The 288358-nt window shown below is 47.5% G+C and overlaps 1 pseudogene; it reads right to left on the bottom strand.

Moving 5' to 3' along the window:
- Positions 1-248059: 248059 nt before the first annotated feature.
- Positions 248060-249323, bottom strand: LOC144757157 (18S ribosomal RNA; annotated as a pseudogene).
- Between the last annotated feature and the right edge of the window lie 39035 nt (positions 249324-288358).

Here is a 288358-nt window from a genome sequence, read left to right as displayed (position 1 = left end):
AAGGGGATGACCGCTGCCTCTTCAGATGTCACGCCACGACGCCCTATGGGAGGGATGGAAGGTCGACGAGTTTTTACTCGATCATCCTTAGGAGATGAAGAAAGACGGGCTGTAGTGATTCAGGTGTCCCAATGGATGCGGAATCCGATTTATACTCTGGAGGACATCTGGAGTACTATGAAAGATTTTGAACCGGTTACACAACAACTAGCATTGGAACATATGGCAATAAGACTGATTTCTTTATGGGAACAATGTTTTCAAGAAGGGCTGGCCCCCCAGACATTGTGTGACATCAAAGACCGAACTTTTAAATTCGAATTGCAGGTCGAAGAATTGTTTCAGAATGTTGAAACTTTGATACACTATCGGGACCGAATGAATAGGAAATGCCCAGATGTAGGGACACAGTATCCTAGGAGAGAAGTGCACCCTCTTTTCCATCCAGAGATTCCCGAAGTATTAGACGGAGGGGGCCAAGTCACCAGAGCACGTATAGAGGCATGTTTCCAAGAACAATGGGTTTATACCCCTTGGAAGCGGAGTGAAGTTCTTACCTTAAAAGCTCAGCTTCCTGACTCTCGAAAGAATCCCACGGCTTATTATAAAGAATTGACTGAAGCTGCGAATTCGGCCGTGATGACTTTAGCTGACATCGAGTTATTTTTCGGTCTTCTGATCCCAGTAGATATATGGAGACAGGTGCATGATTCAGATCATGCTGCCGAACTTGGAGGGACCTGGGATCAAATTAAGGCATGGGACAAAGATCAGAAACCAGGCGACAAGCCTAAAGACGAGATTTTAGCTATACCTGCTCGAATTATTACATATATGCAAACTCTTATTCCCCCACGACAGGTGGATTGGGATAAGCTAACAGCCTGCAATCAAAAGAAGGATGAAAATGTATCGGACTTCTTTACCCGGTTTGAGAAAGTATTTATTGACTTCAGTGGACAAGATTTATCCACAGAAGGTGGCATACGGTTATTTGTAAATAGATTTGTCACTAATTTGTTACCAGAAATAAAAACACGTTTACAGGCTGCCGAAAGTACTTGGACCACTTCAACCCCCTCAGTTATTCTTAGCATGGCTCAGTATTATGAACATCGAGAACATGAGAGTAAGGATAAGTCAGATAAAAAGGTGAAGGAGTTGAAAACCCGAGTACTGTTGCAACAAGTCAGCAGAGGGCAAAACAGTAGAAGGGGAAGAAGGGGCTCCTTCCCAAGGGGAGCAATGATGAGAGGAAGAGGAGGTCAGGGTCCCCCTGTAAGGATTGATCAGTGTTCCAATTGCAGACAGGAGGGACACTGACAAGCCCAGTGTCCATTATTATACGGACTGGGTGGTTTTAATCGAGGACGAGGAAGAGGAGGTACTGATCGTAATAGTATGAGACGTGGTGACAGGTCCGGCGATGAGTCAGGGAAGAACTATTTTGATGATTTTCAAGGAAGGCAGTACTATGATGAGGATTATCGGGAAGACAGCTATGATGGACACAATTATGCATGAGACAGCCATGGACAGAGCAGGGGCCATATATCAGTACCAGTTGACCAACAGGGTCCTTACGTACAGGGGCAATTGATGGGGACATCTGAAAAGTTCTTGGTGGATACTGGAGCAATGAATAGTTCTGTTGCTCATACATTGGTCCCAGGGGCTGCTCTGTCTGGGAAAAATAACATATCGGTGGGATTTTCAGGAATCCCCGTGGTAAGCCCCATTTCAAAAACACTTCCCTTTACTATTGGCCCTGTTACTGTAGACTCACCATTCTTGCTTACTTCTAGTTGTGGCGGAAATTTGCTAGGATTGGATATATTGAAAAAGTTGCAAGGTCATATTTATTGTTCTCCTGATGGTGTGTATCTAACATTAAAGCCTCCTATTGAACGTATGTCTCAATGTTTAGTCAAAAATGCACCTCTCCCTCCTGAGTTTGCAGATATACCCCCCACTCTTTGGGCAAAGGGGGACACGGATGTCTGATTGTTGAAAATACCCCCTGTATCTATAACGATAAAACCAAACGCGCATCTACCACGTATTCCACAATATCGAATTTCGCCTGAAGGTGAACAGGCTTTATTACATGTCATTCGTGATTTAATTAAGAAAGGAGTAGTAAAAGAAACGGCTGCAAACATTTGTAATAGCCCCATTTTACCGATTTTGAAAAAGGCCCCTTTAGATGGTGATCCTGATTATATAGATACCTATCGTTTTGTAATTGACCTTAGAGAGGTTAATAAAATAGTGATTCCTCAATACCCCGTGGTTCCGGACATCACTGCTAGCCTGACTATGATTCCCCCTACTGCCCAGTATTTTTCAGTGATCGATCTGGAGAATGCTTTCTTTAGTATCCCAATACATCCTGACAGCCGTCATATTTTCGGGTTCTCATTATCTGGTCGCAGCTTCAGATTTTGCCGCGCACCTCAAGGCTATACTGAAAGTCCTAGTATTTATAGCCAGGCTTTAAAAGCTGTATTAGATAAATTAGTCCTCCCTACTGGCAATGTTCTCGTCCAATATGTGGATGATATTCTGGTGGCATCTGATACGGCGGATGGTTGTAAGGAGGCCACTGTTAAATTGTTGCACCATTTGGCAGCGAATGGTAATAAAGTTTCCTTGTCCAAATTTTAATATTGTCGACAGGAAGTGACCTACCTTGGTCATTTACTGTCGAAAGCAGGGAGACGATTAACTCCGGAACGGATATCTGTTATTACTAACATGTCTGTGCCCCGTACTCAGCGTGATGTTCGTGCTTTCCTAGGCATAACCTCTTACAGTCGCCAATGGATTCCTAATTTTTCCCGTCTCGCTAAGCCTTTGTTGCATTTGGTTACCAAAGATGTGCATGAACCCTTGCCCTGGACGGATGAATGTCAAGATGCTTTTAACTCTTTAAAAACTGCTCTTTGCTCTGCACCTGTCTTGGGTACTCCAGACTACCGAAAACCTTTTGTACTCTATGTGCATGAGGTGGACGGTTGTTCCCTCTCAGTGTTAACACAGTGTTTTGGCGGAAAGCAACGACCTTGTGCATATTTTTCAGCAGTATTGGATAATGTTGCCAGAGCCCTTTCCAGCTGTTTAAGGGCTACTGCTGCTTTGGCGGTAGCCATTCGACAGTCGGAGGGGATTGTTTTGAATACTGATTTCACAGTGATGGTACCGCACACTGTGGACATATTATTGAATCGAACAAAAACACAGCACCTCACGAGTGCGCGATTGACTGGTTATGAATTAACTCTATTTGCACCCCACATTAAAATTAAAAGATGTGCAACTCTGAATCCAGCCACGTTACTACCCCTCCCTTCGAATGATCAAAAGGACGATGTCCATGATTGTATATTTCGGACTGAAGAAGAAACAAAGGGACGTGTAGACCTCACTGACTCCCCTTTATCTGACCCACTAGGGGAGTTGTATATGGATGGCTCTTGTTTCAAGTTACCAGATGTCACGACAACAGCTGCTTATGCTATAACTACCCTTAGAACAGTAGTAGAGACCGCTCGGGTTTCTCAGCATTCAGCGCAAGCAGCTGAACTAATAGCATTATTAAGAGCATGTGAACTGAGCGAAAGTTTAAGAGTAAATATTTTTACAGACAGCCTTTGGCGTGGCCCATAGTTTCGGGCGGCTATGGAGGGAATAAGGATTTCTTACCTCTCACGAACAAAGAATACAACATGGCCCTTTAATTGAAAGATTGTTAAATGCCCTAACTTTACCAGAGAAGGTGGCTATCATTAAGTGTAGTGCCCACAAGAGAATCATTGACACTACAGGAGAGGGAAATGCCTTTGCCGATCAAGTAGCGAAGGAAACAGTACAAACTAAAACGTCCACGATGTTTCCCAGTGTAGCAAACCGATGGGTGGCAGAGACTACAGTATTTGACAATACTATCGAAAGTGTTAAAGAATTGCAGAAAGAAGCCACTCCTGATGAATTATTGAAATGGGAACAGGAAATAGGGTGGTTAGATGAGAATGATTGCTGGATTGATTTGACTGACAGACAGAGATGGCTATTGCCTAATGCCCTGGTGTACGCAGTAGTAGTGATGGCCCATGGCACTGCCAACATTGGAGCAAAAGGTATTTGTGCCTTATTGGGCCCAGTGTGGAATTACTCGAATATCCCCACGACTGCTGCCCATGTGGTTAAATATTGCATAGTCTATTTACAGCATAATCCTGTGAGAAGTTGGCCTGGTATATGATGTTCACTATTCTAGTGAGCACATTGCACCAGTCCAAACAACCCTTATGGTGATGGCTGTAAAGTCAACCTTATAGACCAGCTATCCTAGGGGTAGCATGGACAAAAGCAGTCTTAGGCTTAACTCAAGAGGGCATGTGAAAGCCTCTGTTTTACCATATGCAAACCTTTTAATACCAAATGAAAGGACACCACACAGGTTATATATTCAAAATATATATGTACTAGCAGCCCGTCCCGACGTTGTCCAGGAGCAATCAGGCTTCTGGGCCCCCGCCCGCCCCGACGTTGTCTCGGGCTTCAGGGCCCCTGCCCGCCCCGACGTTGTCCGTGGGTCCCACGGAGCGCACCTGCCACTTTCAAGGCCCCCAATGAGCCGCACACGGGCCGCTTCACCTACCTCAGCCGCCGCTCCTCCCCGCCTGTCCGCCGCTCCTCACCGCCTGTCCGCCGCTCCTCACCGCTCCTCCCCGCCTGTCTGCCGCTCCTCCCTGCTCTCATGTCCGCCCCTCCTCCTCGCGCTCCTGTACACCGCTCCTCCCCGTGCTCCTGATGTCAGCACGCACGTTGCGGCCGGCGCTACTTCCAAGGGACTACTTTTTTTTTTATCGTAAATATTTTAAAGAACGTATATTTTATTTTTTTATATAGCCTATGTCCATCTGCAGACCCTGACAATTACAATGATGTATCGGGTGTTTGGATTGGTGCTGTGGTTCCTGAGTTTACCCGCCTCAAAGTTTCAAAGTTCTCTCTTTATAATAGTAGTATAGATTTATTTCTAGATAAATCCCCTTAACTCTTTATGAGCACAGGAGCACAAGCGTATAACCAGAAACTTAATATAGCATACAAAAGTTGCACAAATATGGATAGGCCCTGGTGGCCCATAAAACCATATACTAAAATAGTGGTATAAGAACCACGTCACGAACAATGGTAAGGCATAGGGCCTTGGGAATCGCTGGGGCTACACTGGATTAACAGCAGTTAGGACATGGGGGGCCCACAGGATGCGAGTGCAGTGTCTAAATGCACACGCGTGCACCAATAGAAGTCAATGGGTGCGTAAAGATAGAAAGTTGCAGTTTTGGAAGTCTTCCGACTGGACTAGAACTTAACCACATAAAACTAGGACACTAGGCATGTAAATCTCTACAGGAGCACCGCAGTACTTGCGTTACCTCACCCACAGGAAGCGGGTGCATAGGTGTCAAAGTGTGTCGAGTTTCGTCGTGGAGTTCTATGGAGCCTTGGAGAAAAGATACGACCAGGAGAGAAGAGTCCGGTTGGATCCAAGGGTGTATCGAAGATGTAGAGTACCTGAAAGCAGAGGGGACAGAGTCTGGGTCACTAGCCAGTGACCAGGAAAGAACCAGGAAGGAACCAGGTGATGTCGGGTTGCGATCAGGTGATGTTGTGAAGCTTGTCTCCGCTGCCACGTGGCCAGGCGGTGTCAACAGCAACCAGATAGTTCAAGTTCAGAAATTTGTATAGCGCGCTACTCACCCAGAGGGTCTCAAGGCGCTGAGGGAGGGGGGGTGCTTTACTTATCGAATATCCAAGTTTTTAGTTGTTTTCTGAAGGAGAGGTGGTTCTGTGTAAGGCGGAGGTGGGTGGGGAGAGAGTTCCAGGTTTTGGCCGCTAAGTAGGAGAAGGATCTTCCCCCCATGGTGGATCTATGGATGCGCGGAATTGCGGCGAGGGCTTGATTGGACGATCGTAGTTGACGGGTGGGGGTGTAGAAGGACAATCGCGTGATGGTAGACACGGACTGTCCAACAAAGGTTCTCACTGTCGGCGGTGTCAGTTCTCGATTCGGAGTCAACAGGCCTTGGCAAATGCAACCCACGCCGGAATCAAAGATGGCTTCTGGATCAGACCAGCAAGGTCTGATGGGCTGCTCCTTTTCAGGGGAGCAAGGGCCAGTCTGGAGCAACCAGACCAGCATTGAAAATTTGAAGGTTCGTTGTCAGAGACGCCACTAGTCAACGGGCAAGTGACCGGAAAAACGCATCGAGCAGGAAAATGCAAAAGGGCCCCACGCAGCACTCGGTGAGTGTGGAGAGGTGATCTTCGGTGCAAAAGCTGCTTGGGGGTGGGGCTTCTCAATCCCCAATGCACAGCTTCGAGGGTGCCTCAGGAGCTGCACAGAAAGCCCTTCGCTAGCTTTCCAAGATGGCCGGTCCCACGTCTCACGTCGCGTCCACGGGTCTCAGCTTTGCTGTGGCTGTGGATCAGGCTGTTGGATGTCTGGAAGTCTGGTTCTTGTCGATCTCTGTCATTCGAGCTCCGGCAGGAGCAACAACAAAGCAAACCTTTGAGCGCTTGATGGTGCCTGCTTGCACAGGGTGGTCACTCCTTGACTACAAGGGAGATTCTTCAGTCTTCTACGTCGAGTAGGATGTCGAAGGGTCCAGAGTTCCATTTCAAAGTTTCAGTCAGGATTATCTAAAGTCTATGGACACAGCTCCTACCTGTATTCCAAATCAAGGGGATGGATTACCTGCTAGGTCCCTCCTATGGGTGCGACCCAGGAAGGGGGTGGTTACACCCCTTTCCCTTTGTCCAGTTTCACACCAGAGCTGGGGCTAGAGTGCCCCAGCACCGGTTTGAACTGGGCTATGCATGGGACACCTTGTGTACCCCAGGCAGTGTCTAGTTTCATTCAGCCCTCCCTGCCCCAATCCACTATCTCCTGTCAGGGGTGGTGCTAGCACCTCCCTGTGACAGGAAACCTTTTGTCCAGGCCTCCCCTGCCGGAGTTTCGGTCAGCAGGAGGAGGCCAGACTTGTGTCTGTGGCAGCAGTATCCATTTTGGGATGCTGAGGCTCTGGTTAACTTTAACCGGGATTAAGGTTATCAACATGTCTTCTCCCTCTAGAAGGTTGGAATGCTACCCCCGTCGCCAGAATTGGTGAGGGGGTAGTATTCCAAAGAGTATGACACCTTACACAACATGTTTTGATAAAGCCAAACCAAAGAGAGCATCTAACCGCGAGGATTATAATGCACTTAAGAGTATATGGTATGGCAGTATCCCAGAACAGCTATAAGGAAATGGTTCCGAAAGCTGCAGACAGGCTCAGCTCATGCTAGAGCACCATCTCACATAAAACCAAGCACTTTGCCTCCAGGATTGTTAAGGCCTGCCATAGGAGTGACTTATAGGTGTATATGTGTCCAGATATAAGGTTAGACATAGGTATACTATATCTAAGCAAGGGGTGATTACACGACCTTGCCCCAGCTGAGTGATCAGCCAGTTGTGTCAGTTTGGATGGCCAGCCAGGGGTGGCAAAAGATATGCTGCAGCCCCTGGTAGGCCTTGGATGCACCTATGCCCTGGGTACCTATGGTACTCTGTACAGGGGCTCATAAGGTGACCCAATCCCAATCGCAAGTACATGGTTGCGAATTTAGAGAGAGAACAGCGTGGCTGTGGGTCTGATTAGCAGGCCCACAGCCACGTTAAGTCAAAAACCAGTGAAGCAAAAAGCAAAAAATTGGGGTGACCATAGGATAGCAGACCCTACTCTCCTACATAACGCCCCCCCCCACCAAACGCAGGGACATTAAACTTAACCTTGACCAGATAAGTCTTCATGTTCTAAGTGGAAATACCTGGAGAGACCATCTGCATTGCCATGGTCAGTCCCTGGTCTGTGCTCCACTGTAAAGTCGATCCCCTGTAGGGAAATGGGCCACCTGAGCAGTTTGGGATTTTCACCCTTCATCTGATTTAGCCACAAGAGGGGCTTATGGTCAGTCTGAATCTTGAAGTGAGTGCCAAACAAGTATGGTCTCAACTTCATCAGGGCCCAAACCACAGCAAAGGCCTCCCTCTCAATAGCTGACCAACGTTTCTCTCTAGGGGTCAGCCTTCTGCTAATAAAAGCAATGGGCTGGTCTTGACCATCTACATTAAGTTGTGAAAGCACAGCTCCCACCCCCAACTCATAAGCATCTGTTTGGACAACGAACTCTTCGGAGTAGTCAGGACTCTTTAAGATAGGTGCAGAGCACATGGCCTTCTTCAGGTCTTCAAATGCCTTTTGACAGCTAACTGTCCACTGAACCTTTTTTGACATCTTTTTGGATGCCAGATCATTGAGTGGTGTCACAATGGACCCATAATTCTTGACAAATTTTCTGTAGTACCCAGACAGGCCCAAGAAAGCTCTGTGTCTGGGTGGTTGGAGGAGCCCAGTCCTGTATGGTCTGGATCTTACTCTCCAGTGGTTGAACCTGACCCCCACCTACAAGGTGGCCCAGGTACACAACCTTACTCTGCCCTATCTGGCACTTTGTGGCCTTGATAGTTAGGCCTGCCTTTTGCAGGGCCTCTTAAACCTTCTTCAGGTGGATCAGGTGATCCTTCCAGGTGGAGCTGAAGACAGCAATATCATCCAGATAAGCTTCGTCAAAAGTCATCCAACCCAGCAAGGACTTGGTTCACCAACCTTTGGGAAGTGGCAGGTGCATTCTTCAAACCAAAGGGCATTACCACACATTGATAATGACCTCCTGGGGTTGAGAAAGCAGTATTGGCCTTGGCATCCTCAGCTAACCTGATTTGCTAATAGCCAGCTGTCAAATCAAATGTGCTCAGAAACTTGGCAGAAGCCAATCTATCAATGAGCTCATCTGCCCTTGGAATTGGGTGAGCATCTGTCCTAGTGACAGCATTGAGACCTCTACAGTCCACACAGAACCTCATCTCTCTCTTACCATCTTGGGTGGGAGGTTTTGGCACAAGGACTACTGGACTGGCCCAGGGGCTCTCTGATGGCTCAATTACTCCAAGTTCAAGCATTTTCTGCACCTCAGGCTTTACACAATCCATGACATGGTCAGGTTGCCTGTAGATCGTACTCTTTACAGGCAGACTGCCACCAGTGTCCACCTCATGGGTGCACCAGTTATTCTGACAGTGTCTTAATGAAAACATATGTCTGTAAGCCTGCAGAACTTGTCTGCGGTCCTGTTGCTGCTGGTCAGTGAGGCTGCCTGCCAAGGCCACTCCATCAACTGAACCATCATCAGGGTTCTGAGTCAACAGGTCTGGGAGAGGGTCACTCTCTTCCTCCTGTTCCCCATCTGTAGCCATGAGCAAGCCCATGTCTGCCCTGTCAACATATGCCTTCAGTCTGTTGACATGGAGCACCCTGTGGTGGGTCCTAGGGGTGCCAAGGTCCACCAAGTAGGTGACCTCTCCCTTTTTCTCAATAATGGTGTGGGGTCCAGACCATTTGTCTTGGAGGGCTGCTGGGGCCACTGGCTCCAACACCCACACCTTCTGTCCTGGGTGGTACTCAGTCAGCACAGCCTTTTGGTCATGCCAAGCTTTCTGGAGTTCTTGGCTGGCCTCAAGGTTTTTGGAAGCCTTCTCCATGTATTCAGATATCCTGGAGCGGAGACCAAGTACATAGTCCACTATGTCAAGTTTAGGCTTTTTGAGAGGTAACTCCCATCCTTCCCTCACAAGACATAGGGGTCCCCTTTCAGGATGCCCAAAAAAAGCTCAAAAGGGCTGTAGCCAACCCCCTTTTGTGGGACCTCTCTGTAAGCAAACAGAAGGCAGGGTAAAAGGATGTCCCATCTTCGCCTAAGCTTTTCAGGTAACCCTTTTATCATCCCTTTTAGGGTCTTGTTGAACCTTTCAACAAGCCCATTGCACTGTGGATAGTAGGGTGTAGTGAATGTATAATTAACACCACACTCCTTCCACATAGCAGTCAAATATCCTGACATGAAGTTTGCACCTCTGTCAGAGACAACCTCCTTTGGAAAGCCCACTCTGGAGAAAACTCCAAGTAGGGCCCTTGCCACAACAGGAGCTGTTGTGGTCCTCAGGGGAATAGCTTCTGGATACCTGGTGGCATGATCCACTGCCACCAGTATAAATCTGTGCCCAGATTCTGTTTGGGGGTCCATTGGGCCAACAATGTCTATCCCCACTCTTTCAAAGGGCATCCCCACCACAGGTAGTGGTATGAGGGGGGCCTTTGTTGTGCCACCTGATTTGCCACTAGCTTGGCAGGTCACACAGGAGTGACAAAACTCCTTGGCATCTTCTGACATATGGGACCAGTGAAAATGAGGGACAAGCCTGTCCCAAATCTTGTTCTGGCCTAGATGTCCTGCTAGGGGAATATCATGGGCCAAGGTAAGGAGGAAGCCCCTAAATTGCAGAGGTATAACCAACCTCCTGGAAGCACCAGGCGTGGGGTCTCTAGCCTCTGACTAAAGGAGCCCATCATCCCAATACACTTTATGGGTACCTTGAGCATTCCCAGCAGCCTCAGCAGCAGCCTGCTGTCTGAGGGGTTCAAGAGAAGGACAAGTTAACTGAGCCTGCCCCAGATCTGCTCTTGAGGGTCCCCCTGTCCCAAGAAACTCAACCTGATCATGTTCAAGCTCTTCTAGGACAGTTTCCTCTTGGATCACAGAATCATCCTCCTGGGAGGGCTGATCCTCAACTTGGGGCAAGGGGGAAGGCACTGCCTTAACCCTCTTGCTCTTTCTCTTAGGTTGTGTCTGGTCTATAGTTTCAAGATCCAGCACAGGTTCAGGTAAGCACTTTTTGACCTGTGCCCTGGTCACAGCAAGGACATGTGCTGAAATACCTAGCATCTCTGCATGAGTTCTATACTCCACTTCTGACCACACTGAGTTCTCTAGATCATTGCCCAAAACACATTCAACTGGGAGGTCTGCACTTACCACAACTCTTTTGAGGCCAGTTACCCCTCCCCAGGAGAAATTAACAACTGCCACACTATGTGTAGTAGTGACATTGCTAGCATTGGTCACTAGGTAATTATCACCCAGTACAATCTGTCCAGCGTCCACAAAGTTAGGTGTCACCATATGGACACTGGCACATGTGTCCCTGTAAGCTTGAGCCACTATGTCATTTATTAAAGGTGTCTGTCTGTACTTGCCCAAAGTACTGGGACTCACAGTAGTGGACATAGCCATGCCCACATCACATATCAGAACAGCTTGAGTTGGAACCCTGACTAGGCCAGGATCCACCTCAGTACCCAGGGTTAACCCCACTATAGCCTTGGGTTGGGAACTACCACTGCTGACTGTACTAGGGGGTGCAGGTGCCTTATGGGCTGCAGTGGTAGGGGCTGTACCTTTCTTGGTGCACTCACTAAACCAGTGAGAGGCAGTTTTATAATAATTGCACCAAGGTTTCTTTGGATCTTCTTTCTTCTTTTTAGAGTTTTGGGACCCCCCCCTCCTTAGAAGTATTTTGGGGGCCTGAAGAAGACTTCTGGTCTTTTTGTTTTTGATCTCCACCCTTTTTGTCTGCCTTTGTCTGGTCACCACTTTGGTTCTGGGGTCTCTGCTTAACCCTGGTTCTTACCCATTTGTCTGCCTTCTTTCCCAATTCTTGGGGAGAGGTCAGATCTGAGTCAATCAGGTGTTGGTGCAACAACTGGTTCTGACAATTATTAAGGATTTGTTCTCTCATTATTAAATTATACAATCCTGTATAGTCCTTAACTTTACTTCCCAGTAACCAACCTTCCAGAGCCTTAGTGGCACAATCAACAAAGTCAGTCCAGTCCTGAGTTTGTGTCTTCTGGGTATCTCTGAACATTAACCTGTACTGTTCAGTGGTTAAGCCAAAGCCATCAATTAGAGCACTCTTCAGGACAGTGTAGTTTTAAGCATCCTCATGACTAACAGTGAGGAGCTTTTCTCTTCCTTTTTCTGAAAAGGAGAGCCACAAGATTGCTGCCCAGTGACCCAGGGGGACCTGCTGTACCATGCAGGCCCTCTCCAAAACAGTTATCCACTTGTGGATGTCATCCCCATCTTTGTAGGGGGGCACAATCTTACTCAGGTTTCTATGATCATAGGACCTGTCTTTATCCTTGGGGATATTGCTGCCACCAGTAGAATCTAATCCACTTAACTTTTGATCCCTTGCTAAAGCAAGTTTAGCTTGGGCCAGGGCTGTTTACTCTTTCTCTATCTGAAGTTGGACAGCTCTCATCCTAGCCTCATGTTCTCTTCTCTGGGGGGAAGTCATTCCCCTTTGAGAACCCCTTAAGGCATTAGAGAGGAGAGACTCCCTGGAGGGAGATCTTTCCCTTCTATTGCCTTGGAAAAGTCTACTGTCAGGTCTGGGGAGGTGCACCCCTTCTCCATTCCCATGTAAACTTAGGTTAGCCTGGCTAAGCCTCCTGACTTGGGCCTGGCTATCATCTCCATCTGATTCTTCCTCTTCCTCCTCCTCCTCCTCTACTTCTGGGGTTAAGGGGTCATCTTCTGTGGAGGGGACACCATCACCTGAATGATCTGGGGGGCCTGGTTTAGAGGCCTTTACAAGATCACCAGCCTCTAGGACTTCTATCAGGTGCTGGATGGTAGGGTTGGAACCCTGTTTCAACCTCCTTGGGGTACACAGTGACCTCATCACTCGGAAGTTGAGCATCTCATATCTGGAGGGTGCCTTGGGAAGGTCACTTTCCACAGGTAGAGAACTAGAGGGTTCACCTGAGCCAGACATGTCTAGTGAGGTGTGGTGTGTGCACCTACCTACACTGAGGGTTTACCTACTAAACCTCCCTAGGAGTTGTAGTCAGGGTGTGCTAGGCCCTTTCCTCTACAACAACTAAGTTCAGTAGAACTTAAGTATTTTAAGCTTTGTTATATGTACCTATGGTACCTAGTGTGATCTTTCAAATGATATCAAAGATTACAATGGTAAAACAACAGCAAGCTCAAATCCCAACCTCTGCACACCAATGTGAGAAGGTGGCCTGGTATATGATGTTCACTATTCTAGTGAGCACCTTGCACCAGTCCAAACAACCCTTATGGTGATGGTTGTAAAGTCAACCTTAAAGGCCAGCTATCCTAGGGGTAGCATGGACAAAAGCAGTCTTAGGCTTAACTCAAGCGGGCATGTGAAGCCAGCTGTTTTACCATATGCAAACTTTTTAATACCAAATGAAAGGACAACTCACAGGTTATATATTCAAAATATATATGCATTTATTTCTAAATAAATCCCCTTAACTCTTCATGATCACAGGAGCACAAGCGTATAACAGGAAACTTAATAAAGCATACAAAAATTGCACAATTATGGACAGGCTCTGGTGACCCGTAAAACCATATACTAAAATAGTGGTATAAGAACCACGTCACGAACAATGGTAAGGCCTAGGGCTTTGGGAATCGCTGGGGCTACACTGGACTAACAGTAGTTAGGGAGCAGGAGGCCCACAGGATGCGGGTGCAGTGTCTAAATGCACATGTGTGCACCAATAGAAGTCAATGGGTGCGTAAAGATAGAAAGTTGCAGTTTTGGAAGTCTTCCGACTGGACTAGAACTTAACCACTTAAAACTAGGACACTAGGGATGTAAATCTCTACAGGAGCACCGCAGTACTCGCGTTACCTCACCCACAGGAAGCGGGTGCAAGGGTGTCAAAGTGTGTCGGGTTTCGTAGTGGAGTTTTATGGAGCCTTGGAGAAAAGATGCTGCAGGAGACCAGGAGAGAAGAGTCCGGTTGGATCCAAAGGTGGATCGAAGATGTAGAGTACCTGAAAGCAGAGGGGACAGAGTCTGGGTCACTATCCAGTGACCAGGAAGGAACCAGGAAGGAACCAGGCGATGTCGGGTTGCGATCAGGTGATGTCATGAAGCTTGTCTCAACTGCCACGTGGACCAGGAGGTGTCGACGACAACCAGGTGGTGGACACAGACTGTCCCACAAAGGCTCTCGCTGTCGGCGGTGTCGGTTCTCGATTCGGAGTCAACAGGCCTTGGCAAATGCAACCCATGCAGGAATCTAAGATGCCTTCTGGATCAGACCAGCAAGGTCTGATGGGCTGCTCCTTTTCAGGGGAGCAAGGGCCAATCTGGAGCAACCAGACTAGCATTGAAAATTTGAAGGTTCATCATCACAGAGGCCACTAGCCAACGGGCAAATGACCGGACAGATGCGTCAAGCAGGAAAATTCAAAAGGGCCCCACACAGCACTCGGTGAGTGTGGAGAGGTGATCTTCAGTGCAAAAGCTGCTCGGGGCTGGAGCTTCTCAATCCCCAATGCACAGCTTCGAGGGTGCCTCAGGAGCTGCACAGAAAGCCATTTGCTGCCTTTCCAAGATGACCGGCAGGGCTGTGGGTCTGATTAGCAGGCCCACAGCCACATTAAGTCGAAAACCAGTGAAGCAAAAAGCAAAAAATTGGGGTGACCATAGGGTGGCAGACCCTACTCTCCTACAAATCCCGGAGGGAGAGAGACAGTACTTAGTGGAAATTTTGCGCCCCCTTCTCTGCCGTTTGAAGTGCTACAGATGGATTATATTCAATTTGACAGAGTGAATAATCTTAAGTATGTGTTGGTGGTGGTTTGTGCGTTTAGCAAATGGGTTGAAGCATATCCCACCAAAGAGAATACTACCCTAGCTACTGCAAAATCCCTAATTAAGGTGTTTCTGCCCCGATTTGGTTTGCCCTGAATTATATGGACAGACAATGGGGTACATTTCAATGCAGAACTCGTTAAATATATTTGTATGGGGTTACGAATAAAACAGAAGTTTCATGCAGCACGACACCCGCAGTCTGCAGGACTGGTTGAGAAATATAATGGCATATTGAAATTAAAGATGGCAAAGATACAGGAGAGTACGGGTTTGAGTTGGCCTGATGCGCTGCCCCTAGCATTAATGTCAATAAGAGTAACCCCCCATTCTCGGGCTGGGCTTTCACCTTATGAGGTTGTTTTTGGACGACCAGCAAATGTGTGAGGTGTTCCAAGGCCTAGACCCTTCCGGGATCTTGATTATCCTATGATGACAGATTATCTGTATGCTTTAACTAAAGATTTGCGTTCCATTCATCAACAGGTGTCAGCAGTACTGCAGCTGCTGCCGGAGGGTCCCGGACTTCGTTTGGAACCAGGACAGTGGGTCCTCGTGCGAAATTACCAACGGAAGTCGAGTCTGGAACCCAGGTGGAGTCGTCCCTACCAGATTCCTTTGGCCACCCAAACAGCAGTAAAAGTGGATGGGAAAAAACACTGGATACATGTTTCGCATGTAAAGAAGCTACCCTTACCGCTTCCTTCTGATCAGCAGAACCAAGACGGAGTTCTGACACAAGAGGGAGAACGAAGGTTGAGTTTTGTGCCTTTCTCGGACGCCATTGAAATTGGGCAAGAGGAAGGGTTGTTGATGCCGCAAGGAGACGAATCAGCCTCAGTTTCTGATACTCGTGATAAGGTTGACTCCCCTGAGGCTTCTGAAAAACGTGCTGCACCAAATGTCCCTGCTGCTGTGTTGTTCCATGACCAGGAGCAACCTGGCCATCTTCGATACAATTTACGGCCCCGAAAACCACGCGATACCCCAGTTTTGGATTGTAGGAGACAGGGAAAGACTTGAGTTGTAGGGTTGAAAACAGTTCTTCCCTGGGGTATTGAGCAAGACACTGGACTGAACCCGTTGAGAGCTTGGAACAGACACATTGCTCTGTTCAGAAAGAAAGACTGTGCAATATAAAAGGCCTAAATTGCAACGGTGACATTACAGTGAAGATTGTTTCTGTGGATGAAGAGTAAGAGCCTGCCTGTGAGGCTCTAGACGGACACAGGGAGAAGAAACCCTCTGGTAGTTGGCTTGCACCTTTTCCCCGAGTTTAGTTTGGACTTTTAGTTAGAATGTATCCCTTTGCCCGATTTGCTCTTGAAGATGAGAGACCTCTTGCTCCCAGACCTTTTCTTGAGAATGTCCCCATGTTTTCCGGTTGGGCTACCAGAGTGAAGATAGCCTTTGTAATAACTATTGCAGTAATTATGGTAATATTAATAAGTGTGTTTATGTATTTGGAATTTCAATACCCCATGCATAATGTTTTAGGTACCACCACAGCTCCACCTGAGCATTTCTTTTATACCTTGCCTCCCCACAAAGAGCGATATCGAGAAACTTATGCTAAAAATGTGTTTATAGAAATGTTGCATGAAGCTCATAGCACTACGAATAAGACAAACTGCTGGGTATGTGGCCTTTTGCCATCTGTAATGCATCGCCATGATTTGTTCATTTCTTTGCCATTATCACACTTAGCAAGCTGTGAAGCCTGGTTTCAATTACTATCTCTCATGTATTTGCATTACGTAGCTGATCCCAAAAGATACACTGAAAAAGACTATGAAGCTGTTCTAAAATATATAGAGCAACACCAGGGATTTGATGCTCAGGGGAACCAAGGGGAGGGATCTTTAGATCCGGATGCATGTATGAATATGTACACCACTTACGAAAATGCTACTTGGCTAAAGGAAGAAATGTTAGATTTTGGACAATTTAACTCCACGCAATATTTTCAGCATTTCCAGGATCGTAATGTCACTGATGATAAGGCAGTGCCAGTTCCTATTCTGAATAGTACTGCTTCCTTTTGCATACAAGGGAAAGGTCATGTTAATGTAGGAAACAGCAGATGTAACTATACTTACACTTTGCATACTACCAGCACCCCACCTTTGATAACTCCGCCAAATGTGTACTTTGTTTGTGGTGAGAATGCCTACACTTGGCTCCCTAGAGGATGGGCAGGGAAATGTTACCTGTCCTTCTTGTATCCTCCAGTGTATATAGCTCCTTCTAATTATCCCAAGACACACCAGTTGACTAAACGAAGTTCAGATTCTTACCGAGTTGGCAGGAGTATTGATACTGAAGGCACCGATCAGACTGACACTGCTTCTCAGCAGTTTGTAGATATAGCAAAGGGTCTCTTTCCAATATGGGGTCCTATTTTTACTAGTAGAGATGTTAGACGTCTCTCTAGAGTAGTTGAAAATGTAGTTCAAACCACTACTGGGATTTTAACTAACCTCACTGTAGAGCTTCAGGCTACGAGGCTTGCATCGCTTCAAAATCGGATGGTGCTTGACGTCATCCTAGCTGATCGAGGAGGAGCATGCCATGTGATCGGCAGCTCCTGCTGTGTATATATTCCAGATTCTGCTCCAACTATACACTTGGCCATTCAGAAATTACATCGCTTAGCTGCGGAAGTCCATGCTGACACTGGTACTTGGTCTTTAACCGGGTGGTTCTGGGATCTCCTCTCCACTTGGGGCTAGAAATGTTTCATGATTCTGGCTGGAGCACTGGGAGTAGTATTTGTTTGTTGCCTGTGCCTTCATTGTGGGCCGGCATGCTGCTCCTATTGTGCTACCAAGCTCATTTCCTCATTGACCGTTTCATGACAGGCAAAAATTGAGAAGCAGTTAGTGCAAAAAGAGGTTGCCAACCTCATGCAGATAGATGAGGGTGTGTTCTTAGATTAGGAGACCTGTTATATTATATATTGGCTACATCACGCCAAAAGGGCGGTCTGAAGAAATATAAAATCGATATTATATAATGTTGTCTTGACGTATCCAATATATCAATGCTACTTTGATGGAAACCCCTTGTAAATACACTCGACCCATGAACATCCTAAGAATCGGGCCCGAACTGAACAAACGCCATCTCGGTGTCATTTTCCGGGGCCTCTTTCGTTAGTAAGGAAAACACAGGACATGCTGCTGAGAGGAGAGTCTGAAAGGTCGGCCTTAGCTATGAACAGACCATTGATTCTAACTTAGGAAACTCAAGGTCACATCTGTCTTTCTTGTAGGATGAGCACATTCTTGCAGGCGCCATGCCTGTACTCCCCGTGCACCAGAACGAAAGGGAGGCACCTTTACTGACCTACCCCCGGAATAACTTGAGCTGAGTTTCAAATCAATCTATTGTACCTTATATGGGTTTTCCTGTTGGTTTCTCAAGAACCGATACTTTTCCATGTACGGGGTTTCTATGAGGTATGCCGAAAGTATATATGCACTGTTTTGAATGTGATTCAGCAGTCTCCTCTGCACACCTTTGTGAGCTGTGACGAGAGGGAGGCTCCCCTATATAGGGCGCTTTTGCAAAATAAACGATTGAACCTTCTCCATTGCCGGCTGACTTATTCTTGGTATATAAGGTATATGGGCTATTGGTAAGTATAGCTCTATGGTATATTTTTTTCAGTACTTCAGCAGCGAATTTCCTATTTAGCCACCTGCTATCAGGAGAGATCCCAGGGCTGCATCTTTTGAGGCCAGTACTGAGCCTGAAAGCGTCTCCAACCCCACTTACCAGTAACACTTGCACGTCCTTCTCTAGGATGTCAAGGGGGGAGGGAGCACCGCGGACATATCCCAGCTGAATTACCTCTGTTGCATCTTGGTAAATGAAGTTCATTGTAGTTGCTCGTTCAGTTCAAAAATCATAAAGTTCAAGGCCAGTGCCATTATTCTTCTCTCGCGTATCCCTAGACACGTGTTTCAGGCTTCTGCCATCATCAGTAGGGAAAAAATATCGTTAGGTCGCCGGATATGCTGCCACAATCTTCTCAGGACCATCACCACTCCAAGGCATGCAGGCACTCCCTGAGCTCGTCAGCTCGTGGCTCACGGGAGCCATTTTAAAGTCAAGGGGGGAGGGAGCACCGCGGACATATCCCAGCTGAATTACCTCTGTTGCATCTTGGTAAATGAAGTTCATTGTAGTTGCTCGTTCAGTTAAAAAATCATAAAGTTCAAGGCCAGTGCCATTATTCTTCTCTCGCGTATCCCTAGACACGTGTTTCAGGCTTCTGCCATCATCAGTAGGGAAAAAATATCGTTAGGTCGCCGGATATGCTGCCACAATCTTCTCAGGACCATCACCACTCCAAGGCATGCAGGCACTCCCTGAGCTCGTCAGCTCGTGGCTCACGGGAGCCATTTTAAAGTCAAGGGGGGAGGGAGCACCGCGGACATATCCCAGCTGAATTACCTCTGTTGCATCTTGGTAAATGAAGTTCATTGTAGTTGCTCGTTCAGTTCAAAAATCATAAAGTTCAAGGCCAGTGCCATTATTCTTCTCTCGCGTATCCCTAGACACGTGTTTCAGGCTTCTGCCATCATCAGTAGGGAAAAAATATCGTTAGGTCGCCGGATATGCTGCCACAATCTTCTCAGGACCATCACCACTCCAAGGCATGCAGGCACTCCCTGAGCTCGTCAGCTCGTGGCTCACGGGAGCCATTTTAAAGTCAAGGGGGGAGGGAGCACCGCGGACATATCCCAGCTGAATTACCTCTGTTGCATCTTGGTAAATGAAGTTCATTGTAGTTGCTCGTTCAGTTCAAAAATCATAAAGTTCAAGGCCAGTGCCATTATTCTTCTCTCGCGTATCCCTAGACACGTGTTTCAGGCTTCTGCCATCATCAGTAGGGAAAAAATATCGTTAGGTCGCCGGATATGCTGCCACAATCTTCTCAGGACCATCATCACTCCAAGGCATGCAGGCACTCCCTGAGCTCGTCAGCTCGTGGCTCACGGGAGCCATTTTAAAGTCAAGGGGGGAGGGAGCACCGCGGACATATCCCAGCTGAATTACCTCTGTTGCATCTTGGTAAATGAAGTTCATTGTAGTTGCTCGTTCAGTTCAAAAATCATAAAGTTCAAGGCCAGTGCCATTATTCTTCTCTCGCGTATCCCTAGACACGTGTTTCAGGCTTCTGCCATCATCAGTAGGGAAAAAATATCGTTAGGTCGCCGGATATGCTGCCACAATCTTCTCAGGACCATCACCACTCCAAGGCATGCAGGCACTCCCTGAGCTCGTCAGCTCGTGGCTCACGGGAGCCATTTTAAAGTCAAGGGGGGAGGGAGCACCGCGGACATATCCCAGCTGAATTACCTCTGTTGCATCTTGGTAAATGAAGTTCATTGTAGTTGCTCGTTCAGTTCAAAAATCATAAAGTTCAAGGCCAGTGCCATTATTCTTCTCTCGCGTATCCCTAGACACGTGTTTCAGAAACACGTGTCTAGGGATACGCGAGAGAAGAATAATGGCACTGGCCTTGAACTTTATGATTTTTGAACTGAACGAGCAACTACAATGAACTTCATTTACCAAGATGCAACAGAGGTAATTCAGCTGGGATATGTCCGCGGTGCTCCCTCCCCCCTTGACTTTAAAATGGCTCCCGTGAGCCACGAGCTGACGAGCTCAGGGAGTGCCTGCATGCCTTGGAGTGGTGATGGTCCTGAGAAGATTGTGGCAGCATATCCGGCGACCTAACGATATTTTTTCCCTACTGATGATGGCAGAAGCCTGAAACACGTGTCTAGGGATACGCGAGAGAAGAATAATGGCACTGGCCTTGAACTTTATGATTTTTGAACTGAACGAGCAACTACAATGAACTTCATTTACCAAGATGCAACAGAGGTAATTCAGCTGGGATATGTCCGCGGTGCTCCCTCCCCCCTTGACTTTAAAATGGCTCCCGTGAGCCACGAGCTGACGAGCTCAGGGAGTGCCTGCATGCCTTGGAGTGGTGATGGTCCTGAGAAGATTGTGGCAGCATATCCGGCGACCTAACGATATTTTTTCCCTACTGATGATGGCAGAAGCCTGAAACACGTGTCTAGGGATACGCGAGAGAAGAATAATGGCACTGGCCTTGAACTTTATGATTTTTGAACTGAACGAGCAACTACAATGAACTTCATTTACCAAGATGCAACAGAGGTAATTCAGCTGGGATATGTCCGCGGTGCTCCCTCCCCCCTTGACTTTAAAATGGCTCCCGTGAGCCACGAGCTGACGAGCTCAGGGAGTGCCTGCATGCCTTGGAGTGGTGATGGTCCTGAGAAGATTGTGGCAGCATATCCGGCGACCTAACGATATTTTTTCCCTACTGATGATGGCAGAAGCCTGAAACACGTGTCTAGGGATATGCGAGAGAAGAATAATGGCACTGGCCTTGAACTTTATGATTTTTGAACTGAACGAGCAACTACAATGAACTTCATTTACCAAGATGCAACAGAGGTAATTCAGCTGGGATATGTCCGCGGTGCTCCCTCCCCCCTTGACTTTAAAATGGCTCCCGTGAGCCACGAGCTGACGAGCTCAGGGAGTGCCTGCATGCCTTGGAGTGGTGATGGTCCTGAGAAGATTGTGGCAGCATATCCGGCGACCTAACGATATTTTTTCCCTACTGATGATGGCAGAAGCCTGAAACACGTGTCTAGGGATACGCGAGAGAAGAATAATGGCACTGGCCTTGAACTTTATGATTTTTGAACTGAACGAGCAACTACAATGAACTTCATTTACCAAGATGCAACAGAGGTAATTCAGCTGGGATATGTCCGCGGTGCTCCCTCCCCCCTTGACTTTAAAATGGCTCCCGTGAGCCACGAGCTGACGAGCTCAGGGAGTGCCTGCATGCCTTGGAGTGGTGATGGTCCTGAGAAGATTGTGGCAGCATATCCGGCGACCTAACGATATTTTTTCCCTACTGATGATGGCAGAAGCCTGAAACACGTGTCTAGGGATACGCGAGAGAAGAATAATGGCACTGGCCTTGAACTTTATGATTTTTGAACTGAACGAGCAACTACAATGAACTTCATTTACCAAGATGCAACAGAGGTAATTCAGCTGGGATATGTCCGCGGTGCTCCCTCCCCCCTTGACTTTAAAATGGCTCCCGTGAGCCACGAGCTGACGAGCTCAGGGAGTGCCTGCATGCCTTGGAGTGGTGATGGTCCTGAGAAGATTGTGGCAGCATATCCGGCGACCTAACGATATTTTTTCCCTACTGATGATGGCAGAAGCCTGAAACACGTGTCTAGGGATACGCGAGAGAAGAATAATGGCACTGGCCTTGAACTTTATGATTTTTGAACTGAACGAGCAACTACAATGAACTTCATTTACCAAGATGCAACAGAGGTAATTCAGCTGGGATATGTCCGCGGTGCTCCCTCCCCCCTTGACTTTAAAATGGCTCCCGTGAGCCACGAGCTGACGAGCTCAGGGAGTGCCTGCATGCCTTGGAGTGGTGATGGTCCTGAGAAGATTGTGGCAGCATATCCGGCGACCTAACGATATTTTTTCCCTACTGATGATGGCAGAAGCCTGAAACACGTGTCTAGGGATACGCGAGAGAAGAATAATGGCACTGGCCTTGAACTTTATGATTTTTGAACTGAACGAGCAACTACAATGAACTTCATTTACCAAGATGCAACAGAGGTAATTCAGCTGGGATATGTCCGCGGTGCTCCCTCCCCCCTTGACTTTAAAATGGCTCCCGTGAGCCACGAGCTGACGAGCTCAGGGAGTGCCTGCATGCCTTGCAGTGGTGATGGTCCTGAGAAGATTGTGGCAGCATATCCGGCGACCTAACGATATTTTTTCCCTACTGATGATGGCAGAAGCCTGAAACACGTGTCTAGGGATACGCGAGAGAAGAATAATGGCACTGGCCTTGAACTTTATGATTTTTTAACTGAACGAGCAACTACAATGAACTTCATTTACCAAGATGCAACAGAGGTAATTCAGCTGGGATATGTCCGCGGTGCTCCCTCCCCCCTTGACTTTAAAATGGCTCCCGTGAGCCACGAGCTCAGGGAGTGCCTGCATGCCTTGGAGTGGTGATGGTCCTGAGAAGATTGTGGCAGCATATCCGGCGACCTAACGATATTTTTTCCCTACTGATGATGGCAGAAGCCTGAAACACGTGTCTAGGGATACGCGAGAGAAGAATAATGGCACTGGCCTTGAACTTTATGATTTTTGAACTGAACGAGCAACTACAATGAACTTCATTTACCAAGATGCAACAGAGGTAATTCAGCTGGGATATGTCCGCGGTGCTCCCTCCCCCCTTGACTTTAAAATGGCTCCCGTGAGCCACGAGCTGACGAGCTCAGGGAGTGCCTGCATGCCTTGGAGTGGTGATGGTCCTGAGAATATTGTGGCAGCATATCCGGCGACCTAACGATATTTTTTCCCTACTGATGATGGCAGAAGCCTGAAACACGTGTCTAGGGATACGCGAGAGAAGAATAATGGCACTGGCCTTGAACTTTATGATTTTTGAACTGAACGAGCAACTACAATGAACTTCATTTACCAAGATGCAACAGAGGTAATTCAGCTGGGATATGTCCGCGGTGCTCCCTCCCCCCTTGACTTTAAAATGGCTCCCGTGAGCCACGAGCTGACGAGCTCAGGGAGTGCCTGCATGCCTTGGAGTGGTGATGGTCCTGAGAAGATTGTGGCAGCATATCCGGCGACCTAACGATATTTTTTCCCTACTGATGATGGCAGAAGCCTGAAACACGTGTCTAGGGATACGCGAGAGAAGAATAATGGCACTGGCCTTGAACTTTATGATTTTTGAACTGAACGAGCAACTACAATGAACTTCATTTACCAAGATGCAACAGAGGTAATTCAGCTGGGATATGTCCGCGGTGCTCCCTCCCCCCTTGACTTCTCTAGGATGTCCCTGGCTGCTCTTCCCTGAAAAGGTGGCTCAGCGTCGATTTTTGGCACCTACGGATGCTCCTGCAGGGTGAGACGAGCGGCGAATTCCAATTTACACACCTGCTATCAGGAGAGACCTCAGGGCTGCATCTTTTGATGTCAGTCCTGAGCCTGAAAGGCGTTTCCAACCCCACTTACCAGTTCCTTCCCTAAGATGTCCCTGGCTGCTCTTTCCTGAAAAGCTGGCTCAGCGTTGATTTTTGGAACCTGCGGATGCTCCTCCCGGGTCAGCCGAACGGCGAATTCCTATTTACCCCCCAGCTATTAGGAGAGACCTCAGGGCTGCATCTTTTGAGGCCAGTACTGAGCCTGAAAAAGGTTTTCAACCCCACTTACCAGTAAAACTTGCACGTCCTTCCCTAGGATGTCCCTGGCTGCTCTTCCCTGAAAAGCTGGCTCAGCATCGATTTTTGCCACCTACGGATGCTCCTGCATGGCAGCCGAGCGCTGAATTCCGATTTACCCACCTTCTATCAGGAGAGACCTTAGGGCTGCATCTTTTGAGCCGAGTCCTGAGCCTGTAAAGCGTTTCCAACCCCACTTACCAGTAAAACTTGCACGTCCATCCCTAGGATGTCCCTGGCTGCTCTTCCCTGAAAACGTGGCTCAGCGTCAATTTTTGGCACCTATTGTCATGTATTCCTATAGGTTCTGAATCGATTCCCCTATTCCTGACCCTATTCTGGTTAAACTAACTATCAAGTTAACTAACAGTCAGCCCATGAGGCAAGAAAAGCCCCCATGATGCAGATACCGTTATCTGACGCAGTCACACCACGGCACAGGAACGTGTTATCTGATTAGGTCATCACGCTTGAGATCTAATTAGACAAGCGACATTCCTCCAGCCCCTGATAAGGCATACGACGTTCTCATAACAAATCAAACCTATGACAACCTGGAAAATCCGTGCGGCCATTGTTTTGATTTCACAGAGAACTTCAGTAAAAGAATGTGCTAACGAGCAAGTCGTATGACATCTTTATTGACGTATCTATGTCCATCCTTACGTCAATCCCGGCACCTTTAAGGTATAAATATTGCCGATCTTGCCCTATGCAAACACACGCGTGGTGACGAGACGGAGCAACCATACTTGCCGAAGCCCAGAAGCAGAGCAGACCCCGCTGGCAGCAGCCCCGCCTTCCTGACGCGCTGAGAGACGCGCTGCTATCTCCTACCGAGAGACCCAGCACCGGCGCTTTCGGGCAGCCCTCGCAGGCAGCCTGGAATATCGAGACCAGAGAAAGAGATACCATTCCTCATTCATCCTAACTTCCAGGTACAGAACTGAATAACCCCTCACAGAGAATTCTTTAGTTATTCACTTGGCAAAAACAAACTTAACTTAAACTGTAACTTTCTATTCCCGCCCACGCATTAGACTTAGGTCAGGTACACGGGGTAGGCGTATTTAGAAACACCAGTTGAGTACGTTTAGTCAAATGTATATGTGTATGTAAATATATTTTAATCATTTTAAACATCATATGGCTCAGAAACCATATCAATGTTTTTACAGTATTATTTTATACTATTGCTTTTAATGTATGCACTTTACTTAACTATAAGTATTGCAATAATATCGATCCATTTCTCTTGTACGAGAAAAGAGACTGATCAATAAATAACACCTTTTTATTGAACACGCCCGTCTCTTCCTTTTCTCTACAATCTGATGAGACTAAGAATGCACGTACTGACTGAGTAAAATAATTGCCTTGTGCTCACACGACTCTGGAGATACACTCTTGATTAGGGGAGAGCAAAGTTGTCATGTTCTATGGTTGTCAGAAACTAAATCCCTTCTTGTCTAATCAGGGGAGTTAATTCTTTCCTGAACATTCGAGAAAGTTTCTAGCGAACTCTGAGCTACGCTGGCAAACCCAAAACTTAAGTCTAGTATCGACAGTAGTAGACCTAGTTAACGTCTGGCCTAGGCCTTTACTGCTGTAGGTATTATTCCAATGCGCAGAGCCTATTGGGAAGATAGGAACTACACTACATGGCGCCCAGCGCGTTTGGAAAGGGCGATAAAACTAACGTAAGACATTTAGAGTAACTCAGTCGTGCTTTCTCACTCAGACCCCTTTTCCCAAATACTCCAAAGACGTCTGGAGTGGGTGAAAGGTAATATCCTCCAAAACCTCGCAGGAGGGAACTCCTATGTAAGGTTCTTGGTTTAGTCAACGTTGAAGGATACACTGTTCCAAAATATTGTGCATCTAATCTTTGTTCCATAAGAAACCTGATCTGCAAACAAACAAAATAACCATCCTGACAGTAAAATGTCAGAAAGTGATGAAGAAAGAGAGGCAGTTAGATTAGCAGCTGAAATAGCAGCAGCTGATACTGCAGCACTAGATGCGGACGGGGATATAATACTCATCCCGGTCGCCAAAAGGAAATCTATAACCTTAAAACTTATAGAAAATGGACTGACACCTAGAGGTGGCACAGTCATATTCGTAATTGAGGCACACGAATATCGGCAGACAGAGGTATACTATACATGGATACATTTTCCAGCAGCAAATGCTGTAACAAAGTACTTCCACTATTACAAAATAGAGGTTCCACCCGACATTTACACTCCTTTCGAGGAGGTGGAAGTACCACTCAAATTCCAAGAGCATTTGCTCTTATTTGATGGCGCCCTAATACATAACAATCACATTACAAGGCTCGGTCCTTTAGGTAGACCAGGAGCAACGTGGCCGGTCTTAGCCGGATACACACCACACCCAGACATCGAAGGGATGTCTACTGGAGAGCTGTTAATACAGCTAAAACAATTACTAAAAATTCATAGACAATTAGTCCAGTATGTAATGCGGACTTCAACAATTCAGCCAGCGATTAAACTTCCACAGCTGACCCCTCACCAGGGGAACACAAATAAAATCACACCACAGAACATCCAATCCTGCCTAGGTAAAGTTCCGGCTAAACGAGAACAAATACCATTCTGGTTGGCACAGAAAATCACCCAAATAGAGGCGGTGTTTCCTGACACCACCCCGCTAGAAAAACACAGGATTCTGACTATATGTCTCCCAATGGGAATCGCACCACACATAGAGGACTGTGATACTTGGGGTACAGTCTTTGCTTCAATCTACACAAAAACGCACGGTGTTCCATCCATTTCGGTAATACCAGATGTGCTAAAACAAATTCAAGATGAATACGGTCCAGAACCAGCTTTAACTCTTGGTATGAAATTACTGAAAGACTTCAAGCAGGTCTCGGCTATATTATTAGCCAATATAAAAGGTGAAGCAGCAAACGTGGCGATCCGCCAGAGGTTAAAAGAGACAGATATAGCAGACCAACCAGCTGAAATTGCCAGAATCATAGAAAAATCCTATGAAGAACTAGGTAGAGATAGTTTAGGTGGAATACCAGTAAAACCGCAACTGACTGAAAGTCCAGAAAAAATATTTTTTAATAATAATTCACCAAAAAAGAACTGGGATGGAAACAAACAATCCAATCCAAAAGAAAAGAAATTCCAGTCCCGAGGAAGGTCTCCTAGGCGAAGGGAGAAATCTCCGAACCAGAGACACAGGTCACCCCAGAGTGACCCCTCTGGGAAAAGATATAACCTTAGAAATAGGGATAATATTAAAAAACCTGATAGATATCAAGACATTGATACACGTCCCTCTCAATCTTTTCAGACTTCCTCGCAGAAATCGGAAAGGAGAGGACGATCAGAACAAAGAGAAGAGCACGCCAAGTCCAAAGACAAGGAACCTGCTCAACAAAAAAAGAAATTACAATTTCCAAAAAAGAAGGTAGCCAGTATCAAGGTAGTTAACAATGCCGAGAATACTGAGGACACAACTGAAAAACGGAGAGTGGGCTCAGACAATGCTAGACAGCGCAGCAGAAGTGAGCATAGCTCGCAAAGTCCTTATGAATCATCTGGAGACAGTGGACACGAATGAATATCTTCAAGTGGAAACTGCAGACACCAGAGTTAGCATACCCCACAAGATATACGAGATAACATTACGTATAGAGGGAGATAAGACTAGGAAAATAAGGGGACTATTTTGGGATAACCTCTCCAAGGGCTATGATATCCTTCTAGCTGAAAAAGACTGGCCACCAGAGTTTGTCAGGGAGTGCCCTCATGGCGAAGAAGTAATTATGCCTGCCTTCTCGAATCAAATCCCGATTCATAAAAAATACACACTTGCTAGAAAGTGGGCAGTGGCCTTAGCACCTGCTTTATATAAAAATCATGTAGGATGGGATGAGGACTCTCCTCCTCACAAAATCCAGTTAAAATCACAACCTACTGCACAAAGGCAGTACCCAATTAAGCAAGAAGCTAAAAAACAGGTAAATGAAATACTAGATCAGCTAGAATACCAGGGGGTGATTGAAACTTGCACCTCACAAATGAACAACCCTTTGTTTCCGGTCTCCAAACCAGACAACTCATATCGTCTAGTTTTGGATTACCGACACCTTAACACATGTTGCAAAACCTTTGCAGTGCAAAACTCACACAGTGCTGCACTAATGAATAACATAGTGCGCAAAAAATACAAAACAACCTTGGACATCTCCAATGGATTCTTTTGTCAAAACATAGCACCAGAGAGCAGATATTTAACTGCATTCTCAGTAAATGGCACTCAAAAACAATTCTGTCGGTTAGCCCAGGGGTACAAGAACAGCCCGGGGGTATTCTCAGCGAGAGTAACAGAATTACTACAGCTATATGATGATGAAGCATTATCTTATGTCGATGACATTTACTTAACAGATGATGACTTGGATACTCACTTGAAAAGAGTGAACACCATAATACTTGGGTTCGCAGCAGAGGGTTACAAATTCAACTTTAAAAAATCCAGAATTGCCCATCTGACAGTCCTATTCTTAGGATATGAGTTATCAAGTGAAGGTAAAAGCCTGGCAGACAATTTCCTAGAGAAATGTGCCGTAATCCAAGCTCCTAAAACACTAAAAAACCTACAGTCAATTCTAGGCTTCCTAAATTTCGGAAGAACATACATTGCAAATTACGCAGAAAGGGTCAAACCCCTTTATGATCTAATTAAACCAGACTTTAAAAGATCCAATTGGACTCAAACACACACAGAAATTTTGAGATCCTTACAAACAGACATGCTAATTAAAACAAAATTAGAAACACGTGATAACACACGCAATCTTGTGATTCGAGTCATCCCAGGGAGATGCGGATTCACATACCTGACCTCTAATGAGGGAGAAAAGGTACCAATTGCATTCAAATCACACTTGTACACAGAAGCTGAACAGAAATTCAGTAATACAGAAAAAATCATTCGTGCAGTTCAAACCGCAATAGCTAGAGAAAAAGACATAGCTGACGGTAGACATATCACAGTCAGAACAGCAGAATCAGCCTTTGAGGCACTAACAACACCGTGTAATTTACCAACAACAACATTGAATCCGGAATGGATACAATGGATGAATTCAATCACAACGGACAAAGTATACTACTACTTTGATCCAGAACTAGAAGAATTAAAAAATCTAAAATATGAAAAGACGTATCCTCTGCCAATCGACATTCTGCCTCTACGACATTACGCCTGTGTAATCTATACAGACGGACATGCTCAACCCTCCGTTTGGGGAGAACAAGCATACAACCCCACATGTGAGATTACAAAAGAAGTGTGGCGCGGAGGTAAACTAAAACCTCTATTAACAAAAACACACTCAGTTGAAACTAATTCAGAACAACAAACTGAAATAATAGCATTGAAAATGGCGCTAGATAATGCGGATCGCGAATTCCCGACACTTATAGTGTCAGATTCATATTACTGCGTCAAATCATATAACAAGGATTTGCAGACATGGATTCAGAACGGTTACAAAGATGACACAGATGCACCAATAAAGCAGAAACTGCTCTGGGAACAAATAGCTCTTTTACAAAAAGAACTACCAAAGACTCACGTGACACACTCACTGAGTCATCAGCGTGATGGCGTTCACGTTGTAGGGAATTCATTGGCTGAAGCAGCCGCAGCGGCAGCCACTAAATCGGCTCCCGTAGTTCGAAAAAAGCGTACATTAAAATACATTGACGGTGAAACAGTGCTGGCAGTGAAAACGTCATCAAAAGGCGACTGCTCAGCGTTACCGATCAACTATCCACTCAATTATACATACATAATCGATGCAAACTCCGTCCCTTTTGCTCGAATCCCTGGAGTGGGGGATAGAGTAATTCCAAACATGGACAGGAGAAACTTGTTAATCGCAGACGCACATATGGGCGAGGGTCTCAGACACCTTAAATTAAAAGATTCTCTGGAAGAATTACAATCACGGTACTGGTGGCCAGGCATGAGCCTGCATCACACCATGTTTGTAAAAAACTGCCCAAACTGCAACAGAGATCGCAGTGGGGAGAGAAACAGTTTAATACCTCGTCGTATCAAGGCAGATAATATCACCAGTAAAAAGCAGGGCTTGCGATTAACATATACAGGCTAGTTTCCACTTATAATGTCGATCCTCGGCACTCGGCTGACGTCCGGACTGTTATACAAAGATTTGCGAGTCTAAATGGCATATACGCTAAGAGCATGTTACGTTTGACCATTGTCTTCCCTCTAGCCCTCCGGCCGGGGGGGAAACATGGCCAAATGAGCACAGCCCAGCGGGAATCTTCTCACTTCCTTCCTGAGGGTACGGGATGGTGTAAAGAAAAAACCAAGGCAGAAAGCAATCTATAATGGAAAGGATATTAGGTTCGGGAGCTGGGTGGGTCAAACATCTAATAAGTGTCCAACGTAGTCTAAATAACTTGCCAAGAAATTCTCTGAAGGGATTCAGTCCGTACGAATTATTATTTGGAACTAGAATGATTATCTCTGACCTCGACAGTCAGACTTCAGTGGTTAAAGAAAAAAGCTTTGATGTCAAAGACCGTTTGGCTATTTTGCAGGACTTAAACAAAACAAGAAAAGACCTGAGCAACATACAGTTGAAACAACAGCCAACAACCACTGAAGAATCACCACCTGTCCCAGCAAGACCTGTCTGGATTCCAAAAGTCGGGGATCTAGTCAGGGAGAAGATCGCGGTAAAGAAGGAATTTGGGCCTTCTTACAGAAAAGCAGTTCCTGTCTTGTCTGTCAATGGGACAAGATCAGTTGTACTACCGCCACTTGCTGGTAAAAAGGAGAACCGAGTTGTATCCATTGACCTGGTAAAACCACAACATGTGGCCGATAACAAACAGTAGGCCAAGTGGACTCCCAATAAGTAGCAGAACACCAAGGTTTGCTACCAGTACAGAGGTCCTAACGAAGAGGCTCATCACATTCGAAACGCCTACAGAAGAACAACAAGGACTATGCAACAATGCAATAGAACTCAGACCTCTGAAAACCCAAATAAAAGCATTTAGCAGAGACACACCAATCTATAATGAAGTACCAGGTGACAATTCAAGAAACAAAAATCCTGAAGCAATTGGAACAATTGACAGAACTGCATCCGGCTACTTCATAAACTTCGATGATTCCTCTGAAAGCCTCAGTGAATCAAAGACACAGCCATCATCAAAATCCTTTAAAGACAAAGCTAAGGAACTTTTGAACCAACTGAAAGAAACATATCTGATTTCTCCATGGATTGAATTTTGGGTGGGTTTTGGTGCATTTATCCTCATACTTTGGCTCATCATGGTATTAACTTTGGGACGCTTCATTGAGGGAAAATATGCTAAAATGGACACAGCAAGTCAGAACATCAACTTGGTCCTCAAACCACACACATCTTCACACGTCGAGAAAAGAGAACTTTCTTCAGCCAACTTCACAGCCAATCCTATACCTGGTGGGGTAGCCTGGGACAACACTGACTATGAAATTTATGGTCCGGTCGAGATCCTGAAATATCCACACCAAATCAAGATCTCCTTGAGTGGGGGGAGGAGCTTGGCGGGCATCCGAGATGGCCGCTTGAGCACAGTGCTCTCCGGACCCTCGCCGCTCCCGGCATTTTATCCTGGCTGAATCCTGATTTCTTGCAAGAATTCGTGTAGGAGACGTTTGGCTGATTACCCTGGCACTTTTCAGTAATCGATTTGGATCTCGTATTCCTGAGATATGGTGCTCTGGACTTTTGGGCTCCGCCCTTGAGGTGCGCCCGGGACGGGGTGCGGTACTGTAGCCGTCCTGCAATTGAACAACAACGGCAGGAGATCTGGCCTTGTGGGTCCCCCCTTCCTAAGTTTCGGTTTCGATTCCGTTCCGACTTGGGCCACGGATGTGGATGTCGTGTTGCGACTGAGACTTGGAGGCAGATCGGCTGTTGGGCTTTCATGTGACCTATTCGCTGGCTTGGCGACCTCTACCCGAGTTGTGCCCCCTTTTTATGTACTTTTGATCCTGTACTTTGGGTGTCGGGCCCGTCGAACCTGGTGGCTTGTCCTGTGACGCATCTTCAAAATGGCAGGCAGAGGGGACAGAGAGACGCGCAAGACGAAAACACCTCTGCGCGGAGCTCCAGTTCAATCAAATGTCATGGACCGTTATACCCATTCTAAGGGGTCCCCCGGAGCTGCCCTGCCTGGTTCTAGTATATCGTCCGAACGAATTTTGGAAGAGTCGGCGGAGCCCTCCCTACAGGATATCATGGGCGCCATCTCGGGTGTGAGGGAATCCATCGGCCTACAGTACGAGGCCTTGGCCCACAAACTTGACACCGTGGCTATTGAGGTGAATCTGATTCGTGCTGATCTCGGCAAGACGAATGAGAGGGTACAATCACTGGATATTAAATCCTCTAGCCTTACGAATGACGTCTCGGAGCTCCAAACAGAGATTGGAAATCTCCGTCGGGGGAACGACTTCATGACCCGTCGCCTGGAGGACTTTGAAAATAGGGCGCGTCGTTGCAATGTTCGCCTGGTTGGTGTACCGGAAAACCCTGAACCCCACTCGGTGGATCTCCTGGTTGAGGATCTGGTCTTGAACCATCTGGCCCCTTCTGGTCTCACAAAATTTTTCACGGTGGAACGCGCACATCGTGTTCCAGGGGGCAAAGTCAAGCCGGGAGCCCCGCCGAGACCCATTGTAGCGAAGCTTTTTCATTATAGAGACCGGGACGCTATCCTGCAGGCCTCGCGGGTGAAGGGCCCGGTGGCCTTTGAGAATGCTACGGTGAACTTTTACCCGGACTTTTCCCAACAGGTTCAGAGACAACGTATGGAGTTTCGTGGTGCCAAGAAACGTCTCCGGGATCGGGGCCTACGTTACGCCATGCTCTTTCCCACCAGACTCCGGGTCGAATACAATGAGCGTACCCTTTTCTTTGATCGGCCAGATGCTGTTAATGACTGGCTGGACTCATTGCCTGACCGTCCTCCTGAGACGGACTCCGCCGCTCACCCTGGTGGTGCCGAAGGTGGTGTGGAGATCTAACTGTTCGGCTCTTATGTCTTATTTTGAATACATTCTCAGGAGTGTTGGCCGGCGTCCCTCTACATTGTGATCATTCTGTCTTTCGTTTGTTATTTTTGTTCTTGCTGAGGTCGGGGGGAGGATGGAACGGAGACCTTTCCTCCTCCGGGGTCTTTGTGTAGAATAGGGGTTCTTGGGCGACAGGCACACTGCAGGTTGGGGTGGCTCTTTAGCTTTTTGCAGGGGTGCAGGGTGGGGGGTGTTTCTCTTCAGTTTGGGGGAGGGGGGTTGGGAAGTTTTTTCTTTTCTGTGTGTTGTTTTCAAGGCGAGTTGCTCCTGTGTTTGCTGCTGTTTCTGATGTCTAGCTCATGGACGAGGGGTCTTGGCTCGGGCGGCTGGGATGGGGGGTAGAGGGTTGAAATTTCTTTCCTGGAACGTTAATGGCCTGGGAGATCGTATTAAGCGCAGTGTGGTCTTAAAATGTATACGACGTTTGTCACCGGACATTGTTTTCATGCAAGAAACCCATTTGATTGGTAATGTTTGTTATGCAATGAATAGATGGGGCTACCGCCTTGTGGCGCACTCGGGGTTTACCTCCGGATCTAGGGGTGTGGGTATTCTTGTTCGAACCTCCCTCCCCCTGGCGATCGATGAGGTGATTCATGATGACCGTGGGAGATATACTGTCCTGGTGGGTAGGTATGAAGGCCGCACCCTATCTCTCTTCAATGTTTATGTTCCCCCGGGTTTGCAGGCCTCTACTTTTACTGACTTGGGCCGTGTTTTGTTAGATCTCCCTGATAGCACTCTCTTTCTGGCCGGTGATTTTAATTCGGTGCTTTCCGGCCTTCACGATCGCCATCCCCCTAGAGATACCCCGCAGGCTCAGCAGTGGTTGGGTGGGTTTTTAGATACCTTTGGCCTTGTGGACTGCTGGCGACTGTTGCATCCTACTCAGCTCCAATACACCTTCCATTCTGGGGCTCATGGCAGTCTGTCTCGGCTGGATTATTTCCTGATGCCCGCAGCCCAATCATCGGCGGTTCGCGAGATTTTACATTTGCCGAGGGGTATTTCTGATCACTCGCCGCTCTGGCTTCGTTTCGAGGTTGGGGTAGAGGCGGCGGGCCGAGTGGCTCCCATTAACCCTTGGTATCTTTCCTCCCCTGAGACTCGTACCCTCTTGCTCAAGTCCATGGATGCATATTTCCTGGAAAACGAGGGGTCGGTCTCTTCGGCTGTGTCCCTGTGGGAAGCCTTTAAAACTGTGATTCGTGGACAGGCCCTTTCCTTGATTGTTGAAGCTAAGAGGGCAGGGAGGAGGGAGGTGGTGGACCTTGAGGGGGAGATCTCTGCTTTGGAGGACGAGTTGGAATCTGGTGTCACGCCTGAGAAACTCCATGCCCTGGGTCTAAAACAGTTTGCATATAAATCTCTGGTCACTGACGCTGCAAAGGTGATGTTTCGTGAGCAGCAGGGCAGATTGTACGATGTGGGTGACAAGGCGGGCAAACTCCTAGCGTGGTTGGACAAGAAAGAAAGAGTTAATCGTGTGGTGCCCGTGATTCAGTCTGCGAGTGGTGAGAATGTGATTGATCCGACCGCCATTGTTGATCGTTTTGCGGAATATTTCCGTGTGGTATATGCTCCCGTGTCTGTGAGGGATGTTGCCGACTCCCGCCTTCTTCTGCGTGATATCACTTTGCCCTGTGTCACCGACTTGGACCGTATTGCATTGGACTCCCCTTTTACGAATGATGAGATAGCCAATGCAGTTCGATCGCTCCGTTCGGGCAAAGCACTGGGCCCGAACGGTTTGCCTATTGAGTTGTACAAATTACGCCCCGATAAGGTGGCGCCGTATCTCCGCGCCATGTTTCTAGAATCTCGTGAGCGGAACATACTTCCTTATGATCAGCGTCTGGCGACAATCGTCGTCATTCCCAAAGAGGGTAAACCGCGTGACCTCTGTTCCTCGTATAGGCCCATATCCCTATTAAATGTTGAACCTAAGGTGTTGGCTAAACTTTTGGCGACCCGTCTCCTTTCGGTTCTTGGGGAGTTGGTCCATCCGGATCAATCTGGCTTTATCCCGCATCGCAACACTGCTCTGAATTTACGTCGCCTCCACGGCGCGCTGGCGAGGGCGGGGCTTTTGACTGAACCGGCCATTTTGGCGTCCCTGGATGCCTCCATGGCCTTTGATACTGTGGAGTGGCCCTATTTATGGGCGACACTTGAGAAATTTGGATTCGGGTGCGAGTTTATTAGCTGGGTTAGGCTGTTGTACGCGGAACCTCTGGCGCAAGTTGTAGTGAACGGTAGAGTGTCGGCCCCCTTCTCCTTGGGCAGGGGTACCCGTCAGGGTTGCCCCTTGTCCCCTCTGTTGTTCACGCTCGCTCTTGAACCGTTGGCGGCCTGGCTCCGTTGGGAACCGTCCCTTAAAGGTATTCGTTGGGCCCCGGATTTCGAAGACCGCGTCTCGCTTTATGCGGACGACATCCTCTTGTATCTTACTTCTCCTCGCAAGTCTTTATCTGTTTTATTTGACGTTCTTGCGTCCTTTGGCGCTAACTCAGGCCTCGTCATCAACTGATCTAAATCCTGTTTATACGTTTTATCTGGTATCTTGCCTCCGTTGCCGAGTAGACTTCCTCTTCAGGTGGTCCGGGATGGTTTCAAATACTTGGGGGTTTTTGTTACCTTGGATCCGTCCCTTCGTTTTGATCGTAATCTCCTTCCCCCGTTGCTTAGGCTCCGTTTGGACGTTGCCCGCTGGCGCAAACTTCCCCTGTCTCCACTGGGTCGGGCGGCCCTGTTTAAGATGATGTCACTACCGCGGTTTCTCTACGCTCTCCAGAATTATTATGATCCTATCCCCAAGACCTATTTTCGGGAGATTGAGAGCCTTCAGAGGCAACTTATTTGGGATGGGCGACCGCGCATTGCTCTCGCGAAACTTTCCATCCCGTGGTACGATGGGGGCATGGCGCTCCCCGATATTAAGAGATACTACTGGGCTTCCCATCTGTCCGCTATTAATCACGCTATGTTCTCTCCGGGTCGTAATCCGGCGTTTGAGATGGATAAACTTCAGCTTCCGGGAGGTGACTTTAATAGAGTGCTCTATTCTCGCTCCGCTGGGCGCCATCTTGTGGGACCTACTTTGACTGCTTTTACGGTGTGGCGTGCTGCGAATGTGAGCCTGGGCTGGGAGGATCGCTTGACGTTGGCGACGCCGCTTTATGCTTCAGAACGTCTGGGCGGTCTTTGGTCTTCCAAGGGTTTTGACCGTTGGGACTTGATTGGGATCTCTAAAGTGGGGGATGTATACTCTAAGGATTCTGTGTGCCCGTTTCAGGCCCTCCAGGCTGACTACGGCCTGAGTAGTCGGGAATTCTTTCGTTATTTACAGATCAGGCACGCTTTGGTTTCGGTGTTTGCTCCTGGTGAGATTCCGCCTGACTCTTCCCCACTTGAAGACCGTATCCTTGACGAACATCTTCCTGATAGCACTATCTCCCTGATCTATAAAAAGTTGATTAACAATCGGACTGACTTATTGGCCCGACTTCGGGAACAGTGGATGGGAGATGGGTTGGAACTTGATGATGAGGATTGGCAATCGGCCCTCTCCTCTCCGAAGGAGGTGGCTATACCGGCTCGACTCCGTCTGGTCCAATTGAAGATCCTTCATCAGGTGTACGTGACGGGACCGCGACTGATGGTGATGGGCTTTTCCTCCGATGGACTGTGTAAGCGTGGATGTGGTTTGCGTGCTACTTTCCTGCATATTCTTTGGGAGTGCCCGATGGTGGCTGCTTATTGGGTGGCTGTGCTTGATCTGATGACTGTGGTGACAGGGATATCCTTGCGTCCGGAACCTCGTCGCTGTCTTTTGAATGTTTGGGAGCCCACGGACTATTCGGTGGCACAGACTAGATGGGCCACCCTGGGCTATATGATTGCGAAGCGAGATATTGCGCAACTCTGGGGGGCCTCCAGGCCCCCTGCCCTCTCGCAATGGGAGGATAACATGGATTGGTCCATGTTCCGTGAGAAAACTGTCTATGTGGCCAGGGGCAGACCCAGGGCATGGGTGAAGGTGTGGGGTCAATGGAACGAATACCGTGGCGACATTTGTACTCCTCCCCTTGTGGACACTATCGAGATTACCCTATCTCCTTAGGCTAGCGTTCCCGGAATCTTCATATAGGGACTGAGCTGGTGTCTCCGGCTCTCCCCCCTTCTTCTTCCTGATCTCTGCCCCCCTCCCCCCCCCCACTCCGCACTCCTTAGTGCTTAGGATATTGCTACGGCACTTCCGCTGCTGTCCCCCCCTTGCGTCCCTTGGGCTGACCTTCAGTGATACACTCTCGCCTTTCTGTATGTTTGTTCTTTCATATATATAAAACCTGTTTTTGTCCTGTATATAATGTGGAGTATTGCATTGTTGATTGACGGTTACCTCTGCGGGCATATATGATATGTGTCTACTCCTTTTTAGCGGCTGGCCCGTGTGGTTGTAGGCCCATCCTTGTACCTTTTTGCTTGCTCAAATAAAGGTTTTTCAAAAAAAAAAAAAAAAAAAAAAAAAGATCTCCTTGAGTGACTTTGCAAAACCAAACTCATTTGCTGATGATTGGGACTTCGAAAGCATTAATAACATGATGTCTGACTTAGTAATGTCTGCTAAATTTACAAAACATGATTATTTGCAAGGTTCTACAAATTATGATAGTATGTATTGCTATAACCACTATGGTAATCACTTTTTACATAGATCTGCACAACCTAGAAATGTGTTAAATTATAATCAATGGGAACATTGTGCAACACCTCCAAAAGGGAGCTCAAGAACCGTTTACGACAAATATTCATATTTTTCAGGTTTTAACACAAGTAATGCTGAAACATTCTATTTTAAATTGTCAAACAAGACAGGGATGAAAACCATGATAACCAACACAAAATTGTTATATTCAGACTCATTTTTTGAACAAATGAATACTTTTGGATTTGATTATTGGGACAAAAATGTTGATTTGAAAAGGGTTTGGGGTACAAAAGAATGGCAAGTACAGGGTTTAGAAGCTTTGTTTAGAGCTTGCATGATCCCAGAACAAATGATATTTTTAAATGACACTGTTCAACAAACCACCTGTCTTGACCTAGCCAAAATCAAAGATTTAAATAAACCGTCTATTCCAAAGCCAACAATGTTTAGCAATAGCTCGGATACGGATGAAGAGATAGACGTAAACCATATATTAAACCAAAACAGAACACATCCTGATTGGAAACAATGGTTGATCTGGCCCACAGATACAAATAACTGTCAAGACAGATTCCTGAATAAAACACAGGGGTTCAAAATGACCAGGCCAGACCCTAGATATCCCCAAAGACATCACCCAGGGATAATAACAACCTACAGTGTGGGCAAATTATGCCTTCAATGGCTACAAACTTCCACACTGCCTGAAATTAAGCAACACCTAACTTTACTTACTGATGGTGCTGACTTGCGTGATTTCATTTTGGGACCACGCAAACAGCGTCAAAAGCGTTTCATAGCAGCCTCTGTATATGCAGCATACAATGAGGCCTGGAAGGTTAATCAAATTGAAACAGCAGAGAGAATACGGGAAATTGACCGTATTAATTTGGAAAAATCACTTTCTGTAGTGGACAATGGGTTAATGACTCTGTCCTCCAGAATTTTTTCTTTGGACAGCATTGTGTCGTCAGCAATCGATATATTATCGCAAGACTTACTGTTATTACAACATGGTCAGTCACAATTGCGTTCTATTGTACAGCTTGGCTGGACGTTACAAAATCTGCGTTCAGGCTATGTGCCTTGGCGTTTAATCAACACAACGTCACTATTCCAAATCTTTAACCTTACTGATAGCCAAATCGGTATGGCGCAAAAGGGTGCTGATTATACAATCTTGAGCATTGAAAAACTAGAAAGATTACCAATGACAATGTCAGAACGACCTGTCAGTGAATGGATAATCCACGGAATCATAAATATTCCAATCTCAACCTTCAGGTTTCAATACTGCCAAAAATATATACAGGCTGGCATGTACGAGAAATTGGGGAAGGGGTACCTTAAAACAACTTGGAACCTGCCCTATTCACATGCATGTGTCAGTAATAAAGGACAGAAAGTGTTTCTTAGTGGCAACAATTGTGCCATGTCACTAAGCGGCACGCTTCTGTGTAACGGAATTAGTTTGCATGGAGCCTGTGAAGGGAATTCATACAACCTTTCATGTCACCAGCAAGGCGCACCTGCAACTGAAATAGAACCATTCTTTCAAAGACTCTATAATGGGAGTTACATTCTTATTGTAGACCGCAAATGTTGTAGTCTTATGCCCGGGACTCCTTATCTAGTCACTACGACTGCGAAGGTCAAGTGCTGTGGACGTTCTTTGTTCCCCAGCTCCTTTCCAGACAGGGAGGCAAGGGCATGGCCCAGTTTGAAAATTACTTCTATTCGAATAGATACTTTAAGCAGAATGAAAACAGTGCTTCTTCAGACGCCTACAAGGCTCACGTCATCAAAAGAAACGTATGATCTACAAGTCGCAAGGACGACTGCAGAGATACATACATTATTATCGACTAATTCCCCCGTACATTTCGCGGAAATCCTGAGCGAAATCTTAAATATTTCTGATACCACTGGGGTCTCAAAGGTATTTAAGACAGTATTTTCGATGGCATTAACACCATTCAAAGCCATACTGGGTATTTTTCCAGATTTCGTCCATTCGATTTTTGGCGGACTTCCCCTGATCCTGGGACTAATTGCAGGAATCCTATTCTTAGTCCTTATTTTTCGTTATGGCAACCCATGTCACAGATCAAACTCTCGCGACAATGGAAGAAACAATCCTAGCCATTGGATACCGGGACCGGATATCAAAAATCCTGGGACTCTCCCGGCTTAGAGACCTGAACATGACTTGGTTTCTATCATTTCGACCAATGTGGCAAAGATGTGTTTTACCTGTATTGAGGTGTCTGCTATGCGGAGAAGAATGCATGTTAGACACCTGTCTGACGCTACAATCGGATGCGCCAGTGGATGCAGATACATTGTTGGTTCCTACCAAGGTTCACGCTTTGTGCTGCCCTCAAAGGCTGCCAATCCTGATGACGGCATTCGTGGAATCTTCACCACTACGATTGAAGAGTAGTGAAGTTCAAGATGAAAGCAGCATCGATCAGGTACGACCTTCTGTCAGCAATGCGAATCAGAATGTCAATGGAGACAATCATGCGCACGAATGCATGGTTACACCTATTTCCGACTTAGTGAAACTTTCCCATGAAGCTGTTGACAGTTTTTTCGAAAGCCTTAATGATATGATGTTCTCTCCAGAACAGAAATAGAGACTTTTGAGCAAGCTCGCACACGGCGTTCCCTGAATTCGGCCTTCAACTTTAAAAATAAAGTCACATGAACAATTTTTCCCACCAGTTCACGGACAACAATTTTTTAGCAGCCCCAAATTATTTTTTACAAAATTTTCGGGACACTTATCTTCTGCTTAAAGTAAGAAACTATTCCTAGAGAACTAAGATTTCTATTTTTAGATACTTTATAAACTTTAGTTGCCCGCTGGTATGTTCACAAATATTTTATTATGTGATGAAATGGTCTCGAACTTTCTTTCTGTATAGCCATATTAAGAGCCATTTCATATGTATTTCTCATATACCAATTAAGCAATAATGTCTACAAATGCGTGTTTACTTTAGCGTTTAATTCATAGCTTAAGTGCATACAATATATATGACTGCAATTTTTCAGTATATTTGAAAATTTCATAATGCATTAATGTATTTTGGGGTGGTGAGGTATACACTATACTCTATAGTATGTTGTACTATGTTATACTATGCATAGATTAGTAAATATGACCATAGTTAGCGTGGAGTGGGTGTCATGTATTCCTATAGGTTCTGAATCGATTCCCCTATTCCTGACCCTATTCTGGTTAAACTAACTATCAAGTTAATTAACAGTCAGCCCATGAGGCAAGAAAAGCCCCCATGATGCAGATACCGTTATCTGACGCAGTCACACTACGGCACAGGAACGTGTTATCTGATTAGGTCATAACGCTTGAGATCTAATTAGACAAGCGACATTCCTCCAGCCCCTGATAAGGCATACGACGTTCTCATAACAAATCAAACCTATGACAACCTGGAAAATCCGTGCGGCCATTGTTTTGATTTCACAGAGAACTTCAGTAAAAGAATGTGCTAACGAGCAAGTCGTATGACATCTTTATTGACGTATCTATGTCCATCCTTACGTCAATCCCGGCACCTTTAAGGTATAAATATTGCCGATCTTGCCCTATGCAAACACACGCGTGGTGACGAGACGGAGCAACCATACTTGCCGAAGCCCAGAAGCAGAGCAGACCCCGCTGGCAGCAGCCCCGCCTTCCTGACGCGCTGAGAGACGCGCTGCTATCTCCTACCGAGAGACCCAGCACCGGCGCTTTCGGGCAGCCCTCGCAGGCAGCCTGGAATATCGAGACCAGAGAAAGAGATACCATTCCTCATTCATCCTAACTTCCAGGTACAGAACTGAATAACCCCTCACAGAGAATTCTTTAGTTATTCACTTGGCAAAAACAAACTTAACTTAAACTGTAACTTTCTATTCCCGCCCACGCATTAGACTTAGGTCAGGTACACGGGGTAGGCGTATTTAGAAACACCAGTTGAGTACGTTTAGTCAAATGTATATGTGTATGTAAATATATTTTAATCATTTTAAACATCATATGGCTCAGAAACCATATCAATGTTTTTACAGTATTATTTTATACTATTGCTTTTAATGTATGCACTTTACTTAACTATAAGTATTGCAATAATATTGATCCATTTCTCTTGTACGAGAAAAGAGACTGATCAATAAATAACACCTTTTTATTGAACACGCCCGTCTCTTCCTTTTCTCTACAATCTGATGAGACTAAGAATGCACGTACTGACTGAGTAAAATAATTGCCTTGTGCTCACACGACTCTGGAGATACACTCTTGATTAGGGGAGAGCAAAGTTGTCATGTTCTATGGTTGTCAGAAACTAAATCCCTTCTTGTCTAATCAGGGGAGTTAATTCTTTCCTGAACATTCGAGAAAGTTTCTAGCGAACTCTGAGCTACGCTGGCAAACCCAAAACTTAAGTCTAGTATCGACAGTAGTAGACCTAGTTAACGTCTGGCCTAGGCCTTTACTGCTGTAGGTATTATTCCAATGCGCAGAGCCTATTGGGAAGATAGGAACTACACTACACTATGGATGCCAAAATCAACAAATTTGAATATTGAAATGTTTGAATTTTTTTTAATTTGACGGTCAGCCGAGCAGCGAATTCCTATTTCACCACCTGCTATCGGGAGAAACCTCAGGGCTGCATCTTTTGAGGCCACTACTGAGCCTGAAAAGCGTTTCCAACCCCACTTACCAGTAAAACTTGCATGTCCTTCCCTAGAATGTCCCTGGCTGCTCTTCCCTGAAAACGTGGCTCAGCGTCAATTTTTGGAACCTACGGATGCCGAAATCGACACATTTGAAAATTTTAGAATTTTTAAAATTTTGAAAATGTTGAAAAATGTTAACATTTTGACAAATTTGTAATTGACGGTCAGCCGAGGGGCGAATTCCTATTTCCCCACCTGCTATCAGGAGAAACCTCAGGGCTGCATCATTTGAGCCCAGTACTGAGCCTGAAAAGCGTTTCCAACCCCACTTACCAGTAAAACTTGCACGTCCTTCCCTAGGATGTCCCTTGCTGCTCTCCCCTGAAAAGCTTTCTCAGCGTTGATTATTGGCACCCACGAATAATCCTGCAGGGTCAGCCGATTATCGAACTCCTATTTACCCACCTGCTATCAGGATAGACCTCAGGGCTGCATCTTTTGAGGCCAGTGCTGAGTCTGAAAAGAGTTTCCAACCCCACTTACCAGTAAAACTTGCATGTCCCTCCCAGGAATGTCCCTGGCTACTCTTGCCTGGAAAGCGTGCTCAGGGTCGATTTTGATTCAGAAAAGGGGGTGGTGATGAACAGAGTGCCTGAATTAAGCAGACCACTCTTACCCAGTCCAAAGATCAGGGCTTGATCCATCACCGTTTTTTAGCTCACTGCACCATCCCAGCTCAGAACTTGGCTATATGCAAATTAGTCTGTTCCTGTCCCAGTGCATGATGGGAACAGGGCAAACCAAACTACCAAGCCAATTCTTATACTGGGAAGGAAACAAGCTTCCGGGGACCGGTTTCTGCCATTTCAGGCGTCGTCGGCCCGGCTTGCTTGACTCCTGATGGTGCAATGAGCAAGGGACTCACATCTGAGTATACCCTTCCACGCTTGTGGTGGACAAAATGATTCAGAAAAGGGGGTGGTGATGAACAGAGTGCCTGAATTAAGCAGACCACTCTTACCCAGTCCAAAGATCAGGGCTTGATCCATCACCGTTTTTTAGCTCACTGCACCATCCCAGCTCAGAACTTGGCTATATGCAAATTAGTCTGTTCCTGTCCCAGTGCATGATGGGAACAGGGCAAACCAAACTACCAAGCCAATTCTTATACTGGGAAGGAAACAAGCTTCCGGGGACCGGTTTCTGCCATTTCAGGCGTCGTCGGCCCAGCTTGCTTGACTCCTGATGGTGCAATGAGCAAGGGACTCACATCTGAGTATACCCTTCCACGCTTGTGGTGGACAAAATGATTCAGAAAAGGGGGTGGTGATGAACAGAGTGCCTGAATTAAGCAGACCACTCTTACCCAGTCCAAAGATCAGGGCTTGATCCATCACCGTTTTTTAGCTCACTGCACCATCCCAGCTCAGAACTTGGCTATATGCAAATTAGTCTGTTCCTGTCCCAGTGCATGATGGGAACAGGGCAAACCAAACTACCAAGCCAATTCTTATACTGGGAAGGAAACAAGCTTCCGGGGACCGGTTTCTGCCATTTCAGGCGTCGTCGGCCTGGCTTGCTTGACTCCTGATGGTGCAATGAGCAAGGGACTCACATCTGAGTATACCCTTCCACGCTTGTGGTGGACAAAATGATTCAGAAAAGGGGGTGGTGATGAACAGAGTGCCTGAATTAAGCAGACCACTCTTACCCAGTCCAAAGATCAGGGCTTGATCCATCACCGTTTTTTAGCTCACTGCACCATCCCAGCTCAGAACTTGGCTATATGCAAATTAGTCTGTTCCTGTCCCAGTGCATGATGGGAACAGGGCAAACCAAACTACCAAGCCAATTCTTATACTGGGAAGGAAACAAGCTTCCGGGGACCGGTTTCTGCCATTTCAGGCGTCGGCGGCCCGGCTTGCTTGACTCCTGATGGTGCAATGAGCAAGGGACTCACATCTGAGTATACCCTTCCACGCTTGTGGTGGACAAAATGATTCAGAAAAGGGGGTGGTGATGAACAGAGTGCCTGAATTAAGCAGACCACTCTTACCCAGTCCAAAGATCAGGGCTTGATCCATCACCGTTTTTTAGCTCACTGCACCATCCCAGCTCAGAACTTGGCTATATGCAAATTAGTCTGTTCCTGTCCCAGTGCATGAAGGGAACAGGGCAAACCAAACTACCAAGCCAATTCTTATACTGGGAAGGAAACAAGCTTCCGGGGACCGGTTTCTGCCATTTCAGGCGTCGTCGGCCCGGCTTGCTTGACTCCTGATGGTGCAATGAGCAAGGGACTCACATCTGAGTATACCCTTCCACGCTTGTGGTGGACAAAATGATTCAGAAAAGGGGGTGGTGATGAACAGAGTGCCTGAATTAAGCAGACCACTCTTACCCAGTCCAAAGATCAGGGCTTGATCCATCACCGTTTTTTAGCTCACTGCACCATCCCAGCTCAGAACTTGGCTATATGCAAATTAGTCTGTTCCTGTCCCAGTGCATGATGGGAACAGGGCAAACCAAACTACCAAGCCAATTCTTATACTGGGAAGGAAACAAGCTTCCGGGGACCGGTTTCTGCCATTTCAGGCGTCGTCGGCCCGGCTTGCTTGACTCCTGATGGTGCAATGAGCAAGGGACTTTTTGGCACCTAAGGATGCTCCTGCAGGGTCAGCCAAGCGGCAAATTCCGATTTACCCACCTACTATCAGTAGAGACTTTAGGGCTGCATCTTTTTGCATCTTTTGAGCCCAGTCCTAAGCCTGTAAAGCGTTTCCAACCGCATTTACCAGTAAAACTTGCCCGACCTTCCCTAGGATGTCCCTGGCTGCTCTTCCCTGAAAAGGGGGCTCAGCGTCAATTTTTGGCCCCTATGATGCTCCTGCAGCATCAGCCGAGCGGCGAATTCCGATTTACCCACCTGCTATCAGGAGAGAACTCAGGGTTGCATCTTTTGAGCCGAGTCCTGAGCCTGACAAGAGTTTCCAAACCCACTTACAGGTAAAACTTACACGTCCTTCCCTAGGATGTCTCTGGTTGCTCTACCCTGAAAAGCTGGCTCAGCGTCGATTTTTGGAACCTTAGGATGCTCCTGCAGTGCAGCCAAGTGGCGAATTCCGATTTACCCACCTGATATCAGGAGAGACTTTAGGGCTGCATCTTTTGAGCCCAGTCCTGAGCCTGTAAAGCGTTTCCAACCCCACATACCAGTACAATTTGCACGTCCTTCCCATGGATGTCCCTGGTTGCTCTTCCCTGAAAAGCTAGCACAGCATCGATTTTTGGCCCCTACGGATGCTCCTGCAGGGTCAGCCGAGCAGCGAATTCCGATTCACCCACCTGATATCAGGAGAGACCTCAGGGCTGCTTCTTTTGAAGCCAGTCCTGAGCCTGTAAAGCGTTTCCAACCCCATGCACCAGTAAAACTTGCACATCCTTTCCTAGGATGTCCCTGGCTGCTCTTCCCTGAAAAGCTGGCACAGCGTCGATTTTTGGCCCCTACGGATGCTCTTGCAGGGTTAGCCGAGCGGCGAATTCCCATTTACCTACCTGCTATCAGGAGAGACCTCAGGGCTGCATCTTTTGAGCCCAGTCCTGAGCCTGTAAAGCGTTTCCAACCCCACATACCAGTACAATTTGCACGTCCTTCCCTAGGATGTCCCTGGTTGCTCTTCCCTGAAAAGCTAGCACAGCATCGATTTTTGGCCCCTACGGATGCTCCTGCAGGGTCAGCCGAGCAGCGAATTCCGATTCACCCACCGGTTATCAGGAGATACCTCAGGGCTGCTTCTTTTGAAGCCAGCCCTGAGCCTGGAAAAGCGTTTCCAACCCCACTTACCAGTAAAATTTGCACGTCCTTCCCTAGGATGTCCCTGGCTGCTCTTCCCTGAAAAGCTGGCTCAGCGTCGATTTTTGGCACCTACGGATGCCAAAATCGACAATTTTGAAAATTTTGAAAATTTTGGAATTTTCTAAAATTGACGGTCAGCCGAGCAGCCAATTTCCTATTTACCCACCTGCTATCAGGAGAGACTTCAGGGCTGCAACTTTTAAGGCCAGTACTGAGCCTGAAAAGCGTTTCCAACCCCACTTGCACGTCCTTCCCTAGGATGTCCCTGGCTGCTCTTCCCTGGAGTGGAGAAGCTTGGCTCAATGGTTAGAGCGGTACAAATGGGGGTGGTGATGGACGACCGCTTTTGGCCGCCATAAGTGTGGCAGGGTATGCTCAGACGTGAGTCCCTTGCTCACTTTGCTACTGGATTCAAGCAACCCGGGCTGAAGACGGCTGGAATGCCAGAAACCGGTCCTCGGAAGATTGTTTCCGGTCCAGGGAAGACATGGCTTGGCAGTTCGGGCTGGACTGTTCCAATGAGGCACGGGGTCAGACTGATTTGCATATAGCCATGTCTGAACTGGGGTGGCAGAGTGGGCTAAAGAACGGTGATGGATTAAACCCAGATCTTTTGACTGGGTGTGAGTGTTTGATTGATTCAGATGCTCCGTCCATCACCACCCCCTTTTGTACCGCTTTTGGCCGCCATAAGTGTGGCAGGGTATGCTCAGACGTGAGTCCCTTGCTCACTTTGCCACTGGATTCAAGCAACCCGGGCTGAAGACGGCTGGAATGCCAGAAACCGGTCCTCGGAAGCTTGTTTCCGGTCCAGGGAAGACATGGCTTGGCAGTTCGGGCTGGACTGTTCCCATGAGGCACAGGGTCAGACTGATTTGCATATAGCCATGTCTGAACTGGGGTGGCAGAGTGGGCTAAAGAACGGTGATGGATTAAACCTAGATCTTTTGACTGGGTGTGAGTGTTTGATTGATTCAGATGCTCCATCCATCACCACCCCCTTTTGTACCACTTTTGGCCGCCATAAGTGTGGCAGGGTATGCTCAGACGTGAGTCCCTTGCTCACTTTGCCACTGGATTCAAGCAACCCAGGCTGAAGACGGCTGGAATGCCAGAAACCGGTCCTCGGAAGCTTGTTTCCGGTCCAGGGAAGACATGGCTTGGCAGTTCGGGCTGGACTGTTCCCATGAGGCACAGGGTCAGACTGATTTGCATATAGCCATGTCTGAACTGGGGTGGCAGAGTGGGCTAAAGAACGGTGATGGATTAAACCCAGATCTTTTGACTGGGTGTGAGTGTTTGATTGATTCAGATGCTCCGTCCATCACCACCCCCTTTTGTACCGCTTTTGGCCGCCATAAGTGTGGCAGGGTATGCTCAGATGTGAGTCCCTTGCTCACTTTGCCACTGGATTCAAGCAATCCGGGCTGAAGACGGCTGGAATGCCAGAAACCGGTCCTCGGAAGCTTGTTTCCGGTCCAGGGAAGACATGGCTTGGCAGTTTGGGCTGGACTGTTCCCATGAGGCACAGGGTCAGACTGATTTGCATATAGCCATGTCTGAACTGGGGTGGCAGAGTGGGCTAAAGAACGGTGATGGATTAAACCCAGATCTTTTGACTGGGTGTGAGTGTTTGATTGATTCAGATGCTCCGTCCATCACCACCCCCTTTTGTACCGTCAATGGTTAGAGCGGCAGACCCTGATGCAGAGATCTGGCCTGGGACCAGGGTTCAATTCCCGCCACGGCGGCTCTTGGACACAATCTCCCCGAACCTGATCATTCTCGCCTCGGTGCCTAGTCTAATCATGGGTCCCACTCTGTGACTCTGGGCAATAGCTTGCTTAATCTCCACAACGGCCCGAGCAGCGCTTGGATGCCTGGCTTCACCTTGGGGGTGCCCAGGAGTGGACATCTCACAGGAAAGCCAGGAAGGGTTCCACAGCGGTATGAATACAGCGCTACGAGACCTCTGGGTAGAAGTGCGCTATATAAATACAAACACACATTCCCTGAATATGTGGCTCAGCGTCGATTTTTGGCACCTACGGATGCTCCTGCAGGGTGAGCCGAGTGGCGAATTCCGATTTACCCACCTGCTATCAGGAGAGACCTCAGGGCTGCATCTTTTGATGTCAGTCCTGAGCCTGAAAAGCGTTTCCAACCCCACTTACCAGTAAAATTTGCACGTCCTTCCATAGGATGTCCCTGGCTGCTGTTCCCTGAAAAGGTGGCTCAGTGTCGATTTCTGACCCCTACGGATGCTCCTGCAGGGTCAGCCGAGCGGCGAATTCCGATTTACCCACCTGCTATCAGGAGAGACCTCAGGGCTGCATCTTTTGAGCCCAGTCCTGAGCCTGTAATGCGTTTTCAACCTCACTTACCAGTAAAACTTACACTTCCTTCCCTAGGAACTTTTTGCCTAGTGTTTTGCTGGTTTTCGACTTAGTTGGCCTGGGATCCTGCTATTCAGGTCCCCAGGCTATCTGCTCTCCCTATAAAATGGACTCCATGTACTTTAGGTACATACCTGATTGAGTATTGGGTCACCTTTGTGAGCCCCTTTATAGTGTACTGTAGGAGAGTAGGGACTGCTATCCTATGGTCACCCCATTTTTTGCCTTTTGCTTCACTGGTTTTCGACTTAATGTGGCTGTGGGCCTGCTAATCAGACCCACAGCCCTGCTGTTCTCTCTCTAAATTCACAACCATGTACTTTAGGTACATCACCAATTGGGGTTGGGTCACCCTATGAGCCCCTGTACAGAGTACTATAGGTACCCAGGGCATAGGTGCATCCAAGGCCTACCAGGGGCTGCAGCATATCTTTTGCCACCCCTGGCTGGCCATCCAAACTGACACAACTGGATGATCACTCAGCTGGGGCAAGGTCGTGTAATCACCCCTTGCTTAGATATAGAATTATTATGTCTAACCTCATATCTGGACACATATGCACCTATAAGTCACTCCTATGGCAGGCCTTAACAATCCTGAAGGCAGAATGCTTGGTTTAATGTGAAATGGTGCTCTAGCATGAGCTGAGCCTGTTTGCAGCTTTCGGAACCATGTCCTTATAGCTGTTCCAGGATATTGCCATACCATATACTCTAAAGTGCATTATAATCATCGCGGTTAGATGCTATCTTTGGTTTGGCTTTATCAAAACATGTCGTGTAAGGTGTCATACGCTTTGGAATACTACCCCCTCGCCAATTCTGGTGACGGGGGTAGCATTCCATCCTTCTAGAGGGAGAAGAAATGTTACTTTCCTTAATCCCGGTTAAAGTTAACCAGAGCCTCAGCTTCACAAAATGGATGCTGCTGCCACAGACACAAGTCTGGCCTCCTGCTGCTGGACAAAACTCCGGCAGGGGAAGCCTGGACAATAGGTTTCCTGTCACAGGGAGGTGCTAGCACCACCCCAGACAGGAGATAGAGGATTGGGGCAGGGAGGGCTGAATGAAACTAGACACTGCCTGGGGCACACAAGGTGTCCCATGCATAGGCCAGTTCAAACCGGTGCTGGGGCACTCCAGCCCCAGCCCTGGCACGAAACTGGACAAAGGGAAAGGGGTGTAACCACCCCCTTCCTGGGTCCCACCCATAGGAGGGACCTAGCAGGTAATCCAGCCCCTTGATTTGGAATAAAGGTAGGAGCTGTGTCCTTAGACTTTAGATAATCCCAACTGAAACTCTGATACAAAACTCTGGACCCTTTGACATCCTACTCGACGTAGAAGACTGAAGAATCTCCCTTGTGGTCAAGGCACCTGTGCAAACAGGCACCATCAAGCGCTCAACGGTTTGCTTTATCGTTGCTCCCGCCGGAGCTCGAACGACAGAGCCTGACAAGACCCGGACTGCCAGACATCCAACAGCCCGATCCACAGCCACATCAAAGCTAAGACCCGTCGAGGCGACGAGAGACGTGGGACCGGCCATCTTGGAAAGCCAGCGAAATGCTTTCTGTGCAGCTCCTGAGGCACCCTCGAAGCTGTGCACTAGGGATTGAGAAGCTCCAGCCCCGAGCATCCTTTGCATCAAAGATCACCTCTCCAAACATACCGAGTTCTGCGTGGGGCCCTTTTGCATTTTTCTGCTTGACGCGTCTGTCCGGTCACTTGCCCGTTGGCTAGTGGCCTCTGTAGGAGAGTAGGGTCTGCTATCCTATGGTCACCCCATTTTTTTGCTTTTTGCTTCACTGGTTTTCGACTTAATGTGGCTGTGGGCCTGCTAATCAGACCCACAGCCCTGCTGTTCTCGCTCTAAATTCACAACCATGTACTTTAGGTACATCACCAATTGGGATTGGGTCACCTTATGAGCCCCTGTGCAGTGTACTATAGGTACCCAGGGCATAGGTGCATCTAAGGCCTACCAGGGGCTGCAGCATATCTTTTGCCACCCCTGGCTGGCCATCCAAACTGACACAACTGGCTGATCACTCAGCTTGGGCAAGGTCGTGTAAACACCCCTTGCTTAGATATAGTATACCTATGTCTAAACCTTTATCTTGACACACATACACCTATAAGTCACTCCTATGGCAGGCCTTAACAATCCTGGAGGCAGAGTGCTTGGTTTTATGTGAGATGGTGCTCTAGCATGAGCTGAGCCTGTCTGCAGCTTTCGGAACCATGTCCTTATAGCTGCTCTGGGATATTGCCACACCATATACTCTTAAGTGCATTATAATCCTCGCGGTTAGATGCTATCTTTGGTTTGGCTTTATCAAAACATGTCGTGTAAGGTGTCATATGCTTTGGAATACTATCCCCTCGCCAATTCTGGCGACGGGGTAGCATTCCACCCTTCTACAGGGAGAAGACATGTTACTAACCTTAATCCCGGTTAAAGTTAACCAGAGCCTCAGCATCACAAAATGGATGCTGCTGCCACAGACACAAGTCTGGCCTCCTGCTGCTGACCGAAACTCCGGCAGGGGAGGCCTGGACAAAAGGTTTCCTGTCACAGGGAGGTGCTAGCACCACCCCAGACAGGAGATAGTGGATTGGGGCAGGGAGGGCTGAATGAAACAAGACACTGCCTGGGGCACACAAGGTGTCCCATGCATAGCCCAGTTCAAACCGGTGCTGGGGCACTCCAGCCCCAGCTCTGGCGCGAAACTGGACAAAGGAAAAGGGGTGTAACCACCCCCTTCCTGGGTCCCACCCATAGGAGGGACCTAGCAGGTAATCCAGCCCCTTGATTTGGAATAAAGGTAGGAGCTGTGTCCATAGACTTTAGATAATCCTGACTGAAACTTTGAAATGGAACTCTAAACCCGTCGATATCCTACTCAACGTAGAAGACTGAAGAATCTCCCTTGTGGTCAAGGAGTGACCACCCTGCACAAGCAGGCACCATCAGCGCTCAAAGGTTTGCTTTGTTGTTGCTCCCGCTGGAGCTCGAACGACAGAGACCAACATGAACCAGACTTCCAGACATCCAACAGCCCGATCCACAGCAAAGCTGAGACCCGTGGATGCGACGTGAGACGTGGGACCGGCCATCTTGGAAAGCCAGCAAAGGGCTTTCCGTGCAGCTCCTGAGGCACCCTCGAAGCTGTGCATTGGGGATTGAGAAGCCCCAGCCCCGAGCAGCTTTTGCACCAAACATCACCTCTCCACACTCATCGAGTCCTGCGTGGGGCCCTTTTGCATTTTCCTGCTTGACGCATCTGTCCGGTCACTCGCCCGTTGTCTAGTGGCCTATGTGACAACGAACCTTCAAATTTTCACTGCAGGTCTGCCTGCTCCAGACAGGCCCTTGCTCCCCTGAAAAGGAGCAGCCCATCAGACCTTGCTGGTCTGACCCAGAAGCCATCTTTGATTCCTGTGTGGGTTGCATTTACCAAGGCCTGTTGACTCCGAATCGAGAACCGACACCGCCGACAGCGAGAGCCTTTGTGAGACAATCCGTGTCCACCTCCTGGTTGTCGTCGACACCTCATGGTCCACGTGGCAGTGGAGACAAGCTTCATGACATCACCCGATCGCAACCCGACATCGCCTGGTTCCTTCCTGGTCACTGGCTAGTGACCCAGACTCTGTCCCCTCTGCTTTCAGGTACTCTACATCTTCGATCCACCCTTGGATCCAACCGAACTCTTCTCTCCTGGTCGACTGCAGCATCTTTTCTCCAAGGCTCCATAGAACTCCACGACGAAACCCGACACGGTTTGACACCTATGCACCCGCTTCCTGTGGGTGAGGTAACGCGAGTACATCAGTGCTCCTGTAGAGATTTGCATCCCTAGTGTCCTAGTTTTTAGTGGTTAAGTTCTAGTCCAGTCGGAAGAATTCCAAATCTGCTACTTTCTAACTTTACGCACTCATTGACTTCTATTGGTGCACGCGTGTGCATTTAGACACTGCACCCGCATCCTGTGGGCCTCCTACGTCCTAACTACTGTTAGTCCAGTGTAGCCCCAGTGATTCCCAAGGCCCTAGGCCTTACCATTGTTCGTGACGTGGTTCTTATACCACTATTTTAGTATATGGTTTTAGGGGCCACCAGGGCCTATCCATATTTGTGAAACTTTTGTATGCTATATTAAGTTTCTTGTTATACGCTTGTGCTCCTGTGCTCATAAAGAGTTAAGGGGATTTATTTAGTAATAAATACATATATATTTTGAATATATAACCTGTGTGGTGTCCTTTCATTTGGTAATAAAAGGTTTGCATATGGTAAAACAGCTGGCTTCACATGCCCTCTTGAGTTAAGCCTAAGACTGGTTTTGTCCATGCTACCACTAGGATAGCTGGTCTGTAAGGTTGACTTTCCAACCATCACCATAAGGGTTGTTTGGACTGGTGCAAGGTGCTCATTAGAATAGTGAACATCATATACCAGGCCAACTTCTCACAAATAGCATGTTTTCTCCGCTAACATATCCAGTGATAGGCAGCGATAAAGAAATCGTCGCTAAGCCTCTTTAGCGATAATTATACCTACTTGTTGGTAATATACCCCCAGAATATTACACAACACTGGTACTCAGTACCTGTGAGTACCAGCCCATTAAAAGCACTGGAAATAGCCATTCTGCAACATGGTGAGATTGTGCAGGAAGATAACTCTCGGTTTCGGCAAGATGGTGTTAATTTGTCAGTGCTACACAGCAAATATTATTTGTTGGAGCTACGTTTACTAGTGGCTAAGATGTTGGGTGAGCGTTTAGGGTGTTAATATTCATGTAGTTCAGACTTATTGGTTTAAAAGAGAAGGTTTTTTTCGGAGGGGTGGGGTAGGAAAACGCCTTTAGGATTTCCTGGTTGGTGGTGTCAACAGAACCTATAAGGTGCTCGAAACACAAGTGGCTACGTTTTTAGTCATTCTCTTCAATGCAATTCTTGAAGGGTGTGAGCTACCCAGTTCATTTATGAAAGCAGTGATTATTAGTCTCTTGAAAAAAGATAAGCCCCTGACAAACCAGGCTCTTATCGTTCAATTAGCCTGGGAATAACGACTACAAAATCTTCACTAAAATCATCACGACCATGCTAACCCCCCCCAATGCAATTTTTTTCCATCTAAACCAAAGCATTTTTTTGCCTGCTAGACTGATCTCATCCAACCCTAACTTTTTGTTACAGGCAATTAACTATTTCTCCAATAATAGTACAAAGGAAGCTATAAATGGTATGCCAATTAGAAAATCTATATAAGAAGGCTCAGGCTGGACATACTGTTTGCACAATGCCTACCTAACCCCCACCCGCTAACACAAAGCACGCTTACTCGCCAACCCTGCCTGCTTCAGATGCACTCCTGCAGATTTCTATCATATGGTCTGGACTTGTCCAAGTATTGTGAAATATTGGATTGCCATTACTAGGGAGTTGACAGAAGTGTTGGAATAGACAGTGGAACTGTCACCAAAGTTGTTTCACCTTGGTACATTTTTTGAGGGGGTTGGAGGCACGGGCGCCGCCTGAATACTGTTGGGTGTGGTGATCACGATGGCAAAAAAGGATATAGCCAGTAACCGGAATTCCGCTAGTCTGCCCTCATTTTCTCAGTGGCAGATGGGAGTGGACTGGTACGCTCATCAGGAAAAACTGGTCTACGAGGCCAGAGGATACTCTAAAAAAACATGCCAATATATGGGGTAAGTGGTGGGAATGGCTTGGATTGAGCTTGCTGTAATTTGTAGGTGGTGAAATGCCCTTGAGTGGTAACAGTGGATTGCTACTATGTCTGTAATTCTGTTGTTTTCTCTTTTAGTCTCAATCAGAAATGCCTGGATGTAGCAGTTTTTATGGTAATATATTGTTATGAAACACTACATTTGGTAATAAAAAAAAGAAGGCCCCGGCAATAATAATAATCATTTCTCAAACGGCAGGCTGTGTCACCATTAAAAGAGGCACAAGGCAAGGATGCCCTATGTCACCCATTCTGGTTGCCTTGATTATTGAACCTTTGGCCGCTGCATTAAGTCTTATTGGCAAGATTTGCAGAGTAGGGCTCCCATTCAGGGCACACCCTAGATAAAACTCTTCGTAGATTATATGATTTTATATCTGGCCGCTGAGGAGCAAAATATTTGTAATGCACTCGCCAAAATTCAGGCGTTTACTGACATGGGGGGGGGGCTATAAACTCAATTATGCCAAATATGAAGCCCTCCTCTTCAAAAGTACGTACTCCAAAGGTTCTACCCACCACAATGATACCTCACTATTCTGGTACTTGTCCCATCAGATACCTAGTCATCTATCTAACACAAAACTTTTCAGATTAATTCAGACTCAATAATACCACCACCCTTAACAATGTCTGCGGGTTATTACTTTAGTGTAATTCTCTGTCGCTTTCTAACATAGCTTTAGTCAAGATGACTATTCTTCCACTGTTCGTTTTTATTTTTTCAAACATCATGATCAAAATTCCCTAGTCCTTTTACAATGAAATCAACTCAATGCTTTGCCACTTTTTATAGTAGTGGAAGAAAGCCCGCACTAATTTGACGGCTTTACAGCTGAATGTTGAAGATGGAGAGTTGACTCTCCTGCTCCTTAAAAAGTAGTATCAAGCTGTGTTCTTCGACTGGCTTGTTCATGTGGCAATGATCTGTAATAATTCTGATTACTTTTACCCCGGGCCGATGTTACGTGAGGTCGCTATCCGGCTTCCTGTCTTCTTAAAAATACCAAAACTTCCTAAACGCACTAGATATAAGCTACCTCACATTGTGTTTTTATTTTTTAGATAAAAAAAACTAAAAGAAGAATTTCAGATTTCTCCGTTTCATTCTGTTACTACCATTAACCATTCGGACAACAAAACCTTTTTTCCCCCAAATCATGGTGGCCACAGGATGCAGAAGTTCCTCCTAACACCATTACTACGGCCCGCAACCTTGGGATTAGGTTTGACAAGGCCCTGTCATTTAAGCAACAAGCAGGTGCTGTGGCAGGGTCCTGCTTTAGCATTATCAAAAGCCTTAGAAGATTCTTCGACCTTCTCCCACTGACAGCCAGAAAGACGGTGGCGGTGGCCCTCATTACATCTCGCCTTGACTACTGCAACAGTCTATATGCAGGCTCCAGTAAAGCAGTACTGCATAGACTGCAGATGGTCCAGAATGCCACCGCCCGCCTCGTGCTGAGATGGCCCAGGAAGTCATCTGCATCAGCAGCACTTAAGATCCTGCACTGGTTGCCCATCCACAAAAGGGTACTATTTAAAATCTTAGTAATCACCTTTAGGTCCTACCACCAGCTGGGTCCCACCTACCTGTCAAAAAGGTTTGGAAGATATATGCCTTCTCGCTCACTCAGATCTTCCAACCTGAACTTACTGGTGACTCCCAAATTTAGACTAGCTACGAAAGGAGGAAAATCCCTTGGAGTACTGGGTGCTAGGGCCTGGAATAAACTACCACTCCAACTACGCCAGATCCCGTCAGAGAACCTTTTTCGAAAGGCTCTAAAGACATGGATTTTTAAACTCACAGACACAGCCTGTTTAGCCCTAGTCTAAACCCAATCCCCAGAGACACCAGATACTGTCTTATCAGTGCCTCACTAGCTCCCTGCCCAAACACCTCTTAGACATGAGTGGTCAGCTCCGTGGAGTGTAAGTCGCGCTTTACAAAAATAAAATTACATTACATTACAAGAAGGATAAGGAGAGCGACCGCAGGGGTCATGCTTCCACATGCAACTGACTTACAACTGTCAAATGTTAGCTGGACGTTCTAGAACGTCCATCTGACTGCAAGGGAACAGTACGGTGTCCGAGAAGACAAAGCATTAAACACAACACATTCCCACATCCATTTGTGGGATTGCCCCCCACTAGGAATACAATTAGAGTTCACAGTCAAATAGGGATTGGAAAGGGCAGGATTTTACAGGCTCATTAATTTTATGCTGTTGAGATAGTGAAGACCTGGGAACCTGACTACCAATAATCCAACCATCTCTTCCGAACTGGTATTCTCTTATCGGTGAATCTGTCATTTTTTAGAAAGCTACAAACAACCTCTTAATTCACTATCTGGGGACATCAGTGATGGCGCGAGATTACCAGCTTGGTTTACTCATATCACAACATACTTACCTGGGCCTCGATTTGCCGCTGCCGATCAGGAATTATTTACCTTAAATTGACTTATACCTGTACACCATAATTTACCAATTCCTTGTCACTGCGAATTTAAGTTATTCAGGTAACTGGATCAAGTAGTTAGAATAATAGGTATAAATAAACAATTTTACTTTTATTTCAATAAATGACAAGACTCTGGAAAGTTTTGAAACCTTTATCTATACAATTTTTTGTGAGTCAAATGCCAATACATACTAATTAACAGTTTCTCAAGAATAAAAATAATGATCAAAGCAAAAATCTTTAGAGACTTAGTTACATTTCTAGACATTGGTACCTAAGAAGGGTGAAAAAGGGAAAACAGTACAAGGACATACCACATAGATTTATATTTACCTAGAATGGTGAGAGGAGCAGGTCAGGACAGGTGCAAGACAGGAAGGTAACCTCTTCTAAGTGCAACGCCAATGTTACACCCATTTCTGATGCTACTCTCGGATTCCTCTAAGTGGATCGATTCTTCTCCTTCAGCAACTTCCCGATTCTTCTGTCAGAGTCTCAACCAGCCCTCTACTCTTGATAACATCAACGATTCTTCTTCAGCATACGTTGGGTCAGTGACAGGTCTGTGACAAGTCAGACAATCTAACTGACTGAGCATACCTTAGTTATACCAATTTTCAGGGTATGTACCACCCCCAATGTTTCAATATTAGTGTATTTCCTTCATTTGATCGGACAGTGGGATGGGGAGAGGTCATCACACCATACTAGTATGAAGTCACTTTCTTTGACTTAATTGTTCTAATGTTCCCTACCCTTACTTGGTTTCCCATGCTTTTATATTCCCACCCGTATTTCATTGAAACAACAATAATGTATTCAAAATTGACACTTCTTCTTTCCTTCTTTGGGTCAAAAGGTGCAGTTCTCAAGCACATCTCTTGTTAGACAGTCCTTTGGCTGCAGTTCAATGTCATTTTCATGAAGTTCAGAAAGTTCAATGCGCCTGCGTCCCCCCTGACAAAATGTCACTTTCATTCGCCCTCCAGGCCCAAATGTGAACTAATAATAAAGTAAAGGAAGAACATGTTAGAATACGAAAATAAATTAATGCACTGTCTACCACTTATTGCTACTCTAATCCCATTAAGATATTTTATCTAATGCATTAGCAGTTAAGCAAAACACACACCGTTTAGTTGAAGCAGAAGCATATGCATTAGCATGTGCAATATAAAGCAGACATTTTTAGGCACTACTGCGCAGCTGCAAATAATTCCCACCAAAAGCAAAAGACGTCATACTACGTAGATGCAGTTGGTGCATGCGCAGAAGTGTTCCCGCGTTTTCAGCAGCCATTTTAAGACACTTGAGTTACTTGTTAGTAAAAGCACATAGGTAAGCTTCTCCTAGATACAGAATATGTTATGTGGTGCATTATTAGTACTCACAAAACATGTTGGTTACTTATTACATGTTATTTCGAGAGGCAACAGCAACCCCCATTAGGAGGGATCTTCACTGGCTCCCTATGCAGGCCAGGATAGAGTTCAAGGTTCTTTGTCTTACTCACCGTGCCTTGTATGCCGGTGGATCGGAAGATCTCAAATCCTTGCTAACACCTTACATCCTTCGATCGGCAACAAAAATCTTCTGGTGATCCCCAGAATCTACAAAGCCAGATGGGGTTGGAGGTCTTTCCACTCCCTTGTCCCCAAGATCTGGAATACCCTTCCGGCGGATATTAAAGGTCAGTCGACCTACTCTATCTTTCGAAAAGCCCTAAAGACCTGGTTCTTCAGGGAGACCTACCTGTAATTCCTTCCCCTCTCCTCACAGCCTATTCCATCATTAGCGCCTTGAAGCCTACGGGCAATGTCGCACTGGATAAATCCCTTTTCAATTCAATTTCAATTCAATTCAATTCAGGATTGAGTCCAAGCAAGTTTCTTTACGTACAAAACCTTGCTCCATCAATCCCCTCTTTGATGGCATTTTATGCTATCACTAATTATTGAACCAGATGCCAACTTTAGCAGTTTCACATTTCAACTTCTTCTATTACTTTAGTATTTCCTTTTTCCCTTTTCTTTTGAAAAGATTTCATTCTTTTGTAAATATCCTCTTTCAGTTCTTCAAGTTCAAGTTCAAGTTCAAGTTCAGAAATTTGTATAGCGCACTACTCACCCATAGGGTCTCAAGGCGCTTGTGGGAGGGGGTGCATTATTTATCGAATAGCCAGGTTTTAAGTTCCTTTCTGAAGGAAATGTGGTTCTGTGTGAGGCGGAGGTGAGTGGGGAGAAAGTTACAGGTCTTGGCCGCCAGGTAGGAGAAGGATCTTCCTCCCATGGTGGATCTGTGGATGCGCGGAACTGCGGCAAGCGCTTGGTTGGAGGATCTTAGTTGGCGGGTGGGTGTGTAGAAGGACAGTCGTGTGTTGAGGCATTCCGGTCCTAGTTTGTAGAGGGCCTTGTGAGCGTGGGTGAGGAGACGGAATGTTATTCTCTTGTTGACGGGAAGCCAGTGGAGGTCTTTCAGGTGGCCGGTAATGTGAGCTTGGCGAGGGATGTCCAATATGAGTCTGGCCGATGCATTTTGGATGCGTTGGAGTTTTTTCTGTAATTTGGCTGTGGTTCCGGCGTAGAGGGTGTTTCCGTAGTCCAGTCGGCTAGTGACCAGTGCGTGGGTGACCGTCTTTCTTGTTTCGGTGGGGATCCAACGGAAGATTTTTTTGAGCATACGGAGTACGTTGAAGCAAGAGGATGAAACTGCGTTAACTTGTCTGGTCATCGAGAGGGAGGAGTCTAGGATGAAGCCCAGGTTGCGTGCGTGGTCTGTGGGTATGGGTGCTGTGCCCAGGGCCGATGGCCACCAAGAGTCGTCCCAGGCAGAGGGTGAAGATCCTAGGATGAGAACTTCCGTTTTGTCTGAGTTAAGTTTTAGGCGGCTGTTTTTCATCCATTCGGCTACTTCTTTCATGCCTTCATGAAGATTGGTTTTGGCGGTGTTAGGGTCTTTGGTGAGGGAAAGGATCAGCTGGGTGTCGTCAGCGTAGGAGATGATGTTGAGGTTGTGTTGTCGCGCGATGGATGCGAGGGGACTCATGTAAACGTTGAAGAGGGTGGGGCTGAGTGATGATCCTTGTGGGACACCGCAGATGACTTCGGTGGTCTCTGATTTGAATGGGGGGAGTCGGACTCTCTGGGTTCTCCCGGCGAGGAACGAGATGATCCAGTCCAAGGCTTTCCCTTGTATTCCGACGTTGCTGAGGCGTTGCATGAGGGTGCTACGACAGACTGTGTCGAAGGCGGCGGTGAGGTCGAGTAGGATGAGGGCGGCTGTTTCTCCGTTGTCCAGTAGCATTCGGATGTCATCTGTCGCTGCAATGAGGGCGGCTTCGGTGCTGTGTTTGGCTCGAAAGCCGGACTGTGAGGGGTCGAGGGAGTTGTTGGATTCAAGGAAGGCGGCGAGCTGGCTATTGACGGCTCTCTCAATGACTTTGGCAGGGAAAGGGAGGAGGGAAATGGGGCGGTAGTTCTTAAGTTCAGATGGGTCAGCTGTGGGTTTTTCAGAAGGGCAGTGAGTTCGGCGTGTTTCCAGCTTTCTGGGAAGGTAGCGGAGTTGAAGGAGCAGTTGATGACATCACGGAGATGGGGTGCGATGATGGAGTCTGCTTTGTTGAAGATGTGGTGGGGACAGGGGTCGGTTGGTGAGCCTGAATGGATGGATTTCATTAGGCGGATGGTGTCTTCGGTGGTGATTGGGTTCCAGGCGTTAAGGTTGTTAGGGAGCGGTTCGGGTTTGGAGGTGTGTGAGGTGGGCTGTTCTTTCGAAATGTTCTTAAAGCTGTTATGTATGTCGGCGATTTTGTTGTAGAAGAAAGAGGATAACGAGTCGCAGAGGTCTTGGGAGGGAGTAATGTCGTTTGAGGCTGCGGTGGGGTTGGTAAATTCTTTGACGATGTTGAATAGTTCCTTGCTGTTGTGGGCGTTGTTGTCGAGTCGATCCTTGAAAGCTGATTTCTTGGTGGATCGGATCAACTGGTGGTGTTTGCGGGTGGCTGCCTTGAGGGTGGTCAGGTTGTCAGTGGTTGGGTTTTTTCTCCATGTTTTTTCGAGAGTACGGCATAGTTTCTTGGAATTCTTAAGGTCATCGTTGAACCAGGGGGCCTTTTTGCTACCTTGTTTGATCTGCTGGTTTTTTGGGGGTGCTAATTCGTCAGCGCTGTGAGTGATCCATTGTTTGAGTTTGGTGGCAGCTTCGTTTGGGTCCGATGAGAGGGCTGGAGGGTTTTGGTTGAGCGATGTGATGAGTTGGTCGGTGGTGATTTTGTTCCAGTTTCTTCGAGGAATAGGTTGTGGGGGGTTGTGAATCTTGGTAGTTTTGTAGCTGAAGTGAACACAGCTGTGGTCCGTCCAATGGAGAGCTGTGGTATGATTGAAGGAGATGTGTTTGCTGGAGGTGAAGATAGGGTCGAGCGTGTGTCCGGCTAAGTGGGTGGGGTGTCAACAAGTTGATTGAGTCCGAGATTGGCCAGGTTGTCCAGAAGGGTGGTGGTGTTGCAGTCGTTTTTCTTTTCTAGGTGGAAATTGAAGTCTCCCAGTAGAATGTAGTTTTCGGAGGGAAGGGCATGTGGGCTGATGAAGTCAGTGATGTCTTCGCTGAATTGTTTACGGGTTCCTGGTGGTCTGTAGATGAGGGTGCCTCTGAGTGTGTTCCTGGGGTCGGTGTGGATCTGGAAGTGGAGGTGTTCGGCGGTTGCAAGGTAGTCGTCGAAGCTGGTCGTGATTCTGATGGTGTTCTTATGAACGATGGAGATGCTGCCTCCTGTTTGGTTGGTACGGTCTTTTCGGATGATCTTGTACGCGTCCGGGATGGCGATGGCGACGTCGGGTGCTGATGATGCGTTCATCCAGGTTTCTGTAAGGAAGGCGATGTCCGGTGACGCAGTGTCGAGTAGGTCCCAGAGTTCTGTGGCGTGTTTGTGGATCGAGCGGGTGTTTAGCAGGATGCATTTCAGGTGGTTAGAGTCGGGGCTGTTTTTGGAGGTCGTGGATTTGGTGTGGGTCTTGATGCAGGCGAACTTGCAGGAGTGGCAAGCGAAGGGACCGTGGGTACGTCCTGGGGCAGACTCGTAGCATTGTGGTGTGCGTCCGGGGTTGAGGGCTAAGAAGGTGGCGGCGTCATACGTTATGCGGGATGAGTGCGGTTTGCGGGGGCCAGGGGGTCTTGCGCTGGGCGCGGTCCAGGCGCGGACGGGCGTAGACGGGCTTACCTTTGGCGCACCTTCGGCGCGCATGGGGCGCGACCGCAGCGCGTGAACGCTGCGCGGAAAGGCATCTGTCATATATGGATAGTGGAGGGGGGAGGGGCGAGGGAGGGTCAGCAGGGAGGCGGGAGCGGGTGGAGAGGCGGGCTGGGAGGCAACAAACAAACAAACAAAATGGCAGCAGACTAGGATCGAGGCAGGGCGAGATTGGGGCACAGGCAACAATATTGCCGGCAAATGCAGCCTTCCCAGAAAGCGCCACGAAGTCCCAGAGTTACAAACACGCAGTGCGCGCGATGTGGTCTATGCGCTCACAGCGTTATGGAAATTACAGTCAAGCAGGTAAATAAATGTACTAGCGTTACAGAAATTACAATGTAAACAGGCAAAAGAATGCAATAGATGCTAATAGGTGGTGAAGTTAGCAGAGAAGCAGCAAAGCGCTACGATACCACAGTGCAGTCAAGCGCCAGGACACCGGTAGTGGAGCAGAGAGCGACCGCCATAGATCGAGTCAGGACGGTCACAGCTTAAGATCGGAGAGGTCAGCCCCTAACTTCCAGTGGGAGGGAGGGTCAGCAGGGAGGCGGGAGCGGGTGGAGAGGCGGGCTGGGAGGCAACAAACAAACAAACAAAATGGCAGCAGACTAGGATCGAGGCAGGGCGAGATTGGGGCACAGGCAACAATATTGCCGGCAATGCAGCCTTCCCAGAAACCGCCACGAAGTCCCAGAGTTACAAACACGCAGTGCACGCGATGTGGTCTATGCGCTCACAGCGTTATGGCAATTACAGTCAAGCAGGTAAATAAATGTACTAGCGTTACAGAAATTACAATGTAAACAGGCAAAAGAATGCAATAGATGCTAATAGGTGGTGAAGTTAGCAGAGAAGCAGCAAAGCGCTATGATACCACAGTGCAGTCAAGCGCCAGGACACCGGTAGTGGAGCAGGGAGCGACCGCCTTAGATCGAGTCAGGACGGTCACAGCTTAAGATCGGAGAGGTCAGCCCCTAACTTCCAGTGGGAGGGAGGGTCAGCAGGGAGGCGGGAGCGGGTGGAGAGGCGGGCTGGGAGGCAACAAACAAACAAACAAAATGGCAGCAGACTAGGATCGAGGCAGGGCGAGATTGGGGCACAGGCAACAATATTGCCGGCAAATGCAGCCTTCCCAGAAAGCGCCACGAAGTCCCAGAGTTACAAACACGCAGTGCGCGCGATGTGGTCTATGCGCTCACAGCGTTATGGCAATTACAGTCAAGCAGGTAAATAAATGTACTAGTGTTACAGAAATTACAATGTAAACAGGCAAAAGAATGCAATAGATGCTAATAGGTGGTGAAGTTAGCAGAGAAGCAGCAAAGCGCTACGATACCACAGTGCAGTCAAGCGCCAGGACACCGGTAGTGGAGCAGGGAGCGACCGCCTTAGATCGAGTCAGGACGGTCAAGTTGTATTTCATCACATTTTCTTTTCCTTCCCTTTTCATTCACTGTGTACCATTTTCTGTTTCTGCAGCATTTGCACCAAATCAGTATCATTAATACTAATAAAATATTTCTTCCAACACTAGAAAACCAACTACCTACAGAAGAGAGACCATCAGTTAGCCTCTTCCAGGCACTATCAACCTCCAGTGGTTTCAATTCTTCTTCCAACTTCGTAATATTCCTGACTTATCTCCCAATTTCAATACTTTTGTCAGGTATGTAGGTGGAACAATGTTGCTCCTTCAACATTTTGCAGACTCCGCCCTCTTTTGACAATAATATGTCAAGAGCAAGTCGATTTTGCAAAACCATCGATCTTACCACAACTAGTTTGGTATGGATCAATAAAAATCCTCCAGCAGTGTCAGTTGATACGCGATCAACCACTGTAGATAATCTACAAATTCTTTGTGTATTCAGAATTACTCCCACTGTAGGTATCAATGCACTGAACATATCTCCTACAATTTCTGAAAAACTAGCCCTTTTCTTTCGTGTTAGTCCATCATTTTCTTCATTGCTTGCAGTGATGCTTTTTACATGGTATACCTTTGGGAATACTATTCCAAAATAGCAACTCTCCTGCCAATGATCAAGCAGCTTAAAGTAAGCTTTATTTCCACAAATGTAATAGACTCCAGGAAATAGTGGATCACTTCCCCCTTTTAGTCCCCAACCCCCGAGTATTAGGAAATTGTGTTCACATTCACTGGAACCAATGAATACATTGTTGTACTCTGTTTTTAACCTACGGAGACAGATTTTCCCCTTCTTTTCAAGGTCCAGGGACATAGCAGCATGAGTCTTGCCAGTTGCAATAAAATCCTCCCTCTCAGCCCATTTGGGTATTTGAGGTTTCAGTTCAGTTACCCTTCTATGGAAATCCTGTCTCCTTTTCTCTACTAAATTCAAAAATATATTTTCTTCTTCATGTAACTTGCATGTTAAATTATCTTTATGTTCTTCAGCTATATCTATAGTTTTCATTGTTAGGAAATATTCACCCATGAATTGTGAATCTCTACTGCTAAGGACAGCGTTCATGTTTCTACGCAGGGGTATTTCAGAAAAATTAGACTAATAATATTGTAATTTTCCAGTTCTATAGAATAAAGTAGCTGGAATACTGCAAAAAAATCCAAATGTCAGTGGTAAATGATGATTTGTCACTCCTTCTGCTACTGATGTCGGCAATTTCATACAAACATAACAATCACTAACTTCCATTGTTTCTACATAATGTACTAACAGATTAGCAAAAACATTTAAATCTGTCTCATTTCTATGTATACTGTGGTGTAATTCTGTCTCATCTGGTGCTTCTAATTCTACTCTGTCTTGTTTAAGGTTAGCTATCTTTCCATGTGTATTAGTGTCATTCTGTTTACTTGCAGTCATTAAATAAGGTATGGCTATTGTCAGTCCTAACCATGCTATGAGCACTATGAATATACTCCATATGCATATTCTACAACATGTCTTTCTACAATTTATTTTCCGTTTTCCAGCAGCTCTATTATCAGCCATTTCTGATTAAGGAAACATATTCCCCTCTTTGTAACTTGTATGGAATACAAATAATAAATTTTAATTATTGAAGTTGGTCTCACTTCTTCGTCAATTCGATCAGCACTTAATTCTTCATCACTGTCTCCACTTATTTCTAGATTCTCAAAGTCCTCAAGAATCACATATGCCCATTCAGCACCCTTGAATTTATTATTCAGGCTTTTTAAACGTGGACTTCTCCTTTTAGGTTTTTCTGTTGATGGTCCAGTTTGACTTGTTATTTCATCTACTTGGTCTGGTTCTTCAGTTACTGTCTTAAAGCGACATTTCAGTCTTTTAATAATACTAGGCCAAGTATCACCTTTTCTGAGTCTTTTAGCTGGCACTGTGCTTTCACTTTATTCAAATGCTCTTTTGATTTCGTTGATTTGTGGCACAATTTGTTTACATCCGTCTTCAGTATTCCTCTCTATCTGACCTTGTCCAGGACTTATTCCCTTTGCCGTTTCTGCCTGGATGTGTTCTTCTACTCTATTCTATTCTTACCCTGTTCAGGAGTTTGTTTACTTTGACTTTGTTCTCCTTCTTCTTCCTGCACTTGTTTTTTTTGTCCTAACTGGTCTTGCTCAGGTCTTACTAATTCTTGATTATCTTCTGCCTGGGCGTTTTCTCTAGTGCCTATCTGTCCCTACTCAGACTCGCGAGTGTTGCTTCTATCTTCGTCTGTCTGAGTGTGTTGCTCTTTTCTTATCTGGTCCTCCTCAGATTTGGCGTTAGCTTTGTTTTCTGTAATCTGAGTGCGTTCTTCTGTTTCTATCTTGTCCTCACTATCACTCTGTCTGTCTAGATATGTTTGGCTTCTTGTTCTCACAGTTATTTCAGGTGTGTCCACTATTGGGATCCAGGCATCCTGACTAGTGCTAGGGTGTTCTTGATCAGCTAACTCAGAATCTATTACATGTGATTCCTCAGCTGTACAACCATCTGCCCTTTCAATCACTTCAGCTTGTTGTGATTCAGTTTCATCAGGTGCTGGTATACACTTTGTGTGGCTGGCATGTATCCCATTAGGCAATCCTGCACATTTTACAGCTGTTGCCATAATCAATATAACCTGATGTGGCTTTTCCAACCTTGGTGCTAGGCAAGATTCTCGAGTGTGCTCTTTCACTACTACCCAATCACCAGGATTCTGGTCATGTGCATGGTTTGACAAAAACCAATATAGTTATAAAGGGTCCAAGGGATATATGAATTTAAAGACCCACACCTGATTTTATCCCCAGCTCCTACTCAATGTACAACACAAGAAACACAGGGGGTCTACCAGCTGAATATTAGAGCTGCACTGTCAAAACCGAGTCGACAAGATCTCAAAGTGTATATATCACATAGACAGTATATTTGTGAAGACAAAAGAAAATAAGAGTGAACTCTACATGCATAGAAGAGACCGATACATCATACAGTATTCATGAATGGCTAACCAGTCCAAAACAAATGATGTAGGGTTTCCATCAAAAGAGACTTAATGATCAGTCATATCATCTGGCCAAACCCTGGTGCATAAAGGGCTGGTCCCCTGATCATTGGGACAAAACCGCACCTTATTACTGTTTTGGGATTTGGTCCACCAACATAAACGAAACGTCCATGATGACTGATCTTTGATGGTAGAATAGACAAGTGCAACAAAACTAATAGTGACTTAAAATAGGATGGAATGCCCTCCTTCTGACAGCTTTATTCTGTGGACATGACACGCCTCCTAATTAAAAACCAGAACAGTGCAAAAGGACAGTAACAAATATCTGCCTATAAATGGGCCAACATGTTTCTGCCTAATGGGTGTTAAATCCCTTGGCATTCATCAGGGCCTCTGCTCTTATACTAGTTGCACTCCTAGTAGTGAGATAAAGGAATCACCACCATCACCAAAGAACTAAAGTAAAAAATGGTTAGATACGGTACAACCTGTAGTAACCATGGACTTTCACCCTACGACTCACATAAACTACAGAGAATTCTGCGAAGGAAAGCATTACATAATTAACATTTGTATTAGATGTGTCAGTCCCCAATAACATGTGTCACCCATAGACCATCATTGTGGATAAGAAATAAAAGTTCAATGCTCACCCTTAATGGTAGGGGAATATACCTCACCTCACCTGGACTCTGCTCAGGTATAGGAGGCCCCACACTACAGAGATATAGGGAAGAAAAGAGGGATGTAGCATAATGAAACCAAGGATTATAAGCTTATCACCATGCACCAAACTCATTTCTATTTATAGTGCCCTATATCCAGATGCTAACATGTGGAGTGGGTCAATCTCCAGACTCAGTATACCAATCCCTTGGTAGCCCAAACATTGGACTATGACAACAGACTGTTATGAATACCAAATATGCTCTTTCAAAAGATAGTTTTGGCAGCATATACTCTTTACAACGACAATCATCTTACTCAATGGCAGTCAGTGATCTCATGTTCACTCACCTATCCGTCGGTGCCTCAAGCTTCCATCTGAGGCTTGGGGGAGGCACCGACATGTGTGTAAACTCTGTATAAGTAGGCTGTCGAGGGTGATGTTCGTATGGTAACCCTCCGCCTGCACTGTCTCTGCTTGCCTACTAGCAGTTATATTGTTTAATGTCCTAAACTTGCTCTAGCGTTGACTAAATGTGCAGGACAGCAGATTCCTTACTATAATATTGTCAAAAGGTCTTGTATTCTGTTAAATCGCTTTAGGCTTACAGCGCACTACTTTGCGCTCAAAAAACGCGAGAAAACGCGTCTAGAACTACTGAACGGCGTCATCGCGGCCATTATTGTAGTTTAATCGTATGCGCCCATGAAATAGTGTGTCCGGGTCTGCATCTAGCCATACACTAGGCTCAGGGACACCCGGGGGTATCAATTGTCCTGGATACCAAATGCCTAAACCGACTCAATTGGTAATATGCTAGAGAGCAAAGACTAAGGATGTTAAGCTCCTTCACTAGCGAAATCACGCGAGATCTCCCGCTGGAGAACTACAAGTTGACATCACTCGGCCATATTTGTAGTTCTCAATATCGCAAATTTAGCATAATGATCACAGGATCTATAGCTTGAATCGAGATTGTAAATGTTTGATAGCGAAATGTCTACAAAATGTTTAGCAGAATACAATTTAGCAGAATAATCGCAGGATCTCTAGATAAAGTAGAAATTACGAACAATTAATAGATAAAGTCTACAAAATGTTGTACACAAAGGTACACAAGCCGCATAGGCCACCGCCCGGCAGGCCTATTATATCAGGCATAGGGTCTGCATTGGAGCCACTGTCAACTTTTGTGGACCACTTCCTGCGGCCCATTGTACAACAAATGCTTACATATTTGCAGGATACTAAAGATGTGTTACGAGTCTTACCAGAAATAGACTTTGATAGCGAAAAAGACCTGTTGGTCTCTTTCGATGTAGAATCTTTGTACACCTCTATCCCTCAGGATGAGACTTTAGAAGTTGTAACATCCATCCTGAGGGATAGTATAGGGGAGACCATCACACCAGTACCGTTTATAATGGCTTTAGCAACTTTGGCCATGAAAACGAATTTATTCAAATATGAAGACAAGCTGTTTCTCCAGCTCTCTGGAACAAGTATGGGCAGCGTTTTCGCGCCAAGCCTGGCAAATTTATACGTGCACCAGTTCAAACAACAACACGTACTGACACCCACCAACCCCTTCCACACCTCCATTAGGTGGTGGAAGCGTTATATTTACGACGTGTTGGTGGTGTGGAGAGGCACACTAGATTCAGTCAATGAATTCCATCAGTGGCTGAACAGCAAAAACCAGTTTCTCAGATTCACTATGGAAGCACATAGAGAAAGAATTGCTTTCCTAGATCTTTCGATCTATGTCACTCCCGCAGGCCTGCAGAGTGAACTCTACAGGAAACCCATGGCGCGAAACTCACTTCTCCTGTATGAGAGCTATCATCCAAAGTCCCTGCGCCAAAATTTACCCTATGGCCAATTTCTACGTGTTCGTAGAAACCGCTCCAACAGAGAGGACTTTGAGGTACATGCGAATAATCTATATGCACAACTAAGGGATAGACACTATCCCAAGTCGCTCATTAAAAGATCACGGAAAAGAGCGTTTAACAACAACAGAGAGGCTCTCCTTGAAGCTCCAACTGAAAAACCACCATTGGAAAGACTCACTTTTGTGAGCACTTTCAACACTAGAAGTAATGTCATCCAGAAGATCATGAAAAGACACTGGCGCCTTTTGAACCATGGAAAAGAAAAAATTGCGCAACCTTTGTTTGCGTTTAAAAGGGCGAATAGCATCCGAGATCGACTTGTTCACACACGTCCTAGAGAGACTCCTAAGAAACTGGGTGAAGCCCTATGGGATCTCCCTCCAGTAGTTGGGCATCATCCGTGCGGTACGTGCTCGGTATGTCCACAGACCAAACATACAAGGGAGATAGATATAGGCACTAACAGACCTTGGTTGCAGAACAATTTCAGCAATTGTAATAGTGCCAACTTAATTTACATGCTGACATGCCCTTGTTCCATACGTTATGTAGGAATGACTGCTCGGAAAGTTCGGACTAGAATGCTGGAACATAAGAGCTCTTTCCGTTGTAAGAAAAGCCACACTAAACTTACTAGACATTTCTTGGACCAGGCACACCTTGAAACGGATGTCCAATGGACTGTTTTGGAAAAGCCGTATGTACCTAGTCATACAAGTAACGTGTCCGGTTACCTTTTCAGAAAGGAACAGAAATGGATCTATAAGCTTCAGTCTGACAAAAGGGGATTAAATGATGAGATTCCTTGGACCTTACTATAAGGATCCATCCCTATACAGTAGTGGGTATTACCAGCTAGTCCTACTTTATAAGGCATATAAAAGTTGACATACACTGAGCTACCTGGTCTTTGAGGTTTAGATGGAACACTGACATGTAGAGTATAGTAGTTACGATGCACTACAATGCCCTACAATGCCTATACTAATTAAACTACTGACGTAAGTTGTTGCCATCTATATTACATATGGAGTATTTGGGGTTGATGTCTGCTAGTTGAATGATCCACACTACTTCAGAATCACTGTTGCTTACACCACCTATGGAGTATTGCTAGCTCTCCACTAGGATGCATAGTCAAATAAATACAAAATTTTGTAGACTTTCTCTATTAATTGTTCGTAATTTCTACTTTATCTAGAGATCCTGCGATTATTCTGCTAAATTGTATTCTGCTAAACATTTTGTAGACTTTTCGCTATCAAACATTTACAATCTTGATTCAAGCTATAGATCCTGTGATCATTTTGCTAAATTTGCGATATTGAGAACTACAAATATGGCCGCAGTGATGTCAACTTGTAGTTCTCCAGCGGGAGATCTCGCGTGATTTCGCTAGTGAAGGAGCTTAACATCCTTAGTCTTTGCTCTCTTGCATATTACCAATTGAGTCGGTTTAGGCATTTGGTATCCAGGACAATTGATACCCCCGGGTGTCCCTGAGCCTAGTGTATGGCTAGATGCAGACCCGGACACACTATTTCATGGGCGCATACGATTAAACTACAATAATGGCCGCGATGACGCCGTTCAGTAGTTCTAGACGCGTTTTCTCGCGTTTTTTCGAGCACAAAGTAGTGCGCTGTAAGCCTAAAGCGATTTAACAGAATACAAGACCTTTTGACAATATTATAGTAAGGAATCTGCTGTCCTGCATATTTAGTCAACACTAGAGCAAGTTTAGGACATTAAACAATATAACTGCTAGTAGGCAAGCAGAGACAGTGCAGGCGGAGGGTTACCATACGAACATCACCCTCGACAGCCTACTTATACAGGGTTTACACACATGTCGGTGCCTCCACCAAGCCTCAGATGGAAGCTTGAGGCACCGACGGATAGGTGAGTGAACATGAGATCACTGACTACCATTGAGTAAGATGTTTGTCGTTGTAAAGAGTATATGCTGCCAAAACAACCTTTTGAAAGAGCATATTTGGTATTCATAACAGTCTGTTGTCATAGTCCAATGTCTGGGCTGCCATAGGGCTTGGTATACTGAGCCTGGAGATTGACCCACTCCACATGTTAGCATCTGGATATAGGGCACTATATATAGAAATGAGTTTGGTGCATGGTGATAAGCTTATAATCCTTGGTTTCATTGTGCTACATCCCTCTTTTCTTCCCTATATCTCTGTAGTGCGGGGCCTCCTATACCTGAGAAGAGTCCAGGTGAGGTGAGGTATATTCCCCTACCATTAAGGGTGAGCATTGAACTTTTATTTCTTATCCACAATGATGGTCTATGGGTGACACATGTTATTGGGGACTGACACATCTAATACAAATGTTAATTATGTAATGCTTTCCTTCGCAGAATTCACTGTAGTTTATGTGAGTCGAGGGTGAAAGTCCATGGTTACTACAGGTTGTACCGTATCTAACCATTTTTTACTTTAGTTCTTTGGTGATGGTGGTGATTCCTTTATCTCACTACTAGGAGTGCAACTAGTATAAGAGCAGAGGCCCTGATGAATGCCAAGGGATTTAACACCCATTAGGCAGAAACATGTTGGCCCATTTATAGGCAGATATTTGTTACTGTCCTTTTGCACTGTTCTGGTTTTTAATTAGGAGGCGTGTCATGTCCACAGAATAAAGCTGTCAGAAGGAGGGCATTCCATCCTATTTTAAGTCACTATTAAATTTGTTGCACTTGTCTATTCTACCATCAAAGATCAGTCATCATGGACGTTTCGTTTATGTTGGTGGACCAAATCCCAAAACAGTAATAAGGTGCGGTTTTGTCCCAATGATCAGGGGACCAGCCCTTTATGCACCAGGGTTTGGCCAGATGATATGACTGATCATTAAGTCTCTTTTGATGGAAACCCTACATCATTTGTTTTGGACTGGTTAGCCATTCATGAATACTCTATGATGTATCGGTCTCTTCTATGCATGGAGAGTTCACTCTTCTTTTCTTTTGTCTTCACAAATATACTGTCTATGTGATATATACACTTTGAGATCTTGTCGACTCGGTTTTGACAGTGCAGCTCTAATATTCAGCTGGTAGACCCCCTGTGTTTCTTGTGTTGTACATGTGCATGGTTTGGCTGCCTGGCAACAGCGTCTTCCCCAACCTGATGAGAGATAGAACGCACTTGGTCAGCCAACTCTTTGCAATATTCTAGTAGCAAATCATCAGATATATTCAACAGCTTGTGTCCCGGTATACATGCTTGCCTCATTGCCTTTCCCATGAGTATCTCATGGGGACTCAAGCCTGTATTCTTGTCTGGAATGCTTCTGAGTCCCATTAGGACAAGAGGTAAAGCATCAGACCACTCCAGTTGGGTGGATGCACACACCTTTCCCAGTCTTGACTTGATTGTGCCATTTAATTGTTCTACCACTCCAGAAGCCTCTGGGCGGTATGCACAGTGCAGCTTTTGCTCAATTTTGAATGCTTCACAAATTAATCAAATTACTTCATTATTAAAATGAGACCCTCGGAATAACTCAATCATTACTGGAAAACCAAATCTAGGAATGAGCTCTCTCAAAAGGAGTTTGGCCACAGACAAACTGTCATTTCTTTGGGTCGGGTATGCCTCAACCCACTTGGAAAATAAACAAACAATGACAAGTACATATTTCAACCCACGACAAGTAGCTAACTGAATGAAATCAATCTGGAGTCTGATGAATGGACCTTCAGCTTTCCCAATTTTCCCGGGACAAACTACAGTTTTTCTGCCTGGGTTCATTTGTTGACAAATTAAGCATCTCTGGCAAGGACTCTCTGCGACATTCCAGACCCTTGCTTTAAACCAATCTTGTCAGAAAAGTCAAATCATTGCATCTCTGCCTATGTATGTGTCTCCATGATACATTCCAGCCATGGGTGCAAGCATACAGTCTGGTAACACAGGTTTCCCATCCAAATAAGTTATTACACCATCATCATTTCTTCTCTGACAACCTATTTTCTCCCATTCCTCTTTTTCTTTTGGTTCTGCTTCATTTTGTAAATCTCTTACTTCCTCCCATGTTCCTATGCCCCCAAGTAGCATAAGTTGGCAGCTTATTCCACATGCATACATTTTCTTGTTTACTGCTATTTTATATTTAGCACAATGTTGGGCCACTTGGTCAGCATAACGATTACCAGCTTTCACTTTATCGGTTCCAGATTGGGGAGCAACCACTTCTTTTGGGAATTGAATTGCTCCAATTAATTCTTTTACAAAATGTCCATTTTTAATAGGGGTTCCTGAAGAAGTCATGAACTCCCTTTGCATTCAGAGCTGGCCAAAGTCGTAAACAACCCTGTAACCATACTGACTGTCAGTGTAAATGGTTACTTTCCAATTTTTCCCAATTTTACAAGCTTTGATTAAAGCGACCAATTTGGCTGCTTGTGCAGACTTGACTCCTGGTAAATAGGATGTTTCGACTATTCCAGCCAATGTGCACACAGCGTAAGCAGCACTCAATCCTCCTTCCTCATGACGCATGCACGAGCCATCCACAAACAGCTCATGTTCTGCATCCGTTAAAGGTTCTTTCTGTATATCTGGATGTTGTTTGGTACTCCTTTCAGTAACATCAAGGCAATCATGTTCAACCTCATCTTTTACTTCCTCAAACGTTGAATCAGGCCACAGAGTTGCTGGGTTTAAGACAGTACATCTGACTATCGTTACATTTTCTGCACCAAGTATAACTTGCTCATACTTAGTCAGCCAACTAGGAGTAAGATATTGGGTACAAGTTTGCGTTAGCAGAATCACAACTGCATCTGGGACATATATTGTTACAGGGTTTCCCATTACAATTGATTCACTTTGTTCCAAACTCGTGCAAGTTCCAGCTACAGATTTTAGGCACCCTGGTAATGCCAATGCCACTGCGTCCAAGGTGGCAGAGAAGTATGCCACAGGACGTCGCATCAGGCCATGTCTCTGCGTTAGGACTGAGAGAGCACAATTGTCTCTTGCATCATAGAATAATGAAAATTCTTTGGAATAATCTGGCATACCTAATGCAGGTGCTTCGCATACAGTTTCGTAATTTCACAAAAGCTGTCATGCTTTCATCATCCCATTCTACCAGATCTCTTGCTCTTTTCTTTGTCATTTGTATCAATGGTTTAGCAAGTACTGCAAATCCCACAATCCATTGCCTGCAATATCCTACCACTCCGAGAAACATCCTGATTTCTTTTTGAGTCTGAGTTAATTTCATATTTCTGATTATTTTGATTCTTTATGAAGTCAATCTTCTGACCCCCCTTTCTATTTGGTGTCCCAAATATTTGACTGAAGTGGTACAGAATTGTAGTTTCTCAGGTGGCACTTTATGTCCACCTCCAGCCAGGTGATTCAACAATGCAATTGAATCAATGACACAATCATCTCGGGTGTTAGAGGCGACTAAGAAGTCGTCAATGTTCTGCACCAGACAGATTGTCTGGGCAACACCAATGATTCAACATCTGATTAAACATCGATGGACTTTCTGTGTGCCCTTGTGGAACACGATTCCAAACATAAACATGCTCGTCAAATTTGAACGAAAATAAAATAAAAACTGACTGTCTGGATGCAATGGAATTGAGAAAAAGGCATGACATAAATCAATTACAGTGAACCATCCTGCACTCCAGGGTATCTGATATAGGACCACTGCTGGATTTGGTACTATTGGGCAACATGGGACAACTATTTTATTAATTTTGGGCAAATCTTGGACCACCCTATATTTTCCGTTTGGTATCTTTATGCCAATGATAGATGAATTACAGGGGCTACAATGATTTCTTTTAAAATGCCCTGTTCGACCAGTCGGTCAATCTCTGCTGCAACACCTGTTTTTATTTCTGGGCTCATCTTGTATTGTCGAGTATTGTGTAGACTGCATCTTCTTTTACAGCTACCTTTACTGGGTCTACATTTGCCATTAATCCTACTTCTTTTCCGGTAAAATCCCATACATCAGGATTTACGGTATTTTGGATCTCTTCTGGTAATTCATGGGGGTCATCTTTTTAACTGTGTCATTTACTGCAGTTCCCTGTCTGGCTAACATGATCTTATATACTCCGTCTTCATCAGGAGTTTGAATCACAACACCATCTGGTGTGCAAAATATTGTGCAATGAATTTTGCACAACAAATCCTTTCCTAGCAAGTTTACAGGACTCGAGTTACAGACTACAAACGTTTGCATTTCTCTAAAATTGCCAATACATACCTCCATTGGTTCGGTAATTGAGGTCCTAATCTGCTTATTAGAAACGCCCACTACTTGGATCGTTTCTCCCGAGAGGGGTAGGTTTGGGATGTCTGCTGTTATCACAGTAGAACGGGTAGCGCCAGGGTCCAATAAAATGGTAATATCATTTCCCTCAACTTTACCGTCTATGTATGGGCCTGACTGGTCTACCGGCAAGGATGCGCCAAGTACGCATTCCTCTTCCCCCCTCCCAGGCACCGTCATAAAGTCTCATCTTCAAAAAAATGTGTCCTGTAAAAGATACTGTTGGGTTAAGGAATTTGTCTTACCACTTCCCTCCCGGAATCCGGTGTCCACACTGTACTTGGCTTGACTCATAAAATCTGGCATAGGGGCAGGTGGCAATTGATTCTGTATTACCTGTTACGGTGGCCTCATTAACACCTCATTCTGCGTCTGTAGATTGAAGTTTAGATTTTGGACATTATCATTCTGTACAAATTTACACTCGTTTTTCCAATGCCCCAATTTTCCGCACCTGTGACAGGGAAACTTTTTCGTTGCCTGTTCTTTGCTCATTCGCCCTCTTGGTTTGCCCCCACTACCTTCACCATGTCCTTTTCCTCCTTTTCCTTGATTACTTGCCTAATTACTAAGTTGGAATTCTTGTTGTTCTGCAAATTTTACGTGGGCCCACATTACCTTTTCTTGCAATTTCTTTAGTCTGTTATCAATTTCATCCACACAGTATTTTGCATACTTAAGGTTTTCATCAATAGGTTTTTCCTGCCAGCATAACTTATGCTCTTTAATCATTAGGGATATGTCTGACCTCAACCTAGACACAAAACGATACATAAAATGTGTAATGTGTTTATTATCAATATTTTCCAACCCACTGTACTGTTTGAATACCAGTAAAAGGCGTTCATAATATGCATGTACAGATTCATCTTTCTCTGGGGTTGTTCTATCTATTGTTATGGATGTATGACGTTACAACGCATACTTTTACAACACCTACCTTTACATCGCAAGTTTTACAATGCATACCATTACAACGCATAATGCTTTTGGGCGCTGGATAGTGAAAAGTTTAATTTACTATTCCAACTCCAGTCCCCGTGGATAGTAGGGAAGGTGTTGGATAGTACATTAAACCTATTCCCTATCCTAGGGCGCCCCCCAGCGCTATGCGTTGTAATGGTTTGCGTTGTAAAAGTTGCATTGTAATGGAAGTTCGTTGTAAAAGTTTCGTTGTAAAGGCTGTATACCATTGTAATACAATCGGTTTAGTTTGGGGGGACCTTTCCCTTCAAATAAGTTATTACTTGGTGATATTTTTTATTACATCATCTGATGGGGCTCCTGTTTTTTTCTCTCATGGGTATTTATCATTAACCCCTTCGCTGCTAGGCCTTTTCCCCTCCTGTGCTAAGCCATTTTTTGGCGATTTGGGGTAGTGCGCGCTTAGGCCCCTGTAACTTTTTGACCACATAAGGTATCCACGCCAAATTTGCGTCCTTTTCTTCCAACATCATGTGGATTCTAAATTAAGCAAAATACAGTGACATTTTAGTTTTTTCAAAAAAATGGGGAAAACGGGCTGCAAATGAAAGCCTCTGGGTTTTTCTCTGCAAATGTTATCAAAAAAGGGTTTGTGGGGCTGAAATCTCCATTTTCTCAGCTTTTAGGGAATGACAGTCTTTTGTCAGAGAACCAACATTTTGTACACAGTTTTGGCATTTTTCTGGGACATAGCCTATTTTTGCTATTTTTAGAGCTTTCAACCTCCTTCCAGTTAATGGTAGAAATGAGTTTGAAAGCAATAATGGATCCTGGAACGCTATACATTTTCGAAAAGTACACACAATTCTAAATTCAGAAAGGGGTAATTTGTCTAAATCCATGAAGGTTTCTTTATAGAAACTAACAGTTAAATAATGGAATAATTGAAAATTTGTGGAAAAAAACAGCCTTTTGTCTCAAACTTTTCACCTATAACTTCTTGTAATTTTGACAGCTCTTGGAAAGCAATATATCGTTACATCCGTTTTACCTTCCTGGTTGTGGGGATATATAGGACTTGTAGTTTCACCAAGAGCCCAACGAACCCTGAGCCAAAAACTGAGCAGCAACTTGCAATGGTATTTTATTATTTACTGGGTATAGAGCACTTATTCTTAGAAAATGTATACATGGAAAAATCGATATGAAAGACACCTATGTATTTCTGAATTGGGTACAAATTATAGAGTTTAGAAACAGTATATATTTGCACATTTTCAAAATTGGGAATACTCATACTAGCATGAGAATTATTGGTCATTTTTCAAAAAGATTTTTTTTTTTACACAATGTCTTTCATTAGGAAGGGAGAAATGCATGAAAACTCAATAGGTAATAACAGTTGATTTACAAATCTAAATTACCCCATGTCTCCCGATAAAAACAGTACCTCACTTGTGTGGGTCGGCCTTGTGCCTGCGACAGGAAACGGCGCAAAATGCAACGTGGTCACACCTCAATTTTGCAGTTAAAAATTGACCCTTTTACAGCAAAGTGCCTAGCTATAGTTTTTGCACCCTAGCTCTGCCGGCACCTAGGGAAACCTAGCAAACCTATACATTTTTGAAAACTACACACCTAGGGAAATTCAGGATGGGGTGAATTGACTGCCTCCCACCAGGTTCTGTTACCCAGAATCCTTTGCAAAGCTAAACAATTGACAAATAAAACACATTTTCCTCACATTTCTGTGGTGGAAAGTTCTGGAATCTGCGTGGATCAACGAATTTCCACCCACCCAGCGTTCCCCCAGGTCTCTCAAAAAAAATGTGCCCGTTTTTGGCAACGAGCCTACCTTTTGTTTTTGAACCCTAGCTCTGCCGGCACCTAGGGAAACCTAGCAAACCTATACATTTTAGAAAACTACACACCCAGGGGAATTCAGGATGGGGTGCATAGACTGCCTACTACCAGGTTCTGTTACCCATAATCCCTTGCAAAGCTAAAAAATTGACAGAAAAACACATTTTCCTCACATTTCTGTGGTGGAAAGTTCTGGAATCTGCGTGGATAAACAAATTTCCACCCACCCAGCGTTCCCCCGGGTCTCCCAAAAAAATGGTACCTCACTTGTCTGGGTCTGCCTAGTGCCTGCGACAGGAAACAGCGCAAAACGCAACGTGGTCGCACCTCAATTTCGCAGTGATATCGTGCCCTTTTTTGGCAAAGAGCCTACCTTTTGTTTTTGAACCCTAGCTCTACCGGCACCTAGGGAAACCTAGCAAACCTATACATTTTTGGAAACTAGACACCCAGGGGAATTCAGGATGGGGTGACTCAACTGCCTACTACCAGGTTCTGTTACCCAGAATCCCTTGCAAATCTAAGCAATTGACAAAAAAACACATTTTCCTCACATTTCTGTGGTGGAAAGTTCTGGAATCTGCGTGGATCAACAAATTTCCACCCACCCAGCGTTCTCCCAGGTCTCTTGAAATTTTTTTTACCTCACTTGCCTGGGTCTGCCTTGTACCTGGGACAGGAAACAGCGCAAAACGCAACATGGTCGCACCGCAATTTCGCAGTGAAAATGTGCCCTTTTTTGGCAAAGAGCCTACCTTTCGTTTTTGAACCCTAGCTCTGCCAGCACCTAGGGAAACCTACCAAACCTATACCTTTGTGAAAACTAGACACCCAGGGGAATCCAGGATGGGGTGACTCGACTGCCTACCACCAGGTTCTGTTACCCAGAATCCCTTGCAAACCTAAGAAATTGACAAAATAAACGCATGTTCCTCCAGGTCTCCCAAAAAAAATGGTACCTCACTTGCCTGGGTCTGCCTAGTGCCTGCGACAGGAAACAGCGCAAAACGTAACATGTTTGCACCTCAATTTCGCAGTGAAATCGTGCCCTTTTTTGGCAAAGTGCCTACCTTTTGTTTTTGAACCCTAGCTCTGCCGGCACCGAGGGAAACCTAGCAAACCTATACATTTCTGAAAACTAGACACCCAGGGGAATTCAGGATGGGGTGCCTCGACTGCCTACCACCAGGTTCTGTTACCCAGAATCCCTTGCAAAGTTAAGAAATTGACAAAAAAAACGAATTTTCCTCACATTTCTGTGGTGGAAAGTTCTGGAATCTGCGTGGATCAACAAATTTCCACCCACCCAGCGTTTCCCCGGGTCTCCCGAAAACAATTATACCTCACTTGCCTGGGTCTGCCTAGTGCCTGCGACAGGAAACAGCGCAAAACGCAACGTAGTCGAACCTCAATTTCGCAGTGAAATCGTGCCCTTTTTTGGCAAAGAGCCTACCTTTTGTTTATGAACCCTAGCTCTGCCGGCACCTAGGGAAACCTAGCAAACCTATACATTTTTGAAAACTAGACACCCAGGGAAATTCAGAATGGGGTGATTCGACTGCCTACCACCAGGTTCTGTTACCCAGAATCCCTTGCAAAGCTAAGAAATTGACCAAAAAAATGCATTTTCCTCACATTTCTGTGATGGAAAGTTCTGGAATCTGCGTGGATCAACACATTTCCACCCACACCAGCATTCCCCCGGGTCTCCCGAAAAAAAATGGTATCTCACTTGCCTGGGTCTGCCTAGTGCCTGCGACAGGAAACAGCGTAAAACGCAACATGGTCGCACCGCAATTTCGCAGTGAAAATGTGCCCTTTTTTGGCAAAGAGCCTACCTTTCATTTTTGAACCCTAGCTCTGCCGGCACCTAGGGAAACCTAGTAAACCTATACATTTTTAAATACTAGACACCCAGGGGAATTCAGGAAGGGGTGACTTGACTGCCTACCACCAGGTTCTGTTACCCAGAATCCCTTGCACAGCTAAGAAATTGACAAATAAACGCATTTTCCTCACATTTCTGTGGTGGAAAGTTCTGGAATCTGCGTGGATCAACAAATTTCCACCCACCCAGCGTTCCCCCAGGTCTCCCAAAAAAAATGGTACCTCACTTGCCTGGGTCTGCCTAGTGCCTGCGACAGGAAACAGCGCAAAACGTAACATGTTTGCACCTCAATTTCGCTGTGAAATCGTGCCCTTTTTTGGCAAAGTGCCTACCTTTTGTTTTTGAACCCTAGCTCTGCCGGCACTGAGGGAAACCTAGCAACCCTATATATTTCTGAAAACAAGACACCCACGGGAATTCAGGATGGGGTGCCTCGACTGCCTACCACCAGGTTCTGTTACCCAGAATACCTTGCAAAGTTAAGAAATTGACAAAAAAAACGAATTTTCCTCACATTTCTGTGGTGGAAAGTTCTGGAATCTGCGTGGATCAACACATTTCCACCCACCCAGCGTTTCCCCGGGTCTCCCGAAAAAAATTGTATCTCACTTGCCTGGGTCTGCCTAGTGCCTGCGACAGGAAACAGCGCAAAACGCAACGTAGTCGCACCTCAATTTCGCAGTGAAATCGTGCCCTTTTTTGGCAAAGAGCCTACCTTTTGTTTTTGAACCCTAGCTCCGCCGGCACTTAGGGAAACCTAGCAAACCTATACATTTTTGAAAACTAGACACCCAGGGAAATTCAGAATGGGGTGATTTGACTGCCTATCACCAGGTTCTGTTACCCAGAATCCCTTGCAAAGCTAAGAAATTGACAAACAAAATGCATTTTCCTCACATTTCTGTGGTGGAAAGTTCTGGAATCTGCGTGGATCACAAATTTCCACCCACCCAGCGTTCCCCCAGGTCTCCCAAAAAAAATGGTACCTCACTTGCCTGGGTCTGCCTAGTGCCTGCGACAGGAAACAGCGCAAAACGTAACATGTTTGCACCTCAATTTCGCAGTGAAATCGTGCCCTTTTTGGGCAAAGTGCCTACCTTTTGTTTTTTAACCCTAGCTCTGCCGGCACCGAGGGAAACCTAGCAAACCTATACATTTCTGAAAACTAGACACCCAGGGGAATTCAGGATGGGGTGCCTCGACTGCCTACCACCAGGTTCTGTTACCCAGAATCCCTTGCAAAGTTAAGAAATTGACAAACAAAAATGAATTTTCCTCACATTTCTGTGGTGGAAAGTTCTGGAATCTGCGTGGATCAACAAATTTCCACACACCCAGCGTTTCCCCGGGTCTCCCGAAAAAAATGGTACCTCACTTGCCTTGGTCTGCCTAGTGCCTGCGACAGGAAACAGCGCAAAACATAACATGTTTGCACCTCAATTTCGCAGTGAAATCGTGCCCTTTTTTGGCAAAGTGCCTACCTTTTGTTTTTGAACCCTAGCTCTGCCGGCACCGAGGGAAACCTACCAAACCTATACATTTCTGAAAACTAGACACCCAGGGGAATTCAGGATGGGGTGCCTCGACTGCCTACCACCAGGTTCTGTTACCCAGAATCCCTTGCAAAGTTAAGAAATTGACAAACAAATGAATTTTCCTCACATTTCTGTGGTGGAAAGTTCTGGAATCTGCGTGGATCAACAAATTTCCACCCACCCAGCGTTTCCCCGGGTCTCCCCAAAAAAATGGTACCTCACTTGCCTGGGTCTGCCTAGTGCCTGCGACAGGAAACAGCGCAAAACGTAACATGTTTGCACCTCAATTTCGCAGTGAAATCGTGCCCTTTTTTGGCAAAGTGCCTACCTTTTGTTTTTGAACCCTAGCTCTGCCGGCACCGAGGGAAACCTAGCAAACCTATACATTTCTGAAAACTAGACACCCAGGGGAATTCAGGATGGGGTGCCTCGACTGCCTACCACCAGGTTCTGTTACCCAGAATCCCTTGCAAAGTTAAGAAATTGACAAAAAAAACAAATTTTCCTCACATTTCTGTGGTGGAAAGTTCTGGAATCTGCGTGGATCAACAAATTTCCACACACCCAGCGTTTCCCCGGGTCTCCCGAAAAAAATGGTACCTCACTTGCCTTGGTCTGCCTAGTGCCTGCGACAGGAAACAGCGCAAAACATAACATGTTTGCACCTCAATTTCGCAGTGAAATCGTGCCCTTTTTTGGCAAAGTGCCTACCTTTTGTTTTTGAACCCTAGCTCTGCCGGCACCGAGGGAAACCTACCAAACCTATACATTTCTGAAAACTAGACACCCAGGGGAATTCAGGATGGGGTGCCTCGACTGCCTACCACCAGGTTCTGTTACCCAGAATCCCTTGCAAAGTTAAGAAATTGACAAACAAATGAATTTTCCTCACATTTCTGTGGTGGAAAGTTCTGGAATCTGCGTGGATCAACAAATTTCCACCCACCCAGCGTTTCCCCGGGTCTCCCCAAAAAAATGGTACCTCACTTGCCTGGGTCTGCCTAGTGCCTGCGACAGGAAACAGCGCAAAACGTAACATGTTTGCACCTCAATTTCGCAGTGAAATCGTGCCCTTTTTTGGCAAAGTGCCTACCTTTTGTTTTTGAACCCTAGCTCTGCCGGCACCGAGGGAAACCTAGCAAACCTATACATTTCTGAAAACTAGACACCCAGGGGAATTCAGGATGGGGTGCCTCGACTGCCTACCACCAGGTTCTGTTACCCAGAATCCCTTGCAAAGTTAAGAAATTGACAAAAAAAACAAATTTTCCTCACATTTCTGTGGTGGAAAGTTCTGGAATCTGCGTGGATCAACAAATTTCCACCCACCCAGCGTTTCCCCGGGTCTCCCGAAAAAAATGGTACCTCACTTGCCTGGGTCTGCCTAGTGCCTGCGACAGGAAACAGCGCAAAACGTAACATGTTTGCACCTCAATTTCGCAGTTAAATCGTGCCCTTTTTTGGCAAAGTGCCTACCTTTTGTTTTTGAACCCTAGCTCGGCCGGCACCGAGGGAAACCTAGCAAACCTATATATTTCTGAAAACTAGACACCAAGGGGAATTCAGGATGGGGTGCCTCGACTGCCTACCACCAGGTTCTGTTACCCAGAATCCCTTGCAAATTTAAGAAATTGACAAAAAAATGAATTTTCCTCACATTTCTGTGGTGGAAAGTTCTGGAATCTGCGTGGATCAACAAACTTCCACCGACCCAGCGTTTCCCCGGGTCTCCCGAAAAAAATTGTACCTCACTTGCCTGGGTCTGCCTAGTGCCTGCGACAGGAAACAGCGCAAAACGTAACATGTTTGCACCTCAATTTCGCAGTTAAATCGTGCCCTTTTTGGCAAAGTGCCTACCTTTTGTTTTTGAACCCTAGCTCTGCCGGCACCGAGGGAAACCTAGCAAACCTATACATTTTTAAAAACTAGACACCCAGGGGAATTCAGGAAGGGGTGACTCGACTGCCTACCACCAGGTTCTGTTACCCAGAATCCCTTGCAAATCTAAGAAATTGACAAACAAAACGCATTTTCCTCACATTTCTGTGGTGGAAAGTTCTGGAATCTGCGGGGATCAACAAATTTCCACCCACCCAGCGTTCCCCCAGGTCTCCCAAAAAAAATGGTACCTCACTTGCCTGGGTCTGCCTAGTGCCTGCGACAGGAAACAGCGCAAAACGTAATATGTTTGCACCTCAATTTCGCAGTGAAATCGTGCCCTTTTTTGGCAAAGTGCCTACCTTTTGTTTTTGAACCCTAGGTTTGCCGGCACCGAGGGAAACCTAGCAAACCTATACATTTCTGAAAACTAGACACCCAGGGGAATTCAGGATGGGGTGCCTCGACTGCCTACCACCAGGTTCTGTTACCCAGAATCCCTTGCAAAGTTAAGAAATTGACAAAAAAAACGAATTTTCCTCACATTTCTGTGGTGGAAAGTTCTGGAATCTGCGTGGATCAACACATTTCTACCCACCCAGCGTTTCCCCGGGTCTCCCGAAAAAAATTGTACCTCACTTGCCTGGGTCTGCCTAGTGCCTGCGACAGGAAACAGCGCAAAACGCAACGTAGTCGCACCTCAATTTCGCAGTGAAATCGTGCCCTTTTTTGGCAAAGAGCCTACCTTTTGTTTTTGAACCCTAGCTCCGCCGGCACTTAGGGAAACCTAGCAAACCTATACATTTTTGAAAACTAGACACCCAGGGAAATTCAGAATGGGGCGATTTGACTGTCTACCACCAGGTTCTGTTACCCAGAATCCCTTGCAAAGCTAAGAAATTGACCAAAAAAACGCATTCTCCTCACATTTCTGTGGTGGAAAGTTCTGGAATCTGCGTGGATCAACAAATTTCCACACACCCAGCGTTTCCCTGGGTCTCCCGAAAAAAATGGTACCTCACTTGCCTTGGTCTGCCTAGTGCCTGCGACAGGAAACAGCGCAAAACGTAACATGTTTGCACCTCAATTTCGCAGTGAAATCGTGCCCTTTTTTGGCAAAGTGCCTACCTTTTGTTTTTGAACCCTAGCTCTGCCGGCACCGAGGGAAACCTACCAAACCTATACATTTCTGAAAACTAGACACCCAGGGGAATTCAGGATGGGGTGCCTCGACTGCCTACCACCAGGTTCTGTTACCCAGAATCCCTAGCAAAGTTAAGAAATTGAGAAACAAATGAATTTTCCTCACATTTCTGTGGTGGAAAGTTCTGGAATCTGCGTGGATCAACAAATTTCCACCCACCCAGCGTTTCCCCGGGTCTCCCAAAAAAAATGGTACCTCACTTGCCTGGGTCTGCCTAGTGCCTGTGACAGGAAACAGCGCAAAACGTAACATGTTTGCACCTCAATTTCGCAGTGAAATCGTGCCCTTTTTTGGCAAAGTGCCTACCTTTTGTTTTTGAACCCTAGCTCTGCCGGCACCGAGGGAAACCTAGCAAACCTATACATTTCTGAAAACTAGACACCCAGGGGAATTCAGGATGGGGTGCCTCGACTGCCTACCACCAGGTTCTGTTACCCAGAATCCCTTGCAAAGTTAAGAAATTGACAAAAAAAACAAATTTTCTCACATTTCTGTGGTGGAAAGTTCTGGAATCTGCGTGGATCAACGAATTTCCACCCACCCAGCGTTTCCCCGGGTCTCCCAAAAAAAATGGTACCTCACTTGCCTGGGTCTGCCTAGTGCCTGCGACAGGAAACAGCGCAAAACGTAACATGTTTGCACCTCAATTTCGCAGTGAAATCGTGCCCTTTTTTGGCAAAGTGCCTACATTTTGTTTTTGAACCCTAGCTCTGCCGGCACCGAGGGAAACCTAGCAAACCTATACATTTCTGAAAAATAGAAACCCATGGGAATTCAGGATGGGGTGCCTCGACTACCTACCACCAGGTTCTGTTACCCAGAATCCCTTGCAAGGTTAAGAAATTGACAAAAAAAATGAATTTTCCTCACATTTCTGTGGTGGAAAGTTCTGGAATCTGCGTGGATCAACAAATTTCCACCCACCCAGCGTTTCTCCGGGTCTCCCGAAAAAAATGGTACCTCACTTGCCTGGGTCTGCCTAGTGCCTGCGACAGGAAACAGCGCAAAACGTAACATGTTTGCACCTCAATTTCGCAGTGAAATCGTGCCCTTTTTTGGCAAAGTGCCTACCTTTTGTTTTTGAACCCTAGCTCTGCCGGCACCGAGGGAAACCTAGCAAACCTATACATTTCTGAAAACTAGACACCCAGGGGAATTCAGGATGGGGTGCCTCGACTGCCTACCACCAGGTTCTGTTACCCAGAATCCCTTGCAAAGTTAAGAAATTGACAAAAAAAACGAATTTTCCTCACATTTCTGTGGTGGAAAGTTCTGGAATCTGCGTGGATCAACAAATTTCCACCCACCCAGCGTTTCCCCGGGTCTCCCGAAAAAAATGGTACCTCACTTGCCTGGGTCTGCCTAGTGCCTGCGACAGGAAACAGCGCAAAACGTAACATGTTTGCACTTCAATTTCGCAGTGAAATCGTGCCCTTTTTTGGCAAAGTGCGTACCTTTTGTTTTTGAACCCTAGCTCTGCCGGCACCGAGGGAAACCTAGCAAACCTATACATTTCTGAAAACTAGACACCCAGGGGAATTCAGGATGGGGTGCCTCGACTGCCTACCACCAGGTTCTGTTACCCAGAATCCCTTGCAAAGTTAAGAAATTGACAAAAAAAATGAATTTTCCTCACATTTCTGTGGTGGAAAGTTCTGGAATCTGCGTGGATCAACAAATTTCCACCCACCCAGCGTTTCCCCGGGTCTCCCGAAAAAAATTGTACCTCACTTGCCTGGGTCTGCCTAGTGCCTGCGACAGGAAACAGCGCAAAACGCAACGTAGTCGCACCTCAATTTCGCAGTGAAATCGTGCCCTTTTTTGGCAAAGAGCCTACCTTTTGTTTTTGAACGCTAGCTCCGCCGGCACCTAGGGAAACCTAGCAAACCTATACATTTTTGAAAACTAGACACCCAGGGAAATTCAGAATGGGGTGATTCGACTGCCTACCACCAGGTTCTGTTACCCAGAATCCTTGCAAAGCTAAGAAATTGACCAAAAAAACGCATTTTCCTCACATTTCTGTGATGGAAAGTTCTGGAATCTGCGTGGATCAACACATTTCCACCCACCCAGCATTCCCCCGGGTCTCCCAAAAAAAATGGTATCTCACTTGCCTGGGTCTGCCTAGTGCCTGCGACAGGAAACAGCGTAAAACGCAACATGGTCGCACCGCAATTTCGCAGTGAAAATGTGCCCTTTTTTGGCAAAGAGCCTACCTTTCGTTTTTGAACCCTAGCTCTGCCGGCACCTAGGGAAACATAGTAAACCTATACATTTTTAAAAACTAGACACCCAGGGGAATTCAGGAAGGGGTGACTTGACTGCCTACCACCAGGTTCTGTTACCCAGAATCCCTTGCAAATCTAAGAAGTTGACAAAAAAACGCATTTTCCTCACATTTCTGTGGTGGAAAGTTCTGGAATCTGCGTGGATCAACAAATTTCCACCCACCCAGCGTTCCCCCAGGTCTCCCAAAAAAATGGTACCTCACTTGCCTGGGTCTGCCTAGTGCCTGCGACAGGAAACAGCGCAAAACGTAACATGTTTGCACCTCAATTTCGCAGTGAAATCGTGCCCTTTTTTGGCAAAGTGCCTACCTTTTGTTTTTGAACCCTAGCTCTGCCGGCACTGAGGGAAACCTAGCAAACCTATACATTTCTGAAAACTAGACACCCAGGGGAATTCAGGATGGGGTTCCTCGACTGCCTACCACCAAGTTCTGTTACCCAGAATCCCTTGCAAAGTTAAGAAATTGACAAAAAAAACGAATTTTCCTCACATTTCTGTGGTGGAAAGTTATGGAATCTGCGTGGATCAACAAATGTCCACCCACCCAGCGTTTCCCCGGGTCTCCCGAAAAAAATTGTACCTCACTTGCCTGGGTCTGCCTAGTGCCTGCGACAGGAAACAGCGCAAAACGCAACGTAGTCACACCTTAATTTCGCAGTGAAATTGTGCCCTTTTTTGGCAAAGAGCCTACCTTTTGTTTTTGTACCCTAGCCCTGCCGGCACCTAGGGAAACCTAGCAAACCTATACATTTTTGAAAACTAGACACCCAGGGGAATCCAGGATGGGGTGACTCGACTGCCTACCACCAGGTTCTGTTACCCAGAATCCCTTGCAAAGCTAAGAAATTGACAAAAAAAATGCATTTTCCTCACATTTCCGTGGTGGAAAGTTCTGCAATCTGCTTGGATCAACAAATTTCCACCCACCCAGCGTTCCCCCAGGTCTCCCAAAAAAAATGGTACCTCACTTGCCTGGGTCTGCCTAATGCCTGCGACAGGTCACAGCGCAAAACGTAACATGTTTGCACCTCAATTTAGCAGTGAAATCGTGCCCTTTTTTGGCAAAGAGCCTTCCTTTTGTTTTTGAACCCTAGCTCCGCCGGCACTTAGGGAAACCTAGCAAACCTATACATTTTTGAAAACTAGACACCCAGGGAAATTCATAATGGGGTGATTCGACTGTCTACCACCAGGTTCTGTTACCCAGAATCCCTTGCAAAGCTAAGAAATTGACCAAAAAACGCATTTTCCTCACATTTCTGTGATGGAAAGTTCTGGAATATGCGTGGATCAACAAATTTCCACCCACCCAGCATTCCCCCGGGTCTCCCGAAAAAAAATGGTATCTCACTTGCCTGGGTCTGCCTAGTGCCTGCGACAGGAAACAGCGTAAAACGCAAGATGGTCGCACCGCAATTTCGCAGTCAAAATTTGCCCTTTTTTGGCAAAGAGCCTACTTTTTGTTTTTGAACCCTAGCTCTGCCAGCACCTAGGGAAACCTACTAAACCTATACCTTTTTGAAAACTAGACACCCCGGGGAATCCAGGATGGGGTGACTCGACTGCCTACCACCAGGTTCTGTTACCCAGAATCCCTTGCAAAGTTAAGAAATTGACAAACAAAAACGAATTTTCCTCACATTTCTGTGGTGGAAAGTTCTGGAATCTGCGTGGATCAACAAATTTCCACCCACCCAGTGTTTCCCCGGGTCTCCCGAAGAAAATGGTACCTCACTTGCCTGGGTCTGCCTAGTGCCTGCGACAGGAAACAGCGTAAAACGCAACATGGTCGCACCGCAATTTCGCAGTGAAAATGTGCCCTTTTTTGGCAAAGAGCCTACCTTTCGTTTTTGAACCCTAGCTCTGCCGGCACCTAGGGAAACCTAGTAAACCTATACATTTTTAAAAACTAGACACCCAGGGGAATTCAGGAAGGGGTGACTTGACTGCCTACCACCAGGTTCTGTTACCCAGAATCCCTTGCAAATCTAAGAAGTTGACAAAAAAACGCATTTTCCTCACATTTCTGTGGTGGAAAGTTCTGGAATCTGCGTGGATCAACAAATTTCCACCCACCCAGCGTTCCCCCAGGTCTCCCAAAAAAAATGGTACCTCACTTGCCTGGGTCTGCCTAGTGCCTGCGACAGGAAACAGCGCAAAACGTAACATGTTTGCACCTCAATTTCGCAGTGAAACCGTGCCCTTTTTTGGCAAAGTGCCTACCTTTTGTTTTTGAACCCTAGCTCTGCCGGCACTGAGGGAAACCTAGCAAACCTATACATTTCTGAAAACTAGACACCCAGGGGAATTCAGGATGGGGTGCCTCAACTGCCTACCACCAAGTTCTGTTACCCAGAATCCCTTGCAAAGTTAAGAAATTGACAAAAAAAAACGAATTTTCCTCACATTTCTGTGGTGGAAAGTTATGGAATCTGCGTGGATCAACAAATGTCCACCCACCCAGCGTTTCCCCGGGTCTCCCGAAAAAAATTGTACCTCACTTGCCTGGGTCTGCCTAGTGCCTGCGACAGGAAACAGCGCAAAACGCAACGTAGTCGCACCTCAATTTCGCAGTGAAATTGTGCCCTTTTTTGGCAAAGAGCCTACCTTTTGTTTTTGTACCCTAGCTCCGCCGGCACCTAGGGAAACCTAGCAAACCTATACATTTTTGAAAACTAGACACCCAGGGGAATCCAGGATGGGGTGACTCGACTGCCTACCACCAGGTTCTGTTACCCAGAATCCCTTGCAAAGCTAAGTAATTGACAAAAAAAAGCATTTTCCTCACATTTCCGTGGTGGAAAGTTCTGCAATCTGCTTGGATCAACAAATTTCCACCCACCCAGCGTTCCCCCAGGTCTCCCAAAAAAAATGGTACCTCACTTGCCTGGGTCTGCCTAATGCCTGCGACAGGAAACAGCGCAAAACGTAACATGTTTGCACCTCAATTTCGCAGTGAAATCGTGCCCTTTTTTGGCAAAGTGCCTACCTTTTGTTTTTGAACCCTAGCTCTGCCGGCACCGAGGGAAACCTAGCAAACCTATACATTTCTGAAAACTAGACACCCAGGGGAATTCAGGATGGGTGCCTCGACTGCCTACCACCAGGTTCTGTTACCCAGAATCCCTTGCAAAGTTAAGAAATTGACAAACAAAAACGAATTTTCCTCACATTTCTGTGGTGGAAAGTTCTGGAATCTGCGTGGATCAACAAATTTCCACCCACCCAGTGTTTCCCCGGGTCTCCCGAAAAAAATGGTACCTCACTTGCCTGGGTCTGCCTAGTGCCTGCGACAGGAAACAGCGCAAAACGTAACATGTTTGCACCTCAATTTCGCAGTTAAATCGTGCCCTTTTTTGGAAAAGTGCCTACCTTTTGTTTTTGAACCCTAGCTCTGCCGGCACCGAGGGAAACCTAGCAAACCTATACATTTCTGAAAACTAGACACCCAGGGGAATTCAGGATGGGGTGCCTCGACTGCCTACCACCAGGTTCTGTTACCCAGAATCCCTTGCAAATTTAAGAAATTGACAAAAAAACGTATTTTCCTCATATTTCTGTGGTGGAAAGTTCTGGAATCTGCGTGGATCAACGAATTTCCACCCACCCAGCTTTTCCCCGGGTGTCCCGAAAAAAATTGTACCTCACTTGCCTGGGTCTGCCTAGTGCCTGCGACAGGAAACAGCGTAAAACGCAACATGGTCGGACCGCAATTTCGCAGTGAAAATGTGCCCTTTTTTGGCAAAGAGCCTACCTTTCGTTTTTGAACCCTAGCTCTGCCGTCACCTAGGGAAACCTAGTAAACCTATACATTTTTAAAAACTAGACACCCAGGGGAATTCAGGAAGGGGTGACTCGACTGCCTACCACCAGGTTCTGTTACCCAGAATCCCTTGCAAATCTAAGACATTGACAAAAAAAACGCATTTTCCTCACATTTCTGTGGTGGAAAGTTCTGGAATCTGTGTGGATCAACAAATTTCCACCCACCCAGCGTTTCCCCGGGTCTCCCAAAAAAAATGGTACCTCACTTGCCTGGGTCTGCCTAGTGCCTGCGACAGGAAACAGTGCAAAACGTAACATGTTTGCACCTCAATTTCGCAGTGAAATTGTGCACTTTTTTGGCAAAGTGCCTACCTTTTGTTTTTGAACCCTAGGTTTTCCGGCACCGAGGGAAACCTAGCAAACCTATACATTTCTGAAAACTAGACACCCAGGGGAATTCAGGATGGGGTGCCTCGACTGCCTACCACAAGGTTCTGTTACCCAGAATCCCTTGCAAAGTTAAGAAATTGACAAAAAAAACGAATTTTCCTCACATTTCTGTGGTGGAAAGTTCTGGAATCTGCGTGGATCAACACATTTCTACCCACCAAGCGTTTCCCCGTGTCTCCCGAAAAAAATTGTACCTCACTTGCCTGGGTCTGCCTAGTGCCTGCGACAGGAAACAGCGCAAAACGCAACGTAGTCGCACCTCAATTTCGCAGTGAAATCGTGCCCTTTTTTGGCAAAGAGCCTACCTTTTGTTTTTGAACCCTAGCTCCGCCGGCACTTAGGGAAACCTAGCAAACCTATACATTTTTGAAAACTAGACACCCAGGGAAATTCAGAATGGGGCGATTTGACTGTCTACCACCAGGTTCTGTTACCCAGAATCCCTTGCAAAGCTAAGAAATTGACCAAAAAAACGCATTCTCCTCACATTTCTGTGGTGGAAAGTTCTGGAATCTGCGTGGATCACAAATTTCCACCCACCCAGCGTTCCCCCAGGTCTCCCAAAAAAAATGGTACCTCACTTGCCTGGGTCTGCCTAGTGCCTGCGACAGGAAACAGCGCAAAACGTAACATGTTTGCACCTCAATTTCGCAGTGAAATCGTGCCCTTTTTGGGCAAAGTGCCTACCTTTTGTTTTTTAACCCTAGCTCTGCCGGCACCGAGGGAAACCTAGCAAACCTATACATTTCTGAAAACTAGACACCCAGGGGAATTCAGGATGGGGTGCCTCGACTGCCTACCACCAGGTTCTGTTACCCAGAATCCCTTGCAAAGTTAAGAAATTGACAAACAAAAATGAATTTTCCTCACATTTCTGTGGTGGAAAGTTCTGGAATCTGCGTGGATCAACAAATTTCCACACACCCAGCGTTTCCCCGGGTCTCCCGAAAAAAATGGTACCTCACTTGCCTTGGTCTGCCTAGTGCCTGCGACAGGAAACAGCGCAAAACGTAACATGTTTGCACCTCAATTTCGCAGTGAAATCGTGCCCTTTTTTGGCAAAGTGCCTACCTTTTGTTTTTGAACCCTAGCTCTGCCGGCACCGAGGGAAACCTACCAAACCTATACATTTCTGAAAACTAGACACCCAGGGGAATTGAGGATGGGGTGCCTCGACTGCCTACCACCAGGTTCTGTTACCCAGAATCCCTTGCAAAGTTAAGAAATTGAGAAACAAATGAATTTTCCTCACATTTCTGTGGTGGAAAGTTCTGGAATCTGCGTGGATCAACAAATTTCCACCCACCCAGCGTTTCCCCGGGTCTCCCAAAAAAAATGGTACCTCACTTGCCTGGGTCTGCCTAGTGCCTGCGACAGGAAACAGCGCAAAACGTAACATGTTTGCACCTCAATTTCGCAGTGAAATCGTGCCCTTTTTTGGCAAAGTGCCTACCTTTTGTTTTTGAACCCTAGCTCTGCCGGCACCGAGGGAAACCTAGCAAACCTATACATTTCTGAAAACTAGACACCCAGGGGAATTCAGGATGGGGTGCCTCGACTGCCTACCACCAGGTTCTGTTACCCAGAATCCCTTGCAAAGTTAAGAAATTGACAAAAAAAACAAATTTTCTCACATTTCTGTGGTGGAAAGTTCTGGAATCTGCGTGGATCAACGAATTTCCACCCACCCAGCGTTTCCCCGGGTCTCCCAAAAAAAATGGTACCTCACTTGCCTGGGTCTGCCTAGTGCCTGCGACAGGAAACAGCGCAAAACGTAACATGTTTGCACCTCAATTTCGCAGTGAAATCGTGCCCTTTTTGGCAAAGTGCCTACATTTTGTTTTTGAACCCTAGCTCTGCCGGCACCGAGGGAAACCTAGCAAACCTATACATTTCTGAAAAATAGAAACCCATGGGAATTCAGGATGGGGTGCCTCGACTACCTACCACCAGGTTCTGTTACCCAGAATCCCTTGCAAGGTTAAGAAATTGACAAAAAAAACGAATTTTCCTCACATTTCTGTGGTGGAAAGTTCTGGAATCTGCGTGGATCAACAAATTTCCACCCACCCAGCGTTTCTCCGGGTCTCCCGAAAAAAATGGTACCTCGCTTGCCTGGGTCTGCCTAGTGCCTGCGACAGGAAACAGCGCAAAACGTAACATGTTTGCACCTCAATTTCGCAGTGAAATCGTGCCCTTTTTTGGCAAAGTGCCTACCTTTTGTTTTTGAACCCTAGCTCTGCCGGCACCGAGGGAAACCTAGCAAACCTATACATTTCTGAAAACTAGACACCCAGGGGAATTCAGGATGGGGTGCCTCGACTGCCTACCACCAGGTTCTGTTACCCAGAATCCCTTGCAAAGTTAAGAAATTGACAAAAAAAACGAATTTTCCTCACATTTCTGTGGTGGAAAGTTCTGGAATCTGCGTGGATCAACAAATTTCCACCCACCCAGCGTTTCCCCGGGTCTCCCGAAAAAAATGGTACCTCACTTGCCTGGGTCTGCCTAGTGCCTGCGACAGGAAACAGCGCAAAACGTAACATGTTTGCACTTCAATTTCGCAGTGAAATCGTGCCCTTTTTTGGCAAAGTGCCTACCTTTTGTTTTTGAACCTTAGCTCTGCCGGCACCGAGGGAAACCTAGCAAACCTATACATTTCTGAAAACTAGACACCCAGGGGAATTCAGCATGGGGTGCCTCGACTGCCTACCACCAGGTTCTGTTACCCAGAATCCCTTGCAAAGTTAAGAAATTGACAAAAAAAATGAATTTTCCTCACATTTCTGTGGTGGAAAGTTCTGGAATCTGCGTGGATCAACAAATTTCCACCCACCCAGCGTTTCCCCGGGTCTCCCGAAAAAAATTGTACCTCACTTGCCTGGGTCTGCCTAGTGCCTGCGACAGGAAACAGCGCAAAACGCAACGTAGTCGCACCTCAATTTCGCAGTGAAATCGTGCCCTTTTTTGGCAAAGAGCCTACCTTTTGTTTTTGAACGCTAGCTCCGCCGGCACCTAGGGAAACCTAGCAAACCTATACATTTTTGAAAACTAGACACCCAGGGAAATTCAGAATGGGGTGATTCGACTGCCTACCACCAGGTTCTGTTACCCAGAATCCTTGCAAAGCTAAGAAATTGACCAAAAAAACGCATTTTCCTCACATTTCTGTGATGGAAAGTTCTGGAATCTGCGTGGATCAACACATTTCCACCCACCCAGCATTCCCCCGGGTCTCCCAAAAAAAATGGTATCTCACTTGCCTGGGTCTGCCTAGTGCCTGCGACAGGAAACAGCGTAAAAAGCAACATGGTCGCACCGCAATTTCGCAGTGAAAATGTGCCCTTTTTTGGCAAAGAGCCTACCTTTCGTTTTTGAACCCTAGCTCTGCCGGCACCTAGGGAAACCTAGTAAACCTATACATTTTTAAAAACTAGACACCCAGGGGAATTCAGGAAGGGGTGACTTGACTGCCTACCACCAGGTTCTGTTACCCAGAATCCCTTGCAAATCTAAGAAGTTGACAAAAAAACGCATTTTCCTCACATTTCTGTGGTGGAAAGTTCTGGAATCTGCGTGGATCAACAAATTTCCACCCACCCAGCGTTCCCCCAGGTCTCCCAAAAAAATGGTACCTCACTTGCCTGGGTCTGCCTAGTGCCTGCGACAGGAAACAGCGCAAAACGTAACATGTTTGCACCTCAATTTCGCAGTGAAATTGTGCCCTTTTTTGGCAAAGTGCCTACCTTTTGTTTTTGAACCCTAGCTCTGCCGGCACTGAGGGAAACCTAGCAAACCTATACATTTCTGAAAACTAGACACCCAGGGGAATTCAGGATGGGGTGCCTCGACTGCCTACCACCAAGTTCTGTTACCCAGAATCCCTTGCAAAGTTAAGAAATTGACAAAAAAAACGAATTTTCCTCACATTTCTGTGGTGGAAAGTTATGGAATCTGCGTGGATCAACAAATGTCCACCCACCCAGCGTTTCCCCGGGTCTCCCGAAAAAAATTGTACCTCACTTGCCTGGGTCTGCCTAGTGCCTGCGACAGGAAACAGCGCAAAACGCAACGTAGTCGCACCTCAATTTCGCAGTGAAATTGTGCCCTTTTTTGGCAAAGAGCCTACCTTTTGTTTTTGTACCCTAGCTCCGCCGGCACCTAGGGAAACCTAGCAAACCTATACATTTTTGAAAACTAGACACCCAGGGGAATCCAGGATGGGGTGACTCGACTGCCTACCACCAGGTTCTGTTACCCAGAATCCCTTGCAAAGCTAAGAAATTGACAAAATAAATGCATTTTCCTCACATTTCCGTGGTGGAAAGTTCTGCAATCTGCTTGGATCAACAAATTTCCACCCACCCAGCGTTCCCCCAGGTCTCCCAAAAAAAATGGTACCTCACTTGCCTGGGTCTGCCTAATGCCTGCGACAGGAAACAGCGCAAAACGTAACATGTTTGCACCTCAATTTAGCAGTGAAATCGTGCCCTTTTTTGGCAAAGAGCCTTCCTTTTATTTTTGAACCCTAGCTCCGCCGGCACTTAGGGAAACCTAGCAAACCTATACATTTTTGAAAACTAGACACCCAGGGAAATTCAGAATGGGGTGATTCGACTGTCTACCACCAGGTTCTGTTACCCAGAATCCCTTGCAAAGCTAAGAAATTGACCAAAAAATGAATTTTCCTCACATTTCTGTGATGGAAAGTTCTGGAATATGCGTGGATCAACAAATTTCCACCCACCCAGCATTCCCCCGGGTCTCCCGAAAAAAAATGGTATCTCACTTGCCTGGGTCTGCCTAGTGCCTGCGACAGGAAACAGCGTAAAACGCAAGATGGTCGCACCGCAATTTCGCAGTCAAAATTTGCCCTTTTTTGGCAAAGAGCCTACTTTTTGTTTTTGAACCCTAGCTCTGCCAGCACCTAGGGAAACCTACTAAACCTATACCTTTTTGAAAACTAGATACCCCGGGGAATCCAGGATGGGGTGACTCGACTGCCTACCACCAGGTTCTGTTACCCAGAATCCCTTGCAAAGCTAGGAAATTGACAAAAAAACACATTTTCCTCACATTTCTGTGGTGGAAAGTTCTGGAATCTGCGTGGATCAACAAATTTCCACCCACCCAGCGTTCCCCCAGGTCTCCCAAAAAAAATGGTACCTGACTTGCCTGGGTCTGCCTAGTGCCTGCGACAGGAAACAGCGCAAAACGTAACATGTTTGCACCTCAATTTCGCAGTGAAATCGTGCCCTTTTGGCAAAGTGCCTACCTTTTGTTTTTGAAACCTAGCTCTGCCGGCACCGAGGGAAACCTAGCAAACCTATACATTTCTGAAAACTAGACACCCAGGGGAATTCAGGATGGGTGCCTCGACTGCCTACCACCAGGTTCTGTTACCCAGAATCCCTTGCAAAGTTAAGAAATTGACAAACAAAAACGAATTTTCCTCACATTTCTGTGGTGGAAAGTTCTGGAATCTGCGTGGATCAACAAATTTCCACCCACCCAGTGTTTCCCCGGGTCTCCCGAAAAAAATGGTACCTCACTTGCCTGGGTCTGCCTAGTGCCTGCGACAGGAAACAGCGTAAAACGCAACATGGTCGCACCGCAATTTCGCAGTGAAAATGTGCCCTTTTTTGGCAAAGAGCCTACCTTTCGTTTTTTAACCCTAGCTCTGCCGGCACCTAGGGAAACCTAGTAAACCTATACATTTTTAAAAACTAGACACCCAGGGGAATTCAGGAAGGGGTGACTTGACTGCCTACCACCAGGTTCTGTTACCCAGAATCCCTTGCAAATCTAAGAAGTTGACAAAAAAACGCATTTTCCTCACATTTCTGTGGTGGAAAGATCTGGAATCTGCGTGGATCAACAAATTTCCACCCACCCAGCGTTCCCCCAGGTCTCCCAAAAAAAATGGTACCTCACTTGCCTGGGTCTGCCTAGTGCCTGCGACAGGAAACAGCGCAAAACGTAACATGTTTGCACCTCAATTTCGCAGTGAAATCGTGCCCTTTTTTGGCAAAGTGCCTACCTTTTGTTTTTGAACCCTAGCTCTGCCGGCACTGAGGGAAACCTAGCAAACCTATACATTTCTGAAAACTAGACACCCAGGGGAATTCAGGATGGGGTGCCTCGACTGCCTACCACCAAGTTCTGTTACCCAGAATCCCTTGCAAAGTTAAGAAATTGACCAAAAAAAACGAATTTTCCTCACATTTCTGTGGTGGAAAGTTATGGAATCTGCGTGGATCAACAAATGTCCACCCACCCAGCGTTTCCCCGGGTCTCCCGAAAAAAATTGTACCTCACTTGCCTGGGTCTGCCTAGTGCCTGCGACAGGAAACAGCGCAAAACGCAACGTAGTCGCACCTCAATTTCGCAGTGAAATTGTGCCCTTTTTTGGCAAAGAGCCTACCTTTTGTTTTTGTACCCTAGCTCCGCCGGCACCTAGGGAAACCTAGCAAACCTATACATTTTTGAAAACTAGACACCCAGGGGAATCCAGGATGGGGTGACTCGACTGCCTACCACCAGGTTCTGTTACCCAGAATCCCTTGCAAAGCTAAGAAATTGACAAAAAAAACGCATTTTCCTCACATTTCCGTGGTGGAAAGTTCTGCAATCTGCTTGGATCAACAAATTTCCACCCACCCAGCGTTCCCCCAGGTCTCCCAAAAAAAATGGTACCTCACTTGCCTGGGTCTGCCTAATGCCTGCGACAGGAAACAGCGCAAAACGTAACATGTTTGCACCTCAATTTCGCAGTGAAATCGTGCCCTTTTTTGGCAAAGTGCCTACCTTTTGTTTTTGAACCCTAGCTCTGCCGGCACCGAGGGAAACCTAGCAAACCTATACATTTCTGAAAACTAGACACCCAGGGGAATTCAGGATGGGTGCCTCGACTGCCTACCACCAGGTTCTGTTACCCAGAATCCCTTGCAAAGTTAAGAAATTGACAAACAAAAACGAATTTTCCTCACATTTCTGTGGTGGAAAGTTCTGGAATCTGCGTGGATCAACAAATTTCCACCCACCCAGTGTTTCCCCGGGTCTCCCGAAAAAAATGGTACCTCACTTGCCTGGGTCTGCCTAGTGCCTGCGACAGGAAACAGCGCAAAACGTAACATGTTTGCACCTCAATTTCGCAGTTAAATCGTGCCCTTTTTTGGAAAAGTGCCTACCTTTTGTTTTTGAACCCTAGCTCTGCCGGCACCTAGGGAAACCTAGCAAACCTATACATTTCTGCAAACTAGACACCCAGGGGAATTCAGGATGGGGTGCCTCGACTGCCTACCACCAGGTTCTGTTACCCAGAATCCCTTGCAAATTTAAGAAATTGACAAAAAAACGTATTTTCCTCACATTTCTGTGGTGGAAAGTTCTGGAATCTGCGTGGATCAACGAATTTCCACCCACCCAGCTTTTCCCCGGGTGTCCCGAAAAAAATTGTACCTCACTTGCCTGGGTCTGCCTAGTGCCTGCGACAGGAAACAGCGTAAAACGCAACATGGTCGGACCGCAATTTCGCAGTGAAAATGTGCCCTTTTTTGGCAAAGAGCCTACCTTTCGTTTTTGAACCCTAGCTCTGCCGTCACCTAGGGAAACCTAGTAAACCTATACATTTTTAAAAACTAGACACCCAGGGGAATTCAGGAAGGGGTGACTCGACTGCCTACCACCAGGTTCTGTTACCCAGAATCCCTTGCAAATCTAAGAAATTGACAAAAAAAACGCATTTTCCTCACATTTCTGTGGTGGAAAGTTCTGGAATCTGTGTGGATCAACAAATTTCCACCCACCCAGCGTTTCCCCGGGTCTCCCAAAAAAAATGGTACCTCACTTGCCTGGGTCTGCCTAGTGCCTGCGACAGGAAACAGTGCAAAACGTAACATGTTTGCACCTCAATTTCGCAGTGAAATTGTGCACTTTTTTGGCAAAGTGCCTACCTTTTGTTTTTGAACCCTAGGTTTGCCGCACCGAGGGAAACCTAGCAAACCTATACATTTCTGAACACTAGACACCCAGGGGAATTCAGGATGGGGTGCCTCGACTGCCTACCACCAGGTTCTGTTACCCAGAATCCCTTGCAAAGTTAAGAAATTGACAAAAAAAATGAATTTTCCTCACATTTCTGTGGTGGAAAGTTCTGGAATCTGCGTGGATCAACAAATTTCCACCCACCCAGCGTTTCCCCGGGTCTCCCCAAAAAAATTGTACCTCACTTGCCTGGGTCTGCCTAGTGCCTGCGACAGGAAACAGCACAAAACGCAACGTAGTCGCACCTCAATTTAGCAGTGAAATCGTGCCCTTTTTTGGCAAAGAGCCTTCCTTTTGTTTTTGAACCCTAGCTCCGCCGGCACTTAGGGAAACCTAGCAAACCTATACATTTTTGAAAACTAGACACCCAGGGAAATTCAGAATGGGGTGATTCAACTGTCTACCACCAGGTTCTGTTACCCAGAATCCCTTGCAAAGCTAAGAAATTGACCAAAAAACGCATTTTCCTCACATTTCTGTGATGGAAAGTTCTGGAATATGCGTGGATCAACAAATTTCCACCCACCCAGCATTCCCCCGGGTCTCCCGAAAAAAAATGGTATCTCACTTGCCTGGGTCTGCCTAGTGCCTGCGACAGGAAACAGCGTAAAACGCAAGATGGTCGCACCGCAATTTCGCAGTCAAAATTTGCCCTTTTTTGGCAAAGAGCCTACTTTTTGTTTTTGAACCCTAGCTCTGCCAGCACCTAGGGAAACCTACTAAACCTATACCTTTTTGAAAACTAGACACCCCGGGGAATCCAGGATGGGGTGACTCGACTGCCTACCACCAGGTTCTGTTACCCAGAATCCCTTGCAAAGCTAGGAAATTGACAAAAAAACACATTTTCCTCACATTTCTGTGGTGGAAAGTTCTGGAATCTGCGTGGATCAACAAATTTCCACCCACCCAGCGTTCCCCCAGGTCTCCCAAAAAAAATGGTACCTGACTTGCCTGGGTCTGCCTAGTGCCTGCGACAGGAAACAGCGCAAAACGTAACATGTTTGCACCTCAATTTCGCAGTGAAATCGTGCCCTTTTGGCAAAGTGCCTACCTTTTGTTTTTGAAACCTAGCTCTGCCGGCACCGAGGGAAACCTAGCAAACCTATACATTTCTGAAAACTAGACACCCAGGGGAATTCAGGATGGGGTGCCTCGACTGCCTACCACCAGGTTCTGTTACCCAGAATCCCTTGCAAAGTTAAGAAATTGACAAAAAAAATGAATTTTCCTCACATTTCTGTGGTGGAAAGTTCTGGAATCTCCGTGGGTCAGCAAATTTCCACCCACCCAGCGTTTCCCCGGATCTCCCGAAAAAAATTGTACCTCACTTGCCTGGGTCTGCCTAGTGCCTGCGACAGGAAACAGCGCAAAACGCAACGTAGTCGCACCTCAATTTCGCAGTGAAATCGTGCCCTTTTTTGGCAAAGAGCCTACCTTTTGTTTTTGAACCCTAGCTCCGCCGGTACCTAGGGAAACCTAGCAAACCTATACATTTTTGAAAACTAGACACCCAGGGAAATTCAGAATGGGGTGATTCGACTGCCTACCACCAGATTCTGTAACCCAGAATCCCTTGCAAAGCTAAGAAATTGACCAAAAAATGCATTTTCCTCACATTTCTGTGATGGAAAGTTATGGAATCTGCGTGGATCAACAAATTTCCACCCACCCAGCATTCCCCCGGGTCTCCCGAAAAAAAATGGTATCTCACTTGCCTGGGTCTGCCTAGTGCCTGCGACAGGAAACAGCGTAAAACGCAAGATAGTCGCACCGCAATTTCGCAGTGAAAATGTGCCCTTTTTTGGCGTAGAGCCTACCTTTCGTTTTTGAACCCTAGCTCTGCCAGCACCTAGGGAAACCTACCAAACCTATACCTTTTTGAAAACTAGACACCCAGAGGAATCCAGGATGGGGTAACTCGACTGCCTACCACCAGGTTCTGTTACCCAGAATCCCTTGCAAAGCTAAGAAATTGACAAAAAAAACGCATTTTCCTCACATTTCCGTGGTGGAAAGTTCTGCAATCTGCGTGGATCAACAAATTTCCATGCACCTAGCGTTCCCCCAGGTCTCCCAAAAAAAATGGTACCTCACTTGCCTGGGTCTGCCTAATGCCTGCGACAGGAAACAGCGCAAAACGTAACATGTTTGCACCTCAATTTCGCAGTGAAATCGTGCCCTTTTTTGGCAAAGTGCCTACCTTTTGTTTTTGAACCCTAGCTCTGCCGGCACCGAGGGAAACCTAGCAAACCTATACATTTCTGAAAACTAGACACCCAGGGGAATTCAGGATGGGTGCCTCGACTGCCTACCACCAGGTTCTGTTACCCAGAATCCCTTGCAAAGTTAAGAAATTGACAAACAAAAACGAATTTCCCTCACATTTCTGTGGTGGAAAGTTCTGGAATCTGCGTGGATCAACAAATTTCCACCCACCCAGCGTTTCCCCGGGTCTCCCGAAAAAAATGGTACCTCACTTGCCTGGGTCTGCCTAGTGCCTGCGACAGGAAACAGCGCAAAACGTAACATGTTTGCACCTCAATTTCGCAGTTAAATCGTGCCCTTTTTTGGAAAAGTGCCTACCTTTTGTTTTTGAACCCTAGCTCTGCCGGCACCGAGGGAAACCTAGCAAACCTATACATTTCTGCAAACTAGACACCCAGGGGAATTCAGGATGGGGTGCCTCGACTGCCTACCACCAGGTTCTGTTACCCAGAATCCCTTGCAAATTTAAGAAATTGACAAAAAAACGAATTTTCCTCACATTTCTGTGGTGGAAAGTTCTGGAATCTGCGTGGATCAACGAATTTCCACCCACCCAGCGTTTCCCCGGGTCTCCCGAAAAAAATTGTACCTCACTTGCCTGGGTCTGCCTAGTGCCTGCGACAGGAAACAGCGTAAAACGCAACATGGTCGCACCGCAATTTCGCAGTGAAAATGTGCCCTTTTTTGGCAAAGAGCCTACCTTTCGTTTGTGAACCCTAGCTCTGCCGGCACCTAGGGAAACCTAGTAAACCTATACATTTTTAAAAACTCGACACCCAGGGGAATTCAGAATGGGGTGATTCGACTGCCTACCACCAGGTTCTGTTACCCAGAATCCCTTGCAAAGCTAAGAAATTTACCAAAAAAATGCATTTTCCTCACATTTCTGTGATGGAAAGTTCTGGAATCTGCGTGGATCAACAAATTTCCACCCACCCAGCGTTCCCCCGGGTCTCCCGAAAAAAAATGGTATCTCACTTGCCTGGGTCTGCCTAGTGCCTGCGACAGGAAACAGCGTAAAACGCAACATGGTCGCACCGCAATTTCGCAGTGAAAATGTGCCCTTTTTTGGCAAAGAGCCTACCTTTCGTTTTTGAACCCTAGCTCTGCCGGCACCTAGGGAAACCTAGTAAACCTATACATTTTTAAAAACTAGACACCCAGGGGAATTCAGGAAGGGGTGACCCCACTGCCTACCACCAGGTTCTGTTACCCAGAATCCCTTGCAAAGCTAAGAAATTGACAAAAAAACGCATTTTCCTCATATTTCTGTGGTGGAAAGTTCTGGAATCTGCGTGGATCAACAAATTTCCACCCACCCAGCGTTTCCCCGGGTCTCCCGAAAAAAATGGAACCTCACTTGCCTGGGTCTGCCTAGTGCCTGCGACAGGACACAGCGCAAAACGCAACGTGGTCGCACCTCAATTTCGCAGTGAAATCATGCCCTTTTTTGGCAAAGAGCCTACCTTTTGTTTTTGAACCCTAGCTCTGCCGGCACCTAGGGAAACCTAGCAAACCTACACATTTTTGGAAACTAGACACCCTGGGGAATTCAGGATGGGGTGACTCAACTGCCTACCACCAGGTTCTGTTACCCAGAATCCCTTGCAAATCTAAGAAATTGTCAAAAAACACATTTTCCTCACATTTCTGGAAATGGCGGAGAGGCCTGCGACGGTGGGGAGTCCTGGTGCTGGCCTGCCGGGGGACCCCGGTGTGACCGCGCACTGAGACCGGCTTCTGGTGGCGGACGGAGGCCCCGGGAACCGGGCTGCCCGGGGATTGCAGCAGCGACGAGACAGGCCTGGGGTGCATCTGCAGCCGCCATCTTCGATCCCTGATCATCGTGCGAGCCGCGACTGGCGGTGACATAACCGCGTGGCTGTGGAGCCCTGGGACATCAGAGAAGAGCACGGAGGTGAGGCGTTTCCACTGGGGGTGAGGCTGCATGCGAGGGGCACCCCCTCACTCCTGGTACCCTTGGAGGGACTTGGCCTGGCCTGTTACCCTGCGCCCCTCCCCCCCTACGACCTGGGGCCCACTCTGGAAGTTGTGCCTGTTGGGGGAGACCTGCACCCTGCGGGCCTCTGTGGCGGGGGACACTGAGCTACCCTGGGCCCTTGCCGTCTGCTGCCCTCCTGCCCGTAGGTCCTGGGGGCAGGAGGCTGTGGCGGCCCGTCTTGGCTGGGGGCCTAGAGAAGCGGCCAGTAGGGAGACAAGCGGTGAGCCGCAGTGAACCCTCCTTGTGTGAGGTGCACTTTGACCCAGGGCCCCTGGACCTTGTGCTGGCCTCTACCTGTGGTGCTCTGCCCTGCTTGTGGTGGCGGCGCGCCGTACTGCCCAGCCTGACTGTAGCCTACCCTCCCTGTCTGGTGGCGTGTATCTAACGGGGGGTGCGGGCCCTTCACCCGCCTGGAACTGTTGCTGGGAGCGGTCTGGTGCTGTGGCGGGATGCTGCCTGCCGCTGGGAGTCGCCCTGCCCCTTGACATTTGCAGGCCTTGCTCTGGGTGCAGTGGGGTACACTTGGACTGCTTAGGTGGAGGTGCAGGTCGGAGAGTTTGTAGACGCCACTGGATTCGAGCCCTAGAGGGTGAGGGGTCCCCTGACTCGGCCTCCTAGGGTGAACTGCTCCTTCCTACTGCGGTGCTGGGGACGCTGCAACGTCTGGGGCCTTGCTTTCTTGACTTGTGTGTGCACTAGCCTCTGATTCCCTGACGGCCTGCCTCATCGCCCCAGGTGCGGCGCATTGTTCTCCGCCCTGAGCTATTGGGCCCTGTCCCTTGATTGCGCTGACTGGGGGCGTCCTCTCCTCTGGGCCTGTGGTGGACAGGGGCATTGGTCGCTGGTCGCTAGACTGCTGCTGCCTGGGGCCACGAACACTTACGCTCTTCGCTGCAGGCCCGACGATGACGAGATCCAAAGGGGGCAAGCAGGAACCGGCGGCGACGGCCAAGGACACGTCGGTGATGGCTCTGTGGGGCAAGACTGGAGCGGCGGCACCATCTGAAGGCCCCTCATCGATGTCTGTGGACTCCCCGCCAGTGACCCAAGCTTTTATGGCCTCATTCATGTCCGATCTCAAGACGGAGATAGGCTCCTTGCGCACGGAAGTCCAAACTTGCGTTAAGAAGCTGCGCAAGGAGGTCACTGAGCTGGGTGATAGAGTGGACGGCTTGGAGAAGATAGTTGATGCACGTACGGAGGACCAGGAACAGTTGTGGCAGAGGGTGGCGGCCCTGGAAGAGCAAAACATTGAACTGCAGGTCAAGCAGGAGGATCTTGAGAACAGGAGCCGCCGGAACAACCTCCGAATCCGTGGCGTGCCAAAACGTTTTTATCACACCTTTATGTGTGGGAATGCGTGGCACCACTGGGCTCACACAAATTTCCTCCCGCCCAGTGTCCCCCCCAGGTCTCCCGATAAAAATGGTACCTCACTTGCGTGGGTGGCTCAAGGACCCGCGACAGGCAAGGGCCCCAAACCTAAGGAGGCGACATCAAAATAACCTATCACTAAACAACCGGGTGTTGCAAGGGGGTTCCCATGAGTTTTTAGCCCGGGGCTCGGCGGCCATCTAGGGAAACCTACCTAACCCACACATTTCTGGAAACTAGACACCCGGGGGAGTCCAGCGAGGTATGGCTTGCATGGGTCCCCAAGGTTTGCCTACCCAGAATTCCCTGCAAACCTTAAAATTAGGTTAAAAAAGCACTTTTTCATAAAAAAAATTACGTGGGATCTCCGTGCCGGCACAAATGTCCTACAGCCTAGTTTTCCCCTTGTTCTCCCGAGTAAAATTATACCTCACTTGTGTGGGTGCCCCAAAGCAGAACAGGCTAAAAATGAATTTTAAAAAATTGTAGTGTTTGGGATTGACAAATTAAGCACCTCACCTTAGTCACAGGCCTTTGGCCCACCCACACAAATGAGGTATAATTTTACTCGGGAGAACAAGGGGAACACTGGGCGGTAGGACATTTGTACCGGCACGGAGATCCCACGCAAAAATGTATTAAAAAGTGTTTTTTTAACCAAATTTTAGGGTTTGCAGGGAATTCTGGGTAGGAAAACCTTGGGGGACCCACGCATGCCATACCTCGCTGGACTTCCCCGGGTGTGTAGTTTCAAGAAATGTGTGGGTTAGGTAGGTTTCCCTAGATGACCGCCGAGCCCCGGGCCAAAAACACATGGGAACCCCCTTTCAAAAACAGGTTGGTTAGTGTTTGGTTATTTTGATGTCGCCTCCTTAGGTTTGGGGCCCTTGCCGGTCGCGGGTCCTTGAGCCACCCACGCAAGTGAGGTACAATTTTTATCGGGAGACCTGGGGGAACACTGGGTGGGAGGAAATTTGTGTGAGCCCAGTGGTGCCACGCATTTCCACACAAAAATGAGTGAAAAAAACGATTTTTTTCAGCACAAAATGAGGTTTGCAAGGGATTCTGGGTAAGAGAACGTTGGGGGATCCACACAAGCCATAGCTCCTTGAAAGCCCCCGGGTGTCTACTTTGTAGAAATGTGTGGGTTTGGTAGGTTTCCCTAGATGGCCGTCTAGCACGGGGCCAAAAACCCAGATGTCCCCACTAGCAACATAGTCATAGTCATAGTCAATCTTTATCCGAAAATTCTCTCTATATGGTTTTTGTAATACTTTAGATTTACCTATGTCAATTCCCATTTCTGATGCCAAATTCATCAATTTTCCATGGAATATTTCAGTGTATCGAGTGATACTTCTGCATATGAATAACAATTCGTCTTCGCTAAAATAATTGAATCTCTCTAGCTCTACATTCCCTGCTATCATTCCTTCCAATTCTACTCTTAATTCAAAGATATCTAATACCTTCAACTGTGTTTTCAGCTGTTCTATGTCTCATGTCCATCTTTCTAATTCTTCAGGGGTTACTACAGTGGCACTCCTCGTTCCAGTGGATGTTTCAATCTGTACCCCTCTTGAGCACCCAGAGGTAATTTTTCTAAATGAATCATTTATTGGCTCTCTTATTGGCAAATCCACTAAAGAAATCACTGACTCACACTCACTTGCCTGGTCATCAATTATCATATTTTCTTTTCTGGTTTGCGTGATTGGGGTCGTCGGAACAGGAGTTTTAGGACCAATTTGCTTATCCTCATATAAGGGAACTAAAGGACCTATAGTCACTGGGATCGTTAATGCTTCAGGGATTGTATTCAATTGAGTTATTTTCTGAATTAACTCACTTCTGTTTTTATTTATTGCTTCTCCTTTTTCTTGTAACACCTTTTCTATAGTATGTTCATGTACAATCTGCCGAACCAAAGGATTTTTTAGAAACGGGGCACTAGGGGTAATTCTATTTGGTTTTTCCTGGTATGGTGGAGTATTTTTCATTAAAAAATCTTCAAGATAATGATCCTCAGACTCTCCACTACCAGTCATTAAGTGCTTTGTCTTCTCTGCACTTTTACTTCCTGTCATTTCTTCTGTGGTCAGTACAGGATATAACCCTTCTACTACCATGGCCTGTCTCCATTGCTTCACCTGCTTATCTCTAGTTTCTCGGGGGAATTTAGGATAAAATGTACTCAAATGTCTGTTACATCGTGGTCTGTCTCGTTCAAAAGCCTCAGTCTACCACTCTTCTAAAGCTTCATACTGAGTTAATCTAGGTCTTGGTTCGAATTCATTCATGCGAGTTCTTAAATTGTGCAATATTCTACCATTAAATGTTCCATACTCTGGGAGTGCTAATATTCCATCATCTTTTGTGTATTCTATCCAATTTTCTAACCATACACAAGTGTGATAACCTCTTTCTATCATCATATATGATGCGGGTGTATTCGGGGGAGGAATAATAATTCCCTCTCTAGTTTTAATGGGTTTATCGTGTTTTGCAAATAATTCTTAATTTTCTGCATAAATGACATCTTTCTTTTCTCTCTGTACATGGTTCTTGGTTTTCCTCTAATGTACTGCTCGTGGACAAAACCTATAAATCTTCTATCTGGTTGGGACCCTATTATAGTTGGATCAGGGTTCCACGTATAATCCCCACTATCTATTAACACTGCAAATTCTATTTTAGCAAATAATCAATTGTTCATTTCACTTTTAAATGTGTTTCCAATCTCTTATTCTAATGACCAATCAACATTTGAGTTACAAAAACACTTTAACCAATGCTTGCGCTGCTTTCCTGTGGCATGAGTTTTTGCTCTCTGCACTCACTCCTCCTTTACAATTTTACCTCAGCTACATGCCCGCTGTTTCTACCAATCCCAGCACGGCTCTTAGTGACGTCAGTGCAGCACCCACGACAGACCCCTCCTTTGCAAGGTAATACAACAACTCGTTTTCTTTAAATTTTACTTACGCATTTCATTAATTAACAACATAAAAACATTCGCTACTGTGCCTGATTGACTAAATACAAAGAAAAAGTCACTTTCTTTCACGGCGAGTAAAACTTTTCCGTTCACCCTTCACACACTACGAGTAAAACTCCTTCCGCTTAACCTTCACTTAAGCATCGAAGAACCTGCTACTCCTTTACACTTACCCTTTCTAGGTGATATAAGACCAAATTTTTACCAACAAACTCCTTTGCTATCAATCACTCTCAATTTTACACAAAGAGATAATCCCTAACTAGTGCTTCAAGATTTTTTCTAACTTTCCACACTTACTTCATTAAAGGCAAGTAACCTCACTGCAGTGTGGCTTCCATTTACCACCGCTTATTCAATATCCCCGGGGAATTCTGGACAACGAATGACAATACAAACGGGTTTGGTTAATTACATAAAATCAATAATATTTACAAATTACTACTAACTACCTATCTTAACTAAAACTTAACCATCATTCTACTACCAAGATCATACTGATGGCGCAAGATTATCAGCTTGGTTTACTCATATCACAACATACTCACCTGGGCCCATAAACATACACACAATGAGCCGGTAATCGATTTGCACTGCCGATCAGGAATTATTTACCTTATATCGACTTATACCTGTACACCATAAGTTACCAATTCCTTGCCACTGCGAATTTAAGTTATTTAGGTAAATGGATCAAGTAGTTAGAATGATAGGTATAAATAAACAATTTTACTTTTAATTCATTAAATGACCACAGACTCGGGGAAAGTTTTGAAACCTTTATCTATGCAATATTTTGTGAGTCAAATGCCAATACATACTAATCAACAGTTTCTCCAGAATAAAAATAATGATCAAAGCAAAAATCTTTTGTTAGAAAGGCGACCCGGGGGAGGCAGAAGATACCTGACTGACCACCCCTAGGTCCACCTCTCCGTCAAGAGGTAGCCGAGCGTTACTGAGAGGCCTCCTGGGTGAGGGCCCTCTCCTAGGATCGCACAGCAGAGTAACCACACACTACAAATGGACACCACACCAGAGGTCGAGTTCGTAAGCTTTATCAGGAAACAAAGGCTGCTGGTTCCCAGCGATATGTACAAGTAGACAGAGGGGTCTGTAAAGTCTCGTAAAAGGGGGTCAGGGTAGCGGGACAGTCTCGGTTGGGGGGTATGAAGGGATACCCTGCGCACAGCTCTCAATCCTCGAGCCGGGGGTTCCGAGAGGTTGAGCCGCGGCAGCGCCAGCCGGCTCTCAGGATGGTTCGGCAAAGGTGGGCCGCGGCAGCGCCAGCAGGCTCTCAAGATGGTTCGGCAAAGGTGAGCCGCGGCAGCGCCAGCAGGCTCTCAAGATGGTTCGGCAAAGGTGAGCTGCGGCAGCGCCAGCAGGCTCTCAAGATAGTTCGGTAAAGGTGAGCCGCGGCAGCGCCAGCAGGCTCTCAGGATGGTTCGGCAAAGGTGGGCCGCGGCAGCGCCAGCAGGCTCTCAAGATGGTTCGGCAAAGGTGAGCCGCGGCAGCGCCAGCAGGCTCTCAAGATAGTTCGGCAAAGGTGGGCCGCGGCAGCGCCAGCAGGCTCTCAGGGTCTCTTCAGGTTACAGGCAATGAGTTCTTCTGGTGTCGGCCGTGACAGCGTCAGTAGGGCTTTCCAGTCCAGGATACAACTGCCGTCCTACTCCGGGGCTGGCCCAGATATAGGACTGGAGTCCTTTGATGTCCGGACCCTCGCGCCTGGGGGTCAGAGGGGCCGGGAAGATGGTGTCCAGACACCCAGCAGGGGGGTGGAGCCAGCACCCCGGGATGCCGGGGGCGATTGATACCAGGCATCCGGGGACGGTTGGAGGGTCATCGAAACTCCCCTCCTCCGGGATCTGTCGAGTGGCCACTCGACCACCTGGGTAGATCTTGGCGCCTCAATGTCGGGGCTTCGCTGGGGCCGGGGCCGGGGCCGCGTGTTCGTGACGTGGTGGTCCCAAGATGGAGTCGGGCGAGGCCTCGTGCTCAGGACGTGCTGGGCCCTGGATGGAGTCAGGCCGGTGTGGTGGTCCGTGGTGGTAACCGGACCGGTAGTGTTGGTGCATGCAGGATCGGGCGGACGGGGCCGCCCGGGCTCTGTGGAGGGCTGATGTCGTCCGGGGCCCGCCACTCGGGAGGGGCAGGACCACGCCATGAGGCCGGGTCCAACACGCGTCCCCCCCAGCTGAAGGCAGGGGAGAGTCACCCATCTTCTTGGGGATTCTCCTCGCCGAGGCGGAAGAATCGGGACAGGCCGTCAGCATTGGCGTGGTCGTTGCCGGGGCGATGCTCCACCGTGAAGTCCATCCCTTGGAGGGAGATTGACCATCGCAACAGTTTCGGGTTTTCTCCCCGCATCTGCATTAACCACCGTAGAGGCCGGTGGTCGGTCTGGACCCGGAAGTGGGTGCCGAAGAGGTAGGGCCGGAGCTTCTTTAGAGCCCACACGACGGCGAAGGCTTCCCTCTCGATGGTGCTCCATCGCTGTTCTCTGGCCAGCAGCCGCCGGCTGATGAAGGCAACGGGGAGGTCGGCCCCTTCAGGGTTTACTTGGGAGAGGACCGCCCCAACGCCGTGCTCCGAGGCGTCGGTTTGGACCACAAACTCCCGGCTGTAGTCGGGGGCTTGGAGCACAGGGGCGGTGCACATAGCGGTCTTTAGGGTGTCGAAGGCTACTTGGCACTCGGGGGTCCAGTGCACCCTGTGCGGTAGTCTCTTGGAGGTCAGTTCTGTGAGGGGCCCCACAATGCTCCCATAGTTTTTGATGAAGCGCCGGTAGTATCCAGTGAGCCCCAGGAAGGCTCGGACGGCGGTCTGGGTGACCGGGGGCTCCCAGGCCTGGATAGCGTCAATCTTTGGCTGGAGTGGAGCCACCTGGCCGCTCCCTACTTGGTGGCCAGAGATAGGTCACGGACCCTTGTCCTATCTGGCATTTGCTGGCCTTTATGGTCAGTTCGGCCCGACAGAGGGCCGTCAGGACCTCCCGGAGGTGGGTCAGGTGCGCATCCCAGCGGAGACTGTACACCGCAATGTCGTCTAGGTAGGCGGCGCTGAACTCTTCTAGCCCGGCCAGCACTCTATTCACGAGTCTCTGGAAGGTGGCCGGGGCGTTTTTTCATGCCGAAGGGCATCACCTTGAAATGGTAGTGGCCATCAGGGGTCGAGAAGGCTGATCGCTCTTGCGCTCCAGGGGTGAGGCCGATCTGCCAATACCCGGCCGTGAGATCGAAGGTGCTGAGATACTTCGCAGCCCCCAGGCGATCGATCAGTTCATCCGCCGGGGGATGGGATGGGCGTCGGTCCGGGTGACGGCATTCAGCCCCCGGTAGTCAACTCAGAACCGGAGTTCTGGGGGCGTGCCGGGGGCGGCGGCTTTAGGGACCAGGACAACTGGGCTGGCCCACGGACTGTCGGAGGGTTCGACTACCCCCAGTGCTAGCATCTTGGCCACCTCGGACTGGATGCAGGCCCGCACTCGGTGGGGCACTCGGAAAGCTCGGTGTCTTACAGGCGGGCTGTCTCCGGTGTCTACATCGTGGACACACCACCGGGTGACTCCAGGGGTGAGGGAAAACAGATCTGCAAACTGCCCCAGCAGCTGCCGGCAGTCATGGTGCTGCTCCGGGGTCAGGGTGGAGGCGAGCATGACCCCTTCGATGGAGCCGTCCTTCTCAGTGGTGCTCATGAGATCTGGCAAAGGTTCAGAGTCGTCTTCAGCTCCGTCATCGGTCGCTAACAGCAGACTTAGTTCGGTGCGGGCAAAGTGCGGCTTGAGCCGGTTAGCGTGTATGAACCCGGAGGGGGTTCCTGGGGGACTCCATGTCCACCAGATAGGTGACGGGGCTCTTGCGCTCCACCACTTTGAAGGGCCCCGTCCACTTGTCCTGGAGGGCACATGGTTCAACCGGGGACATGACCCAGACCTGCTGGCCCGGTTTGAATTCGATGGACGAGGCGTTCTGGTCATACCAGCGTTTCATCTCCTCCTGACTGGCTTCCAGGTTGGCTTCGGCAAGTTCCCGGAACTTCCGAGTCTGGTTGCGGAGGGTCAGGATGTACTGGTAGACATCTGGTGGAGCACCTCGGACAGCCGTCTCCCAGCCTTCTTTGACCAGGCTGAGGGGGCCTCGGACCGGGTGCCCATACAATAGTTCGAAGGGGCTGAACCCCAGGGACTTCTGGGGTACTTCGCGATATGCAAACAGGAGGCAAGGCAGCAGAACATCCCATTTGCATCATAGTGGCTCCTCTAGGCCCTTGATCATTCCCTTCAGTGTTCGGTTAAACCGCTCCACAAGTCCATTCCCTTGGGGGTGATACGGGGTGGTGAACTTGTATGTGACCCCGCACTGTTGCCACAGGGATCGCATATACTTGGAGATAAAGTTTGTGCCCCGATCACTCACGACTTCTCGGGGGAAGCCGACTCCGGAGAAGATCCCCATTAGGGCTCGGCCTACTACTGGGGCCGTGATGGTTCGGAGGGGGATGGCTTCCGGATAGCGGGTGGCATGGTCCACCAGAACGAGGATGAAGCGGTGTCCTTGAGAGGTGCGGGGGTCCAGGGGCCCCATGATGTCTATCCCCACTCGCTCGAAGGGGGTGGTGACCACGGGAAAAGGCTGGAGCGGGGCTTTGACTTTCCCCCCGCTCTTCCCGCTGGCTTGACAGGTCGGGCAGGATCTGCAGTGATTGTGCACATCGTTGCGCATCTTCGGCCAGTAGAAATGAGTCACCAGGCGGCTGTAAGTTTTGTCCTGCCCCAGGTGCCCGGCGAGGGGCACATCATGTGCTAAGTTCAAGAGGAAGTCTCTAAATCGGAGGGGAACGACCAGCACCCGGCTGGCCCCTAGTTCGGCAATCTTCTGCTCACTGTAGAGAAGGTCTATGTCCCAATAGACCCAGTGGGACCCCGCAGGGTCTCCAGCGGCTTGAGTGGCGGCTTGTCGTCGAATTCCCTCGAGGGAGGGACAGGTGCTCTGTTCTTGTCGGAATTGTTCGCGGGTGGGGCCACCTTCTTGGCGCCACTGAGCTAGTTCCGGAAGGTGGCCGAGCTCGGTGATTTCTTCATGGCGGGGCCCCTGGGGGCCGGGTTCAGGGTCGGCGTCCTCGGGGACGGCGGGCGGTGGAGGTGCGGGCCACTCCGGCTCCTCGATCGGGGCTTCCTCCGTTGGGGTGGAGGCCCGGGCGGACATGGAGCGGGTGGTCGCACAAACCCACTCGGGAAGGCCTAGCATCCCCAGATACTCTCTCCGCTCTACGCCGGCCCAGAGGGAACTTTCCAGGTCGTTCCCGAGGAGACAGTCCACGGGGGCATCGTCTCGGACAGTCACTTCCAGCATGCCCGACACCCCTCCCCACTCGAAGGGGATGCGGGCCATCTGGCACAAACTTTCAGAGTTGTCCGCCGACCGCACTGGGCACAAGACGTTGGGAAGAATTTGTTCGGGGGTCACCAAGTGGCAGCGGACCGCCGTCACGCTGGCTCCAGTATCCCGGAGGGCTTCGGCCCGGCGTCCATTGATGGTGACCCATTGGCGGTATTTCTGGGTGTTACCTGGGATCGGGTCTCGGGGGATCACCCAGGCATGCTAAGATCATGGCTGCGGGCTCCCACTCTGCCTGCTCGGTGTCGTCGCCCTCTTCTTCGCCTCCCTCTGCACTCAGGGCGGCGGCCGCGATCTGGCGGCTCGGGGGACCGGTGGTGCCGGGTCGCTGGTTCATCGGGCAGAGAGGGTCGTTCGCATAATGGCCCTGTCGTTGGCATCTGTGGCACGTAACATTCGGGTGGGGCCCGGGTCTTGCTGGGTGGCCTCCCCTCCAACCCAGGGATGGCGACGGGGAGGTAGGGGATGACCCCGCGGGGGTATCTCGGCCCCTGCTCTGGCCTCCTCCGCCGCCTCGTGGTCGGTGGTTCCCCGGGGATCCCCGGCCGTAGTCTCCCATCGGACTCCGGGGAACTCGGTTGCTCACCCATCTATCCACCTCGACAGCAAGTTTTCGTGGCTCTGTCAATTTGCTGTCGAGGAGGTGCTGCCGGAGTTAGACGAAGCAATTATTGGAAAGATGCTCCCATAAGATGAGGTCGACCAACTGCTGGTAGGTGGTGACCTGACAGCCTCTGATCCACCCTTCGAAGGCTCGGCTGTAAAAGTTCACGTACTCTACCCAAGTGGTACCGGGGATTTTTTTACAGTCTCGGAATCGCTGCCGGTACATTTCGGGGGTGAGTCCGTAGCGAGTGAGGAGGGCGGTCTTCATGTGTTCGTACGAGGTCATCTCGGCGTCGGGGAGCTCTAGCAGGGCGTTGTGAGAAGTTGGCCTGATATGCAGTGCTCACTATTCTAGTGATCACTATGTATCAGTCCAAACAACCCTTATTGATGATTGGTTGTAAGTCAACCTTATAGACCAGCTATCCTAGTAGCATGGATACGAGCAGTCTAAGGCTAAGACTCTAGAGGGCGTGTTAAGCCAGCTGTTTTACCATCACATTACCCCTTGAACACCAAGTGAAAGGACACCACACAAGTTGTTATGAAAATAAACAGATATTTATTTATAACAAGACTACCCTGAACTCTTTATGAGTCAGGGAGCTAAGCACACAACAAAACTCTTACGAAAATACTTTAAGTCGCACAATTTACACAAATGCCCGAGGGGCACGAAAAACCATATATTACAAAAGTGGAATGCGAATTACTAGCAGGTAAGTAACTATTCTCATAGACTTTAGAAACGCTAGGCCTACAATTCTAAACACTGGGATTAGATGCAGGAGGCCTGTGGACGTCGTGTGCAGAGTGGGAACTCTCACGCGTAAGGCGGGAAAAAGTCTATGGAGGCTAGCAGTTGCAAAGTTACTGTTCTCGGGCGAACCCGACTAGGTGGGTCGAAAACAATTGTGGATCCGAACACTTAGGGTGTTGGGCTATGCTGGAGCACCGGAGTACTCAGGTTACCTAGCCCAGGGGCTGCGGCTGCATAGGGTTGAAGTTGCGTCGGAAACCCTCGTTGAAGATCCAGGAGCCTGAAGAAAGAGTTGCTGGCAGGCGGCCAGTGAAGAAAGTTCGGACTGATCCAAGCCTGGATCAGGGAAGAAGAAACCTGTAAGCAGAGGGGACCAAGTTCTGAATCACTAGCCAGTGATTTGAGTGGGCACCAGGATGGCACCGGACGAAGTCACCTCAGCCAGGTGAGTGGGCGCTGCTGGGCTCTGCAGTCTCTCGGACCAGGAGGCGTTGTCGGCGACCAGGATGGAGGTGCGAGCTGTCCCACGAAGGTTCTTGCTGTCGACGTCGCTGGACCCAGGATTGGGCAACAAGTCTTGGCAAATGCAAGGCCCACGCGGTGGACCTAAAATGGCGTCTTGCGTGGACCAGGAGGGTCCAGGGTGCTCCTCTGTTAGAGGGGAGCAAGGGCTAATCTGGAGCAACCAGACCAGCAGTAGTTGTCGTCGTGTAGCGTCGTGAAGGGGTCACTAGCCAACGGGCAAGCGACCTGGACAACGCGGTTGGCAGCAAAGAGCAGAAGGGCCCCACGCAGATCTCGTGGATGCTGGGGGGCTGAACTTCAGTGCTGAAGCTGATCAGGGTCGGGGCTTCTCTTACCCCAAAGCACTCGGTCGAGGGTCACTCGGGAGTCGTGCTGGACAAGCGTCGTGCAGTTCTGAAGATGGCCGGTCCCTCGAGGTCTCGTCACACCCACGGATCACAGCTGGGCTGATGATGTAGGTTGAGGTCAGAGGTGCCAGGGAAGCCGGTTCTCATCGTGCTGGAGCAGTCTTGATCCGAAGGAGAGACTGGCAACAAACCGCGATGCTTGGTTGGTGCCTGCTGCTGCAGGGTGACTACTCCTTAGTCACAAGGGAGAACCTTGAGAAGAGTCTTGAGTTCCTTTCGTGGAAAGTAGTTTCAGGATTCAAAGATGATCTGATTTGGAAGGGGGCCAGGTCCTACCTTTATCCTGCAAAAAGGGGCTGGCACGCGACTAAGTCCTGCCCTATGGGTGGGACCAGGAGGGGGGTGGTTACACCCCTCTCCTTTGGCGGGCTTTCCCCAGGCCAGGGGCTGGAGTGCCCCTGAAACTGGTTTCAGCCGGCCTATGCACAGTGAGCACCGGGGTGTCACTTGCAGTCACCTTCCTCTAAAGCCCTGCCTACCTAGGATACACAAAATCCTGTCTGGGACGGTGCTGGCACCGCCCCTGGCAGGAAACCCTTTGTCCTTGCCTCCTGGGCTGGGAGGACTCCCAGCAGCAGGAGGGCAGACTTGTGTCTCGGTGGCAGCATCCATTTTGTGGAGCTAAGGCTCTGTCTGACTTTAACCGGGGTTACAGGTTACATACATGTCGTGTCCCTCTAGAAGGGTGGAATGCTAACCCCGTCGCCAGAATTGGCGAGGGGTTAGTATTCCAATTCGTATGACACCTTACTCGACATGTTTTGATAAAGCGATAGCAGAGTTGGCACATAACCGCGAGGATTATAATGCACTTAAGAGTATATGGTATGCGATATCATGGAAACGGCTAAGGGATGGATCCCGAAAGCCGCAGACAGGCTCAGCTCATGCCAGAGCACCATCTCACACGATTCCAAGCACTCTGCCTTCAGGATTGTTAAGGCCTGCCATAGGAGTGACTGATAGGAGATCTGTGTGTCCATATAGGTTTAGATATAGGAATACTATATCTACAGCAGAGGGTGAGTACACCACTCTGCCCCAGCTGTCAAGCAGCCAGTTGTGTCTGATTTAGTTAGTCAGCCCAGGGGTGGCATAATACATGCTGCAGCCCCTGGGAGACTTCTGGGTGCACCTCAGCCCTGGGTACAGGTACTTGAGAGGGCCCAGTGCCAATTCAGTACCTGGGTACAATTTGGATTAGAGAGAACAGCTAGGCTGTGGGTCTGATTAGCAGGCCCACAGCCAGGGAAAGTCGTAAACCAGTGAAGCAAAAAAGCAAAAAATCTGGGTGATCATAGGATTGCAGACCCTACTCTCCTACATGACCCCCCCCAAACTTTGGGACAATAAACTAACCTTGACCAGGTGAGTCTTCTTGCTCTAAGTGGAAATACCTGGAGAGCCCATCAGCATTGCCATGATCAGTACCAGGTCTGTGCTCCACTGTAAAATCCATCCCCTGTAGGGAAATGGACCACCTAAGTAGTTTGGGGTTTTCACCCTTCATCTGACTTAGCCATAAGAGGGGCTTACGGTCGGTCTGAACTGTGAAGTGAGTTCCAAACAAGTAGGACCTCAACTTCTTCAGGGCCCATACCACAGCAAAGGCCTCCCTCTCAATAGCTGACCAATTTTTCTCTCTGGGGGTCAGCCTTCTGCTAATGAAAGCAATTGGCTGGTCGTTGCCATCAAAATTCAGCTGAGACAGAACAGCTCCCACACCCAACTCAGAAGCATCTGTTTGGACAATGAATGGTTTGGAGAAGTCTGGACTCTTTAGGATAGGTGCTGTGCACATGGCCTGCTTTAGGTCATCGAATGCTTTCTGACAGCTTTCTGTCCACTGAACTTTCTTTGGCATCTTCTTACTTGTCAGGTCATAAAGGGGGGTCACTATGGACCCATAATTTCTGACAAATTTCCTATAGTACCCAGTCAGGCCCAAGAAAGCTCGAACCTGAGTCTGGGTGATTGGAGGAGCCCAGTCCTTGATGGCCTGTATCTTACTCTCCAAAGGCTGAACCTGGCCTCCACCTACAAGGTGGCCCAGGTATACAACCTGTGTCTGCCCTATCTGGCACTTAGTGGCCTTGATAGTGAGGCCTGCCTTTTGCAGGGCCTCTAACACTTTCCTCAGGTGGACCAGGTGATCCTCCCAGGTGGAGCTAAAGACAGCAATATCGTCCAGATATGCTGCACAGAAGTCATCCATCCCAGTGAGAACTTGATTCACCAGCCTTTGGAAGGTGGCAGGTGCATTCTTCAACCCAAAGGGCATTACCACAAACTGATAATGACCACCAGGGGTAGAAAATGCTGTCTTGGGCCTGGCTTCCTCAGCTAACCTGATTTGCCAATACCCAGCTGTCAGGTCAAATGTGCTCAAGTAGTTGGCAGAAGCCAATCTATCTATAAGTTCATCTGCCCTTGGTATTGGGTGGGCATCAGTCTTAGTGACTGCATTGAGGCCTCTGTAGTCTACGCAAAACCTCATCTCTCTCTTACCACCCTGGGTGTGAGGTTTTGGCACTAGAACTACTGGGCTAGCCCAAGGGCTATCTGAGGGCTCAATGACTCCCAACTCCAACATTTTCTGCACTTCTGTTTTGATGCAGTCTCTGACATGATCAGGCTGCCTGTAGATTTTACTCTTGACAGGCAGACTGTCTCCAGTGTCAACCTCATGGGTACACCAATCAGTTTGGCTGGGTGTCAGAGAGAACATATGTCTGAAGGATTGCAGAACTTGCCTGCAATCCTGTTGCTGATGTTCAGAGAGGCTGCCACAAAAGACAACACCATCTACTGATCCATCATCAGGATTCTGAGTGAGCAGGTCTGGGAGAGGGTCACTCTCTTCCTCCTGTCCCTCATCTGTGGCCATGAGCAGGCTCATGTCCTTCCTGTCGACATATGCCTTGAGCCTGTTCACATAGAGCACCCTGAGGGGGCTCCTGGGGGTTCCAAGGTCCACCAGGTAGGTGACCTCTCCCTTTTGCTCAATGATGGTGTGGGGCCCAGACCATTTGTCTTTGAGGGCAGCTGGGGCCACTGGCTCCAGTACCCACACCTTCTGTCCAGGCTGGTATACAGTCAGGACAGCCTTTTGGTCATGCCAAGCTTTTTGGAGTTCTTGGCTGGCCTCTAGGTTTTTGGATGCCTTCTCCATGTATTCAGCCATCCTGGAGCGGAGACCAAGTACATAGTCCACTATGCTGGTTGCAGGCTTTTTGAGAGGTCTCTCCCATCCTTCCTTCACCAAACACAGGGGTCCTCTTACAGGATGCCCATACAGAAGTTCAAAAGGGCTGTAGCCAACCCCCTTCTGTGGGACCTCTCTGTAAGCAAACAAGAGGCAGGGTATCAGGACATCCCATCTACGCCTGAGCTTTTCAGGTAGTCCATGAATCATCCCTTTGAGGGTCCTGTTGAATCTCTCAACAAGCCCATTGCACTGTGGATGATAGGGTGTGGTGAACTTGTAGTTAACACCACATTCCTTCCACATTGCAGTCAGATATCCTGACATGAAGTTTGCACCTCTGTCAGAAACAACCTCCTTAGGGAAGCCCACTCTGGAGAACACTCCAACTAGGGCCCTTGCCACTACAGGTGCTGTAGTGGTCCTAAGTGGGATAGCTTCAGGATACCTGGTGGCATGGTCCACCACCACCAGTATAAACTTGTGCCCTGATGCTGTCTGGGGTTCCATTGGATCAACAATGTCAATCCCCACTCTTTCAAAGGGAACCCCCACCACAGGTAGTGGTATGAGGGGGCCTTTGTTGTGCCACCTGACTTACCACTGGCTTGGCAAGTGACACAGGAGCGACAAAACTCCTTGGTATTCTCATTCATGTGGGGCCAGTGAAAGTGTGAGACAAGCCTGTCCCAAGTCTTTGTCTGACCTAAGTGACCTGCAAGGGGAATCTCATGGGCCAAGGTGAGAAGGAAACCTCTCAGAGACAAGGGGATGACCAGCCTCCTGGTTGCACCAGGCTTGGGGTCTCTTGACTCAGAGTACAGGAGTCCATCTTCCCAGTATACCCTGTGGGCACCTGTGGCATTCCCTGCAGCCTCAGCAGCAGCCTGCTGCCTGAGGGGTTCAAGGGAAGGGCAGTCTAACTGTGCCTTCCCCAGGTCTTCTCTGGAGGGTCCCCCTGAGCCCAGAAACTCAACTTGATCAAGTTCAAGCTCTTTAGGCTCAGTTTCCCTCAGCTCTCTCAGATCAGCCTCCTCAGAGACTTGATCCTCAACCTGGGGCAAGGGGGAAGGCAAAGCCTTACCCTTACTGCTCTTCTTCTTGGAAGGTGTCTGGTCCTTTCTTCCAGGATCCAGCACCTGTTCAGTGGGGCATCTTCTGGCCTGTGACCTAGTCACAGCAAGCACATGTGCTGGCAAGCCTAACATTTCCATGTGAGTCCTCTGCTCCACTTCTGACCATAGGGATGACTCCAAATCATTGCCCAACAAACAATCCACTGGGAGGTCTGAACTAACCACAACTTTCTTTTGGCCACTTACCCCTCCCCAGGAGAAAGCAACAATCGCCATACTATGACTGGTAGTGACGTTGCTGGCATTGGTCACCAGGAAATCTGTACCTGGCATGATCTGTCCAGGGTCCACAAAGTTAGGTGTCACCATGGTGACACTGGCACAAGTGTCCCTATAGGCCTGAGCCATTTTGCCATTAATCAAAGGTGTCTGCCTGTATTTGCCCAAAGTATTGGGACTTACATCAGGGGACATATCCATATCCCCTGTACAGACAAGGACAGCCTGAGTGAGTGTGCCAACTAAGTTGTCAGACTCCTCAGCTCCCAAGGTTAACCCAACTAATCCCTTGGGAGGTGCACTACCACTACTGACTGTACTAGGGGGTGCAGTTGCCTTAGGGGCTGTAGTGGTAGAGGTTTGCCCTCCTCTTTTGGTGCACTCACTAAACCAGTGAGACTTACTTTTACAGTACTGGCACCACCTTTTTGACTGGCCTTCTTGAGTCTTCTTCTTCTGCTGGGAAGCCTGACCCCCACCCTCTTTGGTTTGTTGGGGACCTGTTGAAGACTTCTGGTCATTTTGTTCACTCTTAGTGTTACCCTTCTGGTCTGCTTTCTTCTGACCACCCTGGTTCTGGTTCTGGTTCTGCTTGATCCTTGTTCTGACCCATTTGTCTGCCTTCTTTCCCAATTCTTGGGGAGAGGTCAGATCTGAATCAACAAGGGGCTGGTGCAACAACTGGTTCTGCCAATTATTTAAAATTTGTTCTCTCATCATCAGATTATACAATCCTGGGTAATCAGTAACCTTGCTACCCAGCAACCAGCCCTCCAAAGCCTTAGTGGCACTATCCACAAAGTCAGACCAGTCCTGAGACTGAGTTTTCTGGGTGTCTCTGAACAGCAACCTGTACTGCTCAGTGGTTAAACCAAACCCATCAACCAGTGTATTTTTCAGGACCTGGTAATCATTAGCATCCTCCACTCTTGTAGTGAGGAGCTTGTCTCTACCTTTACCATCAAAGGAGAGCCACAGTATAGCTGCCCACTGACTCTGGGGAATGCCCTGCACAGTGCAGGCCCTCTCCAGAGCAGCCATCCATTTCTGGATGTCATCCCATTGCTTAAAGGGGGGCACTATTTTTGTCAGGTGTTTAGTATCTAAACCCTTCTCTCTATCTCTTGGGAGATTGCTGCCACCAGTGGGAGCTAGCCCACTCATCTGCTGCTCTCTAGCAAAGGCAAGCTTTTCTTTGGCCAGGGCAAGTTCTTCCCTTTCAATCCTCAGAGTTGCCTGTCTCATCCTAGCTTCATGCTCCCTTCTCTGAGGGGAAGTCAATCTCCTCTGGGGAGAGGTCCTTCTCCTCTGAGAAGAGGCATTAGAGTGCAGAGATCTATTGGAGTCCCTAGAAAGAGATCTATCTCTCCTAACTCCAAGGTTAGGCCTACTTAGGGTCAGTACTGGGGGTCTCCCAGATCCTAGCCCAAGCAAGTCTATGTTGGCCCTAGTTAGCCTTCTGACTACCTCAAGACCTTTGTCTACCTCATCCCCAGAGAGTTCCTCAGGCTCCTCCTCCTCAACTGCATTTACAGTGTTGTGGAGGTCTGGATCACCAAGGTGCCCCTCTAAGGCTGGCATATTCCCATCTCCCTGAGATGCTTTCCTAGCATCATAAGTCTCTAAGAGATCCAACAGAAAGGGAGTGGTGGGGTTAGCACCCTGTTTCAATTTCCTGGAGGTACACAAGTGTCTCAACTCCTGGAAATTGAGAGATGCATATCTTGAGCTGACCTGTGGAGGGTCAATCACCACTAGAGGGGTCCCTGAGGACTCTCCCTGGGTAGACATGCTTTTCTAGTGAGGTGTAAGTGGTGCACTTACCTACACTATATGTTTACCTACTGATCCCTTGCTAGAGTTGTAGTTTAGGGTGTGCTAGGCCCTAGGAGCTACAACAGCTGGTTCAGTAGAACTCAGAGTATTCTAAGCTAAGTTATATGTACCTTTAGTACTTATGTGATCTTTCACAAGATATTCTTAGGATATGTGTGGTAAAACAAACAGCAAGCTCAAATCCCAACCGCTGCCCACCAATGTGAGAAGTTGGCCTGATATGCAGTGCTCACTATTCTAGTGATCACTATGTATCAGTCCAAACAACCCTTATTGATGATTGGTTGTAAGTCAACCTTATAGACCAGCTATCCTAGTAGCATGGATACGAGCAGTCTAAGGCTAAGACTCTAGAGGGCGTGTTAAGCCAGCTGTTTTACCATCACATTACCCCTTGAACACCAAGTGAAAGGACACCACACAAGTTGTTATGAAAATAAACAGATATTTATTAATAACAAGACTACCCTGAACTCTTTATGAGTCAGGGAGCTAAGCACACAACAAAACTCTTACGAAAATACTTTAAGTCGCACAATTTACACAAATGCCCGAGGGGCACGAAAAACCATATATTACAAAAGTGGAATGCGAATTACTAGCAGGTAAGTAACTATTCTCATAGACTTTAGAAACGCTAGGCCTACAATTCTAAACACTGGGATTAGATGCAGGAGGCCTGTGGACGTCGTGTGCAGAGTGGGAACTCTCACGCGTAAGGCGGGAAAAAGTCTATGGAGGCTAGCAGTTGCAAAGTTACTGTTCTCGGGCGAACCCGACTAGGTGGGTCGAAAACAAGAGTGGATCCGAACACTTAGGGTGTTGGGCTATGTTGGAGCACCGGAGTACTCAGGTTACCTAGCCCAGGGGCTGCGGCTGCATAGGGTTGAAGTTGCGTCGGAAACCCTTGTTGAAGATCCAGGAGCCTGAAGAAAGAGTTGCTGGCAGGCGGCCAGTGAAGAAAGTTCGGAGTGATCCAAGCCTGGATCAGGGAAGAAGAAACCTGTAAGCAGAGGGGACCAAGTTCTGAATCACTAGCCAGTGATTTGAGTGGGCACCAGGATGGCACCGGACAAAGTCACCTCAGCCAGGTGAGTGGGCGCTGCTGGGCTCTGCAGTCTCTCGGACCAGGAGGCGTTGTCGGCGACCAGGATGGAGGTGCGAGCTGTCCCACGAAGGTTCTTGCTGTCGACGTCGCTGGACCCAGGATTGGGCAACAAGTCTTGGCAAATGCAAGGCCCACGCGGTGGACCTAAAATGGCGTCTTGAGTGGACCAGGAGGGTCCAGGGTGCTCCTCTGTTGGAGGGGAGCAAGGGCTAGTCTGGAGCAACCAGACCAGCAGTAGTTGTCGTCGTGGAGCGTCGTGAAGGGGTCACTAGCCAACGGGCAAGCGACCTGGACAACGCGGTTGGCAGCAAAGAGCAGAAGGGCCCCACGCAGATCTCGTGGATGCTGGGGGGCTGAACTTCGGTGCTGGAGCTGCTCAGGGTCGGGGCTTCTCTTACCCCAAAGCACTCGGTCGAGGGTCACTCGGGAGTCGTGCTGGACAAGCGTCGTGCAGTTCTGAAGATGGCCGGTCCCTCGAGGTCTCGTCGCACCCACGGATCACAGCTGGGCTGATGATGTAGGTTGAGGTCAGAGGTGCCAGGGAAGCCGGTTCTCGTCGTGCTGGAGCAGTCTTGATCCGAAGGAGAGACTGGCAACAAACCGCGATGCTTGGTTGGTGCCTGCTGCTGCAGGGTGACTACTCCTTAGTCACAAGGGAGAATCTTGGGAAGAGTCTTGAGTTCCTTTCGTGGAAAGTAGTTTCAGGATTCAAAGATGATCTGATTTGGAAGGGGGCCAGGTCCTACCTTTATCCTGCAAAAAGGGGCTGGCACGCGACTAAGTCCTGCCCTATGGGTGGGACCAGGAGGGGGGTGTTTACACCCCTCTCCTTTGGCGGGCTTTCCCCAGGCCAGGGGCTGGAGTGCCCCTGAAACTGGTTTCAGCCGGCCTATGCACAGTGAGCACCGGGGTGTCACTTGCAGTCACCTTCCTCTAAAGCCCTGCCTACCTAGGATACACAAAATCCTGTCTGGGATGGTGCTGGCACCGCCCCTGGCAGGAAACCCTTTGTCCTTGCCTCCTGGGCTGGGAGGACTCCCAGCAGCAGGAGGGCAGACTTGTGTCTCGGTGGCAGCATCCATTTTGTGGAGCTAAGGCTCTGTCTGACTTTAACCGGGGTTACAGGTTACATACATGTCGTGTCCCTCTAGAAGGGTGGAATGCTAACCCCGTCACCAGAATTGGCGAGGGGTTAGTATTCCAATTCGTATGACACCTTACTCGACATGTTTTGATAAAGCGATAGCAGAGTTGGCACATAACCGCGAGGATTATAATGCACTTAAGAGTATATGGTATGCGATATCATGGAAACGGCTAAGGGATGGATCCCGAAAGCCGCAGACAGGCTCAGCTCATGCCAGAGCACCATCTCACACGATTCCAAGCACTCTGCCTTCAGGATTGTTAAGGCCTGCCATAGGACTGACTGATAGGAGATCTGTGTGTCCATATAGGTTTAGATATAGGAATACTATATCTACAGCAGAGGGTGAGTACACCACTCTGCCCCAGCTGTCAAGCAGCCAGTTGTGTCTGATTTAGTTAGTCAGCCCAGGGGTGGCATAATACATGCTGCAGCCCCTGGGAGACTTCTGGGTGCACCTCAGCCCTGGGTACAGGGACTTGAGAGGGCCCAGTGCCAATTCAGTACCTGGGTACAATTTGGATTAGAGAGAACAGCTAGGCTGTGGGTCTGATTAGCAGGCCCACAGCCAGGGAAAGTCGTAAACCAGTGAAGCAAAAAAGCAAAAAATCTGGGTGATCATAGGATTGCAGACCGTACTCTCCTACAGGCGTCTCTCCCCTCGTTGATGAACTTTCCCCATAAGCCGGCGCCCCAGTCTTTGAGGGGTACTCGATGGGCGGTCATGGCGACCTCGTAGGCTTTGAACCACTGTTGGATGTCGTCGTTCTTATAGTATTCTTTGACGACCTCCTTGGGTATGTGCACCTTCGTGTCCACCGGTGGGGGTGAGGTCTTACCCCCGGCGGTGCCGGGTTCGGTTGTCTTGGCCTTGATTTCCAGTTCTTTGAGGCCGCGCTCATGCTCGAGCATGAGTTTCTTTTCTTCGAGGTCTCGTTGTCTTCGCCTTTCCTCTAGGTCTCCTTCTAGCCGTGGTTGCTCGAGGGCTAATTTCCTTTCTGCCAGCTGTATCTCTCCTTCTTGTCGGAGTCGGGTGAGCTCCAACTCGTGGAGCCGGTTCCTCTCTTGTTCTCGGGCGTCTCCGTGGGGGAGGCCCGTGTCCAGGTTTGCGGGTCTTTCCCCCGCTGGGTTCGCGTCGGTCTCCGGGTGCCCGTTCGGGCCCAGGTTATCGTCATACTGGGGTAGCGCATTATCGGCGTCCGCCCAGGCTTGCAGGGCTGATTTAAAGTCCTTTTTGGTGTTGAGGCCCGTGGTAGCGATGCCTAGGTCCTTGCAGAATTGTTTTAATTCCTTGTGGCTGTAATCTTCCATCTTTTCTTTCTGGAATTCCGCAGTCGGTCTGGTTTCCTGAGTAGTCATGGTCGCGGTGTGTTTTTCTCGGTAGTGAGCGAATTACTCTCTGTACGATCTGCGTCGGCTCGGATCCCATCGCCTGCCACCAATGTTAGAAAGGCGACCGGGGGAGGCAGAAGATACCTGACTGACCACCCCTAGGTCCACCTCTCCGTCAAGAGGTAGCCGAGCGTTACTGAGAGGCCTCCTGGGTGAGGGCCCTCTCCTAGGATCGCACAGCAGAGTAACCACACACTACAAATGGACACCACACCAGAGGTCGAGTTCGTAAGCTTTATCAGGAAACAAAGGCTGCTGGTTCCCAGCGATATGTACAAGTAGACCGAGGGGTCTGTAAAGTCTCGTAAAAGGGGGTCAGGGTAGCGGGACAGTCTCGGTTGGGGGGTATGAAGGGATACCCTGCGCACAGCTCTCCATCCTCGAGCCGGGGGTTCCGAGAGGTTGAGCCGCGGCAGCGCCAGCCGGCTCTCAGGATGGTTCGGCAAAGGTGGGCCGCGGCAGCGCCAGCAGGCTCTCAAGATGGTTCGGCAAAGGTGAGCCGCGGCAGCGCCAGCAGGCTCTCAAGATGGTTCGGCAAAGGTGAGCTGCGGCAGCGCCAGCAGGCTCTCAAGATAGTTCGGTAAAGGTGAGCCGAGGCAGCGCCAGCAGGCTCTCAGGATGGTTCGGCAAAGGTGGGCCGCGGCAGCGCCAGCAGGCTCTCAAGATGGTTCGGCAAAGGTGAGCCGCGGCAGCGCCAGCAGGCTCTCAAGATAGTTCGGCAAAGGTGGGCCACGGCAGCGCCAGCAGGCTCTCAGGGTCTCTTCAGGTTACAGGCAATGAGTTCTTCTGGTGTCGGCCGTGACAGCGTCAGTAGGGCTTTCCAGTCCAGGACACAACTGCCGTCCTACTCCGGGGCTGGCCCAGATATAGGACTGGAGTCCTTTGATGTCCGGACCCTCGCGCCTGGGGGTCAGAGGGGCCGGGAAGATGGTGTCCAGACACCCAGCAGGGGGGTGGAGCTGTGGAAAAGTAAATTTTGCCATGTTCTGTGTCCCTACGCCTCATCCATCATGTGTTATGTGTGCATGATCAATATGCATATGTTATTCCCCATTTCTGATTAAAGACGCAATTACAGTTGTGTCCACCTCTAGTATGTTAGTTTCCAGTCCTCGTGAATACTACGAATATCAGGCCTATGTAAGTAATGTTGCCACGTTTCTCAGTGTGCACGTTATTCAATTATAAAGTCTCCGTTTCCAGGCCTCAAAAGGGCCCGGACCACAGATTCAGCTCCTGTCTCCTGAAAGCCTCGCTAAGGAGCGATACAGCCCCCACCTGTATCCTCGACCCTTCACTTACTTCCTGCCTCGCAGTGCCCGGTGCACCCCGGCTCTGCCTCTGAGTCTGCCAAAAGTATGTTATAGTTCCTGCTATCAGTTCAGTCCTCCTCCTCTGCATTCCTAAGCTACTGAACTGCATCAATAGTTTCCGTCATTGTCTAGCCTTCTCGTCTCCATATTAGAGAAATACTGTATTTAATAGTCATTTAATATTCTTCACGCACTACATGTAGAATAATGCATGGTCCAGTCTTAGAAATCAAGTTAGCTTTTCCCCTCATGACTTCTAGTTTATATCAACATGTTCCCTAAACATTAGATACCAGATAGGGTTTAGGTACATGTCGCTCCGACCCTCCAGACTCTAGTCTCTGCTCCTAGCACAGAGTTCGTAGCCCCCAGCTTCTCCTAGTAACACGTCATTGCCAGTTTTCGCGCACCATTAGGTTAGAGGTCCCGGCTCCTTAGGTAGCCCCCTCCTATGTGTCCGCCCATTCATGACATATTCTGTTACGTTTGCATCACATGTCTAAGTAAACTCCTAGTTACACCTCTTTTTACTGTTATCTCTCGCGACTGCTACGCGTCACGCCTTCTACTCCACCTACTGCTACGCCTACTGCAATGTAATGCTATGTGTTTGCGCTATGTATATAAGTCAATGTTATGTTATTAAATGTTAGCGCGCTCATCCCAGACCTAGCCCCAGCAGCTGCTGGGCCCCAGTTGTCCTGCTGGGCCTCTTTTCCCCTGTTCCTATGCAGGTTGTCCTGATCCTGTCCTTATGCTGTAATAAACCTGCAGAAACTCCTACTACCTCGAATCTTGACTCTTATTTATTGAGCTATCTGTTATTCATTCATCCAAAAATAGGGTATTATTTATTTATTTACCACATAATGGCGCCCGAATAGGGACTTGCCCTTTCCCCACGCGTCGGTGAAGCCACGCCGACCCCCTGACCCTCTGCAGTCGTGACGGAACCATACCGTGCACTGGCAGATATTTCTGCTCCAAGTATCCCTCAGGCCCACGGAGGAGACGGAGGAGGCGGTCCAGCATCCGAACGAGACGGTGGAGGAACGCGGCGAGTCCCGACCAGAGCCCAAGCCGAGAGTCCAAGGTCCGAGGTATCCGGAGGTCCACCCGTAATTGAAGTCCGAAGTCCGAAGTTCGTCGTCGTAGTCCAGTCCCGTCCGAGGCCTTCCGTTCCGTGCTGCCCGGTGAGTACCATTGCTGGGGTAGTGTCTAGACAGGGTCAGTCTAAATTGACTCCTGGTCCGTGGGTTGGTGGTACCCAAGCCCACAAACGAAGTGTTCACCTAGGTGGATACGGGTCTTGATGCGTTCCTTTATGGGACCGGTATGTTCCGTACTGTTATAGCAGTGCATCCAGTAACTCTAGTCTGTTCCGTTCTCGAGAATTCTGTTCTGTTTCTGTTTTCCGTTTTTTCAGGTAGTATTCTGTTCGAACTGTTATTTATAATGTTGTTTAATGTATTTCCAATGTCGTGGTATGCCTGAATTGTTTTCCCAATTGTTATTGTTTTTCGTGTATTGTATTGTGTTCCGATTCAAGTTTAGAATGCCGCTCTTTTCCAAGTTACGTCAGTTAAAAACTAGAAAGGGTCTGCTGGAAGCAGCAGTTCCTGTTCCGCCTAGGGACAGTCCAGGTCACTTTATGTATCAGAAGCATGGCATAAGCGCCATATTGTATCTAGATTTATGGGTAGAGTATACCAAACAGTTAGAAGAAAAGTATAGATGGCCCGTATCGGGTACATGGGATGCCGAATGTATCATGCGAGTAGAAGAAGCATTATGGAAAAAGAAAGCCAGACAGTCACAGAAAGATGCCATCGAGTTATGGCGTAAGGAAGCGCATAGAAGAACGGAAAAGGAAGTCAGAAAGTCAGAGTTAAGTAGAGAATCCCATGAACGAGCCCAAGAAAGAGAATTAATCGAGATAGGTGAACAAGTCAAAGCCGAACAGTCAGACAGACAGAGGCATGCCCTTATTAAGGGTATGTATCCTCTCCTTGCCGAAGGCTTGCCAAAAGCGACCCCAGAGGCACCCAGTAATTTCCCGCCACCATTAGTTCCGACCAAGCTACGTCACAAACCGACCGCAGCTGATATTTTTATTTCGTCCTATTTGGACGACACAGTTCCAGAATATGCAAATCCAGTTCGCGCTCCACCTGTCCCTGTAAATCAGGCACTTCCCGTTCCTCCAGACACCGGAGTACCTGTTACGGTACCCCCGGGTCAGCCTGTCATACAAGTTCAGCCCACGTTACAATTACCGACCCTGCAAGCACGAAGAATGTCAGTCGATGATTCTAGTCTAGGGGCCGCAGGAGGAGGTCCTCCTCAAACCCCGCCGCCACACAAGCGTTTATCAGCACTCGAATTACATGCTCAAGCATCACAGCGTACTCCTAAAAGTAATAAGTCTGTTACAGAAATCAGACAAGCCCTTGCCGAATGTGTCTACGACACAGTCCCAGGCGAGTATAATATGGTTTTATATTCCGTACGCGTAAGAAGGGTGACCGAGTATCTAGTCACCTTACCAAATATGAAAGAAGATCTAGACAGAATATATCGTTTCATCCGTACAGGGGATGATCCAGAAAGTATTGGCGAGATTATGTCTCAAAGGAAAGCCGAGATTCAGCTCATGATATTAAAGTTCCTGATCAATTGTCTAATAAGAGAACAAGATTACCCGTCTAAAGATCCCGCCGAAATGAGAATCCTAACAAGGTGGAGTGATAATATAGCCGAGGGTAAGCACAAGACCATTAGTGCCATGGAAAGTATGTACAAGAAAATTCGTAAAGAAATAATAAGGTTACACGAACAGCGTAAAGTAGCACAAGTAAGCGAGAAAGAAAGTATCTCTGATCCTGAAGAGGAAGAGAACGAGAATCCCGCCAGAATAGCGTATGTAGGAAAATCCAGATTTCCAGATCGCCATTTACGTCCAGAACCCAAGTCTATTTTTCATCATCCAGCACCAGAACGAGGTTCTCTAGAACAAGTATTTCAAGCTACCGATCACATTCTGAAATCACGAGTCGGTTATAGCGAATTAAGTACCATGCACGAACAAGAACTAGCCCGATCAGCAGTCCGATGGATTACTGATTCTACCACTTTTCCAGACGAAATAGTGGCACAAATGTTTCTGAAACTGCCCCCAGCCGAGCAACGACTGGTGGGTATGTATATGATCCAGCACCTCATTACCCTGTATGAGGGTCAACATTCTGATCCAGGCCCGTTACACGATATTCTGAACGAGTTACTCCAGTATAGATGGAGAGGTCTAGGTACCAATTTAATTAGTGTCATTCTAGAACAGCGCCACAAGTATAGAACGTTCCTGAACCCGCATTTTGTTCATGTCTCACCCCCAGAAAGTAAACCATTCTACATAGACAGACAGAATCCGCTACGAGAAGTCCACCCAGTCCAAGGGGCGGGTGGCGTAATGCAACGAGTGTTTGTATACACTCCGATTTCGAAGATGGAACTTCTTGAAATGAAGAAATTAATTCCCTGTCATGACAAAGATCCAGCGGGGTTCCATAGAGAATTAAAAGACATGCTCCGTATGGGAGAATACACTTACCCAGATATCATTAAAATGTTAAAGGTCCTGCTACCCGCAGGGGTGTATGAAAAGTTAAAGGAAAAAGAATGGGAGGTGGGAGAGAAAAAGATCGATTGGGCAGCTCTAGAAGCTGAAGACAAGGCACGAGTACCAGGTACCGGTCTTGGAGATAAATGTAAAGAATTACCAGAATTATTGATTCAAGTTTTACCCAGATTATTGACAACGAGAAAAGAAGACTGGGATGCAATCTCAGCCTGTAAACAGAAACAAGATGAGGATATTAGTGATTTTTATTCTAGATTCGAGAAATGTTTTAGTATTAACAGTGGTCTCAAGACAAGTAGTGAGTCATACCCTCATCTTTTCGTTACCAAATTAGTCGAGAACTCAAGTCCACAAATTAAAAATCGAGTTTTGAAAGTCGAAAGCACCTGGCAAGCAAATACTCCGTCCCAGATGCTCCAGATGCTCCAGTATCACCAGAATAGAATCAGAGAAGAGCAAGAACACGAAAGAAAACGTATGAAAGACACGAAAATGAAAGTGCTAGTTGCACAATCTATTCCTCAAGACAGCCAGAAGAGGGGTCCGAATCAAGCCAGTCATCCTGCGGCTCCCGTTAAAGGGAACTGCAATTATTGTAAACAGCCAGGTCATTTTATAAATGAGTGTGCAGTTCTGAAACACAACATAGCTACTGGTAAGACTAAAGAAAGACCACGTCCGCCAAGACAAGAACAAGTTTCACAGACTCCTCAGTCACAGAATGCACCACAGACAGTTACAGTACCGCAGCCTATTGCTGCAACACAGCACGTTACATCACAGATGTACCAGTATGCACAGTCCGAGTATCCAGAGTACCAGTCATATTCATGAAACAGCCTAGAGAGGGAGGTAGGCTTGCCTCTCATCGAGATACCTGTAGACCAAGAAGGTCCCTATGTTCATAGTCAAGTATTAGGGAAAGACAGAAAGTTTTTGATCGATACAGGGGCAAGTAGGACCACAATTAGTCACGCCGAAGTTCCAGGGGCTCCGCTCTCAGGCTCAAGAAATGTTTCCCTTGGATTTTCAGGAAAACCCATAGTTAATGAGATATCAAAGCCAGTTACTCTAGAAGTAGGTCCATTGTCCCGTACTACTGATCTGTTACTTACTAAGTCATGTCCAGAAAATCTATTAGGCATTAAGACACTGAAAGAATTAGGTGCAGTTATTTGCTGTTCCCCAGAGGGAATACGTCTGTTCCTACGTGACTTTAAGGGTCACTATGTATTACGAGATTTTGATCCAAGATTGTCTAATGTTCCGCAGCATTTATGGGCGCAAGGTCCAACTGATGTAGGTTACATGCAAATCACACCCTATCGTGTGACTCTCAAACCAGGTGTAGTGTTACCCCGAATCAGACAGTACAGATTGCCACCTGAGGCTGTAGCAGCCTTATCCAAAATTATTGACGAGCTCATGGTTCAGGGAGTAGTTGTAGAAACTGACTCCAATGTATGCAATTCTCCGATCATTCCAGTTATGAAACGTACTGATCCAAATGCACCCCCAGTATATCGATTAGTGATTGATTTACGAGAGCTTAACAAATGTATTATTCCTCAGTACCCAGTTGTCCCAGACATTTCTTCCCTGTTAACTGCCATTGATTCCGAAGCCATGTTTTTCACTGTCATAGACCTCAAGAATGCATTTTTCAGTGTTCCAATTCATCCAGACAGCCAGTTTCTTTTCGGATTTTGTTTAAATGGAAGGAGCTATATGTTTACACGCGCTCCTCAAGGTTTCACAGAAAGCCCTAGTATTTACAGTCAAGCACTCAAGAGACAACTAGACAACATTCACATGCCAACTGACACTGCCCTGCTCCAGTATGTCGATGATCTACTGATCACAGCCCGTTCTGAACGTGACTGCGAGCGTGCATCACTTACAGTTCTGTATTTTCTAGCCGAGATGGGGCACAAGGTGTCACCTTCGAAGCTTCAATTCTGTGTCCAGCAAGTGGTATACTTAGGACACTTGCTGTCCAAGAGGGGTAGGCAGTTGACACCCGACCGTATCCAGTTAATAGCGAGTCTTCCCCAGCCCAGAACCCAGAAGGAGGTACGTGCTTTTATCGGCCTTACTTCTTATTGTAGACAATGGATTCCCCAGTATGCATTCCTAGCCAAGCCACTGATACAGTTAACGACACAGGAAGCAGCCGTATCGACTGTCCTCCCTTGGACATCTGACCATACACTTAGTTTTAACGAGTTAAAGAAAGCCCTATGTCAAGCCCCAGTTCTAGCTACACCGAACTACAGTAAGCCTTTTACACTTTTCGTTACCGAACGCGAAGGTACAGCATTATCTGTTCTCACACAAGATCAAGCAGGTCAATACAAGCCCTGTGCTTATTTTTCGAGCACATTAGATCCAGTCGCCCAGGCGTTGCCTGCGTGTCTCAAGTCAGTTGCAGCCACAGCACTAGCTATCAGACAAAGTGATTCCATAGTTTTAGGACATTCCCTGACAGTACAAGTCCCACATTCAGTAGAAGTTCTTTTAAACCGAACACAAACTCAGCACTTGACAATTGCACGTTTAACAGGTTATGAATTGACACTGTTCCAGCCACACATAGAAATTAGACGCTGCAACGTCCTGAATCCTGCTACACTGTTACCATCAGTTAGTTCAAATCCAGACACACATGATTGTGTGGAAGTAGTTAACATTACGACAAAGCCAAGACAAGACCTGACAGATATTCCGTTACCAGATCCTGACCTGACACTTTATGTGGATGGTTCATGTATGAGAACTAGTACAGGAGAACTAGTCGCCGCGTATGCAGTGACTACTGACACTGAAGTTATTGAAACACACCGTATTGATACTCTGTCCGCTCAAGCAGCAGAGCTAATCGCTCTGACACAAGCCTGTATATATGCCAAGAACCTGAAAGTTAATGTTTACACAGATTCACGTTACGCATTCGGAGTTGTACACGACTTCGGAGTGCTCTGGCAGGAGAGAGGTTTTATGACTTCTCATGGAACCAAGATTCAGCATGGTCTCCTTATTCAAGCCCTGTTAGATGCCATACATTTACCGACATCTATTGCTATCATGAAGTGCAAAGCACATACGAAAGTCACTGACACTATTTCCCAAGGTAATGATTTAGCAGACCGCACAGCCAAGCTTACAGCACAGACTCCAGACATTCCAGTTAATCAGACACATATTCCAGATCTGACTACATGCATGACAGTTAAGGACCCTACTCAAGATGTCATAGATATCCAGTCACATGCTACTCCCGATGAAATCAAGAAATGGTCTGTACAAGGAGGGGTCCAGACAGATCAAGGATGGTTAACGAAGGGTAGAGCCACATGGTTTCTCCCCGATTCTATGGTTCAAGTCATTATCAATACCGCACATAGTCCAGCACATTTAGGAGAAAAAGCTATGTTAGACAGTATCCAGAACATTTGGTTCAACAAGCATTTACGAGCTGCAGCCAAGCAGAAAGTCCGTACCTGTATGATATGTTGTCAGTTTAATCCAGGTAAAAGTGTCCCGGTGGAACAAGGTGGTTTCCAGCCCCCTGACCACCCTTTTGAGGTCCTCCAGATGGATTATATTCAAATGGAGCGATGTCGAGGTTTCAAGTATGTCCTTGTAGTTGTATGCGCCTTGTCCAGATGGACAGAAGCATATCCAGTCCCAGATTACACAGCCGCGACCACTGCCAAGCAGTTGGTTCGTGAATTCTTCCCTAGATATGGACTCCCTAGAGTCGTATATTCTGATAACGGCCAGCCATTCTCATCTGAACTCATGAGACACGTTTCCCTTTTGTTAGGGTACCAGTGGAAGTTCCATTGTGTACGCCATCCAGAAGCAGCTGGACTAGTCGAAAGACATAATCAGACTCTGAAAATCCGTATAGCAAAAGTCTGTAAAGACAAGGGTGTGGACTGGTTAGTAGCTTTGCCAGTCGCTCTGTTTTACATGCGTATGGTCGCACATTCCAGATCAGGTCTGTCCCCGTATGAGGTCGTTTTCGGCCGCCCCCCTAACATGTGGGGTACTCCTAGACCCCGAAGTATTACCGATGTTTCATGTAATATGCTGACAGATTACCTAGCTTCCTTGATGTCTGCCCTCAACTCATGTCGTTCACAGGTTGCCGCCGCATTTCCAGACAATACCGAGGTGGCACCGCACGAGATCGTTCCAGGTTCCCTTGTGATGATCAGAAATTTCGACAGGTCAAGTCCGCTGGAACCACGTTGGAAGGAGCCACGTCAGGTCCTCTTGACCACCCGAACTGCCGTCAAGTTGGAAGGCAGGAAGGGGTGGGTCCACCTTTCTCATGTAAAACTTTTCAAAGGATCGAAACCAGTCTTCAAAAACATTTCCAAGAACATTTCCCAGGATTCGAAGGATTGCCAGAACATTGTTTTAAAGGACTGTCCCGCACAAGACATTATTACAACCCCTCCCTTGTTAGAGAAAACTCCGCAACAGGAGTATAAGTTAAAGCTCAGGTCTAATAAGTCAGCCAGTTTGATTGTATAAGTCCTCCCCTAGGTGAAACGGTTAGACTGTTTCTGACATGTATAAAATAGACCCCCATAGTGAGAGAGTCAGTCAAAGCTCAATCAAATGTATCGTTTTTCTAAGTTTCATATTGTTTCTTAGCATAATGATTTCCTGCACCAGCTACGCACTTTTTCTGTGTTTTCCAGTTCCTCATGTAAATATGTCTGCTCATGCTACAGTAGAGCACACGTTTAGTGATCTGCCTCCTCACGAATATTCATACCGCCTCGCTATGCGTAATAACACATTCATCCGTATGTTACATTATTCACACCAGACCAGCAATGCCACTAATTGTTGGGTGTGTGGTCGACTCCCCCCTTTCCAGACACCGAAGGGAGTTCTGCCACTCTTTCCTTATCCATTCTCACACAATGGTTCGTGTGGAGCATGGTCCACGTTAACGTCATCCTCAACAGATATGTTTTTTCTTAACAGTACATGTTTTCCAGACAAGCAAGGTTTCCCCCACAGAACAGGTTTAGATCTAGAAAACGAAGTATATAATATAGGAAATTATTCGTCGATTTTCATGGTTCTGAATGTTCAGTCTGATACTACTCCAGACTCACCTGCTATTTCAGTACTACCAGTCAAAGGCGAATTATGTGTCCGTAGTTATGGTTCTGTACATATAGGTCATAGTGAATGTACTACTGTTATCCAGTATAGTGACAGTGGGAAATCTATTTTTAAAGCTTCACGTCATTCTTATTTTATTTGTGGTCAAACTGCATATGTCCGTCTGCCCCTCGATTGGGAGGGAACCTGTTACATTGCCTTCCTACTGCCACCTGTTTTTCTAGCCCCACCTGACTATCATAGGAATTCTTTCTTAGTACACACTAGACACAAGAGAAATCTCCCGATTGTCGATTATACTGAAACCGCCGCAGAGCAATTTATTGATATAGATAAAGGTGTTTTCCCTTATTTAGGTACAGTTGTAAATAGTAAGCTAATTCGTAGGTTAACAAGAACCCTTGAAGCAGTAGTAGATGAGACTGCCTCCGCTCTAGGTAACTTAACTGAAGAGCAATCCTTTATGAGAATTGTCGTTTTACAGAATCGTCTCGTCCTTGACGTCATACTGGCCGATAGGGGCGGGGCCTGTAGAATTCTCGGATCTAGTTGTTGTATTTTCATTCCAAATAACGCGCCGTCTGTTTATTCAGCTATAACCAGACTCCATAAAATTGCCCATCTGTTACACCAAGATCCAGGCACCTGGACATGGTCCGGTTGGTTCTGGAATATAATTTCCGCATGGGGATGGAAAGTCCTGTCCTTTCTAGGTATTGCAGTAGCGATCATATTTAGCTGCTGCCTCTGTATACAATGTGGCCCTGCGATTTGCAGCATGTGTGCTACCTCTTGTATTCCCAGTCCCAAGCCCTGTTCCAAATCCCGTTCCAAGACAATTCGAAACGAGCAAATGGTACTGTATGAAATGATAGACGGTATCATGAATATTGATGTTTCCTGATGGAAACGTAGTGACAAGGAGGGAATGTGGAAAAGTAAATTTTGCCATGTTCTGTGTCCCTACGCCTCATCCATCATGTGTTATGTGTGCATGATCAATATGCATATGTTATTCCCCATTTCTGATTAAAGACGCAATTACAGTTGTGTCCACCTCTAGTATGTTAGTTTCCAGTCCTCGTGAATACTACGAATATCAGGCCTATGTAAGTAATGTTGCCACGTTTCTCAGTGTGCACGTTATTCAATTATAAAGTCTCCGTTTCCAGGCCTCAAAAGGGCCCGGACCACAGATTCAGCTCCTGTCTCCTGAAAGCCTCGCTAAGGAGCGATACAGCCCCCACCTGTATCCTCGACCCTTCACTTACTTCCTGCCTCGCAGTGCCCGGTGCACCCCGGCTCTGCCTCTGAGTCTGCCAAAAGTATGTTATAGTTCCTGCTATCAGTTCAGTCCTCCTCCTCTGCATTCCTAAGCTACTGAACTGCATCAATAGTTTCCGTCATTGTCTAGCCTTCTCGTCTCCATATTAGAGAAATACTGTATTTAATAGTCATTTAATATTCTTCACGCACTACATGTAGAATAATGCATGGTCCAGTCTTAGAAATCAAGTTAGCTTTTCCCCTCATGACTTCTAGTTTATATCAACATGTTCCCTAAACATTAGATACCAGATAGGGTTTAGGTACATGTCGCTCCGACCCTCCAGACTCTAGTCTCTGCTCCTAGCACAGAGTTCGTAGCCCCCAGCTTCTCCTAGTAACACGTCATTGCCAGTTTTCGCGCACCATTAGGTTAGAGGTCCCGGCTCCTTAGGTAGCCCCCTCCTATGTGTCCGCCCATTCATGACATATTCTGTTACGTTTGCATCACATGTCTAAGTAAACTCCTAGTTACACCTCTTTTTACTGTTATCTCTCGCGACTGCTACGCGTCACGCCTTCTACTCCACCTACTGCTACGCCTACTGCAATGTAATGCTATGTGTTTGCGCTATGTATATAAGTCAATGTTATGTTATTAAATGTTAGCGCGCTCATCCCAGACCTAGCCCCAGCAGCTGCTGGGCCCCAGTTGTCCTGCTGGGCCTCTTTTCCCCTGTTCCTATGCAGGTTGTCCTGATCCTGTCCTTATGCTGTAATAAACCTGCAGAAACTCCTACTACCTCGAATCTTGACTCTTATTTATTGAGCTATCTGTTATTCATTCATCCAAAAATAGGGTATTATTTATTTATTTACCACAGAGCCAGCACCCCGGGATGCCGGGGGCGATTGATACCAGGCGTCCATGGACGGTTGGAGGGTCATCGAAACTCCCCTCCTCCGGGATCTGTCGAGTGGCCACTCGACCACCTGGGTAGATCTTGGCGCCTCGATGTCGGGGCTTCGCTGGGGCCGGGGCCGCGTGTTCGTGACGTGGTGGTCCCAAGATGGAGTTGGGCGAGGTCTCGTGCTCAGGACGTGCTGGGCCCTGGATGGAGTCAGGCCGGTGTGGTGGTCCGTGGTGGTAACCGGACCGGTAGTGTTGGTGCGTGCAGGATCGGGCGGACGGGGCCGCCCGGGCTCTGTGGAGGGCTGATGTCGTCCGGGGCCCGCCAATCGGGAGGGGCAGGACCACGCCATGAGGCCGGGTCCAACACGCGTCCCCCCCAGCTGAAGGCAGGGGAGGGTCACCCATCTTCTTGGGGATTCTCCTCGCCGAGGCGGAAGAATCGGGACAGGCCGTCAGCATTGGCGTGGTCGTTGCCGGGGCGATGCTCCACCGTGAAGTCCATCCCTTGGAGGGAGATTGACCATCGCAACAGTTTCGGGTTTTCTCCCCGCATCTGCATTAACCACCGTAGAGGCCGGTGGTCGGTCTGGACCCGGAAGTGGGTGCCGAAGAGGTAGGGCCGGAGCTTCTTTAGAGCCCACACGACGGCGAAGGCTTCCCTCTCGATGGTGCTCCATCGCTGTTCTCTGGCCAGCAGCCGCCGGCTGATGAAGGCAACGGGAAGGTCGGCCCCTTCAGGGTTTACTTGGGAGAGGACCGCCCCAACGCTGTGCTCCGAGGCGTCGGTTTGGACCACAAACTCCCGGCTGTAGTCGGGGGCTTGGAGCACAGGGGCGGTGCACATAGCGGTCTTTAGGGTGTCGAAGGCTACTTGGCACTCGGGGGTCCAGTGCACCCTGTGCGGTAGTCTCTTGGAGGTCAGTTCTGTGAGGGGCCCCACAATGCTCCCATAGTTTTTGATGAAGCGCCGGTAGTATCCAGTGAGCCCCAGGAAGGCTCGGACGGCGGTCTGGGTGACCAGGGGCTCCCAGGCCTGGATAGCGTCAATCTTTGGCTGGAGGGGAGCCACCTGGCCGCTCCCTACTTGGTGGCCCAGATAGGTCACGGACCCTTGTCCTATCTGGCACTTGCTGGCCTTTATGGTCAGTCCGGCCCGACGGAGGGCCGTCAGGACCTCCCGGAGGTGGGTCAGGTGCGCATCCCAGCGGAGACTGTACACCGCAATGTCGTCTAGGTAGGAGGCGCTGAACTCTTCTAGCCCGGCCAGCACTCTATTCACGAGTCTCTGGAAGGTGGCCGGGGCGTTTTTCATGCCGAATTGCATCACCTTGAAATGGTAGTGGCCATCAGGGGTCGAGAAGGCTGATCGCTCTTGCGCTCCAGGGGTGAGGCCGATCTGCCAATACCCGGCCGTGAGATCGAAGGTGCTGAGATACTTCGCAGCCCCCAGGCGATCGATCAGTTCATCCGCCCGGGGGATGGGATGGGCGTCGGTCCGGGTGACGGCATTCAGCCCCCGGTAGTCAACACAGAACCGGAGCTCTGGGGGCGTGCCGGGGGCGGCGGCTTTAGGGACCAGGACAACTGGGCTGGCCCACGGACTGTCGGAGGGTTCGACTACCCCCAGTGCTAGCATCTTGGCCACCTCGGACTGGATGCAGGCCCGCACTCGGTCGGGCACTTGGAAGGCTCGGTGTCTTACAGGCGGGCTGTCTCCGGTGTCTACATCGTGGACACACCACCGGGTGACTCCAGGGGTGAGGGAAAACAGATCTGCAAACTGCCCCAGCAGCTGCCGGCAGTCATGGTGCTGCTCCGGGGTCAGGGTGGAGGAGAGCATGACCCCTTCGATGGAGCCGTCCTTCTCAGTGGTGCTCATGAGATCTGGCAAAGGTTCAGAGTCGTCTTCAGCCCCGTCATCGGTCGCTAACAGCAGACTTAGTTCGGTGCGGGCAAAGTACGGCTTGAGCCGGTTAGCGTGTAGAACCCGGAGGGGGTTCCTGGGGGACTCCATGTCCACCAGATAGGTGACGGGGCTCTTGCGCTCCACCACTTTGAAGGGCCCCGTCCACTTGTCCTGGAGGGCACAAGGTTCAACCGGGGACATGACCCAGACCTGCTGGCCCGGTTTGAATTCGATGGACGAGGCGTTCTGGTCACACCAGCGTTTCATCTCCTCCTGACTGGCTTCCAGGTTGGCTTCGGCAAGTTCCCGGAACTTCCGAGTCTGGTTGCGGAGGGTCAGGAGGTACTGGTAGACATCTGGTGGAGCACCTCGGACAGCCGTCTCCCAGCCTTCTTTGACCAGGCTGAGGGGGCCTCGGACCGGGTGCCCATGCAATAGTTCGAAGGGGCTGAACCCTAGGGACTTCTGGGGTACTTCGCGATATGCAAACAGGAGGCAAGGCAGCAGAACATCCCATTTGCGTCGTAGTGGCTCCTCTAGGCCCTTGATCATTCCCTTCAGTGTTCGGTTAAACCGCTCCACAAGTCCATTCCCTTGGGGGTGATACAGGGTGGTGAACTTGTATGTGACCCCGCACTGTTGCCACAGGGATCGCATATACTTGGAGATAAAGTTTGTGCCCCGATCACTCACGACTTCTCGGGGGAAGCAGACTCTGGAGAAGATCCCCATTAGGGCTCGGCCTACTACTGGGGCCGTGATGGTTCGGAGGGGGATGGCTTCCGGATAGCGGGTGGCATGGTCCACCAGAACGAGGATGAAGCGGTGTCCTTGAGAGGTGCGGGGGTCCAGGGGCCCCACGATGTCTATCCCCACTCGCTCGAAGGGGGTGGTGACCACGGGAAAAGGCTGGAGCGGGGCTTTGACTTTCCCCCCGCTCTTCCAGCTGGCTTGACAGGTCGGGCAGGATCTGCAGTGATTGTGCACATCGTTGCGCATCTTCGGCCAGTAGAAATGAGTCACCAGGCGGCTGTAAGTTTTGTCCTGCCCCAGGTGCCCGGCGAGGGGCACATCATGTGCTAAGTTCAAGAGGAAGTCTCTAAATCAGAGGGGAACGACCAGCACCCGGCTGGCCCCTAGTTCGGCAATCTTCTGCTCACTGTAGAGAAGGTCGTTGTCCCAATAGACCCAGTGGGACCCCGCAGGGTCTCCAGCGGCTTGAGTGGCGGCTTGTCGTCGAATTCCCTCGAGGGAGGGACAGGTGCTCTGTTCTTGTCGGAATTGTTCGCGGGTGGGGCCACCTTCTTGGCGCCACTGAGCTAGTTCCGGAAGGTGGCCGAGCTCGGTGATTTCTTCATGGCGGGGCCCCTGGGGGCCGGGTTCAGGGTCGGCGTCCTCGGGGACGGCGGGCGGTGGAGGTGCGGGCCACTCCGGCTCCTCGATCAGGGCTTCCTCCGTTGGGGTGGAGGCCCGGGCGGACATGGAGCGGGTGGTCGCACAAACCCACTCGGGAAGGCCTAGCATCCCCAGATGCTCTCTCCGCTCTACGCCGGCCCAGAGGGAACTTTCCAGGTCGTTCCTGAGGAGACAGTCCACGGGGGCATCGTCTCGGACAGTCACTTCCAGCATGCCCGACACCCCTCCCCACTCGAAGGGGATGCGGGCCATCTGGCACAAACTTTCAGAGTTGTCCGCCGACCGCACTGGGCACAAGACGTTGGGAAGAATTTGTTCGGGGGTCACCAAGTGGCAGCGGACCGCCGTCACGCTGGCTCCAGTATCCCGGAGGGCTTCGGCCCGGCGTCCATTGATGGTGACCCATTGGCGGTATTTCTGGGTGTTACCTGGGATCGGGTCTCGGGGGATCATGTCTCGATCACCCAGGCATGCTAAGATCATGGCTGTGGGCTCCCACTCGGCCTGCTCGGTGTCGTCGCCCTCTTCTTCGCCTCCCTCTGCACTCAGGGCGGCGGCCGCGATCTGGCGGCTCGGGGGACCGGTGGTGCCGGGTCGCTGGTTCATCGGACAGAGAGGGTCGTTCACATAATGGCCCTGTCGTTGGCATCTGTGGCACGTAACATTCGGGCGGGGCCCGGGTCTTGCTGGGGGGCCTCCCCTCCAACCCAGGGATGGCGACGGGGAGGTAGGGGATGACCCCGCGGGGGTGTCTCGGCCCCTGCTATGGCCTCCTCCGCCGCCTCGTGGTCGGTGGTTCCCCGGGGATCCCCGGCCGTAGTCTCCCATCGGACTCCGGGGAACTTGGTTGCTCACCCATCTATCCGCCTCGACAGCGAGTTTTCGTGGCTCTGTCAATTTGCTGTCGAGGAGGTGCTGCCGGAGTTCGACGAAGCAATTATTGGAAAGATGCTCCCATAGGATGAGGTCGACCAACTGCTGGTAGGTGGTGACCTGACAGCCTCTGATCCACCCTTCGAAGGCTCGGCTGTAAAAGTTCACGTACTCTACCCAAGTGGTACCGGGGATTTTTTTACAGTCTCGGAATCGCTGCCGGTACATTTCGGGGGTGAGTCCGTAGCGAGTGAGGAGGGCGGTCTTCATGTGTTCGTACGAGGTCATCTCGGCGTCGGGGAGCTCTAGCAGGGCGTCTCTCCCCTCGTTGATGAACTTTCCCCATAAGCCGGCGCCCCAGTCTTTGAGGGGTACTCGATGGGCGGTCATGGCGACCTCGTAGGCTTTGAACCACTGTTGGATGTCGTCGTTCTTATAGTATTCTTTGACGACCTCCTTGGGTATGTGCACCTTCGTGTCCACCGGCGGGGGTGAGGTCTTACCCCCGGCGGTGCCGGGTTCGGTTGTCTTGGCCTTGATTTCCAGTTCTTTGAGGCCGCGCTCATGCTCGAGCATGAGTTTCTTTTCTTCGAGGTCTCGTTGTCTTCGCCTTTCCTCTAGGTCTCCTTCTAGCCATAGTTGCTCGAGGGCTAATTTCCTTTCTGCCAGCTGTATCTCTCCTTCTTGTCGGAGTCGGGCGAGCTCCAACTCGTGGAGCCGGTTCCTCTCTTGTTCTCGGGAGTCTCCGTGGGGGAGGCCCGTGTCCAGGTTTGCGGGTCTTTCCCCTGCTGGGTTCGCGTCGGTCTCCGGGCGCCCGTTCGGGCCCGGGTTATCGTCATTCTGGGGTAGCGCGTTATCGGCGTCCGCCCAGGCTTGCAGGGCTGATTTAAAGTCCTCTTTGGTGTTGAGGCCCGTGGTAGCGATGCCTAGGTCCTTGCAGAATTGTTTTAATTCCTTGTGGCTGTAATCTTCCATCTTTTCTTTCTGGAATTCCGCAGTCGGTCTGGTTTCCTGAGTAGTCATGGTCGCGGTGTGTTTTTCTCGGTAGTGAGCGAATTACTCTCTGTACGATCTGCGTCGGCTCGGATCCCGTCGCCTGCCACCAATGTTAGAAAGGCGACCCGGGGGAGGCAGAAGATACCTGACTGACCACCCCTAGGTCCACCTCTCCGTCAAGAGGTAGCCGAGCGTTACTGAGAGGCCTCCTGGGTGAGGGCCCTCTCCTAGGATCGCACAGCAGAGTAACCACACACTACAAATGGACACCACACCAGAGGTCGAGTTCGTAAGCTTTATCAGGAAACAAAGGCTGCTGGTTCCCAGCGATATGTACAAGTAGACCGAGGGGTCTGTAAAGTCTCGTAAAAGGGGGTCAGGGTAGCGGGACAGTCTCGGTTGGGGGGTATGAAGGGATACCCTGCGCACAGCTCTCAATCCTCGAGCCGGGGGTTCCGAGAGGTTGAGCCGCGGCAGCGCCAGCCGGCTCTCAGGATGGTTCGGCAAAGGTGGGCCGCGGCAGCGCCAGCAGGCTCTCAAGATGGTTTGGCAAAGGTGAGCCGCGGCAGCGCCAGCAGGCTCTCAAGATGGTTCGGCAAAGGTGAGCTGCGGCAGCGCCAGCAGGCTCTCAAGATAGTTCGGTAAAGGTGAGCCGCGGCAGCGCCAGCAGGCTCTCAGGATGGTTCGGCAAAGGTGGGCCGCGGCAGCGCCAGCAGGCTCTCAAGATGGTTCGGCAAAGGTGAGCCGCGGCAGCGCCAGCAGGCTCTCAAGATAGTTCGGCAAAGGTGGGCCGCAGCAGCGCCAGCAGGCTCTCAGGGTCTCTTCAGGTTACAGGCAATGAGTTCTTCTGGTGTCGGCCGTGACAGCGTCAGTAGGGCTTTCCAGTCCAGGATACAACTGCCGTCCTACTCCGGGGCTGGCCCAGATATAGGACTGGAGTCCTTTGATGTCCGGACCCTCGCGCCTGGGGGTCAGAGGGGCCGGGAAGATGGTGTCCAGACACCCAGCAGGGGGGTGGAGCCAGCACCCCGGAATGCCGGGGGCGATTGATACCAGGCGTCCGGGGACGGTTGGAGGGCCATCGAAACTCCCCTCCTCCGGGATGTGTCGAGTGGCCACTCGACCACCTGGGTAGATCTTGGCGCCTCGATGTCGGGGCTTCGCTGGGGCCGGGGCCGGGGCCGCGTGTTCGTGACGTGGTGGTCCCAAGATGGAGTCGGGCGAGGCCTCGTGCTCAGGACGTGCTGGGCCCTGGATGGAGTCAGGCCGGTATGGTGGTCCGTGGTGGTAACCGGACCGGTAGTGTTGGTGCATGCAGGATTGGGCGGACGGGGCCGCCCGGGCTCTGTGGAGGCCTGATGTCGTCCGGGGCCCGCCACTCGGGAGGGGCAGGACCACGCCATGAGGCCGGGTCCAACAGGCATCCCCCCCAGCTGAAGGCAGGGGAGAGTCACCCATCTTCTTGGGGATTCTCCTCGCCGAGGCGGAAGAATCGGGACAGGCCGTCAGCATTGGCGTGGTCGTTGCCGGGGCGATGCTCCACCGTGAAGTCCATCTCTTGGAGGGAGATTGACCATCGCAACAGTTTCGGGTTTTCTCCCCGCATCTGCATTAACCACCGTAGAGGCCGGTGGTCGGTCTGGACCCGGAAGTGGGTGCCGAAGAGGTAGGGCCGGAGCTTCTTTAGAGCCCACACGACGGCGAAGGCTTCCCTCTCGATGATGCTCCATCGCTGTTCTCTGGCCAGCAGCCGCCGGCTGATGAAGGCAACGGGAAGGTCGGCCCCTTCAGGGTTTACTTGGGAGAGGACCTCCCCAATGCCGTGCTCCGAGGCGTCGGTTAGGACCACAAACTCCCGGCTGTAGTCGGGGGCTTGGAGCACAGGGGCGGTGCACATAGCGGTCTTTAGGGTGTCGAAGGCTTCTTGGCACTCGGGGGTCCAGTGCACCCTGTGCGGTAGTCTCTTGGAGGTCAGTTCTGTGAGGGGCCCCACAATGCTCCCATAGTTTTTGATGAAGCGCCGGTAGTATCCAGTGAGCCCCAGGAAGGCTCGGACGGCGGTCTGGGTGACCGGGGGCTCCCAGGCCTGGATAGCGTCAATCTTTGGCTGGAGGGGAGCCACCTGGCCGCTCCCTACTTGGTGGCCCAGATAGGTCACGGACCCTTGTCCTATCTGGCACTTGCTGGCCTTTATGGTCAGTCCGGCCCGACGGAGGGCCGTCAGGACCTCCCGGAGGTGGGTCAGGTGCGCATCCCAGCGGAGACTGTACACCGCAATGTCGTCTAGGTAGGCGGCGCTGAACTCTTCTAGCCCGGCCAGCACTCTATTCACGAGTCTCTGGAAGGTGGCCGGGGCGTTTTTCATGCCGAAGGGCATCACCTTGAAATGGTAGTGGCCATCAGGGGTCGAGAAGGCTGATCGCTCTTGCGCTCCAGGGGTGAGGCCGATCTGCCAATACCCGGCCGTGAGATCGAAGGTGCTGAGATACTTCGCAGCCCCCAGGCGATCGATCAGTTCATCCGCCAGGGGGATGGGATGGGCGTCGGTCCGGGTGACGGCATTCAGCCCCCGGTAGTCAACACAGAACCGGAGCTCTGGGGGCGTGCCGGGGGCGGCGGCTTTAGGGACCAGGACAACTGGGCTGGCCCACGGACTGTCGGAGGGTTCGACTACCCCCAGTGCTAGCATCTTGGCCACCTCGGACTGGATGCAGGCCCGCACTCGGTCGGGCACTCGGAAAGCTCGGTGTCTTACAGGTGGGCTGTCTCCGGTGTCTACATCGTGGACACACCACCGGGTGACTCCAGGGGTGAGGGAAAACAGATCTGCAAACTGCCCCAGCAGCTGCCGGCAGTCATGGTGCTGCTCCGGGGTCAGGGTGGAGGAGAGCATGACCCCTTCGATGGAGCCGTCCTTCTCAGTGGTGCTCATGAGATCTGGCAAAGGTTCAGAGTCGTCTTCAGCTCCGTCATCGGTCGCTAACAGCAGACTTAGTTCGGTGCGGGCAAAGTGCGGCTTGAGCCGGTTAGCGTGTAGAACCCGGAGGGGGTTCCTGGGGGACTCCATGTCCACCAGATAGGTGACGGGGCTCTTGCGCTCCACCACTTTGAAGGGCCCCGTCCACTTGTCCTGGAGGGCACAAGGTTCAACCGGGGACATGACCCAGACCTGCTGGCCCGGTTTGAATTCAATGGACGAGGCGTTCTGGTCATACCAGCGTTTCATCTCCTCCTGACTGGCTTCCAGGTTGGCTTCGGCAAGTTCCCGGAACTTCCGAGTCTGGTTGCGGAGGGTCAGGAGGTACAGGTAGACATCTGGTGGGACACCTCGGACAGCCGTCTCCCAGCCTTCTTTGACCAGGCTGAGGGGGCCTCGGACCAGGTGCCCATACAATAGTTCGAAGGGGCTGAACCCCAGGGACTTCTGGGGTACTTCGCGATATGCAAACAGGAGGCAAGGCAGCAGAACATCCCATTTGCGTCGTAGTGGCTCCTCTAGGCCCTTGATCATTCCCTTCAGTGTTCGGTTAAACCGCTCCACAAGTCCATTCCCTTGGGGGTGATACGGGGTGGTGAACTTGTATGTGACCCCGCACTGTTGCCACAGGGATCGCATATACTTGGAGATAAAGTTTGTGCCCCAATCACTCACGACTTCTCGGGGGAAGCCGACTCTGGAGAAGATCCCCATTAGGGCTCGGCCTACTACTGGGGCCGTGATGGTTCGGAGGGGGATGGCTTCCGAATAGCGGGTGGCATGGTCCACCAGAACGAGGATGAAGCGGTGTCCTTGAGAGGTGCGGGGGTCCAGGGGCCCCACGATGTCTATCCCCACTCGCTCGAAGGGGGTGGTGACCATGGGAAAAGGCTGGAGCGGGGCTTTGACTTTCCCCCCGCTCTTCCCGCTGGCTTGACAGGTCGGGCAGGATCTGCAGTGATTGTGCACATCGTTGCGCATCTTCGGCCAGTAGAAATGAGTCACCAGGCGGCTGTAAGTTTTGTCCTGCCCCAGGTGCCCGGCGAGGGGCACATCATGTGCTAAGTTCAAGAGGAAGTCTCTAAATCGGAGGGTAACGACCAGCACCCGGCTGGCCCCACGTTCGGCAATCTTCTGCTCACTGTAGAGAAGGTTGTTGTCCCAATAAACCCAGTGGGACCCCGCAGGGTCTCCAGCGGCTTGAGTGGCGGCTTGTCGTCGAATTCCCTCGAGGGAGGGACAGGTGCTCTGTTCTTGTCGGAATTGTTCGCGGGTGGGGCCACCTTCTTGGCGCCACTGAGCTAGTTCCGGAAGGTGGCCAAGCTCGGTGATTCCTTCATGGCGGGGCACCTGGGGGCCGGGTTCAGGGCCGGCGTCCTCGGGGACGGCGGGCGGTGGAGGTGCGGGCCACTCCGGCTCCTCGATCGGGGCTTCCTCCGTTGGGGTGGAGGCCCGGGCGGACATGGAGCAGGTGGTCGCACAAACCCACTCGGGAAGGCCTACCATCCCCAGATGCTCTCTCCGCTCTACGCCGGCCCAGAGGGAACTTTCCAGGTCGTTCCCGAGGAGACAGTCCACGGGGGCATCGTCTCGGACAGTCACTTTCAGCATGCCCGACACCACTCCCCACTCGAAGGGGATGCGGGCCATCTGGCACAAACTTTCAGAGTTGTCCGCCGACCGCACTGGGCACAAGACGTTGGGAAGAATTTGTTCGGGGGTCACCAAGTGGCAGCGGACCGCCGTCACGCTGGCTCCAGTATCCCGGAGGGCTTCGGCCCGGCGTCCATTGATGGTGACCCATTGGCGGTATTTCTGGGTGTTACCTGGGATCGGGTCTCGGGGGATCATGTCTCGATCACCCAGGCATGCTAAGATCATGGCTGCGGGCTCCCACTCGGCCTGCTCGGTGTCATCGCCCTCTTCTTCGCTTCCCTCTGCACTCAGGGCGGCGGCCGCGATCTGGCGGCTCGGGGTACCGGTGGTGCCGGGTCGCTGGTTCATCGGGCAGAGAGGGTCGTTCGCATAATGGCCCTGTCGTTGGCATCTGTGGCACGTAACATTCGGGCGGGGCCCGGGTCTTGCTGGGGGGCCTCCCCTCCAACCCAGGGATGGCGACGGGGAGGTAGGGGATGACCCCGCGTGGGTGTCTCGGCCCCTGCTCTGGCCTCCTCCGCCGCCTCATGGTCGATGGTTCCCCGGGGATCCCCGGCCGTAGTCTCCCATCGGACTCCGGGGAACTCGGTTGCTCACCCATCTATCCGCCTCGACAGCGAGTTTTCGTGGCTCTGTCAATTTGCTGTCGAGGAGGTGCTGCCGGAGTTCGACGAAGCAATTATTGGAAAGATGCTCCCATAGGATGAGGTCGACCAACTGCTGGTAGGTGGTGACCTGACAGCCTCTGATCCACCATTCGAAGGCTCGGCTGTAAAAGTTCACGTACTCTACCCAAGTGGTACCGGGGATTTTTTTACAGTCTCGGAATCGCTGCCGGTACATTTCGGGGGTGAGTCCGTAGCGAGTGAGGAGGGCGGTCTTCATGTGTTCGTACGAGGTCATCTCGGCATCGGGGAGCTCTAGCAGGGCGTCTCTCCCCTCGTTGATGAACTTTCCCCATAAGCCGGCGCCCCAGTCTTTGAGGGGTACTCGATGGGCGGTCATGGCGACCTCGTAGGCTTTGAACCACTGTTGGATGTCGTCGTTCTTATAGTATTCTTTGACGACCTCCTTGGGTATGTGCACCTTCGTGTCCACCGGCGGGGGTGAGGTCTTTCCCCCGGCGGTGCTGGGTTCGGTTGTCTTGGCCTTGATTTCCAGTTCTTTGAGGCCGCGCTCATGCTCGAGCATGAGTTTCTTTTCTTCGAGGTCTCGTTGTCTTCGCCTTTCCTCTAGGTCTCCTTCTAGCCGTAGTTGCTCGAGGGCTAATTTTCTTTCTGCCAGCTGTATCTCTCCTTCTTGTCGGAGTCGGGCGAGCTCCAACTCGTGGAGCCGGTGTAGGAAGGTAGATCCCTGACTATGGTTACCCCCAACTTTTTGCCTAGTGTTTCGCTGGTTTTCTGACTTAGTTGACCTGGGGCCCTGCTATTCAGGACCCCAGGCCTACTGCTCTCTCTGTAAAATGGATTCCATGTACCCTAGTTACATATCTAATTGGATACTGAGTCACCTTATCAGTCCCTGTACAGTGTACCTTAGGTACCCAGGGCATAGGTGTACCCAGGGCCTACCAGGGGCTGCAGCATGTATTATGCCACCCCTGGCTGGCCATCCAAATCTGACACAACTGGCTGCACGACAGCTGGGGCAAGGTGGTGTAAGCACCCTTTGCTTTAGATATAGTATACCTATATCTAACCCTAAAGTGGACACACAGATCTCCTATCAGTCACTCCTATGGCAGGCCTTGACAATCCTGAAGGCAGAGTGCTTGGAATCGTGTGAGATAGTGCTCTGGCATGAGCTGAGCCTGTCTGCGGCTTTCGGGATCCATCCCTTAGCCGTTTCCATGATATCGCATACCATATACTCTTAAGTGCATTATAATCCTCGCGGTTATATGCCAACTCTGGTATCGCTTTATCAAAACATGTCGAGTAAGGTGTCATACGAATTGGAATACTAACCCCTCGCCAATTCTGGCGACGGGGTTAGCATTCCACCCTTCTAGAGGGAACCGACATGTATGTAACCTGTAACCCCGGTTAAAGTCAGACAGAGCCTTAGCTCCACAAAATGGATGCTGCCACCGAGACACAAGTCTGCCCTCCTGCTGCTGGGAGTCCTCCCAGCCCAGGAGGCAAGGACAAAGGGTTTCCTGCCAGGGGTGGTGCCAGCACCGTCCCAAACAGGATTTTGTGTATTCTAGGTAGGCAGGGCTTTAGAGGAAGGTGACTGCAAGTGGCACCCCGTTGCTCACTGTGCATAGGCCGGCTTGAACCAGTTCCAGGGGCACTCCAGCCCCTGATCTGGGGAAAGCCCGCCAAAGGAGAGGGGTGTAACCACCCCCTCCTAGTCCCACCCATAGGGCAGGACTCAGTCGCGTGCCAGCCCCTTTTTGCAGGATAAAGGTAGGAACTGGCCCCCTTCCAAATCAGATCATCTTTGAATCCTGAAACTACTTTCTTCAAGAAGGAACTCAAGACTCTTCTCAAGATTTCTCCCTTGTGACTAAGGAGTAGTCACCCTGCAGCAGCAGGCACCAACCAAGCATCGCGGTTTGTTGCCAGTCTCTCCTTCGGATCAAGACTGCTCCAGCACAACGAGAACCGGCTTCCCTGGCACCTCTGACCTCAACCTACATCATCAGCCCAGCTGTGATCCGTGGGTGTGACGAGACCTCGAGGGACCGGCCATCTTCAGAACTGCACGACGCTTGTCCAGCACGACTCCCGAGTGACCCTCGACTGAGTGCTTTGGGGTAAGAGAAGCCCTGACCCTGAGCAGCTCCAGCACCGAAATTCAGCCCCCCTGCATCCACGAGATCTGCGTGGGGCCCTTCTGCTTTTTGCTGCTCACCGCGTTGTCCAGGTCGCTTGCCCGTTGGCTAGTGGCCCCTTCACGACGCTCCACGACGACAAACACTGCTGGTCTGGTTGCTCCAGACTGGCCCTTGCTTCCCTCCATCAGAGAAGCACCCTGGACCCTCCTGGTCCACTCAAGACGCCATTTTAGGTCCACCGCGTGGGCCTTGCCTTTGCCAAGACTTGTTGCCCAATCCTGGGTCCAGCGACGTCGACAGCAAGAACCTTCGTGGGACAGCTCGCACCTCCATCCTGGTCGCCGACAACGCCTCCTGGTCCGAGAGACGGCAGAGCCCAGCAGCGCCCACTCACCTGACTGCGGTGACTTCGCCCGGTGCCATCCTGGTGCCCACTTAATCACTGGCTAGTGATTCAGAACTTGGTCCCCTCTGCTTTCAGGTCTTCTTCTTCCCTGATCCAGGCTTGGATCACTCCGAACTTTCTTCACTGGCCGCCTGCCAGCAACTCTTTCTTCAGGCTCCTGGTTCATCAACGAAGAAACCCGACGACACTTGAACCCTATGCAGCCGCAGCCCCTGGGCTAGGTAAACCGAGTACTCCGGTGCTCCAGCGTAGGCCCACTCTCTAAGTGTCTAGATCCACTTTCGTTTTTGACCTACCTAGTCGGGTTCGCCCGAAAACACTAACTTTGCATTTACTAGGATCCATAGACTTTGTTCCGCATTATGCGTGAGAGTTCCCACTCTGCACACGACGTCCCTAGGTCTCCTGCTAGTAATCTAAAGGTTCAGTAGTCCAGTCCTAGCGATCCCAAAGCCTATGAGAGTAGTACTTACCTGCTAGTAATTTCGCATTCCACTTTTGTAGTATATGGTTTTTCGTGCCCCTCGGGCATTTGTGTAAATTGTGCGACTTAAAGTATTTTCTTAAGAGTTTTGTATTGTGCTTAGCTCCCTGACTCATAAAGAGTTCAGGGTAGACTTGTTAGAAATAAATATACATTTATTTTCATAACAACTTGTGTGGTGTCCTTTCACTGGGTGTTCAAGGGGTAATGTGATGGTAAAACAGCTGGCTTAACACGCCCTCTAGAGTCTTAGCCTTAGACTGCTCGTATCCATGCTACTAGGATAGCTGGTCAATAAGGTTGACTTACAACCAATCATCAATAAGGGTTGTTTGGACTGATACAAAGTGCTCACTAGAATAGTGAACATTATATATCAGGCCAACTTCTCACATTGGTGAGCAGCGGTTGGGATTTGAGCTTGCTGTTGTTTTACCACACATATCCTAAGAATATCATTTGAAAGATCACATAAGTACTAAAGGTACATATAACTTAGCTTAGAATACTCTGAGTTCTACTGAACCAGCTGTTGTAGCTCCTAGGGCCTAGCACACCCTAAACTACAACTCTAGCAAGGGATCAGTAGGCAAACAAATAGTGTAGGTAAGTGCACCACTTACACCTCACTAGAAAAGCATGTCTAACCATGGAGAGTCCACTGAGACTCCCCTGGTAAGCATTGACCCTCCACAGGTCACTTCAAGATATGCAGCTCTCAGTTTCCATGAGATGAGACAAGTGTGTACCTCCAGGAAACTGAAACAGGGGTCTAACCCCACCATTCCCTTTCTGATAGGTCTCTTAGAGACCTATGATGCGAGAAAGATCTCTCAGCTAGATGGGAATATGCCAGCCTTAGAGGGTACCTCTGGGGATCCAGACCTCCACAACACTGACAATGCAGTTGAGGAGGAGGATCTTGAGGAACTCTCTGGGGATGAGGCAGACAAGGGTCTTGAGGTAGTCAGAGAGCTAACTAGGGCCAACTTAGACTTGCTTGGGCTAGGATCTGTGGGACCCCCAGTACTGACCCTAAGTAGGCCTAACCTTGGAGTTAGGAGAGATAGATCTCTTTCTAGGGACTCCAATAGATCTCTGCACTCCAATGCCTCTTCTCAGAGGAGGAGGAACTCTCCCCAGAGGAGATTGACTTCCCCTCAGAGAATGGAGCATGAAGCTAGGATGAGACAGGCTACTCTGAGGATTGAAAGGGAAGAACTTGCCCTGGCCAAAGAGAAGCTTGCCTTTGCAAGAGAGCAGCAGATGAGTGGGTTAGCTCCCACTGGTGGCAGCAATCTCCCAAGAGATAAAGAGAAGGGTTTAGATACTAAACACCTGACAAAGATAGTGCCCCCCTTTAAACAAGGGGATGACATCCAGAAATGGATGGCTGCTTTGGAGAGGGCCTGCACTGTACAGTGCATCCCCCAAAGTCAGTGGGCAGCTATACTGTGGCTCTCCTTTGATGGCAAAGGTAGAGATAAGCTCCTCACTACTAGAGTTGAGGATGCTAATAATTACCAAGTCCTGAAAAATGCACTGGTTGATGGGTTTGGCTTAACCACTGAGCAGTACAGGTTGCTGTTCAGGGATACCCAGAAAACTCAGTCTCAGGATTGGGCTGACTTTGTTGATTGTGCCACTAAGGCTTTGGAAGGCTGGCTATTGGGTAGCAAGGTTACTGACTTCACAGGATTGTATAATCTTATTATGAGAGAGCAAGTCTTAAATAATTGTCAGAACCAGTTATTACACCAGCACCTGGTAGACTCTGATCTGACCTCTCCACAAGAATTGGGTAAGAGGGCAGACAAATGGGTCAGAACCAGGATTAGGCCTAAGAACCAAGGTGGTGACCAGAAAAAGGAATCAACCAATCCTCAAGAGAAGGGTGGGAATAAATCTGCAGATCAAACCACATCAGGGCCCCAAAAATCCTCTGAGGGGGGTGGGTCCCAGAATCCTTCCAATGCCCAGAAGAAACCTTATTGTTATCCCTGTAAACAGGTGGGTCATTTGAAAACTGACAGCAGTTGCCCAAAGAACAACAATAAGGAGAACATACCCCCAAGTAACATTCCCAAACCTCCTGTTACTACTAGTAGTAATCCCCCAGGTGGTGGGAGTGCCCCCAAGAATTTGGATGCATTTACTTTGGGAGTTCCTGGGGACTCTGGCCTAACCAGGTCCCCTGACTTAGATACTCTTGTCTGTGAAAATGGCATGGGGTTTGCCAACTTCACTACTTGTCCCAACACTTTGAGCAAGTACAGACAGGAGCCCCTCATCAATGGTACAAAAGTTGAGGCCTATAGAGATACAGGGGCTAGCATCACCATGGTGACTGAGAGTCTAGTCCCCTCAAGGCAACTTTTACCTGGTGCCACATACCAGGTGACCAATATTGATGGAGTACAGAGAAATCATCCCATGGCAGTGGTAAATCTCAGCTGGGGAGGTGTCACTGGCCACAAGAGAGTGGCAGTGTCACCAAACTTGCCTGTAGATTGCCTACTGGGGAATGATTTAGAGCTCTCAGCCTGGGCTGAAGTAGAGCAAGAAACCCATTCTAAAATGGTGAACCTCCATGGTAAGGTTAGTGGGGCAGTGATAGCCACAGCCCCAGTCCAAGATGTCCTCCCTGAACAGGTCAGGAGGGCTGTGCCAGTCACAGCCCAATCTCAGACAACTTCCTTCCCAGAACAGGTTGTCAAGGCTGGGATGGTCACAGCCCACACCCAAACTGAGCCCCCTCCTGAAAAGGTTGGGAGAGTTGTGATGGCCACAGCTCAAACTCAGACAGATGATAGTGTTGTGAAGCCTGAAACTATGGATCACTCCACTCAGACAGAGAGCATTGAGGAGGAAGAGAAATCTCCCTCCCACCAGACTTTAGGAAAGGGTCAGCCTCCTCAGGGAACTGATCTGACCCCTTGTGAAGAAACTGCCACAGAGGTAGTCAGGCCTAGCCTGGCAGAACCCCTGATGTCAGTGGACCCTTCCAAGGTGGGACCCAGTCTGGAGCAGGTAACCTGCCCCTCTCTACCCTGCCTCAGTCAGCCCAGGGCTGTAGAGGTCAGGGAGGCCAGTGTTGGACCCCAAAGGGCCCCCTGTCCAAAAGAATCCCCCAATCAGCAGATTAAGGGCACTGAAGCTAGTAATCCTAGCCAAGTGAAAATAAAACCAACTCCTGAGGGATCCCCCTTAAATTTAGTTAGGGACCTCCCACAGATGGACACTGTTGGGCACAGCCAAACCTGGGACCTGAGGGCCCCAAACCTGACCTGTCCCTCCAGTAAGCCAAACAGAGGGACTCAGCCTCCAGCTTTAGGTAGCCAGAGGTTGACCCTGAGAGCTCAACACAACTCAGTCTTGGAAAGAAAGGCCTCTATGGTGGATACTGATTGGAGGAAGCTGAGCCCAAAATTAGTGGAGCGTCACTTCAGTACTCCATCTCAGCACCAGCCTTTTTCTTTGACAAAACACACCACAGGTAGAGACTCCCTATGGTGGAGACCCTCAGACACCCTTAGGGTGAGGGATTGCTTAGTGGACCATGAGATAGGGGGTAACCATGCCAGTGCTGGTACTTCCTTATATGGCCACTTAGGTAATATAGGCTTACCTGTCAAGGATAGCCTTATCTCCTTTCGTTTGGGGGGGGGGGTTATGTAGGAAGGTAGATCCCTGACTATGGTTACCCCCAACTTTTTGCCTGGTGTTTCGCTGGTTTTCTGACTTAGTTGACCTGGGGCCCTGCTATTCAGGACCCCAGGCCTACTGCTCTCTCTGTAAAATGAATTCCATGTACCCTAGTTACATATCTAATTGGATACTGAGTCACCTTATCAGTCCCTGTACAGTGTACCTTAGGTACCCAGGGCATAGGTGTACCCAGGGCCTACCAGGGGCTGCAGCATGTATTATGCCACCCCTGGCTGGCCATCCAAATCTGACACAACTGGCTGCACGACAGCTGGGGCAAGGTGGTGTAATCACCCTTTGCTTTAGATATAGTATACCTATATCTAACCCTAAAGTGGACACACAGATCTCCTATCAGTCACTCCTATGGCAGGCCTTGACAATCCTGAAGGCAGAGTGCTTGGAATCGTGTGAGATAGTGCTCTGGCATGAGCAGAGCCTGTCTGCGGCTTTCGGGATCCATCCCTTAGCCGTTTCCATGATATCGCATACCATATACTCTTAAGTGCATTATAATCCTCGCGGTTATATGCCAACTCTGGTATCGCTTTATCAAAACATGTCGAGTAAGGTGTCATACGAATTGGAATACTAACCCCTCGCCAATTCTGGCGACGGGGTTAGCATTCCACCCTTCTAGAGGGACACGACATGTATGTAACCTGTAACCCCGGTTAAAGTCAGACAGAGCCTTAGCTCCACAAAATGGATGCTGCCACCGAGACACAAGTCTGCCCTCCTGCTGCTGGGAGTCCTCCCAGCCCAGGAGGCAAGGACAAAGGGTTTCCTGCCAGGGGCGGTGCCAGCACCGTCCCAGACAGGATTTTGTGTATTCTAGGTAGGCAGGGCTTTAGAGGAAGGTGACTGCAAGTGGCACCCCGGTGCTCACTGTGCATAGGCCGGCTTGAACCAGTTCCAGGGGCACTCCAGCCCCTGATCTGGGGAAAGCCCGCCAAAGGAGAGGGGTGTAACCACCCCCCTCCTAGTCCCACCCATAGGGCAGGACTTAGTCGCGTGCCAGCCCCTTTTTGCAGGATAAAGGTAGGAACTGGCCCCCTTCCAAATCAGATCATCTTTGAATCCTGAAACTACTTTCTTCAAGAAGGAACTCAAGACTCTTCTCAAGATTTCTCCCTTGTGACTAAGGAGTAGTCACCCTGCAGCAGCAGGCACCAACCAAGCATCGCGGTTTGTTGCCAGTCTCTCCTTCGGATCAAGACTGCTCCAGCACGACGAGAACCGGCTTCCCTGGCACCTCTGACCTCAACCTGCATCATCAGCCCAGCTGTGATCCGTGGGTGTGACGAGACCTCGAGGGACCGGCCATCTTCAGAACTGCACGACGCTTGTCCAGCACGACTCCCGAGTGACCCTCGACTGAGTGCTTTGGGGTAAGAGAAGCCCCGACCCTGAGCAGCTCCAGCACCGAAGTTCAGCCCCCCTGCATCCACAAGATCTGCGTGGGGCCCTTCTGCTTTTTGCTGCTCACGCGTTGTCCAGGTCGCTTGCCCGTTGGCTAGTGGCCCCTTCACGACGCTCCACGACGACAAACACTGCTGGTCTGGTTTCTCCAGACTGGCCCTTGCTTCCCTCCATCAGAGAAGCACCCTGGACCCTCCTGGTCCACTCAAGACGCCATTTTAGGTCCACCGCGTGGGCCTTGCCTTTGCCAAGACTTGTTGCCCAATCCTGGGTCCAGCGACGTCGACAGCAAGAACCTTCGTGGGACTGCTCGCACCTCCATCCTGGTTGCCGACAACGCCTCCTGGTCCGAGAGACTGCAGAGCCCAGCAGCGCCCACTCACCTGACTGCGGTGACTTCGCCCGGTGCCATCCTGGTGCCCACTTAATCACTGGCTAGTGATTCAGAACTTGGTCCCCTCTGCTTTCAGGTCTTCTTCTTCCCTGATCCAGGCTTGGATCACTCCGAACTTTCTTCACTGGCCGCCTGCCAGCAACTCTTTCTTCAGGCTCCTGGTTCATCAACGAAGAAACCCGACGACACTTGAACCCTATGCAGCCGCAGCCCCTGGGCTAGGTAAACCGAGTACTCCGGTGCTCCAGCGTAGGCCCACTCTCTAAGTGTCTAGATCCACTTTCGTTTTTGACCTACCTAGTCGGGTTCGCCCGAAAACACTAACTTTGCATTTACTAGGATCCATAGACTTTGTTCCGCATTACGCGTGAGAGTTCCCACTCTGCACACGACGTCCCTAGGTCTCCTGCTAGTAATCTAAAGGTTCAGTAGTCCAGTCCTAGCGATCCAAAGCCTATGAGAGTAGTACTTACCTGCTAGTAATTTCGCATTCCACTTTTGTAGTATATGGTTTTTCGTGCCCCTCGGGCATTTGTGTAAATTGTGCGACTTAAAGTATTTTCTTAAGAGTTTTGTATTGTGCTTAGCTCCCTGACTCATAAAGAGTTCAGGGTAGACTTGTTAGAAATAAATATACATTTATTTTCATAACAACTTGTGTGGTGTCCTTTCACTGGGTGTTCAAGGGGTAATGTGATGGTAAAACAGCTGGCTTAACACGCCCTCTAGAGTCTTAGCCTTAGACTGCTCGTATCCATGCTACTAGGATAGCTGGTCTATAAGGTTGACTTACAACCAATCATCAATAAGGGTTGTTTGGACTGATACAAAGTGCTCACTAGAATAGTGAACATTATATATCAGGCCAACTTCTCACAGCCGGTTCCTCTCTTGTTCTCGGGCGTCTCCGTGGGGGAGGCCCGTGTCCAGGTTTGCGGGTCTTTCCCCCGCTGGGTTCGCGTCGGTCTCCGGGCGCCCGTTCGGGCCCGGGTTATCGTCATTCTGGGGTAGCGCGTTATCGGCGTCCGCCCAGGCTTGCAGGGCTGATTTAAAGTCCTCTTTGGTGTTGAGGCCCGTGGTAGCGATGCCTAGGTCCTTGCAGAATTGTTTTAATTCCTTGTGGATGTAATCTTCCATCTTTTCTTTCTGGAATTCCGCAGTCGGTCTGGTTTCCTGAGTAGTCATGGTCGTGGTGTGTTTTTCTCGGTAGTGAGCGAATTACTCTCTGTACGATCTGCGTCGGCTCGGATCCCGTCGCCTGCCACCAATGTTAGAAAGGCGACCCGGGGGAGGCAGAAGATACCTGACTGACCACCCCTAGGTCCACCTCTCCGTCAAGAGGTAGCCGAGCGTTACTGAGAGGCCTCCTGGGTGAGGGCCCTCTCCTAGGATCGCACAGCAGAGTAACCACACACTACAAATGGACACCACACCAGAGGTCGAGTTCGTAAGCTTTATCAGGAAACAAAGGCTGCTGGTTCCCAGCGATATGTACAAGTAGACCGAGGGGTCTGTAAAGTCTCGTAAAAGGGGGTCAGGGTAGCGGGACAGTCTCGGTTGGGGGGTATGAAGGGATACCCTGCGCACAGCTCTCAATCCTCGAGCCGGGGGTTCCGAGAGGTTGAGCCGCGGCAGCGCCAGCCGGCTCTCAGGATGGTTCGGCAAAGGTGGGCCGCGACAGCGCCAGCGGGCTCTCAAGATGGTTCGGCAAAGGTGAGCCGCGGCAGCGCCAGCAGGCTCTCAAGATGGTTCGGCAAAGGTGAGCCGCGGCAGCGCCAGCAGGCTCTCAAGATAGTTCGGTAAAGGTGAGCCGCGGCAGCGCCAGCAGGCTCTCAAGATGGTTCGGCAAAGGTGAGCCGCGGCAGCGCCAGCAGGCTCTCAAGATAGTTCGGCAAAGGTGGGCCGCGGCAGCGCCAGCAGGCTCTCAGGGTCTCTTCAGGTTACAGGCAATGAGTTCTTCTGGTGTCGGCCGTGACAGTGTCAGTAGGGCTTTCCAGTCCAGGATACAACTGCCGTCCTACTCCGGGGCTGGCCCAGATATAGGACTGGAGTCCTTTGATGTCCGGACCCTCGCGCCTGGGGGTCAGAGGGGCCGGGAAGATGGTGTCCAGACACCCAGCAGGGGGGTGGAGCAAGCACCCCGGGATGCCGGGGGCGATTGATACCAGGCGTCCGGGGACGGTTGGAGGGCCATCGAAACTCCCCTCCTCCGGGATCTGTCGAGTGGCCACTCGACCACCTGGGTAGATCTTGGCGCCTCGATGTCGGGGCTTCGCTGGGGCCGGGGCCGGGGCCGCGTGTTCGTGACGTGGTGGTCCCAAGATGGAGTCGGGCGAGGCCTCGTGCTCAGGACATGCTGGGCCCTGGATGGAATCAGGCCGGTGTGGTGGTCCGTGGTGGTAACCGGACCAGTAGTGTTGGTGCGTGCAGGATCGGGCGGACGGGGCCGCCCGGGCTCTGTGGAGGGCTGATGTCGTCCGGGGCCCGCCACTCGGGAGGGGCAGGACCACGCCATGCGGCCGGGTCCAACATCTTTAGAGACTTGTTTACATTTCTAGACATTGGTAGCTGAAAAGGGTGAAAAGGGGAAAACAGTACAAGGACATACCACACAGATTTATATTTACCTAGGGCCATATGTATCATTGAAATTCGTATTCGCAAAGGCCAAAATTCGCAGAATTTCGGCCTTTGCGAATGCGAATTTGTTAGACCCGGCCCCGTGGCGTGGTCCTCCCTGACCCGTAGCAACCCCCGTCCGAGCTGTACACCACAACAGACCCCCGAGTCCCCCCGGCCGAGCTGACCCTGCCCTCAATGTTACCCACACTCGTCCCCGGACTTCCCCGTCCGTGCCTCCATCTTCCCGGCCCGTAGGCCCTGTGTGCCCACGTCCCGGCACCTAAGATGGCCGCCCGATCCAGCACGGCCTAGGCCGAGAGGCGCCACCCTGGCGGGAGGACAGCGCGCTCACCTTCAGTGAGAGAGGGAGGAGCAGTCTCTCTCACACCTCCGACCTCCCCTCGAGAGATGGGTTTCGATCGCCCTCCGGGCACCCTGAGCGCTGGCTCCACGCCTGCTGGGTGTCTGGAACTCCTCCAGAACCTGACATGAATGAATCAAAGGGCCGCGTGGCAGGAAACCCCAACAAGCGGCCCCCAGGTGCTAAGACCCCTGCCGACCAGAACTCCGGAGATCAAAGAGGGGCAGTCCTATAACTAGAGATGCTCCGGAACTATCGGCAGATTCGACTCTGGAATAACCTGAGCCCTGCTGAGTGACTCGCGGCTCCCCTGAAGATCGTAAGACCTCCGACATCTTGCTTGAGCCCTGCTGAGTGACTCGCGGCTCCCCTGAAGATCGTAAGACCTCCGACATCTTGCTTGAGCCCTGCTGAGTGACTCGCGGCTCCCCTGCAACCTTGGTATGCCTGAGCCCTGCTGAGTGACTCGTGGCTCCCCTGCAACCTTGGCACACCTGAGCCCTGCTGAGTGACTCGCGGCTCCCCTGCAACCTTGGAATACCTTAGCCCTGCTGAGTGACTCACGGCTCCCCTGAAGATCGTAAGACCTCCGACATCGTGCTTGAGCCCTGCTGAGTAACTTGCGGCCCCCCTGACTCTCCTGGTCCGGCGGAACCCCATAGATCGCATTGTATCCCCCGGCTCGAGGATTGAGAGCTGTGCGCCGGATACACACCGATATTAACACTGAACCTTAAGACTGTCCCGCTACCCCTACCCGGACCGAGACTCTTTGGATCCCTCGCTCTATTCTGTAAATACCTGCCCTGGCCGATCATAAAGATCTCTGGAAGTACGAGATAAAGAAACGTTCTTAAGAAATTACGGTGTGGTGTCTCTTTGTCGTGTGGTGTTGGTATAGTGTGTACAATCCTAGATTCGAGACTCTCCCCCTGAGTAGTCTCCCGCCAGTGCTCGTCTTTGTAACTAGGGGGGTGGGTCCCAGGGTGGTCAGGTGCCCTTCCCGCCCTCCCCTGAGATCCCCTTCTAACAGTGGTGGCAGCGGCGGGATACGAGCCGCAATCTAGAGATCGTACAGTACACGACTAACGCACTACTGAGCAAAGACGACAGAAGAAACCACCATGAGTATCATTGAAGCCGACGCGAGTACTGCATTCCGTATAGAACAACTGAAGGAGTACACGCACAAAGAACTGAAAGAATTCTGCAAAGAACTAGGAATCGCTACCACTGGCCTCAACACAAAGGAAGACATGCAGAGAGCATTGAAAGCTTGGGTGGAGTCCGGAGTCCCCCGCACAGAAGGGGCGGTGGCGCAGCCAGACGAACCGGGACTCCCCCAGACAGAAAGCAACGGCCAGGTACGAAGCATCGTACCAGACGGGGGCCTATCCCCGGAAGCGCTCGCGGATCGAGAAAGAAGTCGCCACCACAAGTTGGAGATGGCAAAACTGAAGATCGAAGGCGAAATAAAGTTAGCAGAAAAGAAACTTGCGATTGAGCAAATGAAAGTGCAAAGGAATTAGAAGAGAAGAAACTCCAGCGGGAGCATGAAGGGAAGAGACTTCAGCTGGAACACGAGCGAAGCTTGAAGGAGCTCGAGCTCAAGGCGAGGAACGAAGAGAACCGGCCCCCGAGGAACCGAGAGAGCGGACCCGCGGCCGAGCCGAAGGTCCACATCCCCAAAGATGTGGTCAACGAATATTACAAAAATGACGACATCCAGCAATGGTTCAAGGCCTACGAAGTTGCCATGACCTCCCACCGAGTCCCACAGAAAGATTGGGGAGCCGGATTGTGGGGTTGATTCAGGAGCGAGGGGAGAGACACCCTGCTCGATCTACCGTCCTCCGTGCAGACTTCCTACAGCCACATGAAAGAGGCCCTCCTGACGAGATACGGCCTCACCCCAGAAATGTACCGCCAGCGGTTCCGGGATTGCAAAAAGATTCCTGGCACCACCTGGGTGGAATACGTGAATTTTTTTAGCAGAGCATTTGAATGGTGGGTCAAGGGCAGCAAAGTGACTACCATGGAAGAATTAACTGACCTCATGCTGTGGGAACATTTGTCCACGAATTGCTTTGTGGAGCTACGCCAGCATCTGCTCGACAGCAAGCTCGCTGATCCGAGGAAGCTGGCCGTCGAGGCGGATCGCTGGGCGAACACCAGGGTCACCCGGGGCCCCGTAGGTGACTACCCCCGCAACAGTCAAGGACCACCCCGCCAGAGAGGGGGGGAACCCAGGAGGACCCAGGGACGCCCAGTCCGGTCCCCAGCGTAGCCCCCCGAGAAACCCACCACCGAGCTTCCCCGCACCGCCACCAGCTGCGGCTGGTCCCCCAGGTAGACAGCACAGAGTGACCATCACATGTTATAGATGTAAAAAACCCGGGCACTACGCCAGTGATCCCCAATGTCCCATGGCCCCACGTATCCCGACCACAACTCCCCCGGCTAGGCAGATAGCGAATATAGCTCTAGGGGAGGAGTTTGAGGACACCGAGGTATGGGAACCTACTGCCATGACCCTAGTATGCCTGGGAGATAGGGAGATGGTCCCCAGGAACACCCTGCCCACGAACACCAAGAAGTACCGCCAGTTGGTGACAGTGAATGGCCACCGAGTGGAGGCCCTCCGTGACACCGGAGCCAGCATCACAGGTGTCCTTAGCCATTTAGTGCGAGAAGACCAGATCCTCCCCAATGTCCTGTACCCAGTAATTTCAGCAGACAACACTGAGAGCTTGTGTCAGGTAGCCCTGGTACCATTTGAGTGGGAAGGAGTAACAGGGAAATTAAGACTAGCAGTACGGACCTCCCAGCCTGTTGACTGCCTCCTGGGGAACGACCTGGAAAGTTCTCCATGGAAGCAGGTCGAGCGCCGGACCCACCTCGGGATGATGGGTCTTCCCGAGTGGGTGTGCACCACCACCCGATCCATGGCAGCCCGATGCCCCCCGACGGGGAAGTCGAGGATGAAACTACCAACCTCCCCCCCGGTGGATGACGGCAGGGCCGAGCCAGCAGGGACCTCCGACCTCTCCCCACGAGGAGAAGATGTCACTGACAACGAACACCTACACCCCGACCCCGCACAGATCACCGAGCTGGGTGATCTGCCCGAGCTGGCGCAGTGGCGCCACGAGGTGGGCCCCTCCCGAGAGGAGTTCTGCCGGGAGCAAGCTATCTGTCCTTCCCTGGTCGGACCACGGCAACAGGCCGAAGCCCAGACCGCGGGCGACCAATCAGGAACGCATTGGCTGTACTGGGAGAATGACCTCCTTTACAGCGAACAGAAGTCAGCGGAGCTAGGGTCAGCCCGGGTGCTGGTGGTACCCCTACGCTTCCGAGACTTCCTCCTGGGCCTGGCCCACGATGTACCCCTATCAGGTCACTTGGGCCAAGACAAAACGTATAGCCGCCTGGTCACGCACTTCTATTGGCCCAAAATGAAAGCGAACGTAGAGGCCCACTGCAAGTCCTGTCCCACGTGCCAGGCTAGTGGAAAAAGCGGAGGAAAACGCAAGGCTCCCCTCCAACCATTCCCTGTCGTCAGTACCCCCTTTGAGCGGGTTGGATTTGACATCGTGGGGCCGCTAGACCACAAGACCTCTCAGGGTCACCGCTTCATCCTCGTCCTAGTGGACCATGCCACTCGATACCCTGAAGCCATCCCCCTACGCACTATCACGGCCCCCGTGGTGGGCCGGGCGCTGATGGGAATCTTTTCCCGCGTAGGATTTCCCCGAGAGGTCGTGAGCGACCGCGGGACAAACTTTATCTCCCGGTACATGACGTCCCTTTGGCAGCAATGTGGAGTGTCCTATTGGTTCACCACTCTGTACCAGCCCCAAGGAAATGGCCTAGTAGAGTGGTTTAACCGGACTCTGAAGGGGATGATCATGGGCCTAGAGGAGCCCCTCCGGCGTAAGTGGGACGTCCTGCTCCCCTGCCTATTGTTCGCCTACCGGGAAGTCCCCCAGAAATCCTTGGGGTTCAGCCCGTTCGAATTACTGTACGGACATCCTGTCCGGGGGCCCCGCAGTCGGATCCGAGAAGGTTGGGAGACGGCACCCCGAGACCCCCCCCAGGAGGTGTTCCGATACATTCTGACCCTCCGAAACCAGACTCGGAAGTTCCGAGAGCTGGCCGAGGCCAACCTGGAGACGAGCCAGGAGGAAAAGAAGCACTGGTACGACCAGAATGCCACTCTGGTCGAGATCCAGCCGGGCCAGCAGGTATGGGTCATGGCCCCAGTAAAACCTTGCGCCCTCCAAGATAAGTGGACGGGGCCCTTCAAGGTGATCGAGCGGAAAAGCCAAGTCACGTACTTGGTGGACGTCCAGTCCCCCCGGAACCCCCTGCGGGTCCTGCACGTGAACCACCGCAAGCCTCATTTCGTGCGGACGGAGCTGAGCCTACTGTTGGCCACAGATGACGGGGCGGAAGAGGAACCGGAGCCTCTCCCTGACCTCCTGTGCACCAAAGAGAAAGATGGCTCCGTGGAAGGAGTGAACCTCTCTTCCTCCCTCACTCCCCAGCAACGCAAAGACTGCCGCCAACTCTTGGGGCAGTTCTCTGACCTGTTCTCCCTCATCCCCAAGGTCACCGACTGGTGTGTCCACGACGTGGACACAGGAGACAGCCAGCCGGTGCGACACCGAGCCTACCGCGTCCCCGATCGAGTCCGGTCCTGCATCCAGGCCGAGGTCTCGAAGATGTTGTCCTTGGGGGTGGTCGAACCCTCAGACAGCCCCTGGGCCAGCCCAGTGGTGCTGGTCCCGAAAGCCTCGGCCCCTGGTGTCGCCCCTGAACGGAGGTTTTGCGTGGACTACCGGGGGCTCAATGCCATCACCCGAGCCGACGCTCACCCTATTCCCCGCGCGGATGAGCTCATTGACCGTCTCGGGTCTGCTCATTTCCTCAGCACCTTTGACCTGACCTGCGGATATTGGCAAATTGCGCTTACAGAGGGAGCCAAGGAACGGTCCGCCTTCTCCACCCCGGATGGGCACTATCGCTTTCGCGTGATGCCCTTCGGGATGAAAAATGCCCCGGCCACTTTTCAGAGACTGGTAAACAGAGTCCTGGCCGGGCTGGAAGAGTTCAGTGCCGCATATCTGGACGATATCGCGGTTTTCAGTTCAGAATGGAGTGAGCACCTCCGGCACCTCCGGAGGGTGCTGATGGCCCTGAGCCAGGCAGGCCTCACAGTGAAAGCTAGCAAATGCCAGATTGGGCAAGGATCGGTGGTCTACCTGGGACAACAGGTCGGGAGCGGGCATGTCGCCCCTTTACAGCCTAAGATCGATGCCATCTTAGCCTGGAAACCACCAACCACTCAAACAGAGGTACGAGCCTTCCTGGGCCTCACCGGCTACTACCGGAGGTTCATCAGGGGTTACGGCAGCCTCGTAGGTCCCCTCACAGAACTAACGTCCAAAAATCAGCCCAAGAAGGTGCAGTGGACCCCAGCCTGCCAAGAGGCGTTCGATGCCCTCAAGAAAGCCATGTGTACTGCCCCCGTGCTACGAGCCCCTGACTACTCAAGAGAGTTTGTGGTACAGACTGATGCTTCGGAACATGGCATTGGGGCCGTACTATCCCAACTGAATGAGGAAGGTCTCGACCAGCCGATAGCCTTCATTAGCCAGAGGCTAATCCCCAGAGAGCAGAGGTGGAGCACCATCTAACGAGAAGCGTTCACAGTAGTCTGGGCCCTAAAGAAACCACGGCCCTACTTGTTCGGAACCCATTTCCGAGTCCAGACGGATCATCGACCATTGCGGTGGTTGATGCAGATGAGGGGCGAGAACCCCAAACTGCTGCGATGGTCGATCTCCCTCCAGGGGATGGATTTCACTGTGGAGCATCGCCCTGGTACCAACCACGCCAACGCTGACGGCCTCTCCAGGTTCTTCCGCCTCAGCGAGGAGAACCCAGAAGAGGATGGGTAGTTCTCCCTGACTTTCAGCTGGGGGGGACGCATGTTAGACCCGGCCTCGTGGCGTGGCCTCCCTGACCCGTAGCAACCCCCGTCTGAGCTGTACACCACAACAGACCCCTGAGTCCCCCCGGCCGAGCCGACCCTGCCCTCAATGTTACCCACACTCGTCCCCGGACTTCCCCGTCCGTGCCTCCATCTTCCCAGCCCGTAGGCCCTGTGTGCCGACATCCCGGCACCTAAGATGGCCGCCCGATCCAGCGCGGCCTAGGCCGAGAGGCACCACCCTCGCGGGAGGACAGCGCGCTCCCCTTCAGTGAGAGAGGGAGGAGCAGTCTCTCTCACACCTCCGACCTCCCCTCGAGAGATGGGTTTCGATCGCCCTCCGGGCACCCTGAGGGCTGGCTCCACGCCTGCTGGGTGTCTGGAACTCCTCCAGAACCTGACATGAATCAATCAAAGGGCCGCGTGGCAGGAAACCCCAACAAGCGACCCCCAGGTGCTAAGACCCCTGCCGACCAGAACTCCGGAGATCAAAGAGGGGCAGTCCTATAACTAGGGATGCTCCGGAACTATCGGCAGATTCGACTCTGGAACGACCTGAGCCCTGCTGAGTGACTCGCGGCACCCCTGAAGATCGTAAGACCTCCGACATCTTGCTTGAGCCCTGCTGAGTGACTCGCGGCTCCCCTGAAGATCGTAAGACCTCCGACATCTTGCTTGAGCCCTGCTGAGGGACTCGCGGCTCCCCTGCAACCTTGGAATGCCTGAGTCCTGCTGAGTGACTCACGGCTCCCCTGCAACCTTGGGACACCTGAGCCCTGCTGAGTGACTCGCGGCTCCCCTGCCACCTTGGAACACCTGAGCCCTGCTGAGTGACTCGCGGCTTCCCTGCAACCTTGGAACACCTGAGCCCTGCTGAGTGACCCGCGGCTCCCCTGAAGATCATAAGACCTCCGACATCGTGCTTGAGCACTGCTGAGTAACTCGCGGCCCCCCTGACTCTCCTGGTCCGGCGGGACCCCATAGATCGCATCGTATCCCCCGGCTTGAGGATTGAGAGCTGTGCGCCGGATACGCACCGATATTGACACTGAACCTTAAGACTGTCCCACTACCCCTACCCGGACCGAGACTCTTTGGAGCCCTCGCTCTATTCTGTAAATACCTGCCCTGGCCGATGATAAAGTTCTCTGGAAGTACGAGATAAAGAAACGTTCTTAAGAAATTACGGTGTGGTGTCTCTTTGTCGTGTGGTGTTGGTATAGTGTGTACAATCCTAGATTCAAGACTCTCCCCCTGAGAAGTCTCCCGCCAGTGCTCGTCTTTGTAACTAGGAGGGTGGGTCCCAGGGTGGTCAGGTGCGCTTCCTGCCCTCCCCTGAGATCTCCTTCTAACAGAATTCGCAAAATGATATGTATGAAGGAAATCCCGATGCAAAATAAGGAATTGCAAATTTGCGATTCCTTATTTTGCGACTGCATTTAAGGAATCGCAAATTTTCCAATTCCTTAAATGCAATGTAAGAAGGCAAAAAAATGTGCTAAATGGCCTTAAGGAATCGCAAATTACCACCAACTTCTAGTTGGTGGTAAGTTGCGAATTCCTTGAAAAATGCACATTTTTGCATTTTTCAAAGTGCCATGTGACGCACATACATGCCCTTAGGGCATGTATGTGCACCACATGTGCACCTATGCTTATTTCAGGGGTGCAACAGGGTGTCCTTTGGACACCCCTGCACCCTTGAAATTATTCTCAATTTGCGATTAGCAAATTGCTAATCGCAAATTGAGAGAAAATTCCCATTCCTTCCTATGGGCCTCCTGGCCCATAGCAATAAATGGGAAAGTATTCCTTGATTGCGAATTCGCTTTTTGCGAATTCGCAATTAAGGAATATCAAGAAATCGCTAAACAATTGCATTTTTCTTGATACATACCATTTTGCGATTCTGAAATAGCGATTTCTTAAAAATCGCTATTACAGAATCGCAAAATGGTTCCTTGATACATATGGCCCTTAGAATGGTGCGAGGACCAACCCCGGCCAAGGGCTGTAAAGAAAGGGTTTCAGAATAGACAGTAGCAAACAGATTAAAACAGGTGCAGGACAGGACAGGTAACCTCTTCTAAGTGCAACGCCAGTGTTACACCCCTTTCTGATGCTACTCTTGGACCCCTCTAGGTGGATCGATTCTTCTCCTTCAGCAATTTCCAGATTCTTCTGTCAGAGTGCTCAACCAGCCCTCTGCTCTTGATAACATCCCCGATTCTTCTACAGCATACGTTGGGTCAGTGACAGGCCTGTGACAAGCCAGACAATCTAACTGACTGAGCCTTTCTTAGTTATACCAATTTCCAGGGTATGTACCACCCCCAATGTTTCAATATTCATGTATTCCCTTCATTTGATTGGACAGTGGGAAGGGGAGAGGTCATTACACCATACTAGTATGAAGTCACTTTCTTTGACTTAATTGTTCTAGTGTTCCCTCCCCTTACTTGGTTTCCCATGCTTTAATATTCCCACCCGTATTTCATTGAAACAACAACAATGTATTAAAAATTGACACTTCTTCTTTCCTTCTTCGGGTCAAAAGGTGCAGTACTCAAGCGCATCTCTTGTTAGACAGTCCTTTGGCAGCAGTTCAATGTCATTTTCATGAAGTTCAGAATGTACAATGCACCTACGTCCCCCATGACAAAATGGCGCTTTCAGTTGCCCTCCAGGCCTAAATATGAACTAATAATAAAGTAAAGGAAAAACATGTTAGAGTACGAAAATAAATGAATGCGCTGTATACCACTTATGCGATTAATTTATTTTATCTATTGCATTAGCAGTCAAGCAAAACACACACGGTTTAGTTTAAGCAGAAGCATATGCATTAGCATGTGAAATATAAAGCGGCCATTTTAGGCACTACTGCGCAGCTGCAAAGAGTTTCCACCAAAAGCAAAAGACGTCGTACTACGTAGATGCAGTTCACGCATGTGCAGAAGAGTTGCCACGTTTTCAGCAGCCATTTTAAGACACTTGAGTTACTTGTTAGCAAAATCACATAGGTAAGCTTCCCCTAGATACAAAATATGTTGTGTGGTGCATTATTAGTACCCACAAAACATGTTGGTTACTTATTACATGTTATTTCGAGAGGATTGAGTCCAAGCAAGTTTCTTTACATACGAAACCTTGCTCCATCATCAGACAAGCCAATTTCATGACTGGCCTCACTGGAATGGGGAATTGGTACCTGTTATTATATCAGAAACTACACGAGGTAGTGGTTCCCCCATTTTTGACTACTGCACGGGCGGTCACAGAATGCAAGATTCATTTACAGTCATGGTTTGGGTATAATCAAATGACCCCTAAAACTGTTTGTGGAGCAAATTTTAAAAGGATGTCTTTTTATTCCAAATGGCTGCTGTATTATACTACTCTGTGGTTGCAAGAAATGGTTCCCACCATCTCTGCAGCATGTTTTAGATGTGGCCATGTGAAGGGCGACTGGTTTCATGTCTGTCTTTCATCCCTGGCTCTTCGCCGTTTTTGGAAAAAAATATTTAGTTTTATTAGCGATTAGCTGCAGGTTAGGATTTATCCAGATTCCTATGGACCCGTATTCGGCATGTGTCGTCCATTTATCAAAATTAAACTACAGTAGCAAACATTCCTTTTTATTGCTACACTTTTCATAATTATGGAGTTCCTTTTGTGCTCTGTGGGCAGTGTAGGTCCCGTTGTTCCTTCCATAGGCCCATTAGGTGAGTGAACTGGGTCATGATCTGCTTAGCTACAGGGAGGATCTGTTTTTTCCCTTAATTGATGCGATGGATCATTTTGATGGGATAGTTAGTGATGTGATTCTACTGCTGGTAGGCAGTTCTAGCCTTTTTGTATTGGGAAGTGTTAACAGGTCAATTGTTGTAATGGGGGTGGGGGTGCTCACATAGTGAATGAGCATAGCTCAGTGAGGTTGGGATTATCATCAGGGAGCAAGGTGGATTGATTGAGCGAAAGTCACAATGGAACAAGTGATGTCAGTGGGTTCATAAGTAGTAGGACAGGTTTAGGTGTGTGAAGGGTAGGAGGTTATAAGGAGGCGGGACTTGGGATTTTATTAGGGGTGGGTTTTATGGAATTAACATTGTTTAGTGAGGTATTTATTTTTATATGACATGTTGCCTAGGGATCCAGGTATTGTTTCATTCCAAATCTGTGCTCAGGGCTTTATGTGGGGAAAAAGCTAGGGGTGCTCTGAAAGGGGCGTGGAAAACCACTTAAAGGGGTGTGGCCTATCCAATTAGGGGCATGGTCTAGATCATGGCTAAAACACATTGCCAAATCCAATAATTCAAGCCTAGGCGGGAGCCATTGGCTTTGCCAATGCTTCTTTGTTATACACCATTTGCTTTGGCCTATGCTTTTTTGTACAGTGAGCTTTTATGATTATTTTGGACTCCTTCTTTGAAGATATCGTAGCAATCTGGGAGTTCAGCCAAATAGCACATGTTCCTGTATTAATTTCTGATATATATTTGCCAGGCATTCCTCTGCTCTCATCTACGTGTACATTTGATTTAGGAACCAGGTGTATTGCTGATAGGCAGGTTTGTCAAACAAACTTTGTAAGTGTAGTATATTTACGAGTCCCACGGAATTCTTTCAGATATTTGGGAAATGTGATAGTATCAGGGGTGTTTTGTTATTGTGTTGTCCCACTTACAAAATGTCTACACATTCCACAATCATGAGACTTCGGAAGCAGTATAGTGCTTTTAGTTTACACGTGTGTAAGTGGACTTGTGAAGCTCAGACCTAGTTACAGAGCAGAGGAGTGCTTGCCATGGGCAGGGCCCTGGGAGCAGAGTTGGATTGGAAATAAAATTAGGCCCGGGCACCATACAAAAAAGTGGCCCACACTTGTGGATAATAACTTTTCATAAAATGTTGCTTAGTTAGTATCAGGGAAGTTATTTTCCTCTCTCTTAATTTCCTTTTCTCTTCCCTTCTTTTTGTTCATTCTACTCCACTTTGCACATCTCACTTTTCCTTTTGTCTCGAACTGTGCTATGTTCCATTTTGTTACTTCACCCCTTTTGTCATTTTTGTGCCAGGATGAATGCTTTTCGCAGTAATGTTGTCAAAAAAGCATTTGTTTTGAGTTGGCAAAAAAGTTTTCTTTTTGCTCAATTTGGTTGTTAGCCTTATTTTGTTTTCATTTTCTCTCAGTGAAAAATGGGAGCGCCTCACAGTTTTGAAGATGACATGTGGAAGGAGACATCCATGGCTCATCTGTCTGCTGCAGGAGATGTAAGTAGAGCCTCTTAAATTGCCACCGTTTGTTATCTGGCTCCTTGCAGGCACAACTCCCTTTTACTTCACCCCCATTAGTGCTAGCTGTGATGCTCAAAAACAGCATTGCCACTCCCCGAGGCTTAATTGTCGCGCTCAGGGACATGCTGTGCCTGCCCAGTTTGGCTCACTGTCCGGCCGCGCATGACAATGAGCACTCAAGATCTGTCCTTGGTCATACTGAGGTTTCACCTCTACTTTTCGCCTGCAGCCGCCTTTGCGAAACAGCCAAGGCAAATGTTGGTAGTTTAGTTGCAGCTGGAAAAAAAACACAGCCCACCAGCTGGACATTTGCACAGGCCCCCGGACAATGGCTGATTGCTCACCCTGTCAATCCGATCCTGCCTGGGAGTGATCTCCTTCACAATGAACTGGGTGTTAGTCGGCTGAGTGCTAAAGTGCACTAGTGAGAAGTGAGCAAATGAGCAAGCACACTTCGATGTGCATGCTCTCACTGCAGTCCGCAAAAAAAGGACTGTCTGTGCTAGGACAGCCCGATAGAGACCTGTTTCAAGGCCCCCTTTTAAAAACTCCCAGTGCTCTGCACCGGGGGAATCAGGCCCCCTTAAAGCCCTGCCTGTGCTATTAAAGCGGCATTTAGCCTTACCTTGATGTGAATGTCTTTTTGGAGAACCGTCTTGCCCAGTGTGGGCCCAGGGAGAGTTGAGCATGCACAGTTTCCCCGGGGCATTTCAGGGATGTGGCGATACTCTGCCCTGATTGGCTGTGAGCACAAGGGGGAGATGCAGCAGTGACAGGCTCAGTTCAGTTGTGGGTTTGGTATGGGACAGCCTCTTTGGCAGTCCTCAGACCTAGGTGCAGGTTAGTAGCCAGAGTCCACTCTCCGGCCTTCCCTTTTCGTATTTATGGAGAGTCTCCTTTTGTGTTCTGGGGCAGTGTAGGTTCCATTGTTCCTTTGCTACAGCGCATCTCCAAAAATGTTTCTAAAACTCAGTATCACCATTTCCCTAAAATATCCAAACTCACCTACATTCACCAGTGGGGCCCATAACACTGCACCCAATCTCTGTTCATTTAATTCAACTTCAGGGTTTGGTGAAACACAAAAGAGTATTGCTGTAACATTGGTGGAGTGTCTAAAACTATTTATTATTTACATCTATCATTTAAAACGATTTACCATGGTTTTCATTAAACACACCCTTTTATTCAGACACACCACCATAGTGGCAATGGATCTGCTAGAATGAAAATCAGGCGTAGGAAAAATACAAGACCAGCTTTTAATTCTCCATTTATCAAATTTTTATTCAAGGCAAATTTTAGTATGTCTGACATTTAGGCTTTTATTAATTCTTTATTCTGTAAAATCTTAATCTTTATTTAAAAAATGATCATTTTATTTAAAGCTCGGAAATATAGACATTCATTTAGTAAATTCAGTGCAAAGTTTAGCAAAGAACAGATAGTTCCAACTCAGTCTCTCCTAACAACCCTAGCTAACACCCTCATCTTATCCTTTCAGTCCTGCAAAGAAAAACAAGTAAAAGATAAATCACCTTACATCCAGGATTCGATCAAAAGTCCAGCAGCACTTCGTGTAGAAATCGGAAAGAGCGGTGCTTCTAAGTAAAATCAGGGGTTTTTATACACTAATTTCCTAACTTAATCTATCTAAAAAGTTACTAACAATACCAACTCGGGTTCTGATCAGACACATTTGGGGTAGATGAGCGTCTCCTCATCATTACAGCATCGTATTCACAATGAATCAGCAGAAAAATAAAGGGGCTTTGTTTAAGACAGTCCGTGGCCTAGTCACATCCCCAACTTGCAACTTCAAGACTTTTTCCCAGGATCATAACATTTGAGCGTCCATGTTTGGCAGCCTTGAACCTCTCCGAGCACAGGCAGTTCACTCTTTCTTGCAGGCTTTAGGCGCGCATGCGCTGTCCAGCACTTGCTCACAGTTTACCCAGGCAGCCATTTTTAGAGTAGGCCTCAGAGGCCACTTTTCGGAACTATCATAGAAACAAACACAAATTCATGTTAAATATAGAACTAAAGCCCTTCTATTACCTCCCACCATACTAATGTTTCAACACTAGTTGTTACCTAGCAAATAAGCCACATAAATGCGCTTTAAACTTACATATCTGACGACTTTTCTAGCACAAAACGTGTACAATAAGCACTTTTAAGCTGTGTTTGTTAATATTTAAGCTGTGCATTAATTCACAACACGATAACAATACATATTAGTTAATTTTATTGCAACATGCAGGCAAAATTAGTACTCCCGTGTGTAGAAAGTGTATGCATCTTATACTATGGTTGATTAATTCACAATAACATACCATTCGTAAATGTTAATGTTATGGAACCTTGATTTTGAGAGGGGTACACACAATTTTGTTTTTACCACCTCACTCCATCACCTTCTATAGGACCATTCAGGTAAGTGGCTTGGCCCATGACCTGCTTAGCTGCAGGAAGAATCTGTTTTTCCCCTTCATTGATGGGATCGCTTTCAAGGGACAGGTCTGTTTTTTTTCTCTGTTAAAGGTGTGGTTCTGAGGCTGGTAGCCAAGTCTGGCTTTTTTGTATTAGGCTATGTCAAGAGGACAATTGTTATGGGGTGAGAGACTCAGCTCATAGTGGGTGAGCATAGCCCAGGGAGATTGGCGCTATCATCAAGGAGCAAAGTGGATGGATTGGGTGAACGTGACGGTGGAGCGAGATGTGACATCAGTGGGTGTATGAACAGTAGGTCAGGTTTAGGTGTGTGAAGGGTAGGAGGTTTCAAGATGGGGCACTTGGTATTTTACTAGGAGGGAGTTTTTGAGGAATTGACTTTTTTTAGTGAGGTGTTTAGTTTTGTAAGAAACGTTGCCAAGGGATTTGAGTATGTCTTCAGTCAATACCTGTGCTATTAAAGAAGCTGTTGGAAAATGGTCCTCTCTGAAGGGTCACTCCAGACTTTCTGCCTTCCTCCTCCTCTTTTTTCTGAGCTGGTTTGTGTTTGCTTTAGGACTCTGGGCACATTACCACTGCTGAAAGGTGCTAAAGTACATGTGCTCTCTCTTCTAAACATGGTGACATTGATGTTTACCTGTTTGCTAATTTTAATTTACTTGTGAAACCCTTGTAAAGTGGTATACCATATACCCATGGCCTGTAAGTTATATGCTACTAGTGGACTGCAGCCAGCACTGATTATGCCTTTTAAACCTGTCTCAGGCCTGCCATTGCAGTGACTGTGTGTGCAGTTTACTGCCACTTCGATTTGGCATTTAAAACTAATTGCCAAGCTTGAAACTCCCCTTTTATTACACATAAGTCAACCTTAAGGTATGCCCTAGGTAGTCCTAAGGGGAGGGTGTTGGGTAAATGAAAGGTAGAATATGTACTGGTATGTTTTTAATGTCCTGGTGGTGACAAACAGCCTATTTCGTTTTTTCACTACTCTCATAGGTTAGCATTGGGAATCCTTTAATACACTATTAAGCTGCAATTCCTGATCAGAGAAGAGTAGCTATTTCATGTTTCATATGTTTGGAATAATAATGACAAATCCTCCCATCTGGTAAAAGTTGGTTTTGGCATTTCTATTTTAGAAAAGCCACTTTTAGAAAGCGGACAGTTCTCTGTGCTTATAATTTTGTGTGCTTTGCAACCTGTCTCGAATACACGACTGGGCTGGATGACAGCTACCCTTTATGCATTCCCTCTAGACGATCACAACACAGGAAGGATTGGTGTGTCTGAGTGCCCATCTACATACATCTGCATTCTGATGTCCTTGGCTGGGCAAGATGGTAGGGTGGGGCTAACACTTCACTTGAATGGACTGCATCCTGTCCCAACGGAAAGGACTGATTACCCCCCCCCACCCCCACCCCCCCAGATAGCGAGGCAGACAGGACTGATTAGAAAGGGATACTTGTTGACTTTAGAGAGCTGCTTTGAAGTCACCACCACATCAAAGGACCTTTTGGGTATAAGTACTGGGTCTCTGACCCCTTCAAATCAGACACTTCCGGATCTTGAACTGAAACTCTGTCAGAAGGTCTGTTCTGCTGCTTAAAGGGCTCATCATTAGACTGAAGACATGGAAGGCTTGCTTTTCTTTGGTGTGGCCCTGCTGCTTTGACTTAACTGAAGGAGAGCTGGACTCTGCCTTCACTCCAAGTAATCTCCAGAGCTTGTTGGCTTGCCTCCCGTTGCTTAAGACTCAGGGAAATCAAAGTCTCTACCCCTGCTCCTGTTCCTGGCTCACTGGAAGTGGCCCAGATACCTGCTATACAGATTTCAACACATCTCCTGTCTGCGTATAGCAGAACCGGCGCATTAACCCAGTTGAGGAAGTAAAATAGGTGCATCGCAACAGAACCAGAGCTTTGCCTCCCGAGATCGATGCATTGGACAGCATATTGCTGCAGTTGCAGCTTGGTGAGATCGACACATCCCCTTGACTGAGTGGCAGAATCCGGTACATCACTCAAAGACTCTCAACTCAGGCACCCATCCTCCGAACTGACGCACTTCCTTCACTGTGTGAAGAAGATCGACGCATTTCGCTGTTTGCAACCAGGAAAGGTACTTTGTTCACAGGGCCCTGTGGGATCATGTTGTAGGCCCTGTGCTTCCACGAGGTCAGCCCGAACATTGACTTTGCCCCGGTCCAATGCAAATTGAAGTAACCTTTTAGTGGTACTTGTTTCTGAGTGCTTTTCTGCATTTAATATTTTAAAATTCATTATCTCAAGTTCTATACTATGGCTTTTTGTTGATTGAGGGCTAGATGTAGGTAAATCAGATTTACCGATTCATAAATACCGAATTTTACGATTCGGTATTCATGAATCGGTAAATCTGATGTAGGTAATTATTCGGTACCAAATACCGAATCGGTAGGATTCGGTATTTACCGATTCTGTAATTACTGAATCGGTATTTGCCATTGATTCCTATGGGCCTTGAAGCCCATAGGAATCAATGGCAAATACCGATTCGGTAATTACCGAATCGGTAAAAATACCGAATTGCCAAGGGGGACAGGGTGTCACTTTGACACCCTGTTGCACCCCTGTTTCTGGCTAGCGGGCCATGTGACACACAAACATGCCCTCAGGGCATGTCTGTGTGCCACATGGCACAGGTGTACATGCACAGATGTGCATGTACACAGGAATTCGTTATTTACCATGCAATAGTATTACATGGTAAATAACAAATTCTTAGGGGCCTGTGGCACTGTTTACTGTGCCACCTACTTATTGATTTACAGAATCGGTAAATTTACCGATTCGGTATTTTACCAATTCTGTAAATTCACCAATCCGTAAATTTACCGATTCTGTAATAAATCAAAGGCCCCCTACATTACAAAACCCAAATACCGGTCGGTAATGACCGGTATTTGGTCTCCTACATCTGGCCCTTGGTCTTTTTTTAATAATATATTATAATCTATTTTTATAAACCTGTGAGGAGTCTTTTGTGGTGTATTAATTGTGTGACTGTGCGTGTGCGTTGCACAAATACTTTACATTTTGTCTCTTTAGATAAGTCTGACTGCTCTGAGCCAAGCTACCAGAGGGTGAGCACAGGTTATCTTCTACTATGTATCTAACGTACCGTGACTAATATTGTGACTTCCTCTTGGACAGGGAACATACCTTTGCCCAAGGCTCGCGGTAGGAATGGACAGTGTGGGCAGCTGCCCAGGGCCCTCCGCTCAGCTCGCTGGTTAGGGCGTAGAGGCATTCCTGGGGGTGCAATTGTAGTCTAGTTCCTATATTCCGAATAGGCTCTGCGCATTGCAATAATATATCCTATAGATTAGACGTAGGACTGAGGTCGACTAGGTCTCTATCGAACATATTAGACTTAATTGTGAGTGCCAGCTAGCTCAGGGGTCACTAGAAATTTTCTCGAATAAACAAGAAGGGATTAGTTTCTGATAACCGCATAAACATGACAACTTTGTTTCCCAAGAATAAGAAATGTATCTCTAGAGTCGCGGAAACAATAGATAGATATTTCACTCAGTCATTCATGCATGCTTCGTTTCACCAGAGGTGCAGAGAAATAGAGAGACGGGCGTTTTCAATAAAAGTATTTATTGAACAGTCTTCTTTCTCATGCAGAAGAAATGAATTGCTACAATCGTAATACTGGCTGTAAAGTATAATGCGTACAGCACGAAGAGAATTATAACATAATACTGTAAAAGCATGGTATGGTTTCTAAGCCATAAAATACATAGATAAATAAATAAATACTAAAAGTACTCAACTGGTGTTTCTAAACTACGCCTACCGGTGTACCTAACCTAGGTCTAGTACAAGGGAAGAAGTAAGTGATGTGCAGCATAGGTTTAGTATTCTTTTGCCAAGAATCTATCCAAGATTTCTCTTAGGGTCTATTCAGCTCCGTACCTTGGTTTAGAATGCAGGAGGTCTGGTATCTCTCTGTCTCAGGACTCGATTTCCCAACACCCCGCAAGGGGAGCTTGGAAACACTGGAGCTGGATTTTTTGGCCAGAGAAAAGACAACGTCTCTCTCAGTGCTTCTGCTGGAGCGTCGGCTTCCTTCTGCACTTGCTGCAGCGAGATGCGTCGGGCAAGTAGATAGTCGAACTGCTCCAAACCACTGTGTGTTTGCTAAGGCAAGTGTGGGCATATTTATACCTTGAAGGTGCCGAGTTTGACGTAAGGTTGGACATAATAAAGTCATCAAAGAGTCTCAGTTATTTGAAAACTCCATGAGTTCTTGGATAAATCAATATTCAAGCAAGGGGAAGTCCCTGACTGCTGAAAGCGAGTTTTCCAAGAAATCTTTGTAGATTTTCGGAACTAGTGGAAGTAGCCATGCCATATTTGGACTGCATGAGCTATGTCTAAATATGGTTATGATTTCTATGCCTATATAAGGATAGGGTGATTTATACCTGTATAAGGGCATGAATCGGGAAAATTACACTAGGGTCCTAAAATGCTATACAACACCCACTCCACTTATTATGTTCGACATTACTAAATAATAAGCAACTAAAACATATCTAAAGCATGTGTTTACAATCCCACCAAAAAAATACATAAATGCACCTAAAAAATGGTTGCACACATTAAATGAGTATTTGTACTGCACACATTTTAAAAAGCAACAGTTGTCATTTAAAGCATATGTTATGATATTGGAAATGCTATCCGAATGAATCATGAAATGACATTTATGAAATGGCTATAAGTTTACAGAAGAAAAGGTCGAGACCATCCCATAGCAGAAAATATAAACTGTTTTGGTTCTGAGGACAAGGCCAAATATTGTTTTTAGGAAGTGCTCAAAGGAATTTCGTGTTCTCTAAGAATAGTTCTACTTGAAGCAGATTACTTTGTGCCAAAAAGAGTTTCAATTTTGGTAAAGTCAAATAAAAAAATAGAAAAAATAGAGTTCAAAGTTAGAAGTCTTGTTTTGAAAAATGAAGGTCAAATTCACAGTTGATAGAACGCTGTGTGCAAATTTCAAAAGCTATTTCGGTGTCAGGAGAAAACATTAAATCTTCTAAGCTAGCAAAGAAATTGTCTACCACAGTAGGTGAAAGTTGAACCACTTCATTAAGTAGATCAATCGTACACAGATGAGAAGCATCGCCGTCAGCGTCAACCGCATTAGCAACATTCATAGTAGATGGTACCTGTGTGCCTGTTGGTCCACGTATCTCACTGGCAGCAGTTTGCGTATGTGAGACCGCAATGAATGCCGTCACCAGGATTGGTATCCTTTGGGGGCAACACAATGCATGAGCCCGTTGGCAGTGCTGATGGAAGTGTCAGACAGATATCTAACACGCATTCCTTTCCACAAAGTAGGCATCATAGAACAGGTAAGATGAAATCTTGCTAGATTGGTCTGAACGAAAGGAACCATGTGGTATTCAGATCTCTCAAACGAGCCAAACCATGAATCTGTGATATTCGGTCACAATACTGCATCGCCAGAAGAGCATTTTCCATGGTAATCTGGGTATCGCTGGTGACTGGACTTGCCATATCGGAGCAGAGGAAATAAAAATAGTATCCCTGCTACGAGTTCCAAGACGAGAGGCAGGCCGCCGAACACAGAGTGCATGAAATTTGGAAAAATGCCTAGGACTGCTTCGAAGGGTGTTAACAGTCCCGAAAAAATTGTCTTAAATACATGTGCCATACCACTAGTATCAGACATGTTTAAGATACAACCTAACATTTCTGCAAAATGTATGGGGCAGCGTGTTGATAATAAGTCATGTATCTCCGCAGAAGACCTTGCAACTTGCAGATCATACGTCTCTTTGGACGAGGTCAGTGGCACAGTTTTTTGTAAAAAAAAATGGATTTCATTCTGCTTAAAGTATCAATTAGAATGGAAGAGATGTTCAGTGAAGGCCATAGCGGCGACTCCCCATCTGTCTTGCTTTTAGGAAATAATACTTGCATACAACAAGTGACCCTGGCTGACACACTAACTAGATAGGCTATTCCTGGCATCATTCCACAACAGCTGTGATCGTTTAACATTATGTAGCTACCGTTGGAAAGCTGCCTAAAAATTGGATCTATCACTGCTGCCGGGGAACCCTGCAGGTGGCAAGAAAGGTTATTTGAAGAACACTCGCAGGCTCCGTGTAAATTAATACCCTGACACAAAAGTGTACCGCTTAGTGAATGTTTGCAATTGTTACCACTAAGAAATATTTCCTTTCCCCCGCTCCAACATGTGTGTGTGTATGGTAAATCCCAGGTTGACTTAATGTATTCTTTACCCAACCTTTCATACAGGCCTGCTGGTATGTGTTTCAGACAATATTGAAACTGGAAAATCGTCACTGGTATCGTGATGGTGCCATGTATTATCCATTCTATGGCTGATTTCTCAGAAACGGTTAATGGTAATCTTTCCAGTTTTTCTATGCTCAGCACCGTATAGTCTGCTCCCCTCTGTGCCAAAGAGATTTGTTTATCTGTAAGGTTAACTGCAGAAAACAATGACGTGGTGTTGATTAGACACCAAGGCACATAGCCCGAACGCAGATTTTGTAACGTCCAGCCTAGTAGCATTATAGAACGTAATTGAGACTGGCCATGTGTAACATTAGCAAGTCCTGTTCCATTATGTCTATGGCAGAGGATACAATACTGTCCAAAGAATAAATTCTGGATGACAGAGTCGTTAACCCATTGTCAACTACAGAGAGTGCTTTCTCTAAATTAATACGATTAATTTCTCGTATTCTTTCTGCAGTTTCCATTTGCGTGATTTTCCATGCTTCATTATAAGCAGCGTATATACTGGCATATATGAAACGTTTATGAAGTGGTTTACGAGGTCCTAGTAAAAAGTCTCTTAAATCAATGCCATCTTTAAGTAAAGTTAAGTGTTGTTTTATTTCTGGAAGTGTGGATTTCTGTAGCCACTCAAGGCATATTTTTCCTACACTGTATGTTGTTATTATCCCTGGATGTTGTCTCTGGACATATCTTGGATCTAGCCTGGTTACTGTAAAACCTTCTGTTTTGTTCAGGAATCTATCTTGACAGTTATTAGTGTCTGTGAGCTAGATTAACAATTGTTTCCAATCAGGATCAGTTCTGTTCTGTTGTAAAATATCATTTACGTCTACCTCCTCATCTGTAGTTCTATTACTGTCAGGTGTGGGTTTAGGTATGGACGGTTTGTTTAAATCTTTTATCTTAGCTAGGCCAAGACAAGATGTCTGTTGAACGGTGTCATATAAAAACATTATTTGTTCTGGGATGATGCAGGCTCTAAATAAGGCTTCTAAAACTTGCACCTGCCAGTCTTTTCAGTCAGTCAGAAATACTTTATTCGGTTTTTCAATTTAAAAACCATAAAAGCAACGATACCACAATTAATATATTACACAATTAAAACAGGGTCTATAATTATAAACACAGTCCATTTTAAAAAACATTCCATTTAAAAGGTATCAAATATAAGCAGACAGCCACTGGGGAACAGCTGTAATAATGTCAAAAATTTATGAAACCGCTAGTTCTCCCTAAGATTTCTGGATTTTAGGGCTGATTTTAAAAAAACAATCAAAAATAAGGTGCTTTCTGGCTTCAGAATTTGCAAATAACAAAGGGCTGGGCGAACCTGGATGAAATTCTGTTTTTTTAGAAGGGGCTTTAAAAAGGACCTCCGGGGTGCATCGTAGAGGGGACAAATAAATAAAAAGTGCACCAAGTCCTGCGGAGACACATTGTCGCAGCCGCAGGACGGTAACACTTGTCCTCTATGGGAGCCCCTCGGAACAGCTAATAAAAGGTGAAAATAATCCAATCGGAACCTTGTTAATAAAAACCGCTCGTATCCTGATATTGTCCATGATAAATAAGGTTCCAGGGAAGGTGTGGTTTTGAGCATCACATAACAGCGGACGCTAGGTTTTACCATTTCCACCCCCTCTCGATTGAGTTTTTTCATTAATGTAAAGGTTTTTTTTAACAAAGTCCACATCTGCATTAACAATCGAGTCTGGGTTTAAAAAGAGGTCCAGGCGCCCTAGTGCAAAGAAACAGCCTTTTAAGTATTTCAGCCATGGAATATTGAGCATATGGTCCAAAGACAGTACTTCTTTTAAAAGCTGGTGATTTAGGACCAAGTGTTTTTTTAACCAGCACTTTAACCAAAATACTAAAGGCCGTAGTGCTATGATGTCTCCAATGAAGGGTGTACCAGTTTCCTCATGAACTATTAAGTTAGAGGTTACTTTTGGTACCCCCCAGGAGCTGTTTTAAAAAATTATTCTCAGCCACCCCTATGCCCTCGGCTGCCACATACCCCCAGAGTTCGCTACCATAACTTCCTACTCCAACACTTTTAGCCTGGTAAATCTTTAATAATGCAGCAATTGGACGCTTTCCCATTTTTTTTGCAAAGTTGAATATGGCAGTGTTTGTCCGAATTACCTCTTCTCTTTTCCTTTGCAGCAATGGTCCCCATTTTAATTGATTATCAAATAAAACTCCCAAATAAGAGAATGTTGTAGTCAGGGGAACCTTCTCTGTATTTACCACAAAAGGATATTGTTTCTTAGAACGCTGCCCCACCTGCATAATAAATGATTTAGTGTTATTAATAGCTAAATCACGGGCAGTCATGAAACTACAGAAGGCATTCAATGAAGACTGCAAACCTCTTTCAGTTCTAGTGACAATAATTGCCAGCAATTTTTAGACTCGTACATTGACACAACCAATCTGTATATGTTCAGGTATACATCCATCACAGAAGAAGAAATACTTGTCACAAGAGTGATTGAGTCACGTTGAAGACTACAAGGTACCCCTACAGTAATCCCAAACTAAACCGTTAGATGAAGAAAAAGAAGGGTTGATGAAATTTATAATTTATGGTGTTTATTTTCTTAATTATTTAGGTTACACCGTGGTCCAATCCCTGATGATAATCCGCTAAGGCAGAGGGGCATTGGAAACGCGTCGGCTCGTCCATATCCGCCTACGAGGGACCCACATTAATTGGGACTCTAATGAGGGTGCCACATGAAATATACCCCGAGAGAGAACCCCCTACAATAGGTTAATCCCCGTAACCTGTCTGTCGTTGCGCCCCATGCACAATGAAAATAATTTTAGCCCTGGCAGGCATCTCACAGTATTGACTGGTGTAATTCAATGATTTGATGTTATTGTTTATAATTTTTTGGTTATGAGTTTATGAACATATGTTTGTTAAGAGTTCACAAAGGTATACAATGCAGAATGATATGTGTATTCCCTTAATGCATCAAAAATAAACAATTGGAGTTTTTTAAAATGATTTGAATCTAATACAATTGTTGAAGTATAATACAATGACTAAAGGTATTTTTGCTGAATAAATTAGCAGCACACAAAATGGTGGCCAGGTAATTCCTTTTGATAATAATGAAACTACAGAAGGCATTCAATAAAGACTGCAGACCTCTTTCAGTTCTAGCCAGGAGGACTGCATCGTCCGCATATAGCAGAACGGGCAAACCCCTGCGCCCAACATAGGGGAAGTCAACTCCAGTGATCACCAGGCAATCGTCCAGGTCATTAACATAAAGGTTAAAAAGAAAGGGGGCCAGGATACAGCCCTGCCTTACACCCCTATGGACGCTAAAATCCCTGGATACCCTAAGGTCCTGCTAGAATCTAAGATTGGCCTTTGTGTCCCAGTGCAGGTCCCTCAGAAAATTAACCAAAGAGGCTTCCACCCCCATGGTGCCCATGGAATCCCACAGTTTCCCCCAGTTGACACAATCAAATGCAGAGGAAAGGTCCATGAACGCCATGTGGATGGTGCCCCATCAGGCTATGGTATACTTCCAGAAGACCATGTACAAATTAAGGCATTGTGCCAGTGTAGAGTGACCTGACCGAAACCCATATTGGATTTTGGAGATAACCCTGTTATCATCAGCCCACGATGTCAGTCTATTCAATATTACTCCCCCCACGACCTTAACTACAGAGTCAATGAGGGAAATCGGTCTATAACAGGTAGTGCTATTCCGGTCTCCCTTCTTAAACACTGGCACAATTGTAGATGTTTCCCATGACCTTGGGCAGCCAGACTCTGCCGCTGCATTAAGCAGGGCGGTAAGGACTGGCGCCCATAGGGACACTTTTAACTTGAAAAGATCAGGGGGTATGCCGTCTGGTCCCGGCGCTTTATTACTTGTCAGCCCTAGAATGCCTCTCTCCACCTCATTCATAGTGAAAACAGGAGAGATTGCACCTTGCCCACCGCCATATGATTGTAACTGGGGAGTATTGCTCTCAAAGATGGAGCTAAAGTGGGTCACCCAATCGTCTTCAGTGATGTTGGTACTAACTTCATGCTCCCCTTCCCTATCAAGCAGGGGTCTATTAATAATGCCCCAAAATCTCTCGCTGTTCCCTAATGTATTAGGATCTAAAAGTTCTTGCCATGTCTTGTCCTTTAATTCAGCTTTACGTTGTCCTAAGGCTTTTTTATAGGTCAGACGTAGAGACCGTATCAATACAGGATCTCTGGGGACAATTTTCAGAGCACCCTTTAACTCTCTTGCTGCTTTTGCGAAATTATGGTCAAACCATTTAGGATCCGTCAACGATGGTCCAGATATCGGAGTTGATAACATAGACCCTACTTTTATGACGATCCCCTCTAATGCTTGGAGGGTATCCAGCGGAAGAGATGCGGGAGACACACAGGAGGTTAGTTCGGGGGCACATGATTTATGAATACTGTCATAAAGTATGTCAGGATTCACTGTTGACCACTTAAGTCGGCGCCTTCCAACCGTAGGTTTCAAAACACCCTGGGTTTTCAACTTTTCCCAAAGGTTCAGTAAATTTCCACCCAGGTAAACACAGATGGGATTATGATCGCTGTAGATACTTTCCTGGATTTTAAAGCCCGATATGATGGATTGAAGACCATTAGAAAGCAGGATATGATCCATTAAGAACCACCCAGAATGACCTTTAAATGTGGGGACGGGCTGGATACTACAAACGTCCACCACAGACATGGCTGCCAGTCTTTTGTGCCCCAGACAGATTTTGTCTCAATGTTGTCTTTCCAAAAGTCAAAGCCTAATGTAGACAGCTGAGCATAAAAGGCCGCAGAATAAATTTGCTTAGTATTGGTCAACATACTTTTCGTTCCTGTCTTATTTACATTTTTGAAGTAAAACATTTCTGGATTTGTGACATTGAAGCCTGAAAAGTATGGAAATTTTTCATAAAATGTTTTAGAGCTACCTGTTGGTGGCGTTGGACAATGTTTCCATTGATTATAAGTAAAAACATTTCCAGGGTTTGCAGATTTGTGCAAATAATGATGACCATAATGATTAAAACAATACATTTGTTCATAATCTGATGAACCTTCTAAGTATTCATGTTTTGTAAATGTTGCTGACATTTCTAAGTCTGCCATCGTGTTATTAACAGTCTCAAAGTCCCAATCATCAGAAAATGTACTGGGTGAAACAAAGTCACCCAAAGAAACCTTAAATTGGTGTAGAATCTTCAACAGCTCCCCCGGGCCATAAATGTCATAATCAGTTGTGTCCCATGCTATACCACCAGCTATAGGAACGGCTGTGGTGTTCACTGATGACATGGCTCTTTGCTCACGATGAGATGATTTGTGTGGCTTTAATTGCAAGTTGATGTTCTTACTTGCTGTGTCAATTTTACTATATTTTCCATCTATCCGCTTTCCCAAACTTAAAACAAGAATGAGCCAAAGTATGAGAAAAAGTACACCTAACACAATTCAAAATTCAACCCATGGTGAAACCAGATATGTTTTTTCAAGTTGATGAAAGAGTTCTGTTACTTTTGTTTTTAAAGTTTTATTTGCTGGCGTCGTTTCAGGCTCACTGGGATTCTCAGAAAACGTATCAAAGTTAATGAAATAGCAAGAAGCAGTTCTGTCAATTGTTGGTATTGCATCCGGATTATTCGAAATTGCTGGAGCTGTTTGTTCCCTTGTCATATTAGTATAGTCCGATGCTATATCATTGTAGACAGGTGTATCTTGACAACTGTTATTTGGGTTTCAAGAGGCACAAGTTCCATGGCTTTGTTGCATAGTCCTTCCTTTCGCACTGCAGATTCTTCAAAGGTGATGAGTCTCTCAGTTTGAACCTCTTGGATTGTAGCAATAGTCGGTCGTCTGCTACATCTTTGTAGTCCACTGGGCCTACTACTTATTATCGGCCACATGATGTGGTTTGACCAGGGTGATGGGCACAACTCTGTTCTCCTTTCTTCCAGCAAGGGGCGGCAGTAACACTGATCATGTTCCGTGGATTGCTAAGATAGGTACTGGTTTTCTGTAAGAAGGCCCAAATTCCTTCTTGACCGCAATATTTTCTCTGACTAGATCCCCAATCTTTCGAATCCAGACAGGCCTTGCTGGGACAGGTGGTTGTTCTTCAGTGGTTGTTGGCTTCTGTAACGTGTTGCTCAGACTTCTTCGTGTTTCATTTAAGTCCTGCAAAACAGCCAAACGGTCTTTGATATCAAAGGGTTTTTGTTCTACCACTGAAGTGTGATGATCAAGGTCCTGGACAAGCATTCTAGTACCAAAAAGTATTTCATATGGAGGGATTCCACCCTGAGAATGTCTTGGCAGATTGTTTAAACTACGTTGGACACTTATTAGAGGTTTGACCCACCCGTCATCCTAGTCTAATACCCTAGCTGTTATAGATTGCTTAATGTCACGTTTTTTTCTTTCCACTACCGCATTTCCTTCAGGATGGAATGGACTTGAGTACCCGCAATGTATGCCCAAACTGGGCATGGCCTCCTTGTAAGCTTGCGAGCTAAACGCAGGACCCTGGTCAGAATATAGCATGCCGATTGCGTATGTGCCGATAAAGACTCGCAAATCTTTTATAACAGTTGGAGCGTCAGCCGACCGCTGGGGACACATCCAGGTGAATCTTGAGCATGAATCCACTGTGACCAGGATATATTTATAGTTGCCACCCCTTTGTAAGGGACCACAGTGGTCCAGGTAAACTCGCGCTAGTGGTTTATCTGAAATAAGAAGGGACGTCTGCGCAGGACGTTTCACTGTTGAAACTTTCATTTTCTGGCAGATTTCACATTCCAAACATAGTTTCGGGTCTCTTTCCTCATGCGCGGCCACCAGTATCTTTGTTTTAATAATGCCACTGTGCCGGAAACAACTGTGTGTGCAGAGGCGAGCCCTTCATGTGCTGCTAAGATTAGTCCTAATCTATGTTCCATGTTTGGAATTACTCTATCCCCCACTCCAGGGATTCGAGCAAAAGGAACATTATTTGCATCAGTTATATATGAGTACTTGAGTGGAAAGCCTTTTGGAAGTGTTTTACCACTGTCTTTTACTGGGGCAGTGACAGCTTGCATTATTTCGCTGTCTATTTTTGTTTTTGAATGAGTGATTGTAGCTACGGCCGCCGTTTGCACAGCTGCCTTCGCGGCTTCATCAGCCAATGAATTCCCTTCAACGTGAACGCCATCACGTTGATGACTCAGTGTATGGATCACGTGAGTATTTTGTAGTTCTTTCTGTAATAGAACTACTTGTTCCCAAAGCATTTTATGCTTGATTGTGCCACCTTTTGCATCTTTGAAACCGGTTTGAACCCAGTTCTGCAAGTATTCGTTGTAAGATTGAACGCAGTAATACGAAACGCACACTATGAGTGTGGGGAATTCACGATCGGTATTTTCAAGCGCCATCTTGAATGCTTGGAGTTCAGCTCGCTGAGCTGTAGAATTTGTGACCTTAGGTCGGAATTTACCATCGCGCCGGCGACCTTTAACAATCGCGCACACAGCACTATAAGCTTGTTTGCCCCCAATCACGGGCTGTGCTGATCTGTCTGTATAAATTATACATCCGTAATGTTCTAGAGGCAGAATTTCAGTCGGCAGAGGACATTTGTGTTGTAGAAATTCTTGAGTTTTCAAGTAGGGGTCAAAAACGTATTCAACGTCTGTTGCAGCAAGAGAATTAACCCATTGTATCCATCTCGGATGTAAAGCCTTAGCATTTGCAATGCTCGCTTTTGTCACTGCCTCTAAGGAAGGTACAGGTGTAACGACCATTGTGTGTTTACCCTGCGCGAGGGCTCTCTCTTTTGCTACAGCAGTTTGAACCGCTGTCAGAATCTAGAAGTGAATTTAATTTCAGCTTGTGTGTACAGTGTGATTTATAAGCTATTGGTAAATTTTCACCTTCATTAAAGGTTAGGTATGTGAATCCGCATCTCCCTGGGATGATTCGGATTACAAGGTTGCGTACGTTTACGCGTGTCTGTAAATGTGTTGTTGCTAACATGTCTGTTTGCACCGAACGCAACATTTCTGTGTGTTTTTGAGTCCAATTAGTTGGTTTGAAATCAGGTTTGATCAGTTCGTAGAGAGGTTTAAACCTTTCTGCGTAATTTAGAATGTAAGTTCTTCCAAAATTCTGGAAACCTAGAATTGACTGTAAGTTTTTCAGTGTTTTTGGAGGTTGAAGCAGCGCATATTTCTCGAGAAAGTTTGCTGCCAGGCTTTTGCCTTCACTTGACAACTCGTATCCTAAGAATAGGACGTTGAGGTGGGCAATTCGTGATTTCTTAAAATTGAATTTGTACCCTTCAGAAACGAACCCAAGTGTTATGGTTTTCACTCTTTTCAAGTACACGTCCAAGTCATCGTCTGTAAAATAGATGTCATCGACATAGGATAATGCCTCATCATCGTACGTTTGTAGTAACTCTGTTACTCTGGCAGAAAATAACCCTTGACTATTCTTGAATCCCTGGGGGAGACAGCAAAAATGACGCTGGGTCCCCATTTTCGAGAAAGCGGTCAAGTACTAGCTTTCTGGTGCAATGTTTTGACAGAAGAAGCAGTTAGAAATATCTAATGTGGTTTTATATTTTTTGCGCAGGATGTTATTCATCAGTGCTGCACTGTGTGCATTTTGTACTGCAAAAGTTTTGCAACAAGAGTTTAAATGTCTGTAGTCCAAAACTAGATGATATGTATTGTCTGGTTTGGAGACAGGAAGCAAAGGATTGTTCATTGACGAGGTGTATGTTTCAATCACCCCTTGGTATTCAAGTTGATCTAAGATCTCCCTGACCTGTTTTTTAGCATCTTGCTTAACTGGATACTGCCTCTGAGCAGTAGGTTGATTTTTTAACTGGATTTTATGGTGAGGAGGATCCTCATCCCATTCTACATGATTTTTATATAGTGCTGGAGCCTGGGCTACTGCCCATTTTCTGGCATAGGTGTATTTTTTACGAATTGGAAAATGATTTGAGAAGGCTGGCATAATGATGTCTTCGCCATGTGGGCACTCCCTGACAAACTCTGGTGGCCAGTCTTTTTCAGCTAGAAGAATGTCATAACCCTTAGAGAGCTTCTCCCAAAATAGCGCTCTTATTTTCCTTGGTATGTCCCCCTCCATTCGGAGCGTCACTTCATATAACTTATGGGGTACACTAACCCTGGTGTCGGCAGTTTCTACTTGAATGCATTTATTCAAGTCCACTGTCTCCAGATGATCATTCAGGATCTTGCGAGCTATGGTAACTTCTGCTGCGCTGTCCAGCATTGTCTGGGCCCATTCCCCGTTCTTGAGTTGTGTTCTCAAGATCCTAGGCATGTCTGATTTTTAGACTTGCTACCTTCTTTTTGGAGAATTGCGTTTTCTTATTTTTCTGAACATGTTGATCGTCTTTGGACTTCACGCGTTCTTCCTTGTGTTCTGATCGTTCTCTTCTTTTGGATTTCTGCAAGGAAGTCTGAAAGGTACCAGAGGAACGTGTATCAGTATCTTGATATCTATCAGGTTTTCTCAAATTATCCCTATTTCTGAGGTTATACCTCTTTTCAGAGGGCTCCTGTTTAGGAGACCTTCCTCTGGACTGAGAACGCTTCTCTTTAGTTAGTGTTTGCTTAGTGTTCTTCCACTTCTTTTTAGGAGTAGTGAGATTATTTTTGATAAAAACCTTTTCAGGATTTTCTGTGAGTTGGGGTTTTACTGGTTTCCCACCCAAACTATCTCTTCCTAGTTCTTCTTAGGATTTTTCAATAATTCTGGCAAGTTCATATGGTTGCTCAGTAATATCAAGTTCTTTAAATTTTTGGTGGATTGCCACGGATGCTGCTTCACCTTTAATGTTAGCTAATAATATAGCCGAGACCTGTTTGTAATCTTTTAGTAATTTCATACCAAGATTCAATGCAGGTTCTGGTCCGTATTCATTTTGAATCTGTTTCAGGTCATCTGGTATTACCGCCATGGATGGAACACCATGTGTTTTTATGTAGATTGAAGCAAAAACTGTACCCCAAGTGTCACAGTCCTCCACGTGTGGTACGATCCCCATTGGTAAACAGACTGTTAGAATCCTGTGTTTCTCGTGAGGTGTGCTATCGGGAAATACTGCCTCGATTTGAGTACTTTTTTGAGCTAACCAGAATGGAATTTGTTCCCGTTTTGCGGGTAATTTACCAATGACTGATTGTATAGTCTGTGGTGTAATTTTGTCCGCATGACATATTGAACCAATTGTCTATGTATTTTTATTAATTGTTTTAGCTGAACTAATAGTTCTACATCGGTCATTCTTTCAATATCAGGATGTGGTGTATAGCTGGCTAGTAGCAGCCATGTCGCTCCTGGTCTACCTAGTGGACCGAGCCTAGTAATGTGATTATGATGTTGTAGGGTGCCTTTAAACCAGAGCTCATACTCTTGGTAAGTTAGTGGAATTTCAATGTCCTCGCAAGGAACGTATTCTGCTGGAGGTTCCTCTACCTTGTAGTAGTGGAACTCATGTGTTACCGGATTTGCTGTAGGAAACAGAATCCATGAATAGAATACCTCTGTAGGCCGATATTCATGTGCCTCTATTACAAAGATTACTCTACCACCTCTCGATGATATGCCATTTGTTATAAGCTTTATGGTGATTATTTTTCTTACATTATCCGGGATGATTATAGCATCCATGTCGTTTTCGTTAAAACCTGTAACGTCAAAAACTGGTCGGGTTGTTGCTGCAGCTCCACCGGTCGCGTTGTTGTCACCATTAAGCGACACTGTTTAATGAAAGTTTGCAGAGCAAGTTTCAAGGAAACAAAGATAAGGTGCACAATATTTTGGAACACTGTATCCTTCAACGTTGAACAAACCAAAAACTAATACATAGGATTTTCGTCCTACTCAGTTATGGCGGGTATTGTCCTTTCACCCACTCCAGACGTCTATTGCAGTTTTTACGGGAAAAGGGGGTCTGTGTGAAAAGCACAACTGAGTTACTCTAGTATCTAGCGTTAAATTAGTGCCTTACCAAAGGTTGGGCGCCATGTAGTGCAGTTCCTATATTCCCAATAGACTCTGCGCATTGGAATAATATATCCTCTAGATTAGACTTAGGACTGCGGTCGACTAGGTCTCTATCGAACACATTAGACTTAATTGTGAGTGCCAGCTAGCTCAGAGGTGACTAGAAACTTTCTCGAATAAACAAGAAGGGATTAGTTTCTGACAACCGCATAAACATGACAACTTTGTTTCCCAAGTATAAGAAATGTATCTCTAGAGTTGCGGAAACAATAGATAGATATTTCACTCAGTCATTTGTGCATGCTTTGTTTCACCAGAGGTGCAGAGAAATAGAGAGACGGGCGTTTTCAATAAAAGTATTTATTGAACAGTCTTTTTTGTCATGCAGAAGAAATTAACTGCTACAATCGTAATACTAGCTGTAAAGTATAATGCGTACAGTACGAAGAGTATTATAAAATAATACTGTAAAAGCATGGTATGGTTTCTAAGCCATAAAATACATAGATAAATAAATAAATACTAAAAGTACTCAACTGGTGTTTCTAAAATACGCCTACCCCGGTGTACCTAACCTAGGTCTAGTACAAGGGAAGAAGTAAGTGATGTGTAGCATAGGTTTAGTATTCTTTTGCCAAGAATATATCCAAGATTTCTCTTAGGGTCTAATCAGCTCCGTACATTGGTTTAGAATGCAGGAGGTCTGGTATCTCTCTGTCTCAGGACTCGATTTCCCAACACCCCGCAAGGGGAGCTTGGAAACACTGGAGCTAGATTTCTCAGCCAGAGAAAAGACAGCGTCTCTCAGTGCGTCTGCTGGAGGATCGGCTTCCTTCGGCACTTGCTGCAGCGAGATGCGTCAGGCAAGTAGATAGTCGAACTGCTCCAAACCACCGTGTGTTTGCTAAGGCAAGTGTGGGCATATTTATACCTTGAAGGTGCCGAGTTTGACATAAGGTTGGACATAATAACGTCATCAAAGAGTCTCAGTTCTTTGAAAACTCCATGAGTTCTTGGATAAATCAATATTCAAGCAAGGGAAGTCCCTGACTGTTGAAGGCGAGTTTTCCAAGGAATTGTTGTAGATTTTCGGAACTAGTGGAAGTAGCCATGCTGTATTTGGACTGCATGAGCTATGTCTAAATATGGTTATGATTTCTATGCGTATATAAGGATAGGGTGATTTATACCTATATAAGGGCATGAATCGGGAAAATTACACTAGGGTCCTAAAATGCTATACAACACAATGTGAGGGGAGGGGAGAGACTGGGTAGGGAATGTGACAGCAGCAAAGCCAGCAATGATATCACCGCTCAGGGACACGGCGGCGAGGCACCTCTGTTATAAACCTGTGGTGAAGTCTTATCTGTCCTTTCTGTAGTCCGTTTCCAGGCCGTTTTGTTTCCAGGACCAGCCAGGCATTAACAGGTAAGGAGAGGTGGATGAGGGGAGGAGGGAGCATCCAGATCAGACTGCCACAATAGGGCAGTGTTTAGCAAAGTGTCTCACTACTGCTTCAAGGCAGAGGAGAGGTGGTCCTCCTCCTTGGGCCTCAAAGCACTGGATCAGGCTGCAAGGTTAGGTGTGGGACCCTTCCACTGGAACTTGGGCCATTAGCCAGTGCTGCAAAGTCAAGGGCAGGTGGACCTTGCAGCGCTCCATCAAGCTGCAAGGTCCAGAAGTGGGGCCCTCTTCGCAGGGCCTTGTAGCCATTATGTAGTGCTGGGAGGCCTAGGACAGGGGGGCCCTGTCCTTGGCCTTGCAGCGCTAGACTGTTAGATCACTACATTTTATTCCAGAGGGACTAGCATTTTTGCTCCACTGCCCAGGCCACCAGTGCTAAACTTAGAGGGCTGTCTAGTAAATGCAGCTAAGTGTGGGAAACCTGATTACCACCAAATTTCACCAGCAAAGAGCTCTGTGGCACCTTTTTTTACAAATGAAGCAGATTAACTGCTCCGTAAGACGCTTTGAGTCCCTCACTTATGTCGACGGGCTGTGAATTAGCCATTACTTGTCCATTTCATTAATTGTAGGAGATTTAATAGATACAGTTTTGACATCTCATGGTGAGTGCTGCACCTGGTTCTTGTTTATCAGGGCAGTGAGAGTGGGGTGTGGTGGAAGACAGAAGGGAGGTACTGTAGCTAGACAAGGTTTCTCGTTGTGAAAGAGTGTGACACACTGTCAGCCAGCAGCCAAATAACGTTGTCATCTGCCTTTTCAGAAGTATAAATGGCAAGCAACTTCATTGATATGGCAAGTAGAAAGACACTGAAAAATCTATCCAGTGTAATGTGCAAAGGAGTAGATGTATTCTGATGAACTACTCCTGTCAGGGCCACCCTTTATCCATATATTCATAGGATCCTGCCCCCAATCCGTTCCTTAGGAACATTTGCGAGGGTCCTTAACCCCTTGCATGCTCGTGACGGAACCATTCCTTCACGAGCCACGGTGGTGCTGTGCTGGTGACGGAATGGTTCCGTCACTGCTCGGCCGCCGCGCCTGCGCTGCACTGATTCCACGCCTGCGCTGCGCGTTCTATTGAGTGGGCGGGACCGTGACGGAACCATTCCGTCACAAGCACAGCGCCACCGTGGCTCGTGACGGAGTGGTTTCGTCTCGAGCATGGCGGTGCCGCGCCCCTCCTCCCCCCAAGGGGTGAAACATCCCACTTTTTTCTCTTCCTGTTTATCTCTGAAGAAATCAAAATGTGGCTGCACACATGATTGTTGAACATCTTTTAGTGTTACTCTGACCTTTTTTAGGGTTGTGCCTGTAAGAGCGTGCGCTACCCCATTGATCTGTTGTTGCACAAAAAAAGCTTGGAGCCTGCCTGTTGCTTACCATTTGTTGATTTGCATGGCACTCTTCTCTACAGCCTCATTAGTCGTCAAGGCAGACCAAACATAATTTCTATTCCTCTCTGTGGAGCAGGGACCAAGCACTGATAGATTCAATTTAATCAGTGCCAGGTCGCTGCTCCCGACATGATTGAGGTACTATTTTGTTCTATTTAACTTTTAGTGCCCTGCAAACGAAGGCGTGTGACTGGCAAAAATATGCCCAGCAAGACAAACAAAATTGCAAAGATTTATTTTCTATAATTAAGTTTCTTTTATTTTGCCAAGTCTTCTTTCCTTACTTGGCACTCATGTTTTCTTTTGTTATAGCTCGTGGGCGCCGTTCTCAATAGATGATGATTATTTTATTGGGACACTCTAGTTGAGTAGCTGTGCGCTATATAAGTTTCTTCATTCATTCATTCATTGAAAAGCAGCATTGTTTCTTTCTTATGTGTATTTTCTGAAATTATGTTTTAACACATAATCGTGCAGTACACTCCAATCCACCCGACTGCAATCTGCCCGACTCCAATCCATCCCACACCAATATGCCCCACTTACTCCAATCTCCCCAGACCAATCCAAACCACCCCACTCAACTACACTCCAGTCCTCCCACCCCACTCCAATCCAAAACAATCTGCCACCCTCCAGTTTACCCACTCCAATCTGCCCCACTCAAATCCAAAACAATCTGGCCCACTCCAATCTGTCCCACTCCAATCCAAAACAATTTGCCCCACTCCAATCCAAAGCAATCTGCCCCATCCAATGCAAAACAATCTGCCCCACTCCATCCAAAACAACCTGCTCCACTCCAATCTTCCCCACTCTAATCTGCCCTACTCCAATCCACCTAATCCCATCCACCGACTCCATCCCAAGTCACCACAATACCCCCACCCCACTCCAATCTATTTCACCGCACACCAATCCAATTCACCACAATCCAACCCAATCAAACCTACCATACTCCAATCCAATCCCTCACCCAATCCACCCCACTCCCTTCCCAATACACCCCACTCCAATCCACAAAATTCTGCCCAATTCCAACCCCAAACAATCTGCCCCACTTCAATCCTAAACAATGTAACCCAATCCAATCAGCCCCACTCCAATTCAAAACAATCTGCTCCACTTCAATCCGCTCCAATACAAAACAATCTGTCCCACTCCAGTCTGCACCACTCCAGTCTGCCCACTCCAATCCAAAACAGACTGCCCCATTCCAGTTCAAAACAAACTGCCCACTCAGATTGACCAATGCCATCCAATTCACCTCACTCCAATCCAGTCCACCTCACCCCAATCCAATCCACCACACTCTGATCAAATCTACCCCACTCCAATCCAACCCACTGCACTCCAATCCACCACACCCCACCCCGATTCAATCCAACCCACCCACCCCAATCCAATTCACCTCAATCCAACCCAATCAAATCCAATCCACCCTACTCAATCCAATCCACCCCAATGCAATTCAATCTACTCACCTCCAGCCCAACCCACCCCACTCCATTCCATCTCACCTCACTACATTCCACCCCACTTCAGTCCACCCCACTCCACTGCAATCCACCCCACTCCAATTCAGTCCCTCCACCCACCATTTTAATCCACCCCACTCTAATCTAATCTACCCCATTAAGTCTACCCCACTCCACTACAGTCAGATCTACCCCACTCTACCCCAATCCAATCCCCCTTGCCCCACTTCTGTTCACCACACTCAGCCCAACCCCTCCAGCCCACCACACTGCAATCCACCCCATTCCTACCAACCCACCCCTAACCAATCTAATACACCCTACTCCAATCCACCTCAATCCAATCCACCCACCCTATTCTACCTCACTCCACTCAATCCAACTCACTTTACCCCAATCCAATCCAATCCACCCAATCTACTCCAATCCACGCACTACCTCAATCCACTCCAACCCACTCAACCCGATTCCTCCCCACTCCACTCTACGACACTCCACTCTGCGGAACTCCACTCTATGACTCTGCACTCTACGACAGTACACTCTACGACACTCTCTGCCACTGAACCACTAAACTCTACTCCCATCTACTCAACTGTATGACACTTTACAACAATCTACTCCAACAAATCTAGTCCATGACACTACTCCTACCACTCTATTCAAGGACACTCCAAGCCACTAACTTTTAACCATGCTGAACAGCACCCATGCTGGTTTACAACACAGAAAATACACATTGCCAAAGATGATGTTTCTTATAGGTGAGCCCTATGGGCTCTGCAAATGCTTGTTAATGGTGATGTTATTTTGAGCCTTTGCCTAAAATATTTAGCAATAAAAGATGCACGCAACACATTGGGTATTAATGCAGTGGTGAAACACACAAAACCTATGTGGTGGTGTGTCAAGGGTATTTTTATCTGTCATTTGAATTATCACTTACATATAAAAGTGTTTCATTCCACTTTTTCTAAGGAGTTACTATTATACTATTTAATGACACTCAGATAATGGACCCTGGAAGTACGATTGTGCCTTGCATAGAATCAAACTCCTTGTCCGCAGTTATACAGCCGGGGTGCAACTCACTAACTTATTCTGCTATCAAATGTGAACAAACTGATGCCTTTCTTTGCCTTCCCTCCATGCTTCATTTGTAAACAGATTTACTAGCCAATCCTTGGCCCTATTTATTAACGACCACACTCAAGGATCCAGGCCCTGCATATATTTAGCCTTGATGGTTTCATGTACTGAACACAAACCCACTTCTGGAGAGATCAGAAAGAAGATGGACATTCTGTAAGGGGTTCCAATTGGCCCCGCATCTAAAGGTGTACCCATAGGTTGGCAATGATGCTCACTAACTCATTCCTCAATACCCATCTTCAGACTTTGGTTTTGGTACATTCGCAAGATGGCAGTTATGTGGAGCTTTCTTTTTCAAGGATTTATCCCTGATAAACCTGATTTGTAGTGTTGTGAAAAGGAGACTTTAGTGTTACACAGTTTAAAGATATGTTAATCGTAGTCTGGACAGTTGGTTAAGTGAGCAATTAAATAGATACACTTATGAAATTCTACATGAAAGATGAGAGGCCTGAACTTCCATGCCACCCTTATGTCAGTTAGCCTGCTCCAGGTTACACACCAATCACAACAGAAGTCATGTTACCCCACCAAGAAGCCTTATAGGGTAATATTCAAGGCTGAATGACCAACAGCAGAAATTTTGAAGCAATTCTAATCCCTTTTAATGTGGTTTTAACTTTTCAAGTGTGTCTTACTTCGATGTGTCCAATTAAAATATTGTATGGTATTGTAGCATTTGTATAGCGCTTACTACCCATATGTGAGGCGCTGAGGCACTTATCAACATTGATAGCAAGCTACAACATGAAGGGTGTGTGGTTGGAAGGGTGTTGTTTTGAACTTATGTCTGAGTTTTTATGCCATGCGTGATGACCAACGAGGTACATCTTACGTTATGGAACGTGGCACCAGGGTGAGATGAGTATGGGTATGTGAGAGGGAGACTCACAAACTGTAATTATAAAGAGGAATTCCCAGATTGGTCACAGCAATAGTGGAATGCTGTGTGCCTGTACCCCAAAATGGGTGGTAATCACAGAAGACCCAGTATTCCATATGATGGCATGTGCCAGGCAACAATGGCTTTCAATGAGTGAAAGGATGGCAAAATTGCTAGAATGGTAATTGGTGACATAGGCTGTAGCCATGCATTATTTTATGTATTTATTTATTTATTTAGAGGCAGAGATACTGCCTAGTGCTAAAAAATACACCTGATGAAGGACGAAGAAAATCGAAGAGAAATCAAGGCTGGAAACCTCAGCAGAAACAAGACAAACTTTAAAACATCCAAATTCCACCTACTTCTATTGGCCCGAAGGAGGCCAACATTTTGAGCAGAAGTTCACCGACACCACACGCCTCTCTAAAGCTGCAGAAGGCTATCTAAAGCAGACAATCGCCAGTCAGATGGGCCTTATTCAGATTGTGGTTCGGACCCCAGCCACACTAGGGTGAATGACAAAGCACTTGGTAGGTTTCTGCCCTGAGTGCACAAGAGCAAACTGGGCTGCCTCATGTTGTCTTGCGGGCATCAACCACCATTCAAGCCCAATATTTTACTTGAATCCCAGGTACCCTTGTTCGGTCTAGCGAACACGAGGAAACATCCTCATAACCTTCAAGAATTTTTTCCCAGAAATGTTCACCTTCATTGTTAGTAGTGAATGACATTTCATGGTAAAAAAGACACAATGGGAAGAAATGGGACTTACCCTGTTTCCATTATTTTGTCTATGAGAGCATCATAGCACAGATTTGTAGTACTCAATTTTTTCAATCTTGGCACTGCTCTTCTGTGATCCAACATGAGTATGCAGTTCTTTTTAAAGACGGTGGAATAAGTGTGTATAGATACAGTTTATCAGAGGGGGGATATGCTCCTGTGAGAAGTTGGCCTGGTATATGATGTACATTAATTAAAAGGGCACCTTACACCAGTCCAAACAACCCTTATGGTGATTTAAGAGGTCAAAGATAACCTTAGAAAGCTATCCAAGTGGTAGCTGTGGAGAGCAGCCTTCAGGATTAGTCATGAAGGAATGTTAAGCAGCTTGTTTTACCAGAATGCAAACTTATAGTATTGGTTAAATTAAAGGATAACCACACAGTAGTTATAAAAATATGTATTTATTATTATATAACACCCTAAATACCTCACAGTATCTGCAACACGCAGATAAACACAAAGCAACAATACTGTAGCACAGAAGTAATCGTAAATAGTACTAATACACAGTGGGCTCCAGGGGGAGACCAAACCATATACTAAAATAGTGGTATAAGAACCACAACTCAAGTCAAGACAGTGTCTAGAGGTTGCAGAATCACAGGGACCCCAAGGAACCACCCTAGGTGAGTAAGGAGGAACTCCATGGAGGACGGGTGCAGTGTGTACAATTCAATCCAAGCGTTGCGGTTGCAGTTTTATTGTTTAAGGACCCTTATTTGTTTATTTATTTAGAGGTTTTATATAGCGCTGGCTGGACCCAGAGGTATCAGAGCGCTTTACATGATAAAGCTGATTACGGTAAGAGACAAATTACAGCATAAAAGAATAACAAAAACATGAGAGCGCTTTACAAGACTGAGATAAATAAGGTAAAAACAAAATTACAACATTTACAACATCATTATAGGATAAAAAGAGAGAATAACATAAGGCTTGAGGTAACAGATACTCGGAGAAAAGAGTTGAAATACCTATAAGATATGGGAGAGCGAGTTTAAGGCACAGGTAGAGACCCCCAACATTTATTGAGGAGGTGGATTTTGAGATATTTTTAAAGCTGGTGTAGGAAGGGTTGTATCGTAGGTCTTTGGGGAGGGCATTCCAGATGTAGGGGGCATTTCCGGAGAAAGATCGGGATTGAGTAGATTTCTTTTTTAGCAGGGGAGGAACAAGGAGGAGAGCGTTAGTGTTTCTTAGAGGTCGTGTACTGCTCGCTTTGCAGAGTTTATTGGCAAGGTATGGTGGTGCATTTTGATGGAGGACTTTGTGTATGAGGCATGCGTTTTTGTAGGTGGATCTGCCTTCGATGGGGAGCCATTTTAAAGTTTTGAGAGCTGGGGAAATGTGGTCAAACCGTTTACAGTCTGTGATGAGCCTGGCTGCAAGGTTGAGTACAGATCTGAGTGGAGCTAGGTGGACCTTGGGGATTCCGGTGAGGATGGCATTGCCGTAATCGATTCGTGAAAGGACCAGGGATTGAACCACTAATTTAAAATCTTCAGTTGGGAGAAAAGGTTTGATTTTCTTGAGATGATGGAGAGTGAAGAGGGCTCCTTTAGCCGAATTTTTGATGTGGACATTGAGGTTTACACTGTTATCGATGGAGATACCAAGAGATTTTACTGAGTTGGACAAGGAGAGAGAGCAGTTGAGGGCATTGAGGTCAGGGATCCAAGTTTGAATGGGGAGAGGGTTGTTTTTGGGGGAGAAGAGGATGATTTCAGTTTTTTGGGGGTTGAGTTTGAGATGAATATGGTGGAACCAGGATTGGATTTTAGTGAGGGTGTTGTTAAGGTGTATGATGTCAACATGGGATTTGATCTTGTAATAGAGTTGGGTGTCATCGGCATAAAGATGGTAGTTGATACCAGCTATATTTAGAATGAGGGTGAGGGGTTCCATAAAGAGGTTAAAGAGTGAAGGTGAGGGGGCGTGGCCAAGATGGTGGCCTGAATAGACGTGGATCCCCCTTCGGCGCCTTATAATTGCACTTTTTACCCCCCAAGCACTCTAAACCCAGCTGCTGCGTGGGGGCACATTGCGGCTGCCCCGAAGTGCCGGTGACCCAGCCAGGGCGGCCCCTAGATCCCTCTGTGCTGGAGGAGCATTGTGGACCGGCGGGTGTAGAAAATGGCGGCCGTCCCCGCTGCCTGACTGAGGCCCGAGCACCCGCAGCTGCCTGCCAACCCCCTCAACGGCACGGCGTTACCGGAGCTCCTAGCCGCCTGAGCGTGGCCCGGGAAGGAGACGAGCACCAGGCTGAGCGGGCAGCTCCCATCGACACACTCCCGGCGGCGGGAGGCGTCAACTCGAGGCCCCGGCGCCGGGCCTGCCCGGAGCAGCATCAGGAGTCCCCCCAGTCTCCAGAGGGGCGTGGAGGACGACTGCGCCCGCCCGAGGCCGGGGAAAGATCGGTGTTAGACAGCGGGCGGCCATCGCAGCACTCCCGGCGGCGTGAGGCAGCGCCAGCCGGGAGTCGTGAAAATCGAGGCCCTGGCATAAGGCCTGCGCCTGGGAGGTGGCTGAACCACCCCGGAGCATCACGGAGCAGAGAGGAGGGCGTCGGAGCATCTAAAGGCCCCTGGAGGTGTCGGCGGGGCTGTGACCCTCGAGTCCACACAGAGGTGAGAGGAACGGCGAGGGGCACGTGGGAGTAGCGGGCGCCGGGGGCTCGAACGGGCCCCCGGCGTTGGGCCTAGTGGGGCCTGCAGACCACGACACGGAAGGGTACAGCACAGGGGACCACACCTAGGAGGCAGAGGCGCCACGAGACAACGCAGAGAGTCACAGCTGCGGGCATATGTACAAGGGTCCCGCGGGGCTGGGACTCCACCGGGGAGGGGCCCACATCATCGGCATTAGCAGGAGCAGAGAGTTACCCACTTACGCCGCACCGGATCTGGGGACCTCCGGGCTCACTGAGACCACTGCGAGGGGTGCCTCATTAGGCGGTAGAAGCCCCTGGCAGAACGGCGAGCCGCAGACATACGCCCAGGAAGCTTAACCGGCGGTCGGACAGAGAAGCCCATCCGCCATCCAGCGCCGCAGGCCCGGACAACGGGGGTCTGGAGAGGCCCTGGTAGAGGCCCAGCAATGAGACGAGGGGCAACATGGCGGGTCAACGTAAAAAAGGGGACCGCACACTACCCGAGAGGCTGGCAAAGGGACAGACCAAGCCGGATAAGGGGCCACCCTCACCAGAGACTGCGAAGCAACAGCCTGGCCCCTCCGGAGCAGACGTTCCGATCACCAAATCTTTTTTGGAAACTTTGTTCAACTCGCTCAGGGATGACTTCAGATCGCTACAACAAGAAGTGGCGGGAGAAGTCAGGGAGATCAGACGGGAGGTGGACGGACTTGGAGAGCGAGTGGCGGCCGTGGAGGAGGCAGACCAAGGCCGGAGCGAGGAGATAGAACAGTTGCGGCAGGAGGTCATCCGATTGAAGGACCAACAAATTGAGCAGCAGGCACACACGGAGGACTTGGAAAACCGTTCCCGGCGAAATAACATTCGGGTCAGAGGGGTTCCTTCGATCAAGAGGGGGCTGATATCATGGGCTATCTTCAAGAGCTCTTCCGAGACATCCTAGGGGAACCGCCGGAGTTTGAAATACGGATTGACAGAGCGCACCGGGTGGGTCTCCCGCAGCGCTCATCAGCCCCCCCCCGGGACATCTTAGCTTTTTTGCCAGACTTCCCCCTCAAGGAAAGGATTCTCAGAGAAGCGAGACAGAAACAACCTCTACGATTCCGCAACTGCCAGGTGGCCTTGTATCAGGATCTTTCAGCCATCACCCTCCCGAAACGGAAATCCTTAAAAGTAGCCACAGACTTTTTGCGGGAGAAAGGGATTCCATACTCCTGGGGTCACCCGTTCAGGTTGATTTTTAAATGGAAGGACACTCTACAACAGCTGCGATCTCTGCACGACACCTGCGCACTTCTAGGGATAGAACTGCCAGAGGATGGACCTCCCGAACCCCGACCACGGGGACAAGACGTGGATGGATGGCGCACAGTCGGTCGGAAGCGCACACCCGAATTGCAGTCGAAACCCGAGGCCCATGTCATTTCACAGGAAAGGGCCACTGCCATTTGGGAGGTGGCCAGAGAAACATCGCCCACTGAATAAGTTCCAATCAGGTGGGTCCACTCACCTCATTTGCAACGTACGTACGGGGGGAGGCGGGCGGGGGGCCGTGATGGCCGTCGATTGGATCCCCTCCACCAGGTAAAGATACCACAGCCCTGCGATGGACTGGCAGGACTGGGACAATGATTTTTCAATGTTGGGGGGTCGGGGGGGCGTTAAGGGGGTAGGGAGAAGAGTTGGGGTTGGGGGGTTGAGTCTGGGTCAGGGAGGGGGAGGGCAAAGGGAGGGAAGAGGGAGTTGGGGTTTGAGAGAGTCTGGGGGGGTTGGGGGAGCGGGGCAGTTGTTTAAGGGGAGGGTTGTTTTTGGGGGGAGGGGGGTCCTCCTTGTCCACTGGTTTTTTAGTTCCCCTTTCCCTTCCCGCACCTTGTACAGAGCCTTAGAGTTCCCATGGATTGGCCATGACACCCCTCCGATTGAAAATCCTCTCTCTTAATGTGAGGGGACTCAATAACCCTATCAAGCATCGGGCAATCATCTCTCTTTTAGAGCACTCCGCAGCGGATATCTGCCTCCTCCAGGAGACGCATTTGCTGCCAAAGGATCATCATCGCCTTAAATCCAGGGCCTTCCCTACACAGCTCTTCTCGTCATCACCCAAGAAGGTGGCGGGAGTGGCGATTTTGGTGTCCAAGTCCTTTACAGGCCAGGTCCAGCAGCGGGTGGCGGAGATTAAGGGAAGGCTATTGCTACATTGCTTTCTGCTTGCCGATCAGACGTTTTTGGTGGGCTCCATTTACGCACCTAACGAGGGACAGGAAAAATTCCTTCACACAGCCTTAGTGACAGTCACAGCTAACACTCATCCACAGCTTCTGTTGGGGGGCGACCTTAACTTGGTATTCCACAACACGGCGGATCGCTCCTGCCAATGCTCAGGGCAGGTGGGATCCCTCTCTGGGGCGGGCCATGCACATCTCTCAGACTTAGGCCTCGTAGATCTATGGCGGCACTTTTACCCGCACTCCACGGCCTACACATACTACTCAGCAGCCCACAAATCCTACGCTCGGCTTGACTACTTCTTGTGCGCCTCACCGCTGATGCACCGTGTGCACGATGTGGACATCCTTCCGGCCTCACTGTCGGATCATTCGCCGGTAATAGCGACCTTCCTCTTTCCATCCGCACCCGCCCCGCCTCGACACTGGCGCCTTCGGGATGCCTTGCTCCAGGCCCCGACTATAGTAGTGCGGATCAATCCGCCATCACCCAATTTCTGTCCCATAGCGCCAACGGGGATACAACTAAAGCTACGCAATGGGCTGCCCTTAAGGCTGTCTTGCGCGGGGAATTCATCTCCATTGCTACAGCCAATAACAGAGAACGCGCTCAGAAGAGGGCTGAGATTGCCTGACGCGTGGCAGAACTAGAACAGATGCACCACCGCACAGGAGCGGTGCGGGCATGGCGCTGACTCTGCACGGAGAGGAAGATGCTGGCGGCTCTGGATCAAGACACGGCGGAATACGCAGCCCTCCGCCTCCGCCATGCGTATTATTCCGGGGGTGACCGTTGTGGGAAACTGTTGGCGACCAAGCTGCGAGAACAACGCCAACGCAAGGCATACGATCCATACAGACCAGGCAGGGGGACCTCCCGGTAGACAGCGCCGACATTGCCGCTGCCTTTGGGGAGTTATATGGAGCCCTCTATGCAGGCGATACGCTAGATCTCCAGGCTGGACTCGACTACCTGGGGGGCTCGCGTCTCCCGTCCCTGAGCGTGGCACAGGCGGACCTCCTTGACAGACCCATTGGCTTGGAGGAGGTGATCTCGGCGATTTCTCACCTCAAGCTGGGGAAATCCCCAGGCCCGGATGGCTACTCGGCGGCCTTTTATAAAACATTCTGTCACCAGGTGGCCCCATTGTTACGAGACCTTTTTAACACCTTTGACCAGCCCGGCGCGATCCCTGCAGACCTTCTGGAAGCAGCGATCACGGTCATACCGAACCCCGGTCAAGATCCCACGCGCTGTAGGTCTTATAGGCCGATATCCCTCCTGAACCTGGATCTCAAACTGTATATGGGCATTCTCGCGAACAGGTTGGCGCCATACATGCAACAACTGGTGGAACCGGACTAAGCAGGTTTCATCCCCCAACGGCAGACCAGTGATAACACCAGACGGGTCCTCCACCTCATTGAAGCCAGGTCACAGACGCGGCCGGACTGCATGCTCCTAACCATCGATGCTGAGAAGGCCTTTGATAGGGTGCACTGGCCCTATCTGGAGCAGGTGTTATACCATTTCAGGCTGGGAGAAGTCGTCCGTAACCGCATACTGAATTGTTACGGCCAGCCTACCGCTACAGTCCGGGTCAATGGGCACACTTCCCCGCGCTTCTCGATTGGCAGGGGGACTAGGCAGGGGTGCCCGCTCTCCCCTATTCTGTTCGCTCTTTATAAGAAGCCTCTAGCGCAGCGTGTCCATCAGCATTCCCTTATCAAGGGCATCCCCTTTGGCGGTGATGTGCACAAGATCAGCCTCTATGCGGATGATATCTTGCTATCTCTCATGGAGCCGATGCAATCGCTCCAAGCGCTTTTCATCGAGCTCCATCACTTTGCAATGGCCTCCGGGTTCAAAATCAACGTCGAGAAATCCGAAGCCCTCAATATATCCCTCGCGCCTGAGACGCTCACAGAGGTGCGGGACGAATTTGATGTGCAGTGGTCAAGCACCACAATCCCTTATTTGGGGGTTTTGCTGGGCCCAACCGTCCCGGCCACGGTCGAGGCGAACTATGCCAAACTCCGCTCACGCCTGTGCGATGAACTTCGGAGGTGGAAGCATCACTCCCTCTCCTAGCTAGGGAGGATAGCAGCCGTTAAAATGACCCTACTGCCACAAATCCTTTATGTGTTCCAGACCCTCCCTCTGCGCCCACCGACGGGTTGGCTTCATCGGACACAATCCGATTTGGCGTGCTTTATCTGGAACGGCCGCCGTCCGCGCTTTAAACACGCGATTGCAGTCCTTCCACCTGCTCATGGCGGAGTTGGGGTTCCCGACCTCCTCCTGTATTACCAGGCGACGCAGCTCCACACTTTGGTGGAGTGGCATCAGCTAGAGTCAGGCAAGAACTGGCTCTTTCAAGATCAAGCTGTTGCTGGCATGCCTCTTCAGGGGATTCCCTTTCTCCCGAGGTGCCACCGTCCCCCTAATCTTTATGCATCACAGATAACAAGCACCGTCTTGGATGTATGGGATCGAGTGGCCGTCAGACACGACCTGACATCGTTCCCCTCCCGGATGACCCCGCTCTTCGCCAATCCCGACTTCTCCCCGGGCATGGACCCCAGGGCCTTGTCTGTTTGGCGCCGATACCCCTGCAGAGCATTGGGGCACTTGTTCGACTTGAATGGTATTCTTTCCTTCCAACAGGTGAGGGGGGACTATGGTATACCGGAATCCGATCGTCTGCCCTATTTGCAGGTGCGACACTGGGCACTGCAGCCGGAGGTCAGACCTGGTGCACAGCGTTTCCTCACCCTGTACGAAAAGTGGCTGGTGACCTGCACATCCGATAAGAAACTGATCTCGGATTTATACCAACACCTCCTTCTCACATCCACTCATACCTACAATGCGGGCAGGACCAGGTGGGAGAGGGACCTAGGCAGATCACTCACGCACAAAGAATAGGGCGGCATATACCATAGGGCCAGACACTCTGCCTATCACACAGGCCTTACCGAGACCCTGACCAAAGTGGCCACCTACTGGTACCACACCCCTGAACGCCTACACCGCTGGGACCCCCGCATTAGTGACCGCTGCTGGAGAGGGTGTGGGGAACTAGGCACGCTGGAACACCTACTTTGGAGCTGTGACCGTTTGCAATCATATTGGGGGGCGATCCTGGATGACATAGATTCGCACTGTGACACCCAACTTCCTAGATTCCCCGCCTACATTCTGCTGGGACTCCGTAATACTTTGATGTACCCTTTGAAATCCAGGAGTGGTAGGCTCATTGCGATTGCCCTGAGGGCGGCTATGCAGAACATTCTGACACACTGGAGAACCACGCAGCCCCCTCCACACACAGGGTGGCTTCATAGGCTATGGATGGTGCTGGGCATGGAGAAATTGTCCTTGGCCGGGGCAGGGAGGGGGGAGGAGTTTGCTGATCTCTGGCGGCCCTTCTTAACCCTGCTCACAGGGGAATTCAGGGAACTAAGCTGTCCTCGCTACCTACGTCTGCTGCGTCTGGCAGATACCCCGATCGAGGCACAGAAGGCGCCAACGCGCAAACGCAAGGTACCGCGCTGATAACTCGCTTCGTGCTTTTCCTTCATTGGAATAGTGAAATCCTTCTTCCTTTTTTCCTTTGCTTTGTGGACAAGGGGGGGAGGGGCGGCATTGGTTGATGTTTTTCCCCCTTCTAGGGGCTCCACAAGATGTGCATTGTTGTTCCTCGCTCTACTTCACGCCCTTGATGGTGTTCCATATGCTGAGTTTGGCACTGACTCATATGATGGGGAAACATGTCTGAATGTTTGTTCCTGTTTTGAAAACTCAATAAAAGATTTAAACCATAAAGAGTGAAGGTGAGAGAATAGATCCCTGGGGAACTCCTAGGTTGACCGGAGTGGGTTTAGATAGAAAGTCTTGAATTTTAATTTGTTGGGTTCGATGTTGAAGATAGGAGAAAAACCATTTGTGGGTAGTACCATTGAGGCCGAAGCGATCTTTGAGCACATTAAGTAGGGCAGAGTGGTTAACAGTGTAAAAAGCTGCGGAGAGATCAAGGAGGATAAGAAGACATGTCTCACCATTATCAAGGGAGTGGTGGATGTCATCAACAATGTTTAGTATGGCAGTTTCAGTGCTGCAGCCTTTTCTGAAGCCTGATTGTAAGGTGTCCAGAAGATTGAATTTTTTGATGTGTTTGTCTAATTGGACACATTTTTCAAGGGCTTTAGAAAGAAGGGGGAGGTTAGTGATGAGGCGGAGGTTGCTTAAGTCATTAGGATCAGCATTAGTATTTTTGATAATGGGGGAGATTTGACCAAGTTGGAGGGACCTAGGGACACATCCCGTAGCAAGGGAGGTGTTGATGATTGAGGTCCAGGACGGGACGATAATGTGCTTTAGGTCATGGATAAGGTTAGAATGGAGGGGGTCTTTGGTATGGGAGGATGGTTTTAGTTTAGCAATAATGCTGTGGACTTCGTCCTCAGTTACAGGGAGGAAATTATGCCAGGAGGCATGTTTTTTGGTCACGAGTATGGGAGGTTGGGTACCAGAGGAGAGTTAGGGGGTGAGTATGAGGGGGGACCTAGGGGTGTCACGAGTGTGGAGTGTGAATTAGAAGAGATGACAGGAGAAAGTAGGGGGTTGGTTGGGATCTGCGTTGAGTGGAAGGATTTATCTATTGTAGCAATTTTTTCTGAGAAGAAATGGGCAATTTCTTCACATCTAGCGGTTGAGGCAGTCGGGTTAGGCGGAGCTGAGGAGGTTTGGTGCCGGATAATGCTGAACAGTTCTCTAGGTCTGTTTTTGGCACGATCGAGTTGTGTACGGAAGAAGGATGCCTTTTCGTTAAAAATGTATTTTTTGTATGTAGATCTAGCTGATCTGAGGAGTGTCAGGTTAGAGTGGGAGGGATGCTGTCTCCAGGTTCTTTCCATTAGTCTTAATGAGCATCTTTCGTTGTTAAGTTCGAGGTTAAACCAAGATTTGGAAGGAATGTTTCTTAGAGTTTTAAGTTTAGGAGGGGCCAATTGGTCAAGGACAACCGTGACAGCTTTATTAAAGGGATCAGTAAGCTCATTTGCTTTTTGGGAGAGAGGAGTGAGGAGCAATTGAGCTTGTAGTTTGGACTCAAGTTTGCCAGGAGGGATATGTTTTAGATTTCTGGTCCATTTCGTAGGTTTAATTTGTTTCGAGGCGAGGGGAGGTGGCGTGATGGAAATGATGAACAGTATGAGGTGGTGGTCGGATCAATCAATGGGGATGATGGGGAAGGCTAAGTCATTGTGGGTATTGATAGCATCCAGGATGGCTCCTTTGGTGTGGGTGGGGGACTGACAAAGTTGTTTGAGGTCATTGATCTCGAGAAGGTTGGTGAAGAGGGTGGTAGTGGGGTCATTGGTATCGTTCAAGTGAAGGTTGAGGTCTCCAAGGAAGTGATTTTTTGAGTTGGATAATGAGGATTGTGTAATTAAGTCAGAAAGTTAATCAATAAAGGGGTGTGGTTCACCAGGAGGGTGGTAGATAGTGTGTAAACGAATAGAGTGGACGCCTAGAATTTTAAGTTCAGCTTCAAGGTATTCGAAGGTGGAGTGGCCAGAGTTGTTAACAAGGGAGAGCTGAAGTTCATTTTTTTATATTATGGCCAATCCACCCCCTATTCTGTCAGGTCTGTTGATTCTGAGGATAGAGTATCCGGGGGGAGGTGAGTAGATCAAGCATGCTCGTTGAGTGTTCATTGAGCCAAGTTTCCGTGAGGAACGCGATGTCAATAGATTCACTAAGGATAGATTCGGAGATTTTCAGTGGCATGTCGGGCGGCGGATCGACAGTTAACAAGCATGCAGGCGGGTGGATTGGGGTTATTTTAGGAGGGAGGGCAGGAGCGGATGAGGTGAGTTGAGGCGTGGGTCTGGGGGAGGGGGATGTGGAGGGAATTCTGTTGGTCCTTAGAATGACAGGGATGGAGGAGTAGAGGGGAGGTGGGTTGTTGACTGAAGAACTAGAAAGGTAGGAATTGCATAGGTCAGATAGGTCGGATGGGGAGAGGTGGTTCGAGGTGCGGCGAGGCCTAGACATACGGCTGTGGAGTGGGGAAGTATTCCAATGGTGACGATTAAAGTTGGCTGGGATTTTACGGTTGGGGTGGTGGGAATTTGCACGCGAGAGTCCGGTTCCTGAGCTGAGGGATTCATTCGTCAATAAAGAGAGGTTGCTTTTGATGTTGTGTAGGGTCAGGGTTAAAGGGGAGTGGGGGGATCTCTAAAGGGGAGGATGGGGGTGAGAGGGAGTGGATAGTGTTTGTTGTAGACGGGGGCAATTGTGTGTAAGGTGTGTGAGGTGTGTGAGGTCAATGGTGTTGGAATGAGTAGAGTTAAGGCAATTAAGCGTGGGTAGTGGCATGATGGAGGACAAGAGAATTAAGAACTTGGTGGATGTGGATAGAGAAGATATGAGGGCATAAAGAGTGTGAAGTAGGACTGCGTCGGGGATTAACGGTTGAGAAAAATTTGGTGGTTGTGAAGGAGGGTTTAGAGAGGATGAGGGTGGGGCTAGAGGTGGTACAATAGGAGAGCCAGGGTGGAAGGGTAGGGATTAAGGCTGTGGCATACAGGAAGGAAGGAAGGGGTAGGTTATTTTAGAAGATGTTGAGGGGACAGATTGTCGGAGAATGTAAGTAGTAGGGAGAGGGGTTGCGCAGTGGGTATGTCAGTAGGAGGGGGTATCATTGTAGGGAGAGAAAGTTTATTCGACGGTAGTTGGTAGATGGCATTGACTGTAGAGATGACAGGGGGGGAGTGGGGAATAGGAGTTTGGAGTATGGGGTTGGTAGGAGTGAAGACAGGGGCGAGGGAGAGAGGGGAAGGTGGAAAGGAAGAGAGCGGGGGGTGTTGAGCAATTGGGTATTCAGAGCATTAGGGTAAATTTTGTCTAGGTGGAGAGACACGGTGTTGAAGTGGTGCTCAAAGATGGTGAGGTGTGATTCGGCGGCTTGTATGAAGATGTCACCCGTTTTGAAGATGGAGATGTCGATTTCACCTGGAAATATTGGGGAGGGAGTAGTGGATAATTTAAATCCATAGGGAATTTTGATTGAGTGAGTGACTGGGAGCTGACATAGGAAAATGCTTTTCCATTTGGAGGGGCATTTGGAATAGAAGATGTAGTTCGTTTTTACTGGGGAAGAGAGGCTGAGGTAGTAATCAACAATAAGTGTTTCAGGGTTATGAATGAGTAGTTTAGGTTTGAAGTTTTTTTAGCGCTTTTAGACAGATTGGGGGGATAAAGGATGGTCCAGGAGTTAGGGCCATGTCTGGAGAGAGTGTAGTCATCTGGGATGTGTGCGTGATAAGAGGGGGGCATGTTGTGACGGGGCTGAGAAGTGGAGAGTTAGAGGAAGGTTGTGAGGGCAGTTAGGGGTACGGGAAAGAGAATGAATTGGGGAGGTGAAGTGGGAGGAAAACCGCAACGGCGATCTACTACCCGTGCTTTTCTGCCAAGTGTTCCTAATCGGCTGCAATTATGAGCACCAACATGAAAATAAGAGAGTAAAAGTAGAAATATGGCCTCCACAGGAGTGCAAGATAAAATTGTCTAGACGGTCTGGGAAGGAACAATTACAATTGTAGATCAAGAAAAGGAAAGAACAGTGCTAAGTCATTGCCATATAGGTCTGGAGGGGCATAAAGCATAGCGGGGGCTCAGCGGGCTAGTGAGTTCAACAAAAAAGTCAGTGGGCCTACAGGCCGACTGGTATTCATGTGGTAAACCATTTTAGAATTGTCTTCATTTGAGATGAGTCTTCATTCAATCGCTCAAGAAATCCCATAGGTGCAAAGCAGGCAGTAGGTAAGATAACAGCAGTCAGGAGTCGGTACAGTTGGGAGATTCAGTAAATCAGGGAGTCCGGATCGGGAGTGGCAGCGAGCACAGTGGCCTGAGTAAGAACAGGTTATCACCTGGTGGCCATTATAGTTGTGACATCATTTTTCAAGAGTAATTAAAAAACAAAAACATACGCCTGTGAGGTCTCCCAGGTGGGTGTTAGGATGCAGGCATGAAGACTACAGTCCAGAATTAGGCCAATCAGGAGATCAAGGTCATCAAGAAATAAAGAACAGGAGTGGCCGTGGGCATAGTGGCCATAGAAAGTAATGGTTTCGTGTCGCCTGAGAATGTAAAGGGTTTCCTGAGGCAGACCTTTGAATTGTCCATAAAATCCCTAAGGAATTATATCAGGATGTAGGCACTTACCCTGATTGCAGTGGGGAGTGGAGGTCCAGCAGGCCTGGAGAGATCGAAAAGTGGGTAAGTAGGTAGTACAGTAGTCCAATAGGTCAGGAGATCTTGATTGATAGACGGCAGCAGGCACTGTGGAGGCAGAGTTGAAAGGTTGTGCAACAACTTCCCACTCAATGGAGGCTATCTTGTGGAGGGGTGTTGAGGGTCTCAGGAGAAAGCAGAGCCCTCCAGCACAGTTGAAAGTTGACCTCAGTAGGACGGGTCGTTGTCAGCAAGGCACAGTGGCTGTCATGGATTCAGCGATGTGCTGAGGGCTACATTGAGGCCAGATAGGTTGGGTAAAAACCATGTGACAGTCTCAATTGAAAGTGCTCTCATCGGGAAGTATCGTTGGCAGGGCCCAAGCAGAGGTCAGAGATAGCATACTGTCAGAGCCAGGAAAGCATCAGAAAATTAGTTAGATTGCAATCACAGGTGATGGTCCAGAGAGTTCTACAGTCATCACTGTTCTGAGGACAGAAAAAGTGGTCCTCAAAATGGTGGTGCGGACCGTCCTGGGGTGAGAGAAGTACCATTAGGCAGGTTTGAATGTATGGGAAAAGGGGTAGGAGAAGTGTTGATCTTGATCTGAGCAATGACGACGGTGTGCTGAAGAACAGTCCAGTTAAGACCAGATAAATTCTCTCTATCACATTTGACTTCATGTAGCTTGTTTGAGAAATGTTTTACTGGCATATGTATGAGTAGGGGGCCAAAAGGTGGCTTTATCGCCTTTACCTTTGTGTAATTTGGTTGAGAGTTGAGTTTCTTTGGCAGCCAGAAGATGGAGCTGAAGCCTATTTTTTCTTCAATTCTGGCTTTCCTTTTAAACAGTGTGCACCATTTTCGGAGCGAAGGAGGCCCGAGTTTCTTTTGATTTCTAATTAACAAATTGGCGTAGCTAGGGTGGGGCGGTGGAGGCGGCCCGCCCGAGGCGGCACTACATTGGGGCCGGCGTACCGTAGTTATGATCTTCCCATCTGGATGATCTTCCCCGTACAATCTGCGCATGCGTATTTCACCACGCACGCGCATATGCTTTTGCCTGTCTGTATGATCTCCCCGTAGCATCGGTAAACAAGCATTGGCATAGCCAATAGGTCTCGCTTGTGGGACCTTAAAATTATTTAGTTACAAGGATATTGTGCTGCAAAACTAAATAATTATAAGGTCCCACAAGCGAGACCTATTGGCTATGCCAATGCTTGTTTTTGTTCTGTCGTCTCCTTGGGGTCGGTTGTTCAAGACACAGTAATATTTAGTGCTAGCGAGTAGGACCTGTGTGGCTTCCTGTTTACATACATGCCACTTCACCTTCTTATTGTCAATTAATTTATGTTCACTTTTCTTCCATTATGATTCTGCTTGTTACTTTCCCGATAATAATGAATTTGACCAGCGGGGTACAAAGAACGCATTACCTCAAAATAGGGATTTGCTTGTTTGAACATAGTTTTACGGGGCAAGTCACGATTATAAATCTACAGCAGTGACTGTTCCAGCGGAGCCGAGTGGGGGTAGGAACATTGGTGCACGCTTGTTCTGATTGCTCAGTTTGACATAAGAGGAAGGATTTAGGACCTTGAGAAGAAAAGGATTTATTTGCACACATGCTGAATTTAGTGCACAGGCGGCATTGCACAACACCAGTAGCACAGCGCCGATGTTCCAACTTTGGTTTGTCTCCCGTCACCCTTAGTAGGCTGACTGCGTTGACTTGGGTATGTGATCGCGCGAGTTAGTTAGCAAAGTATGATACCCATAGTTTTGTGCGATTAGGCAACTCCCGGTTTCAATGCAAGAGTATTTGGGTGAAATTAATAATAGGAAGAGCAGAATCAAACGGTGGCGCAATCAAACATGAAAAAAATTACATTCATTAATACTAACAAAGAAGGGATTATATCACCCGATTAGATTTTCTCAGAAAGAGAAGGAATTTAAAAATGTTACTGCAATTTATTCATAGGTAAATGCTGTCTAATGAGTCAACAACACGGCGCAAGTGATCAATATTTACAGTGACTCAGTGGATAAAGTGCAAGGGAGAACAACACGAGTGGTGGGGGAACGCACGCACGGAGACAAAGTGAAAAAAAAACCAACACGTACCTGATAAATGCAGAGCGGCCGGGAAACTGAAAGTACGGCCGGCCTGCGGCCGGCCATGAATAATTAGGGGAGGAGAAGCCCTTTGATGTGCTGTGTTTGCGGGGAGAGAGAGGGGAGGTGCTGGTGTGGGAGGGGGGAGTTGCTGGTGTGGGAGGAGTGCTGCTAGGGGAGGAGAAGCCCTGGCTTGTGAGCCTTCGAGCATTACAATGCGTCCCTCCAAAAATTACAAGTGAGCATGTTACAAAAGCAAACGTTACGTTACATGAGACAATAGTGACAGTTGTGCAAGTATCAAGAGCAACAAAATACAAGAGGTAGCAAACGATATGCAATAGCATATCTGAGGGAACACGGCCTGGGGGAAGCTGGCTGGGGAGGGGGAGGAGAAATGAAAGGAAGGCTGTGTTTGCGGGGAGAGAGAGGGGAGGTGCTGGTGTGGGAGGGGGGAGGTGCTGGTGTGGGAGGAGTGCTGCTACGGCAAGGCTGTGTTTGCGGGGAGAGAAAGGGGAGGTGCTGGTGTGGGAGGGGGGAGTTGCTGGTGTGGGAGGAGTGCTGCTAGGGGAGGAGAAGCCCTGGCCGTGAATGCTCGTGCATGTTCACGTGAACTGCAAGAAAACGCCGGGCTGAAACCCCTTAGTTTGAAGAGGATTTTGCCGACATGAATTCGATCCTATCCATTCCTGCGGAATGGGACAGGCTCGACCTAAAAAACCTGTATGCGAGTATGCCCCACGTGTGCTTCTTTGAACCTCTTCAGAAACAAGTGGATAATTACAACGCATGCGATGTTAATGGCAAAATGCTGACTGTCACATGCCAATACAACGCACAGTTATTCCCTTCTAAAATCTGAAGACTGCAAATAATCACGTCACGGAAACGGGCTTTTTCCAAAATGCAACTTCTAAAAACTGAAGACTGCACATAATCACGTCACGGAAACGGGCTTTTTCCAAAATGCAACAGTTGGTCCCTTGTAAGACTGCAAATATTCAAAGCCTATCACTAATGGCTGAGGTGTCAATATTTATGGGTGGTTGGGTGGACGGATGTGTGTCTGGTGAGTGGGTGGGTGGATGCATGGATGAATGGATGGCGGATGGATAAATGGATGGCTGTCTGGATGGATGGATGGAATCATGTATGGATGGATGCATGTACGGGTGCTGGGTGGACGGATTTGTGTGTGGTGAGTGGGTGGGTGGATGCATGGATGAATGAATGGATGGCGGATGATGGGTCGGTGTATGGGTGGATGGATGCATGGATGCATGTATGGGTGATGGGTGGGCGGATGTGTGTGTGGTGAGTGGGTGGGTGGATGCATGGATGAATGGATGGCGGATGGATAAATGGATGGCTGTCTGGATGGATGGATGGATGGATTCATGTATGGATGGATGCATGAATGGGTGCTGGGTGGACGGATGTGTTTGTGGTGAGTGGGTGGGTGGATGCATGGATGAATGGATGGCGGATGATGGGTCGGTGTATGGGTGGATGAATGCATGGATGCATGAATGGGTGCTGGGTGGGCGGATGTGTGTGTTGTGAGTGGGTGGGTGGATGCATGGATGAATGGATGGCGGATGGATGAATGGATGGCTGTCTGGATTGATGGATGGCTGGATGGATGGGTGGATGGATAAGTGCTTGGGTGGATGAATGGATGGCGGATGATGGGTCGGTGTATGGGTGGATGGATGCATGGATGTATTTATGGGTGCTGGGTGGACGGATGTGTGTCTGGTGAGTGGGTGGGTGGATGCATGGATGAATGAATGGATGGCGGATGATGGGCCGGTGTATGGGTGGATGGATGCATGGATGCATGTATGGGTGCTGGGTGGGCGGATGTGTGTGTGGTGAGTGGGTGGGTGGATGCATGGATGAATGGATGGTGGATGGATAAATGGATGGCTGTCTGGATGGATGGATGGATGGATTCATGTATCGATGGATGCATGGATGCATGTATGGGTGCTGGGTGGACGGATGTGTGTGTGGTGAGTGGGTGGGTGGATGCATGGATGAATGGATGGCGGATGATGGGTCGGGGTATGGGTGGATGGATGCATGGATGCATGTATGGGTGCTGGGTGGGCGGATGTGTGTGTGGTGAGAGGGTGGGTGGGTGGATGCATGGATAAATGGATGGCGGATGGATTAATGGATGGCTGTCTGGATGGATGGCTGGATGGATGAATGGATGGATGGATGGATGAATGGATGGATGGATGAATGAATGCTCAGCCTCGCAGATGGGGACGGATGCATGGATGTATTTATGGGTGCTGGGTGGACGGATGTGTGTCTGGTGAGTGGGTGGGTGGATGCATGGATGAATGAATGGATGGCGGATGATGGGCCGGTGTATGGGTGGATGGATGCATGGATGCATGTATGGGTGCTGGGTGGGCGGATGTGTGTGTGGTGAGTGGGTGGGTGGATGCATGGATGAATGGATGGTGGATGGATAAATGGATGGCTGTCTGGATGGATGGATGGATGGATTCATGTATCGATGGATGCATGGATGCATGTATGGGTGCTGGGTGGACGGATGTGTGTGTGGTGAGTGGGTGGGTGGATGCATGGATGAATGGATGGCGGATGATGGGTCGGGGTATGGGTGGATGGATGCATGGATGCATGTATGGGTGCTGGGTGGGCGGATGTGTGTGTGGTGAGAGGGTGGGTGGGTGGATGCATGGATAAATGGATGGCGGATGGATTAATGGATGGCTGTCTGGATGGATGGCTGGATGGATGAATGGATGGATGGATGGATGAATGGATGGATGGATGAATGAATGCTCAGCCTCGCAGATGGGGACGGGGGAGGGGGAGCAGGCAAATGGGGTGTGAGCGTGCGCGCATGGCCATACAACATGCATTGTGAGAAATACAAGATAACTAGCATCATTAGACAGAGAAGGCACAGTTTCCCTGAGTGCTCGAGTGCGAGATTTGAACTGCTGCTGCACTCGGACCAACAAAGCCAGCAAACATATTTTAAAAGTCGCGCTGTGAATAGCGCAGGGTTGCGATATTAGAGTTTTAATTAAACTTGTGTTAGGGAATTGTTTTTAAACATGAAAAACGCCACTTGCACCTTAAAATTGTGAAATCACACACTGCTTAGCGGACCTTCACCTTGATATCAGGGATACAGAGTGGACATTTGGGGGCAGCCATCTTGGTCGACAGTCTAGTTGCTGACCAGCTGTACTTGACTGCCTATTTAAACCGGCTTTTGCAGACGCGCGGCACATTAGACAGAGAAGGCACGGTTTCCCTGAGTGCTCGAGTGCGAGATTTGAACTGCTGCTGCACTCGGACCAACAAAGCCAGCAAACATATTTTAAAAGTCGCGCTGTGAATAGCGCAGGGTTGCGATATTAGAGTTTTAATTAAACTTGTGTTAGGGAATTGTTTATAAACTTAAAAAATGACACTTACTTGCACCTTATTATTGTGAAATCACACGCTGCTTAGCGGACCTTCACCTTGATATCAGGGATACAAAGTGGACATTTGGGGGCAGCCATCTTGGTCGACAGTCTAGTTGCTGACCAGCTGCACTAGACTGCCTATTTAAACCGGCTTTTGCAGACGCGCGGCACATTAGACAGAGAAGGCACGGTTTTCCTGAGTGCTCGAGTGCGAGATTTGAACTGCTGCTGCACTCGGACCAACAAAGCCAGCAAACTTATTTTAAAAGTCGCGCTGTGAATAGCGCAGGGTTGCGATATTAGAGTTTTAATTAAACTTCTGTTAGGGAATTGTTTTTAAACTTGAAAAACGCCACTTACTTGCACCTTAAAATTGTGAAATCACACGCTACTTAGCGGACCTTCACCTTGATATCAGGGATACAGAGTGGACATTTGGGGGCAGCCATCTTGGTCGACAGTCTAGTTGCTGACCAGCTGCACTAGACTGCCTATTTAACACAGCCAATGCAGACGCGTAGCCGATGCGCGCAGCGGGCGCGCCGATGGGCCGGTCGTGCTGCTCAAAATGCTCAAAACTGCAACATCCAAGGCGCCTCATCTCCCCAACAGCGGATCTTCTACTCCCGGGAGGAGCTGCTGGTTATAGAGAATCGGAAGATCACGCCGATGAACACGATTATAGGTAATGGCAGGCATCTAAATTGCGGCTTAATTAATTGCAGATCACTCATTAAACATCACCTTGAGATTTCTTGTGTGGTCGAAGACGCGGATGCTGGACACTCAAACAATATAATTTACTATTCCCACTCCACCAAGTACAAAGTCAGGGAAGGTGCTGGACACAAAACCCATATAATTTACTATTCCCACTCCACCAAGTACAAACTCAGAGAAGGTGCTGGACACTCAAACAATATAATTTACTATTCCCACTCCACCAAATACTAACTCAGGGAAGGTGCTGGACACAAAACCCATATAATTTAATATTCCCACTCCACCAAGTACAAACTCAGAAAAGGTGCTGGACACAAGCATCATATAATTTACGATTCCCACTCCACCAAGTACAAACACAAAGAAGGTGCTGGACACAAAACCCATATAATTTACTATTCCCACTCCACCAAGTACTAACTCAGGGAAGGTGCTGGACACAAAAACAATATAATTTACTATTCCCACTCCAGCAAATACTAACTCAGGGAAGGTGCTGGACACAAAACCCATATAATGTACTATTCCCACTCCACCAAGTACAAACTCAGGTAAGGTGCTGGATACCAAAACCATATAATTTACTATTACCACTCCACCAAGTACTAACTCAGGAACAGTACTAGACAATCAACCTATATAATTGACTATTCCCACTCCACCAAGTATAAAGTCAGGGAAGATACTGAACAATCAAACAATACTATTAACTAATCCCACTCCACCAACGACAAAATCAGGGAATGTACTGTACACAAAACCAATATAAATAACTAATAATTTTATTTATTTTAATTTTATTTTTATTGTAACTTTTTTGAAATAATTGTAAAAATTAACATTTTTTAAACACTCCACACACTATATCCATAAACAGCCACATCCCACTCTTACATTTTATTATTAATTTTTATTTTTTTATAAACAAATTTAAATTTGTTAATTTTTTAAAAATGTAAAATTTTGATTACAAATTTTAACAAAACTACCCTCCCTATTCCCATAAAAACACACATCCCATTCCTAAATGTAAGTATAATTTTTTAAACTTAAAAATGTTAAATTTTTAAAAATTTTAAATTTGAAAAAGTATTACTAATTTAAAAATTAAAAACAATCCCCACCCTATTCCCCCAAAAATCCACATCCCAATCCTAATTTTTTTTAAAAATGGTTTTAATTTTTTTTAACATTTTCATTTTAAAATTAAAAAAATAAATATTAAAATATTAAAGTTTTTAAAAAATCCCCACCCTATTCCCTTAAAAACCCACATCCCACTCCTAATTTTTTTTAAATTTTTTTAAAAATTTGGATTTTTTTTATTTATATTTATAAAAAACAAAAAAAAATTAAAAAATGACTCTTTAAAAACAATACCCACCCTATTCCCCTAAAAACCCACATCCCACTAATACATTTTTTTCTAAATTTTTCTAAAAAAAATTTCTTTAAAATTGAAAAAAATAAAATTATTTCAAATTTCACTTTTTGAAAACACTCCCCACCCTATTCCCCTAAAAACCCACATCCCGCTCCTAAATTTTATCATACATTTATTTAATTTTTTTATTAATTTTTTCTTTTTTCTAAAAATTAAAAAAAATTAAAATCAAAATTCACTTTTTTAAAACACTCCCCACCCTATTCCCCTAAAAACCCACATCCCGCTGCTAAATTTTATTATACATTTATTTAAATTTTTTTATTAATTTTTTATTTTTTCTAAAAATTTAAAACAATTAAAATCAAAATTCACTTTTTTAAAACACTCCCCACCCTATTCCCCTAAAAACCCACATCCCGCTCCTAAATTTTATTATACATTTATTTAAATATTTTTATTAATTTTTTATTTTTTATAAAAAAAAATACTAAATTCAAAATTCACTTTAACACTCCCCACCCTATTCGCCTGAAAACCCACATCCCGCTCCTAAATTTTATTATACTTTAAAAAAAATATATATATATATTTTTAATTATTTATTAAAAATTATATAATAATATATATTTTTTTTAATAAATTAATTTACATATTTAACAATCTAAAAACAAAAAAATAATATTCTTACACTCTATTTAAAATTTCGATATTTTAACTTTCTAAATTTTTACATTCGATATTCTAACACTCTATATTTTTACATTCGATATTCTAAAACTCTATATTTTTACATTCGATATTCTAACAATCTATATTTTTACATTCGATATTCTAACAATCTATATTTGTACATTCGATATTATGACACTATATTTTTACTTTCGATATTAATTAATAACTAACATAAACGATATTTTACACACTCGATGTTAACAACTCAATATTACTACCTGCGATATTTTTTTTTTACTATTAAAATCGATATTACTTACCTCGATATTACTTACATCGATATTATTGCAGACTCGATATTCCTGACTCGATATTATGTCCATTCGATAAAAAAGACTCGATATTTAGACTGCACACCGTTCAGCAGTAGGAGGGGCGTGGCTTGGCGCGCGGCAAGATGGCAGCGCTGTAGTGCTGCTCCGCCGGCCACCGCGAAATATCCTTCAGTATCCTCCCCTTACCTGTGACCACTGCCCGTATATCGATACGGAGCGGACTGCTGACACCAAGGGCTGCCGGCTGAGGGGCTGACTGGAGCTGTGTTGACCCGCGGCGACATAGTAGAGGCGTGGGCTGGATCCAACTCCGGGGCCTTGCGGGGCTGAGGACTGGTGGACTGCGGCCAGGACACTGCCCGAGGCTCCGGACGATAGTAGGTGCAGATACACGCAAGTGTGAAGCTGTCCGTGAAGATTGAGCCTGGCGAGAGAACTCTGACTGCGTAATGAGGGGGCTGGCTGCGAGCGGTCCTTGAGTTTCGCGACGCCGGGAGGTGAGGATTCTTGATAGGCTGGAGCTTAATACTGACGATCGGATTCTGCTCCGGGCCTGAGTGAAGGCCCCGAACGTCTCCTCTGCCCAAATACCTTATCCAACACTGAGCACAGAGCGGGGGAAATTTGCATTCCCTATAAGTGTTAGCTTTTTCCCGGATGCTGTTACTGTATTTTTTGTAGGCCGCATATTGCTCTTGTCTAGTGCTTATTTTTAATTGAGCCGCAACCAGCTGCTTATAGCGGGTAACAATTGGGTTGTAGTTCAAGACAGTGGGAGTTTGAGTTTTTCTCAGTGGGGCAGTACGGTGTTCAGTGGGGGAGAGGATATTGCACTATGGTCAGAGCTGCTGAATTTGGAACTGGGAACCTGGTTCAGCCTTAATAACGAGTCCACCAGACCACTCTCCGGCGAGAGCACAATCACATGCTAGATCTTTGAAGGCTTCAAAACACCTTAGAAGTCCTGGTGTCTTCGCAACAGCAGGTGGACCCTAGCATGACAAGTGTAGGTTAACCTTCAAGGCTTGTCCACCACTATCCATACTGAAGTTCAACTCCAGTCTTGCGGGCAGGCCTATGAAGCAGCACACCCTAGAACAACAGTCACTGACGTCACAGGACCCTTGAGAAGGGCCAGCTTTAAGGCGCTGCAACCAGTGTGACCACACCGGGTGCTGACTTTAGGTGGAGGCATCATGTTAGCAAGTATATTATGGTTTTGAAAACGATTGCTGCCTCCTTCCTGGCCTCCACCAATTTTCGGCAACAATAAAAATGTCATGATGACTCTGGTGATTAATGTTCTTCCTAGAGAGAGATCAAAAATTTGTCTAGAAGAAAATATTTAAGCCACGCAAGGGCCATGCCCTTCATGCCAAGTTCCGTAACCTGCGACAAGAGTTGGTAATGATTGTCCATGTGAAATGCTGCTGATAGTTCCAACAGCGGTACAAAAGGGGGTGGTGATGGACGGCGCATCTGAACCAATCAAACACTCACACCCAGTCAAAAGATCTGGGTTTAATCCATCGCCGCCATAAGTGTGGCAGGGTATGCTTAGACGTGAGTCCCTTGCTCACTTTGGCACTGGATTCAAGCAAGCCGGGCTGAAGACGGCTGTAATGCCAGAAACCGGTCCTCGGAAGCTTGTTTCCGGTCCAGGGAAGCCATGGCTTGGCAGTTCGGGCTGGACTGTTCCCATGAGGCACAGGGTCAGACTGATTTGCATATAGCCATGTCTGAACTGGGGTGGCAGAGTGGGCTAAAGAACGGTGATGGATTCAACCCAGATCTTTTGACTGGGTGTGAGTGTTTGATTGGTTCGGATGCTCCGTCCATCACCACCCCCTTTTGTACCGCTGATAGTTCCAACAGCATCAGGGCACTTTGCTTCTTCTTTTCGGCCCTCACTCTTATTCGTCCAGCACAGACAGCATGTCTAACTCTGCTCTATAGTGGGCCTTAATCCCGCCAGATTAAATTGTAGGAGGGTGTTGTCCTCTAGATGTTGTGACAGAGAGCTTAATACGTGCTGTTCCACCACCTTTGCCTGGAATGGGCTCTGCGAAATTTGGCTGACGTTTTTGTGAATGTTCGTGTCTTCCCTGGATTTTTTCAGGAATGGGATGACACGGGCCCCCTTTGAAATTAGTGGTGACTTGCCCTACTTCCATTGAATGATTGCGAAGCAAGAGAACTTTGCTTTTTATCCCAGGGAGTGCCATCTCAAAGATCCTTAGTGGACAGGCATCTCACGGTACCCTCTCTATTAAAAGAGACAGAGAATCATGGTTGATCCTGGGGAAGGCACTTAGTGGTTTTTTAAAAATACTTAGGGGCCGATTACGATGGAGGATTCTCCGCATCCTCCGGGCCGGCGGAAGCCACCGCCGGCCCGGAGGATGCGGAGAATCCTCTGCGGAGCCTCAAAAGACCCACCGCCATATTGGGATGGCGGTGGGTCTGGGATTCCGTCTGCAGATTTTCCGCCGCGGCTGCCTTCCGACCGCGGCGGAAAAGCTATAACATGGCTGGCGGTGTCTATCAGACACCGCCAGCCATATTAGGATGGTGTAAATGTCATGCTTTTCCGCGGCAGCTTTTCCGCCGTGGAAAAGCATACGGACATTCACTTCGGGGGCCCGTTGCGGCCCCCTGGGTGAAGGGGGTGGGGGGTGCACATGAAGGGTACCTATGGTACCCCCCTGCATTTGCGTGCACAAAGCAGCAGGCACCGCACGGTTCCTGCCGCTTTGTGCATGCAAATGCGATGCATGCATTTTTTATTTTTGTAAAATTTTTATTTTCATTATCAGTGTGCAAAACACAAAATAAAACAGTACAACGAGCGACATCTCTGAATCACAGTCTACACATGGGCAACGTACTTTAGGAAAAAGAGTTGCAGCGGCAGTGCAGCATAGGTAGTCCAAAGTCGAAGTCCAATCTAGGAGGCCAGCCGGAGCCGAGGCTAGCCATCTCGTGCACTAAGTGCTGAGCCCGTTGAAGGGTGCCATGATCGTCGCAGAACAGGAACGAACCTCCCTCCCATCCCTCCCCTCCTTCCCCCCCCGTGGTGATGACAGCCATTCATTCATACATACACACTACTCTCATTTAAAGTTGAAATAGGTGGAGCGCGCGCACCGAGGAAGGGCAGACTGCCGAGGGCAATCCTCGTGAAAGGAATCGGACCAGAGGGCCCCAGCGAAAGATGAAGTTCTTAAAGTTCCCCAGGAAGATGTCCGCCACTCTCTCCACACTCAGGAGTCTCCACAGCCTCGCGTGCCAGAGGGAGATCGCTGGAGCGGCCGGCGTCTTCCACGCTGCCGCAAGGGTGAGTTTAGCCGCCCCAAGACAGAGCCAGAGAATTTGCTTATCGGCTCTCGTTTGGTGCTCAAGGCCTGGGTCCCGAAGCCCGAGTAGGACATGTTCTAGTGAGGTAGATATCGGGTAGCCCAGGATGTCCTTGAGGTGGGACAAGATCTCCTTCCAATAAGGGCGAATGATCGGGCAGTCCCACCAGATATGGCGGAAATCCCCCAAGAACCCGCAGCCTCTCCAACAACGGTCGGAAGCGGATGGAAAGATGCGGTGCAGTTTGGATGGGCATAAGTACCAGTCCATCATTGTTTTGAGGTGGGCTTCTCGCAGCGCTACCGAGCGATTATGCGCTGAGACGTCCCGCCAGAGGCCTGCCCATTCGGCATCGGAGATGTCTCTCTCGATCGTTTCCTCCCAATGTCCCATATAGCGTGGGCGGGGCGATGCCGCCGTAGTGAGCAGCAAGTTATAGAGAAAGGAGATGGCCCCCTTCATGGTGGTAGTGCGCAGAAGGAAGGCCTCGAAGGTGGAAGGCGGTCTCGTAGCAGCATCACCCGTCCCTGGGGAGGTAGCCCAGTGGAGGAGATGGTGATACCGTTCAGACGGGGGAACCCCGTAGTCTCTCATGCAATTAGTGAAGGTGAGCGGAACGGTACCATGGAAAAGGTGAGTAAGTGCTCGACAGCCTCCCTCACGCCACAAACGAAAGGGACCCTCCTGCATCGCGGGGGGAAGGCCGGGTTGAAATGAATGGGGGTAAAGGGCGACGGGAACGTCGTCCAATGATCATCGCCTGAGACTGTATCCCACACTTTCAGCACCGTGCTGGTAGGGGTATTGATATAGGCATTCCTGGGCCTATCACTCTTGGGCTTCCAAGCGAGATCCCATACGGACCGACCGGCGACACTCCTGTCCATATGCAGCCAGTGTTTCTCCGAGAGTTGATGGGACCATTCCACTAGAACTCGCAGTTGCGCCGCTTTATAATACAGGTGCATATCGGGAAGACCCACTCCTCCATCCGACCGCAATCAGCGCAATGTAAAGAAGGAGAAGCGGGCACGCCCGTCCTGCCAGATGAAGCGGAGCATCAGGGTTTTGAGGCGTCTAAAAAAATCTAGGTCCAGCGGGATCGGAAGGGCCTGGAAAAGGTAGAGGAACTTAGGGAGGAGAACCATCTTAATGGCGTGTATCCTACCTAGCCAAGAGATGTACTTGGGCTTCCAGCGGGCTAAGTCAGCCCGGATGGACGTCAGCAGCGGAGGGAAATTCGCCGCAAACAGGCCCCCCACGGTGGGTGTTAAGCGGACCCCCAGATACAAGAGGGAGCCGGTCGCCCAGGACAGGGGGGTCAAAGGCCGTACCCGCTCCTCTTCAGCCGGTGATAGCGCGAGGTTCAGGATGTACGACTTCCCAAAGTTTACCTTAAAGCCGGCTACCTCCTCAAATTCGGACAGGACCTCCTGGACGTGTGGGAGCGAGCGAGCAGGATCTCCTATGGACAGTAGAACGTCATCAGCGAAGAGTGAGATTTTGTGTTGCTCTCCCGTGAAGGGAAGGCCCTGAATCCCCTCATGCTGCCGCACCACCAACGCCAGCGGTTCAATGCTATGCGCAAAGAGCAGAGGGGAGAGAGGACAGCCCTGTCTAGTTCCGCGGGAGTGGGAGAAGAAGGGCGACAGATGGCCATTAACGGTTACTCTGGAGCGGGGAGTACTGTAATTCCCCCGGATCATCGTGATGAATTTATCCGAGAAACCGAAGGCCGCCAGGGTACTAAACAAAAACCCCCAATCCACGCGATCGAAGGCCTTCTCCGCGTCCAATCCCACTAGCACCGCTGGGATGCGGAATCTATCGGCCTTTTCGATCAAATGGATCACCCGGCGTAAGTTATCGTGGGTCTGGCGTCCCGAGATAAAGCCCGACTGGTCCGGGTGGATGAGGACCAACATCAGCTCCTGGAGGCGTCGTGCAATAATAGACGAATACAATTTCGCGTCGATGTTCAAAAGGGCGATCGGCCGGTAGGAAGAGCATTGAGCGAGATCCTTCCCGGGTTTAGGAATGACCGAGATCACCGCCTCAGCCATAGAGCCAGAGATGCCGCCAGACTCCGCCATCGCATTGAAGAGATCCGTAAGATGGTCACAGACCTCGGTGGCGAAAGTCTGATAAAAAAGGGCGGTATATCCATCAGGTCCCGGCGTCTTGTGAGGCTTCAGGGCCTTGATGGCGTCCAGAATTTCCTCCCGGGAGAAGGGGGCCGTTAAGCGTTTGTTGCGGTCAGCAGAGACTTGAGGCAGTGACAAGTCGGCCAGATATCGCCGTTGCGTATCGGGATCGTGAGCGTCACCTCTATAGAGATCAGCGTAGAAGCGGCCAAACAGGGCAGCCTTTTCCTCGTCACGGTGAAGGGGGTCCCCCGCTCCGTCCTGCATGCTTCCAATGTATTCCCTTTCCCGTTTATCTCGGAGTTGACGGGCTAAATGCCTCCCCACCTTGTTACCCTGAGCATAGGAAGCGTGGCGCAGCCGCAGTAGAGTAAATTCCGCCCTATTGGTGTAGTGGGCCCTCAATTTCCCCCGCACCGCAGTAAAAGGGCGAAGGGTGAGCCGAGAGGGGTTCAATTTATGTGCTGCTTCCAGATCGGTCAGCTCAGCCTCCAGTTTCTCACGTTCCGCTCTCCGCAACTTGTTAAGATTGGCGTTGAGAGCGAGGCACGTGCCTCTCAAGGAAGCCTTACAGGCGTCCCAGGTCGTGAAGATGGAGGTGTCCGAGACCGGGTTCAGTGCCCAGAAGTCTCGAATGGCCGTTCGCAACGCTTTGCAAGAAGTGTCATCTCGGAGTAAGGCAGCAGGGAACTACCATTTGCGCAATCCGTCGCCTTTCGCCGACCAGCGCAACCCAAGGACCAGTAAGCTGTGATCTGAGACAGAGAGTGGAAAGATTCTGGAGTCGCGGACATCGCCCCGAAGAGCTTGCCTTAGAAAAACATGATAGAGCCTGGAATAAGAGCGATGGACAGCAGAAAAGAAAGTGTAGTCTCGGGAGTGGGGGTGCAGCGCGCGCCAACTATCAATCAAACCCATTTCACTTATCTTACGCTGCGTGGCTGAGGAGAACGTGCCGGCATCGGCTCTAAGGGTGCCTGAACTATCCAGGGTTTTATCCCATACCATGTTAAAGTCACCGAGAAGAATCAAATGACCCTCAACAAAGTTCTCAATTTTTTGTAGCAGCTCTTGGAGAAAACTATTCTGCCCCGAGTTAGGAGCATACACCACCACAAAAGTACAAATCCTCTCATACAGCAACCCCTTGACCAGCAACCATCGGCCCTCTCTGTCACTCTGCATCCCTAGTGGCTGGAAATGAAGGGCCGCTCGAAACAGAAGGGCTACCCCCCTATGCTTGGTGGAAGCCGAGGACCTATAGATAAGCGGGAAGTGCCTATGCCTAAGGCGGAGCTCATCTTTACGTGCCAAGTGGGTTTCCTGCAGACCCACCACGTCAAGCTGATGGTCTATCAAGTATTTCCATATTTTTTGGCGTTTTTGTGGCGAATTCAAGCCCTTCACATTCCAAGTAGCAATATTAAGTGACATAGAGGTAAGGGAAGGTCACCCGCTCTGAAGTCGTTACCACCACCCGCCTCCCCGAACCAGTCAGTACATCAGTTCCACTTCCCCTTTCCCTACAGCTAACAGCGACCCACACATCAACAGCAGCACGCATAACAATCCACGCAATCCTGTCATCACCACCCCATCGAACAACCCACCCAAACACCCCAACCCCCCGCCCCTCCTTCCCCCCAACAGTCCCCCCCGCATGCCACACGTCCAAGCCCCAACAACCCTCAAAATCGGACGAACACTCCCAGATCCCAGCGGCCCTGACAACCCACAACCTCCAGGGCCCACCCTCCCGTCCTCCTCCCAACCCCAATCCAAAAATAGAAATAGAAATAGAGAAAATGTACTTAGCAGTCCCATCGAGGAACAAGTTGTAGCGGTCCTCCTGGGCAGGGGGATGTGGTGTCCAGGACAGGACCCCACAGGCCACAGTATGGGGTGTCTTCTCCAAAAGTACACTAAACCCACATTACCTGGCAGGACGTGCCCCTCCGGCACCAACCAGCCTGCGGCTCAAAGGATCAAGCAGCACCGGAGCTTTGTTGGGAAGGCGCTAAAGTCACAGAGGCCACCGAAGCCACCGCATTCCCTCTTTCCTGTAAGCTAGCCACTCGGTCAGGCCGACCCTGCTCCGCGGCCCGGCCCACTCTCTGCCACGAGGAAAAACGCCTGCGTCGCCACCGCGGCGAACTGCCAGACTCCTGTGAGGGGGCCTCCTCCTCCAGCCCCAACAAATCTTTAGCTGCCTGGAGAGACCGAATCTGCACAAGCCTGTTCTCCCATCGGAAGATGATGCGGAAGGGATGTCCCCACGAATAGGAGATGTCGCGCTCCCTAAGGAAGGCGGTCACCGGGCGGAACTCCCGCCGCTTCTGGAGGGTCGACGCCGCCAGGTCCTGGTACAGCTGCGGACTGTGATCCCTGAATTGCAAGGAAGGGATAGATCGTGCTTTCCGTAGGATCCTCTCCTTGAGCTGGAAATCATGTACACAGGCGAGGATGTCCGGGGGCCCCCCCCCTTCTAGGGAGACCGACCCTATGCACTCTGTCCATTCTGACTTCCTGGACATCGGCGTCGTCCAGCACTTGCAAGAAGAGGGCCTGGACATAACCCCGCCGGTCGCCCGCTTCTCCGTCCCAGGGCACAGCCCGAATACGGATGTTGTTCCGGCGGGAACAATTTTCCAGATCCTCCGTATGGGCTTGAAGATCCAGGTTCTGCTCCGTGAGCCTAAGAACGTCCTGCTGCAGCTGATGGACATCGTTCGCAACATTCAGGTCGTGGTCTTCCAGCGTGGCCACCCTTTCACCTATGCCATCCACGTCCCTCCGTACTTCTCGGAGGTCCGACGCTAGTTGGGCACGAAGTTCAGAAATGTCCTCTTTGATGGAGGCAAAGAGTTCCGTCATAAAGGCCTTGGTCGCAGGGGCCTCATCGTCCGAAGTCTTGGGCGACACGCTGGGTCCGGGCGACGGCGGCTGGTGAGAGTTCTTTGCCGCGCCATCCTTCCCTGGCTTCCCCTTGCGTAGTGTGGAGGACATCGTAGTGCCCCTGGAGGGGGCAGCAGTCACCTCCCCGGTATGTACAAGGCACCGCAGTCCCAGTGTCGGCAGAGCGAGCCCGCTCCCGGGTCCTTCCCAGTCAGGGGCCTCTAAGAGCAGGTCACAGTCTGTATGTCAGGCGACCGTGACCGGTACTCCACCTTTGGGGGTCGCTTCGCCTTCACAGTCGTGAGCTTCTCCAGGGCAGGGGACCCTCCGCGTTCTCGGCCGTCGTCCAGCCTCGTCGCAGCCAAGCGACGCCACCCGGTCCGCCACCCAGTAGTCGAGGCACAAAGCTCACCCGTCAGCTTCCAAGGAGGGACCCCCCCCGCGACGGGTCGGCACTGCAGCACATACAATCCAAGGGACCGCGCTCCAGCAGAACCTTCCCAACTACCCTGAGTCTTCAGGGAGGTAGTGGGGGAAGGGTGGCGCCGGTACCGAGTTCTTAACTCTTGCTGGGCGACCCCCTCTGGTCACGGTGTACGTCCACTGCCCACTCGGGGTAGCTCCTCAAAGCTGCGAGGGGGGTAGACGCCAGTTCAAGGGTCGGAAGACCCCACCGTCGCGGCGCCACCTCCACGACTTCTTTCTCCTCGTGGCGTGCTGGGGGCCCGAGCCCGCCCGGCTCCCAGGGCCCGGTGCCTCAAGCCTCTAGCCGCCTCACACAGCCCCTCCGCCAGATGGCCCGACAGGGCAGAACTACAAGGGATCAGGTAGCCGGGGCTCCTCTCCTCTGGGCTCACTCCGCTTCAGCATGTAGGCCAGGCCAGGGCCCACGAGGCCTCAGGTCGCCAAGGCACCGCAACTGTCCACAGGTCCCCCGGCAGTCACCAAGGCCACCACTGCAGCAGGGGCCCTCGATAGGACCGCGCTCTGCGAGCGCCCCCGGCCGGGCGGCTCCCGCGTGACAGGGTCAGGCGGCGGCGGGGAACAGCACCGCTGCCCCCGTGCTCGCTAGTCCCAGCCGGCCCCACTCACCGGTACACGGCCGCCGACCTCCGCTGGACCACCAGGGCGGCTCCCCCTCTCCAGGCACGGGAGCGCAACCAGTGAGCGATGAGGTGGGGGCCAAGCTCTCCGAAGCAGCCGCGGCTCCATGTTCCGGTCCGGCCACGCTGTCTCCGAGCAAGAAGTCCGGCCCCTCCTCCTACGCAAGGCTGAGGCTCGCAGGGCCGCAGTCCGCCGCCGCTGTCCTCACCGCCTCCAGGCAACCTCCGCTCTCCGCTGCAGGACCGGACCTTACTCCACCGCCACGGGGACCTCCGCAGGCCACCGATAGGCGATCCGCCCGCCGCTGGGTATGCTGGACAAGGCTAAGCTGGGTTGGGCGCCGGAGGGACACGAAAGAGCGTCTTACTCCGTCGCCATCTTGGCCACGCCCCCCGATGCATGCATTTTTACCATTGCGGCGGGTGCAGCTTGAAGCTGCACCCGCCGCAATGTTAAAGATAGAGGATGTGACCGCCACCCTGGTGGTCACATCCTAATCTGCACGGAGGGAACGCCGCAGCACCTGCGGACGTTCCCTCCTCCTCAGGGGTCGTGGACGGACTCAAGTCCGTCCGCGATCCTAATGACCCCCTAGTGTAGGAGCTAATGTTAAGTGTTAACGTGAATTTTGTCATGTGCTAAATTTCCAGCAGGTCATCCTTCACTTTCGTTGTGAAGAAGGACTGGAACTTATTACAGTCCTCCTTACAAAATGAATACTTCAATTTCTTCCCTTGTTTCAGCTCTTTCAGGATTCGAAAGTTCTCTTTTTTTTATCAGAAGCCACAATTTTAGCTTAATCAAAATCCCTATTTTTTGTCCGTTGGCTTTTTTATAGCTTGTGAATGTTTGACACGTAATCTGCCCTGGCCTTTGGGTCGTACGCGTTCTGCCCGGCTCTCTCGCAGTGGCGAAGGGTTTGATTTATGTTTCTTAAAATGTCACTGACCCAGGTAGCACCATCTCCCTTTATCCCTTATTCTTTTTCTTATTTTCGGGGCCACCATATCAATGGCGTTCCTCAATGTAGCTAACAGAGAAATGCTTTAACATCAATATCACACTGTGTAGATGTATCAGAGTTATCTAGGGGGGTCACCAAGTCGTCGTCTCTCTTTTTATTTAGCGAGAGACAACCAATAATTACATAGTGTTCAGACCAAGAGCAAGGAATGGTGACTATAGGGCTTGTAAGTGTATGAGATCTCCACACTAGATTGAGTGTATTTCCCTTGCCATGAGTGGGAACATTTACTAGCTGGGAAAGTCATAGAGCCATCAGTGCCTCCTCCAACTGTTTTGCCTGACAGTCATTGTGTACGTGATCCTAGTGGAAAGTGAAATCCCCCATCACCAAAATACATTTGTACCGTGATTGGATTTTAGATAGTAGTTCTGTAAAGAGCTCAATGAGTCTGTGCGACTTTTGTGGGGGGCAGTACACTATCTGGAAGACTCGACAGATGGTCTGTTAGGAAAATTTTGCCCCCAGAACTTTAGCCCCTTTGATGATTTTTGCTCAACGAATCTCAGCCTTCAGTTGGTCTTCATAAAATCTTTCGATAAACGGCCGCATAGTACAGCGCTAGTGCGTCTACCAGGTCCGGGAAAGAATATTTGTGACCGCCTGTACAGTCACGATGTTGAGAGGGAAGACAAGGACCATGGATTAGTTCTAGTGACTCCTTTATTGTAGATACAATTGTTCAAAAACACCAGTCTCTATGTCCATTCCGGATTGTGTGGCGTCCAATCAGTTCCAAGCACCTAAGCAGTCAGGGATCCCCACCCTCTCAGTCCTGCGTTGCTGCTGCTATCAGGGTCTTTTGAGACTTCTCTCATTCTTTCATCCAACGGGTAAGGGTAGCAAACAAGGAGCGATGATGGGGTCAGTATCGGGAACTTAATAGGTAAGGCAGTGCAACCGTCACCAAGGTGGGGAGTGTTCAGGTAAAAGGAGCGTGTTGGGATCTGAAAATGAAAAAAAACCAAATTTTCAACTCCCGTGTACCCAGCCGCCCTACTTTCACTGACCTCCCCACCACCCCCACCAAAAAGTTCCCCCAAGCGGTACTTTCCTTGGCCCACGACGCCTCATCATGGCCGTGGCGTCTGGAGCCGGGTCGTCTTTCACCTCCTTCTGCCGACCGGGTGTGCACAGTGTACGGTGGGTCCTCCAGCCGTTACGCTGCATTGGATCTGCCACACCTCCTGCTCCGCACTCCGCTCCTCACCTGGCTCGTCTCCTCCTCTGATGGTCGCCTCCTCTCTCCTACTCCGCTCCTCACACGCCTCGCCTCCTCCTCCGATGGTCGCCTCCTCTCTCCTACTCCGCTCCTCACACGCCTCCGACTCTCGTTCTCCTGCTCCTCTGATCGCTCTCTCACTCATCTCCTCTGTTATTGCAGGCTGTCCCAAGTACCGTGAGGATTGAGGGCTGGCAAAGTCCGCCCGCCATCCTAATGAGGGCCTTTGTGTTCACTAAATATACCAACGACACAAAACTTGCTGTGTGCCTAAGATCACACTGTCTGCCATTTGGCTGAGTGTGATTTATGTTTAGGGTGGGGGTGGTGTTCAGCAGCTGTGAGCATTTCTTATCTGATTTTTTGAATTGCAAGTTGTTTATTTTCTTTCTTCAACCTTTGTTGCATTGGGGGACTTAGAGTTCATCCCAATTACTGGCTTCGAGGTAGGAGAATCATCTTCCCCTTGGTCTTTTCCTGTGGTAACGAGGGACGGTTGCTACTTCCAGGTCATTTGAGGGGATGTTTTTGGGTGAGGGGTTGATGGAGGTCCGGTCATGTAGCTATTGTGGTCCGTTCTTATAGAGGGCTTTGTATGCATGTGTCAGCACCTTGAATGTTATTCTTCTTTCAGTGTGTACCCAGTGTATGTAGTGTAGTTGTTTGGTAATGTGGTTGTGTTGTGGATTTTTGATGATGACTCAAGCTTTGGCGTTTTAGACAGTCTGTCGTTTCTGGAAGAGTTTTCACTTTATTACTGGCTTACACAGTGTTGCTGTAGTCCATTCAGTTAGTGATGAGTGCATGGGTTAGGTTTTTTTATGAGTTACTTGGATCCACTTTAATGTTTTGAAAATTATGCTGATGTGTTTGAAGCATTACGATGATATGGTGTTGATCTAGCTATTTATTGTAATTGAGGAGTGTAGTATGATGCATTTCTTTCTTGTTTTTGTGCTCTGTTGGGGTATTTTTTGTTTTAAAGGCAGAAGGCCACCAGGTTTTTTCCCATGTGTATGAGGTGCAGCAGAGTATGACGAGTTTTGTTTTCTAGGCGTTGACTGTCAGCCACCTGTTGCTCATCCAGGTTGCAATATCTTTCATCCCTTCTTGTCCATTTCTCCTACTTATGTTGTCTTCCTTGGTCAATTTTATTATGACCTTTTTGTTATTTTTGTACCAGACATTTTAATTTTTTTGTTTTTTGCGACCATGCTTGTGAGGTTTCGCTATGTAGACGTTGATGAGTGTGGTGGTGATGGAGGCTCATTCTTGTACTCTTCATCTGATATCTGTTGTTTCTGAGACAAAGGGCAGGTGTCGGATTCTCTGTGTTCTGCATGGGAGGAAAGATCTTATCCAGTCTAATGCTATTTCTCACATGCCGACGTAATGGAGCCTGTTGACGGTGGTGTTGTCCGAGATGGTCTTTAAGCCTGCTGATAGCTCCAGAATGATGAGGGCTGCCGTGTGGCTTTTGTCAAGGAGCCTGCGTATGTGATTTGCATCAGTGATCAGTCTGTTCTTGTTGCTGTGGTTTTTGCTGAATCTGATTTGAGTTGTGTCTCTGTTCTTTTTTCTATATAATTTACTATCTCGGAGTCGAAGTCATGTTCGATTAGTTTTGTGGTGAAAAGGAAGCATAAACACTGTCATCATTTTTGGGTGATTTTTTTTTCTGTGGTGGACATCTTTTAGTAAGGTGTTTACTTTGTCGTTCTTCCTGTTGTCAGTGAATTTTTGGCGGTCTTCTAGAATAAGTTCATATTTCTGGAAAGTTCTGGTTTGAAGGCATTGTCGGCTCTGTGTAAAATGTGCATCTTGCAGGGCTCAGTAGGTGCTACGGACTGAATTATCTTTATACAGTTTAAGGGGTTTTCTGGTGTGACAACTCTTCAGGTTAGAAGGGTTTGTTGGATGGCTTTGTTGTTCATGTTGGTTTAGTAGGTGTTCTCTTTTTTGTTCTCAATAGTGTATTAGAGCATTTTTATATTGTTGTGAATTAAATAAGAAAAAATGTACACCAGTCATGGTATGGTTTGACCTGTGATCGTTCGATATTTTTTTTTGTAGTCATTAACGATGCCGAACATTTACTTTGATTACTTGGCGTTTTCAGACTATTATATCTTGGATGTCTTTTTTTTTGGTGCTTTCTGATGAGTAATGTTTTAGTGGTGGGCTGTGATAGCTTATTTTTAGGCATGGTGTCACTCTGGTGTTTTTCCGTTTCTGATCTTTTTCTCCATTGTTTGGCATGAGTTCTTGGACTCCTCTAGATCCATTGTGAACCATAATGCTAGCATGGTGTGTTGTCTCTTGTTCTTCTTGATTTTTGGTGATTTTTTTGGCGCATTTGGCGATTCATTGTTAGACTTTGCTTGCTACTGTATTGCATTCTGTTGTATTTGGTTAAGGAGTGCATACTTTGTTATTTGTTCTGCGTGGTGGACAGCGTTCTTTTTTACATCACATAGATATCTGCTGCACTGTTCATAGCTCCTGTAATTTATAAAATAGTCTCTTACACATTATTTCATTTTCACAACTCTATTATTTATGTCATGAAATTGCAATATAATTTAAAAGACCTAAAAATGTTACTATGTTATATGTTTATTTGTTATGTTATGTTATATGTTTATTTTTATAGCGCACGGCTACTCCAGGGGAGTGTCCCGGCGCTTTATCAGGCAGCTCAGAATAAAACAACATAACACCGATGCAGAAAACAACAGAAACAAAGAAAAAAAACAAAAAGAAAAGGGACTCCTAAAGATTAAAAAGCCAAGTCTTCAGGCCTTTCCTAAACAAGAGCAGGTTTGAGGAGGAGCGTAATGCCAAAGGCAGAGTGTTCCACAACTGAGGGGCCCTCAAACTAAAGGAACGACCCCCAGTGCGTGCCTTCCTCACTCGTGGCACTATGGCCAGGAACAGAGACTCCGATCGCAGTGATCTAGTAGGACGGTAGAAGGTCAGCCTGCGCTGCAGATACTTTGCTCCTGCGCCAAATAGCGCTTTATGTGCCAAGGTCAAAGCCTTGAACATAACCCGCTTTCGGATGGGCAGCCAGTGAAGCGCCTGCACCAATGCGGAAGCTCTTGCTCGCCTATGAAGGCCGAAGATCGCGCGGGCCGCGGAATTCTGCACCACCTGCAGCTGCTGAACTAGATAGTCTGGGAGTCCTAGATAGAGGACGTTGGCATAGTCCAATCTGGACCCCACTAAGGCCTGTATGGTGATCTTCCTATGCTCCACTGTGAGCAAAGGTAGGAACTTCCGGAGCATCTTAAGCAGCCCATAGCAAGTCCCCGTCAGACCCCGTATGTGTGGAACCAACGACAGGCCATTGTCCAGCTTCACTCCCAGGTTTTTGGCCACCAACGATGCCTGTGCCGTAGGACAACTATCCACGGGCCACCACGCACGCCAGTCCGGGTCTTGGAGGCAGCCGAAAAACAGCACCTCCGATTTACTGGGGTTGGCCTTAAGACTGTTTCGCTGAAGCCAGCTAAAAACCAGCTCCAGACACCCCCGGATGTTCTCTCCATCGAAGGCCTGATCCTTCCGACACGCAAAAAGCAGTTGCGTGTCGTCCGCGTAGGACACGATCCGGGCCCCAAAAGACTCCACCAGTGCCGCCAAAGGTGTCATAAAGATGTTAAATAAAGTCGGGCTCAACACAGAACCCTGTGGAACCCCGACTCCCAATGGCGGCATTTCAGCGGAGCTCGGAGAGGCCCAGACCGTTTGTCGGCGGCCCTCAAGAAATGATGTAAACCAGTTGAGCACCGTCCCCCTTATTCTGTATAATATTGTGTTCTACAATTTTTTATTTTCGTAAACTGTTCTAATACCTCTTTTTGTAGTGAGCTTGTGTCCATTTTTTTTAATACAACAAGCTTGGCACTTTACTGGCCTGTATCCTTCATGGGGTTTTGCTGGGCAGTTATTAAGTTACTCTCCCCTGCACTCTTTTGTGTTTTGCTAGATGTTATTTTATATTTTAAATATTTTACTAGTCAATATAAACCATACATCTACCAAAGAACATACATAACCAGTCATATACATTTTAAACAAATTATAAGAATTTATTGCCATCAATCTCGAATCATATACTTTGTTTCTACAAAACAAAAATTTATTTTTAATTCCACTCCTTTTTTTTTTTAAATTAGCAGTATGTTATGTTTTGTTAATATTCCCATAAATCATCAAAATTACATTCTAACAGCTAACAGCTTCACCCACCACAATCTTATTAATGTCTGATGCTCCAGCCACTTTTGTGTGTTCATCCGAATGAGATGTACAAGAACGCCGCACCCTTACCGGTCGGTAGGATTTCCGACAGGTATGGCTGGCGGTTAGACAAAGTCCCTCTTACATATTAATGTTCCCCTAAACATGTATATAGTTTTAAAAATATTTTTTTTTATAAGTTACTTTTCATACAATTATTTAAAATGATCTTTGTTACTTTATCAAAATTATTATTAAAAATGTTTGTATAAAATTTACTAGCATTATTCTTTTTTTTCCAATAATATTTTGATTAGTTAACATTGTTTTTCATTTTTGTGTTTAGAAGGCTGACATGTTAGTTCCTTTATATATATGTTTTCAGTATTAATTCATGTTTATATTTAATTTTAAATTATCCTTGATAATACTTAAGTTTAATTTATCATTTACTCTCTTTTATATAATTGTTTTTATGACCCTGTTGGGATTTGGCTGGTTTAAATGTGTGAAGTACTTTAAATACAATTACATTATATTCATACTGTAAATTAATATTGTGGGCATTAGTACAATGTCAGGTGTTAAGCCTCTGAATGCTACTTGAAGATTTGCTGACCAACATGTCAGCTTTACAGTTTGACTTTTGAATTGGGATATTGGCTCTTTTATTGAGAAATACTTGATTGTTCCCGCTTGCTTTCAATGTGACTAAGGAGCTCATTGGCCAGTTGGAAACTAAATTCAAACCTTAAGGGTATTGTTTTAATTATCAGAATTACAATATTTGTCATTTTTTGCATTCATGTTTTTATGAATTTCAAGGGCTGTCATAAACATCCATATTTTTTTATCCTGTATCAGGGCCCCCTTTACTTGGAGGCGTGCTGGTTTTGGCAATGTTTCCCCGCCTTGAAATCCATGCACTGTGTGTTTTGTACTCGATGCTCCTACTCACACGTTGCTTATATTATCACAATTTAGCAGTTCTCTAAGAGAATTTTTTTTACGCCCTCTTTTTGATCACTACGCAATCTTCCTTAGGGGTATATGTTTTTGCATCCACACTATGGGGCCCATTAGGATGTCGGGCATTTTCATACACAATGCGGCACACACCGCGCGGTGACTGCGGCTTTGTGTATGCAAATGCATACATGAATTTTTAGCATGATGGCGGGCGGTGCTGAGAGCACCGGCCGCCACATTGTTAAAAATGCATGATGCGCACACCCCTCTGTGGCTACTGCATCCTAATATTCAGAGCGTGACCGCCGCTCAGCTTGCATGCGGTTCCGTTTTCCGCGAGGGTGCCATCCTAATGACACCCCTATGCTTTTTCGCTATCTTCTCTGGAGATCAGTTCTGTGCATCTACGGTTGCCCGGTTCACGCACTACACCTTTTTCAGTCAAAGGCAACTATGGCCCACATAGGAATAGGGACACATATATTTCAAGGATACATATTTTTTTTTTTTAGATTTAAAACTTTTTTTGGGTGTTTACGTTTCTGTCAACTCTTATTTCTATCTGTATGGGGTCGATTCCGATCCGGTAAAATGCGCTCCGAATCGTCGTACGGCGCGTTTTTTCCCCGTACGAATCGTACCCGTAGACGTCCCGTACGTACGATGAAGTACGATCCGTACTAGGTGCCGAACTCCGTACGAGTCGTACAGGACTCCGTACGACTCAAATCTCCGTACGAATCGCACTCGGAACCCGCTGTACGCGACATCACTACGGTTCGCGGCTGGTTTTTACGACCCAGCAAGTACGATTCGTATCGGGTACGCACCGTACGACCCTTTTCCTACGGGAGCTGAAAACAGTCGTAAACGCACAGTTCGCGCCGAAACAGGTACGGAACGCCCCCCCCCCCCGAGTACGGCACGTACCCCCCATGATCGCAGGGGTACGCGCCGTACCCCTGTGATCATGCGGGGTACGTGCCGTACACCCAGCGTACATGGGGTACGCACCGTACCCCATGTACGGTGGGTGTACGGCACGTACCCCATGTACGCTGGGTGTACGGCACGTACCCCGCATGATCACAGGGGTACGGCGCGTACCCCTGCGATCATGGGGGGTACGCGCCGTACGGTGTGTAGGTGATCGTGCGCTTCTCCGTACGAATCGACGTGTACCGTACGAATCGCGTCCAGGTCGGCCGATCGGGATCGGAATCGTCCGGTCGTACGGCGTCCGTACGAGTCGTACGGAAACGGCTCCGGATACGAATCGTACGGACCGGGATTTTACCGGATCGGAATCGACCCCTATGTGTATGGGCGTAATGCACAAAATATTAATTTTTATTTTTATTAATTGAATATATTTTTTGTTTCATTGTGATTTCTGTCTTGTTTGTTAATATTTTATAACTGTTAAACACTGTTTATTTATGTACTACTATAAATTATTTTAAATGAAAAAAAATTATATTTTTAATGGCAATTATATTTAATTTTTTTAATGTAATAAGTGTCCCTTGTCCCATTTGCTATAGAAAATTCTGCACATGGATTTAAATACACTATCTTTGTCATTTGTAATTTTAAAATCTTCATATAAAGTTCAAGTTTGAAAACATTTTTTTGCATAAATTTAGTTTTTCTTTTTTTGGGGGGGGTGTGAAGGTCTTGTTGAACATTACATTACATTACATTATTATAGTTAAAATCCACAATTGTTACTTTTATTACTAATATTTATTTCAGTTACGTGCACAGACATTTTCTTTTGGTGTGGGTGAAATGTGTTATTTTTCTTTTTGCTTAAAAGTATGGAATAAAAGTTTTTACAAAAGAAAACATACAACCGCATATTTCGGTTCATATACATTAATTTTTAGAATGCAATTATACTCTTTATTATTTTACATGTTAAAAAGATTGCACTTATTGGTCGGTTTCTATATTCAGATTTCTGATTACAACATTTTTCTAATTATATCTTAGAATTCATTTGTTTAATTTTTTACACTTGTCATTTCTGTGCAGACAGACTAACCAGTATTAAATGTTGAAAATAATATATATTGAGTGCTAAGTGTACCATTATAATGTTTGGCTGACTAAGTCTTCACCCCACTGTAACAGTAAGCGGTACTCTCCACCAGGTGTGCAGAGGTCCAGCAATTGTAATTTTGATGGTACCGCCATTGTGTTGGTGGCATCCTCCATTCCCAAGAGTTTGACTGATGTTGCACACAGCGCCGGACGTCACAATGCTGTGAATGCATGTTGTTCAATTACATTCACAACTTGACATGCACTGCTTGTATGCCTGCCACCTTTTCAATGCCAATATCGGCGGGTACCACAGGTAACCCCCAAGTGCACCCACTGAAGTGAACGCCCCAGATATTCTCAACTTGCGTCGGTCAAACAATGCAGGATGTCTTTTGGATCCCCCTGGCTTTGCTGGTGGTGGCTACCACAGACCCGGTGGGGGGGATCCACCCACCATACTAATTGCCCCGAAATGTTGGGAGTCAGAAATCTCTACATTAAGAATAATATTTTTATAGACATCAATTTTAATTTTTTTAATTTATTTTTTTTTAAATTAGAAATATACAATGTTAATTAGACAAAATGTTTGTTACATATTTAAATAGTGTTATGTATTTTGGTATATATTTTACAACTCAGGCACTTGTTTTTAAATAATAATTCTGTATTCTTTTGAAGAAGTGTTTTAATTGTATTATTATATTTTTTGAATTTTACTTTTGTTTTTCTATTTCATAATGATGGTGTAATATGCTGATAATTTTTAAATTTTTAATTTTTTGTTGATTTAATACTTTTTTCATTATTTTTTCACTTTTTTAATGTAGGTAAATTAATTTTGAAATGATGAAATGAATGGTTCACTACTTTAAAGTTTGTTAATATTAATTGACTGCTTGTTATTCCTAACGGTAATAACAAAATACTTGTTCATTTATTGTTAATTAATGAACTCTAAAAGCATTTTTACATTGTGCAATTAATTTTATTTGCATGTTAAGTGTTTTATAGTTTGAAACGGCGTAAATTAAATATTTTCAGCAATTTATTTTTCTTACAAAATAATAATTTATGTGAATATTATAAATGCAAAATATTACATTTTTTGTTACATTTGTGAAGTTTTGTGTATATGCCTTAAGTAAAGATAGTCAATAAAGTTTAATATTAAAAAAACGTCAGTTTTCTTCATATTAACTTCTTTTGTATATTTCATAGTGGTAATTATTTTTATTGTGTTGTGTGTGTTGCATTACTATGTCTACAAGTGTGTTGATTAACTTAAATTGACTGCCTTTTATTTTAATTTCATATACGTTTTTAAAAAAAAAGAAATTGCAATTTTAGTTTTTTTTCTTTTACAGAAATTTACTTTTCTATGACGTTATCATTTGAGGTAGGGTTTACATTTGTTAAGATTAATCATTTCAAAGACTTTGGATTATTACTAATTCGTGAAATAATAATTACATCCTAATTATGTGTTATTCTTACATTTTTAAATTACTGTTGTTATGAATATTTTCTAGTCTTACACTTCAGGACATATCTAACAATAACATAGTAATATATAACATTTATTTTCAAAATAATTTCAAATTAAATATATTTACTTTAAAAATCAATTTTTATTTATCCAACATCTATAAGTTGCGTCAACGGATTTAGACATTATACTATTTTGTATTTACATTTTAAAAATCCTATATACATATGTAAATGTATTAGATATAATTTTATTAAATTAAAATTTCCTTTTTTAAGCTATATGAATATTTTGGATAACCTTTTTATTTTTTTAATTGCTATGTAGCTCACTTTAATCATCATATTAATTGCTAACCCTCTCCAACCCTATATTTGCACTACTGTAGCTTTACTTACTGTATGACTAGTATTTTTTAAACCTTCACTATCCTTAAAATTCAAAAATGTTGGTCTTACTAAATTTGGAATATTATTTTTTAGTCCACTGTATATAACGCTGTCATTAATGTGGAAAAGGATGTAGTTTTACTACTTAACTGTACTTACTCAGGTTGGAAACACTTTTACTACTGATATACTAATTGTATTTTAAAAATTAAATTTGAACCCTCTGAAATTGATCATTTTCATTATAGTTTCACTCTCTATAGTGGGAAGAATATATTTTAATTATACGCTAGCTAACACTATCCATAATGTGGAAATGAATGCACTTCATATAGTACATTTTATCCCTCCACTACACTTTACTTTTACTACTGTTGCACTCCCTATATTGTGAACAATACTTTGGACCTGTCCGCTATCCAATATTTTCCCTATTGTTGCACTCACTGTAGTGCAAACAGTTTGACCCCTCAGCTCTCCAACAGTTTTCCGACTCCCGCACTAATTGCAGTTTTATAAAATATGTATTCTAACATACAATACAAAACTATTACATAAAGTTAAACACACTTTAGTGTTACTACTATATTTTATCCCGAATATATTACATTTTTTCCATTTGTTCCACATTTTGGATGTTGAATATTAAATTTTGCACGTCCGCAATCAACACATTATTAAATACACTGTAGTGAAAATGCTACTTTTTTGAACTTCCGCAATACTACACTTTCACCATTGTTGCACTCAATGTAGTTAGAACAAGAATTTTTAGCCATGTATTTTTCAAAACTTTCCATATTGTTATATTTTGCGACTTGACATTTTGAGTCCATCTACTATAGTACTTTTTTCCTACTGTTGCACTCTTTGGAGTTTTCAATGCCATTTGAAACATTGTCTACATTACTATAGGGTTGCATTAACGGTAATAAAACTTACATTTCTTTTTATGTTCCTTGAGTGCTTAGATTAAAAATGAATATATATTTTGATATACAGTTAGTTACATTACAAAAGTAACAACATTTTTAAATTTTTTGACATGTATAATAAATCACTCTTTTTTTATTATTACATTTTACATATAAAAGTAATTTAATATTACTTTAAAATTTTGTAAATTTTACATATATTAAAAGTATATTTATTTTTTACCAGGAAAATTAAATGGAGTCTTTCCTTTTTCTTTTGAAATTTTTGCATCTATATTTATAAGATATACATTTTTTACACACATATTAAGTTATTTCACGATTTAAGGCTATGTTCTATTTAAATTCAATTCATGATAATGTTTCACAAATTAACCATTCGATATATAATTTTTGAATACACTATCGATTCATTTTTTTCAAAAATTAGTACTGTATTAATCATTTAATAAATACCATTTCAATTGTTGCAAAAATATTACATGGTCACATTACGCATCTAAAACTTTTATATTCCATTGGCCTCTCTTTTGTGTCAATACAAATTATTAACTCTTTTACAGATCTAAACTTTATCATAACCGGGTGCATACTTTAGTTCTTAATGTACCCCTACCAATCCAACATTTACTCTATCGTGCCATTAAAATTGATTTCTGTGAGTTAATTTGAGCAAACCGCAATACAATACTTCAGATTGAGCATCATTTTAATATACATTACATTTGCCTTTCAAGAAGACTTTCTATGGTTATTGTCACTGGATTATTATGTAACCACCGTCAACCCGTCAGGACCTCAACCACTTCCATCTGACCCTTCATTATTTCAATAATGATTAGAATGGTCTGCCGACATAGCGCAGGCAGATACACTGACCTCCATGCATCATACAGGATTAATGAGGTAGTACGATTGACTGGAATCCTTACAACAGTGGCATTGAATGAAAACTCAATACTACTCACATTATTATTACATTTTCTGCTTGCTCTGTACTGGCAGTTTAACAGCCACGAAGTGGCAGTCACAATGGGGTTACAAATTGCCCATCCTACACCCATTACCTGTTCTCTCTCTAAGAAGGTACATGTGGGCCACCTATGGTTCTCCCCTAAATATCCCTGCACTGCTGTGCCTGACTCATACTACATGGATTGGTGAGATCATATTTTAAAATTTTTGCGGCGTGTCATGCATGCCACATCACATGCTGCAATACAAACAATACACATTGCATTTCTTCTGAATGTGCATGAAACGTAATGATAGAATGGGAACCTACAAATCTTAGTCGGCCAGTACTTATTTCACATTGTTTATTAAGATGTAACTTCAACAGACCTCTTATTAAAAAATAAGGTGCAGTCAAAAACTCCAGGTTCACTATGGCTGTTTGTTTTGTGGTGAGGCAACAGCCCACAGCGCAATCACCATATTTAAAAATGTTTGCTATGTAAATCCATGCAGTGTGTGACAGGCACCTTATTGCTGATGCAAGATAGTGCATTTATTTTTAAGATGGTACCATACGTACACTCAAAGCCCAAAGCCGTACCCCCTCTAAGTAAGGTGGACCGGCCATGGACACCAAAGACACTTTCTATGTGCATCAACTGCTCTGTGGCAATGTCATCATAATTCTGATGTTGTAAAAACTGACTGCTAAGGATTCGTACGCCATTCCAAATCTTCCACGCCCTCATTGATCAAGTCATAACCGAGTCATCTTTCATAACTACTTTGGAGTCTGTCTTCCTTCTTTGCGATATGGTTGATGGACTCCAAACAACCCATGACAGCATGAAAGTCTAAGATTATCGATAGTAGCTTTCCTCATCCAAAAATTAAATAAGGCTGATAATTTTTTAATGAAGATAGAGAGCATTAAACATTTTAAGCACTCACTCCATTTACACTGAACATACTGTTCCATTCAATGACTGGATCATTGTGATTTCATTGTAGAAATGAAAACATTATAGTTTTTATTATGTCATTTTTTACCGATATACAAATACTTTATTTATCCACTCAGCAATAAAAAGCAGGTACCATTAATCTAGCACTTTGTTATGATATATATGTACTTTTAAGTGCTTTTTGGCTACACCCTTTTTAGCGATTTATTTCTATTTTTTAAGTAAATATGCTACTCTAACATTTCTACAACGTTTACATTTAGCCTTGTTTTCTGCATATCCTTTTTTAAATTAAGATACATTATTCACATTACCAATAACCTTTTGTATATATTCTATTTATTTCTTGTTATTTTTTAATTCTTTGATCAATAATTAAAATAATAATTATTACTTTTTATTTTACGTTTATTTTGTCTTGCTAAGTAAACCGATTTGTTTATGATATTTGTTCCTTTTTAGTAACTCATTAACATAATAAAAAATGTATTTAATAATATTTTATTTTATTGGGACCTAGGTGATATGTTTCACAATAATTGCAGATATAATATGTATTAATTTCTGTAGTAAAACTCAATAATTTATATAATTTACATTTAAAAATATTAAATACCTATATAATATCTAAATATATGACTGGTATAATACACACTGTTTCGGTTAAAATAAATAGCAAATTTTATATATAATATACAATACGTTATTGAGTACAACTAATGCCAATACTTAGAGGCCCATTATGATCGCCGACGGACTTGAGTCCGTCCGCGATTACCGAGGAGGAGGGAACCTCCGCATGGGCATGCGGAGTTCCCTCCTGTCCAATTAGGATGTGACCGCCACCCTGGCGGTCACATCCTCTATTTGTAACATTGCGGCGGGTCCTGCTTGAAGCAGCACCCGCTGCAAGATTAAATATGCATGATTCGCATTTGCATGCACAAAGCGGCAGGCACCGCGCGGTGCATGCAAATGCAGGGGGGTACTATAGGTACCCCCCATGTGCACCCCCCAACCCCCTTCACCCTGGGGGCCCGCAACGGGCCCCCAAAGAAAACACCGTATGCCTTTCCACGGCAGAGAAGCCGCCACGGAAAGGCATGTGTTCTGCCCTATCCTAATATGGCTGGCGGTGGCTGTTAGACACCGCCACCATATTAGAGCGGCGGACGGTCTTCCTCACCCCCCAGCCATCCTAATCTCGCGGGGGGTCTTTGAAGGCTCCACAGCGGTTTTTCCGCATCCTCCGGGCCGGCGGAAACTTCCGCCGACCCGCGGGATGCGGAGAACCCGCAATCCGAATCAGCCCCATAGTTTCTATTAAAGGAACATATAGAAGTTGCACAATAATGTCAACTTGTGCAGCAGTGCATGCAATGCCTTAATCGAAAGATTCACTTCCATAACCTTTCTTTTTTTTAACATATCCAGAATATTGGTACATTACTTTTTGTTTACAGGCATCAATACCAATGTAAAATAAATATATATTACAAATCTGTAATTTTGGAACAACACGTTCATCCTCAGAAAACAATTGATTTTATTTTCTAAATCAAACTAAAGGTAACAATCAAATTATCTATTGCAATATGATTAGCGTAAAAAACTCATTAGTAAATAAGCATTCTGGTTGGTTTTTTGAATGATCTTGTGGCTTAATCTTCGCCTATGCATCATGAAAAGAATGTAAAAATGTCTTTACAAGAAACATCTTTTGGTGAATCAGAAATTGATTTCTTTTTTTTTACTCTTTTAAAAGCTTGTACAACACCAAAGAATCAAGTTTTAAAATACAGGAAGTAAATACAATTTTATAAAACTTGCCACCCAAAGTTATAATTATTGTAGTTTTTTAGTGACAATGAGTGCTTCTTTTATTTATGTAGCAAATTATATTGTTTAATATTATGTTTGTTATTGTAGTGTAATACTAATGTGAAAAATATTGAAAGTATATTTCAATTTTTTAATGTATTCAATATAATTATTTACTTTTTAGTTATGTAATTGGTTTAAGTTTAGATGTATATGTAATTTGTATTTTTTTAAACAAAATTAAAGGGTTAGAAAAATAATTGCTAAAACCTATGCTGAAGCAAGTATATATTCTATATTTTATGTATATGTTTAAGTAATGTTATAATATTGTATGTGTTTCAATTTCTATTTTTAAATCGTATTGAATATTTTTAAGTATGTTGATTTGTTTTAAATATTTTTAATTTATTTATCCTTTTTAATAATTTCAAAATATTTTTTTTAATTGAGATATATTAATAACATCATTATTTTTATTTGATTTTTTTGTAGTTAACATGATGTAGATTGGATGTCGATATTCTTGCCTTCGATATTCCAGCATTGATTTTTATGTAGTTGGACATTATTTATGTAGAAATTGTGTTAGTGATTCATTGGAGGGTTGTGGGTGCACTGTGCACCCTACATGTACCTGTACAAGGTGGCAGGGACTGTGCAGTGCCTGCATACTCAATGTATGGAAATGCAGGACATGGTCCTTTTGGCATTGCAACGGTGCTGCTTGCAGCAATACCCGCCGCAATGTTAATGGCTATGATCATACGACCGTGGTCCCATTTGGAATGCGGAAAATAAGTTTTTGAAACAACAGTTATGCCGTGGCTCTTGTAAGTGATCATTTCCCGCTAACATGTTAATAGGAATTGTTATGATACCGCCAACGGAATGAGGCCAATATTGGCAAAATTGTACTATAAAATTGACTTGCTTATTTCTAAAATAAAAGAGTAATAATAGTAAGCAGAAATTAAAATATAGTTAAAATTCAGTAATTAAAATAAAAGTTTAAACACCCACAAAACATATGCTGCTGCATAACCTAACCTTACATCCAAAAATATTGCGAGTTATAGAAGCAACAATTATTACTTTTATTTTGAATATATTTGATTAAAATTGCATGTTGCAGAATTTTCATGTATTTTATTAACACCATAAATGCTTATGGAAAGCAAAAATTACCGGATTATTTTAACAAATTTTTTAAATCTTAATTGAAAATAATGAATAACATTTTAAAAACAAGAATAATAATGATCAAAAGTAAGAAAACATGTTATAACATATAAAATACAATCATTTTTTCAAAATGAAAAAAGCAATAAAAGTTTATAATATTATTCACTTTGAAATTTCATTAAAATATAATAAAAAATACAACAATAATAAGAACTGTATTATTTACTGGCCCTTGATTCTGATAATCTTGCAGACCTTACTTTTAATTGAAATTATTGCATAAACAATATTTATGCATGGGAAAATATACTGTAACAACTTTATTCTGAAAAACCAGATCTACTGACAGCCTAAATTGGGCTGTAGCATAGATCTAAGAAAGTCTGTGTGTTGCTGTACCTTTACCATTAATTGATGCTAGCCAAACAGGAGAACTAACTTATAAGAACATCAGAGTACAGGGACAGTAATGAGAAGCATCTATTGTGCCACTAACTGAGATGCAATTTGGTATAAGAATGCTGTATCAGTTTGATGTGTATTGGTACTGTGGACACACCGAAACTAATCCGTGAGAGGACATTGGATGAGAAACTCCTGACCCTTAAAAAACAGTTAGGTCAGACAATGCAAGTGGTTAATGTGTATGATCGTTTGCCTGACTATAGCACATAACACTTGACCAACAACCCCTGAACATATATAACTTCTTCTCACCATGACAAATGTAATGACTATAAGAAGGAGAAATTATAGAAAATGTTTTTTTTAATCAAAGCAAAGACATTTAAAGAAAGGATAGAGGCAGTATGCTGATTTGATGCACAGTTGATTCATGCACAGTCACAGGGCATGTTAAAGACAATGACATGCACAAGTGATGGTCGACTCACAGGCCAGCACGATATATTGCAAATAATGGAAGTTTTACCAAGGCACTTGACTCCTTAAATATGCTGTAACATTGATCCAACAGACAGGGGATTGAAAAATGTAATAAGGACATGTACTGTATGACAAATGCAATGGGCACGTAAGACAAGAGTTTTACAATAGTATTTACCTAAATATATTAGCCGACCCCGGCGGGCCGATCTGAGGACCTCACTAAACTATCCAATCGGTAGTAGTGACGGGCGGTATGTACAAAGGGCAGGGACTTAATCAACGCGAGCTTATGACCCGCACTTACTGGGAATTCCTCGTTCATGGGAAATAATTGCAATCCCCAATCCCTATCACGAACGGGGTTCAGCGGGTTACCCGCACCTGTCGGCGAAGGGTAGACACGCGCTGATCCGTTCACTGTAGCGCGCGTGCAGGCCCGGACATCTAAGGGCATCACAGACCTGTTATTGCTCGATCTCGTGTGGCTGAACGCCACTTGTCCCTCTAAGAAGTTGGACGCCGACCACTGGGGGTCGCGTAACTAGTTAGCATGGAGGAGTCTCGTTCGTTATCGGAATTAACCAGACAAATCGCTCCACCAACTAAGAACGGCCATGCACCACCACCCACAGAATCGAGAAAGAGCTATCAATCTGTCAATCCTTTCCGTGTCCGGGCTGGGTGAGGTTTCCCGTGTTGAGTCAAATTAAGCCGCAGGCTCCACTCCTGGTGGTGCCCTTCTGTCAAATCCTTTAAGTTTCAGCTTTGCAACCTTTACTCCCCCGGAACCCAAGGACTTTGGTTTCCCTGAAGCTGGTCGGCGTTCATGGGAATATGGCCGCCGGATCGCTAGTCGGCATCGTTTATGGTCGGAACTACTACGGTATCTGATCGTCTTCGAACCTTCGACTTTCGTTCTTGATTAATAAAAACATTCTTGGCAAATGCTTTCGCTTTGGTTCATCTTGCGCCGGTCCAAGAATTTCACCTCTAGGGGCACAATACGAATGCCCCCGGCAGTCCCTCTTAATCATGGCCCCAGTTCCGAAAACCAACAAAATAGAACCGGAGTCCTATTCCATTATTCCTAGCTGAAGTATTCAGGCAACCGGCCTGCTTTGAACACTCAAATTATTTCAAATTAAACGCTTCGGACCCCCAGGACACTCAGTCAAGAGCATCAAGGGGGCACCGAGAGGCAGGGGCTGGGACAGGCGGTAGCTTGCCTCGCGGCGGACCGCCAGCTTGATCCCAAGATCCAACTGTGAGCTTTTTAACTGCAGCAACTTTAATATATGCTATTGGTGCCGTCCCGGGCACCCTGCCACGCAGCAGGACCGAGGACGGAGCCCGGGATGGGGAGGCCGCCCTCCCCGGGCCCTCAGGGGCCCCGTCCGGAGGTCCTGAACCCAGCCGAGCGAGGGGAGGCTCCCCGGACACAACGGAGCCCTGTCTCAGGCCTTGGGCAGAGCAGAAGGCTGGGGGACTGGGCCCGACCCGGGGCCCCTGGACCCAGCCGCGGCTCCCAGGCCCAGAGGCGCAGGGAAAGCCTCCCCGGGCCCTCCAAACCCCGTCCGGGGTGAGGCATCCTGGCTCGTCCAGCTGCTGGCTGAGGACTGCTAGGCCGAGAGGGGTCCCAGAGTACCTCATCCCTAGTAATCTGGAGGAAGGCTACCCGTCTTTCTGGGAACCCGCGCGCACAGAGTGACGCAGGGGACCCTAGGCGCGAATGTGCCCGACCTCCTGGAGCCCTCCCTGGGATCGGGGAGGCAAATGGCACCTCATCGGGACTTCCAAGGAAGCCCGGCCATCTGGTCGCCCCATTGGAAAGCATTGCGTGCGACCAGATGGCCGAGGGGAAAGGTGCGACCAGATGGCCGGGACCGAAAGGACTCCCAGCTGCTCCCGCCTGCCTTTCGCAGGTCAGGCCTCGGGGGCTCCACTTCCCGGGGGCTCGGGGACCCCGGCTGGGGCTCAGGCCCGGGGAGGACCACCGGAGCTCTCGGGCCCAGACGCCCAGGGGAGGACTGCCCAGGACCCATGGAGCCCGTCCCGGGCACCTTGCTATGCCGTTGTCCCGGAGGAGGGAGCCCCGGACGCCTGGGATGGGGGCTGCCCGGGACCCCTTGGAGCCCGTCCTGGGTACTTGGCCATCCGCGTTGGCCTGGATATGGGAGCCCCGGACGCCCGGGGGAGGACTGTCCAGGACCCGTGGAGCCCGTCCCGGGCACCTTGCTACGCCGTTGTCCCGGAGGAGGGAGCCCCGGACGCCTGGGGTGGGGGCTGCCCGGGACCCCTTGGAGCCCGTCCTGGGTACTTGGCCATGCGCGTTGGCCTGGATATGGGAGCCCCGGACGCCCGGGGGAGGACTGCCCAGGACTCGTGGAGCCCGTCCTGAGCACTTTGACATGCCGTTGGCCTGGAGATGGGAGCCCCGGACGCCTAGGGAGGTGTTGCCCGGGACCCATGGAGCCCGTCCTGGGCACTTTAACATGCCGTTGGCCCTGGAGAAGGGAGCCCCGGACGCCTAGAGAGGTGTTGCCTGGGACCCATGGAGCCTGTCCTGGGCACTTTGACATGCCGTTGGCCCTGGAGAAGGGAGCCCCGGACGCCTAGGGAGGTGTTGCCCAGGCATAGTTTATCTGGTCCCCCCGGCAGAGAACCACCAGCCCAGGAGGAGTATCCGGGCATACCCCGTCCCTAGTAATCCGGAGGAAGGCTACCCCTCTTTCTTGGAATCCGTGCGCACCGAGTGACGGAGGGGACCCAGGCCGAGGAGGCGCCCGACCTCCTGGAGCCCTCGCTGAGATCAGGGAGGCAAATGGCACCTCATCGGGACTTCCAGGGAAGCCCGGCCATCTGGTCACCCCCCACTAGAAAGCATTGCGTGCGACCAGATGGCCGAGCGGAAACGTGCGACCAGATGGCCGGGATCAAAAGGACTCTCAGCTCCCCACCCAAGCCTTCGCGATAGGGTTCCTGCCTGCCTGCCCACGCAAGGCAGGGCTCAGGGACCCCGGCTGGGCCTCAGGCGCGGGGTGGACCACCGGAGCTCTCGGGGCCCGGACACCTTGGGGAGGACTGCCCAGGACCCGTGGAGCCCATCCTGGGTACTTTGCCCTGCCGTTGGCCTGGAGATGGGATCCCCGGACGCCCCGGGGGAGGACTGCCCAGGACCTGTGGAGCCCGTCCTGGGCACTTTGCCATGCCGTTGGCCTCCAGGAGATGGGTGCTCCGGACGCCCGGGGGAGGACTGCCCGGGACCTATGGAGCCCGTCCCGGGCACTTTGCCATGCCGTCGGCCTCGAGCCACGGACGCCCGGGAAGGACTTCCGTGAAAACTATGGAGCCCGACCCGGGCACTCTGCCATGCCTTAGGCCTGGAGCCCCGGACACCGGGACGCATGGAGCCCGTCCTGGGCACTTTGCCATGCCGTCGGCCTGGAGGAAGGAATCCCCAGGCTATGTAAGGCTTCAAACCTATAGTTTTTTCAGTGAATATATATATTTTTATTTTCAAGTTTTTTTTTTATATGATTACAGGGTCCGCGCACCGTGAGCGCTCCGAAAGCACACCGTAAACGCTCTGAGCTCTTACCCCGACAATTTTTTTATAATTTCTAAAACATAATATCTACTTTTTTAACGTTGATTTTAAAGGTAGACAATATTTGCTTTAATGTAGAAAATGTTTTTTAAAACTTTTAACAACAGTATATTACTTTTTAAAGTAGTAACAAATCTCGCGATGGTGCGTCGAACGTGCACGCAACGTAAGAGCTCCGTCCGCGCAACGTAAAAGCTCCGAGAGTGTGGGCTGTGTGGGCTGTGAGAGCTGTGTGGGCTGTGAGAGCTGTGTGGGCTGTGAGGGCTGTGTGGGCTGTGAGAGTTGTGAGAGCTGTGTGGGCTGTGAGAGCTGTGCGGGCTGTGAGAGCTGTGTGGGCTGTGAGAGCAGTGTGAGCTGTGAGAGCTGTGTGGGCTGTGAGAGCTGTGTGGGCTGTGAGGGCTGTATGGGCTGTGAGAGATGTGAGAGCTGTGTGGGATGTGAGAGTGTGGGCTGTGAGGGCTGTGAGGCCTGTGAGAGCTGTGTGGGCTGTGAGCTGCGTGGGCTGTGAGAGATGTGTGGACTGTGAGAGCTGTATGGGCTGTGAGAGCTGTGAGAGCTGTGTGGGATGTGAGCTGTGTAGGCTGTGAGGGCTGTGAAGGCTGTGTGGGCTGTGAGAGCTGTGTGGGCTGTGCGAGCGGTGTGGGCTGTGTATGCCAATAAAACCATTACACTATCTCTATACCAGCATTAATGTAAAACATTGCGCAAACGGCTTGTAAATATGCCAATTAAACCATTACACTATCTCTATACCAGCATTATTGTCAAACATTGCACAAGGGGCTTGTAAATATGCCAATGAAACCATTACACTATCTCTATACCAGCATTAATGTCAAACATTGCGCAAGGGGCTTGTAAATATGCCAATGAAAACATTACTCTATCTCTATACCAGCATTAATGTCAAACATTGCGCAAGGGGCTTGTAAATATGCCAATGAAACTATTACACTATCTCTATACCAGCATTGTCAAACATTGCGCAAGCAGGGGAGGAGCCAAGCTCGCGATCGTAATGGTCGCTCTGTAGCTCGGCTCCGTCAGCCTTCCGGCCTGACTCGCAAATCCTGCCATATATCCTGCCCCGGGACGATGCACTCGAACAGAGATTGCAGACCCCCCAGGATATAGCGGCATGGATTAGCAAATTTAGCGGCACAAAAATGGAAATTTAGCGGCACAACTATGGAAATTTAGCGGCAATTTTGCGGCATTTTATTTGGCCATTTTTCCTACAACAAACACAGAAATCTTCGTTTTTTTAGTTATTTAACAACATGAAGCTATGTATGTATACTAATGTAAGCATTCCTCCATAGAAACACTCTTGATTGTGGGTTTAAGTAATTCCCTTTTCCTACAGCTTGAGGCCCGCATAAGGCTCGAGTGCCCCCTTCTACATGGGCATGCCATCAATATTTATATATAGGTACCCAACCTCACGTGCCCGCGCTCGTCAAACCGGGCACCTTGGAGTACAGTACTCGAGGTGCTACAAAGCAAAAATACTTTATGGCCGCAACACGTCGCACATCTTTACAGGCGCACGGATGGGCTCGGGTGTCATAACTTTCCTTCCGGTCCGTTGCCGATGAAATTCGGAGTTTTCCGTGTTTTGGCTTGCCTGGAAACATGGAGCCACGTTTGCATCATATTTCAAAGACAGAACAAAATATAAGTAGGTAGCTTTCCAAATTAAAACACCAGGTGATCGTATTCTTTGATTGTAGAAAATGTTGGGGGAGAGGATGTGGCATAACGGCAAGAGCTGCCCATGTTGGGACAGGCGAACCAGGTTCGAGTCTCGGCGTCTGCTCAACATCCTGTGATTCAGGGCACATAACTTAATCTCTCCATCCCTACCCAATTTTTTTTTTAACGAAACTGGTGATCACTTATAGCGTTCTACTTCTTATATCTTCGGTCGTGGTCGCTATATATTAAAAAAGCATCAAAAGAAGAGGGAAAAGACGATGGGGGAGAGATACGGAGTTATTAAATGATAGAAAGAGACACTGACAGGGTAGAGCATGATCGAGTGACTGTCAGCGGATGATAGCGAAAAGAGATTGGAAGTCGTATTGAGAAAACCTGCAATCATTTGGAAAGAAGAATAAGATGCAGAGGGAGGGGGTTCGGCGTGCTCAGCACTCTCCTCCCTCACTGCACACACAGAGGCACGAACAATCCCACCACACCTCCCAAAATAGCCCTTCTCAAAATAAGGAAAAAAACAGCAGCAGCTTTTTTATTTCAAAGAGTAAACACGGAGGCTGCGGGGGTCTGGAGGTTATGGAAAAAGAGGAAACCATGGTGCTTAATCAACCGCGCGCACACTTCCCTCCGTAAAATTAACCAGACATGCATCCCTGGAGCCCATCCAAGAGTTAACCCCCGCAGTAACTGTAGTAGCTAGCGTTCTGATAGCTCACCGTGCCTAATTGAAACCAGTATATATGATCTATGAAATCTGCTATTCACCAAAAGACTTACAGAACAGTTGTGAAAGTAATTGTCAGACCCCATTCGGGTGCACGAGCAGAGAGAGGGCAGACGGGCTACTGCCACCAACTGGGGTGATTACGGTAATTAGGCAAACACAAAGAGATGTACGGAGCACTGAAGCTTTTCAGCCACTCGCCCCCAGTCACGGCGGAGACAGACACACCCTCCTTTCCATTGGCTCACGGCAAAATGGCGGATTTCGCGGGCGTTTTTGCAAATATCGCGGCATTTGCACGGATCGGCCGATTTCGCGATTTTTTTGCAAATCGCGAAATCGCGATAAGCTGGAGGGTCTGAGATTGAAACGCAACGTGTTGCTCTTACTCACCGTCTGACCTGGAGGCTCCTACGTGCCGCGGCTCCGAAGTTGTGCCCCCTGAGGACCAGGGCCTCCGCGGTGATGAAGCCGGGGCCTCGCCTACTGGACCCAGCCTGGCATTGGTGTACGCATCGGCCCCGGCCGAGAGAGTGAGCCGCTGGCGGGAGACCGTTGTGCGAACATTCCGGTGGTCCTGATCCGGACTTGCCTTGGCGGCCGTGGAGCTGGTGTGGGGCACGGTGCACCGAGGGCTGATCGTGTGAAGGAGGCCCCCCTGCCGCGGCTCCGTCCATCCATCCTGGAGCCTCGCGCCCGGGATCTGCTCTTCAAACACGCCAACGGTATTGCAGGCTGAACCCCGACTTTGGCGGCTCTCCTTTCTGCACCACGGCTGCATTAGTGGGACCCCCTTGGTTTCTGTGGAGGTCCGCATCTGTGGCCCTGATCCGGGAGTCGTGGGAGGTGGTGACGAGCCTGAATCCACAAAATGGCGGCCATTGGGATAGGCTGTGGATATCCTCCGGACGGCGGACCTGGAATACTGGACTGCACGGGGGCCTGGACATGTGTGCGCGAGCCTACAATTGGCGACGTTCTGGAAGCACTGCGGTCCTTGCATGCGGCCTTGACCCCCAATGCCCTTGGGGGATCGGTGCGGTCCGCCGCCATCTTAGAGGGCCGGTCTTTCACGGTCCCCTCTCGTCTCGATGATGCTTCTGCCTCACCCCCCTCGGCCGCGCTGAGAGCTACTGCCACTGGCCGTCGACAGGTATGCGAACGACTGGCTTTGGAACCTCCTGCGCTTCAATGTCTGGAGTTTGGGGGCCCGGATGTCGTGCTGGGGTCTGATCCTACTCGAGTGTCCAAGAAACATGATGGCTTGCTACATCTCTTTGCCTTGATGAGGTCGTGTTTTTGTTCTGCAGGGGAACCCCCGCTTTCCCGAGCGGCGAGACTGACCTCCTGTCTTTTCCTGCCCCTGTTAACATTGTTGGGACACTTGAACTGTATACCTGGACTTTTGTTCTTTTGTTTATGGATTGCCCTCCCTGGCCTACGTCTTCATCGGACTACTTTTTGTTCGAGTGATTGCCTTGCACCGAGTTGTTCACTTCTCGCTGTCGTATGGTGGGAGTTACTTGTAGCTAAGGAAGGCCTGGGGTGAGATACATTGCTTCCGGTGGATTGCTGGTATACATATCCGTGGCGAGCTTTCCCGTATGCATAGTGCGGTGGGTGACCCCCTTGTACGTTTTATGATGCTCGAGTTTGTATCGTTTTCGTCTACTCGTATTACGATTGACTGGTTGGGCGGAGGGCTGAGGCCGACCATTTTGTTTTTGTTTCTTCACTCCTCCCTCCTATCTTTGTTGTCTTCATATTCTTCTTTTTGTCTCCTTATTCTTTTTCTCTTTCGTGTTTCCTACATTTCGGGTTCGGGATTAGGGCGACAGGCACGCTGCTGGGGGGGTAGGCCGTAGCCTTCTGCAGGGGTGCTGGGTGGGATGGGTGGGATGGGTTTTCTTTCCCGGTTTATTTTCCTTTGTTCTATGGCCCTTTTGTATCCCTTTATAGGAGCGCCGTGACTGTCCCTGCCTCCCGTGGTATTATAGGGATGGGGTCTGGATTGCTGCTTCTCTCCTTCTTGTGGCTATGCTGCGTTTCAGTGCCGACTCCCATCCCTTCCTTGTTGCTAATACTCCTGCTTTCTCCGTGTCCTTACTACGGGATGCTTGTCTCGGCGCGGCGCTCTTCTCTTTCAGTCTGTATTTTTCTTTTTCCCCTTTTCCTTCCCCTCCCCTTCTCTTTCTTTCTCTCCCTAGGGTTAGTATGACGGGTTGGCTTTAGTGATGTTAGTATTCCGGTTCCATCGTTCTATCTCTGCTGTACTATTGGGTGGTAGATGTGCATACGATGAGTCTACTTGTATGTTGATTTGAATTAACCGCATCTGCTTTCGTACTGATGTAGACTGTAGTGACAATTCTCCGCATTGCTGCCCCTTTAGTTTTCTTATGGCCAATAGTTTGCTCTGAGAACCTGGATTCATTTATGCTGTATCCGAGCCTGTTATACTCCTTATTGTAATATTATAAAATTAACCTTCATTCTTCCTGTTTGTGGGCCGTCCAGAATCTCCCCCCCCCTTCCTTTTTCGAACTGTATTGATTGCATATTATCCTGATTGTTTCTATATATTTTTCTTCTGTATTTTTTGATTGCTCTATTGTGTCGTGGCCGGCCGGTCTGGTTGTAGGCCCAGATTTGTATTTCCTTTTTGTACAAATAAAGGTTTACAAAAAAAAAAAAAAAAAAAACATTGCGCAAGCGGCTTGTAAATATGCCAATGAAACCATTACACTATCTCTATACCAGCATTAATGTCAAACATTGCGCAAGCGGCTTGTAAATATGCCCCTCTTTATCTTATATTCCATCCCAATTGATGCCATTAGTGAAATCCTTTATGCATCTCGCACACCATTTCCTATGGTGTTCTATCTGCCATTCCTATCCCTCTCCATACATTCACTGCTTCCACCCATGTTAAAGGTTGCACAATGCGCTTCTAAAAAAGGAGCATATTTACAAGTCCAATGAAACCATTACACTATCTCTATACCAGCATTGAATCCATAAGAAACAATTTAAAAAGAAGTCTACCTTATAAACTAAAAAATACAAACTGTAAGCACACACAGCTAACATTATGGAAAAAGGTAAACAAATAAATCCTTAATTCACACAGACACTCACTGTGATCCTTATCAAAAATCTTTAAGCCACACATGTTATCAAAACACATTTAGCATGGTAAATCATTTTACACACAGAGCACAACCCATTTAAATGAACACTACACTACAATACAGAAACCTGACTCATTTTCAAAATACAACAGGAATGAAGCCCAATATGCTTGTTATGCTTCCCAATACTGCAAACAGCACTCTCTCTATATTACTCACCTTTAAAATCGCTTTTGAAAATATAGAACAGTGTCAAACACACAGCAGATTTTCTTAAGCAGAATCTCTGAAATGCACCTCAGACACTGAAACCAGAAATGGCACACTTTCCCACTCATTCTTCACACATATTTCAGGTCTTAACCAATAAATCTCTTTGCACACTATTTCAAAACTAAACTAACATTTCAATTGGTTCTACATTCCCACAATTTCAAACTCACATAATATTCACCCACCCCCCTAGTGCTCATTCAACCTGTCACCATGGTAACTCCCACCTAAGGAAGAACAGAGTTTAAAAGTTCATTATACTTTGTTGCAAATGAATCCACCAAGGTTGTTAGAGCTTTCAAAATAACAGCTAATCATGTGCAATGTTCCTTTCAATGACCTTTTCTGAACCAATAGAATTGCTTCTTTTAAAAAACAAAACTATGCACCCTAATATGCTCTTTTCCATTTTCAGAAAGCACCAATCATTTCTTAAGCTTCAAGTGCAGTGAATGTCCTCCTCTTTTTTTTCTACAATGCAAGCTTTCCAACTGCCATTTCATTTACAGCCCTCATCTGAGTACAACCAGACCTGCCTTGAAGATGCCTTCAGTATGGTTTGTAGGACACAGTTTTGTATTCTGGTCTAAAAGGTATGCAACAAACAGAGGAATTTTAAACCTTGATTTACCAAATGTGGATATTTTATGGGTTGGCCAGAGAGGATTGAGATGTCACCAATTGATACCATTGGTGAAATCCTTCATGCATCTCCCACATCCTGACCTTATAATTGTGCACTGTGGCGGAAATGACTTATGCACTTTGACTGGGTTTGGTCTGGAAATGCTATTGAAGGACATCTTTGGACAATTGATGTCACTTTTTCCTCAAACTGCCTTTGTCTATTCCAATACATGCCAAAGACAAAAATGGAATTGGTCCAATCAATTTTGTCCACAGTTTGAGAAAGCAAGGAAACATGTAAATAAATCTGTTTCTGCATACATGAGAGACTATGGAATGGGTTGTATATACCACAACAACTTGCGTTACAACATGCAAGGCATCTGTAGGACAGATGGTGTATATTTCACTGATGAAGGGAACAGAGTCTATCTCTGTAACATCAGACTCTGCATTGGTACTTACTTGTAGGTACCCAAAAAAACACAACGAACACAACGGCTCTTTTTAGAGCCAACTAACATGTAAACACTCAAATATAATTTTTAACTTTATTTTTTGTATTCATTTTTACCGAGGTCCGCGCACCGAGCACTCCCCGTGCGCGGACCTATCGTGTTTTCTGTTATTTTTAAAAAAAAACATTATTTTTAACCTTAGGAGTCCTTGAATGACCCCCCGAGAAGGCATAAGGGGTCAGGGACACTCTACCCTACCCCCTTCCCACGTTTTTAAGTTATATTTTTCACTCTCTTCTGAAACCACAATATGGCAGCGATAGGGTTCGCGCACCGTGCATTTACCGAGCAATCACGGTGCGCGGACCTAGTGCAATTTAAAAAAAAAAATAACTAAATGGGAATGGACATCGTCTCCTCTGTAGATACCTTGTATGTTGTAATGCAAGTTATTGTGGTATATTGAATCCATACTATAGTCTTTCAGGAAAGCAGAAACTGATTTGTTCACATGATTCCTTCCTTTCTCAATGTGTGGTCAGAATTGGCGTAGGTGGTCATGAGTTCCTACTCTGGTGAAACACACTTGCTGTTCTATATACTTACTTATGTTGTAAACTAGTGCATCAGAGACAGTCAGTGACAGAAAGGATACAGGACATGAAGAACACAAAATTGTATCACTTTGCTAATACCTCATAAATTACCTTTAAATAAGTATAATTTTCAAAACAATTTTTCTTTACTAAATTAAAATTTATTTATCAGAATTTTCAAAATCTAAAAGAACTTGTAGGATTTCTTCATCAGAAATTTCATCCATCAAAGTGTCTGAAAATGATTCGTCAAACTCGACAACGTCTACACATTCCATTAATTCCATATCTAGTGTTTCATCAAAAAAATCTGCCATGGTATCTCCTTCGTGTTCTTCATGATTTGTTTCATCTATAGGATCAATATACACCTCAGAATAAGTTGCCTCAATAAACGTTGCTGTTATTTCAAAGAAGATGTTGGTAGGCTCCTCATTTTCATTCATCATTTTATGTTTGTATACTATTAAAAGAAAGAGAAACAGCGCTTACTGCATGATTTCCTGCTCTGGTGAGACACACTTGCTGTTCTTTAAACTTACTTATGTTGCAATCTTCTGCATCAGAGACCGACAGTGAGAGAAAGGATGCAGGACATGAAGAAGAGATGTCAAATACACATTTAAGAACATTTTGGGGAAGAACGGAAATATTTATGAGTAAACTTACTATGTAACACAAAAAATTATCAGTTTGCTACTACCTCATCAATTACATTTAGTTAAGTATAAATTCTCATACAATATTTATTTACTAAATTTAAATTTATTGTTGGGAATTTCCAAAATTTAAATGATCATCTAAGATTGCATCATCAGCAATGTCAATATTAAAAATCTCCCAAAAAGAATCCTCATATTCAATGAACTCCAAAGCTTCCATTAAATCTGAATCCAAGGATTCATCATAGAAATCGTCCATGCCATCTCCTCCATCATAAAGCTCTCCTTCAGGATTACTCTCATCAACAGGAATATCCTCAATAACAGTCACAAAAATGTCTATAACGATGTCAAATGACTCTTCATTTTCAACCATTATTGATGTAAGTGTACTATTAAAAGAAAGAGAAAGACAGTGAGATGTTGCAAGGTAAGAGTGAGATAGGGCAGAGAAAAACTATTAAATTCTATAAGAAGAGTTACTACTGTGTAAATCTCACACCAGAAATTGAACACCAAAATGTCCACACAAAAGTACCTCAGACATTATAGTCACAAAATGGCCGTGTTTCCCTGGACAATGTATAGTATCACGCAAGAATTAGAAATATAAAGCACTGCATCTGATGTTGCCCTACTCAATCCATAAGTATAACAGAAAAACATTAAATAACTAACAGAAAACATTTTTCCTAATAACTTAAAGTGAACAACAGAGTTCTCCTTACAAATTAACAACTCACCTTCTAGAAAACTGTTGTACAGTAAATTCTGTCTCAATCTCACACCTCAGAAGTATACCTCAAACACTAAAATCTCAAAATGGCTGTGTTTCCCTCTCATTTTTTCGTACATATTCAAATACCCAGCCAATCACATTTCATCACACACAAAATCAAAACCAAAGTAACATTTTAATTGGTTCAAATTATCAACACATTAAAACTCACATAATCTTCAACCTACCCCCAATGCTCTCTACCAATTACCATACTAACTCTCCACAAAACACCTACCTAAACCCAAAGGTGAAAGAGTCATCACTCAATGTTGCACTCAACCAACATCTAAACACTGAAACTTGTTATTTTAATGTATTTCTTTTCTGTCTTTTTGAGCCGCGGTCCGCGCACGGTGCGCGGACCCCGCGATTTTAAAAAAATGTTTTTTTTAATTCTTTCAACCTGTATAGCCAACCCCTCTTTTTGGACATTATTTCTATAACTTTGAATGCTTTCCATACCCTCAGCGCATAGCCTTGAATCAACTGTGCGTGGAGTATTACTCAATACTACTATGTCCTCAAAGGGAACTTGCCTCATTGCAGACAGTAGTCAAAAGTGTGTCATTAAGGTCCACTTGATAATGTTTAAGATAATGCATTTCCAAATGTAAGTAACTTGTCCTTTATGATTAAGTGTGAGTAACGAGAGTTACCTTAACTACGAACCAATACTCAAATAATGCATTACACATATGTGTGACTGTGTCAAATTTTTAACAACAAGTCGTGCAAAACATACCAGACAAACAAAACAAATGTTAAAAGATGAGAATGTAGGCAGTAGTATGCACCGGCCATGTGTTAGGATGGTCAATTTGATAGTTGATACTAATTTTGAATAAGAACACTTTGCTGGAGAGCTGGGGTGACTGTCTTTGCCCTAGCCGAATGCTACATAAGAACGTCATCAGGTTGTTTCTACAATAAGGCGTAATTGATCTTGATATAGAGGATGACCATGCATGATTTGTTCATCGTTTATAATGTCCGTCCCCTTCTTTGATCAAGCAAACCCTAATTAAAGTAGTTGAACCTCCATGAACTCGTTCTAGTAATTTCGGTTGTCAACAATCCGTTTATGTTACAGGCAGTTAAAAAAGCACTCGACCTTGGTAGGGTGTGCTGGTGCATAGCAAGCAGGCATAGTAAATGAACATTACATTTAAAAATGTTAACACCTTGAAACAAAATATTTAACGTTGTGTGTAGCACCACTTCAGCTACACATTTTGGTGTCTGCAGCTCACTCATCAGAATTTCATGTTTTATTGTCAGTAAACGAGCACACTATATACTGAGAAAACATATAGGACAGTTTCAAGTTTGTTAAAAATATGTTGATATAAAATTTTGGAAATAAAAAACAAGGTCCCAGTTAGGCATAAAGTAAGATAAATTCCGGAAAATAATGTCTTTACACCTTGAATAATCTATGCGTAAAAGGGCACTATAGAAACAGATGGCTGGTTGTGCATCCTTATTTAATAAACAAGGGCCAAAAAGTAGACTTTCACAGCTGTCAAAGAAGAACCACAGAGTGCCAAAGACAAATTAATAATTGAATATCTGGAATTGAGGCAGATAGGTGGTTGACAAGCCATTTGTTATAGTTACAATAGTTTCTCCTTTTCAAAATTCTATAATTGACTCTCTCAAGCAAAAAGAGTGATTAGAGGACGCAGGTCGATGTGGAAGAAGGTTTATTGAAGATAAAGCATGAATAAAACACCATCATGTCAGTCACAAAGCGCAACTGCCACACCAGCAGTTCAACTCATAATGTGAGAAGTTGGCCTGATATATAATGTTTCCAATTCTGGAACCACTTTGTATCAGTCCAAACAACCCTTATGGTGTCTGGTTGTAAGTCAACCTTATTAGACAAGCTATCCTAGGGGTAGCATGGACTAAGCAGCCTTAAAGGCTTAACTTAAGAGGTCGTGTTAAGCAAGCTGTTTTACCACATACAATCCTGTAATATCAAATGAAAGGACACTACACAAGTATATATTATAAAAATATATGTATTTATTACTAAAAACAATCCCCAGTATTCTTTATGAATAAAGGGGCACAAGCGTTAAATCAAAAGCACAGTTTAACATACAAAGTTGCACAATTTTGGATGAGGCCAAGGGCCACTCAAACCATATACTAAAAAAATGGTATAAGAGATACCAATCGATCAGTGGTTAGGCCTAGGGCCTAGGGAATCGCTGGGAGCAGTCAGGACAAGCAATGCTGAAGTCGGGAAAAGCCAGCGGGACTCGGGTGCAGTGCAGAAAGTGCACGCATGCATCAATGTTAACCAATGGTGCGTAAAAGTTACAAAGTTAGAGTTTAAGGACACTTCCGCTGAACCTAGAGGAACAAAACTTAAGACACAGACCCTAGAGGTGTGTACCAGTGTGGGAACACCGGCGTTGCAATGTTACCTCACCCACAGGAAGTGGGTGCACAGGGTCGAAGTTGAGTCGGGTTTCGTCACGCAGGTTCTTGGTGCTTGGAGCTGAAAGGGCTGCAGGCAAGGTGAAGGAGAAGTGTCCGGTGGAGTCCAAGGATGGACTCGAGTCACAAAGTACCTGAAAGCAGAGGGGACAGAGTCTGGGTCACTCAGCAGTGACCAGGGTGGAACCAGGACGGAACCAGGCAATGTCGGGCGCAATCAGGTGGTTGTTGAGGAGCTTCTCTCTGCTGTCACGTGGGCTCTGGGGCATCTACGAAGTCCAGGAGCAGGTCACGATCTGTCCCACGCAGGCTCTCGCCGTCGGCGCTGTCGGCTTCAAGATTGGAGCAAACAACACTTGGCAAAAGCAATCCACGCAGAACTAGAAGATTGCTTCTCACTCGGACCAGGAGGGTCAGAGTGGGGGCTCCTTTTCAGGGGAGCTGGTGCAAATCTGGAGCAACCAGAATCACAAGTCGTATTTCAAGTTTCATCGGCACAGGGGCCACAAGCCAGCTGGCAAGGGACTGGCCAACGCGGTGAGCCAAAAGAAGCAGAAGGGCCCCACGCAGCACTCGTCGAGTGTAGGGGGCTGGACTTCGGTGCAAGAGTGGCTCAGGGTTGGGGCTTCTCAAACCCAGTTGTACTGCTTCGAGGGTCACTCGTGGGCTGCACGGTCAGCGTCTCGTGGTCCTTCCAAGATGGCGTGCCCCATGCTTCCGGTCACCTCCACGGGTCTCAGCTCTGCAGGGACTGTGGATCGGGCTGTTAGAAGGCAGGCAAGCTTGATCTCGTCGATCTCTGCTGCTCGAGTTCCGGCAGGAACTGCAACAAAGTAGACATCGAGGGCTGGATGGTGCCTGTTTGCACAGGGTGGTCACTCCTTGACCACAAGGGAGATTCTTCAGTCTTCTACGTTGAGTAGGATGTCGAAGGGTCCAGAGTTTCATTTCTTATGTTTCATCAGGATAATCTGAAGTGCATTGGCACTGCTCCCACTCTTATTCGAATCTGGGGGGCTGGATTACCTGCTAGGTCCCCTCCTATGGGTGGGACCCAGGAAGTGGGGGGATACACCCCCTTCCTTTGATCCTGGCCGCGCTGGGACGGGGGCTGGAGTGCCCCAGAACCGGTTTGGCCGGATTATGCAAGGGGCAGCCTTGTGCTCCCCAGGCACTGTCTGGTTTCTTTCAAACCTCCCTGCTACAATCCACTATCTCCTGTCTGGGGGGTTGTAACACCGCCCTGCGACAGGAAACCCTTTGTCCAGGCCCCTTAGGCTGAGTTTCGGTCAGCTTCAGGGGGTCAGACTCGTGTCTGTGGCAGAAGCATCGATTTTGTGGATCTGAGGCCCTTTTAGAAATTAACCGCATTTAAGTAAAGTAACATGTCTTACCCCCCTAGAGGGGTGGAATGCTATCCCCGTTGCCAGAACTGGCGAGGGGATAGTATTCCAAATCGTATGACACCTTACACGACATGTTTTGATAAAGCCAAACCAGAGTTGCTATATAACCGCGAGGATTATAATGCACTTAAGAGTATATGGTATGGCATTATCCTGAAACAGCTTAGGGATTTGTTCCCGACGGCTGCAGACAGGCTCAGCTCATGCTAGAGCTCCATCTCACATTAAACCACGCACTCTGCCTCCAGGATTGCTAAGGCCTGCCATAGGAGTGGCTCACAGGTTTATATGTGTCCAGATATAGGTTCAGATATAGGTATACTATATCTAAGCAAGGGGTGATTACACCACCTTGCCCCAGCTGAGTGATCAGCCAGTTGTGTCAATTTAAGAACCAGCCAGGGGTGGCAAAAGATATGCTGCAGCCCCTGGTAGGCCTTGGTGGCACCCATGCCCTGAGCACCCATAGTGCATGGTACAGGGGCTGACAAGGAGTCCATTTCCAATTGTGGTATGTACTTATAGCACATGTATCAGTAATTTAGAGAGAGAACAGCAGGCTGGGGGTCTGATTAGCAGGCCCACAGCCTCAGTAGTCTAAAACCAGTGAAGCAAAAAGCAAAAATTTGGGGTGACCATAGGATAGCAGACCCTACTCTCCTACACAACCCCCCCCCCCAAACGCAGGGACATTAAACTAACCTTGACCAGATAAGTCTTCATGTTCTAAGTGGAAGTACCTGGAGAGACCATCTGCATTACCATGGTCAGTCCCTGGGCGGTGCTCCACTGTAAAGTCCATCCCCTGTAGGGAAATGGAACACCTGAGCAGTTTGGGATTTTTACCCTTCATCTGATTGAGCCACAAGAGGGGCTTATGGTCTGTCTGAACTAGGAAGTGAGTTCCAAACAAGTAGGACCTCAACTTCTTCAGGGCCCAAACCACAGCAAAGGCCTCCCTCTCAATGGTTGACCAACGTTTCTCCCTGGGGGTCAGCCTTCTGCTAATGAAAGCAATGGGCTGGTCTTGACCATCTTGATTAAGTTGTGAGAGCACAGCTCCCAACCCCAACTCAGAAGCATCTGTCTGTACAATGAACTATTTGGAGTAGTCAGGACTCTTCAGGATAGGTGCAGAGCACATGGCCTTCTTCAGGTCATCAAATGCCTTCTGACAGCTAACTGTCCACTGAACCTTTTTTGGCATCTTCTTGGATGTCAAGTCATTCAATGGTGTCACAATGGACCCATAGTTTTTCACAAACTTTCTGTAATACCCAGTCAGGCCCAAGAAGGCTCTGACTTGTGTCTGGGTAACTGGAGGAGCCCAGTCCTGTATGGTCTGGATTTTGCTCTCCAGTGGTTGAACCTGACCTCCACCTACTAGGTGGCCCAGGTACACAACCTTACTCTGCCCTATCTGGCACTTTGTAGCCTTGATAGTCAGGCCTGCCTTTTGCAGGGCCTCCAGAACCTTCTTCAGGTGGATCAGGTGATCCTCCCAGATGGAGCTAAAGACAGCAATATCATCTAGATATGCTGCACAAAAGTCATCCAACCCAGCAAGGACTTGATTCACCAACCTTTGGAAGGTGGCAGGTGCATTCTTCAAACCAAAGGGCATCACCACAAACTGATAATGCCCACTGGGGGTAGAGAATGCTGTCTTGGCTTTTGACTCCTCAGATAGTCTGATTTGCCAGTAGCCAGCTGTCAAATCAAATGTGCTCAGAAACTTGGCAGAAGCCAATCTGTCAATGAGCTCATCTGCTCTTGGAATGGGATGTGCATCTGTCCTAGTGACAGCATTGAGACCTCTGTAGTCCACACAAAACCTCATTTCTCTCTTTCCATCTTGGGTATGAGGTTTTGGCACAAGGACTACTGGGCTGGCCCATGGGCTCTCTGATGGCTCAATCACTCCAAGCTCCAACATCTTTTGCACCTCAGCCTTGATACAATCCCTGACATGGTCAGGTTGCCTGTAGATCTTATTCTTGACAGGCAGACTGTCACCAGTGTCCACCTCATGGGTGCACCAGTTTGTCTGGCTGGGTGTGAGTGAAAACAAGTGTCTGTGGGCTTGCAAAACTTGTCTGCAGTCCATCTGCTGCTGGTCAGTGAGGCTGCCTGCCAAGGCTACTCCATCAACTGAACCATCATCAGGGTTCTGAGAAAGCAGGTCTGGGAGAGGGTCACTCTCTTCCTCCTGTTCCCCATCTGTGGCCATGAGCAAGCTCATGTCCTCCCTGTCCACAAATGCTTTCAAACGATTCACATGGAGCACCCTGTGGGGGCTCCTAGGGGTTCCAAAGTCAACCAGGTAGGTGACTTCTCCCTTCTTTTCAATGATAGGGTAGGGTCCAGTCCATTTGTCCTGGAGTGCTGCTGGGGCCACTGGCTCCAACACCCACACCTTCTGCCCTGGCTGGAACTCAACCAGAACAGCCTTTTGGTCATGCCAAGCTTTTTGTAATTCTTGGCCGGCCTCCAGGTTTTTGGATGCTCTTTCCATATACTCAGCCATCCTGGAGCGGAGACCAAGTACATAGTCCACTACATCTAGCTTAGGCTTTTTGAGAGGTAACTCCCATCCTTCCTTCACCAAACATAATGGACCCCTCACAGGGTGGCCAAACAAAAGTTCAAAAGGGCTGTAGCCAACCCCCTTCTGTGGGACCTCTCTGTAAGCAAAGAGCAAGCAGGGTAAAAGGATGTCCCATTTCCGCCTAAGCTTCTCTGGTAACCCTTTTATCATTCCCTTGAGGGTCTTGTTGAATCTCTCCACAAGCCCATTGCACTGTGGGTGATAGGGTGTGGTAAACTTGTAGTTTACTCCACATTCCTTCGACATTGCTTTTAGATAACTAGACATGAAGTTAGTACCTCTGTCTGATAACACCTCCTTTGGAAAGCCCACTCTTGAGAAAACTGCAATGAGGGCTTTTGCCACCACAGGTGCTGTGGTGGTCCTCAGGGGAATTGCTTCTGGGTACCTGGTGGCATGATCCACTACCACCAGTATAAATCTGTTCCCAGATGCTGTTTGAGGATCCATGGGACCCACAATGTCTATTCCAACACGTTCAAAGGGTACCCCCACCACAGGTAGTGGTATTAGGGGGGCCTTTGTTGTGCCACCTGACTTACCACTGGCTTGGCAAGTGACACAGGAGCGACAAAACTCCTTGACATTTTCTGACATATGAGGCCAGTGAAAGTGTGAAACAAGCCTGTCCCACGTTTTGTTCTGGCCTAAGTGTCCTGCAAGGGGAATATCATGGGCCAAGGTAAGAAGGAAGCCCCTAAACTTCTGAGGTATGACCAACCTCCTGGCTGTACCAGGCTTGGGGTCTCTAGCCTCTGAGTAAAGGAGTCCATCATCCCAATACACAGTATGGGTACCTTGGGCATCCCCAGCAGCCTCAGCAGCAGCTTGCTGTCTGAGGGGTTCAAGGGAAGGGCAATCTAATTGAGCCTGCCTCAGGTCTGCCCTTGAGGGTCCCCCTGTCCCCAGAAACTCAACCTGTTCAGGTTCAAGTTCCTCAGAGACAGTCTCCTCTTGGACTGCAGAATCAGTTTCCTGTGAAACCTGATCCTCAACCTGGGGCAAGGTGGAAGGCTCAGCCTTTCCTCTCTTGCTCCTTCTCTTGGGTTGTGGATGGTCTATTGTTTCAAGATCCACCACTGGTTCAGGAAGGCACTTCTTAGCCTGAGACCTTGTCACTGCAAGGACATGAGCTGAAATCCCTAGCATTTCTGCATGAGTCCTGTACTGGAGTCCTGTTGTGGAGAAGTGTGTGGAGAAGTGTGGCTCAGGGGTTAGAGGCAGCAGACCCGGAAGCTGAGATCGGTCCTGGACCAGGGTTCAATTCCCGCCTCGGCAGGTCTTGGGCTAAAAAATTCCACGGACTCGATAATTCTCGCCCCGGTGCCTCCTCAACTCACGGGTTCACACTCTGCGACTCTGGGCAATAGCTTGCTTAATCTCCACAACGGCCCCTCGTGGCGGGATGCCTGACTTTCACCTTGTGGATACCCTGCTATCTCACAGGGGAATACCAGGAAGGGTTCCCTAAGCAAGCGCCGGGAAACCCACTGCGGGTAGCTGTGCGCTATATAAGCTCAACTACATTTACACATTTACTCCACTTCTGACCAAACTGAGCTTTCAAGATCATTGCCTAACAGACAGTCTACTGGAAGGTCTGCACTCACAACAACTTTCTTTAGGCCATTTACCCCTCCCCAGGAGAATTTCTCAACTGCCACACTATGGGAAGTAAAGGAGTTGCTTGCATTGGTCACTAGGTAACTTTCACCTAGTACAATCTGTCCAGGGTCCACAAAGTCAGGTGTCACCATTGTGACACTGGCACATGTGTCCCTGTAGGCCTGAGCCAGTTTCTCATTGATTAAAGGCGTCTGCCTATATTTGCCCAGGTTACTGGGACTCACTGTAGTGGACAAAGCTAAGTCCACATCATATAGGAGAACTGCCTGAGTAGGGATTCTGACTAGGCCAGATCCTACTTCAGTACCCAGGGTTAACCCTACTACACCCTTTGGCTGTGTTCCACCACTGCTTACTGTACTAGGGGGTGCAGGTGCTTTAGGAGCTGCAGTGGTGGGGACTGGATTTGTCTTGGTGTATTCACTGCCCCAGTGTGAAACTGATTTGCAGTTATTACACCAAGGCTTCTTTGGGCCATTATTCTTCTTTTTCTTGTTTCCATTCTGGGAACCACCCTCATTATTACTATTTTGGGGGCCTGAAGACTTCTGGTCCTTTTCTTTATCTTTCTGATTTCCACCCTTCTGGTCTGTTTTCTTCTGGTCACCACCTTGGTTCTGGGGTTTCTGCTTAATCCTTGTTCTGACCCATTTGTCTGCCTTCTTTCCCAATTCTTGGGGAGAGGTCAGATCAGAGTCAATAAGGTATTGATGCAACAGCTGGTTTGTACAGTTATTAAGGATATGTTCTCTCATGATAAGATTGTACAATCCTGTATAGTCTGAAACTTTACTTCCCTGCAACCAACCCTCCAGAGCCTTAGTGGCACAATCTACAAAATCAGTCCAGTCTTGAGTCTGTGCTTTTTGGGTGTCTCTGAACAACAACCTGTATTGCTCAGTGGTTAGGCCAAACCCTTCAATAAGAGCACTCTTCAAGACAGAGTAGTTTTTGGCATCCTCAGGTCTAACTGTGAGGAGCCTGTCCCTCCCTTTCTCTGAAAAGGAGTACCATAAAATTGCAGCCCACTGATCCTGAGGAACCTGCTGTACCATGCAGGCTCTCTCAAGAGCAGTCATCCATTTGTGGATGTCATCCCCTTCCTTGTAGGGGGCCACAATTTTTGTCAGGTTTCTATTATCATAGCTCCTGTCTTTTTCTCTAGGAATGTTGCTGCCACCAGTGACATCTAAGCCACACAATTTCTGCTCTCTTGCCAAGGCAAGTCTAGCTTGGGCCAGGGCTACCTCCTCCCTCTCTATTTGGAGTTTGACAGCTCTCATCCTGGCCTTATGCTCTATCTTTTGTGAGGCAGTCATGCCTCTCTGAGATTCTCTTGAGGCACTAGAAATATGAGAGTCCCCTGATGGAGATCTCACTCTTCTGTTGCCTGGGAGAATGCTCTGGTGGGATCTGGGGAGGTGTTGGCCCTCTCCATTTCCCAGTAGGTTTAAGTTGGCCTGGTTAAGCCTGGCAACTACAACCTGGTTAACCCCTTGATCCTGATCTTCAGGGTCCTCTACCTCTGAGTCCTCCTCCTCTTCTACCTCCTCTTCTTCCTCCTCTGGGGTGGTCTCAGTGGCTGTGGGGTCCACTCCCTCTCCTGATTCTAAGGGAACTGCATTTGCCTTTTCCAAGTCATCCAGTTCTAGAATGGCTATCAGGGAAGGACTGGTGGGACTTCTGCCCCTTTTTAACCCTCTTGAGATGCACAAGGCAACCAAGTCTTTGTGGGTTAGTTTGTCATAGCTGGAAGTTGCCTGGGTAAGGTCAACTGTCACAGGAACAGACCCTGAGGCTTTTCCTGTGTCAGACATGACTCTAGTGTGGTGTAAGTGATGCACCTACCTACACTAAGTGTTTCCCTACTGTACCTTGCTAGTGAGTTGTAGTCAGGGTGTGCTAATCCATTTAATCTACAACTACTAAGTTCAGTAGAACTTAAATATGCTAAGCTTTTGATTTATATGTACCTAGAGGTACTTGATGTGATCTTTCAATTTGATAAAAAGATTGCAATGGTAAAACAAACAGCAAGCTCAAATCCGCACCGCTGCTCACCAATGTGAGAAGTTGGCCTGATATATAATGTTTCCAATTCTGGAACCACTTTGTATCAGTCCAAACAACCCTTATGGTGTCTGGTTGTAAGTCAACCTTATTAGACAAGCTATCCTAGGGGTAGCATGGACTAAGCAGCCTTAAAGGCTTAACTTAAGAGGTCGTGTTAAGCGAGCTGTTTTACCACATACAATCCTGTAATATCAAATGAAAGGACACCACACAAGTATATATTATAAAAATATATGTATTTATTACTAAAAACAATCCCCAGTATTCTTTATGAATAAAGGGGCACAAGCGTTAAATCAAAAGCACAGTTCAACATACAAAGTTGCACAATTTTGGATGAGGCCAAGGGGCCACTCAAACCATATACTAAAAAAATGGTATAAGAGATACCAATCGATCAGTGGTTAGGCCTAGGGCCTAGGGAATCGCTGGGAGCAGTCGGGACAAGCAATGCTGAAGTCGGGAAAAGCCCGCGTGACTCGGGTGCAGTGCAGAAAGTGCACGCATGCATCAATGTTAACCAATGGTGCGTAAAAGTTACAAAGTTAGAGTTTAAGGACACTTCCGCTGAACCTAGAGGAACAAAACTTAAGACACGAACCCTAGAGGTGTGTACCAGTGTGGGAACACCGGCGTTGCAATGTTACCTCACCCACAGGAAGTGGGTACACAGGGTCGAAGTTGAGTCGGGTTTCGTCACGCAGGTTCTTGGTGCTTGGAGCTGAAAGGGCTGCAGGCGAGGTGAAGGAGAAGTGTCCGGTGGAGTCCAAGGGTGGACTCGAGTCGAAAAGTACCTGAAAGCAGAGGGGACAGAGTCTGGGTCACTCAGCAGTGACCAGGGTGGAACCAGGACGGAACCAGGCAATGTCGGGCACAATCAGGTGGTTGTCGAGGAGCTTCTTTCTGCTGTCACGTGGGCTCTGGGGCATCTACGAAGTCCAGGAGCAGGTCACGATCTGTCCCACGCAGGCTCTTGCCGTCGGCGCTGTCGGCTTCAAGATTGGAGCAAACAACACTTGGCAAAAGCAATCCACGTGGAACTGGAAGATTGCTTCTCACTCGGACCAGGAGGGTCAGAGTGGGGGCTCCTTTTCAGGGGAGCTGGTGCAAATCTGGAGCAACCAGAATCACAAGTCGTATTTCAAGTTTCGTTGGCACAGGGGCCACAAGCCAGCTGGCAAGGGACTGGCCAACGCGGTGAGCCAAAAGAAGCAGAAGGGCCCCACGCAGCACTCGTCGAGTGTAGGGGGCTGAACTTCGGTGCAAGAGTGGCTCAGGGTTGGAGCTTCTCAAACCCCATTGTACAGCTTCAAGGGTCACTCGTGGGCTGCACGGTCAGCGTCTCGTGGTCTTTCCAAGATGGCGTGCCCCATGCTTCCGGTCGCCTCCACGGGTCTCAGCTCTGCAGGGACTGTGGATCGGGCTGTTAGAAGGCAGGCAAGCTTGATCTCGTTGATCTCTGCTGCTCGAGTTCCGGCGGGAACTGCAACAAAGTAGACGTCGAGGGCTGGATGGTGCCTGTTTGCACAGGGTGGTCACTCCTTGACCACAAGGGAGATTCTTCAGTCTTCTACGTTGAGTAGGATGTCGAAGGGTCCAGAGTTTTGTTTCTTATGTTTCATCAGGATAATCTGAAGTGCATTGGCACTGCTCCCACTCTTATTCGAATCTGGGGGGCTGGATTACCTGCTAGGTCCACTCCTATGGGTGGGACCCAGGAAGTGGGTGGATACACCCCCTTCCTTTGATCCTGGCCATGCTGGGACGGGGGCTGGAGTGCCCCAGAACCGGTTTGGCCGGATTATGCAAGGGGCAGCCTTGTGCTCCCCAGGCACTGTCTGGTTTCTTTCAAACCTCCCTGCTACAATCCACTATCTCCTGTCTGGGAGGTTGTAACACCGCCCTGCGACAGGAAACCCTTTGTCAAGGCCCCTTAGGCTGAGTTTCGGTCAGCTTCAGGGGGTCAGACTCGTGTCTGTGGCAGAAGCATCCATTTTGTGGATCTGAGGCCCTTTTAGAAATTAACCGCATTTAAGTAAAGTAACATGTCTTACCCCTCTAGAGGGGTGGAATGCTATCCCCGTCACCAGAACTGGCGAGGGGATAGTATTCCAAATCGTATGACACCTTACACGACATGTTTTGATAAAGCCAAACCAGAGTTGCTATATAACCGCGAGGATTATAATGCACTTAAGAGTATATGGTATGGCATTATCCTGAAACAGCTTAGGGATTTGTTCCCGACGGCTGCAGACAGGCTCAGCTCATGCTAGAGCTCCATCTCACATTAAACCACGCACTCTGCCTCCAGGATTGCTAAGGCCTGCCATAGGAGTGGCTCACAGGTTTATATGTGTCCAGATATAGGTTCAGATATAGGTATACTATATCTAAGCAAGGGGTGATTACACCACCTTGCCCCAGCTGAGTGATCAGCCAGTTGTGTCAATTTAAGAACCAGCCAGGGGTGGCAAAAGATATGCTGCAGCCCCTGGTAGGCCTTGGTGGCACCTATGCCCTGAGCACCTATAGTGCATGGTACAGGGGCTGACAAGGAGTCCATTTCCAATTGTGGTATGTACTTATAGCACATGTATCAGTAATTTAGAGAGAGAACAGCAGGCTGGGCGTCTGATTTGCAGGCCCACAGCCTCAGTAGTCTAAAACCAGTGAAGCAAAAAGCAAAAATTTGGGGTGACCATAGGATAGCAGACCCTACTCTCCTACACCCATCAACTGACTCTAGATTTTGGAACAATTGGAGTAAGTGACTCAGGGACATTCAGGATAACACACATTGATATACTCACTTTGTGGCGTGATTGAATGACTTCAGTAATAACTTCATAGAATTTGTTATGAAGGTTGAAAGCTGACAACTGTCACCGCTCAATCTCCAGGCAATGAGGCGAAGGATGGACAAGTTTGGCTGGAGGTTCATGCCCCCAATCCCTCTGCCTCTGCCACAGAAGATGCTCCTTAAGTGGGAGCATGATTGGAGGATCTTTTTTTTGGAAGGAGTTAGAGGTACCGTAGTCTGTATCCATATCAGGGCCCCTAGAATGACTTCTGGGCAATTGGTGCTGTGTTTTTCAAAAAATTGCAAGAAGTGGCATTGACGTTCTTGACTGAAGTAGTCCTAAACTCAACTCTAAAAAAAAAAAATTCAGAGCAATGTCCGGCACAAAATTCACAATCTTCAAAAATGCAGACATTGCTAGCATTAGTCTCAGAAGAACAGATCTGACCAAAGTTCTGGCAAATGCTCAAAAGTGTCCTTGAGCATCGTCTGGACGGAGAAGACACTTGTGTTATGCAAGGCACCGTCAGCTTGTTTTGTGCGCTCTGGCATTTACGGAACCATACAGTTTTTAATCCTACAGGGAAATACCCTGTGGTTCCTGACAAGTTCATTGACACGTGGCCTTGCCAAAGAGGCTTCACGGTCCCAAATCACAAAGGTTATAGCAGTACCACATAGCAGTAAGGTTGTATGAGACCACAAGAACCAGCCTACCTTGAATGATTGAAAAAAGACTTTTAGTGCCAACCAGATTGCGGGAAGGTCCAAATTTTGATATGGACCCTGGTTCTAACCGGCGATAAGCATCCTCTGAGAACCACCTCTCGAACATGGCCTCCTGTTCTCCGAAAGGTATGCATCGCTCAGTATTGTTACATCTGTGTTATTAATATTATTATTATACAGGATTTGTAATGCGCATGGCTGCCTCAGAGACGAGGCGTCCCAGCGCAACCAGAAACCAATAGAGAGAACAGGGAAACTTACAAGCAAGAAAGATTACAGAGTGGGGAACAACGATGTTTTTAGTGATTTCCGAAATGTCAGAAGAGTGGGGATCGCTCGAATGTTAAATGGAAGAGAATTCCAAAGTTTGGCTGACATGAAACCAAACGAGCGACCCCAGCCCTTGATTTCCTCACTCGAGGGACACAAACCAAACCGTGGTGAGCAGAGAGCAAGACGCACGTGGGCAAATAGGGCTTCAACAGGCCTGATAGCCCAATGGTGGCTTGCTGTTTCATAATTTTGTGCGCAATGCACAGCACCTTAAACTGAATACGGGCTTCGATCGGCAGACTATGCATTTTCAAAAGCACTCGTGAAACAGATTGAGATCTTGGGAGTCCCACTAGCATGCGAGCTGCCGCGTTTTGGACCCTCTGCAGGCGTTTGATACTTGCCTTGTTGGCACCTAAATATAGGGAATCTTTGACAAAATATCGACTACAAAAATATCGAGGTACCAAAATATCACAACAAAAATATCGATGACAATATTATCGGGATCCTATCCCTAAAAAAGGTAAGTACAAAAATATCGAAAAAAATATATCGATGTCAAAAATATCGTTTTTTAGAAAATATCGTTTTTTTTATTTAAAAAAAAATGTAATAATACCAAAATAATACTTATAAATATAATAAACATAGTTAAAAATATATTATAATATTTAAAATTAATAAATAATGTAATACAAAATAATAATAATAAAAATATAATACATAGTATAAACTTATACATAAATGAAAATATAATAAATTACAAATAAATTTATATACATAAAATAATAATATAAATAACAATTAATAACAAGGTAAAACTAATAAAAAAAATTAAGTAAATTTTGGATAGCGTACGGGTAAAAATGACTATTCCCACTCCAGAGAGTGCAACAGTAGTGAAAGTGTTGGATAGCGTAGGGGTAAAAATTACTATTCCCACTCCACAGAGTGCAACAGTAGGGAAAGTGTTGGATAGCGTAGTGATAGAAATTACTATTCCCTCTCCAGAGTGTGCAACTGTAGGGAAAATGTTGGATAGCATAGGGGTAAAAATAACATACTTATAAATAAATGTTTTATTTTAAATAATAAAAATATTAACTATTAAATAGATAAAAACCATTTACAAATACCAATACATAATTATTAAAAACCTGATGATCAAAATATATGTAATTTAAAAAATTAATTAAAATACCATTTAATAATATTTAATTAACAATTATTAATTAATTAACAATTAGATAATTAACAAAACAATAAATTAAAGAACATTACTTAATTACATTTAAATTACTTCCCACCCTATTCCCCTATAAACCCACAACCGGCTACAGAACATAATTATCAATTAATCAATTAATTAAAATTAATTACCAATTAATTAAAAATAATTACCAATTAATAAATATAAATTTATAATTCCTACTAATTCATAATTAATTTAACATAATTAAATTACTTCCCACCCTATTCCCCTATAAACCTACAACCCGCTACAGAACATAATTATCAATTAATCAATTAATTAAAATCAATTACAAATGAAATAAAAATAATTACCAATTAACAAAAATTAATTTATAATTCCTACTAATTAATAATTAATTTAACATAACTAAATTACTTCCCACCCTATTCCCCTAAAAACCCACAACCCGCTACAGTACTAAAATACAAAATTTAATGAAATTATATAAAATTAAATTAAAAACATAATAAATACATATTAATATACACAAAAATATTTAAAACATCGATATTAGTAAGATCGAAATTATTAACATCGATATTCCTTACATCGATATTTTAAACTTCGATATTACTGATATCGATATTAAATATATCGATATTACTTACCTTGTGTATTTTGTCCCTTCGATATTAAAACTTCGATATTAGTGTATGTCGATATTAAAATTTTGATATTTTGTCTGCATACCAAATATAGGGCATTGCCGTAGTCAAGCCTTGCAAGAATGGAGGCTTGCATGATGGTTTGGCGTACGCTGGGCGGAAAGAGACCAAGCAAAGGTCTCAGTTCTCTCAGGAGCCCAAAGCAGACAGCAGCAACAGCTCTGGTCTGATTCTCAAATGTTAATCCGGAATCGAACCAAACACCCAGGTTCTTTACCGCCTCCTTCGGTAGCGGGGCAGGTTTCAGATGTTCAGGCCACCACTGCTCAGACCAGAGCTCCTGGTCCTTCCCATATAGAAGAATCTCGGACTTGCTGGCATTTAGTTGAAGGAATTTAGTTGAAGGTAAAGAAAAGTGTTCTGCCTCTGATCCAATTATTTTTTTTTACACAGTGCAGAGCTTAGCCTTCGCACTCAGAGATGTGAACATTGTTGGTGTGATTAACCTGATGCATTAACCTGTGGAATTTCCAGTCAAAATACTGACACTAAGGGCCACATTAGGATGTCAGGTGGAATGCCACCGCCATGCTGGCCGTGGTGATCCACCCGACATCTTTACCCGTAGCTATCGGACAGACCGTCTGCCGCCCAGTCAAGGAGTTGACTGGGCGGAAAACGGTTTCATATGGTGGCGGTGTCTGTTAGACACCGCCATCAATATTAGGATGTGGGCGGGAACAAGCTTTTCCATGGCAGCGTTGCTGCCACAGGAAGGCATGCAGGAATGTCTTGTGGGGACCCGTTGCGGGCCCCCAGGTACTCCGAGGGGGTGGTGGGTGCACATCGTGTACGTATGGTACCCCATGCACTTGACTGTACAACGTGGCACACGTTGTGCATTGAAGCGCGCAATGTGCATTTTTAGCATTGCGGGTGATGGTTCTTTCAGCAACGACAGCCACTATGCTATTAATGCGGGATGCGCCCGCCAGTGTGGCTAACGCGTCCTAATGGACCCCACAGAACCGCCGCCCTTAAGGTTGGCGATACCGTTTTACGCCGGGATGGCTGGTGTCGGGCGATCAACAGGCTCCAGGCAGAAACCAGCTCCTCAGAAGTGTAGACAGTGCCCCCCTCTGTTCCTACGACACAACACCCCCTGCGGTTAGCAAGCACACACAGGACGGGCGGTGACGCCAGAAAAGAGAGAGACCTAAAACCCTTAGGTCTCCTTGTGTGAAGACAGGGTACTCAGACGAGGTACACAAATAGGAAGCCGCAGCCTGCAGGGGAGAGAAGAAAACAAACATACAACAGACTGCTTATTACACTACAATAAGAGAACAAGGAACTACTAATCTACGTTTTCTGTAATGAGTGTGCTGCAAGGCTCTTACCTGCCCAACGTGTATAACGCACCCAAAAGGTATCCACAAAAAATAATAAATATGAACCAAAAAAGGAGGGTGGATACTTAGGTCTCTCTTTCCAAAGGAATGATTCCACGGAAGAAATGAAGAATTCAAACACAGTCACGAACACTTCCCAAATAGAAGAGTCCAAAAGAAAATGTATATCAGGTTCGTGATACTCCTCACTGAGCCAGCAAGGTAAACAAAACAAAGTTCACTCCAGTAGAGCCGTTCCCGGGCGTTTCCCACCAAGAAACAGCTGACGGACGCTAACACTCGGCGTCCTTCGATCAAAAGAAAGGAAAAGCAAAATCCATCGGCAATAGTCCTGTCATATAACTGACACGCCGAGAAACCACTGCGGATACCTCCGTATCGGGTAAGAGTGAGCAGGGGCACAGCGGAGGCTCACAGTTCTGGGTGACGTCTAGGAACGCCACACCGGTGATCCGCGATCAGCGGGAAAGGAAGAGAGGCACAAAAATCCGGTGTTCACTGCGGCGAGGGGTGCATGCACATTGCCGCGTAGAGAGTAGCTGAAGGGTAGGTCGCAAGAGCCAGCGCGGCCGCGCGAGGCTTCTGCTGCAGAGACGAGGAAAAGAAACACGAACCAGTTCAATGGAGCAAGAACTGCAACAGTGATCCAAGGGTCGGGACTCAGGCAGGATTCCAATTGAAAACCAAGCACCGCCGATAGGGGAATGGAGACATAAGAACCTCCCAGTCGGCATCTGATTGGTGCATGCGGATCATAGTCTTCTGCATAGCGCCTCAAGGCATTCTGGGACTTGTAGTCCCTGTTAGGCAAAAATCACCGTACAACACACTCAGAACATGCCCTAAGAGCTCCGGGTCCTAACAGTACCCCCCCCTAAAGGTCTTCTCACGGGTCTAGGCTTGGAGGGATTGAGCGCATGGAATCTACGTACCAGTCTAGGGGCATGAATGTGTTCAGCAGGATCCCAAGTTCTATCCTCTGGCGGATAACCCACCCAATCAATGAGATACTGGAGTCTGCCTCTGTGTCTACGTGAGTCTAACACCCGTCTCACTTCATATTCGCTTTCACCTTCAACCATAACAGGGGGAGGAGGGGGTTCAGGGAGTATTGGGGCCACATAGGGTTTCAGAAGGGAAGTATGAAAAACAGGATGTATTTGCATCTCGGGGGGCAGCACCAGTTTGAGGGCAACAGGAGAGATGACTTTCTGTACTTCAAAAGGCCCAAGATAGCGGGGTTGTAACTTGCGTGGCCCTTCTATTCTTAGGTTCTTTGACGATAACCAAACCCTGTCGCCCACTGCATAAACGGGAGCAGGTCTTCGATGTTTGTCCGCTTGGGCCTTCATTATCTCTTTAGCTTGCGTTAGTTCCTTTGTCGCCAACTCCCATATCTGTGACAGTGTTTGGTGATGGTCAAGAACCGCAGGATTCAGTGTGTCAGAAGGGAGTACTTCAAGTGGTATTATTTTGGGATGATAACCAGTGGTAAAAAAGAACGGAGAGATCTTGGAGGCTGTATGGGTAGAATTATTGTATGCGAATTCTGCAAGGGGCAGGGCTTGCACCCAATCCTGGCATGTAGTAGTTATCAGACACCTGAGGTACTGCTCTAAGGTTTGGTTTGTCCTTTCGGTTTGACCATCGGTCTGGGGATGATAGGAGGAAGATAACCTGTGATCAATGTAGAGGGTTTTACACAACCCTTGCCAAAATCTGGAGATAAACTGGGGACCTCGATCTGATACTAAAACAGAAGGTAATCCATGTAACCGGACAATTTCTTTGATGAATATGTCTGCTAAATCCACAGCTGAGGGGATCTTTTTCAGGGGGACGAAATGGGCCATCTTGGATAACAGATCTACAACAACCAGGATTGTGGTGTACCCATGAACGTTAGGCAAGTCGGTGATGAAGTCCATACTAAGGGTAGTCCAGGGGCTGTTGGGCATGGGAAGAGGTTGCAATAACCCTGCAGGTACAGCATGGGAGGCCTTCTGACGGGCACAGGTAGAACAGGCCTTGACGTGTTGCTTAACATCATGAGATAGTTGCGGCCACCAAAACCATCGTTGGCAAAGACTTTTAGTCTTGTTTTCCCCGGGATGACCAGCTAAGGGCATGTTATGACACCATTGTAGAACAAGGCGGTGTAATTCTTCATTAGGCAAAAAGATTTTATTGTCATGATACCACAGATGGTCCACGATGGTGTTGTTTGGATCTTGTAACCAAGTGACCTGATCTAGAGGTGCATAAGCCTGTTCTAATAGGTCCATGAAGGTATGGGAATCAGGGATCTGGACTCCTAAGGCCACTATTCTACTCTCGGGAATAAGAGGCAAAGGTTTCTCCTGAACCCACTTGTTTTCCTCTCCTAGCCTGGATAGAGCATCTGCCTTACCCTGTCGTATTCCAGGTCTAAAGTGTATCAAAAAATCATATTCCCCAAAAAAGGCGACCCACCGTAGTTGTCTGGGTGTAAGGGCTTTAGCAGTGCGAAAATATTGCAGGTTTTGATGATCAGAATAGACAGTGATCACATGGGAGGATCCTAACAGGTAGTGACGCCACTCCTGGAAGGCCCGTTTGATTGCAAGGAGTTCTCTTTCTCCGATGGTATAATTTTGCTCTGATTGGGTCAGGGTTTTGGAGAAGTACGCCACAGGATGGAGAGTGCCTTTTAGACGATCTCTGTGTGATAACACACCTCCCACCGCATATTGAGAAGCATCCACTTCTAGGAAGTAGGGTTGTGTTTCGTCTGCATGTTTCATGATGGGTGCAGAAGTGAAACGTGCCTTAAGGGCCTGAAAGGCCTTTTCCGCTTCCTTGTCCCAGTGGAACTCAACCCCCTTCCTGAGCAAGCGAGTGATGGGTGCTACTAGGTCCGAAAAGTGGTCCACAAACCTCCTATAGAAGTTTGCAAATCCCAAGAAGGATTGAATGTCCTTCACCGACTTTGGACTTGCCCATTCTAGGATAGCAGATATTTTGGCCGGATCCATATGTATTCCTTTGGGAGAGATGATGAACCCTAAAAAGGCTACACTGTGAGTATGGAAGATGCACTTATCGAGTTTAGCAAATAGGTGATGTTCGTGTAGTTTACTCAATATGGCTTGTACATGAGACACATGGTCAGACTCATTAGAGGAGTATATCAGTATATCATCGATATACACGATGACAAAGAGATCCAAATATTCCCGCAGTATCTCATTGATAAAGAATTGAAATGCTGCGGGAGCATTACACAGCCCAAAGGGCATGACGTTATACTCATAAAGCCCAAATTTTGTCCTAAAGGCTGTTTTCCATTCGTCCCCTCTTTTGACTCTGATAAGGTGGTAGGCTCCTCTTAAATCAAGTTTGGTAAAAATGGTGGCCTTCCTAACCTGATCGAGCAGTGTGGAAATGAGGGGGAGCGGGTATTTGTTCTTGATAGTGGCTTTGTTTAACACCCTGTAGTCCAGGCAAGCCCGTAATCCCCCTTCCCGTTTGGGTATAAAAAAAATGGGGGAGGACACTGGAGAGGTGGAATGACTGATAAATCCCTTTGCCAACATGTCTTGCAAATACTCTTGTAGGTATTTGGTCTCTGTCTCTGTAAGCGCATAAATGCGGCTAACAGGTAAATCCGCGCCAGGTATAAGATCTATCCTACAATCGTAGGGACGATGAGGCGGTAAAGCTACAGCTTTCACGTCGTCAAAAACATCAGAATATTGCAGATATTCAGAGGGTAACGTAGCCCCGTCGATCGTGGTAGCAGAACAATACACCAGAGTGTGCCAGTGGTTGATGTCTCTGTAACAATGGGTAAGACAGTGAGCGGAGCGTAGGGTAACAGTTCTAGCGACCCAATCGATATGGGGGTTATGGGTCTGTAACCAGGGTACTCCTAGTATCGCACCGAAGTTGGGTGTATCAATCAGGTCGAATGATATACATTCGCTATGTCCATTATCAAACAACACAATGATCTCAGGGGTGTGGTATTTTAGCATTCCCGAAGACAGGGCAGACCCATCCACAGCTCTGACATTTTCAGGGATATCTTTCTTAATAAACTGGATGCCCAAAGACTTAGCTAGGGTAATATCCAAGAAATTCCCCGTGGCTCCTGAATCCAAAAGAATAGCCATGGTATGTCTTCCTTGCGAAGGTAACACTAACACAACCGAGATGGTAAAGGGTTTGGGAATGGCGGAATAGACGTTTGCCACATGTTTGGAGGTCAGGGACAGCGAAGGACTTGGAAGAGCGACCTCAATACTCCCCAAGTCAACTAGTTTCCCGACGGCATAGGTTTAGTGAATTTAGGCATCCCTTCTCTCAAGGAGCCTTTTGGTTTCACCGGACATTCTCGGGCGAAATGGCCAGCCTTTCCACAGTATAAACAGAGATTCAACTTACGTCTTTTCTCTTTTTCTTCGGGTGTTAGGGGGCCACGTATTCCTCCTATCTGCATTGGTTCACTTGTGTCTTTGGGTTCTCGTTTTTTAGGTTTAGTTATCAAAAATTTGGGGAGATCACCGCGAGTTTTTTCTCCCTTTCTCTCAGCCAGTCGGTGGTCTAATTTGACCACTAGATCAATGAATTCAGAACAATTTTCAGGGGGATCCACTATTTGAGATAAGATATCTTTGAGTTCGTCTTTCAGCCCTCTGTAAAACAATGAAGTTCTTTTATCGTCAGGCCAGTTTGTCTCTGTCACCAAGCGGTTGAAGGCGGTGATATAGGACAGCAAATCTTTTGAGCCCTGTCGCAGATTAAGGAGCTCATTATCACTTGCCTGCATATACGTATGCCTAGCAAAAAGGCTTCTCATACGCTCCTTAAATAGGGTGAGATTGTATAAGACAGGATCGTCATTTTCGACCAGTGCCACCGCCCATGAGGCGGCGTTCCCACTTAAATAGGAAATAATAAAAGCGATCTTCGCCGCGTCATCAGGGAATGAGGAGGCTTTACACAAAAACATCAGGTGACATTGGTTCATGAATACCTTGAATTTCTGACTATCTCCGCTAAATCTTTCTGGCATTGCTAACGGAGTTTGAGGTGGGGTGACTACTGTAACCTGAACAGGAGAGGTGGATGAGGCAGGTGTAGGAGAGACCTCAGGGGTACTACCACTAGGCACCTGAAAATGGGAAGGGTGTATATAACTTCTTCTATGTCTAGCTTGTACCTCATGTGTTTTACTTGCTTCTATCAGTCTAGTGTTTTCGGCCGTTAACCTCTGGTTTTCGTTCCTCATCAATTTCAGTTCGGTTTGTAGATTCACCACTGTGGTAGCTAGGTCTCTGAGGGTTATCTCATCTGTCTCTCCCTGCATGACCGCGTCGTCCATGACTGTCTACACTCGGGAGGAGAGATAAACGTGGGCTTGGTTTCCTGTCGGGCGATCAACAGGCTCCAGGCAGAAACCAGCTCCTCAGAAGTGTAGACAGTGCCCCCCTCTGTTCCTACGACACAACACCCCCTGCGGTTAGCAAGCACACACAGGACGGGCGGTGACGCCAGAAAAGAGAGAGACCTAAAACCCTTAGGTCTCCTTGTGTGAAGACAGGGTACTCAGACGAGGTACACAAATAGGAAGCCGCAGCCTGCAGGGGAGAGAAGAAAACAAACATACAACAGACTGCTTATTACACTACAATAAGAGAACAAGGAACTACTAATCTACGTTTTCTGTAATGAGTGTGCTGCAAGGCTCTTACCTGCCCAACGTGTATAACGCACCCAAAAGGTATCCACAAAAAATAATAAATATGAACCAAAAAAGGAGGGTGGATACTTAGGTCTCTCTTTCCAAAGGAATGATTCCACGGAAGAAATGAAGAATTCAAACACAGTCACGAACACTTCCCAAATAGAAGAGTCCAAAAGAAAATGTATATCAGGTTCGTGATACTCCTCACTGAGCCAGCAAGGTAAACAAAACAAAGTTCACTCCAGTAGAGCCGTTCCCGGGCGTTTCCCACCAAGAAACAGCTGACGGACGCTAACACTCGGCGTCCTTCGATCAAAAGAAAGGAAAAGCAAAATCCATCGGCAATAGTCCTGTCATATAACTGACACGCCGAGAAACCACTGCGGATACCTCCGTATCGGGTAAGAGTGAGCAGGGGCACAGCGGAGGCTCACAGTTCTGGGTGACGTCTAGGAACGCCACACCGGTGATCCGCGATCAGCGGGAAAGGAAGAGAGGCACAAAAATCCGGTGTTCACTGCGGCGAGGGGTGCATGCACATTGCCGCGTAGAGAGTAGCTGAAGGGTAGGTCGCAAGAGCCAGCGCGGCCGCGCGAGGCTTCTGCTGCAGAGACGAGGAAAAGAAACACGAACCAGTTCAATGGAGCAAGAACTGCAACAGTGATCCAAGGGTCGGGACTCAGGCAGGATTCCAATTGAAAACCAAGCACCGCCGATAGGGGAATGGAGACATAAGAACCTCCCAGTCGGCATCTGATTGGTGCATGCGGATCATAGTCTTCTGCATAGCGCCTCAAGGCATTCTGGGACTTGTAGTCCCTGTTAGGCAAAAATCACCGTACAACACACTCAGAACATGCCCTAAGAGCTCCGGGTCCTAACAGCTGGCGGACAAAGTCCACCCGCCATCCTAATGCGGCACTAAGGGGCTCATTATGATGGAGGATTTTCTGCATCCTCTGGGCCGGCGGAAGCCACCGCCGGCCCGGAGGATGCGGAAAATCCACTGCGGACCCACCAAAGACCCACCGCCACATTAGGATGGCTGGTGGGTCCTGGTTTCAGTCCGCCGCTGTAACATGGCTGGCGGTGTCTATCAGACACCGCCAGCCATATTAGGATGGCGTAAAAGAGATGCTTTTCCACGACGGCTTTTCCGCCGTGGAAAAGCATGTGTAACTTCACTGCGGGGCCCGTTGCGGGCCCCCTGGCTGAAGGGGGGGTGGGGGGTGCACATGGGGGGGTGCCTATGGTACCCCCCCTGCATTTGTATGCAGTAATCAGCAGGCACCGCACGGTGCCGGCCGCTTTCTGCATACAAATGTATGCATTTTTAACATTGCAGCGGGTGCAGCTTGAAGCCGCACCCGCCGCAATGTTAAAAATAGAGGATGTGACCGCCAGGGTGGCGGTCACATCCTAATCGGACAGGAGAGAACTCTGCAGGCCATGCGGAGGTTCCCTCCTACTCTATGGTCGCGGATGGACTCAAGTCCGTCCGCGATCATAATGAGCCCCTAAATGTGCAATCTGTCACAGTCCAAAAGCAGGATGCAAGTAGACAAAGTGCCTAAGAGTTATTTTCTCTAAAATAAAGTATAAAAGTACAAACGTCAGTATCGTAGATTCATTTACATCGAATTGATTCTTTGGATGATAAGCCTTAAAATGACCAGTGCTCAGAACTGATACGATGAAAGTAAGCATATGAGTGAGAAAGAGGTGTGACTTCAATGTGTTTTAAATGAACCATAGCAAATGCAGGTGGTTCGCTGTAGTAAAGGGGTTGAAGACTGCTATGGATGAGAAGACATAAAGAACCACTCATCAAGATGAAGTAACACTGGACATACTTGTCTCCAACGATGGGCTGTAATCCCCACTATCTCCATAGTGCATTTTGTTTATTTATTTTTAAGATAAGAAATTATCGATTTTGTAATCAGATATCTGTCTACATTTTCTTTCCTTCAGATTTTATGTTTTTGCTTTAAAAATAATCATAATGTTGTGTAGGAATATGTTTAGAACTATATAAACCGAACATGATTATTAAAAAAATTAAATAGCAAGTATACAATTATAAATTGATTCTCAAAGTTTTCTGCTCTATTTTTAAATGATTAGTCTTATATTTTTTTCAATTAAATAGATTTTTGAAAATGTGTTAATTCATTTTAATTTTGCTGATCAGGAATGTTGCATACAGTAATAATGAAAATATTGTTAATTAAATTTTAATATTTTTTGTAATTACTCCCCATGCAAATCCAGTTGTAACCCAACATTCCGGCAATTTTTTTTTCTTCAAATTTTTGTAATTAATTGAAATAATACATATATTTATCCTATTCAGTTTATTCAAAAAATTTAATTTTGTTATCTATACTTAGTAGGGTCAAAAGCCAAAAATCTGTTGACTAAATAAATCATTAAACATTTGAAAAAAAAACTAATTGTTCGATTTAAGTTGTTTGCAATGTCTAAATTAGAATATCAGAAATGTATTAATTATATCTATGTCCCTTAAATAATAAAAGAATTTAAAAAAAAATTAACACTAAGGGGTCTATTACGATGTTGGGTGGATCGCCAACGCCATGTTGGCGGTGGTGATCCGCCCGACATAAATGCCCGCCCGCCACCCTTTTCCCCCCACCACATTACGATGGCGGGGGGGTACCGCAGTGGAGGCAAACACCGCCCGCCACTTTTCCGCCCCCGTCGCCTTGCGTCCGGGGCGGACAAGGGTTCATATGGTGGCAGTGTCTATCAGACACCCCCAGCCTTATTTGGATGCGTGTGAATAGGTGCCTTTCCGCGGCGGCGATGCCGCCACAGAAAGGCAGGCGGTCTTTGCTGCCGGCCCCCCTGGTGAAGGCCGAGGTGGGGGTGCACAGGGGTACCTATGGTACCACCCTTTATTTGCATGTACAAAGCGGCAGGCACCGCTCAGTGCATGCCGCTTTGTATATGCAAATGCGAGAAAGCATTTTTAGCATTGTGGCGGCCGGTGCAGAGTGCACCGCCCGCCACAATACTAACAATCAAGGATGTGCCCGCCACTGTGGCGGGCATATCCTAATTCCCCCAACGGGACCCCCGCCCTCATGGCGGGCGGTACAGCATACCGATAGGGTGACAGGCGGACAAAGTCCACCCGTCATCCTAATGAGGCCCTAAGTATTTTGACATCTTTAAATAAAAACAACAATGAGATCATTAAAATGTCAGTCAGCAATATTGCGGCCCAAAACATTTTTTATTTGGTATTTTACAAACTAGAGTTCAACAGTTGATTCTGACTGAATACTATGCTTCCAAAAACTGTTCAGGAGGAATGCCATTGAGTATGATGGGAGCCTGTGTTTGCAACAACAACAACACAAATGCCTATAGTGGGAAAATCTTACTTTTGCCAAAATGACAACATGTAGAGTGGACTTAACAGAGCCCATGAAGTGTCAAAAAACATTTTTAACTGGTGGACATACCAAGTAAGTAAGGATGTCAGAATACAAAATCTGAATGGATGAGTTGTATAATTTATCTGCAGATCTGTATGGATTGCATACGAAAAACTTGGGGGCCCATTACAATGTCGAGCGTATTGCCTCCGCCAGGTTGGCGGTAGCCACCGCCAGGCTGGCATAGGCAATCCGCCCGACATCCATTCCCGAATTCCCCTCGCCATATTAGTATGGCGGGGGGGACCGCGGCGAACAGAAAAACCGTCCGCCGCTTTTCCGCCCGGTCGCCTTGCCATATTACAATATGCAAAAATGGATGCCTTTCCGTGGAGGCGTTGCCGGCACGGAAAGGCATGTGGTGTTGACTCTGGGGGCCCTCTGCAGGCCCCCAGAGTGAGGGAGGGGTGGGGTGTGCACACGGGGGTACCTGTGGTTCCACCCAGAATTTGACTAAACAAAGCAACAGGCACCGCGCGGTGCATGCCACTTTGTTTATGCAAATGCGTGCCCTCATTTTTAACATTGTGGCGGGCGGTGAAGTGAGCACCGCCCACCACAATGTTAAAAATGGGGGATGCGTCCGCCACTGTGGTGGGCGCATCCTAATGCTGACTTCGGGACACCCACCCTTAAGGCGGGCGGTCCCGTCTTCCGCAAGGGTGTTGGGCGGGCAAAGCCCGCCTGGCATCCTAATGGTGACCCAAGAGTACACTTTGACCTTATGGATCCATGGCACACATTTCCACATTGACTACTTTTTAGTGTCAGTGAGACAGCTTGGTAAGGTAGAGTTTACATAAAAAATGTTAAACAGCAAAATATCGTCATCTTGTAATATTAAGAAACAAAGAATATGTTACACTTAATAATGATATACTAGTGATATACATTAAGGAATGTTTGAAGTAAAATGTTATGTTTTTACCAAAACTATTTATAAAAAAAATTTGTAAAATGAAAATTATCAACAGTAAAATTTAAATAAGTCAAATGATAACACATAGATTAAAAAAATTATAATTTCTTCTAAAAATTAAAATACACACACATATCCAATATTCTAAAAATTATAAAAATGAAAGATGTGTTTTGTTATTAATTTTTTTATTAAATCCTACAAAACATGCTATGAAATTTTTTTTTCAAGAAATATATTGAAAAACTTCTATATTTTCAAGTCGTCTGTAATAAGAAACATAATCATATACCTTGAAAGATTTCGATTATATAGTATAAACATTTTTAATTATTACATGGTATAATCGGGATGAATACAATATTATTGAGAGCAAAATTTGACAATAGTATGTTAGTGGGAAAGTAGGATTGTGGATGGGTGAAATTAAGTTT

The sequence above is a fragment of the Lissotriton helveticus genome, chromosome 5_1, assembly GCF_964261635.1.
Source record: "Lissotriton helveticus chromosome 5_1, aLisHel1.1, whole genome shotgun sequence".
Classification (NCBI taxonomy): Eukaryota; Metazoa; Chordata; class Amphibia; order Caudata; family Salamandridae; genus Lissotriton; species Lissotriton helveticus.
The sequence above is the reverse complement of the archived record's forward strand: the minus strand, read 5'-3'. Positions and strand labels throughout refer to the sequence as shown.